The sequence below is a fragment of the Muscardinus avellanarius genome (genome assembly GCF_963383645.1).
Source record: "Muscardinus avellanarius genome assembly, chromosome: 3".
Taxonomy (NCBI): Eukaryota; Metazoa; Chordata; class Mammalia; order Rodentia; family Gliridae; genus Muscardinus; species Muscardinus avellanarius.
Window position 1 is genome coordinate 9,162,720 of NC_137788.1, and position 282,395 is coordinate 9,445,114.

The 282,395-nt window shown below is 53.0% G+C and overlaps 5 protein-coding genes across 6 annotated transcripts; 4 read left to right on the forward strand and 1 right to left on the reverse strand.

Moving 5' to 3' along the window:
• Window positions 1-14,566: 14,566 nt before the first annotated feature.
• KIAA2013 lies at window positions 14,567-22,874 on the reverse strand (the record flags this gene model as incomplete). The annotated part of the gene is made up of 3 exons (XM_080691026.1): window positions 14,567-14,584; window positions 16,470-17,323; window positions 21,842-22,874. 3 exons carry the CDS (start codon window positions 22,872-22,874, stop codon window positions 14,567-14,569), a joined length of 1,905 nt encoding a protein of 634 aa, XP_080547152.1.
• Window positions 22,875-29,030: 6,156 nt separating this feature from the next.
• On the forward strand, window positions 29,031-58,700 carry PLOD1 (procollagen-lysine,2-oxoglutarate 5-dioxygenase 1; the record flags this gene model as incomplete). 2 transcript variants are annotated; one of them, XM_080693061.1, is made up of 20 exons in its annotated part: window positions 29,031-29,106; window positions 30,455-30,502; window positions 37,548-37,639; window positions 38,492-38,625; window positions 39,372-39,535; window positions 41,604-41,716; window positions 41,962-42,025; window positions 44,539-44,636; window positions 45,515-45,616; window positions 46,296-46,427; window positions 46,674-46,795; window positions 49,129-49,233; window positions 49,506-49,631; window positions 50,160-50,301; window positions 50,905-51,018; window positions 51,899-51,964; window positions 52,463-52,567; window positions 54,561-54,707; window positions 56,993-57,118; window positions 58,545-58,700. In XM_080693061.1, 20 exons carry the CDS (start codon window positions 29,031-29,033, stop codon window positions 58,698-58,700), a joined length of 2,232 nt encoding a protein of 743 aa, XP_080549187.1. The 2 variants fall into 2 exon arrangements, with proteins under 2 accessions (XP_080549187.1, XP_080549188.1); XM_080693062.1 differs by lacking the exon at window positions 30,455-30,502.
• Window positions 58,701-70,877: 12,177 nt separating this feature from the next.
• MFN2 (mitofusin 2) lies at window positions 70,878-91,131 on the forward strand (the record flags this gene model as incomplete). The annotated part of the gene is made up of 17 exons (XM_080690948.1): window positions 70,878-71,052; window positions 74,734-74,869; window positions 78,239-78,401; window positions 78,897-79,021; window positions 80,137-80,245; window positions 80,338-80,445; window positions 81,722-81,875; window positions 82,034-82,101; window positions 82,231-82,352; window positions 83,259-83,385; window positions 83,715-83,819; window positions 84,457-84,559; window positions 84,992-85,212; window positions 86,738-86,893; window positions 88,441-88,637; window positions 89,179-89,313; window positions 91,062-91,131. The coding sequence occupies 17 exons, from the start codon at window positions 70,878-70,880 to the stop codon at window positions 91,129-91,131; spliced, it is 2,274 nt and encodes a 757-aa protein (XP_080547074.1).
• An 11,929-nt stretch (window positions 91,132-103,060) lies between these two features.
• On the forward strand, window positions 103,061-112,069 carry MIIP (migration and invasion inhibitory protein; the record flags this gene model as incomplete). Its single annotated transcript, XM_080691288.1, has 11 exons — window positions 103,061-103,174; window positions 103,612-103,732; window positions 103,853-103,941; window positions 104,767-104,851; window positions 105,766-105,874; window positions 105,962-106,017; window positions 106,673-106,802; window positions 106,915-107,011; window positions 107,596-107,727; window positions 107,921-107,986; window positions 111,917-112,069. 11 exons carry the CDS (start codon window positions 103,061-103,063, stop codon window positions 112,067-112,069), a joined length of 1,152 nt encoding a protein of 383 aa, XP_080547414.1.
• A 20,511-nt stretch (window positions 112,070-132,580) lies between these two features.
• TNFRSF8 (TNF receptor superfamily member 8) lies at window positions 132,581-192,034 on the forward strand (the record flags this gene model as incomplete). The annotated part of the gene is made up of 18 exons (XM_080691289.1): window positions 132,581-132,643; window positions 147,812-147,898; window positions 148,512-148,599; window positions 162,705-162,821; window positions 165,676-165,828; window positions 168,854-168,944; window positions 169,284-169,447; window positions 172,109-172,199; window positions 172,496-172,599; window positions 174,537-174,695; window positions 174,815-174,868; window positions 175,074-175,080; window positions 175,251-175,418; window positions 175,519-175,523; window positions 178,496-178,666; window positions 185,747-185,814; window positions 187,032-187,212; window positions 191,799-192,034. The coding sequence occupies 18 exons, from the start codon at window positions 132,581-132,583 to the stop codon at window positions 192,032-192,034; spliced, it is 2,007 nt and encodes a 668-aa protein (XP_080547415.1).
• Window positions 192,035-282,395: the final 90,361 nt, after the last annotated feature.

The window sequence follows — 282,395 nt, forward strand, 5'->3', positions numbered from 1 at the left end:
CTGTCTCAGTCTCCCAAGTACTGGGATCACAAGCGTGCACCACCACACCTAGTTCTTATTATTTTAAAACAGGGTCTTTCTACGTTTCTGAGAGCTTCACTAAGTTGCTGAGGCTGGCTTCGAACCTGTGGTCCTCCTGTTTCGGCCTCCAAAGTCCTGGTACAGGTTACAGGCATGTGCCGCCATGCCTGGTTCGGAAGTAAGTTCTTTTAAGTTCTATGGGAAAACATGATTTTTAAAAAATGTTGGTGAGCCAGGTATGGTGGCTGGCTTTGGGAGGCTGAGATAGGAGGATTGCAGGTTCTAAGACAGTCTTAGCAAGTAGTGAGACTCTCATCAACCTAGCAAGACCCTGTTTCCAAATAAGAAGTAAAATGGGGCTGGGGTAGAATGCTTGAAGGTAGAATGCCTCTGGGTTCTGTCCTGAATATTGCCAAAAAATTTTTTTTAATTTAAAAATATTAAGCCGGGCATGGTGGTGCTGAAATCTCAGCATTTGGGAGGCTGAGACAGGAGGATCACGGTTAGAGGACAGCCTCAGCTATTTAGTGAGGCCCTCTGCAACTCAGTGCGACCCTGTTTCAAAATAAAGAATAAAAAAAAATAGGGCTGGGGGTGCAGCTCAGAGAATGTCCCCGAGTTCCATCCTCAGTACTGCAAAAATAAATAAATTGATTAAAAATTAAAATATTGGTGAAACTATTTTTTGGGTACTGGGGATGGAGCCCAGGAGCATTCTACCTCTGAGCTGCACCCCCAGTCCTGTTTTATTTTTCACTTATTATTTATTTATTTATTGCAGTAATGGGGGTAGAACCCAGGGGCAGTCTACCTCCAAGCTACACTCTTAGCCCTATCTTTTATTCTTTATTTTGGTGGTACTGGGGGTGGAACCCAGAGGCCTTCTACCTCCGGGCTATACTTCCAGACCTTTTTTTTTTTATATATTTATATTTTATTTGGAAACAGGGTCTCACTAAGCTGCTGAGAGCCTCACTAAGTAGCTGAGGCTGGCTTCGAACCCGTGCAATCCTCCTGTCTCAGCCTCCCAAGCGTGGGGATTACAGGCGTGCGCCACCACGCCCAGCTTTTTTGTTCTTTATTTTGAAACAGGGTCTCGCTAAGTTGCAGAGGGCCTCACTAAGTAGCTGAGGCTGTCCTCTAACCTTGATCCTCCTGTCTCAGCCTCCTGAATGCTGGGATTACAACCACGCCCAGCTTGCTTCTTTTTGTGTGTGTGTGTGGTATGGATTGAACTCAGGGGCATTCTACCTCTGGGCTAGACCCCTGGTCCTATTTTATTTTTCATTTTGAAACAAGATCTCACTAAGTTGCTGGGGTCTCCTTGAATTGTACCTGTGATCCTCCTGTCTCTTCCTCCTAAGCACTGGGTATAGAGTGTACCACTACCCCTACTCAGGAGAGGCCCCTGCCTCCTGTGCTGGGCGCGGCTGGGGCTCAGCCTGGCCCTGCTGGCCACTGCCCTGTCTCCCACGTCTGGCCAGCAGCTTCTTCCCAAGTCCAGCAACTAGCAGGCCGTGTCCTGCAGGCGAGGAGAGGGGCGTCAGCGCCACCTGCTGGAGATGTGGCAGCAGCATCCTAAGGGGACCGGCAGCCCCAGGGTGTCTTGGGAGATCTGGGACCTATGACCAGGGGCGGGGAGGGCAGCCGGGGCCTCTCGGGAGACCTGGCCCGTGCTTGGCCCCGTGAACAGGTGTGAGCATTCCTCCTTCCAGAACCTTGGAAAGATTCGCCCGGAAGGCGCAAAGCAGGGACAGACAGATGAGTGGAGGGGTGCGTGTGTGGGCGGATGGACAGATGGAAGGATGGATGGATGGATACATAGATGATAGACAGATAGAGAGATGAATGGATGGATGTGTGTGTGAATGGATGGAAGGATGGATGGATGGATGGATGGATACGTAAATAGATGATAGATAGATAGATAGATAGATCAATGGATGTGTGTGAATGGATGGAAGGATAAATGATGGATGGGTGGGTGGATGCATGAGGGATGGGTGGGTGGAGAGATGGGTGGGTGGGTGGGTGGGTGGATGAGGGATGGATGATGGGTGGATGCGTCGACAGGTGTGTGGATATACAGAAGTGTGTCTGCCGAGGCTCAGCCTAGCAGGAAGGCTGGCTAATTGTCAGAGAGTGGAAACCAGGCTATTTTCTGAGCACTGTCCTGGCTGTTTTGAGTCCATAGAAAAAGATTTGAGGGACCAGTTGAGGCCTTATTATCATCCCTAATTTTTTTTTTTTTTTTGCGGGTTTTGGGGATGAAACCCAGTGGCATTTGACCTCCGAGTTACACCCCCTGCCCTACATTACTTTCTTTCTTTCTTTCTTTCTTTCTTTCTTTCTTTCTTTCTTTCTTTCTTTCTTTCTTTTTGCGGGTCTGGGGATGGAACCCAGAGGCATTCTAACTCTGAGCTACACCCCCTGCCCTATTTTTTATTCTTTATTTTGAAACCTGGTCTCACTGAGTTGCAGAGGGCCTCACTAAGTAGCTGAGGCTGTCCGCGAACCGCGATCCTCCGGTCTCAGCCTCCCGAATGCTGGGATTACAAGCGTGCGCCACCACGCCCGGCTATCCCTATTTTTGATGAGCCCCAAATTTCCAAAACAATCAATACATGTGCCTTTGGGGACTAACCAAGATATGAACTGGTTGGGACTATCCAAGATATAAACACCCGGTAGCTGTGTGGGCGTGAACAAGCTCCTTAACCTCTCAGAGCCTCAGTTTCCCCATCTGTGTTATGGGCATCAGAGCACTGACCCAGGGTTCATGGTCCCCTGTCAGGTAGGACAGGCAGAGTGACAACCAGTGTTGATTCTGACCAGTGTGTGGGTCACGTGGTGGTTGCAGTAAAATTTTTTATTATAAAAAGATTATAAGCCAGGCGTGGTGGCGCACGCTTGTAACCCCAGCATTCAGGAGGCTGAGCCAGGAGGATTAGGGTTAGAGGACAGCCTCAGCTACTCAGTGAGGCCCTTTGCAACTCAGTGAGACCCTGTTTCAAAATAAAGAATAAAAAAATAGGGCTGGGAGTATAGCTCAGAGGTAGAATGCTCCTGGGTTCCATCACCAGTACCGCAAATAAAATAAAATAAAATAAAATAAAATAAAATAATAAAATAAAATAATAGGGCTGGGGGTGTAGCTCAGAGGGAGAATACCCCTGGGCTCCATCCCCGGTACTAAAAAAAACAAAAACAAAAACAAAAAACACCACAGTACCTATAAATGGCACCCACCACCCCCAACAGGGCCCTGGCCGCCCGGGGAGTGTCTTGTACTGATAGGGGCAATCTCTCAGAGCCGAGGGCGCGCCTCCTCCTCCCCTCTCTCTGCCCCTTGAGGATGGCAGCCGCTCCCGCCCTCCACCCTCCGGCCGCCCGGCCGCCCCTCCTTTCTTGCTGACCAGGGCCTGGGTGCCCCTGAGGACCTGGCCCGTGACCCTCGGCCGTCCTCCTGGACACTCTGTGCTTGTTCCCAGGAGCAGGCCTGTCTCGTTCCTCCCTTTGCCGCAGAGAGGGGAGAGGGTGCTGCACCTGCCGTCCACCGTCCACCGGCTTCTGGGAAGGGAGGTGCCCCACTGTGAGGCCTGAGGGCTGACCAGGAGCTAGCCGGCACCAGAACACCGCAGGCACTGGGGGCGCATGGAGACAGACAGCAATCAAAACCCAAGCCGCCGGGCCTGGTGGCGCATGCTTGTAATCCCAGTACTTACTTGGGATCACAGGTTCGCGGCCAGCCTCAGCTACTTAGTGAGGTCCTCTGAAATTTAGCGAGGCCCTGCTTCCCAATTAAGAAAAAAAAAATAGGGCTGGGGGTGTAGCTCAGAGGTAGAATGCCCCTGGGTTCAATCCACCAGCCCACAAAATAAGCATATCCATAATAAATTAAAAAAAAGTTCTGCCAGAGCTTTTTCCAAACTAGAAAAACTAGAAAAAGTTGGGAGATTAGGCTGTCTGCTTGTCCAGCCAGGGGGATGAGCCAGTGAAAGGTGGCTTAACCTTTCCTGCCGCTGTAACAAAATACCGGAGACTCGACAGTTTATAAAGAATAGGAAAAAAAAAAAAAAAAAGACAGAAAAAGGGAAAAAAGGGTGAGGTGGGGCAAGCCCTACTGTATTTTTTTTTTTTTTAAACAAGGTCTCACTAAGTTACTGAAGGTCTTGAAGTTGCTGAGGCTGGCCTCCAACCTGCAATCCTCCTGTCTCAGCCTCCAAAGTATGGGGATTGCAGGTACCCATCCCTTCTTCCTTTTAGGGTCAAGTTGGGTCCGTTCTCTAAGACAGGGCTCCCCATGGCTCACTACATCCCCCTCCTGCCATTTCCCTTTCTCCTGGCTCTCTACCCCTTCCTCTGTACCGCCTCCTTCCCAACAAGCAAAGGCCTTCCCTGTCCTCATACAGGAAGAAGAGGCGGCCTTCAGTCTCCACCAGCCAGCCAGAGCCTCCACCCTCAGCCTCCCTCACCGCCCCTGCAATGGGTGTCCATCCCTTTTCCATGGAGACAGCTCTGGCCAAGGTCCAGGGGTCCACAAAAGTCATTAAACAGAGAGAGGCACTCCCCAATCCTTCCTCCTCCTCCTCGAATTAAGGACATTCTACCTCCAAACGACACCCACCCCCAGCCCTATTTTTTTTTCTCCTGTGGTTCTGGGGTGGAACGCCTGCTGGGAACTACTGAGTCCCTTGTGCGCTGACCTAGCCCCATAGTTCTCTTTGAAAACTCCGTGAGTCTGGGGGTGTCCTGAAGGTAAAACCAAGGCCTCCGCTTGGCCCTGAAGACCACCTGGTCCCCGCCTGGCCTATTGAAGCCGCTGGAGTTGAACCCAGGGGCGCTCTACCACTGAACTACCCCCGCCCCAGCCACCTTTTTATTTTTTATTCCGATAGGGCCTTGCTAAATTGCCGAGGCTGGCCTCGAACCTGCTGTACTCCTGCTCCAGTCTCCTGAGTTGCTGGGATTACAGGTGTGTCATTACACAGGGCTCAACTTTTTTGCTTTTTTGTTTTTGCAGTATTAGGGATGGAACCCAGGGGCCATTCTACCTGAGCTACACCTTCAGCCCTATTTTCTTTCTGTCTTTCTTTCTTTCTTTCTTTCTCTCTCTCTCTCTCTTTCTTTCTTTCTTTCTTTTTTTTTTTGTGGGTCTGGGGATGAAACCCAGAGTCATTCTAACTCAAGCTACACCCCCTGTCCTATTTTTTATTTTTTATTTTGAAACACGGTCTCATTAAGTTGCGGAGGACCTCACTGAGTAGCTGAGGCTGTCCGCGAACCCTGATCCTCCGGTCTCAGCCTCCTGAATTCTGGGATGACAAGCGTGCGCCACCACCGGCGGCTTCAGCCCTATTTTTTATTCTTTATTTGAAACAGGGTCTCACTGAGTTGCAAAGGGGGGGCCCCTCTAAGTAGCCGAGGCTGTCTGCGAACCTCAACCCTCCTATCTCAGCCTCCCAAATGCTGCGATTACAAGCGTGCTCCACCCCATCCGGCTAAGTAATTTTGTCTTTAAGTTCAAAAGAAATGTTTACTAGTCGGGCATGGTGGTGCCTGGGTCACGGTTCACGGCCATTTTCAGCAATTTAGGGAGCAACTCAGCAAATTAGTAAGACTCTGATTCAAAATAAAACAGGGTTAGAGCCAGAGTATCCATGGGTTATATTTGAAAGAAAGAAAGAGAAAAAAGGAAGGAGGAAAAGAGGAAGGGAGGAACACTTGTTTAGAGCGCAGATTATAAAATAAATCAGGTTTTCCCGGTCCGTACCCTCGTCTCTCCTGCCTCCGCTCTGCCCCCTGGTGGCCTGTTCAGGCCCAGCGCCCAAATGCACCGAGGCATTTCCGGAAACCGGAGCTGGACAGCGGCGGCTTCATTTGCATACCCATGATGCATTGCACACCAGCGAATTCCCTACTTTAAAGCGGCTAGAGTTTCATTTTTCTTTCGATTATTTTGCGTTTATACACTTATCCGTCTGAGGAAGAATTGTCTAAGAAAAAAGTATATCAGTATCTCTTTTGGCCCTTAGTCACCGTTAGAGACTTAGGGATAGCGGTTCCTAGGGCCTTCTGCGCCCGCATTGGCTGAGATACTCTGGTTTCTCTTCAGATCGTACAAATCTTTCGCCTTTTACTAAAGATTTCCGTGGAGAGGAACAACTCTGAGTCTTAAGCCAATTTTTTGAGGCCTTGCGCTAGCAGGGCTACTGATGGTGGTTAAAGAACAGACGGCCCTTAGTGTTTGTGGGCTGGAAGAGAGGGGGTCAGTTACCTGGGGTCTCAGCAGGTCAGGTTCTCTAAATGATGGGGTGCTGAGATATGTATTTGGTTTTTGCCCCGATATTTTTATTTTCTCCCGCGAGAATCCTTTATTCTGAGACAAAGCCAGCTTTAGCAGACACCTCCACCGTTTTCCTTCTTTCTTCCCCAATACCGCCCAAGTCTTGGTGGAACTTCCCTTAGGATGAGGCTTGAGCATGTCCACGTTTTTTTTTCCCGGAATCTATGCACATGTGAGGTTTGACTGCTATTTATGTATTTATTTATTTATTGTATTTATTTATATGTATTTCGTCCTGAGGATGAAGTCTAGGGGCATTCTACCTCCGAGCTCCACCCCAGCCCTAATATTTATTTATTTAGCACTACTGAGGTGGAACGTTCTACCTCCGAGCTACACCCCCAGCCCATTTTTTTATTCTTTATTTTGAAACGGGGTCTCACTACGTTGCAAAGGGCTTCGCTATGCAGCTGAGGCTGTCGGTGAGCCGAGATTCTCCTGTCTTCTCCTGAATGCTGGGTCGCGAATGCCGGGATTAGAATAATGAAAATAACTATTTTTTATTATTATTATTATTATTATTATTATTATTATTATTATTATTATTTGCGGGCCTAGGGATGGACCCCAGGGGCACTCTACCTCCGAGCTATACCCCCTGTCCAATTTTTTATTCTTTATTTTGAAACAGGGTCTCACTGAGTTGCGGAGGGCCTCACGAAGTAGCTGAGGCTGTCTTCAAACCGCGATCCTCAGGTCTCAGCCTCCCGAATGCTGGGATGACAAGCAATGTGCCACCACGCCTGGCCTTTTAAATTTTTTAAAAATAGAATCAGTTGCTCTTTCTATGAATTTGTGGGTGTTACCGGTGGTTGGTTGAACACAGGATCTATATACCCCAGCCCTACTGGACTGAGTTGGATTGCATTGGATTTATTTGAAACAGACAGGGTCTAAATTGCTGCGGCTGGATCGGGCGTGGTGGCGCACGCTTGTGATCCCCGCGCTTGGGAGGCTGAGACGGGAGGATCGCACGGGTTCGAAGCCAGCCTCAGCTACTTAGTGAGGCTCTCGGCAACTTAGTGAGACCGTTTCCAAATAAAATGTATAAAAAAATAGATCTGGGAGTGTAGCCCGGAGGTAGAAAGCCTCTTGGTTCCACCCCCAGTACCACACACACACACACACACACACACACACACACACACACAAATTAATAATAATAATAAGTAATAATAACAACAGCAACAAAAATACATTGCTTCGGCTGTCAGGGAACACGTGAGCCTCCTGTCTCAGCCTCCTAAGTACCAGGGTTGCAGGAGTGCCTCGCCATGCCTGGCTTAGTTATGTTTACCAAATACTGCTGATTTATTTTCTAATGAAGTGACCTAGCCTCAGAACTAGATAATTTGTTATAAATAGAAAGTTTCAGGAAGGCTTGTGACGAGGGACAGACTGTACAGGATGGGACTGAACCAGGTCGTTCCACCTGCGCCGCGCCCCCAGCCCTGTTTAGTTTTTAGAGTTTGCAGCAAGGTCTCACTAGGTTGCTGACGCTATAATTTCATCAGCAATATCTTCTTCTACGTTTTATATCTACCGCCTTAGAGGATTTATTCAAGAGGCTTCTAAGGGTTTGGCCTTAAATATCCATCTAACATCGTCTAAATGTAAATCTGGGCGCGATGGCGCGCGCTTGTCATCCCAGCACTCGGGAGGCTGAGACAGGAGGATCGCGGTTCACGGCCAGCCTCAGCTACTTAGAGAGGCCTTTTGCAACTCAGTGAGACCCTGCTCAAAAATAAAGAATAAAGCCGGGCGTGGTGGCGCGCGCTTGTCATCCCCGCGCTCGGGAGGCGGAGACAGGAGGATGGCGCAGGTTCGAAGTCAGCCGTGCGCGCTGGCTTAGGAGACCCTGTTTCCAAATAAAAAATGTAAAAATAGGTCTGGGAGTGTAGCCCGGAGGTAGAAGCGCTTCCAGGAACCCCAGTACCACCAAAAAAAAAAAAAAAAAAAAAAAAAAAAAAAAAAAAAGAATAAAAATAGAGGACTGGGGGTATAGCTTGGAGGTAGAATGCCCCTGGGTCCCATCCCCAGTACCACCCCCCTGAAATCTAAACCTGCAGCACAGAGCACCCTCCTGGGTTTCACATCCTGTGCCCACAGCCCCTTCACTTCTCAGTCTTTCAGACATATTCCGGCATGGTCGTTTAGTGGGACTTCCCAGCCGCCCTACGAGGCGGGAAGGTGTTATTAGACCGATTTTACAGGTGGGATCGTAGAGCTTATTTGAGGCTACGCGGTGATAATAACAGACCTGGAAACAGAACCCAGGTCCGCGGCTCCCAGCCCAGTGGTCTCCCAGCGGTGGGCTCCCACCCGCACCTCCCCGGCAATGCTGCTTGGTGACTGTCATGGTTGCACATAGAATAACTCCTGCAAAAATATTCAGAAGCCGGGCGTGGTGGCGCACGCATGTCATCCCAGCACTCGGGAGGCTGAGACCGGAGGATCGCGGTTCCAGGACAGCCTCAGCTACTTAGTGAGGCCCTGTGCAACTCAGTGAGACCCTGTTTCAAAATAAAGAATAAAAAAATGGGGCTGGGGTATAGCTCGGAGGTCAAATCTCCTCCCTCCTCTGTGTCGCGGTCGCCAGGTATCGGGGCCACAGCAGCAGGAAGGCGGAGCGACCTCTCAGGAAACCACGGCCGCTGCCATGAGCTCGGGGAGGCCTCGGGAGCGGGACTCCTGCGCCCTCCTTCACCCATTCAGCCGGGCAATCATTAACCTGCCCAGGAACTTGCAAACTTCCTCAATGACCTTCCTTTAACCTTGGGCACGTCATGCTCTCCTCGCGGGGCCTCAGCTTTGTGAGGCGGGTGAGGAACTGTCCTCTGTAGTTTGGGAGGCAGCTGTAAAAATTGGCAAAAGCTCTGACAACAATCAGATCGGAGACAAGTGACTCTTACCTCCAGCGACCCCGAGTCAGGGCCGCGCGCACCCGGACCCCCCCAAGAGGCCTCGGTGTGGGCCGAGGAACCCCCCCAACCCGTCCCCGCCGCTTCCTACAGAAGCTCTGCCCCAGACACAGCCTGCCTGCCTTCTTCTTTTCTTTCTTTCCTTCTTTCTTTCTTTCTTTCCTTCTTTCCTTCCTTCTTTCTTTCCTTCCTTCCTTCCTTCCTTCCTTCCTTCCTTCCTTCCTTCTTGCACTTGGAATTGAACCCAGGGACATTCTACCTCTGAGCTACACTCCCAGCATCGATTTTTTTATTCTTTTTTTTGGTTTTTTTTGGTGGTATGGGGGATAGAACCCAGGAACATTCTACCTTCGAACTATACCCCCAGCCCTATTTTTTATTTCAAAATAGGGTCTCACTGAATTGCAAAGGGCCTCAGTAACTAGCTGAGTCCGTCCGCAAACTACGATCTTCCTGTCTCAGCCTCCCAAACGCTGGGATTACAAGCGTGCGCCGCCACGCCCGGCTTTATTTTTTTATTTTTTGAAACAGGGTCTCACTGGGTTGCAGAGGGCCTCACTCAGTAGCTGAGGCTGGCTGCAGACCTGTGTTTCTCCTGTCTCAGCCTCCCGAGTACTGAGATTACAAGTGTGCGCCACTACGCTCGCCTGACTTTTTTTAAATTTTCGCCAAGTTGTTACGGCCGACCTTGAACCTACGGTCCTCCTGTCTCAGCCTTCCCAGTGCGGGGTTACAGGCGTGGGGCAGCATGCCTGGCTTGCTTTCTTGTTCTTAACCATCCCCGCTGGACCCCACCACCTTTCAGGTTTGGGCTAGAGGAGTGTCCCCACCCCCTTAAACTTCCTGGTCAGCATCCTGGCTGACCTGTGTGTGTCCTGTAGAGCCGCGCCTGAGGGCAGGGACCGCGTCTGTGTGTCCTGCTCCTCCTCTCTACGTTCAGGTCTAAACGGTAATGGCGGAGTCTGGCATCCACGGGAGCAGAGCTGCAGTCCAGGGGCCCGGAGGTCAGGGCCGCCCACCCTGCTGTGCCCTCCGTCTCTCCAGAGGCCCCTGGGCCTGCCTTGCAGAGTCCTGGGCAGAAGGAGTAGCCCCCTGCCTGGTGGAACCCAGTTCTGACTTGGGGCTGCAGTGGGACTCTCTGACTTTGGAGCAGAACAGACCTGGAATCGCAGCCCAGACCCTCAGACCTGTGGCTTGAGGTGGTGACTGACCATCTGTCTCTGAGCCTCTCCTTCCTCCGCTGTAAAACAGGGATGAACGTACCTGGGGTGGGGATGTGGAGACCCAAACCTTGCTCCAAAACATCTACGCCCCCTCCTTCCTGATGAGAGCACCCCAGTTTTCCTTTGAGAAATCACCTCTGTCCTATGATTGCCTGTCTGGTGGTTCGAGATTGTCCTGGGCCAGGTCGGCCCGCCCTAATTTACATATGTAAATGAACCCAGCCACTGGCTTGGGGTTGGAGCCTCAGCATACGCGCACACGCGGAATAGAAATGCCGGGACCCCGAGTCTGCCGAGCTGTATGCTTGGAGACCTCGGGCCTGTGATGACTGTGGCCATTTTTGTGACCACGAAGACAGCCAGTCTGAGAAGAAGCCAAGCTACAGGGAGCAAAGCTGAGATGCGTCCTACCGACCTCACTAAGTCCTGGATCTAGCCACGCCTGAAGCTGCTGCTGGACCAGTATTCTATGGACAGATGCTTTTCCTTTTCTTTTTTTCCGTGGGTCTGAGGATGGAACACAGGGGCATTCGACCTCCGAACTACACCCCTGCCCTATTTTTATTCTTTATTTTCAAACAGGGTCTCACTGAGTTGCAGAGGGCCTCACTAAGTAGCTGAGGCTGTCGGGGAACTGCGATCCTCCGGTCTCAGCCTCCCGAATGCTGGGATGACTAGCCTATGCCACCACATCCGGCTTTCCTTTTGTTTAATCCAGTTATAATTTATTTTTCAGTTACTTGCAACCCCACAAGTCCTAACTGAAAGACAAACATAATATATGTAAATGTAATTCAACAAGTAGTTGCCTGGCAACCTTGATGGGAAAAAAAAAAGCCCAAGAAGCTAGGGCCACCGCCTTCACGGAGCCAAGCTGGTGAGATGCCGAGCACGGGATGTGACCTCGTCCCTCTGTCCTCCCAGGACCAGAGGCCTGGCCTTCCAGGAGATGCTCAGTGGACATTTATTGACTCAAGTGACTCATTTGAACCTTTGGCCAAAGTCTAGGGCTAGACTGCCAGGGGAAGGGGTATCTGATTGCAATAGCGGCTTGGGGTGCGGCTGCTGGGCGGCCACCGCTCTGCTGTGGACCTCCTCAGCCCCGAGGCCTCCTTTCTGCAAGGACAGGTGGGTGGGTTGCTGTGGCAACCCCAACCCCTGCTGCTTCTGAGGCCCCTGGTAAGGAGGGCCCGGCACGCAGGGTGTCTGGCTCTGTTTTGAAAGGAGCCACCTTTTTGCAGCTGGAAGCCAGCTTCAGCAACCTAGTGAGACCCTGTTTTTAAAAAAAAAAAATTTTGGGGGGGGTGTCCTGGGGATTGAACCCAGGGGCATTCTACCTTTAAGCTACATCCCCAACCCATTTCATTTATTTATTTATTTATTTACTTACTTACTTATGTTTGTGGTACTGGCAATGGAACCCAGAGGCTTTCTACCTCAAGGCTACACTCTCAGGCCGATTTTTATATTTTATTTAGAAACAGGGTCTCCCTAAGTTGCTGAGAGCCTCACTAAGTAGCTGAGGCTGGCTGTAAACCTGCGCGATCCTCCTGTCTCAGCCTCCCAAGTACTGGGATTACAAGCGTGACCACCATGCCCGGCTCTTTTTATTTATTTCTTTTTTTGTGGTACTGGGGATGGAACCCAGGGCATTCCACCTCCAAGCTACACCCCTAGCCATATATATAATTTGTGTGTGTGTGTGTGTGTGTGTGTGTGTGTGTGTGTGTGTGTGTGTTATTTTGCAGGTCTGGGGATGAAACCCAGGGACATTTGACCTCCGAGCTACAGCACCAGCCCTATTTTTTTATTCTTTAATTTGAAACAGGGTCTCACTGAGTTGCAGCGGGCCTCACTAAGTAGCTGAGGCTGGCTGTGAACCGCGGTCCTCATGTCCCAGCCTCCCGCAGGCTGGGATTCCAAGGCTGCGCCAGCACGCCTGGGGATCTTAAGTTCCCGAGGCTCTCAGTGAGTTGTGGGGCTGCTCTGAGATCCTCCTGCCTCGGCCTCCTACATGCCAGGACTACAGGCGTGCGCCACCACACCCAGCCCTTTACTGCCTTCCCACACTCCTTCTACCTTAGCACCCGCCTCAGATATGAAGAGCAAGAAAAACGCAACTGTGGTGTGGACTCCTGCACCCAAATCCCCCAGCGCCCTTGCTCCCTGGCCAGCCCATTAGTCCTGAGTTGCCGGGGATTCACAGGTCTTCAAAAGTCACCCTGAGCACTTCTGACCATCCTCAACAGGACCACTGGAAAGGTCTGGAAAAGCCACAGGACACCGAGCTGGAACTCACTTATAAAATACCTCGGCCTCGCCGGGTGGGGGGGCGCACGCTTGTCATCCCAGCATTCAGGAGGCGGAGACCAGAGGATCGCGGTTCGCGGCCAGCCTCAGCTGCTTAGTGAGGCCCTCCGCAAGTGAGACTCTGTTTCAAAATAAAGAATAAAAAATAGGGTTGGGGGTGTAGCCCAGAGGTAGAATGCCCCTGGATCCCTAGTACCGCAAAAACAATAAGTAAATAAATAAATGAACTGATTAAATAAAAGCCGGATGTGGTGGTTCATGCTTGTAATCCCGGTACCACACAAAATAAATAATTCCCAACACATACGGCCAGCTCTTATGGAGAGCTGTAACCCACATGGAGCAGTGTGTTGAAATGGAGGCGTTCTTTTACCAGGTGCTTCTCAGGGACTGGCTCACCTCCGTGGGAGCCTAGGACACCAGGTTCCTGGTGGGCAGGGAGCCGAGCCGCCCAGTGTGACTGTCTAGCAGCTCCTAGCTTCACGGGACAACTGGCAGGTGCGCAGTCACACGGCAAAGGTCACGCCGAATCAGCACCCTGACGTTCCCAGGGCCTGATCCAGGCCATCCCGCCCCGGGGCACGCCTGGCGGGAAATGGCATATCTGCCCGCCACACCAACCAGGAGAGGGAGGGCGGCGGGCAGAAGCCACCGGGGCATCAGCCACTATGGTAAAGCCCAACACGCGTTTACCTCACAGCCGTGTGCTGGGGTCAAGCTCGCAGCTCCTGCATGCAGCCCGCCTCTGGGAACCCCGAGAGACAGCCCAAACCTCGAGGACGGCCCCCACAGGGCCTGGCCACCGCAGGCTCGTCCCTCCTTCCACAGCGGAGGCCCTGATCTTGGCTTCTGCCAGCTGAAGGTCCACTCAGGGAGTCCCTGTGGCCATGCTATAGCTGGAGAACCCGGTGCTGCAGCGCAGGGCCCTCCAGCACAGGCCGAGGGAAGGGACTCGGGAGACGGCGAACCCCAACCAGTCCAGGCCTGGCCACCCCGCAACGCCAGGCGAGGAGGTGCCCTCTGAAGAGAGGCCAGGGCTGTTGCGGCCTGGCTGGTGAGGCCGGCGCCTGCTCCCGACTGCCAGATGTGCCGGGTGCCTCCGCGGCTGCAAGCACACACAGCCTGGGCATGAAGTGCGAGAGATCTTTATTTAAAAACAGAACAAAAAGCTTTGGTATTTCAAAATCCAACAATCATCAGTTGCTAGAAGTTAAACACCTCCCCCAAAGCCTGAAAGTACAAAACCACAGAGCCCCACAGGCTCAGGATACAGAGCCCGAGGTGACAGACCGCGCCTGCGGGCGGCACAGCCACCCGGCCCGGCCCGGCCAGGAGGGCGGCTCGGCCCCCAGACCCACCGTGGCCATCTAGAACAATCGCAACAAAAATAAATTAGAAATTCATTCAAGAGAGAACACACTAAATCAGGAAAAGAACACAATTTTTCCTAAACAAGAGTCTTTTCAGAAGAGACCTAGTTCCTGGGACAGAAGAAAGGGGCGTGGAAGCAGTGAGTCCATTTCAAGTGCTTTCCGTTCAGGTTCATTTTATTGAGCGAGAGGAGGCTTACACGTCCACGGCCCTCCCTCCCCCCAGCTCGCTCTCCCTGGCACTCCCGATCCACAGGGCTTCTGCGTCACTGCCCACAAGGCACAGAGGGCGGGTGCTTCCGAGGGCCTCGGTGGTGGCCGCTGCCGCGCTGGGCGTCTTGTGCAGATGGCGGCGGAGAGCGGCCTCGGGTCCACTCAGACACTGGGGTCTTCCTGTTCAACGGACAAGACAAGGGGTTACTGTCCCACCAGCCCACGGTCAGCTGCAGGCGCACTCAGGACGCTGGGCGGCGGGCACAGCCCTGGTGACACCCGCGGCCCGGGCCGGGCCTGAGCGGCTCCTGGCCTGGGGTCTGGCTGCCGTCACCAGGGACTCGCGTCCCTGCGCCCTGGCTGGGCGGAGCTCCTGGTCTGTGGGGACGCAGGTCAGTTCCTCGCAGGCGGCGAGGCTCATCTCTCTGACTGCGGGGACCTGAGGGCGCAGGCAAGGCGGAGAAGCCACCACCCAGAGCAGCCAGGAGGCGACAAGACCCTCATGAGGCGGACGTGGCGCCTGTCCACGTCAGTGGCCCAGACGCTGCCTGCACACTGCCTCGGACCTCGCTTTATCTGTTCCTCAAGCGTGACTCGCCCGGCCCTGCTTCCTTCCCAAGTCCTAGCCTTGGTAGGAAAGTAGAAAGCCTCTTTGGGCCAGGCGTGGTGGCGCACGCGTGCAATCCCCGCGCTTGGGAGGCGGAGACAGGAGGATCGAGCAGGTTCCAAGCCAGCTCTGCTGGCTTAAGAGACCCTGTTTCCAAATAAAAAAAGTATAAAAATAGGTCTAGGAGTGTAGCCCAGAAGTAGAAGGGCTTCCAGGAACCCCAGTACCACCAAAAAAAAGCCTCTTTGGACGAGCCGGCCTTCACCTGCCTGGGGCCTGGGACCCGTGACTACGGGAGCACAGGCCCTGAGCCTGGCACCCCTGCATCAGCACAGAGGAGACGGGAGGGGGGAGAAGGGTAGGGGGGCAGCGACGGGCCCCACCAGCGTGACCCCCAAGGCCACCCCAGAGGACAGTCCTGCATCAGTGGGGTCAAAGTCAGGGGGCACAGACGTTTCAGGAAACAGAGAGGCCCGGAGCGCCCGAGGCAGAGGGGCACGAAGATAGGCTTGCGGCAGGTCAGGCAGAGGCCCAGGCCGACCGAGGTGCTGCTATTTTATTCATTTATTTTGGTACTGAGGATTGAACCCCGAGGTGTTCTACTTCCAGGATACTGGGGATGGAACCCAGGGGCATTCTTCCTCCAAGCAATACCCCCAGACCTATTATTTATTTATTTATTTATTTATTTATTTATTGGTACTGGGGGTGGAACCTGGGGCTTTCTACCTCCGGGCTATATTCCCAGACCTATTTTTTATACTTTATTTGGAAACAGCGTCTCACTAAGTTGCTGAAAGCCTCACTAAGTAGCTGAGGCTGGCTTTGAACCCGTGCGATCCTCCCGTCTCAGCCTCCCAAGCGTGCGCCACCAAGCCAGGTTTTATTCTTTTTTTTTTTTTTTTGCGGGTCTGGGGATGGAACCCAGGGGCATTCTACCTCCGAGCTACAACCCCTGTCCTATTTTTTCTGTATTTTGAATCTAGGTCTCACTGAGTTGCAGAGGGCCTCACTAAGTAGCTGAGGCTGTCCGCGAACTGTGATCCTCCGGTCTCAGCCTCCAGAAAGCTGGGATTATAAGCGTGCGCCACCATGCCCGGCTTTATTCATTATTTTGAAACAGGGTCTCAGTGTGTTGTGAGCTTCTATTTTATTTTGAAACAGGGTCTGGCTAGGTTGCTGCGTCTCGCCAAGTTGCTGCGATGGTTTTGAAGCTGCGATCATCCTACCTCAGCCTCCCAGGTACCGTGCCTGGGGTGTGTTTACTGTTATGGGCGGAGGCCTGCAGGGTGGCCAGCAGCTCATCTGCTCCCCTCTGACGTCCACCGCCCTCCCTGCAGCGCCTCCCCTCAGAAGGCACTGCCCTCGCCTCTCAACACACTCTGGAGCTGCGGGGCCGTGGGAGTCGGCTGGGACATCCCCCCCCCAGGCTGCCCGGGGCTCTGAGGCGCGGCCTACCTTGCTCCTGAACAGGGGCTTGGCTCCGGGCCCGCAGTACTCGTTGTAGATGAGCTTGAAGAGGAAGAGGTGGAAGAGCGTGATGAGGGAGGCCACGCTGAACCAGAAGAGGAAGGGCAGGCCGGGGTCCTGCCGCGCCATGTGCTCGTCGTGGGCCAGGATGGCCTTGAGGTGCAGCGTGTGGCGCAGGTCCTGCAGGTGCGTGAGGTCGGTGGAGATGTAGAGCAGCGGCGTGATGGGCTGCGTCACCATGACCGAGAAGGTGTGGCCCCCGGGCACCGAGGTCAGCTCCACGGGCTCGTCCAGGCAGCCCGCCTCGCAGGCGTAGATCTTGACGGGCTCGCCGCGCGCCTCCACGGCCACGTGCAGGTAGGGCTTGCCCTCGGCGTCTGCCAGCACGGCCAGGTCGATGTGGTCGCCCTTGTAGTGGATGCCGTGCAGGGCGTAGCTGTTGTGAAGCACGTCGGGGTCGGCCTGGAACTGCAGGTGGTTCTCCGTGAACTGCAGCCCCCCGAAGCTGAGCACCATGCCCTGCAGGATGCCCGGGGCGCCCACCTGCACCAGCCCCTTGCAGCCACGCTTCTGCAGGGTCAGCCTCCACAGGTCCCACAGCTGCAGGACCTGCAGCACCGAGGACAGCCGGCTGGGCCACAGGTTCTCGGCGTGCATGGTGGCGTGGCCGCTGAAGCAGTGGTCCTCGTAGCTGAGCGTCGACTCCATCTGGTCGCGCTCCCCGTAGCTCAGGGCGGGGCTGAGCAGCGGGGCCGGCGAGCAGGAGACCATGTAGTACAGCGTGAGGTTCACGGTCAGGCCGGACGGGGTGTGGGTGTCCGTGATCTTCTTCATTTCCACCCCTGCAATACCACAAAGGTGAGTTAGGAAGGCAGGCCGGCGGGGCAGAGAGGAAACAGATCGGGGCGGTGCAAATGAAGTCTGATGGTGAAGGCGGAGGTCCTGAGCCCTCTGGCACGGGAGAAAGCTACCCTGCCTGTGTACCTGACCAGTTAGGCCCGAGGCCAGGGCCGGAGACCGAAAGTCCCACCCTAAGGCAGTGGTTCCCTGCCAGAGTTGATGGCTACGCACGCAGCAGCGCGCTTGTCATCCCAGCATCCAGGAGGCTGAGGCAGGAGGATCACGGTTTGTGGCCAACCTCAGCTACTTAGTGAGGCCCTGTTTCAAAATAAAGAATAAAACATTGGGCTGGGCGTGGTGGTGCACGCTTGCAATCCCCGCGCTTGGGAGGTGGAGACAGGAGGATTGCGCGGGTTCGCAGCCAGCCACGCTGGCTTAAGAGACCCTGTTTCCAAAAATAATTTTTAAAAAAAGTATAAAATAGGTCTGGGAGTGTAGCCCGGAGGTAGAAGGGCCTCCAGGAACCCCAGTACCACCAAAAATAAAAAAAATAAAAAATATTGGGCTAGGAGTATAGCTCAGAGGTAGAATGTCCCTGGGTTCCATCCCCAGTACCACAAACAAACAAACCACCATCATGGCATGTCTGACACCATATCCCCTGGATTTTTCAGGCGAGTTTCACTTCAACCTGCCTCATCGTCCACAGCACTGCCGCACAGGACTTTACACCGACCCTGTGTCCCGGCCCCGCGCCAGGCACTGTCCTCAGGCCCTGGCCACTTTCTTTCTGTCCCTCTCCAGTCTTCATGGCTTCATTTTTTTTTGGGGGGGGGTACTGTTGAGGATTAAACCCAGGGACTCACACAAGCGAGGCAAGCGCTCCACACTGGCTACATCCCCAGCCCATCTTTACTTTATTTTGAGGCAAATCTCCTTGAGTTGCCTCAGCTAGTCTTGAGCATGTCATCTTCCTGCCTCAGCCTCTCAGGTAGCTGGGATTGCAGACATGCACACCATGCTCAGCTTAGTCTTGTGGTTTTATTTTATTTCGTGGTGCTTGAACCCAGGACATTCTACCACTAAGCTACACCCCTGGCCCTAATTTTAATTTTTTACTTAAAAACAAGGTCTGAGCTTGTAATCCCAGCATTTGGGAGGCTGAGACCAGAGAATCACAGCTTGCGGACAGCCTCAGCTACCTAGTGAGGCCCTCTGTTTCAAAATAAAGAATAAAAAATAGGGCAGTGAGTGTAGCTCAGAGGGCAAATGCCCCTGGGTTCCATCCCCAAGCCTGCCAAAAACAAAAAAACAAAAAAATAAGGTCTCGCTAAGTAGCTGAGGCTGGCTTTGAACCTAATTCTCCTGGCTCTGCCTCCCAAGTACTGGGACTACAGGCGTGCACCACCACGCCCAATTTAGTCCTGTGTTTTTTTTTTGTTTTTTTGTTTGTTTGTTTGTTTTTGTGGTACTGGGGGTGGAACCCAGAGGCTTTCTACCTCCAGGCTATACTCCCAGACCTTTTTTATATTTTATTTGGAAACAGGGTCTCACTAAGTTGCTGAGAGCCTTACTAAGTAGCTGAGGCTGGCTTCGAACCCGTGGGATCCTCCTGTCTCCGCCTCCCAAGCGCGGGGATGACAAGCGTGCACCCCCACGCCCGGCTAGTCCTGTGGTTTTAAATGACATCTCCTGGATGTGTACGGATTCAGGTATCGTAACTATACATGCACTGGGTATCTTGCAAATAGGAATGAATTCTGGACTCAAACAGCCAACCGCATGAGTGCCTCCACCTTCACACCTTTGATCTCTTTCAGCTCAGTCTTCCCCAAGTTGTCTCCAAGCAACTGGCTCAGGTCCCCGAGTTCAGGACTCAAGCTCCGTGTCTCACTCCCCACAGCGAATCCACATCCCAGGAGCTCACCTCCAAAAGTATCAGAACTACCCACTTGTCTCCACAGTCGCCAGCCCGGTCCTGGCTACCTGGGCTCCTGCAAAGCCCTTCCAGCCGGTCTCCACGCACCTGCCATTTGCCCCAGGTGCTAACTGAGCGCACCCATCCCTCTTGGAACAAAGCTCGCCGAGCTTGCCAGGGTCCTCAAGGCCACTGGCCGCAGGGACTCTCCAGCCTGAACCCACTCCTCCCTGATCACGTGTCCAGCTGCTTCTGGCCACTCCCTGCACAGCTAAGTGTCCTCTCCTAAGAGGGCACCCCTGATGGCGAGCCAGCCCCCCAACCCTGCTCACCCTGTCACTTTTTTTGGTACTGGGGTTGGAATCCAGGGGCACTCTACCTCAGAGCCACAATCCCAGCCTTATTATTATTATTATTATTATTATTAGTTTGAAACAGGGTCTTGCTAGGTTGCTGAAACCGGCCTCACATCTGTCTCCCATGTACTGGGATTACAGGTGTGTGCCCCCAAGCCTGGCTCTCCGTACTTTAAAATTTTTTGCGGTACTGGGGGTGGAACCCAGGGGCATTCTACCTCCGAGCCACACCCCCCAGCCCTATTTTTCATTCTTTTATTTTGAAACAGGGTCGCACTGAGTTGCGGAGGGCCTCGCTAAGTAGCTGAGGCTGTTCACGAACCGCGACCCTCCTGTCTCAGCCTCCCGAATGCTGCGATGACAAGCGTGCGCCACCACGCCCGGCTTTTCCATACCACTTTGACTCTTCTCCAGCGTACTTTTTATTCTGAACGGTGACTGAGTGACTGTGGTACTGGGGCTTGAACCCAGAGGCATTCTCCCCGAGTTCCACTCCCAGCCCTTCCTTTGGTCTGGCCTCCTAGGCTGCTGGGAGTCTTCCACATCGCCGCAGCTGTCCTGTCTGTCTCTCGGCACCACACCCGGCTAGGTGTGCCATTTACACGTTCACTTTTCTGACGTCTGTCTTCCACTCAGCCAGGCTTACACAAGTGCCAGGACAACAGGAATCCAGCTTTGCGCTCTTGCTTCCCCCACGCACAGAACCGGCCCTGGCAGGAGCACCAGTAACGACCTGTTCAGTGAACTAAACTCTCTCTGGGCAAATGAGCGGAAGAGCTCAGACACCCGGAACCCTGGAAACCAAAACCCCTCTCTCATGAAGAGGACTTCAACAGACGTTTTCATTTTGGCATGAGGATTTCAACCTGCCCTAAGAAGTCAGTGACCTCCCTGTGAGGCAGCCGCCGCCACAGCGGCTGGGCACCTGTCACCTCGAGGGTCACACAGAGAAACCCGGCTTGCCCCAGCACACCGGGGCGGCCAGGCAGAGAGGGTCTGCCGGTTCCATTTTTTTTCTTTTTTTTTTGCAGTACTGGGGATTGAACCCAGAGGCATTCTATCTCTGAATTATTTGCCCAGACCTATCTTTTAGTCTTTATTTTGAAACAGGGCCTCACTAAATTGTAAAGGACCTCACTATGTAGCTGAGGCTGGCTGCGAACCTCCGCTCCTCCTGTCTCAGCCTCCCAAGTACAGGGATTACAAGCTTGCGCCACCACGCCCGGCTCTGGCTCGCTCTTTTATGATCTGACCCTGAAACATTCCATCCGCTTACCTCAGGCCTCACCTGTAAGAGCAAGTAACAGTAAGGTATGACCTTTACACTCAAATTTTCGTTTTAATCTCATAAAAGCCCTCTGAGGTATGTGTTACTGTTATTGAATACAAGCCCAGAGGACGAAACCATTCATCGAAGGTCACACGGCTACTAAACATCTGAATAGAAATGAGCTGCACACCCCCCTCCATCAAATGGCAAGCCCAAAGTTTTTTTTGTGTGTGTGGTACTGGAGGTTGAACCCAGGATCAGTTTACCTCTAAGCTAGACCCCCAGCCCTATTTTATTTTGGGGGGATACTAGGGATTGAATTTGGGGATGTTCTACCTCTGAGCCACCCCTACCCCTAGTCCTTTAGAGACAAGGTCTCCCAAGTTACAGATATTCTCACTACATTGCGGGGGCTGTCCTCAAATCTGTGATCCTCCTTTCTCAGCCTCCCAAGTACTGGGATTACAGGAGCGCACCACTGTGCCCAGCTCCCAGCCCTACTTTATTTAATAATTTTTTTTGTGTGTGTGTGTGTAACACTGAGAATTGAACCCAGGGGTGTTATACCTCTGAGTTCTTTCTTTCTTTCTTTTTTTCTTTTTTGCAGTACTGGGGATGAAACCCAGGGCATTCTACCTCCGACCTACCCCAGCCCTATTTTTTATTCTTTATTTTGAAACAGGGTCTCACTAAGTAGCTGAAGCTGGCTGTGGACCTGCGATCCTCCTGTCCCAATCTCCCAAGTACTGGGATTACAAGCATGGGCCGTGGTCCACGCCTCACCCTTATTTCACTTTTTATTTTGAAACAGAGTCTCACTAAGTGGCTGAGGCTGGGCGATCCTCCTGTCTCAGTTTCTCAAGTACTGGGATTACAGGCGTGCGCCACCAACACTCAGCTAAAGGAGGGACATCTCAAGGGTGAGCGTGCCCCCGTGTATAGTGTGCGTGTGCACCACGCCCTTGTCGGGCCTCACCTGGGCTGAACAGCTGGGCCCAGAGGTGCTGGTGGTCCTGAAGCAGGTCCGCCGCCGGCATATCCAAGAGTTCCAGCATTTCTTTCCGGGCCAAGTCCTGGAAGACCTTGAGCTCCTTGGCTCCTTTGCTTTTGAGCACCTGGAGGCTGATGAGGCCCGAGATGTGCACCACCCACAGCACGGTCTCGTCCAGCTGAGTCTTGGGAGCCACCTGGAGCCGGTTCACTAGTTTCTTGGCCGCCACCACCACCAAGTGCACTGCCCCGGAGGGGACGGGAGCGGACCGGCCGGAGTAGAGGAGGAACTGGTGATCTCCCACCTTCTCCAGGGTACTGGTAAAGGACTTGGGGACGGGGCCCGTCGTGGGCCCCACCGTCTCCAGCGCGGCCACGCGCTCTGTGGGGTTTTTGAGCTGGATACGCTGCAGGTAGACGTGGGGTCGGCCCCGGTGCGCCAGAAAGTCCTCCTGCAGCTGCACGCAGTCACGGCCGGACCCCGTGGCCTGGCCCGAGCCCGGCGCGGGCCCGGGGCCGGCGGCGGCAGGGCCGGAGCCCGGGGGCCCGAGCTGCAGGCAGCGCACCCGGCGCAGCAGCCCCTCCCGCAGCAGCAGCACGGCCTCTCCGGCGTCCGCCAGCACGTTCAGCGGGCGCAGCTGCACGAAGGGCGCGAAGTCCGACGTCACGGCGGGCTCCCGCTCCCCGGGGGTCACCCACAGCCGGTTGGCAGTCACGTCCAGGGCCAGGAAGCCGTTGGCCACCAGGGCCGGCACGCCGGGGCCCAGCGGCACCGCCTCGCCGCGCTCCCGCAGGCCGCGCCAGGCGCGCGTGGCCGCCTCCAGGCAGGCGGAGGGCTCGGCGGCGCCCGGCCGGCCGCGGGCCCAGGGCGGCAGGTGCAGGCCGCCCGCCGCCCGCCGCGCCCCGGAGCCCGCGAACCACAGCAGCAGCAGCAGGAGGCCGAGCAGGCCGAGGAGGCGGCGGGCCCAGCTGCTCGACAGCAGCCCCGGCAGCCCCTTCAGCCGCTGCTGCAGCCACATCGGGCCGCCGGGCGCGGGCAGCGGCTCGGGGGCGGCCGCCCGGCCCGCCGTCCAGCCCCCGGCCCGGCCGCCCCGACTCACTCCGCCGCCCGGACCGCGACACCCGCCGCGGCCGCCTCGGCAGCCGCCAGCGCGCCGCTTCCTCCTTCTCGGGCGCCTCCCGCCGTCGAACGACGCCGGCCGTAAAGCGCGGCCGAGGCGTTCGCGACGGAGGGAAAAGGGGCGGGGAGAGGGGCGGGGCCTGAAGGGGCGGGGAGGGGGGCGTGGTCTGTAGGGGCGGGGCCTCCTCGGGGCGGGGCCGCCTGCTTCCGGGCCGACTGCGTGAAGTCCGCAGACTGCAGGGGCCTGGGAGGGCTGGCTTATCCACTTGTTTTTAAAAAAGAAAAGAAAAGCCGGGCGCGGCGCAAGTTTGTAATCCCAGGATTTGATTCGTGGTTCCTGGACAGCCTCAGCTACTTAGGCCCTTTGCAACTCAGTAAGACCCTGTTGCAAAATAAAGAATAAAAAAAAGAAAAAGGGGCTGGGGATGTAGCTCGGAGGTAGAAGGCCCCCGGGTTCCTTCCCCAGTACCGCAAAAAAAAAAAAAAGAAGAAGAAGAAAAATCACAGTCTGCCAAAACCGAACACGTGTTCGGCCCCGTTTGTTACTAATGGATTCAACAGCCCCAAGGTTGGAAAAAAATTTTTTTTATTGTTTCTGTAAAAATGATGATACTTCAAAAATACTTAGAACATATGAAAAAGTATGAGAAGTAAACTTAGAACATTCTGAAAAGTAAAAGAAAACAAAAATAAAGGAGAACCACTGGAAATGACTTCCTGGGAAGTAGTTTGTTGACAGCCCTTCCAGACTGTCTCGGGGCCTGGACGCCAGATGGGCACACAGACCCACCCAGGACTGTGCGTGTCTCTACCACCCCGTGTCCTCTCCCTCATGTCGACCTGAGGTTAAATATATCAACTGACAGGAGACACTAAACTTTCATACTTTTTGAATGCCTTTAAATTGCGAATCATCAATGCAAAAAAAAAAAAAGAGAGAGAGGTTTTGCTTTGCATCTTGGGAAGGGATTCAATGTGGGTAGACAGCGGGCCATTGTTCCCCCTTGGTGTGTGGACATTCCAAAGCCAGACAGGGTTTCACGGTTTATGGAAATTAGCCGGTCACTTGAGGTGGCTTCTTGTGGGCTGTGAGTAGGCAAAGCAGTGTTTGCCAAGGTTGAGGGCCAGCGCTCTGGGTGGGAGGTGCCTGTCTGGGTGACACTGCAGTATGCCTGTCTTTCTCTCTTTCTTTTTTCCTTTCTTTCTTTTTTTTTGGTATTAGGGGATTGAACTCAGGCATTTTACCTCCAAGCTACAACCCTCAGCCCCATTTTTTTGTTTTTATTTTGAAACAGTCTCCTTAGGTTGATGCGAGTCTCACTATTTGCTGAGGCGATCCTTGAACCTGCTGTCCTCCTGTCTCAGCCTCCTAAATATTGGGATTATAAGTGTGTGCCACTACATCCAGCTCCTGTTTACCTTATGAGAAAAAAAAAAGATTTAGCCGAGTGTGGTGGTGGCGCACGCTTGTAATCCCAGCGCTTGGGAGGCTGAGACAAGAGGATCGCGCAGGTTCGAAGCCAGCCTCAGCTACTTAGTGAGGCTCTCAGCAACTTAGTGAGAACCTGTTTCCAAATAAAGTATGAAATAGGTCTGGGAGTGTATCCCAGAGGTAGAAAAGCCCCTGGGTTCCACCCTCAGAATCACCAAAAAATAAAATGAAATAAAATAAAACAAGCAAGGTGTGGTGGTGCATACTTGTAATCCCAGCACTTGGGGGGCTGACACAGAAGGATCACAGGTTTGCTGCCAACCTCAGTAACCTAGTGAAGCTCTCTGCAACTTAGACGCTGTTTCAGAATAAAAAGAGCTGGAGGTGTAGCTCAGAGGTAGAATGCCTCAACGGTTCAATCCCCAGTGCCACCAAAAAAACAAAAACAAAAACAGGCTGGGGGTGTAGTTTGGAGGTACAATGCCTGGGTTCAATTCCTAGTACCACAAGGAAAGGCTATTACTAGTGCTGCTAACTCACAAACTCCCTAAGGCAGGGGCTGGGGGGGCTCACAGCCAAGAGTCAGCCACATAGGGTGCAAGGGTAAGGACCCAGGACCAGGCTGCTTGGGGTCTAAGTCTTGGCCCTGCCCCTTGCCAGCAAGTCAGCCAACTGCCCCGGCCTTGCTGCCTTCAGCTACGGAGTGGGGACCATAAGACGGAGGAGGAGTGCTCCGAGACTTACACTGGACAACGACAAGAAGCATTTGGCACCACGTGGTTTAAACTCGGCATTCATTATTTAACTTCTCTTGACTAGCCCATGAAGAGTGACCATTAAGCCTTTCTCTCTTCAGGGGCTACAGCCAACCTGGGGTGTGTGTGTGTGTGTGTGTGTGTGTGTGTGTGTATGTGTGTGTGTGTGTGTTATTGGGGATTAAACCCAAGGACGTTCTACCTCCAAACTATAGCCCCAGCCATATATATATATTAAAATTAAATATATATATATATTTATTTATTTATTTATTTTTCGGGTCTGGGGATGGAACCCAGGGGCATTTGACCTCCGAGCTACACCTCCTGCCCTATTTTTTATTCTTTATTTTGAAACCGGGTCTCACCGAGTTGCAGAGGGCCTCACTAAGTAGCTGAGGCTGTCCGGGAACCGAGATCCTCCAGGTCTCAGCCTCCCGAATGATGGGATTATAAGCGTGCGCCAACACGCCCGGCTTTATTTATTTATTTTTGGTGGTACCGGGGGTGGAGCCCAGGGACCTTCTACCTTCAGGCTACACTCCCAGACCTATTTTTTTTATATATATTTTTTATTTGGAAACAGAGTCTCTTAAGCCAGCTGAGTCTGGCTTCGAACCTGTGCTATCCTCCTGTCTTCGTCTCCCAAGCGTGGGGATTACAAGCGTGTGCCACCACACCCGGCCTATTTTTATTTATTTTGAAACAGGGTCTCCGTAGGTTGATGAGAGTCTCAGTACGTGCTGAGGCTGCCCTGAATTCTGTGATTCTCCTGTCTCAGTCTCCCAAGTACTGGGATCACAGGCATGCACCCCACGCCTGGCTGCAATGTGTTCCTTTATGAGCAACCACTGTTACCTATTCTTTAGACATTTTCCAGACACTCTCTCTTTATATACATGTGGTTTTTCTTATAAAGAAATTGTAGCATATAACAGACACTGACATCTTGCTTTCTTATTCCTTAAGGGAATAGCTGGACATTCTGCTATTACTAGAGCCAAGTGCCAGTGGGAGGCGACAGCCATTTGGCAGGACAGAGCATGTCCATCCCTCTGAAGTCACGGCGGCTTTTCCTCCAGCCAGCAAAGAAAATGTGCAAAGGAAGAGCTTGAAAGCAGGTCCCGCTGTCTCCCAGGCTGGCCGTCTCGGCACCTTCGCAGCAGAGCCTAGTCCTGTGCCTTTAAGTCTTCACAGCACGTGCAGCACGTACTAGGAGTAACATCTGGACAGCAGCCACTGCCGGTTAAAGAGACAGGGCGCTCTGGATAAAACTTGGACCCGGTTCAAGTCCCAGCAGTTTGGTGAGGGGAACAGGAAAGAGATAAGTAAAGGGGTAAAGGGCAAGCTTTGCCAGAGTGAATCCTTTCTTAGGGAGAGGCCAGCAGCCTCCAAGATTAATTCCCTCTCCTGATATACAATGGCTCTAGGGACTTGAACGGTTTAAAGCTGCCCAAGAATGTTGTTCTTTTCTTTTTTTCCCAGTACTGGGGATGGAACCCAGGGGCATTATATCTCCCAATTACACCCTCAGCCCTATCTTTTATTCTTTATTTTGAAACAGGGTCTCACGGAGTTACAAAAGGCCTCAGTAAGCAGCTGAGGCTGTCTGTGAACCGGGATCCTCCTGTCTCAGCCTCTCAAATGCTGGGATTCCAAGTGTTGCCACCGCGCCCAGCTAAGAATTTTATTCTAACCAAGTTACATTACCATCGAGAGAGGTTCTCCTTGTCCTTGGCGCACAGGCAGTTAGAGCTGGTCCCCACGCTGCCTTACTGGGACCTCACGTCCCCGCGGCGTGACATTCAGCAGATCGCTTCCGCTCTCTCCCCCCTTTTGCAACTGGGAACGACAGTGGCAAACTGGAACCAGCCAGCGTGAGTTCAGCCTGAGCCCCTGTGTGCAGTCTCTGCTCAGCCCTGCGTTTCCTCCTCCAAAGGTCGGATTCTCTGTCTGCATCCTCCCCGAATTCAAAACATCCGGTGGATGCTGGCACCAAGTCCTGTCTCCAGCTGCAGAAACTCCCAGGCCTGGGCCCAGCTGGGAGGCAGAAGCCCCAGCAAGACTGTCTAAGCCCCTCCCTCCACCTCCTGGTGACCTTGAGTTTGCTGCTGGGTCCCCCTGAGTTTCACTTCTACCCTCTGACCAGTGAGAGGACTTCCAAGGTCCCCAGAGACTGTACCCACCTTCTAAAGATAACATGTATTCCTTGTGCAAATCGTGTGTATTCATTGTACCTTTTTTTTTTTTGCGGTAATGGAGATTGAACCCAGGGGCATTCTACCTCCAAGCTACACACCCAGCCCTATGTGTTTTTTTTTTTTTCTTTTCTTTATTTTGAAACAGTGTCTCACTAGTTACACAGGGACATTCTACCTCCAAACTCTATCCCCAGTCCTTATTATTTTTTATTTTATATATTTTTGCAGTGCTAGGGATTGAACCAAGGGGCATTCTACCTCTGAGCTACACCCCCAGCCCAATTTTGTATTTTTTTTTTTTTTTTTAGGTACTGGGGATGGAACTCAGGGACATTCTACCTCTGAGATACACCCCCAGCCCTATTTTTTATTGTTTATTTTGAAACAGGGTCTCACTGAGTTGCAAAGGGCCTCACTAAGTAGTTGAGGCTGTCCAGCAATCCTCCTGTCCCAGCCTCCCAAATGCTGGGATTGCTCCATGTGTCTTTATTTGTTTATTTTTGTGGTACTGGGGATGGAACCCAGGGGCACTCTACCTCTGAGCTACATCCCCAGCCCTATTTTGTTTTTTATTTTGAAATGGGTTCTCACTGCAATTTAGCAGAGGGCCTTGCTAAGTTTTTGAGGCTGGTGGTGAAACCGTGATCCTCTCTGTCTCAGTCCCCCAAGTACTGGGATGCGAGAGTGCACCACCACGCCTGCTTCTGTGTTGTTTATGATTTTCCACCACGTTCTCCCCCACCTTACACAGGCCCTGACTTCCTCCCACCAGCCCAGGCCCCTTCCTGACCCAGAGTTGCACCCCCCACACACCCATTATGGCCTCTAGAGTCAGAAGGAGACTCCCTGAGTCCCTGAGATTTCTTCCAGGAGGATTTTGCTCAGAAGTGGGCACCCCTCGCTCACATCTGGACCACGAGCCCTTGTTTTGGAGACCCTCGAACTGATTCCTTGGGCTTTGGGTGTTCATGAAGAGGAGCTCATTTCCATCCATTCATTCGTTTACGCGTTCTTCTGCCTACTCAGTGGATACTTCTCAAGTGCACGGCGACTTTTCCTGGGCTCAGAGGTTCAGGCAGCCTTTGGCTCGGAGGTCTGCCCGCAGGGACCTGGGGCTGGTCGAGGCGTTCCCTTCTCGGGTGCCTTGCGTTGGCATTCTGCAGGACCACAGCACCTCCACGCCTGGGTCCCCTTCCCCACCCCACGCTCAGCCCCCTCACCCCTTGGGTTTGGGGGAAGGCTTTCATAGCGAGCTCCCGGCACCAAGGCCATGCCCCGTGCAAGCCCTGTGGGTAGATGCTATTTATTATAAGCCCCACTTTCCAGCGGGGCAATCGGAGCTCCGGGCGACTGCCACCAACAAGGCTGGGCGGGGTCCGAGGTCCAAAACTGTCGCCTCGCCCCCTTCCTCCTCCGGGCGGGCGGGGTGTCGAGGAGCAAGGGGTGGGGGAGGACGGCCGGGAGGACTGCGGAGCCGCTGCAGCCCGGAGGCCCGGGCGCTCCACCTCCGCGGAGCAACCTTCCCGGGCGGGCGATGGGCGGCGGGGAGGAGCGCGGGGCGCCGCCCCCGGGGCGGGCCCAGTGCGTGGCAGACACCGCCGGCCCCCTCGCCAAGTTTCCAGTTCTGCGAGCGCCGCCGGGCCAGCCGATCGTCCCCAGCCCCGACCATGCGGCCGCTGCTGCTCCTGGCCCCGCTGGGCTGGCTGCTGCTGGCCCAGGCCAAGGGCGACGCGAAGCCGGAGGGTGAGGGCGCGGCGGGGGCGCGGGCGGAGCCCAGGGCCGGTGCCTCTAAGCCCCGGTGTGTACCCGAGGCCTGGGGAGTTGGGCGAGGGGGGGCACTGGACGCTGGCTGCCTGTCCGCATACTCTCCGGTGGCTTGGACAGATGGCTTCCCCTCTCGGGGCTGCGGTTCCCACTTTCGGGCAGCGGGTAGCCGAGGGTGACAGCCCAGGTCCCATCCAGCAGGGAGCCGGGCCTATAATAAGAGCGCTCATCTTAAGCACCCACGAGGGCGGCTCTGAAGGGACCACTTGCTATGACCCGACCTCGGCCGAGCGTAATCGCTACCCTGGAAAGCGTTTGCTTGTCTCAACCTCCTTTTCAGCTTGGTAAACTGAGGCTCCAGAGCCGATTCACTAGCCCAGGCTCACTTAGCTTGTGGGCCTTGAAACCGGAGTCATCTCCCAGGTGTTTCTGGCTCTAAGCCCAGCTCAGAGCCGCTAGGCCTCGGAACTGAGAGGTGTCCGGAGTGGTGCCACAGGGAGAACGTGTGCTCAACTTGTGGAGAGTAGTTTAAACTTCCCAGCCGTGTCCTCTGTGTTCTGCCCAGCCCGGTACCAGGCGGGTCTTCCTCTCTCCAGGTAGCCTATGGGGAAACTGAGGCCCAGGCAGGTGAAGTGACTACCCAGGGTTGTCAGGCCTTGGAGTGGTTGGTCTAAGGTCGACGGGACTCCTTATCTAGTGCTCCTTCCTCTCCATCGTTCTCTGGCACAGACACCTTCAAGGCTGCCCACTGAGCACCAGGCGCCCCAAGGGCAAACCACACTACCCACACCTCCCATGCTCCCCTGTTCTCCTGGGCCCGCTCTCCTGGAGGGCCTGAGGGTGGTAGGATAGAATTAGGAGCCTGGTCCTCTGACCCTTAGGCCAAGTGAGGGTGTGTGGGGGGTGGGAACTATGGTTTCTGGGACACCTCCTTTGCGCTAGGTGGTACCCAGGGCCACACAGGCCCTGGTGGTAAAGTCAAAGCGGATAGCATTCATTTCCACAAGGCTCAGTGTCCTGGCTTGCAAAAGGAGAGATAAAATCTCCCTCCTAGAATTCTTGTAAGAGTCCAGGCCAGTAGGCGAGGGTCAGCTCAGTGACTGGCCCATTTGATGCCCTCAGCAAAGGGCATTTTTCTCTCCTGGGCCCGGGCTGCCAGCTTCCCTGGAGTACCCCAGCAGGGCAGCTGCGAACAGGGCCAGGCTGGCGGTGTGTACAAAGGGCCTGCGTCCGCCTGGGTCCACTCACTGGCCAGGAGCCCTATATGAGCCTTTCTCCCTGGGTCTCGCTTCTCTGCTTCTGCTGATGTGGACTCCCGCTACCCCAGACCATCCCTGGAAAGACACTGCAGCTGCCCACGATGAAGCCCAGAGAGGTGAGTCAGAGATGGACCAAACTGATAGCAGGGCTTCGGACGCCCTGACCCCAGCGGGGGATACGAGGAGGACGGCCAACAGGGTGCTGGTGCCAGGGAGGGCAGGACCCAGGGTGTTGCCGAGAGATGGCCAGCGTAAGCACTCACCGATGGGCAAGACGCAGGGCCCTAAGGTCACTCCAAGTTAAGGATCTTAATCCTCGCTGCCCCTTGGGCTCCTGTTGGTTGGTGTGTGGTCCTGGGGATGGAACTCAGAGCTTCACACATTTAGACTGTTGATGGGTAAGGGGGTCAGCAGATGGGAAGACGCAGGCCCTGAAAGCTGAACCCGCTGGTCTCAGATTGCCACCACTGGTCTGAAGTTTCCTTACTCACCGATTGGAGCTCGGGTCCACTGCTCATGCCTGCTGCCCCCATCTCTGGTAGGGGGGCTTTTTTTTTTCTTAAGTACTGGGGCTTGGAGCCAGGGATGTTCTACTACCTCTGAGCTACACCCCCAGCCCTTTTTATGTTTTGTCTTGAAACAGGGTCTCACTAGGTGGCCAAGGGTCTTGCTTAGTTGCTGAGGCTGGCCTTGAACCTGCTTCTATTTCAGCCTCCACAGTACTGGGATTACAGGTGTGGTCCTCCACGCCCAGAGCAGTTTTCATTTTTAAGGGACTACCCATCCGAGAAGAAACTCCATTCCTCGATCAGTAAACCCCCAGTCTGATGAGGGAGACACCCCTCTGCTTACAGGGAGCCCCCCCCTCAGGGAGGAGATGTTGCCAGGCTTGGAGCATCCCGCAGGCCTACGCGGAGGAGACTTTCAAAGCAGCACACACGCAGGCAGGGCCGTGCGGAGAAAGCTGGAGTCCAGGTGTCTGTGGCTCTCTGTCCGTTTGTCCCTTTTTTAAAATTATTTTTTATTTTTCTACAGAGGATTGAACCCAGGGGCATTCTATGTTGAAAGTCTCACTGCATGGCTGAGGCTGGTCTCCAACCTGCGATCCTCCTCTCTCAGCCTCCCAAGTGCTAGGATTATAGGCAGTCACCACTCCCCGCGGCCCCTTTGTCCCTTTGTAGGGGCTCTGGCCCATCCCCACTCTCTCCTTGGGCCCATGTCCTACAGGCAGGCCTTGGAGGGTCAGCTGCAGAGGTCAGAGGCCCCAGGGAGGTCAGCTGGGCTTGGGTGAGGGTTCCAGGTCCTTTTCTTCAAAGCAGGAGACAGAAAAGTGCTGGGGGCGGGGGTCCTGAAGCAGCAGAGATGTGTGTGTGCTGAGACCCAGGCGCCCCAGCTGGAGGGATCCCACCTTCTGCTCTCCGGCCAGAACCTGTTTGTGGCTTCAGTGCAAGCCCGGGGTGGGGGCGGGGATGGGAGGAGCTTTTCCACTCCCACTCCCCAGAGAGTAGCCTGGGTGTGTCCTGACCATGCACGAGGCAGCTCTGACCACCGGGCCCTGGTGCCCTGGCCTGGCCCGGACTGGGGCTGCTGGTGAGGAGGGCTTCTGTCTGGCCCAGCCAAACCAGAGCTGGGAAAGAGCCTTCCCCTGAGGACCCCAGAGCCTCCAGCTTGCTGCACACCTCCCGGTCCCTTGCCCAGGCTCTCAGGAGGTCCTCTCCATCCCTGACCCTGCAAGAGCTTCCGCTCTGGGGGTTGGGGGGAGAGAGGCTCCTCCCTCTGATAAGAACCCAGGTGCTGCCCTGACAGGCACCCAGCCCCACTTTACAGACAGGCTCAGGGATTCCTCCTCCTCTCCATCCCTGGAGGAAGTTGTGTTGCCATAGTGCAGACAGGGAAGCCGAGGCACGGGAGGCCGCGCTCCTTGCCTGGCCGTCTGTCTTTCCCAGCACACCCTGCTGTCTCTCATTTATGTCTACTGACCCCGGATCACGGGTTTGTCCATCTGGGGGAATCATTGCTCGACTCTGGGCAGCAGGTTTAGAGGGCTGAGTCCTTCAGGTGCCAGGCCCGACGTGGCCCCTGGCCTGAGCCCAAGGCCAGCGGCCAGCCAAGCGGACCAGAAGCAGGAGGGCAGGCCCTGGTGCCACGAAGCCCGGGCCGCCACGTTGATGCCCTAAGCGTCGCCCAGAGCTCTGGCCGGACCTGATGGTGGGTTGGGAAGAGGCCGCCTCGGTGGGTGAGAGACTGCCCACCCGGGGAGGCCGGAGAGAAGCCCTGGGAACGCTGGGCTCACTCTGATGCCAGGAGTCTCTGGCCTTGGGGGGTGCTGGGCTCCAGGGCAGGGAGATGGGGGTGAAGAGCTCAGGCATTTGGAAAGGCAGCTGGCCCAGCTCCATCTTGCTCCCAGGACTGTGGCCTTAAGCAGGTATCCGGCTCCCTTTCCTACCTCAGCTTCCTACCTGTAGAAGGGTGAGAGTATCACTCATCGCAGGTGTTGAGTGTGGTGATGTGTGTGGCACACTTCACACCGCAGCCCGTGGCACCTCGGAGGGCTTTTATTAAAATCACCTTGCTGGAGCTGAGCGCCCATCATCCCAGTACTTGGAGAGTCACAGGTTCAAGGACTTGGCGAGTAGTGAGGCTCTCATCAACCTAGCGCAACCCTGTTTCAAAAAACTAAAAAATAAGGCTGGGAGTGTAGCTCAGAGGTAGAATGCCCCCAGGGTTCAATCCTCAGTACCACACACACACACACATTGTTGGGTGTGGTGGCACACACCTATAATCCCAGCAGGAAAGGACTGACATAGGAAGATCACAGGTTTGAGGTAACTTAGTGAGACCCTGTTTCAAAGTAAAAAATAAAAGCTGGGTGTGTGGTAGCACATGCCTGTAATTTCAGCACTTGGGAGGCGGACACAGGAGGATTGCGGGTCTGAGGCCAGTCTCAGCAATTAGCAAGACCCCCTTTTTTGTGGTATTGAGGATGGAACCCAGGGGCATTCCACCTCCAAACTATACCCATAGCCTTATTTTTTCATTCTTTATTTTGAAACAAGGTCTCACTAAGTTGGAGAAGGTCTTGCTGAGGCTGTCTGCAAACCATGATCCTCCTGTCTCAGCCTCCCAAATGCTGGGATTAAAGTGTGCACCGCCACACTCGACTAGTCTTTATTTTGAAACAGGGTCTCACTGAGTTGCAAAGGGCTTCATTAAGTAGCTGAGACTATCTGCAAAATGCGATTCTCTTGTCTCAGTCTCCCAAATGCTGGGGTTACAAGCGTGCGTCACCATGCCTGCCACCATGCCGGGCAACCCTTTTTCAAAACAAAAACCCTTTTTCAAAACAAAAACTACCTCCGGGTTCAATCCTCAGAACCAACCAACCAAAAAAAAAGGGGGTGTGCTGTATAGCTCAGTGGTAGCGCACTCTGGGCTTAATCCTCATTACTACTGTTGATTGAAAATCAATCAATCAGTTACCTGGGAAACGGGAAAATCCAGGCTTCTGGGCCACCTCAGACCTGGGAGCCAGGAATCTGGATTTTACAACCTCCCTGGCCATGCTGATGTGGGGGGCAGGTCTGAGACCCTCTGAACCCGGGAAGCCATGCTATCCTCAGCCAGGGAGGCAGGCACTGTGTGGTCCAAGGACCCCGGGACTTGTTAGAGCCCCAGACCGGGCACCTGGCAGCAAGTAGGAAAACGAGAGGCAGATAGCGGAGGACAGTGGCCACGCCACACCCTCCCTCTGACGCAGCTGGACAGTTCCCTTAGGCAGATGGAGAGAGAGCCAGAGACCTCTCAGCAGATGGACCGGTCGCTGTCTCAGGCCTGGGCGGTGCGTGCAGTCAGGTTGAGAGGGGACTCTGGGTCCAAGCTGCTGTGCCCAAGTCCGGGTGCCGCCATGGTCCTGTCTCCCAGGGGCGAGTGGAACGCCATCTCTGAGTCTTTTCCTAGCTCTGAGTGGGGCTAGTGTGTGTATAAAGTGCTCAGAGCCTGCGTGTGGCGTTAGAAAAGCAACAGGGCACCCCTATGTTGTTAGGGGGTAGAAGCAGGAACTGGAGAATGGAGCCTCAGACACCCCCTTCCCCTCCCTGCCGCCAGCCTGCCCGCCTGGGTCCCCTGGAGAATCACACAAGCTGGCTTTTTCTATCCATGAAATGTGACACTCTTCCTGTCCCCAGCAGCCCCCTGTTGACAAGAAGGCCTCGGAGCCAGGGCTGCGGACCTCCTTACTTGGGGGAGACTAACTACCCTGGCAGGAGATGAGGGGGCCCCTCCCCCAAGCATGAGAAGCCCTTCTCTTTCCTGGACCCCAGGCCTGGTGAGGAGGCCTCCCTCCGCACCTGCCTTTGGCTTCCACCCCGCTGCCCAGGTCCCGGGGCCGCCCCCAGCTGGTCCCCGCCAATCCTGCCTCTCCAGGCCCAGCGGGCTGTAGGGCCGCCCAGCCCCAAGCCCCTTTGTTCTCCCAGCCCAAGCTCCCCCTGACTTCCGGGGGAGGGGGACGGAGGGAGGGCCTTCCTTGCTTGCCTGCCAGTGGCTGCTTGGTGGGTAGTTCACCCACTCAGAGAAGCGCTGTTGAGTCCCAGACCCCTAGGGAACTGAGATTTACCCAGAGAAACTATATCATGAATATGACCAGGTGGATCTGGACTCGCATTGGGCGCGGTGGCGCGCGATTGTGATCCCCGCACTTGGGAGGCTGAGACAGGAGGATCGCGCAGGTTCGAAGCCAGCCTCGGCTACTTAGTGAGCTTCTCAGCTACTTAGTGAGACCCTGTTTCCAAATAAAATTAAGTAAATAAAAATAGGTCTGGGTACCACAATCACCCAGAGAGGGGAGAAGTCTGAGAAGTCCTCAGAGAGGTGGTGGGGAGGAAGGGGATCCTTCTTTATTGGCCTGGGACCAGGAGAAAAGTTAGAGAAAGAGGACACAGAGGGGACTGTGGTGGGAGGCTAGAGGATGGGCGGGTACATCACCTGGCACCCCAGAGGGCACTGAGTGCCAGACGAGGCCTTTGCCTCTCACGAATCCCCAGGGGTGGCTGTGAGCTTGTGCCAAGCATCCCCAAAGCTTTTTTTTTTTTTTTTTTTTTTTGGGGTGGCCCTGAGGGTGGAAGCCAGAGGCTTTCTACCTCGGGGCTCCCAGACCTATTTTATATTTTATTTGGAAACAGGGTCTCACTAAGTTGCTGTCCTCAAAGCATTTCACACGCCCAGTCTCCTTTAGTCCAGCCACCCTGGCAGGCAGATGGATTATTGCCCAAACTTTGCAAGGGAGAAACTGAGTCTCAGAGAGGACTGGGCCAAGGTCGCTCAGTTCGTACGGCAGAAGAGCTAGGATTCTAAGTGTCAGGCCGCTGCAGACTCCGTGCTTAGAAAACACAGCCGCACTGTGTGCTGTGGGACGGGACTCCCAAACCTGCTATCTGGGGACTTGTTTCTAGCAGGTTCTATTGCAGAGGGGAGGCCGCACACTGCAGAGCCTGGGAGAGGCCCCTTGTTAAAAGAGAGGCTGTGGTGCCGGGCGTAGTAGCGCACGCCTGTAATCCCAGCATTCAGGAGGCTGAGACGGGAGGATCTGGGTTCGCGGACAGCCTCAGCCACTTAGTGAGGTCCTTTGCAACTCAGTGAGACCCTGTTTCAAAATAAATAAAGGCCGGGCGTGGTGGCGCACGCTTGTGATCCCCGCGCTTGGAAGGCAGAGACAGGAGGATCGTGTAGGTTCGAAGCCAGCCGCGCTGGCTTAAGAGACCCTGTTTCTAAATTTAAAAAGTATAAAAATAGGTCTGGAGTGTAGCCCAGAGGTAGAAGGGTTTCCGGGAACCCCAGAACCACACACACACACACACACACGCACACCAAAAAAAAAAAAAAAAAAAAATTAATAAATAAAATAAAAAAATAAAAAAAAAATAAAAAATAGGACTGGAGGCGTAGCTTGGAGGTAGGATGCCCCTGGGTTCCATCCCTAGTACTACAAAGGGGTTGGGGGCTGTGGCCAAAGGACAGGACCAGTGGCGGGATTTTTTATTTTGTGTGTGTGTGTGTGTTACTAAGGATGGAACCCAGAGACATTCTACCTCTGAGCTATACCCCCAACTCTATTATTTATTTATTTATTTATTTATTTATTTATTATTTTATCTATTGTGGTACTGGGGATGGAACCCAGGGGCATTTTGAACTACACCCCCAGCCCTATTTTTTATTCTTTATTTGGAAACAGGGCCTCACTGAGTTGCAAAGGTCCTAAGTAGCTGAGGCTGTCCTTGAACAGCAATCCTCCTATCTTAGCCTCCCAAATGCTGGGATTACAAGCATTCGCCACCATGCCCGGCTTTGCGGCCCTATTTTTATTCTTTATTTTGAAATGGGCTCTCACTAAGTTTCATAGGGCCTCACTAAATAGCTAAGGCTGTCCACAAACCAGTGATCCTCTTGTCTCAGCCTCCCAAATACTGGGATTACAAGCATTTGCCACCATGCCCGGCTTTACAGCCCTATTTTTATTCTTTATTTTGAAACAGGGTCTCACTAAGTTGCAGAGGGCCTCACTAAGTAGCTGAGGCTGTCCTTGAACTGCGATCTTCCTGTCTCAGCCTCCCAAGTACTGGGATCACGATCAGGCGCCTCCACGCCCGGCTCAGTGGAGGGATTGTAAGGCAGTTTCTCCTCTGGGCCAGCTCAGCCTGCAGTGTGACATTGGGAGGATCCAGGGCTCAGTGAGGAGGACGGTTGGGGTAGATTGGCCATGTGCGCCCCTGTGCAGGCATGAGGACAGAGGACACTTGTTTCCCTGGACTGACGTCCACCATCAGAGACCTGAGAGATCCTCCAGGTGGTCAGCTTTCAGAACAAAGCCTTCCCTCACCTTCATGCTGGACCCTAAAACCAGAGAGGTCCAGTCCCACTTGGTGAGGCCCAAACACATGGTTAGTTAGTAGGTAGAAGGAGTCCTGGGAGGGAAGGCCTGACAGCCAGGCATTGTCAGTATCCCATGGTGCAATCTTAGGGGCACCTCTCCACCTGGGCCTTGTCTGTAATGCGTTGACCTGAAGCCAGGTTGTGCCAGGATTTGACAGGTCACTGCTAACAGTGACCCCTGCTCCTGGCACCTCCCCGACCCCCATTCACCGTGCCCACCACTGTCCACAGACAACCTTCTTGTCCTCACGGTGGCCACAAAGGAGACCGAGGGGTTCCGCCGCTTCAAGCGCTCAGCCCAGTTCTTCAACTACAAGATCCAGGTAAGGGGCTTCCGGGGCACGGCAGGGCAGCGGGGGTGGTGGTGGTGGGAGAATCCGGGAGCCTCTGGGGTCCTCCCTTCCCACGTTCTCAGGGCCCCTGAGACAGACTGGGGGACCAGGGGAGGCTTCCAGAAGGCTGAAGGGTGGAAATGAGCATGGACCAGGAAGGATGGAGCAGGAGCTAGGGCCTGAGCAGGAGAGAGAGGTGAGGCTGGAGAGGACCAGTGTGGTACTCGGATACTGGTGTGCAGAAGACCCCCCGGAAGGCTGTTTTGGAGGGCAGTGCCTGGGATCTGAATTGCCATAACTTCCTCCAGGAGATTTTGGGATAGCTGTGGTCTGGAGACCATCCCTGTAGTACAAATACTGTTTTAAGGAACTATGAAGCCAGCCACGGCGGTACTTGCCTGTGACCTCAGTGCTTGGGAGGCTGAGACAGGAGGATCGCAGGTTTGAGGCCAGCACGTACTAATTTAGACCCTGTTTCAAAATAAAAAAGTAAAAAGAGTTAGGATGCAGCTCAGTGGTAGAACCCCTTTGGGTTCAATGAGCTAGTGCCCCAGCCACCAAGGGGCGAGGCTTGGCGTCCTCAGCTTGCAGTCCAGGGGGCTTAGCCCTGCAGAGAGACATTCTTCCATTCAGCTGAGAGTGCGTCTCTGTGTTGAGTACCTTGCTGGGCTCTGGGGATGGAGTGGCGGACAAGACCACAATGTCACAGAGCTTGGCGTGAAGGCCAGAGGAGCAGTGTAAGCTGAACCAATGATGTTTATTTAATGCCCAGCTGGGGATGGAAATGTGGCTGGAGAAATATTTCTGTACCAAAAGCTGGTGTTAAGTGGCCTTTCCCTCCAGGCACTGGGCCTGGGGGAGGACTGGAAGGCCGAGAAGGGGACAATGGGAGGTGGAGGACAGAAGGTCCGGCTGCTGAAGAAAGCTCTGGAAAAGCATGCGGACAAGGAGGACCTGGTCATTCTCTTCACCGACAGGTAGGTGGGGCCAGGGCTTCCTGACGGGTCTCTAGGTGTCACGGTGCAGGCCTGTGATCCCAGTGCTTGGGAGGCTGAGACAGGAGGATCGTGGTTCGCGGACAGCCTCAGCTACTTAGTGAGGCCCTCTGCAACTTATGAGACTCTGTTTCAAATAAAGAATAAAAAGTAGGGCTGGGGGTGTAGCTCGGAGGTAGAATTGCCCCTGGGTTCCATCCCCGGTACTGAAAATAAAAAAAAAAGAAAAGAAAAGAAATAGGGTCTTGCTAGGTTGTTGAGAGTCTTCCTACTTGCTGAGGTTGTCCTCGAACCTGCAATACTCCTGTCTCAGCCTCCCAGGTACTGGGATTACAGGCGTGCACCACCACACCTGTACCATGTGTTGAATGTGACAAGAACAGGAGTTGTAGCTGGGCGTGGTGGCGCACGCTTGTAATCTCTGCACTTGGGAGGTGGAGACAGGAGGATTGTGCAGATTTGAAGCCAGCTGCACTGGCTTAAGAGACCCTTTTTCCAAATAAAATATAAAATATAAATATAAACTATAAAAAGAACAGGAGTTGTGAGGACGATCTGAGTCCAGGGTGCGGGTAGAAAGGCTGGGCTGGAGACCATGGGCAGATCCATTTCCTGGCCCAGGACTGGTGTTGCGGGAGTAGGGGGTGGATTTGTGGGGGGCCTGGATCCCTGTGATTTTCTGGGTCCCTTCTCACCTGCCTCGCTCTGTCTTCTTGCTCTGGCCACAGCTACGATGTAGTGTTTGCCTCGGGGCCCCGGGAACTGCTGAAAAAGTTCCGGCAGGCCAGGAGCCAGGTGGTGTTCTCAGCCGAGGAGCTCATCTACCCCGACCGCAGGCTGGAGGCCAAGTATCCTGCGGTCTCTGACGGCAAGAGGTTCCTGGGCTCCGGAGGTGAGAGGCCTGGGGTGGAGCGCGGCGCCCAGCAGAGGGGCTGTCCACTGCCTACACAAGGCTCCAGAGTTGCATTGTGTGGGTCTCGGGTGGTATGTGCTGAGTGTCCTGAACCCGGGTGCGTTCCATGTTTGAGCTGTACCTGGAGCCCTATTTATTTATTTATTTTGCTGGGAATGAAATCCAAGGGCCTTCTACCTCCGGGCTATACCCCAGGCCTATTTTATACCTCATTTGGAAACAGGGTCTCACTAAGTTGCTGAGAGCCTCACTAAGTAGCTGAGGCTGGCTTCGAACCTGCGCGATTCTCCTGTCTCAGCCTCCCAAGCACAGGGATTACAAGTGTGTGCCACCACGCCCGGCTATTTTATTTTATTTTGTTTTGTTGTACTGGGGATTAAACCCAGGGGCATTCTACCTCCAAGGTATATTCCCAGCCCCATTTTTTATTTTTTATTTTGAAACAGGGTCTCCCTAAATTCCGGAGAGCCTCATTTAAGTACCTGAGGCTGGCCCTGAATCTGTGATCCTCCTATCTCAGCCACCCAAGTACTAGAATTACAAGAATGAGTTACCATGCCTGGCAGCTATTTTATTTTATTTGTCTGCAATACTGGGAATGGAACCCAGGGGCATTCTAACTCCAAGCTATACCTCCAGCCCCATTTTTTATTCTTTATTTTGAAACAGGGTCTTACTGAGTTGCAAAGGGTCTCACTAAGTAGCTGAGGCTGTCCTCAAACTGCAATGCTCCTGTCTCAGCTCCCAAATGCTGGGATTACAAGTGTGCGCCACCAGGCCCAGCAGTTATTTTATTTTTGAAATAAGGTCTCACTAGATTGATGAAAATCTCACTATTTACTGAGGCTATCCTCAAACCTGCAATCCTCCTGCCTCAGCCTCCCAAGTACTGTGATTACAAGTGTGCGCCACCATGCCCAGCTTGAATTCCTGAAATTTTAACCCTAAACTTCCTTCCTCTGTAGAGAAATCTTCATCTTATTAACACCCACCTAGGCAGGCAAGATGGCGCACACCTGGAATCCCAGCTACTTTGGAGGCTAAGGCAGGAGGATTGCAGGTTCGAGGCCAACCAGAGCAACTTAGTGAGACCCTATTTCAAAATAAAAAGGGCATTAGACACACACCCAGCCTTGGGAGGCTAAGACAGGAGGATCGCAGGTTTGAAGCCCGCCTCAGCAACTTGGTGAGACCTTCCATAACTTAGTGAGACCCTATTTCAAAATAAAAAATAGAATAGGGTTATAGGAGCCGGGCGTGGTGGCGCACGCTTGTAATCCCCGCGCTTGGGAGGTGGAGACAGGAGGATCGCGCAGGTTCGAAGCCAGCCTCCCTGGCGTAAGAGACCCTGTTTCCAAAAATAAAAAAAGTATAAAATAGGTCTGGGAGTGTAGCTCGGAGGTAGAAGGGCTTCCAGGAACCCAGTACCACCACCAAAAAAAAAAAAAAAAAGAATAGGGTTATAGGTCAGAGTTCAAATGTCCTGGGTTCCATCCCCATTATAAAAGCAAACAAACAAACAAACAAACAGGGCTGGAGCTAGAACTCAGTGGTAGAGCACCCCTGGGTTCACTCCCCAGTACCCCCCCCCACACACACACACGCAAAAGGGGCTGGGGTAAAGCCAGGCCTGGTGGCACATGCTTGTCACCACAGTACCTGGGAGAGTGGGACAAGGGGATCGCATGTTCGCAGCCAGCCTCAGCTACTTAGTGAGGCCCTCTGCAACTTAGCGAGAAGCCTTTTTCAAAATAAAGAATAAAAAGTAGGAGCTGGGTGTAGTGGCCCATGCTTATAATTTCAGTACTTGGGGGGCTGAGACAAGAGGATCACATGTTTGCAGCCAGCCTCAGCTACTTAGGCCCTTTGCAACTCAGTGAGACCCAATTTCAAAATAAAGGATAAAAAATAGGGCTGGGCCGGGGGTATAGCTCAGAGGTAAAATGACCCTGGATTTAATCCCCAGTACCACAAAAAAAAAAAAAAAAAAAAAAGGAAGGAATGTCGCCCCTTGGCTTAGAGGCTGTCTTGGCTCCGCCCTGCCCAGGCTTCATCGGTTACGCCCCCAGCCTCAGCAAACTGGTGTCCGAGTGGGAAGGCCAGGACAGTGACAGTGACCAGCTCTTTTACACCAAGATCTTCTTGGATCCAGAGAAGAGGGTAAGAGAGGGCTGTGGCCAAGGAGAGGGGTCTGGGGAATCTGGGCTCTGGATTGGGGATAGTACCTGGGGCCTGAGCCCCTGGGTTGCAGTCCTAAAATACCATCACCTAAGGGGCTCATAAGCAACCAACATTTGTTGCTACCAGTGGTGGAGGCGGCGGGCTGAGATCAGGGTACCAACACGACTGGGTGTGCCTGGGGTCCGGCCTCTGCCAGTCGCAGCCTGGTGCCCTCTTAACCACAGGAGCAGATCAACATCAGCCTGGACCACCGCTGCCGCATCTTCCAGAACCTGGACGGAGCCTTGGGTGAGCAGCCCCCATGCAGGGGAGGGGTGGAAGGCTCCTCAGTCATAGTAACACTGGATGCTAACTGGAGTGAGTTAGTACACCTGCCAAGAACCATTTCAAGGACCTGAGATTTATTCTGCCTCAAGCTTTTAGAAATTGAAGTCCCAGCCAGGCATTAATCCCAGCATTTGGGAGGCTGAGACAGGAGGATCGTGGTTTGCGGACAGCCTCAGCTACTCAGTGAGGCCCTTTGCAACTCAGTGAGACCCTGTTTCAAAATAAAGAATAAAAAAAAAGGGCTGGGGGTGTAGCTTGGAGGTAGAATGGCCTGGGTTCTATCCCCAGCACCACACACACACACACACACACACACACACACACACACACACACACAAAGATGGAGTCTATGGTCACCTGACTCCGTTTCTTTGGGCCTGCAGTAAAACAGATCATTATGTTGGAAGAACCCGTCAGAGGAGAAGTGCTCAGCTCAGGGCAGTCAGAGGGAGAGACAGGAGCTGAGGAGGAGATGAACCCCTGCAGGCTCCATCTCCAGTGGCTGAGTCCCCCCAGCTAGGCCCCACTCCCAGCAGTCTATGCAGCTGTCAATGGATTGGTCCCTTGAGGAGGCCAGGTCCTCAGTATCCAAGCATTACCTAGACACCCCACCTCTGAACATGCTTTGTGGACACATGAGACTTTGGGGGACATTCCAGATCCAGCCCCAACAGAGGCCCACAGAAGGAGGTGCCTCCCGGGACTGAGGGGCAGGAGGAAGCGAGGATTCCAGGCAGAGTGCAGGCCAGCTGGGCTCCTCTGTGGCTGGCGTGCAGGGAGGGCGCCGGCCTCATGCCCAGGTCCCAGAGACCACCTGGACGTCCTGGGTGTAGCTGTGTGTCTCTTGGGGAAGCTGGGTGATGCACCCAGCAGGTACCGGGCCCCCTGTTAGCGTACCATGTCTTCATGGGGGAAGCCGCCTCTCCTTCCCTGCTGTCCCTCCTTCCAGGTGAAGGATGCCCAGGCTGGGGGCAGGGCCTGCGCTGGCAGATATGGATGGACAACCTGATTAGTCCTCTCTTGGCCCTGATCGCCAACAAACACCCTGGAGCCCAGCTAATGCCCATGGCCAGTGACGGTCGTCCTGGGTGACCTCAGGCATCTCTGTCTGTCTGTCTGTCTGTCTGTCTGTCTGTCTCTCTCTCTCTCTCTCTCTTTCACACACACACACACACACACACACACACACACACACACACACACGGCCTCAAGGGAAACCGGGCACAATAGCACATGTCTGTGATCCAGCTACTTGGGAGGCTGAGACAGGAGGCTCTCAGGTTCGAAGCCAGCCTTAGCAACTTAGAGAGACCTTCTTTCCAAATAAAAAATGAAAAGTAAAATAGGGCTGAGGGTATAGCCCAGGAGTAGCATGCCCCTGGGTTCGATCCCCAGTTAGAAAGGGAAGCTGGGCATGGTGGTACACGCCTCTCATCCTAGTACTTAGGAAGCCGAGACAGGAGGAGCTCAGGTTCAAGGCCAGCCTCAGCAACTCAGCAAGACCTTGTTTCTAAAAGGAAAATCATAACTGGGCATGTTGGCACACGTGTCATGGAGTATTTGGGAGGCTGAGACAGGAGGATCACAGCTTTGTGGTCAGCCTCAGCTACTTAGTGAGGCTCTCTGCGACTTAGTGAGACTCTTTCAAAATAAAAGAATAAAAAATCAGGCTGGGGGCATAGCTTGGAGGTAGAATGCTCCCAGGTTTCATCCCTCTACCTCCAAGCCATACCCCCAGCCCGATTTTTAATTCTTTATTTTGAAACAGAGTCTCAGTAAGTGCAGAGGGCCTCACTAAATAGCCGAGGCTGGCCGCAAACCTGAGATCCTCCTGTCTCTGCCTCCCTGGTTGGCGATTTTATGGTCTGCTTTAAGGCTCTGACAAAAGCTCAGGTTTCTCTCCTGGAAGACACAGAACCATCACACCCTTCCGCCTGGGGTTTCTCAGGCTCGTGGTCCTGGGTTGAGAAGCTGGTCCTGGAGGAGGCTGTTGCGAGGGGCCGTCCCCATGGTTACCTACATGGAAAGCCTCCCTCCCTAGCATCTTCCGAGCACTGCTAGCATCAGCATCTTCTGTGCCGACCATTAGGGTCAGAGTATGGGGCTGGGGCCCCGCTGCAGGGCTGCCCCCGCCCAGGCCTCCCGCTATGGCTGGTGGATTCTCAGTGCTGCTGTTTGTGGCCGGAGCTGGGATGTTCTACATCTCTGTTCTTCTCCCACCCCTGACTCCTGGCTCTAATAAGTCATAAGCAAGGGCCGGGCTGGCCGGGGACCCTCTGCGCACCGCAGGCCAGCCGCGGCGCTGAGTGCTTGCTGGACACAGAATCCTCCCGCTCGCCCCATGAAGAAGGGGTTTCCCCCATTTTACAGATGAGGAAACTGAGTCCCGTGGAGGGAAAGCGGCTCACCAAGGCTGTGTGTGGTCTGGGCTTTGGGGCCTGACACTGGACGGGGCTTTGTTCTCTCACTCCCAGATGAAGTCGTGCTCAAGTTTGAGATGGGCCACGTCAGAGCGCGGAACCTGGCCTACGACACGCTCCCAGTCCTGGTCCACGGCAACGGGCCCACCAAGGTAGGGAGGGTCCGGTCCCCGGGGAGCGTGGGGGAGCCAGAGCCCCAATTCTACTCTCTCTGCCCCCCCTTCCTGGCCAGGGCCACCTCTCTGAGCCCCGCCGTGATCTCAGTGCCGCCGTCCTCGCGTCTAAGCACCGGGTGGTGACGTCCTCCTGCCTGTCCATCCCTGCAGATCTTACACAAGAGTGCACCATGCCCAACCAGACCCAGGGTCATCCTCAGGCAGCGTCGTTTATTCACTCAACAAACATTTGTTGAATGTTTGCCCCAGGGGGTAAAGAATAATCAATTAGAAAGAAGCTGGGCCTGGTGGGTAGGTTTGTAATCCTAGTACTTGGGAGGCTGAGATAGGAGGATTGCAGGTTCGAGGACAGCTTCAGTAAATAGTGAGATTCTCATTAACCTAGCGAGACCCTGTTTCAAAATAAAATAGGGCTGAGGGTGCAGCTGGGAGGTAGAATGCCTCTGGGTTCAATCCTCAGTGAAAGAGGACAGAGGTCCCTTGCATTCAAGGTGTTCTGGAAGGGCCCTGAGAGTTTCTCTGAGTGACCCCCTGCATCAGAATCACATGGACGGAGAGGAAGGGGAGTATAAAATCTGCAGGTTTCCTGACTCTACTGGGCTCTGTTCCATGGGAACCTTTAACGGGGTGGGTGGGGGGTCTGCGTGGCAAGTGTCCGGGAGATCCAGAGGTGAGGGAGTTACCGTGCCAGGTCCCCCCTGCCGGCCTCAGCAGCCGCATGGGTCTCCTGGGCGATGGGCCTTTCTCTCCAAAACCTCCTCTGGGCTCTCGAGAGGGCTGGGTCGCGCAGCTCACCAGGGGCCTGGGGCCACGGGACCAGACCCTGCTCTTCTCCGACCTGCATCTCCCGACAGCTGCAGTTGAATTACCTGGGCAACTACATCCCACGGTTCTGGACCTTCGAGACGGGCTGCACCGTGTGCGACGAGGGTCTGCGCAGCCTCAAGGGCATCGGGGTGAGGCTGTCGGCCGGGCCTGAGCAGAGGCACCCCTGGGGCTCCGTTTGTCGGGATGTGGGAGGGGGACGGGGGATTCTAGACTAGACTAAGCCGGGCATGGCAGCACATACCTGTAATCCCAGTATTGGGGAGGCTGAGACAGGAGGATTAAAGGTTCGAAGCCAGCCTCAGCAACTCAGTGAGGCTCACGACAACTCAGTGAAGACCCTATTTTAAAACAAAAATTAAAATACTGAGGGTGTAGCTTAGAGATAGAATGCCTCTGGGTTAAATTCCCAGTACGACACAAACACACACAAATAGAATGGACTGTTAAGCCCGGCATGGTGGCACACACTTGTAATCCCAGTACTTGGGAGGCTGAGACAGGAGGATCGCAGGTTCAAAGCCAGCCTTGACAACTTAGGCTCTTAGCAACCTAGTGAGACCCTGATTCCAGATAAGAAATAAAATCAGGCTGGGGGTATAGCTTGGAGGTAAAATGCCTCTGGGTTCAATCCCCAGCAACACACACACACACACACACACACACACACACACACACGCACGCAGATAGAATGGGCTGCTGTCTCCGGGGGAGGCAGAGGGTTCACCCCGCTGGGTTCCATTCATGCCGGGGACTCGGTGGCTGCACGGTGCTGGCACCATGGGCCTCATGCCGCCGCTCCCCTCACAGGATGAGGCCCTGCCCACGGTCCTGGTGGGCCTGTTCATCGAGCAGCCCACGCCGTTCCTGTCCCTGTTCTTCCAGCGGCTCTTGCGCCTCCACTACCCCCGGAAACAGATGCGGCTTTTCATTCACAACCACGTGAGCAGCGGGCGCCCCGCGGGGGTCTTGGGGGGGCTTGGGTCAGGGCCTGGCCTCTTGAGGTGGCCCGGGCCCTCGGAGGAGCTTCCTGAGCCAGGCGTATCTGGGCCAGATGGGAGCAAGCAGTGGGCCGTCTTGGGTGTCCCCAAGTCCCCAGGTGCTGCAGCCTGGGGCTGAGACAGGAGAGTCACAGGTTCCAGACCGGCCCCAGGAACCACGTCCTCACCCCGGCCTGCCCCTACCCAGGAGCAGCACCACAAGGCGCAGGTGCAGCAGTTCCTGGCGGACCATGGTGGTGACTACCAGGCCGTGAAGCTGGTGGGCCCCGAGGTGCGGATGGCCAACGCCGACGCCAGGAACATGGGCGCGTGAGTTGTGGGCACACTTCCCTTCCCTGACAGTGGCGGGCAGACGGGTCGTGGTGTCAGGAGCGGCGGGCTGGGCCTCAGGATTCAGAAGGCCGTGTGGTCTTCAGCCCTCTCTGGGCCTCAGAGTTCTAATCTGTCCAGTGGGGAAATAGCCGCGCGTGGTGGCGCCCACCTGTAATCCTACCTGTGAGCTGAGACAGGAGGCTCACGGGTTCCAGACCAGCTCTAGAAACTCAGTGAGGCCCTCAGCCACCTAGTGAGACCCTGTTTCAAAATAAAAAAAATAGCCGGGCGTGGTGGCACACACTTGTCATCCCAGCATTTGGGAGGCTGAGACCGGAGGATCGTGGTTCATGGACAGCCTCAGCTACTTAGTGAGGCCCTCTGCAACTTAGGGAGACCCTGTTTCAAAATAAAAGCTAAGCCGGGCGTGGTGGCGCACGCTTGTCATCCCCGCGCTTGGGAGGCGGAGACAGGAGGATCGCGCAGGTTCGAAGCCAGCCGCGCGCGCTGGCTTAGGAGACCCTGTTTCCAAATAAAAATGTAAAAATAGGTCTGGGAGTGTAGCCCAGAGGTAGAAGGGCTTCCAGGAACCTCAGTACCACCATAAATAAATAAATAAAGGCTAAGAAATAAGGCAGGGGGTGTGGCTCAGAGGCAGAATGCCTCTGGGTTCCATCCTCAGGCCTGAGAAAGAAAGAAAGAAAGAAAGAAAGAAAGAAAGAAAGAAAGAAAGAAAGAAAGAAAGAAAGAGAAGAAAGAGAAAGAGGCTCTCTCTGCCAACCTTGGGGTTCCCGAGCAGACTGCGTGGTGTTATTTATGTTCAGGAAGCAAATTAGGGAGACCGGAAGGGCTGGCAGGCCAGAAATAGACAAAGGCTGACAATCAGAGCAACAACTTTTAACATTTTCCCTTAATTATTACAATGAAACAAGATGTAAGGCATTCTGCTGACTGTAGACCGGAAGCCGGCCAGCTTCCTCTATGGGCCTGGACAGCAGCTGGCCTGGTCCTGGGCTTCCCAGGCTCCATCGCGGCCGCTGAGCCCTGCCCGTGGGGTGCAGAGGCAGGCGGACGATGACCCCGAGCCCCGAGGCCTGGCCGCGTCCCAGCGCGTTCTATTTATGGACGCTGAAGTCTGACTTCCGTGTAATTTTTACATGTTCTTTTTTTTTTGGTGGTACTGAGGTTCCTGGAAGCCTTTTTCTACCTCCGGGCTACACTCCCAGACCTATTTTATATTTTTATTTGGAAACAGGGTCTCCTAAGCCAGCGCGCGCGGCTGGCTTCGAACCCGCGCGATCCTCCTGTCTCTGCCTCCCAAGCGCGGGGATTACAAGCGTGCCCACCCCGCCCGACTTACATGTTCTTTTGATTCTTGTTTTTTTTTTTTTTTTCCCCTCTTCCTTCTCAATCACTCAAAAACAGAAAAGCATTCTTAGCTCATGAGCGGTTCAAAATGAGGCAGTAGGGAGATTTGGACCAGGGACCATGGTTTGCTGAGCCCTGGCCCAGATGAACGAGAAGGGCAAACATTTTTACCTATTGATTTATCTCGCCGCGCTGGGGACGAAACTCAGGGCCCGACTCAGGCTAAGTGAGGACTTTGCCACTGAACTACCCCCCAACCTCCACCCCCTGTTTTTGTGGTACTGGGGATGGAACCCAGGGGCATTCTATCTCTGAGCTACACCCCCAGCCATACTTTTTATTCTTTATTTTGAAACAGGGTCTCACTGAGTTGCAAAGGGCCTCCCTAAGTAGCTGAGGCTGTCTGTGAACCGCGATCCTCCAGTCTTAGCCTCCCAAATGCTGGGATTACAAGTGTGCGCCACCACGCCCAGCTCCCAAGCCCCTTTTATTTATTATTTTCTGGCACTGGGGATTGAACCCAGGGGCGCTCTACCACTAATCTGCATTGTTTGCCCTTTTTATTTTACTTTGAGACAAGGTCAAGTTGTCAGGTTGGCCTCAAACTTCCAGCCCTCCTGCTTCAGCCTCTGACACCTCTAAGTTGCCTCATAACACCGCCCCTCCTTCACGTGGCTCAGCAGAGGGACCACTTGGTGGCCTGCCGGTACCAGGGTTTTCAGGACTGGTGGTACCAGTGGCCAAGCGCTGGGCCTTCGTCTTGAGAGCACAGAGCCCAGGGTGTAGGTCTTGGAGTTGGAGGGGCCTTTGAGGCCGCTGTCCCAGCCTGGGCCAGGGCTGTCATGATCTCTCTAAGGCCCCTCTGCTGGTACCTCGTGAAGCCAAACCGCAGTCACAGATGTGGCGGCCGCTGGGGTAGCTCCAGGATGGGCCTCGCTGACCCCGCCTCCTCCCCCTGGCAGAGACCTCTGCCGGCAGGACCGGGCCTGCACCTACTACTTCAGCGTGGACGCGGACGTGGCCCTGACCGAGCCCGACAGCCTGCGGCTGCTGATCGAACAGAACAGGTGAGGCCGGGGTGGGCGCTGCCATCCCGGCCCGCACTGCTCGGAAGCGGCCTGGGCCAGGCAGGAGCCCCTTTCTCCCCTTCCTCAGGCTCACCTGTCACCTGACTGTGGGATCCTCGCCTGGAAACTCCAGGCCCCTGTCTCTGTGCCTGGCTGCCCCGTGGGAAGGAGGAGGAACCCGGGGAGGCACCTGGGGTGCAGGTGGCTGCCCCCGCCTCCCCGTCCCTGGTCAGGTCTGCCTGCCCCGTGCACTGAGGTCTCCCCTGCCTCAGGAATATCATCGCCCCGCTCTTGACCCGACATGGGAGGCTGTGGTCGAACTTCTGGGGGGCACTGAGCGCGGATGGCTACTATGCCCGCTCCGAGGACTACGTGGACATCGTGCAGGGGCGGCGTGTGTAAGTGCCGCGAGGGAGACATCCTCACCTCTCTCCCTTTAGGGGTCCCGGGGCTGCCCTCCTCAGTCTTTCTGTCCCTGTTGCCTTCAAATTTCTCTTGAATCCCAAGCAAGGAAGACTGTACTTAGATACACAGAAGGACGCCCTGATGATTGTCCTGGGCCCACGTACCCAGTGGGGGGGGGTTTAAATTCACGCTAGGCTGGGCGTGGTGGCGCATGCTTGTCATCCCCGCGCTTGGGAGGCGGAGACAGGAGGGTCGCGGAGGTTCGAAGCCAGCCTTGCTGGCTTAAGAGACCATTTCCAAATAAAAATATAAAATAGGTCTGGGAGTGTAGCCCGGAGGTAGAAGGGTTTCCAGGAACCCCAGTACCACCAAAAAAAAAAAATAATAATAATAATTAAAATAAATAAATAAACAAATAAATTCACGCTATCATGGCCTCCCAGCCTGTGACCACCTGCCCTTTCTCCCGGCTCCAGACCCCCTGGCCTGTGACCCCATCCATCTTCCTCTCTCCCCTGCAGCGGCGTCTGGAACGTGCCCTACATCTCCAACGTCTACTTGATCAAGGGCAGCGCCCTGCGGTCGGAGCTGCAGCACCCTGACCTGTTCCACCACAGCAGGCTGGACCCCGACATGGCCTTCTGTGCCAACATCCGACAGCAGGTCTGCAGGGCTGGGCCTGTAGACACTTCTGGCCAGCACGGGAGCATCTGAGAGTCCAGCGGGGTCACTCAGGGGCCACCAGGGGGCCTGGTGCCCATGCCTGGACACTGGGCTTGAGGGCCGGTCCTCAAGGGCCTGTAGGGACCATTTTATTTATTTTTAAATTTAATTAAATTTAATTAATTTATTTCTTTGTGGTACTGGGGGTGGAACCCAGGGGCTTTCTACCTCCGGGCTATCCTCCCAGACCTATTTTATATTTTATTTGGAAACAGGGTCTCACTAAGTTGCCAAGAGCCTCATTATGTAGCCGAGGCTGGCTTCGAACCCGTGCGATCCTCCTGTCTCAGCCTCCCAAGCGCGGGGATTACAGGCGTGTGCCCTCACACCCGGCTTATTTGCCCTTTTATAGCCCCCAGGCAGCCTTCCCCGATTGCTGATTTCATCCCCAGTGTGAGACCTGGGCCAGGTGCTGGGGACACACAGGGGTGACCCACACTCCTGGGTCCCTCATCTTGTGAACTGACATCTTTCAGCCTGGCACCCGTCCTGGGGGAGTGCTGGGGAAGGGACGGCCTCTCCCATCAGCCCCGCTCTCCCCAGGAGGTGTTCATGTTCCTGACCAACCGCCACACCTTTGGCCACCTGCTCTCCCTGGACAGCTACCAGACCACCCACCTCCACAACGATCTCTGGGAAGTGTTCAGCAACCCCGAGGTGAGGCTGGGACGGACGGGCAGGGCTGGGAAGGGACTCTTGTTACCCCTCGCCTGTAGGCCACCGGGGGGCTTATGGGGCCGGATTCAGGCAACAAGGGCCCCTTAGAGACAGCGCTCTAAGTCTAGTGTCTGGAAGTGAAGACAGGACCAGGCATCAGATGCCTGGGTTTGTGGTCCAGATCTGTCATCAGCACCGACTTCGTTGAGCCTCTCCACCACTTTTGGGGCCTCAGTTATCTCAGCTGTAAAATGGGTAGACCAATCAATCCAGCCTGTCTTTCCCTTGAGAGGGTGTCCTGATGATCAAAGGGGACAGTTAGCTGGGCGTAGTGGCACACGCTTGTAATCCCAGTACCAGAGAGGCTGAGACAGGAGGATCGCACAGGTTCGAAGCCAGCCTCAGCTACTTAGTGAGGCTCTCGGCAACTCAGTGAGACGCTGTTTCCAAATAAAATATAAAAAATAGGACTGCGGGTATAACCTGGAGATAGAAAGCCCCTGGGTTCTATCCCCAGTACTACAAAAAAAAAAAAAAAATAGGGCTGGGTATGTAGCTGAGAGGTACAATGGGTTTCATCCCCAGTACTGCAAAAAATAAAGGCAGTCGTGGCGATGTTTCTAGGAGCCTGTAGCTGATGTGGGGATTTGCACACAAACACGTACACACTCGTGTTCAAACACTACCTCCTGCAGGCACTTGGGCACCCAGACATTGCGTGCACACTCAAAGAGTGTGAATTCCCACCCGCCGGGGCGGGCACGCATCCACTTAGGTTTCGAGGGGCCCTTCGTGATGTATCCTGCTGAGCTGAACAAGCCGGGAGCCCCGCTGGCTCAGGCCAGGCCGGGGACCCCAGCCCGCTTCCCACTCTCCACAGGACTGGAGGGAGAAGTACATTCATGAAAATTACACCAAGGCCCTGGAAGGGAAGCTGGTGGAGACGGTACGGGCGTCACACGTCTGGGGACGAAGCTGCTGAGTTCGCCCTCACCTGCTGCGGGCCAGGAGGGCCACAGGAGCGACCGGGGGGTGGTCCCTCCCTGCTGGCATTTGCAGCTGGAGCTTGCAAGGGCTTTGCAGGGTGGGGGGTTCAGCGCCCCTCCACGGCCCCGGACAGGAGAGAGGGAGACATGGCTGAAGGCGAGCTCCGCTGTGGTCCGGCCCCGGTGCCAGGAGCGGCGCCCTCTCATCCGCCTCTGCTCCCGAGGGGGGCACACTCCTCTCGTGACCCTGGCACGGCCAGCTGTGGGCTGGGCCGAGCAAGTGCTTCTCTGGGCTCCGTCGCTCCCCGCTGGAGTTCTGGAGCTGCTCCCTGTGGACACGTGGGGCTCCCAGAGGGCGGGTGTGGAGCGGACGGGGAGCGTCGGGGGCTCTGTGGCAGGGTCCTCCTGCAGGGAGGTGCGGCCGTACCCCTCTCTGACCCGGTCCTCACTCTCCCCAGCCTTGCCCGGACGTTTACTGGTTCCCCATCTTCACGGAGGCGGCCTGCGACGAGCTGGTCGAGGAGATGGAGCACTTTGGCCAGTGGTCTCTGGGCGCTAACAGGGTAGGGCTCCGCAGGGAGGGGCCCCCGCCGTGCCCCCCACAGCCCTCCCGGCTGTGTGGCCAGTTCCTCTGGGACTCTTGCCCTGGGGTGCCGGCAGGGGTGCCTGCAAAGCAGTCAGGAATAGAGGGGGTGAGACACCCGGAGGTGGAGCGTTGGTCCCCAAGTGGCCATTATCCCGTGTGACTTCGAGCTGCCTTAAGCATAGGCTGCTGGATGTACAGACCCTGGCTTGCGATTAGAACGCTACACCTCCAGACCTTATTTTATTTTATTTTGTTTTCTATATGATAATGGGAATTGAACCCAGGGGTGTTCTACCTCTGAGCTACACCCCCCCAGCTATATCTAAGTAGAAATAAATGTATTTAATTTATAAATAAAATATTTATTTTTTGAAACAGGGTCTCACTAGGTTGATTAGAGTCTTATTACTTGCTTAGGCCATCCTCAAACCTATGATATCCTTCTGTCAGCCTCCCAAGTACTGGGATTACAAGCTTCATCACGCCTGGCTTACCCTTAGACCTTTTTATTTTTTGTTTTATTTTATTATTATTTATTTATTTATTTGTGTGTGGTACTAGGGATGGAACCCAGGGGCATTCTACCTCCGAGCTACACCCCTAGCCCTATTTTTTATTCTTTATTTTGAAACAGGGTCTCACTGAGTTGCAGAGGGCCTCACTAAATAGCTGAGGCTGGCCTCGAATCCGGATCCTCCTGTCTCAGCCTCCTGAATGCTGGGATTACAAGCGTGTGCCACCACACCCGGCTATTTTATTATTATATTTTTATTACTATTTTATTATTATTCTTGGCAGTACTGGAGATTTAACCCAGGGGCATTTTACTTTCCAGCTATACCCCCAGTTATATTTTTTTTATTACACCTGGCATTTTTTATTCATCATCATTGTTATTATTATTATTTTGCAGTACTGGGGGTGGAACCCAGGGGCATTCTACCTGTGAGCTACACCCCCAGCCCTATTTTTTTATTCTTAATTTTGTTTTTTTAAATTTTTTAAATTTATTTTTTATTTTTATTTTTATTATTTTGGTGGTTCTGGGGGTGGAACCCAGAGGCTTTCTACCTCCGAGCTACACTCCCAGACCTTTTTTATTTATATTTTATTTGGAAACAGGGTCTCACTAAGTTGCTGGAAGCCTCACTGAGTAGCTGAGGCAGGCTTTGAACCCGTGCGATCCTCCTGTCTCAGCCTCCCAAGCCCGGGGATTACAAGCATGCGCCACCACGCCCGGCTTTATTCTTAATTTTGAAACAGGGTCTCACTGAGTTGTGGAGGGCCTCACTGAGTAGCTGAGTCTGGCCTCAAACCTGCGATCCTCCCGTACTGGGATTACAAAATTGTGCGCTATCACGCCTGGATTAGTTTTTATTTTGAAGCAGCGTCTAAGTTGTTGAGAGTCTTGGCCAAGTTGCCTAGGCTGGCTGCAAACTTGATTTTTCCTCCTGTCTCATCCTCCTAAGTAATGGGATTACAGGCATGCACTGGCTTTTTTTTTTTTTTTTTTTGAAGCAAGGTCTATCATTTCCCTTTAGATTAAACAAAAGTCAACTGATTAGGGACCTTACTTACACCTGCAAAACCCCTTTGAGCTGGGCGTGGTGGCGCACACTTATAATCCCAGCATTCGGGAGGCTGAGACAGGAGGAGGATCATGGTTCTTAGACAGCCTCAGCTACTACTTAGGCCCTTTCCAACTCAGTAAGACCCTGTTTCAAAATAAAGAATAAAAAATAGGGCTGGGGTTGTAGCTCAGAGGTAGAATGCCCCCGGGTTCCATTCCTACTACTGAAAAAAAAAAAAAAAAAACCCTTCACTTGGGCCGGATAATTTGATGCGGTCTCATCCTGTGCCCTGATCAGCTGGAGCAGATTAGACAGAATTTTGACAGCAGGACATGGGAATCGGGGCTGGGGGGGGCCTCTTAGACTTCTGCCCGCCACATTCTCTGTGGTCCCTTCCAGGACAACCGCATCCAGGGCGGCTATGAAAACGTGCCGACCATTGACATCCACATGAACCAGATCAGCTTTGAGCGGGAGTGGCACAAGTTCCTGGTGCAGTACATCGCCCCCATGACGGAGAAGCTGTACCCCGGCTACTACACCAGGGTGGGCATGCGTGGCCGTGGTCGGGAGTGGGCAGGGGCGGAGTGTTTGGGAGGCATGCGGCAGGAAGAAAGCATGCTCAGCTTTGGAAAGACATAGATAAGTCATCCCCAGGGAGGAGTGGGGTCTCCCCAGTGTGGGCTGGGGGGAGATGGGGCCTTGGGAGGCACTGAGGATCCCAGGAGGACACTGTCCTGGCCTCTGATCTCACCCCTCTTTTTATTTTAATTTATTTTTATGATATTGGGAATGGAACCCAGGGACATTCTACTTCTGAGCTACACCTCCTAGCCCTATTTGTGTGTGTGTGTGTGTGTGTGTGTGTGTGTGTGTGTGTGGTACCGGGGGTGGAACCCAGGGGCTTTCTACCTCTGGGCTACACTCCCAGACCTATTTTATACTTTTTTTTTTTTTTGGTGGTCCTGGGGTTCCTGGAAGCCCTTCTACCTCCGGGCTACACTCCCAGACCTATTTTTACATTTTTATTTGGAAACAGGGTCTCCTAAGCCAGCGCACGCGGCTGGCTTCGAACCTGCGCGATCCTCCTGTCTCCGCCTCCCGAGCTCGGGATGACAAGCGTGCGCCACCACGCCCGGCTCTCCTAGCCCTATTTTATTTTTTAGTTTGAAACAGGATCTCACTTAAGTTGCCGAGGCTGGCCACAAACCTGCAGCCCCTCTGCCAGCTTCCAATTTGAGATTACAAGCATGCATCACTATGTCTGGCTCACCTCTCTATTTTTTATTTTTTATTTTTTTGAGGTACTGGGGATGGAACCCAGGGGCTTTCTACCTCCAAGCTAATTTCTCAGCCATATTTTTTGTTGTTGTTGTTGTTGTACTGGGGTGGAACCTAGGGGCTTTTCTACCTCTGGGCTATACTCCCAGACCTATTTTATACTTTATTTGGAAACAGGGTCTCACTAAGTTCCCGAGAGCCTCGCTAAGTTGCTGAGGCTGGCTTTGAACCTGTGCAATTCTCCTGTCTCAGCCTCCCAAGCGCTGGGATTATAAGCATGTGCCACCAGGCCTGACTTTCTCAGCCCTATTTTTTATTTTTTATTTTGAGACAGGGTCTCACTAAGTTGCAGAGGGCCTCACTAAGTGGCTGAGGCTGTCTGAGAACCGTGATCCTCCAGTCTCAGCCTCCCGAATGCTGGGATCACAAGCCCGCGCCATCACGCCTGGCTTCTCACTCCCCTTTAAAAAACATTTGTGTGAGCCGGGCATGGTGGCGCACGCTTGTCATCCCCGCACTTGGGAGGCTGAGACAGGAGGATCGCACGGGTTCGAAGCCAGCCTCAGCTACTTAGTGAGGCTCTCAGCAACTTAGTGAGACCCTGTTTCCAAATAAAATATAAAAAAGGTCTGGGAGTACCTGGAGGGAGAAAGCCTCTGGGTTCCACCCCCATTACCACCCCCCAAAAAAAAAATTTGTGTGTGTGTGCGTGTGTGGTATTGAGGATTGAATTCAGAAGCACCCTCTAAGCTATACCCCTAGGCCTTTTATTTTTATTGCTTATTTTGCAACAGGGTCTCTCTGTGTTCCTGAAGGTCTCACTAAATGGCTACAGATGGCCTCGAACCTGTGATCCTCCCCTCCTCTCTGAGCCTCCAAGTATTACGATTACAGGAATGCACCACCATGCCCACTTGACCTGGTCCCTTGTGAGTCCTTTCTCTGTGTCATTAAGCCTGGTCTCCGTGGCTCCTACATCAGCTCCCCAGCCGAGCTCCCCAGAATGCCCCATTCCTTTCCTCGGTTTCCCCGGAGCCACCTGCAGGCGTCTACTGACATGGCCTCTGGTTCTCTTGCTCTCTGGCTTGCTCAGTTATTTCTCAGTGCTTTTTTGCAGACACCTGCTCTGAGTGTGCCTGGGCCCTACTCTCAAGGAACCAGCCTCTTAAACAGTTGCCAAGAGCTGGGTGCAGTGGAATCCCAGCACTTGGGAGGCTGAATTGGGAGGATCGCGGGTCCGAGGCTGGTCTCAGCAATTTAGTCACCAAGAAGTGTCCTGAGGACTGGATTCATTCCTGCCTCCTCCCTTCCTTCTTTTTCTCTTTCCTTCTCTACCCTACTCCTCTCTGTCCCTCCTCACTCCCTCTCCCTACATTTTTCTTGAGTCTCCTGTGCCAGGCACGGGGGGACACGGCGGTAGAGGGGCCTTCCCTCCGGGAGCCAGTGTCCCCGCAGACTGGACGGAGGCTGCTGTGCACGCTGCCTCTCCTGGCCCTCGGTGGCCCCTCTGGACCCACTCGTGCTTTCCTGGCCCTCTGGTCCCACTGCAGGCGCAGTTCGATCTGGCCTTCGTCGTCCGCTACAAGCCCGACGAGCAGCCCTCGCTGATGCCCCATCACGACGCCTCCACCTTCACCGTCAACATCGCCCTGAACCGGGTCGGGGAGGATTATGAGGTGAGGAGGGGCCAGGTGGGCTGGGCGCAGGCCAGGCAGAGGGACGAGGCCCGGGGAGGTTGAGGCAGAGGGCCAGAGAGACGGCTGCCTTTCTAGCTCTGTGGCCTCGGGCACCTCCCTTAGCCTCTCTGTGCCCTCGTGCCTCAGTAATAACACCGAGCTCACTGCTTGCCAGGAGTGAAGCTGTTGGCAAAGAGGGGTGCCCGGTCCCCTCCTATGGGAAGGCAGAAGGCTGCTTTGGGAGCGGCAGGGGACTGCGTTAGTCTGGGTGCGGGATACAGGCTTGCAGCCGGGGAACTAGCAGACCCAAGGCGGGAAGGAGCAGGTGGTTCTGGGGGCTCAGCGCTCCATGAAGGCAGGCTCTCACTGAGTTGCCGAGGGCCTCACTAAGGTGCAGAGGCTGGCCACAAACCTGTGATCCTCCTGTCTCAGCCTCCCAAGGACTGGGATTATAGGTGTGTGCCACCAAGCCTGGCTTATTCCCTCTTTTACAAAAGGAAAACCAGGCTCTAGATGGTCACACAGTTTATTTATTTATTTATTTTGCGGTACTGGAGATGGAACCCAGGGGCATTCTACTTCCAAGCTACATCCCCAGCCCTATTTTTTACTCATCATTTTTTTTTTTTTTTTTGAAACAGGGTCTCACTGAGTTGCAAAGGGCCTCACTAAGTAGCTGAGGCTGGCTGCAGACCACAATCTTCCTGTCTCAGTCTCCCAAATGCCGGGATTACAAGCGTGCACCACCACACCCGGCTTCACAAAGTTTTATTTTAGAGGGTAGAGGTGCCAGGCATGACGGTATACACCTATGATTTCAGTACTTGGGAGGCTGAGGCAGAAGGATCGCAGGTTTGCAGCAGCCTCGGCCACTTAGCGAGACCCTGCTGCAAACCAAAAAATAAAATAGGGCTGGGAGTGTAGCTTGGAAGTGGAATTCCCTCAAGTTCAATCCCCAGCACCACCAAAAAAAAAAAAAAAAAAGAGAGTAGAAGTAGTCAGGCAGGTGGTAGGCACTTGCTTGTAATCCTAGTACTTGGGAGGCTGAGACAGGAGAATCGCCGGTTTGAGACCAGCTTTAGCATCTTCGGCTCTCAGTAACTTACTGAGATCCTGTTTCCAAATAAGAAATAAAATAAGTTTGGGGGTATAGCTCAGAGGTAGAAGGCCTCTGGGTTCCATCCCCAGTACTACCAAAAGTAGAGGTGACATTTGCCCAGGGCTGCCTGACCTAAGCCCAGAGCTCCTGACCCTTGGATGTCTTGGTGTGTGCATTCTTTAGGCAGCTGATGTGTGTCCCCTCCTCTTCCACGGTGCATCCTCTGTGCGGAGGGCTTGGCCGGAGCTGAGCGGAGAGCGCACGGGTGGACCAGGTAGTGGGGGAGGCCCTCTTCCTTTGGGCGTACTGACGCTTCCTCTCTCCCAGGGCGGAGGTTGTCGTTTCCTGCGGTACAACTGCTCCATCCGAGCCCCCAGGAAGGGCTGGACCCTCATGCACCCCGGGCGACTCACACACTACCACGAGGGGCTCCCTACTACCCGCGGCACCCGCTACATCGCCGTCTCCTTCGTTGATCCCTAACTGGCCAGCCCGGCTCCCTCGGACTTTTCTTCTTTGCTGACAACCACTGCCCAGCAGCACCTGGGGCTTTGTGGTCCCAGGAAACTCGGTCCAGACTCGACTTCCCCATCGCTCTCGGAGCTACCAGGCAGAGGGATGGAGAGCGAAAGACAGAACAGCCTTCTGGGCGGGGCTTGGAGCATCACGAAAATGTCCGCCCAGGGACGCTGGTCACTTTCCTGCTTTGGAGTGACTCGTCCTCCCCCAAAGCCCAGCTTCTCTTCCTTCAATTCTTCCATGGTGCAACACTTGAGCGGAACAGGACTCCCGGAGGTGCCCAGAGGGACTCCCAGGGGAGAAGCCGCATCCCAGAGCTCCTCCAGCCGAGCTGCAGGACCGTCAGTTCTGCCTGAAGCTTCGGGATGACACAGAGACCAGGAACAGACACAGGTTCCCGCCCTGAGCTGGGGACCGGCGAAGCCCGCTGTCCTGGCGCCCGTTGTGAGATGGCGACTCGGAAGCCCTCCCGGGGCACAGGAGACATCCACGCCTCCGCTCCGGCTTCTCTTTGACCCTTCCTGGGGGCGGGGAGTGACGTGTGGGTGCCGTACTGGGTCGTCCTGTCTCGACGCCTCTAGAGAGAGGGATGTTCAGAAACAGGACAGTTCTATTAAAAGGTTGTTCAAAGCGGAGAATGGGGAGTGCTTGGGGCGGGCCTGTGCACCTGTGGGATGAGTTAGGGGCTTACTAGCCCCTGATGGGTAGGAAAGGCCATGTCAGTGGACCAGTGACACCTGTTTTCCAGACCCAGTTTTCTGTGGCCTCCCTGTGTATCCTAGAAACCAGTTTGGGAGCCAGGCCCGGGCTGCCTGAAGCACACTGGGGCTCTCTGCTTCATCTGCCGACATCTGCATTGACTGTCACCTTCTCTCTGGAGCCTTTGCTGACCACCCTTCCTTTAAAACTGAACATGGAGCCGGGCGTGGTGGCGCACGCTTGTAATCCCAGCATTCGGGAGGCTGAGACAGGAGGATCATGGTTCATGGCCAGCCTCAGCTACTTAGTGAGGCCCTCTGCAACTCACTGAGACCCTATTTCAAAAATAAAGAATGAGCTGGTCATGGTAGCGCACTCTCGTAATCCCAGCATTCGGGAGGCTGAGATAGGAGGATCGCGTTTCGTGGACAGCCTCAGCTACTACTTAGACCGTTTGCAACTCAGTGAGACCCTGTTTCAATATAGAGAATAGAAAATAGGGCTGGGGGTGTAGGTTGGAGGGAGAATACCCTTGGGTTCCATCCCCAGTACCGCAAAAATAAATAAATAAATAAATAAATAAATAAATAAATAAATAGGCAGGGGTGTTAGCTCAGAGGTTGAATGCCCCTGAGTTCCAGCCCCAGACCTGAAAAAAAAAAAAAACCTGAATATGGAACCAGGTATGGTGGTGCACACCTAGAATCCAGTACTTGGGAGGCTGGGACAAGAGGATTGATTGGAGCAACTTAGTGACCTTAGTGGGACCCTTTCAAAATAAATTTAAAAAATCGGATGCTGAGTGTGGTGGCACATGCTTGTAATCCTAGCACTCAGGAGGCTGACACAGGAGGATCGCGGTTTGCAGACAGCCTCAGCTACTTCGTGGGCCCTTTGCGACTCAGTGAGACCCTGTTTCAAAATAAAGAATAAAAAATAGGGCCGGGGGGGGGTGTAGCTTGGAGGTAGAATGCCCCTAGGTTCCATCCCCAGTATGGCAAAATAAAATAAAAAACGGGCTGGGGGTGTATCTTTATTGGGGTGGGGGGCTGGGGATGGAACCCAGGGGCATTTGACCTCCGAGCTACACCCCCTGCCCAAATTTTTATTCTTTATTTTGAAACAGGGTCTCACTGAATAGCAGAGGGCCTCACTAAGTAGCTGAGGCTATCTGCAAACTGTGATCCTCCTATCTCAGCCTCCCTAATGCTGGGATTACAAGCGTGCATCACCATGCCTGGCTTGGGCATGTATCTCGAAGGTAGAATGCTCCTGAGTTCCATCCCCAGTACACCCCAAAAAAATGCCCTTGGGTTCAATTCCCAGTATGACGAGAAAGAAAGAAAGAAAGAAAGAAAGAAAGAAAGAAAGAAAGAAAGAAAGAGAAAAGAACATGAGAGATGGGATGTTTCCAGTGGCCCTGCTACCAACCCCCCAGGCAGGATCTCCTGGTTATAATTAAGGGCATTTATTAGTCATCTGTCTACCCTGCAGTGTGGGTTGGCCTTGTACATGTCAGGCACTCAGCACACAACCCTCTAGGGTGGGAACTTTTTTTTGTGTGTGTGTGTGGTACTGAGGGTGGAACCCGGAGGCTTCTCTACCTCCAGGCTCTACTCCCAGACCTATTTTATATTTTATTTGGAAACAGGGTCTCACTAAGTTGCTGAGAGCCTCACTAAGTAGCTGAGGCTGGCTTCGAACCTGTGCGATCCTCCTGTCTCAGCCTCCCAAGCACGGGGATTACAAGTGTGCGCCACGATACCCTGCTTAGGAGCTTTTTACAGATAGGGAAAAAGGCTCAGCAAGTCTGAGTAATTGGCCTAAGGTCACATAGTAAGTAAATGGTAGGGACAGGAATTTGAGTGGTTTCAGCAATTGACATAAACCTGCCCTGCAGGGACAGAAAAAAGCAAATGCATATTTGGGAGGCTGAGACTTGGAGGATTGCAGGTTCCAGGGCAACCTCAGCGGTATAGTGAGACAAAGATTAAAAAGGGTTGGGGCGTAGCTCGGAGGTAGAATCGGGGAGACAGGGAGGACCAGTTGGCTAGTCTACCCAGCGCTCTCAATAGAGGGGGCTTTTGCCCCCAGGAGACCTTCAGCCATGTCTGAAGGGCCATGTGGGTTGTCTCAGCTGGGAAGGATGCTTGCCTGGTCCCCTCCCAACACCACCATTGGCAGTACCGTAGAGGTTTGCCATCCAGGGGCTGGAGGAAGGGGCCCCCCAGGCCCAGTGTGGTGGCATCCCAGCTACTCAGGAGGCCGAGGCAGGAGCATCACAAGTTCAAGGCTAGCCTCAGCGACTTAGCCAGACCCAGTCTCAAGATATCATGAAATACAGCTTGGGGAGGTAGTTAAGTGCTAGAGTGCCCCTGGGCTCAATCCCCAGCAAAGCAAGAAAAATAAAGAAAAGAAAAGAAAAAGACACTAGTAGCTGGAAAAAAAAAAAAAAGAGATCAGGGTCTGAGCCAACACTTGTCCAGAGGTTTCAAGAAGAGGATGGGGCCGGGCGTGGTGGCGCACGCTTATAATCCCCGTGCTTGGGAGGCTGAGACAGGAGGATCGCGCAGGTTCGAAGCCAGCCTCAGCTACTTAGTGAGGCTCTCAGCAACTTAGTGAGACCCTGTTTCCAAATAAAGTATAAAATAGGTCTGGGAGTATAGATCAGAGGTAGAAAGCCTCTGGGTTCCACCCCCAGGACCACACACACACACACACACACACACACACACACACACAAAGAGGATGGGATGGGCAGCAGAGATGGTTAAGAGTAATAGATCCTCCAGGCCTCCAACTGAGCAAAATTTGGTGACTATAAAAAAAAAAGAAAGAAAGTGAAATTCCTTTTTCCTGCCCACAGAGAATCCCTTAGGGTGGCAGAGATTACAGAGGAGAAACATCCAGGGCCCACTGCAGGGCAGGGCACATTAGCAGGCCAGGCCTCTTCCCCGGGCAGGGGCTGGGTGTGGTCCCAAAGTTGAGTCAGACTCTGGTTCCCCAATGGGCAGCAGGGAATGGACAGCTCCCTCTGTCCTGAGGCCCGGAGGCTGATGCGCTTAGTCACCAGAGCACTGACTGACCTCCTGGGGTATTTATGGCAAGATTCCACCCTGGTTATAAGACAGGGCTACTCAGTAGAAATAAAGGCGAGGCCAGGCGTGGTGGCGCACGCTTGTAATCCCCGCGCTTGGGAGGCAGAGACAGGAGGATCGCGCAGGTTCGAAGCTAGCCACGCGCGCTGGCTTAGGAGACCCTGTTTCCAATTAAAAAATGTAAAAATAGGTCTGGGAGTGTAGCCCGGAGGTAGAAGGGCTTCCAGGAACCCCAGTACCACCAAAAAAAAAAAAAAAAAGAAAGAAAAAAAAAAGAAATAAAGGCGAGCCCACAATTACCACCTAGGCCATTTTCTCTTATCCGTCCTTCCTTTCTGGTATGAGGGTTTGAACCTGGGAGTGTTTTACCCCTGAGCTATACCTCCAGCCCATTATTTGTTTTATTTTGTAACAAAGTCTTGCTAAATTGCTGAGGCTGACCTCAAACCTGTGATTTTTTTTCTCAGCCTCCCAAATACTGGGATTATAGTTGTGTGCCACCACACCTGGTGCCATGTATATAATTTAGTTTTTTTTCTCTTCTTATTTTGGTACTGGGGATGGAACCCAGGGGCATTGTACCTCCGAGCTACACCCCCAGCCCTATTTTTTAATTCTTTATATTGAAACAGGGTCTCATTGGGTTCAAAGGGCCTCACTAAGTAGCTGAGGCTGTCCGTGAACCACGAGCCTCCTGTCTCAGCCTCCCAGATGCTGGGATTACAAGTGTGCGCCATCGTGCCCAGCTATAATTAGATTTTTTAAAGTAGTTGCATTGTATTTATTTATCGCAGCACTGGAGATGGAACCCAGGGCATTGTGCATGCTAAGTAAGCACTCTACGATTAAATTTTATTTCTAGCCTTTATCATAGCTACATCTTAATTGTATTTATTTATTTATTTTTGCAGGTCTGGGGATGGAACCCAGGGGCATTCGACCTCCGAGTTGCACTCCCTGCCCTATATTTTATTCTTTATTTTGAAACAGGGTCTCACTAAGTTGCGGAGGCCCTCACTAAATGGCTGAGGCCGTCCACGAACCGCGATCCTCCAGTCTCAGCCTCCCAAATGCTGAGATTACAATCGTGGCCCACCGCGCCTGGTGGTAACCTATTTCATTTAACCTATTTTATCCAAAATGTTATTTCAGTATATCATCATTATAAAGATATTAATGAGGTAGCTTACATTCTTTTTCATGCTAAGTCTTGGGCTTGTCTCAGCTGCTACCCGCTGCTTGGGGGGGGGGGGCACACCACCTGTGCCTGCGGCCCCGCCCAGGCGTGGAGCCCTCCCGCTGAGGCTGCTTCCTTGAGTCCTAGTGCCTGGCACACAATGAGGCCCGTGACCCACTCTGAGCTTGGGGAACACCCTCGGAGCCTCCTGGGACTGCTATGGGGATTAAATGAAAGGATGCCTGGTAGGTATCCAGTTCGGCGACTGGCACCCAGTAAGAGCTGACATGGTGCTGCCGTCGCCACTTCCCCCAAAGGCAATTGAAGGGCAGCGCGCCCCTGCGTACTTCTGTCTGCCCCTCCATGAGTCACTGCGCCCTAAGGACTGGTCCTCTCGAGAGAGCTTATCTAAAGTTACAAAACACAAGTCAGGTTTCCAGTGGTGGCAGATGCCTTGGGGTCAGATTCTGGGGCCACGAACGGAAGAGCGGGAACATCTAATCCCGCGCCCTTGTTTTTTTGCCCCTTGACAGCTCGAGGCCCCGCCCCGCCCGCCCCGCCCGCCCCGCCCTGGCGGCCACTCGCGGAAACTACAACTCCCATGATGCAGCGGGAGGCGCGGGGCTTACGTCACCGGCTGGGGACTCCTCGGCGGTAAAACAGCGCGGCGAGGCGCCTTTCCTTGCGCGGGTCGGGGGGCCAAGGAGGCAGAAGACACCGCAGGGTGCAGTTGGCGGAGCTCGGAGTCTCTCCGCTCGGCCAGGCGGAGCGGCGAGCCCGCGGCGGCTGGTGACGCGCCATCGTCCTCCCGCCTCTCGGGTGGCGCTCGCTGGTGACGTCAGGGTGTGATGGCCGCCGCGAGGCCGGGAAGGTGAAGGTGAGAGGGCGAGCGCGCGCGGGTGGTGGGACCGGCCGGCCGCAGCCCCGGGAGGCTTGAGCTGCCCGGCCCGGCCCGGAGGGACGCCGGAGCCCCCAGGGCTCGGGATCGGGGCACACGGCGCCCCCCGTCCTGGCCGCGCCGCCGGCCTCCGCGGCCCAGCGAGGAGGGGTGGGACGCGGGACCCGGGGCTGGGGAGGGGGCCCGGGGCCACCGCCGCCCTCACGGCCACGCGTCCCTCTCTTCCGTTCGGCCCTTCTCTTCGCTCAGCAGCTGGTAGATGGCCCTGTTCGCCGCCCCGCCCTCTGCCTTAGGGGCGCCGAGGGAGCTCTTTAGATTCTGTGACTTCTTACTGCATTGTAATACCTTTGAGGACAGGGGCTGTTTTTATCCACGCTCCACCCTAGCGCGACACACACACACACACACACACACACACACACACACACACACACACACACACCTGAAAAAATAGCTGTTTGGGTGCAGGAAGGCAAAACGGCCTGTCCCAATCTCTTGTAATATATCTCTGTCCTGTTCCTTTAAATTCTCAATCATCTCTTCCCCTCCTTCAAGAAAAAGGCTCTGGTCTCCTTCCTGCCCCCAGGTGAGTGTGTGTGTGTGTGGGGGGGGGGCAAAGCTTCCTGTAGTTGAAAAACACAAGTTAGCTTTGGAGTCAGAGAACTGGCGTGCCAGTTCTCCGCTGGGCCACAGGAGTAGCCATCTGTAAATCATCCAAGTATCTCAAGCCTCTGCCCCCTGGAATGGAGAACAAGGTGTGACAGTCAGCTGGGACACATTGGTTTCCAGTCAGTCCCACTTCGCTTCCTCGCCCAGCTCTCCTGTCTCTAGTTGGCAGTTAGACCTCCAGCCCAGTCCTCCTGATTCTGTCCCCTTGCCTCCTCTGGGCATGCCTTAGCCAGGGCCTCTGCAGGGAACTTCCTCGGTGCCTTTAACCAGCACATGGTTGAACACGTGTTTGTGCACACCCCACGCCCGTGTTGTTTTCCCCAGGGCAAACACACCTGTGTTGCTTCCTCACGTGACAGCTCAGCTCCCTAATACCTCAATGAGTAAGCTTCCCTCAGGGATGAGTTTGTTTGGCTTTAGACTTTTTTTAGACGCATTTTGCACGTCCATTTGTTGTTACCTGTTGACATCTCCCTTTTTCTTCTTGCCAATAAGTCAGGGCAGGTGGAGTCAATACAATCAATAACCAACATCAGCCTGAGACAGCACAGAGGAGAACTCAAATTATTTCCAGTTTTTTGACTCCAGCCATGTCCGTGATGCCCACCCTGTGAAGATCTCTTACCATCCAAAAAGTAAGTGGGGGCCGCGACTCGTGGCACCTAGGGTCTGGTTGAGTGGGAAGGGGAGTGCTGCCGGCCCTCACCCTGGGTGGCAACTTTCTAGGACGGGGTCCTCTTTGTAAAGCTCTGGTGCTTTTCGACCTGTGCTGAACAGAACTGCTCTGTCTCCTTTTTACTTCCGTGGAGGATTTCACTGGATGCCAAGAGAGTCTGTTGAACCTTTGACAGTTCAGAAAGTGGCCGGGACTTCCTGGGCTCGCTGCAGGATTAGTCTCTCTCTCCCTTATTTGCTCTTTTCTGCTGTGCTGACTCTTTTCCGCGCTGTCTCTGCCCAGCAGAGAGAGGTTGGCTTCTCGTCCCCGCTCTTTTGAGAGTCTGCTCTGCCCCTTTACCCTGTATACTCTTTTGTTTCAATTTCTCAGCTTCTCCTCTGTTCCAGTTGTGGCAGCAGACGGTCCGTGGATCCGTTTTATTTTCCCTGCTAGGAGTTGCTGTACATACAACTGGGTAAGGAGGTGGTGCGGATTCAGGGGCTGTGCTTGGGCTCCATACATACCTGGCAGTGGGTTTTGCTGCTGCTGTGCTTACACCCCACCTGGCTAACACTCCTCAACTAATAGCCCAGGTCTAGCAGAGTGTCCGATCACCTTGAAGTGACAGTGGCAGTTTCCATTCAGCTTTGGGTTCCTTTCCAGTCTTTGGTTAATACTGTTTGCACTGCGCTCTTAGCAGCTTTTTGTGGGGTGGAAATAGGTTCCTACCAGGCTGAACGAGCCTTTTCCTAAGGTGCGGTCCTCAGAATTTCAAAGCCTGTCACACTGAAGGTTCTTCGTTGAATAAATTTGTGCAATGTTGATCAAATATAATTAAGCCGTATTTAAGCTGTCCTCTGTTCTCAAGGCCTTTACTCGGTGTGTGTGATGGCAGGATATAGTGTCTTAAAAATCGGTTCGAATGTGGAAGCCTTTTTACATGGAATATTGGGTGCTGCTGGAGTTCTGTGGACCACACTTTGGAAAATACCATGAGAGTGAACCCCTGATCTCAGAAGCACCCCGAGGCAGTCACAGAAGCTCAGAATGGGCCACTCAGTGTGTAACTGCTACTGGAACTGGATGCTCTGGTCCAGCCATGCTTGGTGGAGTGTCCCTGTACGCCTACAGCAAGCCCTGTGGTCATCAAGTAGGGACTATCAGGGCTTTCCAGAGGGGCACCCGGAACCCAGCTTCCTCCCACTGCTCTGGGAGGGTAGAGAGCCAGCAGACAGAGCTCTCAGATAGTGGGGTCTTTCTGTCTTGACTGGTTTATTTATTTATTTTTGGTACTGGGAATTGAACCAGGGAGCATTGTATCTTTGAGCTATATCCCCAGCCCTTTTTTTTTTTTGGTGGTACTGGGGTTCCTGGAAACCCTTCTACCTCCGGGCTACACTCCCAGACACCTATTTTTTATATTTTTATTTGGAAACAGGGTCTCTTAAGCCAGCGAGGCTGGCTTCAAACCTGCGCGATCCTCCTGTCTCTGCCTCCCAAGTGCGGGGATTACAAGCGTGCGCCACCACGCCCAGCTCTCCAGCCCTTTTTATTGTTATTATTTTGTGGTACTGGAAATGAAATCCAGAGACATTCTACCTCTGAGCTATACCCCCTGCCCTATTTTTTATTATTTATTTTGAAACAGGGTCTCACTGAGTTGCGGAGAGCCTCACTAAGTAGCTGAGGCCAGCTGTGAACCACGATCCTCCTGTCGCAGACTCGCGAATGCTGGGGTTACAAGTGTGCGCCACCACGTCTGGCTCTGTAATTGTTATTTTTTATTTTGGAAGAGGGTCTTTCTAAGTTGCTGAGTCTGGCCTTAAACTTATGGTCCTCCTATCTCAGCCTCCCGAGTACCCGTATTACAGGCATGTACCACTAGGCCTGGCTTCCTATCTTGGCTTTTGTGCCCATATTTTGCAAAAGTCTGGTAAAGGGGTATGTCCTCTGTGAGAGGTGACACTTGTGTTGGGTCTAAAAGGACAGTAAGAATATGCCAAATGAATGAAAAGGAAAGAAAATTCAGACAGAAAGCAGGACTAAGTGTGCAATCTCAGCTTAACTGGTTTTTTTTGGGTTGTTGTTTTGTTTTGCGGTACTGTGGATGGAACCCAGAGGCATTCTACCTCCAAGCTACACCCCCAACCCTATTTTTATTCTTTATTTTGAGATGGGGGTCTCACTGAGTTGCAGAGGGCCTCGCTAAGTAGCTGAGGCTGGCCTCAAACCATGATCCTCCTGTCTCAGCCTCTCAAATGCTGGGATTAATACTGTGCACCACCACGCCCGGCTGAATCTCAACTTAATGAGAGCTGGCAAAGTCAGACAGCGCTTGGAGGAGAGGCGGCAGGTTTCCAGGGGGTCTGGGGCATGCTGCTGTAGGGGAGAGCCGGGCAGCCGGTGGGCTCGCTGAGCCGGAAGCAGACCTTTGCCCACTAAACCTTCACTAGGGAGCTTTCTCTTGAATCCTGCACCTACTCAGCACTAATGCTTCTGGGTTCATACCCTTTGGGCTTGCAGAACCCCAAAGTGCCTGCTTCTGAAAGCCTAGCTGCTATTGGGGAGCTTGCTTCCTACAGGCACGTCACCTCAAGGGCTGGGCACAGCTTAGCTCCCCAGCTGACCTGTCCCTCCATCCCCATGGCCATGGTGGGGAGGCAGGGGGACACTGGAGCTGCCTTCCCTGAAGGCTGGGTGTTCCTGGGGGAGCCCTCATCCTGCAGGTAGAGTTTGTTGTTACTGTTGCTTTAAACCACGTAAATACCTTCGGGCTCTTAACTTCGTGCTAACCGTGTTGCTGTGTTGTCACCTGTAGTCTTCAAGTGGTGTATGTTATTTTATATGTACGCACGCAGAAACCCAGGCTCCGAGGAGAAGTAAGTTGCTGTGTAGCCCAGAAGGAGTACAGTCAGGTTTTGCACCCAGCTGCCCCTGACCCCAGAATGTGTCGTCGCAGACCCCCTTTACTTTTCTTTGTGGATGCCTTTCTGCCCTCATCCTCCGATGTTGGAATATTGTCCTTTTCTGCTTCGGAGGAGCTGGAGAGCCGTTTTATCTCCAGTTCCCTTTCTCAGGCTCTGCTGTCTTTCTTAACTAAGAAAACTTGTCTCATGGTTGTGGTGCCAAGCTGACAGCGAAGGTGGAGACAGAAGTGGGGCCATTTTCTCCCCAGGTCCCCAACAAGTTTATCTATAGCATTGCAGAAGAATCCGTAGGTTTGAGCAGCACCCTTGGCTTCCAGTCTCCCTGGGTGTCTTTCTTTCTGCCTAAGCCTTGGAGTGGTTAGTTTTTTTTTTTTTTTTTTTTTTTTTTTTTTTTTTTTTTTTTTTTTTTTTGCGGTACTAGGGTTTGAACTCAGGGACACTCTACCTCCAAGCTATACCCCCAACTCTATTCTATTTTTCTTTATTTTGAGATGGTCTCAGTAAGTTGCAGAGGGCCTCACTAAGTAGCTAGGCCTGGCTGCGAACCTGTCACCCTCCTGTCTCAGCCTCCTGAGTACTACGAGGATTACGAGCGTGCGCCACCACGCCCGGCTTGGTTAGTTCTTAAGAGCCGGTTTTGGTGTTCAGCCTCCATGCACTTTTCCAGATGCTCTTTCTGCTTCTCAGGACCTTGTCCGGCACCTCTTGGAAGCTTCTCGAGTGCGCTCGCTCATGAGTGACGACGCCTTCTCCATTCTGGCTAGAGACTGGCGTGCTGGTGGGTGGAGGACTGAGGCGCTGTGAGCAGAGCGGCAGAGGGAGCAGGGAGCGCAGAACCCCACACGCAGCCGCCCCACCCTGGCCGGGGCTGGGAAGTAGCCCCTCTGTGCTGGGAGCTCTGAGCAAGCCCGGCGGCGGGCTCCACTTTCGGGGCAGGTCCCAGCCACACTGTGAGCTGCCTTCTTGGGCATGTCTGCCTCTTTTGACTTATGCCCAAAGGCCTCTAGGTCTTTGGAGTCAAACTCACAGCCTCTAGCGGTGTTATTGCTCCGTGGAAAACCAAACTACAAAGAAGCCGGCGATGGCGAACAGGGAGCATCCCACAGGAGTAGTTAATAACAGAACAGCAGCAGGGGTAGCACACGGCGGTAGTTAGAGGGTTTTTTCCACTTGTTTCCAAACTTTTTTTTTCTCTCTTTTGTTCTGAGGCATATATACTACCTCTGAGCTATACCCCCGACCCCTTTTTCAAAATCTTATTTATTTACTTATTTGTATGTGTATGTGTGGTACAGGGAACCTATACCACAACACCCAAGGATATTCTACTTCTGAGCTACGCCCTAGCCCTATTTTATTTTATTTTTATTTGGAAACAGGGTCTCGCCAAGTTGCTGAGGCTGGCTTTGAACCTGTGATCCTCCTGTCTCAGCCTCCCAGGTACTGGGATTACAGGTGTGGGCCACCGTAGCCAGCTTGCCTGCTTGTTATACTAAGAGACTAATACGTGTTTTTCAAAGTTTGTTTTAGAAGTAGATGGCTCTTGTTTGAGGCCCACTCCTCCTTGTCACAAGCAAACCTATCAGGGCTCAGGGCCGCGGCACCCAGCAGGGTGGCCGCCACCGTCCTCTCCTCTGCTGTTGGGGGCGTTCCCTAGGTGGCTGGTGTGTGGAAGACAAGCCAGAGAACTCACGCTTTTCTGCCTGAGACGTCTGTGTGTGCGGCCTCACAATTCCTCCCCCTGAGGTGCCAGTCACCTGTGTGGCAGGCAAGAATTGCCAGCCATGGGCCTGAGCTCAGCCTCCGCCTGCGGCCTCTGTGCCGCGCAGTGTGATGGGGAGACCGGCCCGCGTGTCCCCGGAGCGCCCCTCCTGCTCCTGGCTGCTGCTCTGATCTTCCCTGGAGCTCACGCTCGCGGGCCGCGTCCTTAACGGAGCGCAGAGCTGGTGGCGGTTCTCCCGGCCCCGCCGCGCCCCTGCACAGCGTCTCAGGACGCGCGGTATTTTCTCTGCAGCGCAATGTCCCTGCTCTTCTCTCGATGCAACTCCATCGTCGCCGTCAAGAAGGATAAAAGACACATGGCCGAGGTGAATGCTTCCCCGCTAAAGCACTTTGTCACTGCCAAGAAGAAAATCAATGGCATCTTTGAGCAGCTGGGGGCCTACATCCAGGAGAGTGCCACCTTCCTTGAGGGTAAGACGGGCGCCTGTGGTCCCTTGACACGCGTTGTGGCGGGATCTGGGGTTGAGGAAGTGCCGATCTGCTTCTGAGGAATTCCTGCTCAAGTGGGTCCCCACCCTCGGCCTGCTATGGAATTTGGCTCTAGGAAGCTCAGGCCAGGAAGGTACTGGAACTACCTACCTTATAAAAACTGATTTTTAAACCTGGGTGTGGTAGTGCACACCTGTAATCCCAGAACTTGGGAGGCTGAGACGGGAGGATCGCAGGTTCAAAGCCAGCCTCAGCAACTTAGTGAGGCCCTGGGCAACCTAGCAAGACCCTGTTTCAAAATGAAAATAAAATAGGGCTGGAGCTGGAGCTCAGAGATAGAATGTCCCTGGGTTCAATCCCAGTACCACCGGGAAAAAAATAAAAGAGCAATTTTTTAAATTCCATCTATTGTATTTCATTTAGTCACAAAGGGTAGGTGAATCTTACCCCATCTTAGAAGGTGAGCAAGTGAGGTTTGCGAGTTGTCCGACACCTCGTGAGTGACCGAGCAGGCTTGTGCCAACTCCACGGCCTGTGTGTTCTTTCTGGGCCAGTCCTGGCTGCCGGGCTGCTGAGTGCTGTGGGTGCTGCTTATCCTGGACAGGGTGCCCTTCTCTGATATTTTTAGATTGGGGACAGGACTATAAATAGGAAGATCCTGTTACCTATGTGTGTTTTGTTTTTGGTACTGGGGTGTGAACCCAGGGGCGTTCTACCTCTGAGCTACACTCCTAGCGCCTTTTATTTATTTTTATTTTTATTTTTGGTGGTACTGGGATTCCTGGAAGCCCTTCTACCTCCGGGCTACACTCCCAGACCTATTTTATACTTTTTTATTTTTGGAAACAGGGTCTCTTAAGCCAGCGTGGCTGGCTTCGAAACTGTGCGATCCTCCTGTCTCTGCCTCCCAAGCAGGGGGATTACAAGCCACCACGCCCAGCTCCCAGCTCCTTTTTTTTTTTTTTTTTTTTTTTTTTGGTGGCACTGGGGGTGGAACCCAGAGGCTTTCTACCTCCGGGCTATACTCCCAGACCTTTTTTATATTTTATTTGGAAACAGGGTCTCACTAAGTTGCTGAGAGCCTCACTAAGTAGCTGAGGCTGGCTTTGAACCCATGTGATCCTCCTGTCTCAGCCTCCCAAGCGCAGGGATTACAAGTGTGCGCCACCACGCCCGGCCTATCTCAGCTCCTTTTAAAATTTCTTTTTTATTTTTGTACTGGGGATTGAACCCAGGGGCATTCTACCTCTGAACTACACCCCCATCCCTTCTTATATTTTGTGTGAAACAAGGTCCCACTAAGTTGCTGAGGGTGTAAACTGCTGAGGCGGTCGTGAGCCTGCGCTGCTCCTCCTAACTCCCACGTGCTGGGAGGATGGCGCGGGCCACCGTGGCTGGCTCACCTGTGCCTTTCTGTGAGTTGCTGGTTTGAGCCTCTTCTCCAGGCCGTGCTCTTGGTCCCCACTTGGTCTGATGCCAGCTTCCGCAGCTGGCTTTCTTTCTGCCGCTCCTTGTGCAGAAGGGCACCTTGGCTGCGGGGCCCGGGTTGATGTGAAGACCCAGCAGCTGAGTCTCCTCTGCCCTTGGTCTCCTCAAATGTGAAAGAGGCTCAGGAGACGCTAGAAGTTTTCAGATTCTCCTGCAGGACCTGAGCAGTGCATGGAGACCCCCGGCCAGCCCCTGCTTGGCGGGCCACCTTCTGTCTAGCCGGCAGGCGGCCCTTGGCTCTCACCGCCTCACCGGCCGGGCTTCCATGGAACGCCCCCTCGAAGGGGCCGGGTCCAGGTCCTTTGGCTGTCTGTCCTGCCCTTTGCATGCACCTCATGCTGCTAAACAGTGTGTGTGTGTGTGTGTGTGTGTGTGTGTGTGTGTGTGTGTGTGTGTTATATGAGATGGAACGCAAGGTCCAGGGGCATTCTGCCACTGAGCTATACCCCCAGCCCAATTTTTATTCTTTGTTTTGAAACAAGGTCTCACTAAGTTGTGGAGGACCTCAGTAAATAGCTAACGCTGGCCGTGAACCTGTGATCCTCCTGTCTCAGCCTCCCAAGTACTGGGATTACAAGTGTGCGCCGTCACACCTGGCTTAAGTATTTGTTGAATTAAAAAAATAAAAAGCTGGGGCTGGGGGTGTAGCTCAGCTGAGAAGCAGTTGCCTAGCGTGCACAAGCCCTAGGTTCCACCCCCAGCAGCACAAAAAAAGTAATTTTTGTGTTGTTAAATGTGTACGACATGAGGTTGAAGTGATCCGGCTCAGTACTGTTTGCTCAGCAGGCCGGGGCGTGCAAAGACAGCCACCGGGGCTGCTGCCCTCCCGGAGCCCAGCGCGCCTCTGTGATGCCCACGTCGCTCAGGCGATGCTGCGGGAGACACATGCGGCAGGAGAGTGTGTGTGGTGAGGCTTTGTGAAAACGTGAGGCCCCTGCCTCTTGTTCATGGAAGGGAGATGCAGAACCCATCCCGAGCTGTGTGTGGGCTTGCTCCAGGTGGGGCGCGGATGCTTCCCCTGGGCACTGGTTTCCAAGGCGTGAGTGTGGCTGGCTCTGGTTGGGGTGGGCGGGGCCTGTTGCCTTGGTCGCTTCCATTCCTGGCACCAGCTGCAGGGGAAGCTTGCTGGGCAGTGTCCGCCATGCCACTTGTCACGCTCTGGGTGCTTGGAGAGCATTCTCGGGGCTGGGGTCTGCCAGCTTGGTGGTTTACTAGAGCCACCAAGGGGCAGACCCTCTTCTGCTTCCTAGCCAGCGAAAGCGCCTGCCTCCTACTGGGTGGAAGGGGCAGGCTCTCTCGCCCAGGTGAGCAGGCAGCCGCCTGCCTCTAGGGGCGCTGGGAGGAAGCAGTGGCGTGTTACAAGTCCCATTGGCTTCCCCTGCTGCGTGGGGTCGGAGAGCGTGGCCCTCAGGTGTAGAGGAGGCAGACCATGAGCTGGCCACCTGCGAGTGGAGGCCAGCGCTAAGAGGAGGCGATCGGGTGCTGTGGCCACGCAGACGAGGGTCTTGCTCAGGTGGGCCTGGGGGGCTCCTGGAGGCTGTGGCACCTGAGCCGGGCCTGAGGCCAGGTGGGCACAAGCCAGACTGTGCCGAGGCAGTGCGAGCCCAGAGCGGTGGAGGCCGGCAAGCACAGGGAGATGGTGAGCTGGCCGGAGAGGCGGGCGCAGGGCTGGCGGCCAGTCAGGAAGGGCCTTGTGAGGCCACCGGAGTGGAGAGGAGCCCGGGCTCCAGTGCCCTCTGCCATGTTCTAACTGCGTGTAGACCAGGAGGGTCAGACGAGAGCATGTTTGAGCGTGAGGGAAACGGTGCCGGCAGGAGGCTAGATGCTGGAAGCATCTGTTGAGAAGCAAAGTTCTCAAGTAAAGGAGCAGGTGGCCCCAGTGCCCGCGCCCACCCGCATGCTTAGCACTGAGATTCGCCTGGTCCCGGCAGGAGTCCTGCGGAGCGGGTACTGCTGGTACCTTCATGGCAGGAGGGAGGAAACAGCTGGAATGGCTCATTGCCCCGGCCCCAGAGCCAGGAAGTGCCGGAGCGAGACCCAGGGCAGCCCTGCCCCATCCTGCTCCGCCGCCCACCTCCACTGCAGGGCCCAGGACCGCCTCTGGAACCCGGCCCTGCCAGGCCTGTGGTCAGGGAGTCCTCTGACCGTGCGGCCACCCGTTCCTTCTGCCTCCAGACACCTACAGGAACGCAGAGCTGGACCCGGTTACGACAGAAGAACAGGTGCTGGACGTCAAAGGTTACCTGGCCAAGGTGCGGGGCATCAGCGAGGTGCTGGCCCGGCGGCACATGAAAGTGGCATTTTTTGGCCGGTAAGTCCTGGGACCGTCATAACTTCTTTCTGGGAGGAATGGGAGGGATGAAGGAAGGCAGGGGTAGGGGCAGCCTGGTGGGAGGCAAGCTGCCCCCGGGAGGGCGGTGGGCACTCCTGAGTTCACTGTCTCTTTTATGCAGTGCTGGGGATGGAAACTGGGGCCTCGAGCACACAAGGCAAACGCTGTGCCACTGAGCGGTACCCCAGGCCCTCACCACTCTCCTTATTTTTATTTTTATTTTTTATTTTTTATTTTTTTGATGCTGGGGGTTGAACCCAGGGACAGTCTACTTTTTTGTGTGTGTGGTACTAGGGGTGGAACCCAGGGGCTTTCTACCTCCGGGCTATACTCCCAGACCTATTTATATTTTATTTGGAAATAGGGTTTCACTAAGTTGCTGAGAGCCTCACTAAGTAGCTGAGGCTGGCTTCGAACCTGTACGATACTCCTGTCTCAACCTCCCAAATACTGGGATTACAAGCATGCGCTACCATGCCTAGCTTCCTTCTTATTTTTATTTTTAATTTATTTTTTAATTAATTTTTTTTTGTGTGTGGGTCTGGGGATGGAGGAACCCAAGGGCATTCTACCTCCGAGCTACACCTCCTGCCCTATTTTTTATTCTTTATTTTGAAACAGGGTCTCACAAAGTTGCAGACGGCCCCACTAAGTAGCTGAGGCTGTCCTTGAACCGCGATCCTCCGGTCTCAGCTACTTAGTGAGGCCCTCCACAACTTAGTGAGACCCTGTTTCAAAATAAAGAATCAGAAAAAGGGCCGGGGGTGTAGCTTAGAGGTGGAATACCCTTGGGTTCAATTCTCAGTAATGCACACACACACACAAAAGATTCTGTGTACACTGTATAGTTGTTAAATATTTTATCCTGTTCCATAGGTCATTTTTTTACTCTATTGACTGTATTTTTTGGTGCACATTTTTTCCCTTTGATGTAGACTAATTTGTCTATTTAGACTCTTTTTGTGTTTATTTGTATGTAGTACTGAGGGTGGAACCCAGGGGCCTTCTACCTCTGGGCTTTCCCCCAGCTCTGTTGCATTTTTCATTTGGAAACATGGTCTTGCTAAGTTGCTGAGGCTGACTTTGGACCCATGATCCTCCTGTCTCAGCCTCCCAAATACCGGGGTTACAGGCATGTGCCATCATGCTGTCTTTATTAGAATTTTCTTGTCTGTATTTTAGTGTTATTTTTGGGGGGGCGGTGGTACTGGGGATTGAACCCAGGGATGTTCAGTGTATCCCGGGGTATACCCCATCCTCTGACTCTTTGGTGTTTTTGACACAGGGTCTAACTAGGTTGCTGAGAGCCTCATTAGGTTGCTGACGCTGGTCTTGAAAGCCTCTTCCTGCCTCAGTCTCAGCCTCCCGAGTTCGGGGTTACTGTGCGCCACCACACCCAACTACTTTTGTCCTTCCATCCAAGCAGTAATTTCCAGATTCAGTGTCATGAATCTTTTCTCCTGTTTACCCTAAGGATTTTATAGTTTTAGCTGCTTTTTTCTGTATTAAATTGTAAGGTCTAGCAGACACTTATTTTTACTTATTTATTTTTTCAGTACTGGGGATGGAACCCAGGGGCCTTCTACCTCTGAGCCACACACCCCCCCCAGCCTTATTTTTTATTCTTTATTTTGAAACAGGGTCTCACTGGGTTGCAAAGGGCCTCACTAAGTCGTAGCTGAGGCTGTCCGCAAATTGCGAGCCTCCCAAATGCTGGGATTACAAGGGTGCGCCACCATGCCGGCTTTAGTAGACACTTTTTGTTTTTTTGGTGGTGGTGGTACTGGGGTTCCTGGAAGCCCTTCTGCCTCCGGGCTACACTCCCAGACCTATTTTTACATTTTTATTTGGAACCAGGGTCTCCTAAGGCAGCGCGCACGGCTGGCTTCAAACCTGCGCCATCCTCCTGTCTCTGCCTCCCAAGCGCAGGGATTACAAGTGTGCGCCACCATGCCTGGCCTAGTAGACACTTTTACAAAATTAAAGCTAATATAGAAAAAAGGTCTCTAGACAGGTTGGCAGCTCAGGCTGGGCTCGGGAGAGGAAGCACCACGCCTCAAGGACTCATGACTCAGGCGTGGCCTGGGCTCCTCTGGCTGTCCCCACCCCGCCTGCCAGCGTTGCCTCCCTCATGGCGCTGGGAAGGCGTGGCTCTGGGCCTGCGTGTGCTGGGAAGCTCCCACAGAGTGCGAGCACAGGCATGCCGAGCACACCTGGGAATTGCTGAGACCCAGAGCCGGGGAGGCTGCTCGATCGAGCTGTCTTCAGGAAGCAGACTGTAGAGGACGGGTGTGTGGGAGGAATGCCAGAGGGATCTTTAGCCAGGTGCCTGGCAGGGCTTTGTAATCCCAGGACTTGGGAGGCTGAAGCAGGAAGATCGCAGGTTCAAAAAGAGTCTCAGCAAGTAGTGAGCCTCTCGCCAACCTAGCATGACCCTGTTTCAAAAGAAAAAACAAAAAGGCTGAGGTTTTAGGTCAGAGACAGAATTCTATTGGGTTCAGTTTCCAATACCAAAAATATATAAATAAATAAGTAAATAAAGTAAAATAAAAAGTACCAGTAATAAATAAAACAAGGGCTAGGTGTAGTGGTGCATACTTGTTATTCCAAGTTCTTGGGAAACAGGAGGATTGCAGGTTTGAGACCAGCCTCAGCAAATTAGTGAGACTCCCAGCAACCTAGCAAGACCTTGTTTCAATATAAAAAATAAAATAAAATAGGGCAGGGAGTGTAGCTCAGAGGTAGGGTACCCCTGGGTTCAAACCCCAGCACCACAAGTAAAATAAAGTAAAATAGACTATGGAAACGAAGGATGTGGGCATGGTTTCAACAGAGGCCATTTAGACTGGCAGATAATGCTGTTGTGAGGCTGTGGTTTTGACTGTGTTGCCGAGGTGCTTACCAAGAGGCGGCTGAGCTGACGTGGTGGCGCGTGCCTGTGATTCCAGTACTTGGGAGGCTGAGACAGGAAGATCGCAGGCTCCAGGCCAGTGTCAGCAACTCTGTGAGGCCCTCCACAACTTAGTGGGACCCTGCTTCCAAAAAAAAATTCGTCTGGGAGTATGGCTTGGAGATAGAATGTCCCAGGTTCAACCCCCAGTAGTTTTTAAAAAAAGAGGTGGCTTGATGAGCCAAGGAGTGCTGTGTGTGGGCAGCACCCTGCATAGCTCTTTACTAATCTGAAGAAATGAGCCAGGGTGCGTCTCAGGCTAGGCCGAGGGGCCTTCCATGGTCAGGAGCTCAGAGCGCGGCCCTGCCTCGCCCGGCCTCGCCTGGGCGCTGGTGCCCTGCAGGGAGCATGGCGCCGGGCCTCCCGCTGGCCTTGCCGACCGTGTCGTTTGCTGCTAGGACGAGCAATGGGAAGAGCACCGTGATCAACGCCATGCTGTGGGACAAGGTGCTGCCCTCTGGTATCGGCCACACCACCAACTGCTTCCTGCGGGTGGAGGGCACGGACGGCCACGACGCCTTCCTCCTCACCGAGGGCTCGGAGGAGAAGAGGAGCGTCAAGGTGCGTGCTGGGGCGGCGCGCAGCCAGCGTGAAGGGCTCTGTCCGGGCTGGGCGTGCGTGGAGAGGGGGAGCGGTGGTGCGCCAGCCGAGAGCCCAGGGGCAGTGAACGGAGCCCTTGCAGATCTGAACTGGAAACCCCGCGCGCTCATAGCCAGGCCGGGCCTCGCCTGCGCTTTCCCAGACACAGCGCCTGCTCTGTTCCTGTCTTTGGGCCTTCCGTTCCTGCCTCTCTGCATCGCTGCTGGGGGCCAGGTACTCCTTGGGACTCATAAAGAATTCATCAGTGCAGAGCGCATTCAGCTCTAGGAGGACACAGGAAGGAGGCCCGAGGAGGGAGTGAAGAGAGATGGCTCTCATTGACAGCCCTGCTCACAATGCTCTCTGGGAAGCGCAAGAAAAGGGAGCATGGCGGCCCGTGCCTGGTGCCGTGCCCTGGCGGCGGCGCAGGATGTCCACGCAGCTGCTCCTTGGCTCATCCCTCTTCTCCTCCAGCAGACCGTGAACCAGCTGGCCCACGCCCTCCATCAGGACGAGCAGCTGCATGCCGGCAGCCTGGTGAGCGTGATGTGGCCCAACTCCAAGTGCCCTCTGCTGAAGGACGACCTCGTGCTCATGGACAGGTGGGTGCCTTCCCAGGAGGCTCGCTGGGGCCCGGGTGTCCACTGCGGGAGGAGCCGGGCCTGCTTGGTGTTCCTGCCTTCCAGACGCTCAGGCGAATCCCCTGCCTCCTGGGTTTCCTGCCGAGTTGGCTGTCACGCTATTGCCATCATTGCCCTGCAGGTCCCGGGTTGGGCTGTTGAGAGAGAGGAGAGGTGCTTAGAAGTGGGGGAGGAACAGGCATGGGGCGCAGTGCCTGTAATCCCAGGACTTGGGAGACTGAGGCTGGAGGATTGAAGGTTCAAGACCAGCCTGAGCAACTTAGACTATTTCCAAACAAAAAATAAAATGGGCCCCTGGATTTAATCCCTAGCACCACACACACCATGCCACACCACACACACCATAACACACACACACACACACACACACACACACACACACACACACAAAGGAGCCGGGTGTGGTGTGGTGGCACACACTTGTAATCCCAGCATTTGGGAGGCTGAGACAGGAAGATCACGGTTTGCATCCAGCCTCAGCTTCTTAGGCCCTTTGCAACTCAGTGAGACCCTATTTCAAAATAAAGAATAAAAAAATAGAGCTGGGGGTGTGGCTCGGAGGTGGAATGCCCGAGTTCCATCCCCAGTACAGAAAAAAGGGGGGGCAGGGACCAATCCCCAGTACCCCCTCACACACACACAGTAGATAAGACAGGTATGATGACTCATGGCTGTAGTTCCAGTACTTGGAAGATTCAGACAGGAGGATCTCAGGTTCAAGACCAGCCTCGGCAATTTGGTGAGACTGTCAGCAATGGACTAAGACCCTGTTTCAAAACAAAAAATAAAAAGGTCTGGGGCTATAGCTTGGAGGTAGGATGTCTCTGGGTTAAATCACTGATATCACACACAGACACAAAAAGTGGTAGATGCAGGTGCTAAGAAAGTATTTCCGGGCAATCTGGGAAGATGAAGCGGGAAGTTAACATCCCCCGTTGAGGGCCGGGCCCGATTCCCGCCTCCCCGGCGTTTCTCTGTCCTCGCCTGGCTGCCTCCCGAGTCCCCGTCTGTTCCCAGCGGGAAGAACAGGGCGCGAGCTCTGCCTGACCACATTGGTCTACCCCGGTCACCTGTAGTCCCGGGATTGATGTCACCACGGAGCTGGACAGCTGGATCGACAAGTTCTGCCTGGATGCTGATGTCTTTGTGCTGGTGGCCAACTCGGAGTCCACCCTGATGCAGACGGTAACTCCTCTGCCGTCCTCTCCCCGACCCCGCCGGGCAGGGGGCGGCGGGCCTTGGCAGGCACAGCCCCGTGACATGTCGCCCCTGTGTAGGAGAAGCAGTTCTTCCACAAGGTGAGCGAGCGTCTCTCCCGCCCCAACATCTTCATCCTCAACAACCGCTGGGACGCGTCTGCCTCGGAGCCCGAGTACATGGAGGAGGTCGGTGCTTCCACTCGGCGGGGCTGGGCTGGGGCACCCTTGTGAGCACGGTCTGCCCAGGCCACTTCAGTGTCCCCAGCGGGTATCGGATCTGGTGGCCTCACCGAATTTATGTCATTGCTCGAGACTGTCCAGGTGTCCCTGTGGTGTCTTGTGATGGCTTTGAGAACTCTGCTTCCTCCTCCCGTCCACTTTCCTGGAGGCATCCTGTTGGCGAGAGGCCTTCCTCCAGTCTCAAGAGCCCCCCATCACATCATGCTCTGGACTGTCTGCCCATTTGGGTTCATAAGAAAATCAATCAATAGCCGGGCATGGCGGCACGTGCCTGTAACCCTAGCACTTAGGTGGCTGAGTCAGGAAGATCGAAGGTTCACAGCCAGCCTCAGCAACTTAGCAAGGCTCTCAGCAACTTAGCGAGACCTTGTCTCCAAATGGAAAGTAAAATCGGGCTGGGTGTGTAGTGCAAACGTAGAACCCCTCTGGGCTAAAAAAAATGTCCAGGAAAGAAACTATAAAGAGGAGCGAAGAGTAGTTCTTACGGAAATGAAGAAAAGGGGAGCCGGGAGTGGTGGCGCAATCCCAGTGCTTGGGAGGCCGAGACAGGAGGATCACAAGTTCATGGCTAGCCTCAGTTACTTAGGCCCTCCTCAGCTTAGACCCAATTTCAAAATAAAGAATAAAAAATAGGGCTGGGGGTGTAGCTTGGAGGTAGAATGCCCCTGGCACCCCCAGTACTGGAAAAAAAGGGGGCTAACACGGGTAATACTGGATTTATTTTACCTAGTATGAAGTCAACAGGCTGCGGCCCACATTTTGGCTGCAGCTGGCCAGGATGGCTTTGGCAGATCTCTCGACTGTCTGGTAATGCAGTCCTCACCTGTGGGATGGGCAATAGATAGGCTTGTCAAGAGGATGAGATCTGCTAAAAGTGCCCGCCCGCGGTGGGTATCTACAAGCGGTCGTTACTGTTGTGTTGAGAGCCCTGGGACGCCAGAGCCGGAGGGCTTTCCAGCGGCGCCCACGCGTATAAACAAGGCCTGGAAGACTTGGCTTGTCAGAGTACAGCTTTGGTACCCAGGGAATCCTCTTGTCGTTGGTTCGGAGCACGGTGGCTGGAGAGCGGAGGTGGTGGGTGGCCACTCGCGCCTGCATTGGTACTTTTTCAATATTGAGCCATGTGATCACCCATTAAACAGGCTGCTGGGAGCTGTGGGTCCTCAGGAGGGGCTCACCGCGGCCCACCCTGGTCACACCCACCCATCTGCTTGGGGTCCAGGTACGGCGGCAGCACATGGAGCGTTGCACCAGCTTCCTGGTGGACGAGCTGGGCGTGGTGGATCGAGCCCAGGCCGGGGACCGCATCTTTTTTGTGTCTGCCAAGGAGGTGCTCAACGCCAGGATCCAGAAAGCCCAGGGCATGCCAGAAGGAGGTAATCTGCTTTCCCCTGACATCCGAGATGGCAGTGCCACAGTAGTGGAAATTGCTCCGGGCCGGGCTGGTGCGGAGTCCGGGGAGACCCTGCGAGGTGCCTGCTGGTGGGGCTCTGGGCTTTCCATCTTTTGGACTGACGCGGTGCAACCCTCCTAGGGGGCGCCCTTGCCGAAGGCTTCCAAGTGAGGATGTTTGAGTTTCAGAATTTTGAGAGGAGATTCGAGGTGAGTCCTCTGATCCGGAATCTTCAGCTCTGTTCTCCTGCGCCCTCGCTGGCCGTGCCCCTGGCAGTCAAAGCCGGAGCCTGGCCCCTGGCTGCAGGCCCCCACTCCCTCACCGCCTCTCTGTTACAGGAGTGCATCTCCCAGTCTGCAGTGAAGACCAAGTTTGAGCAGCACACAGTCCGGGCCAAGCAGATCGCCGAGGCGGTTCGCCTCATCATGGACTCTCTGCACATCGCAGCCCAGGAGCAGCGGTGAGGGCCCGGGCACAGACAGGCAGGGGTGCAGAGGGATGGTGGTCAGCCGGCAGTGCCCAGGGCTGAGTGTCTGTTCCTATCCAGCGTCCGATGGATCCTGGCAGGGAGGGCTTTGGAGACGCCGAGTGCCCGGCTGGCCTGTGCAGCCCCATCCCTCCCAAGCAGTGAAGGCCTTGGCTGTTGTCCTGCCTACCTCTGCAGCCATGCTCAGAGCCTGAGCACAGCTTTTGCTTTTATTTTATTTGACACCAGGGATTGAACTCAGAGGCATTCTACCTCCAAACTCTTTTTTACCCTCAGACCTTTTTAATTGTTTTTGTTTTTGTTACTGGGGATGAAACCCAGGGACATTCTATCTCCAGACTACACCCCCATCGCTTTCTTTCTTTTTTTTTCATTTTTTTGGTACAGGGGATTAAACTCAGAGACATTGTACCTCCAAGCTATATACCTAGCAGTTTTGTTTTGTTTTTGGTGGTAGTGGGGATTGAACCCAGGGGCATTCTGCCTCTGAGCTGCACCCCCAGCCCTTTTTATTTTGAAACAAGGTCTTGCTAAGTTGCTGAGGCTGGCATCAAACCCATCATTCTCCTATCTCAGTCCCCCAAATTCTGAGGTTACCAGCGTGTGCTATCGTGCCTGGCTACCACACGGGTTTCCTGACCTGTGCCTTTTTTTTTTTTTTTTTTTGGTGGTACTGGGGGGTTCCTGGAAGCCCTTCTACCTCCGGGCTACACTCCCAGACCTATTTTTTTTACATTTTTTATTTGGAAACAAGGTCTCCTAAGCCAGCGCACGTGGCTGGCTTCGAACCTGCGCGATCCTCCTGTCTCCGCCTCCCAAGTTTGGGGATTACAAGCGTGCGCCACCACGCCCGGCCTGACCTGTGCCTTTTGCCCTCAGGGTTTACTGCCTGGAAATGCGAGAGGAGCGGCAAGACCGGCTGAGATTCATTGACAAGCAGCTGGAGCTCTTGGCGCAAGACTATAAACTGCGAATTAAGCAGATCACGGAGGAGGTGGAGAGGCAGGTGAGGCACTGGAAGATATGCTTTGGGAGCTTTGGGCTCAGATAGAGTCCAGGGTGCTGGAGGTGGCGCCTCACACGTCCTCGTCCCTGGCCATCTCTGCTTCCCAGGGGATGCTGCAGCTCTAAGCCGGGAGCTCCCTGTGGCTCCGTGCCCCACTGCCTGGCCCAGGCAGGTCCCACCTCTGGGCATCCTCCATGTGTCAGGGGGACATTTGCTCACCAGTTCCTCGGGTCCTACTACTGCAGAGGGGAAGGATCCACGGCCCGCTAGCGGCTCCCAGGCTGCAAATGGAACCTCATTGGTGCTAACAGCGCTTCCTTTGGCGGTAGGTGTCCACCGCGATGGCCGAGGAGATCAGGCGCCTCTCCGTGCTGGTTGATGAGTACCAGATGGATTTCCACCCCTCTCCCGTCGTCCTCAAGGTCTATAAGAACGTGAGTCATGGAGCGTGGAGTGCGAGGGCTCTTGGCAGGGCCCTGTTTCGGCCAGCCTTCTCAGTGCTGTCGTCCTAAACAGCTGACCATACAACTTGGAGGAAGGAAGGTTTCTTTGCTCACAGTTCCGGAGCTTTCAGGGTTTCAGTCCATGTTAGGCCAGGTCACACTGGCGGAGCGCAGGGCAGGGTGGGGGAGCAGAGATGGAGAGGAAGCAAGGGGTCCGCTCTCACACTGTGGAGGCTGGGAGTGAGGAAGAGCGAGCCAGGGGGCTCAGAGACACAAGCACAGTCTCTAGGGCCACACCCCAGGCACCCACCTCCTTTAGCCACACCCACTGCCTAGATTACCCTCCGGTAAGGTTAGCACCGTCATAATTTAGTGCACATCAGTGTGTGAGCTCCTCGGGACATTCTGTGTCTAATCATAACAGGCCTCCCTAACTCCTCCTAGCTGTTGGGTGGTATCAGCCATGTAGACAGCAGCGGAAGAGAGAGGAAGCCAGGGGCACAGGCGCGGGTTTCCTTGGCCTTCCCTGTCACCGGGGATTCTGGGGTCACCAGCCTCCTTGTTCTTTGGCTCCCTGGAGGGAACCCCTGATGGGGTGTTTCTCTTAGCCCCCTGCTTCTGCCCACAGGAACTGCACCGCCACATAGAAGAAGGATTGGGCCGAAACATGTCTGACCGCTGCTCCACGGCCATCACCAGCTCCCTGCAGACCATGCAGCAGGACATGATAGGTGAGTGCCGCTGCCCGGAAGCCAGTCGGAGGCCACCCTAAAGAAGTACCGCTCTTTCCTCTCCATTACTGTTGACCGTGATTCAGCGCCATACCTTCGGGTCCTGGGAGTGTGTACAAATTCGTTCTGTGCGTAGACTTGGGAACTGCTCCCGGGTTACTGAACAGAACTGTCACAGGCTGGAAACCGGCCTGAGTTACTAGTCTGGAAGTTACTAGGTCTAGAAGTGTTAGCAGGTCTGGAGCCCAGGCTGCGTGCCTGGGGGGAGTTGCCGTGCCCCACGGCGGGCTGCCATGGGCTGGCTCGCCGGGCTGTGGTCCCGGGCAGCGGTGCTGAGCAGCTTCAGCTGATGTGGCCGGTGTTCCCAAGGCATGGCTCTGGTGGGACACGGGCCCGGCTCATGTGCCTTCTCCCCATTTGTGTCCCTGACAGACGGCCTGAAGCCCCTGCTTCCCATGTCCGTGCGGAACCAGATCGACATGCTGGTCCCTCGCCAGTGCTTCTCCCTCAGCTACGACCTGAACTGCGACAAGCTGTGTGCTGACTTTCAGGAGGACATCGAGTTCCATTTTTCTCTCGGGTGGACCATGCTAGTGAACAGGTTCCTGGGCCCCAAGAACAGCCGCCGGGCCTTGATGGGCTACAGTGACCAGGCAAGCACAATTCCTTTCCCAGGGCATCACAGAAGATCCGTCTACCCCAGACTTGAGAACTGTTCTGCAGAGGGGTTCCCTACGGCAGACGGCTATAGCAGCGTGTATTACTGCATGGGACGCCACGGTCAAACTTCTTACCACAGATCTGCCTGCCCGTCCTAATCACAGATGCTAGCTGAATTTTGCTGTGCTGGGGATGGAACGCAAGGGCATTCTACCTCTAAGCTACATCCCCAGTCCTGTTTTTTATTCTTTATTTTGAAATGGTCTCACTGAGTTGCAAAGGTCCTCACTAAGTAGCTGAGGCTGGCCACCAACCCAAATCCTCCTGTCTCAGCCTCCCAAGTACTAGGATTACCAGCGTGCACCACTATGCCCGGCTTCCCAATACATATTGAAACAAGTGTGTAACTATCAAAAATAGGCGGCTTGCTGAGCGTGGTGATGCACCTGTTATGGTTAGACACAGCACTGTCTCAGCACTTGGGAGGCTGAGACAGGAGGATCGCAGGTTCAAGGCCACGCTCACCAACTTTGCAAGACCCTGTTTCAAAACAGGAAAGAGTTGAGGCTCTAGCTCTTGGGTTCAATTCCCAGTATGAAAAAAAAAAAGATGACTTTTTATTTATTTGTGGTACTGGGGATTGAACCCAGGCGTATTCTTCCTCAGCTACATGCCCAGTCCTATTTTATTTTTATTTTTTAGTTTGAAACTTATTTCTAAGTTGCAGAGGGCTCCCCTAAGTTGCTGAGGCTGCCCACAAATTTGCAATTCTCCTGTCTTAGCCTTTGTATTGGGATCATAGGCATGTGCCACCATGCTTGGCTTGACTTTTCAAATATTTGTTTGTTTGTTTATTTATTTATTTATTTATTTATTTTGGTGGTACTGGGGTTCCTGGAAGCCCTTCTACCTCCGGGCTACACTCTCAGACCTATTTTATATTTTATTTGGAAACAGGGTCTCACTAAGTTGCTGAGAGCCTCACTGAGTAGCTGAGGCTGGCTTCGAACCTGCGCGATCCTCCTGTCTCAGCCGCCCAAGCGCGGGGAGTACAGGCGTGCGCCACCTCGCCCGGCTTTATACCACCATTTTAAAGTTGCGATTTTAAAAGCATCCAGTGCTCAGCCGCTCAAGTGACTGCCCTCGACACACGCCCTAGCTCGGAGTCAGCTGAGGTGCCAGCGCCAGCGTGGCCTCTCTTGAGTTCTGTGGCAGCCCGTGGTGCTCAATTGAAAAGCTGCTCTCTGCAACCCTGTCCCGCTCCCCCGGCCCAGAGGGTCACTGAGGGTGTGCTTGAAGGAGACACTTGCAGCTGGGCATGGTAGTGCACGCTTTTATCCTGGGACTTGGGAGGCTGAGACAGGAGGATCACAGGTGTGAGGCCAGCCTCAGCAACTTAGCAAGATTCTATTTCAAAAATAAGGGGCCGGAGGTGTAGGTCAGAGGTTCAATTTCTAGTACCAGGGTGGGGAAGGAGACACTCCACATTTTTCTCACCCCTGCCCTCTCTCCCCTCAGGTTCAGCGCCCTGTCCCTCTGACGCCTGCCAACCCCAGCATGCCCCCCCTGCCGCAGGGCTCGGTCACCCAGGAGGAGCTCATGGTCTCCATGGTCACGGGCCTGGCCTCGCTGACGTCCAGGACCTCCATGGGCATCCTCGTGGTCGGAGGAGTGGTCAGTGCCACACCCTGCTATGGGAGGGGCAGGGAGGGCGCGGGGCCCAAGGGCCTCAGAGCTGGAGGTGGGTACCGCGTTGCCCCAGCACTTCAGTGAGCTGAGTGTCCTCTGTCCTGAGGACCTGTGGCCTGAGCCATTTAATGTGCGTTTATTGGCCAGTGTAAAGCCTCACTCAAATAGCACTATCAGATAGCACCATTCCCGTTTCCCAGGTAAGGGAAATCTGCAGTGGCCTGCCAGAGATGCACGGCTAGGATCTGAGCCTGCCCCATCTGACCGTAAGGTCGTGCTCTTCCCCACGCGGGGCCTGGATCATGCAGTGGGGGGGGGGGGCTGAGGTGTCAACAAGGGGTTCTAGAGCTTAGAGGGGTGCGCTTGGAAACGAGGGTTCCTCATCTCTGAGGAAACTGGCAGCAAAACTTACCAAAGCTTAAGGTAAAAAGAGGCTGCGCGTGGTGCCACATTCCTGTAATCTCAGTACTTGGGAGGCCGAGACAGGAGGATCGCAGGTTCAAGGACAGCCTCAGCATCGTAGCGAGGACTTCACAAAATTAGCAAGACCCTGGTTCAAAATAAAAAGCTAAACAGGGCTAAGGATGTAGCTCAGGCAGAAGGCCCCAGGACCACAACAGACAGACATAAAAGATGAAAAGAGGCCATGCTGGGCCTCAGACCTGGTTTTGTGGCCTTTCCTTTCTACTCCAAGGCCCAGGTAGCAGGCCCGCCATGGCCCCAGGGGCCTGCACGTCCTGACGATGCAGTGCCACAGGGCTCGCTTCCACCGAGGCTGTGCTGATGGTGGGCCGCGCTCTCTCAGGCATTTGGAGAGGGTGACTCGTGAGCCCTGCCCGGAGTCAGCCCTGCCCGGAGTCGCTTTCCCGCATGGAGGAGGGGTGGGCAGAACCAGGCCCTCCCCTGGGCTGCAGGCGGCAGGTGTGGCCTTTGACCTTCAGATTGCTTTGTGGAGAGGGCTGAGAGCTGGGATGTTGCCGCTTGACAGCTACGCAGCCCTCCTGCAGTGGCTCCTTCCCCCAGGCACCCTGTGAACAGGCAGAGACCACCTGTTTCTCTTGCAAATGAGATCGGTGTAAAGAAACCGCCTGAGGCTACACGGCCAGGACGGTGGGCCGCCCGATGGGCAGATGGGCAGCCCGAGCACCCCTGTCGGCCCTGCGCTGTGTGGCTGCAGCACCCGCCTTCAGACCCAAAGCCTTCTGCGCAGTGATGGCAGTCTTGCTTGTCAGTGTCCTCAGGACACACAGCCACATTTATCTTAAGAATTCGGCTTACCGAGCTGGCGCACTCAGCACAGAGTGCTCGTGAGCATGCGTGGCCCTGGGTTCCATCCGCAGCAAAGAAGAAAGAAATCTGCTTCCCTAGCGCCGAGCTCCGGCTCGCACCCCACCCCTTGCCCAAGTCGTGCCATGTGGCTGGCGCTGTTTCCCTCCTTCTCCAACCGGAGGCGGGAGAAGGAGGCCCTTAGTGACAGCGCAGGGCTCCTGGCAGCTGTGGGGCGGGCCCGGCCTGACCGTGTTTCCCCGCAGGTGTGGAAGGCGGTGGGCTGGCGGCTCATCGCCCTCTCCCTTGGGCTCTATGGCCTCCTCTACGTGTACGAGCGTCTGACCTGGACCACCAAGGCCAAGGAGCGGGCCTTCAAGCGCCAGTTTGTAGAGTACGCCGGCGAGAAGCTGCAGCTCATCATCAGCTACACGGGCTCCAACTGCAGCCACCAAGTCCAGCAGTAAGCGGCCGCTCCCCTGGGCCCGTGGGCTCGGCCCTGCCCCAGGGCCTGGCCTGGGGCCCGCTTGGCCAGGGCCTTGGGTTGCAGTGCCAGCTCTGAGGCCGGGGGAGGAGAGGGCCTGGGGCTACCTGACCTGAGGTGGTGGGCCGTGGGCATGCCGGCTTCCTTCCCATGGATGCTGTGTGGCACATCCTTGGCCAGCCGTTTTGTGCCTACCTTTTCACTTCTTGAATTTTTGAGGTAGATGTTTTTATTGGCACCTCCTTTTTCAAAAGGGGGAACCCGAGACTCCCTCGCCACCTGGCTAAGGAGCAGTGGAGCAGGATCCTCTTGGCCAGAGGGGCTGTGCGGCTCTGGGCTGTGCCTCGTGCGCGGCAGTGCCGAGTGGGCTTGGTGTGGTGTTAGGATTATTCAGTTTGGGCAGAGGATGGGAAAAACCACCGGCCTGGGACTGGGGCCGGGGCAGGCTGGCTGCTGCCCGCGCCGGGTGGGTTTGGCGCCCTGCAGTGCCGTGCCCACACTGCCACATCTGCCCCCTCAGGGAGCTGTCTGGGACCTTTGCCCATTTGTGCCAGCAAGTTGATGTCACCCGGGAGAACCTGGAACAGGAAATCGGTGCCATGAACAAGAAAATTGAGATTCTTGATTCACTTCAGAGCAAAGCAAAACTGCTGAGGTGAGGCTGGCCGGGGCCGCGGGCTCGGGGCGCGGCTGCCCATCTCGTCTCGCACATGGACACTGACCTCCCGGGGGGATGAGCTCGCCAGTGTCGGGCAGTGCCCATGTTGGAGGCTCCGGGTGTGTCGCTGCCCTCCAGACCCTTGCAGTCGGGTCGGGTGACATCCCAGGACGCAAGCCTGGCAGAGCATGAGGTGACCTCGCGGGTGCCCCCCAAGGAGCCACAGAGCCTCCCCTTTGCCTTCACCGTCCTGGGGGGGCATCAGTGCCACCACTCAGCAGGAAGAGCGGCATTGCAGGGGTTAAGTGTCCTGAGCTGGGCACAGTGGCACACAGCTGCAATCCCCGTACTCGGGAAGCTGGGACAGGAGGAGTGTAGGTTTAAGGTCAGCCTCAGCAGCTCAGCTAGACCGTTTCAAAATAAAAAGGGCTGAGCGCGTAGTTCGGAGGTAGAATGCCTCTGGGTTCAACCCAGAGTACCAAAGAAAAGCCGTTACGACCATCGGGAGTCTCCGTCCACCCCAGGACCAGCCCAGGCAGGCGCGGTCCAGGCGTCCAGCAGCCTCGGCCACGGCGCGGTCCTCACACGGTGCTGGCCTGTCACTGCACAGCGTCAGCCGAGTCCGGGAGGGGATGGCACCATGCTCACCTGCAGGGACAGCACTGCAGTCCAGATCCCGGGAGGGGATGGCACCGTGTCCACCTGCAGGGACAGCACTGCAGTCCAGATCCCGGGAGGGGATGGCACCGTGCTCACCTGCAGGGACGGCACTGCAGTCCAGATCCCGGGAGGGGATGGCACCGTGCTCACCTGCAGGGACAGGACTGCAGTCCAGATCCCGGGAGGGGATGGCACCGTGTCCACCTGCAGGGACGGCACTGCAGTCCAGATCCCGGGAGGGGATGGCACCGTGCTCACCTGCAGGGACAGCACTGCAGTCCAGATCCCGGGAGGGGATGGCACCGTGTCCACCTGCAGGGACAGCACTGCAGTCCAGATCCCGGGAGGGGATGGCACCGTGCTCACCTGCAGGGACAGCACTGCAGTCCAGATCCCGGGAGGGGATGGCACCGTGTCCACCTGCAGGGACAGCACTGCAGTCCAGATCCCGGGAGGGGATGGCACCGTGCTCACCTGCAGGGACAGCACTGCAGTCCAGATCCCGGGAGGGGATGGCACCGTGCTCACCTGCAGGGACAGCACTGCAGTCCAGATCCCGGGCCCCCCTTGGAATGCAGGCTTTCGCTAGCAGTGTTCTGGAAGGAGGAGCAGGGTCCTGCTTCTGATCTAGCACTCGAGGACTCCACTTTCCTGCCTGTTTTCATGTCAGAGGGAAGTAAGATCTTGTAACCCAGCCACAGCTGGGTGCAGCGGTGCCCTGCGTGGGTCCGGGCCCCGCAGCCCACAGTAGCCCCGCCTCGGGGACCCTGTACCTCCTGCCCCTGACGTCAGAGGTGCCTCCGATGGTTTCAGCTCTGGCCCCGCTGCGGGGACTTTCCTTGCCTGGCCTGCGCATGAGCCCCCTGCCCTTCTCCGGGACCCTGTTTCCTGGGACCCAGGCAGGGAGTGTAGCCCAGAGTTAGAAGGGTTCCATCCCCAGTACCACCAAAATAAAATAAAATAAAATAATAAAATAAATAAATAGAGAGGACTAGGGATGTAGTAAATGCCCCTGGTTTAATCCCTAGTAACCACCCCCATCACCTGTCTGTAGCTATTGGTATAAAGCGACCACGTTTTCACAGGAATAAAGCTGGTTGGTTGGACAGCGAGCTCAACATGTTCACGCACCAGTACCTGCAGCCCAGCAGATAGTGGGCAGCCGGAGCGGGCCTGCCCTGGCACTCATACGCTCCTCCAGGGCACGTAGCCCGGTCCCTGGCCGCCACGCCGAGAGAATGAGAGCAGCACTGTGTCGTACCGTCCTGAGCCCTTCAGCTAGTCCCCCGCGTCCCCGGCCCGCCGCGGCAGGAAGATCTCTGGCTCTACCCCGAGGCGGCGTCAGTGATGACCCAGCAGCAGCATCCCGCAGAGTGGTGGCGAGGGCCCTCTGCGCTTCACCGGCTCCCGTGACTGAAAGTCCTTCGTCCACTTCTGAGTCTTGGACGGCAGCCTGGCAGGACTGAAGCCTCCAGGGCATCAGGCAGGTGCCCCACCTCCCTCCAGCCCGCGCTCACCTGCCCTCGCACCCAGCACACCTGCAGAGGTTCCAGAAGCATCGCAGCAGCTCCAGGAAGGTGGGCCAGCCCCAGGAGGCCCTGGGCTGCATCTGTGGTCCCACTGGCAGAGCCTTCCGACGCGTCTTGGCAGCCAGGCCTGGCGTGCCTGCGGCTTTATTTAGACTGAGGCCGGCCCTGCGAGGGTGGGGGGAGCGCCGTGCAGAGAGGGTGTGCGGAGGGTCTGATGCTGGTGGTGCTGCTGGGGCGGGCGGCCGGCACCGTGGGGGGGGGGGACTTGCCCCCTTCTTGCCAGTCCGCGCCCCTTGCTCCAGTTTCAGCCTGGTTTGTCCTGTTTTCTTATTGACGGGAGCTGGTTTGGTTCCGGTGGTTAAAGGATATGTAGAAGGAGGGTGGTGGAAGATGGGGGCCTTGGCGGCAGCAAGGAAAAGCCCTGCCCAGAACCGATGGGAGGTGTAGTTGGCGCAGAGCAGGGCCTTCCGCTTGACCTTGCAGCGAGGAGCTCCCGGCCTCAGCCCCGCCCCAGCGTTTCGCACCCCACCTGGCCTAAGCTCCCTCGGCCGCCCTCCCCGCCAGGCCGCGGCTTGCGGCCGTGACTCCAGTCGGCCTCAGGACCGTGGGCCAGCTAGCGCCCTTCCTCCCACTCCCCGAGAGCCCAGGACCCCCGGCACACCAGGCTCCTGTTGACTTCCCTGTTGAGTTCTGGGATGGGTACTCGCCGAAGCAGGGAAGGTTTCTGCCACTGAGGGGTAACTTGGGAAGCCGTGTTGGGGTGAAGCCTTGCAGAGCAGTCAGACATCCTTGAGACAGTCCAGAAGCCAGGGCCCTGCGGCTGGACGGAGCGGGTGGCCGCGCAGGCGTCAACCCCAGTGACAGGCCTGACCCCGGCCAGCGGGTGGCGGGAGGCTGTCCTGAGCCTCACACCTGGGCAGAGGCACCACGCAGTGTTAAGAATCAGCATCACGCAGTCCCCATGAATTTTGTGTTCTTTTTTTGGAGAAAAAAAAGAAAGAAAGAAAAGACTTAAAATATATATGAATTCTTTTTCGGTGTAGCCCCTAGGAAATAAATGGAATTGGAGCTGCTTATACAGTAAGTATAAGCGAAATTTAGCGTACCACGGGAGACCATTCCTGGAAGAAGGGTGGCAGGAAGCACTTTAATCGAATGCTGCTATCTTTGTTTTTATGCTCTTGCTGGAGCGCAAGACGAGCTTGACACGGTTTCCTCTCTGATGTATTTAAGGGGATGTATTTGCCTGACCTGTTCCTGTATCATTGCTGATAATATTGGAAACTATAATAAAACCCAGTTGGAACCCTGTGTGAGACCGCCGGCCTGCTCCGAGGCTGGCGGGGCCTGAGGACCGACCTCAGCTCTGCGTGGGGAAGCGCCCGGGTCCTCCCCTCTTGAAGGAACCTGGCGTGCTCAGGAAAACAGATGGCGCCACTGACCTCGCAGAGCCAGGAAGCTGGAGTGATCTCTTCACAGATTTCTCTGTAACTCCAAACCGTTCACTTTTCATGGAAAAAGCAAATGACTCAGACTGGTCCACCCTACTTTGTCTTCTGAGAATTTGGTTATGACCATGACCTTCTCTCTTTCTCTCCCTCCCCCTCCCCCCTCTTTCTCTCCCTCTCCTCTCCTCTCCCCTCCTCTCCCTCTTTCTTCTATTAATACTGGAGATTGAAACCAGGGGTATTGTTCCTCTGAGCTATACCCCCAGCCCTATCTTATTTTGTGTGTGTGTGTGTGTGTGGCACTGGGGATGGAACCCAGGGGTCTTTTACCTCCAGGCTACACCTCCAGACCTACTTTATATTTTATTTGGAAACAGGGTCTCACTAAGTTTTTGAGAGTCTCACTGCTGAGGCTGGCTTCGAACCTTCAATCCTCCTGTTCAGCCTCCCAAGTACTGGAATTACAAGCGTGTGCCACCACGCCCAGCCTTTATTTTTTGTTTTGAAACAAGATTTAAGTTCCAGGGGGCCTTGCTAAATTGCTGAGGCTGGCCAGGAACCTGTGGTCCTCTTATCTCAGTCTCCCCAGAACTAGGATTTCAAGCACGGGCCACCACGCCCAGTTTCTTTTCTGACTTTGAAGGGCCCAGGAGAGTGGTTAAGTGCGGAGTTGCTGACTTTCCCTGCCCCTCCGCACGCATCCTTAACCTGGGCACCACCTGCTCCTGGGCCTCAAACGGGGTGTCCCCCTTGGGTCCACCATCGACCATGCTACATCCAATCTGTCTTGGATCTTCCTAGACCCTGACCTTTCTCTACCTCCATGAGCCAAGGGCGCTGCCCCCTGCCTCCCACCCTGGCCTTACATGAAATAGCATTTGTTTTCTTGTCTGCGTCGTCAGAACACGCTCTGCAAGGGCCGCGTTTGGTTGGCTATCTCTTGGTGCCGTCTGCTAAGCCTCCCCTCTTGTAATCATCTCGGGACAGCGGCCAGAGCGACCTTTGCATGTAGGACTCCTCTGTTCTCCGCTCAAAGTACTGCGGTGGCTGTGAGCGGTATGGGGGTGGAGACCCAAGCGCGCACGCCAGTGGCTGGTCCCTCTTCTTCAACCACGCTAATCCTCGGATCGCCAACACCCTCCTTACGGCCATGGCCCTATCTGCCCACCTGTCCTCCATACGACTCCTGCTTAACCCACTCCTGTCCCTCGCCATGCCTGCTGGGCTGCCACCCGGGTTAGGTCAACCCAGGGCCGCGCCCCCTGTGCGGTGCTCCAGAGCGTCCTCGGCCCGCTGTGCCTCCTGTGGGATGCGTGTCTAACACAGTCGCGTTTGTTTTCTGGTCTCTGCCTCCAGAGCACACTCTGCCAGGCTGAGCACTTTTAGGCGTTTGTTAATCGGTGTCTCCTGAGCCGCCCGCCAGCGCCCGCACAGAGAGGGGAGCGTTGTAAAAGCTCGGATGGGTCCTGGCGGCACAAGGCAGGCACTGATCAGCCCTCTGGCAATAAGGGCGAGGGGTAAATGGCACGGGACACCTATGGGTGAACACAGCTCGGGGACTTTCAAGTCTGCGGTGTACTAAATATTTAGCATGTTCAGCTCCGTTGTGGGAACCGAGGCTCAGAGAAATTAGGACTCCCTAAAATCCCGGCATCTAGGAGACGGCGGGGAGGGGGTGATGGGGTCTGTGTTTGAGTTCAAATCTTTATTTCCCAAAGCCCAGTGGCTTTCAAACTTTTTACCCTGACCCACAATTAGAAATACATTGTGATCTAGTACACACATGTATACATGGAAAAATATTTAAAATTACTATGCTTTTTCTGTAATACATAATTAGTTTTTATCATCAGCAAGATGTTATTTACAGTGGGGCATGATAGCACATGGCGGCAATCCCAGCATTTGAGAGGCTGAGACAGGAGGATCGCAGGTTCACGGCCAGCCTCAGTTACTTAGGCCCTCCCCAACTTAGGGAGACCCTGTTTCAAAATCAAGAATAAAGCCAGGCGTGGTGGCGCACGCTTGTAATCCCCGCAGTTGGGAGGCAGAGACAGGAGGATCGTGCAGGTTCGAAGCCAGCCGCGCGTGCTGACTTGGGGGACCCTGTTTCCAAATAAAAATGTAAAAATAGGTCTGGGAGTGTAGCCCGGAGGTAGAAGGGCTTCCAGGAACTCCAGTACCACACACACACACACAAAATCAAGAATAAAAAATAGGGCTGGGGGTGTGGGTAGCTTGGAGGTAGAATGCCCCTGGGTTTAATCCTCAGTACCACAATAAAATAAAATAAAATAAAATGCCCCTGGGTTCCATTCCTAGGAAACACACACACACACACACCCTGCATGCGTTATTCACAACACCCAAGACTGCTCACCAGCTACTCTTGGTGCCCCACACATAGTTTGTAAAAGGGGGTTTTGTGCCTTATGCCTCCCTCACACAAATGTATTTATTTATTCCCAGTCAAGGCCAGACTCATTCCTGCGGTTTCTCCGTCTGCCTCATCTGCCCACTGGAAGTTCTGGGGAATTGGAAAGGCTGGGACTCTTGTCCCCATCCAGTCACCAATATTACGTAACCAGGAATGTTTCACTCTTGTTCCAAGTGCTGGGAACACAGCCAAGGCGCTGGGGCTCTGCACTCCTCCCGAAGCAGGGCCCTCCTCGCCAGCGTCAGCTAAGCGCCCTCAGTGCGTGGCTTCCTGTCTCAGACTAGACTAGGTCTTGAGCGATAGCCGGTTCTACTGGGGAGCTGACCATGGGTCAGGCATTCCTGGGCATGAACCCTTCTCTCCTCAAAAGAGCCAGTGGCTCTTCCCACTTGTACAAATGAGGAAGCTTCTGCTTGATCAAAATGTCGGTGGGCCTACTATAGGCCGAGCATAGCTCTAGGCCTGGTGAATAAGGTAGATAAAAACACCTGTTTTGAGCCGGGTGTGGTGGCGCACGCTTGTAATCCCAGTACTTAGGAGGCTGAGACAGGAGGATGGCATGTTAGAGGACAGCCTCAGCTACTTAATGAGGCCCTCACAATTAGTAAAATGCTGTTTCAAAATAAAGAATAAAAAATAGGGCTGGAGGTGTAGCTTGGAGGCAGAATGCCCCTGGGTTCCATCCCCAGTACTGCAAAAAAAAAAAAAAAAAAAAGTTGGGGGCAGACTCCAGTCCTGCAGCCACTGAAGGGCTTTGAGATTTTGGTTTTGTGTTTTGTTTTGGTGCTGGGGATTGAACCCCGAGGTGTTCTACCTCTGACCTATACCCCCAGCCATTCTTAAGTTTACTTTGAAACAGGGCCTCGCTAAGTTGCTGAGGCTGGCCTGAAACCTGCAATCCTCCTTTCTCAGCCTCCCAAATACTGGGATTGTAGGTGTGTGCCACCACCCTTGGCTTGCTGTTTTCTTGCTTTTTTCCCCCTCTTTTTTTCTTTTCTTTTTTTGTGGTACTGGAGATGGAACCCAGGGGCTTTCTACTCCCAGACCTATTTTATACTTTATTTGGAAACAGGGTCTCACTAAGTTGCTGAGAGCCTCACTAAGAAGCTGAGGCTGGCTTCGAACCTGCGCGATCCTCCTGTCTCAGCCTCCCAAGTACTGGAATGACAAGCGTGCGCCACCATATCTGGCTCGCTCTTTCTTTCTTTCTTTCTTTCTTTCTTTCTTTCTTTCTTTCTTTCTTTCTTTCTTCCTTTCTTTTTCTTTTTTTCTGAATCACCGTGAGCCATTGGAGAGCTTGAGCAGAGAATGGCAAAGCGGTTCCAGTTCTATCCCTACTCTCCCAAACACTTGGTAAGTGAGTCTCTAATTTGGCACACCATAATTTTAGTTTTTGATGCTGAGGGTTGGACCCAGGGCCGTGCACATGCTAAGTATGCGTAGCACCCACAGCCTCACACACCGTAACCCCAGACACAAATGTGTATGTAGCGGTGTCGCCTAGCGGCTTTAGTTTACATTCATCTAGCAAGCAGACCGCAGAGAGAGAAGACCGCAGAGAGGCTAGGCGTTCCCTTGTGGGATCTCTGGCAGACCTCAGCAGAGATGGTGCTGAACATTGCTTTATGTGCTCATTGGGGAAAATGTCTGTTTGGTTGTTCCGCCCATTTAAAAAAACTGTTTTGTATTTTTTTAAGCTGGGCATGGTGGTACACACTTGTAATCTCAGCACTCGGGAGGCTGAGACAGGAGGATCCGAGCTCGAAGCCAGCCTCAGCTACTTAGTGAGGCCCTCTGCAACTTATTGTGAGACCCTGTTTCAAAAATAAAAAAATAGGGCTGGGGGTATAGCTCAGAGGTAGAATGCCCCTGGGTTCCATCCCCAGCACTATACAAAATTGGAAATGGGAGTAGAACCCACAGACAATCTATCTCTGAGCTACATTCCAAGCTCTATTATTTATTTATTTATTTATTTATTTATTTATTTATTTATTTATTTATTGAGGTACTGGGGATGGAACCCGGGGGCATTCTACCTCCAACCTATACCTCCAGCCCTATTTTTTGTTCTTTTTTTTGAAACAGGGTCTCACTGAGTTGCAAAGGGCCTCGCTAAGTAGCTGAGGCTGTCTGTGAACCACGATCCTCCCATTTCAGCCTCCCAAATGTTGGGATTACAGGCATGCACCAGTACACCCGGATTTTATTTTTTATTTTGAAACAGGGTTTTGCTAAATTGCTGAGACTGGTCTTGAACTTGCAATCCTCCTGTTTCAGCTTCCCAAGTACTGGGATTACAGGCATGTGTCACCACGCCCAGCAGGGTATTTTTTTTTTTAAGGAACTTTAAGAGTTCTTTATATAAACTGGCCACAAATTCTTTATTAGATATGGGATGTTCTTCTCAGGTTTTATTTTAGTGTGTGTTTAAGTATGTGTGAGTGTATGTGTGTGTGTGTGTGTGTGTGTGTGTGTGTGTGCACCCGTGCGCACACGTGCATGTGTGTGTCCCTGAAGTTTTGACCCAGAGCTGCTCTACTGCTGAGTTATACCCCCAGCCCTTTTTATTTTGAGACAGGGTCCTGCAGAATTGCCCAGGCTGGCCTTGAACTTGTGATCCTCCTGCCTTAGCTTCCTGAGTAGAGGGGTGACAGTGATGTGGCAACATGCTTGGCTTGTTTTCAAATTTTAGTCATAGATTTTATTATTTATTTATTTATTTATTTATTATTTTTGTGGTACTGAGGATGGAACCCAGAGGCCTTCTACCTCTGAGCTATACCTTCAGACCTACTTTATATTTTATTTGGAAACAGGATCTCACAAAGTTGCTGAGAGCCTCACTAAGCTGCTGAGGCTGGCTTCGAACCTGCGATCCTCCCAAGCGCTGGGATTACAAGCGTGAGCCACCACACCCGGCTTAGATTTTTTTTTTTTTTTTTTGCGGGCCTGGGGATGGAACCCGGGGACATTCGACCTCTGAGCTACACCCCTGCCCTATTTTTTATTCTTTATTTTGAAACCAGGTCTCACTGAGTTGCGGAGGGCCTCACTAAGTAGCTGAGGCTGTCCGTGAACCGCGATCCTCTGGTCTCAGCCTCCCAAGTGCTGGGATTACAAGCGTGTGCCACCATACCCGGCTTAGATTTTATAATTAGGTCGATGACCCATCCATTTTTCTTTTTCTTTTCTTTCTTACCTTTTTTTTTTTCCTGAGGCTAGCCTCAGACCTGCAATCCTCCTGTCTCTGCCTCCCAAGTACTGATAGTACAGGTGTGTGCCACTATGCCCAACTGCTGGAAGTTTTTGTTAAAAATCAGAAATGGGCCAGGGGTGGTTGCACATGCCTGTAATAACATTACTTGGGAGGCTGAGACAGGAGAATCACAGGTTCGAGGCCACCTCAAAATTTAGTGAGCACCTCAACAAGTTAGCAAGATCCTTTTTCAAAATAAGAAATAAGCTGGGCGTGATGGCACATACTTGTAATCCCCGCGTTTGGGAGGCTGAGACAGGAGGATCACACAGGTTCGAAGCCAGCCTCAGCTACTGAGTGAGGCTCTCAGCAACTTAGTGAGACCCTGTTTCCAAATAAAGTATAGTATAGCCCGGAGGTAGAAATTTTCCCCCTGGGTTCCACCCCCAGTATCACAAAGAAAAGAAAAAAAACTTTTTTTTTTTTTTTTTGGTGGTACTGGGGTTCCTGGAAGCCCTTCTATCTCCGGGCTACACTCCCAGACCTTTTTTAAAAATTATTATTTTTATTTGGAAACAGGGTCTCTTAAGCCAGCGCGGCTGGCTTCAAACCTGCGCGATCCTCAAGATCCTCCTGTCTCCGCCTCCCAAGCGCGGGGATTACAAGCATGTGCCACCACGCCCGGCACATTTTTTTTTTTTAAATAAGAAATAAGCCAGACGTGGTGGTGCATGCTCATAATCCCAGGATTTGGGAGACTAAGACAGGAGGATCGGAGGTTTACTGCCAGCCTCAGATACTTAGTGAGGCCTCCACAACTTAGTGATACCGTTTCAAAATAAAAAATAAAAATAGGGCTGGGAGTATAGCTTGGAGGTACAGTGCCCCTGGGTTCAATCCCCAGTACCGCAACAAATAAATAAATAAATAGGGTTGGAGTGGTAGCTCAGAGGTAGAATATCCCTGGGTTCCATCCCCAGGAACGCGCGCGTGCACACACACACGCACACACGCACACACACTGGACAAGTCTCAGCAATTCAGCCAGCCTCTCAGCAAGCTAGTGAGACTGCTTCAAAAATAGAGCAATAGAGCCGGGCGTGGTGGGCACGCTTGTCATCCCAGCATTTGGGAGGGTGAGACCGGAGGATCGCGGTTCGCAGACAGCCTCAGCTACTTAGGCCCTCCGGAACCTAGTGAGACCGTATTTCAAAATAAAGAATAAAAAATAGGGCAGGGGGTGTAGCTCGGAGGTCGAATGCCCCCCCCCCAAAAAAAAGAATATTTATGAGACCAGAGTGCCTTGGCACAGGGAGACTCGACCCAAATACCCAGCACACGGTAGTCATTCAACACCAATCTGCATGTATTTTACAGACCTGATTGTAGGTGTCTATGTTCTTTTTTTTCTTTTCTCCTTTCTTTCTTTCTTTCTTTCTTTCTTTCTCTCTCTCTCTTTCTTTTCTTTCTTTCTCTTTTTCTTTCTTTTTTTTCTTTCTTTCCTTCTTTCTTTTGTTTGTGGTACTGGGGTTCCTGGAAGCCCTTCTATCTCCGGGCTACACTCCCAGACCTATTTTATACTTTTATATTTGGAAACAGGGTCTCTTAAGCCAGGGCGGCTGGCTTCGAACCTGCGCGATCCTCCTGTCTCCGCCTCCCAAGCGCGGGGATGACAAGCGTGCCCACCACGCCGGGCTCAATGTTCTCATTTTACCCACCACGTCCTCCCTCCTATGCCAGGCAGGGGTCCTTCACAATTCTTCCCTGCTCCCCGGTGCCTAGAACAGTGCCAGAAGCAGGCATCCATAGATACTTGAATGAGAATCTAAACGAAGGGGAAAGTCGGGCATGGTATCGCACACCTGTAACCCCAGTACTCCCGAGACTGAGCACGAAGGATCACAGGTCAGGTTGAAGGGCAGCCTCAGGAACTCAGCAAAGCTTTCAAAAACTTAGACCCTGTTTCAAAATAAAAAAATAAGCAGGGCCTGGTGGCGCACGCCTGTAATTACAATATTTGGGAGGCTCAGACAGGAGGATCGCAGGTGAAACTCTTTCAAAATTTTAAAATTAAGATTAAAAATGGTAGCCGGCGTGGTGGCGCACGCTTGTAATCCCTGCGCTTGGGAGGCTGTGATTGGAGGATCGCGGTTCGCGGACAGCCTAGCTACTTAGTGAGGCCCTCCATAACTTAGTGAGACCCTGTTTTACAATAAAGAAAAAAAAAATAGGTCAGGGGATGTAGCTCGGAGATCGAATGCCCCTAGGTTCCATCCCCAGATCCGAAAAAAAAAAATGTAAAAAGGGCTGGGGTGTAGCTAGGAGGTAGAATGCCCCTGGGTTCAAACTCCATTACCATTAAAAAAACAAAAACAAAAAGGATAGTCAGCCGCCGCCTACCACGCCTATCTCAGCATCCGCCACTTTGGGTAGCTTTAGACGCCGGAACAGCCGCTGCCATTCAGTGGCCCCGCCCCGCTGCTGACCAATCAGAGCCTGTCCACCGGAGCCCCGCCCCTTTAAAAACTCAAACTGGGCTGGCCAATGGGTGTGGGATTCCCAGTAGCCCCGCCCCCAGATTGAAACTGCCGCTTGGGGTCGCGGAGTAACGCTCTCAGGGGCGTCCGGGCCCTCGACCAATGAGGATGGCGCACAGGGGCCCCGCCCCCGGCCGGCCGCGCGGGGCGGGGCGAGCGACCCGGAAGCCGAGCTGAGCGCGGGGCGGCGGGCGGCGCGGTCCGGCTTCGGGGCGGTGAGTGCGGCGCCGGGGCCGGGCTGGGCGGGGGCTCGGCGGGCGGCCCCCGTGCGCCCCTGCAGCTGGCCGGGGGCCGCGATGGGGCTCGCCGCGGCAGCCGGGCCTCCTTTCCCGGGCGCCCCACCTGGGCTCCCCGGCCCTGCCCCGAAGCTCTGCGGCTCCGGCGTCTCTTTAGAACTTTGCTTTCTGGTCGCATCTGCGCGGCGGAAGCTGGAGGAGGGCCGCGGCCTTAATCGGACTCTCGGACCGCAGGGGTGTGGCCTAGCGGCGCTGGACTAGCTAAAGGCGGGGCCGGGGTCCCTGGCCTGCAGTTTGCCAGCCTGGTCTACACTCGGGACTGACTGGTCTTTACGCGAGTCCCACGCCTGCGTCGTGTGTGTGTGTGTGTGTGTGTGTGTCTGTCTGTCTGTCTGTCTTCAGAGCAAGATACGGCTCTGCTGGCTCTGAGAAGGGGGCCCGGCGTGGGTCCAGGGGAGGGGGACAGGATGCCGGACGATCCAGCGTTCAGACCCCGTGGTGGCCCCTTCTCAGGAGTCTCTTTCTGGTTGGAGCCTGGAACACTCTCCTCGCAGCCTGGGGTTCCGAGAGAAGTGGACGCGCTTCTGCAGAAATCCCTTCCAGAGGCAGGCGTGCAGCTCTGAGAGGGAGCCGTGTGGGGCCCAGGCGGGAGGTTTCTGAGGCCCGTCCTGCACTGCCAGGGAAACGCTTTCCTAACCATGTTCCTGGGTTTGCTTACCCTGGGTTTTTTGGTTACCCTGGGCTTGCTTCCTTACACACTGTGTGACTTGGGACACATTGCTTAACCTCCGTGAACCTGATTTCTTCACATGCCAACCAGGCCCTGGGTTCAACACTCAGCACCAAAATTAAATAAATAAAAATAAATAAATAAATAGAAAGAAAGAAAAAGAAAAAATAAGCTGGAGTGGGCTATGGTGGCACACACCTGTAATCCCAGGACTTGGGGGGCTGAAACAGGAATACAGCAGGTTTGAAGCAACTTAGTGAGACCCTATTTAAAAAAAAAAATAGAATAGGGCTGGAGGGTGTAGCTTGTAGGTAGAATGCCCAAAGATTCAGTCCCCAGTGTCATCCAAAATAAATCAATAAATAATGAAAACGGAAGGAGGAAAAGGGGAGGGCAGGAAAGAGGCAAGGATCCCTTCAGAAGCCCAATTTGTGTTGGGTTTACATGTTACAAAGCTTTATGTTCACACACTTGGCATGAGTTACTTTCTGCATATTAAATTAGGGTAATTTCATAGTTGTCTCTTGCCCTTGTTTAATCCTAAAGACAGCCTTTAAGGTGGATACCGTTACTGTGTTTGGCAGATAAAGAAGGAAACTAGGGCTGCACAGTTAAGGAGAATCCCTGCAGGGTTTGAATCCCAGCCTCTGGCTCCAGGGCACCCTCCCCAGACCTGTTCATGCCCTTTTTGGGAGGTTGGAACCCAAGGGCATTCTACCTCCAAGTTAGACCCGCAGCCCCAGTTTTAATTTTTTTATTTTGAAACAGGGTCTCACTGAGTTGCAAAGGGTCTCACTAAGTAGCTGAGGCTGTCCTCGAACCGTGATCCTCCTGTCTCAGCCTCCCGAGTGCTGGGATTACATGCCAGGCTGTGTCATCCCTCTTGACTTCAGGTGGCAGAGCTGGCGCTGCAACCCCGTGGCCTGTGATACTGACACCTCCGTGGGAGTCTGGGGCTCGTGCCCAGGATGGTGGAGACCAGAGACCCCGGGCAGCTGCGTCTGCTCAACCTGGAGCTCCTGAGGCAGCTGTGGGACGGGCAGGATGCCGTGCGGCGGTCAGTAGCCAAGGCAGTCTCAGAGGTGGGTGCCTGCCTTGTGGTCCCCAGGGGGCAAGGAAGGGGCTTCCTAACCCCCGGGCAGGATCCAGGGCCCCAGGGTCATCTTGCCCAACATGTCCATTTCATTGATGATGCAAAATGGAGGCCTTGGAGCCGGGCATGGTGGCACACACTTGTAATTCCAGTAGTTGGGAGGATGAGACGGGAGGATCGCAGGTTCGAGGACAGTCTCAGCAAGTAGTGAGACTCAGCAACCTAGAGAGACCCTGTTTCATAAAAATAAAATAAGGTTAGGGGTGTAGCTTGGAGCTAGAATGCCCCTAGGTTCAATTCTCAGTACCAAAAAACAACAACAAAAACATCGCTGAGGCCAGGACGGGCCGAGGACCTCGGCCTAGGGGCCGGCGTAGGTGCTGGGGCTGAGACCCCCCCTCGGGTGACCAGGCCCGCCTTTTCCAGTCCAGCCTAGACTCGGGCAGCAGCTACGACTCAGAGACCAAGTTGGCCCTGGGAACCTCCGCGGTCTCCTCCAGAGCCTCCCGCACCCAGGACCCACTGGACGTCCCCCGAGGTGACCCCCGTAAGGCCTGGCACAGCAACGCTGCCTCCAGGGCCGCTTCTCACCCACCTGCCGAGAGTCAACACCCGGAGTCCCCGGGCCCACCGAGGCCCCGCTCAGCACCCGCCCTGGCCTCCGCAGGCCTGAAGGAGCCGGCGCGGCCCCATCTAGGGCCCCAGGAGGCCCCGGCCCCAAGGTCCACCCTGGCTCCGCAAAGCAAGCCGGCCAAGGTAACGAGGGGGAGCGGCGTCCGCTGATGGGTCTTCCTTGAGCCTCAGTTTCCCTGTCTGACAGATGTGCTTCTGAGCAGTATCCCTTGCGGCGTGCGAGGCTTCCAGGAGATTCCAGTAGTTGTGTCTGGTGCAGCCTAAATGTCTGATACATGTTTGCTTTGGAAAGAAGGTGACGGGTCCTCTTGTATAAATGAGAAGACTGAGGCTTGGAGCCCAGATTTGTTCAAAGCCGCACTAAAAGCCGAGTGTGGTGACACACGCCTGTAATCTCCACACTAAGGAGGCTGAGACAGGAGGATTGCAGGTTCAAGGCCAGCCTCAGCAACTTAGCGAGAGCCTCTGCAACTTAGTGAGACCCTATTTTAAAATAAAAAAGAAAGCCGGGCATGGTGGCGCACGCTTGTCATCCCCGCGTTTGGGAGGCGGAGATAGGAGGATCGCGCAGGTTCGAAGCCAGCCGCGCGCGCTGGCTTAGGAGACCCTGTTTCAAAAATATAAAATAGGTCTGGGAGTGTAGCCCGGAGGAAGAAGGGCTTCCAGGAACCCCAGTACCACCAAAAAAAAAAAAAAAAAAACCAACCAAACAAACAAAAAATAAAATAAAAAAGAAAGAGGGCTGGGGGTGTAGCTCAGAGGTAGAATGCCCCTGGGTTAAACCTCCAGTACAAAAACAACAACAAAGAAGCCACACATAAGGTAGGGCCAGATGTCGCCCAGCTCTGAGCCCGGCCCAGGTCAGGGTGGAAGACACTGTCCCTCTGCTTGCTCCAAGCGGGAGCTGCTGCAGGCTTAGCCCTTGGCCCTCTTGGTCTCCGTCCTCAGCACAGAGTGACCTTCTGCCAGGAGTCCACCATGCCTGAGAGCATCTGGCGCTTCCGGCCGTACCTGGGCTACGACTGGATTGCAGGTAGTGCCCGCCCCTGCACGTCTGCCCCGGGAGCGGGAGGTGAGGTCCTGGCTTGTCTCTTGTGGGCTCGAGCACCGAGGCGGTGCATCTGTTTAAGGAATGAGGGCGTCACAGCTGCCGTAGTTTTGAGCATCTATTAATGTATTTGCTTATTTGGGGTCCTGTGGATTTTATTCTGAAACAGGGTTGCTGAGGGCCTCCCTTATCTTGCTGCGGCTGGTCTCAAACCTGTGATCTTCCTGTCTCAGCCTCCCAAATACTAGGATTACAGGTGTGAGACACTGCACCTGACTTGAGCATTTATTAAGTGCCAGGCCTTGCACGACTCTGCCTGGAACATTTCTCCTCCCAGCCCTCCCCTCAGCAATTTCACTGGCCTCTTGGTCTTCCTCTGACCTCTTTTGCTTCATTACTGCCCATTTTGGGAATGTGTTTAAAAACATATGTATAAATACATTCATGTATATATAAATAAATATACATGTGCATATATATGTGTGTGTGAATATATATGTGTATATATATATACACACATTATATATATAATAAATATATATATATATATATATATATATATATATATATATAATAAAAAACCAGGCTGGGGGTATAGCTCAGAGGTACAATACCCCTGAGTTCCATCATCTGTACTACAGAAAATAAATAAATTAAAAAAAATATAAAATAAAGGGCTGGGAGTATAGCTCAGAAGTAGAATGCCCCTGCCTTCAACCCCCAGTGACCCGCACGCTCAGGCGCAGTCTGGTCCCAGCCTGCGCAGGCCACCCTTTGGCCTGCAGGAGGCGCAGCAGGCCGGGCACTTGCTGGCACCAGGGCTGCCTGTCCTGAGCCTCTGCCCGTGGGCCCTGGCGGCCTCTGGCCTGCCCGCCTCACTCCCCATCTCTGCCCCCCAGGGGCCCTGGACAGCAGCTCCCCGGTCACCAGCAAGCCCGAGGACTTCTTTTCAACGCTGCAGCGGTTCCGGGAATCCAACAAGGCGGAGTGCATTTTCGCTGGTCCCGAGTGAGCAGACACAGGCGGGCAGCGAGGACAGCCCCCGGGGTCTCCGCAGAGCAACCATGGCCTGCTCAACCCCTCTCGCCCTCACAGACCGCGGCTCCCTGGCCTGCACGAGGGCGACGGCGACCTGGAGGAAGACCACGAATGTATGTGAGCGCGCCCAGCCTCCGCCGCCCTGGCTCAAAGCCCCTCCGGCTGGATCTGGGGCCCCTGGGGAGGCCCTGAGTTGTCGGGGTCTCCGGGAGGGACGCTGGGGTCGGTCAGCTGGGGAGCAGCCCTGGGAGGGGTGTGGGGAGCTGCGGCCTGGCCTCGGGATCAGGGCTTGCTTTTTAGATTATTTTTTTGTACTTGGGGTTGAACCCAGAGGTGTCGACCTCTGAACTAGACCCCCAGCCCTTTTTCTTTTTCATTTTGAAACAGGGTCTTGCTGTCTTACTGACAGTCTTGCTAAGTTGCTGAGGCGGGTCTCCAAACCTGTGATCCTCCTGTCTCAGCCTCCCAGGTACTGGGATTCAGGTGTGCACCTGCACCTGGCTCAGGGGTTGCTTTAATGACACCTTCCCCAGCAGCCTCCAGAGCTGGCCAGGTCCTGCTGGGCTCCTTGCCAACCTAAGAGCCTCTGGGGGCACATTCCTCTCCCTTTGGGGGCTCCAGGCTCTGAGACAAAAAGGGCCTGGGAGGGAAGAGGTGTGGACCTGCTTTCCAGAGGGGTGGCGGGCCCCTGTGGCTGGGGACAGCCAGGGACCGGGCATCCAGGTTCCCTGTCTCAGAGGGCACTGCTGCCCCCCCTGGACCTCACAGGTGTGTACTGTTACCGCGTCAACCGGCGCCTCTTTCCGGTGCCCGTGGATCCTGGCGTCCCCTGCCGCCTGTGTGGGACACCCCGGGACCAGGAGGGCCCTGTGACCCGGCTAGAGCCTGCGCAGGTGAGGTGAGTGGCCAGGGCATCGGGATCTCCACGCAGCCTGGGGGCAGAGCCTGGCTCCTGCCTGTTTTGGGGTGCCGATTTGGGCCTGCAGCGTCCTCACTGCACCCCTGCACAGGGTGAGCATCCCATTCTCTGTCCTGGATCCCCCGCACCAGTACCATATCCATCGGCGGAAGAGCTTCGATGCCTCCGACACGCTGGCCCTGCCCCGGGTGAGCAGCCCCGGGGGCCGGATGGGACTTGGGTGGGACCAGAGCAGGACCCCAGAGCAAGGCTGGGCTTGGGGAGTCAGGCCTCCGGGTCACCCAGGCTGGGCTCAGTCCCTGGGCAGGCACAGCGCCTGTCCACCACGGCTCCCAGGATGGCTGCCCGCGCCTGGCACGACCCGAGTGCACCCCATCTCCTGAGCTGGTATGCCGCCTGCGTGGCCCTCGGGAGGATGGCCTCGCGGAGCCTCTGGAGCCCACGCTTGTGGGAGACAGAGTGGAGCGGGGCGCTTTGGTGGGGGAGCCGGGATTGGAATCCGCACTTCCTTAGGCACCTTTCCTGGTTTCCGACTAGGATGGCGGCCCCGTCTGCAGCGTGGCTGTACGACAGGGAGGGCAGTTCAGGGGTGCTCATGGAGAGCCCCACCCTGAGAATGCTCTGTCTACGCTCTGTCCTCCCATCTCTGCCCTGGGGTCCTGGGGTAGCATCAGGGATAGGAAAGGGGAGGCCAGGGTGATCAGTGAGGTGTGGCCCCTCCCCGGGAGGCGGGGAGCCGGACCCCAGGCCTTTAACCCCTTGCTCCCCACAGCACTGTCTGCTGGGCTGGGACATCCTCCCTCCTAAGTCTGAGAAAAGCCCAGCCCCCAGGAGTCTGGACCTCTGGTCCTCGGTCTGCGAGGCCCAGCGCCGGACGCTGTCCGCCACCAGCCCTTCCTGCCTGGTATGTCCACCCTGTGTCACCACCTGGGTGCCCGTGGGAGGGAGAGGTGCCTTGGAGCAGCTTGGGGACTGCAGAGTCCCTCAGGTGGCAGGGATGGGGTGTGCGGGGTGTCCCCCTGACCCTGATTAAGATCAGGAGGGGCTGAGGCTAGGCCTGGTGGTGGCCCTCCTGACACTCCCGGTCGCCCCCCCAGGCCTTGCCGGCTCAGGCCCCACCCCCTACTCCTGTCTGGTCAGAAGCCCAGCTCGCCCGGCCCCAGGTCTCACAGCAGAGCCCCAAGGACGGACCCTGGAGAGGACAGCGCCCTTGCCAACACTGCTAGCCTCGCCACCCTCGCGGGGCCCCCCTCCCAAGATACAGAAGGCCCCGCTAGCCTCACCACCCTTGCGGTGGCCCCCAAAACATGGAAGACCCCACTGGCCCCGGCAGAGGGGCTCGGGTCCACTCTTCCAGGTGGGACCCATTCTCCCAGGTGTGGCAGGGCCCAGGCCTGTCTCCTTCCTGGGGTCCAGAGAGCAGGACTGCAGGGTGGAGGGCCAGGGGGCTCCATGACAGGCTGCTAATAAAGCTTACTGCTCTGAGCTCTTCCTCTTCCCCGTCTGCCCGCCTGCCGTGCTAGTGCACCCCTCACCATCCGTGTGGCCCTATCTGTAGATCCCAGCCCTCGTTAGATGTCTCCTTGCAAGACAGGTGGGGTTAGGGTCCGCAAGACTGCCCAGGGCTGAAGGTCTGTGTGCAAAGCCCTCCCCAAGCCAGCTGTGGTGGCGTATGCTAATAAATAATCGCAGTAAGCCAGGCGTGGTGGCGCACGCTTGTAATCCCAGTCCCAGCATTCGGGAGGCTGAGACCTGGAGGATCGCGGTTCGCGGACAGCCTCAGCTACTTAGTGAGGCCCTTTGCAACTCAGTGAGACCCGGTTTCAAAATAAAGAATAAAAAATAGGGCAGGGGGTGTAGCTCAGAGGTCAAATGCCCCTGGGTTCCATCCCCAGACCTGCAAAAATAAAAAATAAAAAAAAAAAATAAAATCCCAGTACTTGGGAGGCTGAGACTGGAAGATCGCAGGTTCATGGACAGCCTAGCTATTTAGTGAGGCCCTCTGTAACTTTTTTTTTTTTTTGCGGGTCTAGGGCTGGAACCCAGAGGCATTTGACCTCTGAGCTACACCCCCTGCCCATTTTTTTTTTTTTTTTTTGAAACAGGATCTCACTGAGTTGTGAAGGGCCTCACTATTTAGCTGAGGCTGTCCGCGAACCGTGATCCTCCTGTCTCAGCCTCCCGAATGCTGGGATTACAAGCGTGCGCCACCACGCCCGGCTCCCTCTGTAACTTAATGAGAACCTGCTTAAAATAAAGAATAGAAAAAATTAGGGCTGGGGGTGTAACTTGGATGTTGCGGTTTGGGGAAACTGTCCCCAGGCACCCCTGTTAGGGTCCCGGACACAATTTCCCTCAAAACACAAAAAGATAAAAAGCGCGGGTTCTTGTCCTGAGCTAAGGATAAATACACATTAGCCTGGACTCTTGCTGAAAATTTAAAGAAGTTTATTAAAAAGATAGAAATACAGAAGACAGTTACAGCCCCAGGCCATTCAAGAGTGGAATGCGAACTCTTGTTCGAAAGATACAATGCGTGGACCATTCTTAGAGTCAGCCCGACCAGACTGCGGCAGGTCCTCTGATTTGTAGATGTGCCACCCTATCTAACCCAGGTGTCCTGCTCTCGGTCTCCGCCCTCCCCTGAGGCAGGGGGGCAGCTCTTTCTGGGCACAGACCCCCCCCACCTTTTGTTACACTCCAAGATGTGTTAAGTTGCTCCTCCGGAATCTGGGATTTCCTCCCATCCTTGAGGAACCTCTTTAGAAATGTAAAAAGGCCCTTTTCCCTGAAGCTCCTGGCTTTCTTTACTACCAAAGATATAGTTTAAAATTGGAAATTTTAAACTGGGTTCAATGCCCAGTAAATTAAAAAAAAAAAAAAAAAAAAAGCTGTCTCCAGGAGGGCCTCCGCTGAGCTGTGGGTAGGGTCAAGTAAGGGAACCTCCCCTTATTGGTGTGTCTCAAACTGGGCTCCATCATAGAAGGCTCTCTTGGGGTCTCTGTGCCAGGCGGCCCCACATACCCAGCTCCAGCCTGGTCCTGGAGGCTGTGGCTGATCCAGACACCCAGGAGGGACAGATAGGAAAACTGCGGGCTGCCAGTGGGGAGGAGGCAAGCTGCAGGACCCATGTCTCCAGGGGATTCAAAAGCAGCACCCTAGCCAGGCGTGGTGGCACACGCCTAAAATCCCAGTACTCGGGAGGCTGAGATAGGAGGATCGAAGGCTCCAGGCCAGCTTCTGCAACTTAGACGGTTTCAAAATACATAAAATAGGGCTGTGGGTATAGCTCAAAGGCGGGATAGCCCTGGGTTCCATCCCCAGTCCCACATGCACACACACAAACACACACACACACGAATCCACGTCCACGCAGCAGCACCCTGTGTCTCCTCCGTCTTGTGTATGTATTAGGTTGAACAATATGAAATTCCTGAGTTTGTAGAAAAAAATGAAATAAATGGAGACAGCAAATCCTGGGGGAGACAGACACTTATTCTGAAGTTTCTCAGCTTGGAGGGGGCACGCGCCTCTGGGCTGTGTTGTCCCGTGACTACTTGTGAAGCTGTGAAAGCCCTTTTCCCATTGTTCACACCCCATGCGTTAGGATAAGCTGGGTGGTGCTGCAGTAACAAGTCGGCACTCCAGGTCTCTGGCTTAAAGAGAGAAAGGCTTGTCTCTTGTCCACTGGCTTAGAAGTGGTTCTTGGCTAGAGACAGTCACGCGGGTCCCTGGCAGCAGGGGTTTAGGATGCGGCTGGAGCCCTTGGGACGTTTGCGAGTGTGGTCCTCGTGTTCTAGTCTGGGTTCCAGCACTGGTTCATGCAGAGGTGGGATGCAAAGCTCCCAGGCCCTGCTTTTCATTAACAAGAGTCAATGCAAGTTCTTTTGTTTTATCCTTCCATGGTGGGGATGAAACCCAGGGCCTCCCACCTGCTGGACAAAGGCTCTACTACTGAGCTCGCCCCCCTATTTTTGTGGTACTGGGAATTGAGCCCAAGAGCATTCTACCTCTGAGCCACACCCCCAGCCCTTACTTTCGGTTTTAGACACAGGGTCTTGTGAGGTTGCAGAGGCTTTCACTAAGTTGTTGAGCCTGGTCTCCAGCCTGTTAGAGCCCAGCTCCTCTTTTTTTTTTTTCTTCCATATTGGGGATTGAACCCAGTTCAGGGGCATTCTACCTGAGCTATGTGCCCAGCCCTTGTTTTTCTTTTTTTAATTTTGAAACAGTCTTACTAAATTGCCGAGAGTCTTGCTAATTTGCCAAGGCTGGTCTCTAACCTGTGATCCTCCCGTCTCAGCTTCCCAAGTACTGAGATTATAGGTGTGTGTCACCATGCCCAGCTGAAGACCAGATCCTCGATGGCTCTGTGACACCTCCACCATTCACCCATTCATCCATCTATCCATTTTCCATCCATCCACGCATCCATTTATACATCTATTTGTCCACCCACTCACCCACCCACCCACCCCACGTCTGGAGCTGCCATGTGCCAGGCATCGTCCTAGGCTCTGGAAATGGCTGTGAACTCGGCAATAACAGCAATGGGAACAGGCCCCAGGGCATGTGGCTTCCACGCAGGTTGGTGAGACACAGACTGAAACAAGCCAGAGGCGGAAACTCAGATGGCAGAGCGCTCTGGGACGCAGAGCAGAGCGGGTTTGTCTAGGCTTCGCCCCGTCCCTGTCCCACAGCGCGCCCGCCTGCCTGCCTGCCCGCGCCTTCCCAGGTGAGGCTCAGGGTTCTGGTTCTTCTCTCTTCTTTCCTCCCTACCTCCGTCTTTTCTTTCTCTCTCTCTTTCTTTCTCTCTCCTTCCTTCCTTCCTTCCTTCCTTCCTTCCTTCCTTCCTTCCTTCCTTCCTTCCTTTCTTCTTTCCTTCCTTCCTTCCACGCTGGAGATGAAACCCAGGGGTGTGCATGCTACAAGCTCTCTACCGCGGAGTTAACCCCATGGCGCCCGCATTTCTTCCTTGTAAGCCCGCGGGCTCCTCCAGCCTCAGGGTCTTCTTTCATCCAGCCTCCTGCGTCTTCCCAAAGCTTTCCCTTCCTCCCACCCAACTCCGCATCTCGGCTTGCATGTCCGCCCCTCAGAGGCCCTATCCCGCCATCCCTCGGAGCCAGGCCTGCGGCCCCCTTGTTCTGCTCCTCCTGCCCCCTTCTGCACCTGACAGCGGGGTCTTTGAGGGCGGGAACCGAGCCCGTGACCCTGGGGCCGAGTACAGTACGGGCACAGCCTGTGATTGATGGTTCAGTAGGTAGGTTGAATGCCCGGTGGCCCGGGCCAAGTGCTTGGCCCTGGGGGTTGGGCGATACCTGCCCCAACTCCTCTGTCATGGAGGCAAAGTGGGCATGGCTCAGAAAATAGAAAACACTGGATTTTCCAGAATTATTTCCCAATGTGCCTTTTGAATGTAATGATCTGATGTTCTGAGAATTTATCCGTTTTTTTTTTTGTCTGTTTGGTACTGTGGATTGAACCCAGGGGCATTCACCTCCAAGCTACATCCCAGCCCCCCCTTTTTAGTTTCGAAACAGGGTCTCCCTGAGTTGCTGAGGGCCTCACTAAGTTACCGAGGCTGGTCTTGAACCTGCAGTCTCCTGTCTGAGCCTTCTAAGCACATGTGCCACGATGTGCCTGGCTAGCTTATATCATTTGGGTACAAAAGTTGCCTTGGCTCTGGGCTTGCTGTGAGCTTTTCAGCTCCAGTAGGGGGGATACTTCAGAAGCTTGACCAGCGGAGGACCCGAGGATGCCTCAGGGACCCCAGCTTTGCCTCTTCCTGATGGCATGACCTTGGGCACATCAGGTAATGCCCCATAGCTGGGATTCATCGTGTCTAAAAGGATAATGCGGACCAGAGGTGAATGAGGTCAACACGCAGGACCTGCAAGCTGGCTGACCCAGAAGAACCGACACGGGCGGGCGCTCCTCCACCCGCGACGGGGCCACGTCCAGATGCGCCTGCTTGGGGCTGAGGATGTTGTAAGTTTGCGCAGGTATTGAAAAACTGCTAACTGCCAATAAAATATAAAAAGCAGTCAATAAAGCTGGGCACGGTGGCGCACGCTGGTAACCCCAGTTTTTTGGAGGCTGAGACAGGAGGATCGCGGTTTGCGGACAGCTTCAGCTACTTAGGCCCTCTGCAACTCTGAGACCCTGTTTCAAGATAAAGAATAAAGCTGGGCGTACTGGCGCAGCCTTGTAACCCCAGCATTCGGGAGGCTGAGACAGGAGGATCGCGGTTTGCAGACAGCCTCAGCTATTACTCAGGCCCTTTGCAACTCAGTGAGACCCTGTTTCAAAATAAAGACTAAAAAACAGGGCTGGGGGTGTAGCTCAGAGGTAGAATGCTCCTGGGTTCCATCCCCAGTACCAAAGTAAAATAAAGAATAAAAATAGGGTGGGGATGTAGTTCGGAGGTAGAAGGCCCCTGGGTTCCATCCCCAGTACCACACACACACACACACACACACACACACACACACACAGAGGCAGTCAAGAGTCTGGGTGGCGCATAGGCGCTCAGGCAGGGAGAGGCAGCGGCTTTGCTGTTACATTCCAGAATCCCCCTTCTTTCTCTTTCTGCTCATTGTCCTAGTATTAACCCCTAGTGAGAATGTAAAGGCAATTAAAGCCTTTGGCCTTAGCAACTAAAGCCTGTGGCCCTACTAATATAGAAACAATTTAAAACTCTTAAGATCCCAGAGACTTAGATGTCAACCACTAAGCCAAGCATGGGGAGGGAATGGGGTGGGGATCGGGTAGGGGCTAATTGGGTGATGTGTGCATATATGTCTACAAAAGTTTTTTTTTTTTTTATCCCATTATGATGTATGAATACAGTGCACCAAAAAAAAATTAAAAAAAAAAGGGTTGGGCGTGGTGGTGCACGCTTATAATCCCTGTGCTTGGGAGGCGGAGACAGGAGGATCGCGCAGGTTCGAAGCCAGCCGCGTGCGCTGGCTTAGGAGACCCTGTTTGCAAATAAAAATGTAAAAATAGGTCTGGGAGTGTAGCCCGGAGGTAGAAGGGCTTCCAGGAACCCCAGTACCACCAAAAAAAAAAAAAAAAAGACCCCAGAGACTCAGCCTGGTACTTTTTAGAGCCGTAAAGGTAGCAAGAGCCCTGTGCCTCACTCTTAGGGATTGCACACAGCTGCACTGGTTGTAATCAGTACCTCTGTTTTCCTTCTGTTCTTTGGGAACTGGCCTTGGTATGGGAAATGCAAATGCTGTGTGTTTCAAAATTAAAATAGGGCTGGGGGTGTAGCTCAGAGATAGAATGGTTTGGGGTTCAATCCCTAGTAACACGCACACACACACACACACACACACACACACACACACACGGGCTTGAGAGTATAGCTCAGAGGTCAAATTCCCCTGGGTTCAATAACCAGGGCTCCCCAAATAAGTTGGAGACTCTTTGTAAAAGGTAAGACGTCAAGATTGTCATCAGCTCCTCCTGTCCCCTGCCGCTCCCTGTCACAAGATCAGCGTCAGCATGATCCGGGGCAGATGGACCCCCTGACCTCTGTCCACACCTCCCGGGAAGATGAGGGGTCAGTAAGCACGGTGGCTCGCCATTTCTTTTCTTTTGTCTTTTTGCAGTACTGGAGATTGGACCCCAGAGGCACTCTACTACTGAGCTGGCCTCAAGCCTGCGATCCTCCTGCCTCAGCCTCCAGGCAGCTGGGATGCCTGGCATGCACCTTGGTGCCCGGCAGCCACTTCATTAATGGCCTTTGCACCTGCTCCTTGGGGGCCCGTGTCCAGCAGAAGCACAGGCAGCATCTTCCACCAGCTTGCTGAGCTGAAGACTTGGCCGCCAGGAAGGGAGGTGGACTGCGAGTGACCAGGGCCTTCCCCATGGCCACTGCCTGGGTGCTGGGGGTGGTCAGCCGACGTGCAGGAAGCCAGGAGGGGAAGCCCAGGCCTCTGTGGCCGGCGAGGGGGGCCTGAGGTTGGCCCCAGTCTCGGGGTGTCTGGCGGTGGCTTAGGTGGCCTCTGGGGGCATCCCCCTGCCGTGGCACTGAGCAGGGCCCTGACCACTGGTGTTTCAGGCCTTCTTCCTCTGTGGCTAAAGGTGCCCTGGCTTCTCTTCTTGTCCAAAGTCGAACAGCCTCACAGACTCAACAGAAACCCCTCCGCCTCCCTGGAGCCTGCTGTTAGCAAGACTCCCGGCTCCCAAGGCCACGTGGCTGGGCTCGCGGGCCAGGGCTGGGGACCCGGAGAGGCTCAGCCCGTGAGGAGAGGGTGGGCTTCCAGGACTTTCCACTTTGGGGATCTGGTGTGTGTGTGTGTGTGTGTGAAATCCTTCCTGTCCCTAGGTCTGGGGGATACAGAGAACCCCAGCCAAGAGGGAGACCCAGATACCCTCTTCCCTCTTCTCAACAAATTCTGACCAACTCCCCAGCTCCTCTGGGGGCAGCAGCTCCTCTTGTGGAGCACTGGCCTGGGAGTCCATATCCACTCCTGCCTCCTGAGCCTCGGTTTCCTCCTCTGTAGAATGGGGGTTTCACTACTACCCAAAGCTACCTGCACAGAGGATCTGGACAAATGCTTAATGCAGCTCCCACCCTCAGCAATTGCAAAATCAATTTGAGGGATCAGCTGGGCATGGGGGGTGGTGTGCTCCTGTGATCTTGGTACTGGGGAGGCTGAGACAGGAGGATCCCAGCTTCACAGCCAAGCCCAGCAACTTAGTGAGGGACTGTATTAAGCACTGCTGAAGGGGACCACCCTTGTGCTGAACGTGTTGGGGTGAGTTCTCGGCTCAGGAACTCGGGGTCTGCAGGGTCCTTGGCTAACGTGATGGAAAAGAATTTCAGAACGCTCCAGTTAGAGACACGGACAGAGGTTTATTGGGGGAAAAGAGGAGGAAATACACATTCAAGAGAATGCGGGCCCCTCAAGATGAGGAAGGCATTTGGGGGAGTTCAGGGTTCTCTTCTTATAGGGGACTTTCGTGCGGGGTGGGCTAGAGAAGGTATGTGAGGGTGAGCTCAGTCCGAGAGTCCCAAGGCGGTTCATGGTGGGCAGGTGGTCTGCCTGGCAGCCTTAGGGTGGAGCTCAGTCCAGTAGTCCCGAGGCGCTTCCTGGTGGTCTGTGGTCTGGTCAGCCTTAGAGTGGATGATCTTGGGTTGATTGGGGTCCTCATTAGTTGATTGACAGATAAGCTGGGATACCGTAAATTATAGGTTTTCTTAGAAATATTGTTAACTCTAGGATCTACAGGTTTCCCAAGAATTTATGGGACAGTCAGGCCTGGGAAAGAGAACGGGTTTGCGGACTAGAGGCAGAAGCACTTCAGCTCCAGGTTCTTATATCAAAGTTATATTTTTACTTTTCCTTCCTGTCTGTCTCCTTTCTACCTACATATTTCTTCTATCCTACATCAAACTGTCCACACTCACACATTTGCACACATGCCTCCACACACCTTCCTGCCCCTCACACTCCTGCACCCTCGCACGTGCACGCGCACACACACTCTCTCACACGCACGTGCTGTGGGGGCCCCGCCGGTGTCCCTGAGGCCCGGGGCTTAGTCATTTCCTAGCCGCGGGCTGCGCCTCTTTTACAGAAGCAGACGCAGGCTTCTCTCGAGCCGAGGCCTCTCAGTTTCAATCAGTCCGCTTCTCATTCTGACTGGGAAGGCCTGTTTCTCTCCATATCTCTCTCTCTCTCTCCCTCTCTCTCTCTTGTGGTTTTCACATCGCCAGCGGCCGGCCGTAGCTCAAACCCCAGGCCACCGAGCCGCCACCTGCCCCACCGAACCGTCCACTTGGGCTGGCCGAGGCCCAGGACTTCCCTGCTCACCAGAACGAGAAGTGACGTCACCATGGCGGGGGTGGGGGAGGATGGGGACAGACTCCAAGAGCACCCGCCTGTCAATCAAACTCAGAACTGCTTACGCAGAGAAGTCTCCCGGGCAAGCCCGGAGCCCTGCGGGTGCGGGGCAGGGGACCAGCTGGCCACAGAGCTTCCCTGGGGATGCTGGCACCTGCGCACCCCGATGTGTGGCCTCTCCCCTTCCTGCCAGCAGCTTCAGTGGTCTCCCAGCAGCGGGCATTCACACCCCCTTCCCGCAGCTGTGTGGGGACTCAGCGCAAGTGGGGGGCTTTACCTGCTGGAGGGGTGAATCACTAATGCACCCCTGTCGCAAAAGATGGTGACTCAGAGCCACACAGCCGGCAGGTCGTTGGGTCCAGAAAGCCCTAGAATCAGCCCAGGGATGCAGGGCGAGCAGGGTCCACTGCCCTGAGACCTCGCCCACCAAGCCCCTTCCTTGTCGCCAGGTTAGCCTGGCATGTCCAGGGACAGGCCTGGAGGAGCTGTGTTATTCATGGGAACGCGGTTTTAGCGTGTGTGTGTGTGTGTGTGTGTGTGTGTGTGTGTGTGTGTGTTGCTGGGTGTGGAGTTCAGGGCCCTGTGCACTCTACCACTGAGCTGCACCCCAGAGCTTCTTTTCTGATGCCAATTTGGACAAAACGTCTCTCAATAGAATTTCTTATCCATAAAACAGCCTTTTTGCCGGGCATGGTGGCACACGCTTATAATCTCAGCATTCAGGAGGCTGAGGCAGGAGGATCGCAGTTCACTGACAGCCTCAGCTACTACTTAGTGAAGCCCTTTGCAACTCAGTGAGACCCTGTTTCCAAATAAAGACTAAAAAATAGGCCTAGGGGTGTAGCTCAGAGGTGGAATGCCCCTGGGTTCTGAAAAAAAGGGGTATTTTTTTATATTAAGGATTGAACCCAGCTACACAATAGGGCTGGGGGTGTAGCTCAGTGGCAGAATGCCCTTGGGTCCAATCCCAAGTAATGCAAGAAAAAAAAAAAAAGAATAAAATAAAATAAAAAAGGGCTGGGGGCTGGGTGTTTCAAAATAAAAATAAAATTGGGCTGGGGGTATAGCTCAGAGATAGAACAGCCTTAGGTTACAAACCAGAGTGCCAAAAAAGAAATAAAAAGAAACCAAAAAGGGCTGGGGGTTTCTTTCAGAGGTAGAATGCCTAGGTTCAATCTGCGGTATGAATAAAAAATCTTTATTAGGTGCACACCTGTAATCCCCGCACTTGGGAGGCTGAGACAGAAGGATCGCACAGGTTCGAAGCCAGCCTCAGCTACTGAGTGAGGCTCTCAGCAACTTAGTGAGACCCTGTTTCCAAATAAAGTATAAAATAGGTCTGGGGTATAGCCCAGAGGTAGAAAGTCCCTGGGTTCCATCTCTAGTAACACACACACACACACACACACATACACATCTTTATTGTGCTAAGCACTAGAAAATAGGGCAATGGGAAATGGGCCCCAGTCCCCGCTGGCCTTCTGCAGGTGTGCTGAGGCCCCAGGGCCTGGGGGAGCCCGGCCGTGTCCAGGCAGCTGGACAGTTCTGTGCTTGGGCTTCGGAGGCCCAGAAGGCCTGGATTGTGCGGGGAAAGCAGCAGCTCCTTCTGCTCTTTTGGTGAGACCTGGCTGCATGGCCACACGTCTAGGAGAGGCCTGTCTTTGTAGTGGTTGGGGAGGAGCCCTGGAGGCTTCCTGCGCCCAGTTCGGCGTCGAGCACGCCGCCTTTCACCTCCGCAGGCCTCTGAAGTGGCTGTCAGTGTCATCCGCTTTTGACAGATGAGAAAACCGAGCCTGAGGTTACCTGGCTCGCTCCAAGGCCTTCAGCTGTGGCTCTAGCCGAGGGGATTCGAATCCCATCTGTCTGCCTTTTCCAAATGCTTTATTATTTTTTTGGAACCTGGGATGGAACCCAGGGCATTCTGCCTCCAAGCTACACCTTCAGCCTTATTTTATTTTGAAACGAGATCTAAGTTGCTGAGGGCCTTGCTACGTTGCTGAGGCTGGCCTCAAACCTGTAATCCTCCTATCTCAGCCTCCCAAGTACTGGGATTACAGCTATGCACCAGCACGTCCTGTTGCCTTTTTTTTTTTTTGGTACTGGGGATGGAATCCAGGGGCGTTCTACCTCCAACCTCCGAGCTACACCCTCAGCCTTATTTATTTATTTATTTAGGTGGTACTGGGGTTCCTGGAAGCCCTTCTACCTCTGGGCTACAATCCCAGACCTATTTTATATTTTGAAACAGGGTCTCTTAAGCCAGCGCGGCTGGCTTCGAGCCTGCGCGATCCTCCTGTCTCTGCCTCCCAAGAGCAGGGATTACAAGCGTGCCCACCACGCACGCCCAGCTTCTCAGTCTTATTTTTTTCTTCTTTATATTGAAATAGGGTCTCACTGAGTTGCAAAGGGCCTAAGCAGCCGAAGCTGTCCGAAAACCGCGATCCTCCTGTCTCAGCCTCCCGAATGCTGGATGATAAGCGTGCGATACCATGCCTGGCTGCTTTTTTTTTTCCCCTAATACTTGCAGAGGGACTCCAGACATTGGAGGAGAGACCTCAGCGGAGCCAGGGAGATGGTCCAAGGGAAGGGAGGGTAAGACCGAGGTTCGCCAACAGCAGTACTACCATTGACTGTGTGTATATGTGTGATTATGCCAATGTCCGTGTCAGTACTCAGTACTGGAGAGGGGAAGATGGGGGGCTGGGGACCGACCGCTGTGTGCAGGCATGTCACTGAGAACATGATTTACACTGTGATGTGGGACTAGGATGCACCGATAACAGCACATTATAAAAAATACCGATACTTCCTGATACCTTCAATTCCATCATCATCATTATTATTAATTATTATTATTATTATTATTATTAATTTGCAGTTCTGAGGATGGAACCCAGGGGCAGTCTACCTCCAAGCTACACCCCTAGCCCTATTTTTTTAATTCTTTATTTTGAAACAGGGTCTCATTAAGTCGGGCGTGGTGGCGCACGCTTGTAATTCTAGTACCTGGGAGGCTGAAACAGGAGGATCGCGCAGGTTCGAAGCCAGCCTCAGCTACTTAGTGAGGCTCTCAGCAACTTGGTGAGACCCTGTGTCCCGATAAAAAATATAGAATGGGGCTGGGAGTGTAGCCCGGAGGTACAAAGCCCCTGGGTTCCATTCCCAGTACAAATAAATAAATAAATAAATAAATAAATAAATATAAATGAAACAGGGTCTCTCTGATTTGCAAAGGGCCTCACTAAGTAGCTGAGGTTGGCTGCAAACCTGCGATCCTCCTGTCTCAGCCTCCCGAGTGCAAATGCTGGGATTACAAGCGTCGCCACCACACCTGGTTCTAATTACATTTTATTGGTGCTTTTTTTTTGTGGCACTGGGGGTAGAACCCAGGGGCTTTTCTACCTCCGGGCTATACTCCCAGACCTATTTTATATTTTATTTGGAAACAGGGTCTCACTAAGTTGCTGAGAGCCTCACTAAGTAGCTGAGGCTGGCTTCGAACCTGTGCGATCCTCCTGTCTCAGCCTCCCAAGCGTAGGGATTACAAGCATGCGCCACCACGCCACGCCCGGCTTCCAATTACATTTTATTGGTGCAAGCTTTTATTTTTAAACTTGAATCATTAATGACATGAAAAAGATTTTCTGTGTTGCTTATTGGATCTGAGGGGGGCGGGGCGGGAGGTGGAAACCAGTACCAGCTGCTCTGAGGAGCCCCACCTGGGGCTTTGCAGCTGGGTGTGCTCCCTGTGCAGGGGCCCCCCAGGGTGGGGGGACTGACCTGGTCATTCTGAAATTGGGGCCCCTCCCGGGAAGGGTGCAGGCCGAGTGAGCTGCCAGACACACTCAGAGCCAGGGCCTGAGATGACTCACACATCGCTATTTCTTACCCATCGCCTTTTCTCGGTCTGATTGGGCTGTTTGAAGGCCGAGCCTCCTTTCTCAGTGCTGAGTTAGCAGCCTGGACCGTCCTGCCCATTGCCCAGCTCTGGTCTCATCCGGGCTCTCTGCCCTTGTCCTCAGCACGCCGGGCCCCATGGAGGTCTCTTCCCAGCAGCCCCGGCCTCCAGGTCTTACCCTTTGACCCCGGGGTGAGACTGGCCATCTCTCAGCTTAGAAGGAGAAGCCCTCCCTGACCACCCATCCACGGCCAGCTTTGGCCGCCTCTCCAAGCCCCTTCTCCACCAATTTTTCCCGCTTCCCGGGCCCAGCACCCACTGCCTCCCTCTCTCCCACCCGGGCCCTCGGCGAGTCCTAGCAGCTCTGCCTCCACAGTCTCCCAGCTCCCGGCCCCCCAGCCTGCCCTGAGCCCGCTCCCCTCCGCCCTCTCCCGCTCCCCCGGCGCAATGGCCACAGCCATGCGGCTTCTCTCCTCGGCGAGACGAAGTCGTGGCATCATGGTGGAGCTTCGAGCGGAGCCTGGCCAGTGCAGGTTTCCCCGAGCACCAAAAATATAACGCCTATATAAAAAAAAATAATAAAACCAAAAAGGTCAGGAAAGGCCTCCCTTGAACAAAGACACAAGGAGAGCGTGGCGCACGCCTGTAATCCGGGAACTTGCTGCCCAGCTTCGCACCCAGCCAAGCACACGCCCTGCCCCGCGCTCCTCCCCAGGCCTCAGTGGCGCGCCCTGGGCTCCTCGGCGCCCCACGTTCTGTTCCCTTCTCTTCCTCTCCAGCATGTCGCCCTTTCTAACAGGCCTTTATTGTCTCTGTTGCCCCTCACTGAACAGAACTCTTCCCTCACTGGCTGCTTGGTCTCTGATCACTTCCCAGGACTCATCCCACAGCCGGAGACCCACATACCTTCAGTGTTGAATGACTGAATGACAGTCCGTATCATATCACTCACCCCTTGAACAAGCAGAGAAGTATTCCTCCTACGTGTGTGTGTGTGTGTGTGTGTGTGTGTGTGTGTGTGTGTGTGTGTTACTGGGGATTGCATCCAGGGTAGAATGACCTCCGGGGATTGCACCCAGGTAGAATGACCTCTGAGATATATCCCCCAGCCCTTATTAAGTTTTAGTTTGAAGCAGGGTCTCCCTAGGTTGCTGAGACTGTCCCTGAGCTGCCATCCTTCTGTGTCAGCCTCCCAAGTACGGATCGCAGGCGTGTGCCACCACCCCTGGCCTTACCCACATATGCTTGTGGCTGCAGGCTCCTGAGAGGCCACCTGGGTCCCCAGGGCAGGGGACCGGCTCTCCCTGAGCAGATGGGCAGCCCGATGGTCAAGCTCTGGCCCCGGCACACAGGACGGGCCTCTGGGGCTGGTGCCTGTGCCTGTAGGTGCTGGGCTGGGCCACGTGCTCCTGCCCAGCGGGCAGGCCGTGCTCAAGAAGACCCTGGAGCCTGATGCAGGCTCAGTCCCAGCCTGAGGGCAGGTCATCAGCGGGGCCTGGACCCAGGTGCTTCCTGGGAGTCAACTAGCAGGTGTGCGCGATGCTAATGACCGCCCAGGAACGCGCAGGCAGGGAGGTGGGCGTGGGCAGGGCATGGCGGGGTGCGCCGTCTCTTGTTCTGCTCAATGACTTATTTCTGCAGTGTTTCCTTGGATGGATAATGGGACCGCTTCCAGGTGGTGGGTGGAGAAGCTTCCCTGGGCCCGGTCTGGAGGTGACTGCATGCGCGTGCGCTCCTGCAACAGGCCCTGACGTCCCATCAGCCTCTGGTCTCACAGCCCAGAAGACCCTGGGGATCCCTGCCACCTGCCCCATTCCTTGGATCTGAAACTGGGGGGTCAAGTCTTTGCTCCCATGAGGATGGGCCTGGAGGAAGCAGAAAGTTCAAAGCAGCAAAGGCTGGACATGGTCGCGCAGACCTGTAATCCCCGTACTTGAGAGGCTGAGAGAGGAGGATCGCAGGCTCGAGGCCAGCCTCAGCAACTTAGCGAGACCCTGTCTCAAAACAAAAAATAAGCCGGGCGTGGTGGCGCACGCTCGTAATCCCCGCGCTTGGGAGGCGGAGACAGGAGGATCGCGCAGGTTCGAAGCCAGCCTTGATGGTTTAAGAGACCCTGTTTCCAAATGAACATATAAAAATGGGTCTGGGAGTGTAGCCCGGAGGTAGAAGGGCTTCCAGGAACCCCAGTACCACCAAAAGCAAAACAAAAAATAGGGATAGGGGTGTAGCTCAGAGGTAAAATGCCCCTGGGTCCATCCCCAGTACCGCATAAATAAATAAATAAATATAAAATAAAAAGGGCTGGGGGTGTAACTTGGTACAATCCCCAGTACCAAAGCAAAAGAAGAAGAAGAAGAAAAAAAAAAAAAAACTCAACAAAGCAAAACCAAAAAGCAGCAAACAAAGGCCGCAGAGCTGGTGGTGGCAGCGGCGGGCCTGTCTTTGGCCTCAGAACCAGCCTGGGGGGAAGGGGTTCTTGGGTGGCGCCCTCCCCCCAGCTTCGCACTCTGGGTGCCTTCTGATACAAACCAGAAACTGCTTAAGTAATAATGAGCCCACGGGTTATGAGCGACAGCTGCTGGGTGCTTCTCGGTAAAGACCTTGGTCTCAGGCGCCAGGGGCAACCCCATGAGGCTCAGATCTCGCTGAGGCCTGAATGGGGGGCCTCAGTTTCCCAGGGGGTCACACCTGGGGAGCCTCCGTCCAGACCAGGCCTCCCTCCCGCCTCCTGTTTATCTGGTGAGAAAGCGGGTCCCTGCACAGAGGGCCGGCCAGGGAAACCCCAGCAGGATTTTCTAAATGAACGCACAGGGACGGGCAGGTCCTTCCTGGCCGGGAGCGCGGCCCACCCGCCCGTAGTGACAAGGCGGAGGAAGGCTTGGATGGAGGCCGCGTGGCTCGGTTCCGGGGTTCACTTTTGGAGTGGGGACCCGCCCTGCCCAGCCTCCGCACAGCTCCCTGGAGGGAACCCCGGAAGGCAGGTCCCACGTCCACCGGGCCTCCCAGGGCCCCCATCTTTGGTCACTGTGTCATCTGGAAAGTACCCGTGAAGCCAAGTCCTGCTCGTATCCGTGGACAGGACCGCTGCAGACTTGGTCCCACCAGCTCCCGCCCTCGCGGGGAAAGTTGAGCTACAGGCAAAGGGTAATTTCAGGTGGTGGCATCTCCCTTTTTTTGTCTTATTTTTGTGTGTGGTACCGGGGATTAAACTCAGGGGCATTCAGCCCCCAAGCTACACCCTCAGCCCTATTTTATTTTTATTCTGAAACAGTCTCGCTAAGTTGCGAGGATCTCACTAAGTTGCTAAGGGCCTTGCCAAGTCGCTGAGGCTGGCTCCCAACCCGTGATCCTCCCGGGCCGGCCTCCCAGGGCCCGGGATACCAGGGTGCGCCACCAGGCCCGGCTTAAAATGAGTTCTTATCCAACTTTGCTGAAGGGTAACTGGCTGGCGCACAATACCCCCAACCTATTTAGAAGTATAACTCCGAGTTTAGGCATAAACCTATACCCATCACCAGTCCCCAAAGGAAAAGAAAGATACTTCCATGGCTGGGAGAGTTTCCAAATAATAAAATGTTTGAGGAGGAACATTTTTTGTTTTTTTTTTGCAGTACTGGAGATAGAACCCAGGGGCGTTCCACCTCCAAGTTATACCCCCAGCCCTATTTTTTGTTCTTTATTTTGAAACAGGGTCTCACTGAGTTACAAAGGGCCTCGCTAAGTAGCTGAGGCTGTCTGTGAACCACGATCCTCCCGTCTCAGCCTCCCGAATGCTGGGATTACAAGTGTGCGCCACCACACCCGGCTTAGGGAAAGCCTTTTGAAGAGCTGTTGTTTATAACCCGTGGACTCATTCTTACTTTTTTTTGGGGGGGGGACAGGGTTTCAGTGGACGAACTGAGTGGCATTAGGAATGGAAAGGGGCCAAGGCCAGAGGCCCCACCCAGGGGACGTCTTGGCAGAGGCAGCAAGCTCAGGTCTGAATGTCGGCACTTTGTTGACCCTCTGCAGTGGCAAGCGGCCAGCCAGGCCACATCTGAGCCCCAGAGCCTCGGGCCTGCTCCCTGCCAATGACCGGAGAACACAGCCCCCAGGCGGGGCAGTGATGCCGCCAGGGACTTAGTGTTTTCCCCAGAAATGACTTACGTTTGCGTGAACACGCCAGTACCTTGGAACCGAGACGTGAGTAATGGTGGCTCTTTGGTTTCTTGAAAATTCTGAGTTATAAACCAGGCGTGGTGGCACATGCCCATAATCCCGGTACTTGGAAGGCCGAGACAGGAGGATCGCAGGTTTGTGGCCAGCCTCAGCTACTTAGTGAGGCCTTCCGCCACTTAGTGAGACCCAGTTTCAAAATAAAAATTAAAATAAGGGTTGACGGTGTAGCACAGAGGTAGAATAACCCTGGGTTCAATTCCCAGTAACACACACACACACACACACTCCAAATTATACACAGGTATGGCGTCACACACCTGTAATCCCAGTACTTAGGAGGCTGGGACAGGAGGCTCGCAGGTTGAGGGCTAGCCTTAGCAACTTAGGGAGGCTCTCACTAACCACGCAAGAATCTATATCCAAGTAAAGATTAAAAAAAAAAAATGCTTGGATGTATCTCAGAGGTAGAATACCCTTGAGTTCGATCCTTAGTACCACATAAAAAGAAAAGAAAGAAAGAAAGGGAGGAAGAAAGAAAGAAGAAGAAAAGAAAAGAAAAGAAAATTCCGAGTTATTAGTCCTGATTCGAGGACAGGGGTGCCTTGGGCTTTCTCAAGTCCTCCAGAGCGGGTCCTGGGGAGCTTCTCCTGTCTGCCTGGCAGAGATGCGGCCCAGGTGGGGGAAGAGGGTGGATAAGGAAAACCAAGCCCATCCCCTGAGAGCAAACGCCTTTCCAACAGAGGACTCTGGAAGCAGAGGAGGTTCCCTGGCAACCAAGAAATCGGGCTACCCCATGGCCTCAGAGACAACAATACCTGGGGGACAAAAGTTACAGCCAGGACACGCGCCGTGCTCGAGAGGGTAGAGGCTCAGCTGGAGCCCGGACCTGGGTGTGAACTGTGGCTCCGACCCCGCTGCCTGCTGAGCGGGGTGGGCTGCTTCTCTATCTGTTTTCCCATGAAGTTTTGTTTTGTGTTTGCGGGTCTGGGGATGGAACCCAGGGGCAATCGACCTCTGAGCTACACCCCCAGCCCTATTTTTTATTCTTTATTTTATTTATTTATTTATTTTGGTGGCACTGGGGTTCCTGGAAGCCCTTCTACCTCCGGGCTACACTCCCAGACCTACTTTTACATTTTTATTTGGAAACAGGGTCTCCTAAGCCAGCGCGCGCGGCTGGCTTCGAACCTGCGCGATCCTCCTGTCTCTGCCTCCCAAGCGCGGGGATTACAAGCGTTCGCCACCACGCCCGGCTTATTCTTCATTTTGAAACAGGGTGTCACTGAGTTGCAGAGGGCCTCACTAAGTAGCTGAGGCTGTCTGTGAACCTCGATCCTCCGGTCTCAGCCTCCCGAATGCTGGGATGACAAGCGTGTGCCGCCACGCCCGGCTCCGTGGAGTTTTAGAAGCTCATCTCTTTTCAGGCCTCTCCTACCAGGCTCTTGTAAGCGCTTAGATGCACTCACCCTGGCTTTTAGGTGCGTGCGTGGTGCTGGGATTGAACCCAGGGGCCCTTGTCTGTTAGACGTGTGCTCTGCTGCTGAGCGCACCCGCAGCCCTGTGTGCGCTGCCGCCTGGGCGCGCTGGGACCCGGGCCGTGCACGTACATAACACACCCATGGACACCCTCTCCTCCCCTGCGTCACCCACTGAGAAACACTGCCTCAGTTGGTTCGATTTCCTTCTTGCGCTCGGTGCCTGCAAGCCATGATTAATACTGGACCAGGCTTGGTTTCCTGAGAGGCTAAGTGACTCACCCCCCATGAACAGGGAGGTCTGGGGGAGACGGGCCCCTCGATGGGGAATCTCAGCTCACAGGGTCGTGGAGGTCCTGCATGGGCCTTGGCCAAGTCTCTTTCCTGTCTGGTCTCGGCTCCCTCCTCTGTCTCTCCAGAAGATGAGTATTGGAGCCGGGCGTGGTGGCGCAGGCTTATAATCCCAGCATTTGGGAGGCTGAGACAGGAGGATCCGGGTTTGTCCTCAAACCTGTGATCCTCCTATCTCAGCCTCCCAAGGACTGGCGTTACAGGCATGAGCCACCACGCCCGGCTCCAGGGTCCCTTCTGAGGGGATGCACCAGTGTCTCTAAGGACCTTCCGCTAGGCCCTGCCTCTTAAAGGCTCCATCTGTTTCCACGTCTCCACCCTGGGGACCAAGCTCTCAGCAAGTGCACTTTGGGGGAGACAGCTAAACCACGTCCAAACCAATGCGGGGGCATAAACGGAGGCAGGCCATCCTTAGTCCTGCTGACCAGGACCCAGCTGGGGCCAGGGTGACCCAGGGAAGCCCCCTAATGGGCACCCGACTTCATCAAAGCGCCCAACATACTCAGAAAGGTCCCTAGAACCACACGTGGTAGCACACGCTTGTAATCCCAGTACTCGGGAGGCTGAGACAAGAGGATCGCAGGTTCTCAGCCAGCCTCGGCTACCGAGTGAGGCCCTCTGCAACTTAGAGAGACCCTGTTTCAAAATAAAAAAAGAATAAAATAGGGCTGGAAGTGTAGCTTGGGAGTTGAATGCCTCTGGGTTCTATCCTCAGTACAGAGAGAGAGAGAGGAGAGAAGAGAGAAGAGAGAGAGAATGAGAGAGAGAGAAGAGAGAGAGAGAAGAGAGAGAGAATGAGAGAGAGAGAAAAGTTCTTCCTTTTCCCCCCGCAGCTTTCTTCTCTTTCAGGCTCTACCTGCCTGTGGCCGTCTCTATCTGCCCAGGGTACTTTGGGACCATCTGGGGCTGGGGTTGCCAGCTGCTGGGGAAGTCCCTGGATTTCCTGAGCCATGTGGGGCCCGGGTCTTGTTCACCGTCCCTGGTTCACATTCCTGGTTCTTTGTGGGGGGCTTCCTGCCACCCCACTTGCCTCTCTCGGCCTTGAGCCCAGCGGGATGCAGCTGTGCGGGGCGGCCGTGCTGCGCCCTGCGATCCTCCCAGGATCCCGCTGCTGAACCGGCTCCGAGCCAGGGACTTCCCCTCCTGCTCTTCAAAGGACTTTCACACCTGCCAGGGGGCACACGAGCCTCTGGGAGCCCAAGGAAGGTGCCCAGGGCCTCTGACCCCTGTCTGCCCCGTGGAGTCCCTCCGTCTCAGCCACTGTCCTCAGTACTTGGGGCCACCCTGGTCCTCCAAGAAGTGGATACACGAACCAGTCATCACGGGCAGGACACAGTGATATCAGTTCTAGAATTGAGGTACGAAAAAAAACCGACAGAAACCGTCATCGTTTGACTGGGAAGATGGCCGGGGCGGGTTGGGGGAGGGTAGAGTGCCAGGAAATACAGAGAGAGGAGTCAGGGCTGGAGCGGGCGATGAGGGACGCGGGAAAGCTCGAAGATGTGCAGGAGAAGGTGGCCCTTGGGCAGGCTGAGCAGCCTCGAGCACCTGGGAATTTAGGACACCCTGGCCAACTTGATCCACTCTCCTGGGCCTTCTGTGCAGAATAGATACAATGCGTCTGATTTTTTTTTTTTTTTTTTTTTGGTGGTGGTACTGGGGTTCCTGGAAACCCTCTACCTATGGGTTATACTCCCAGACCTATTTTTTACTTTTTTTTATTTTTAATTTGGAAACAGGGTCTCTTAAGCCAGCGCGGCTGGCTTCGAACCTGCGCAATCCTCCTGTCTCCGCCTCCCAAGTGCGGGGATTACAAACGTGCGCCACCACGCCCGGCACAAGTAGGATCTTTTTTTTTTTTTTTTTTTTTTTTTCTTGGTGGTGGCACTGGGGTTCCTGGAAGCCCTTCTACCTCCGGGCTACACTCCCAGACCTATTTTTACATTTTTATTCGGAAACAGAGTCTCCTAAGCCAGCGCACGCGGCTGGCTTCGAACCTGCGCGATCCTCCTGTCTCTGCCTCCCAAGCGCGGGGATGACAAGCGTGCGCCACCATGCCCGGCTAAGTAGGATCTTTTAGCCGGGTGTGATGACACACGCCTGTCATCCCAGTATTTGGGAAACTGAGACAGGAAGATTGCAAGTTCTACCCTAGCCTTAGCAATTTAGTGAGATCCTCAGAAACTTACTGAGACCAGGTTTCAGAATAAAAGTAAAAAGGGCTGTGGGTGTAGCTCGGGTGAAGAATGCCTCTGGCTTCATTTTCCAGTGCCCATGCCCCCCAATTAGGATTTTTTTTTTGGTGTGGTACTGGGGATGGAACCCAGGGCATTCTACCTCTGAGCTACACCCCCTGCCCTATTTTTTATTCTTTATTTTGAAACAGGGCCTCACTGAGTTGCAAAGGGCCTCACTAAGTAGCTGAGGCTGGCCGCGAACCGCGATCCTCCTGTCTCAGCCTCCCGAGTGCTGGGATGACAAGCATGCGCCACCATGCAGCTTAGTATCTTCTGCATGAGCTTTCTGTAAGGATTCAGGGAACTAATGCCAAAAACTCTCAGCACAAAAAGAGCCCGCAAAGGTGGCTTTTATTAATTCTGTTAAAGAATAGAATTCTCTAGGTAGTGAGAATCCTCCTCCAAACTCACTGTACTTCTGAGGAATTCTGTGCTAAGGAGTGGCCTGGGGAGTCAGAGGGGCCTTGGCAAGCCCCAGGAGGAGGAGGATAGGAGGAAAAACAGACATTCACAACACCTATCATTTTTAGTAATAATAATTTTAATAATATGCAATATTCCATGAAAGGGATGGGCCTCAATTTCCTTAGCTACTTCCTGCAATCCAGGGTATTTCCAAAATTCCTAAGTAATATTTTAGGAAATGTTATTATGTTTATAATTTTACTTTTTCTTTTCCAGTTGAACAAATTTTTTTTTTTTTTTATTTGGTGGTACTGGGGTTCCTGGAAGCCCTTCTACCTCTGGGCTACGCTCCCAGACCTATTTTTTTTTTTTTTATATTTTTATTTGGAAACAGGGTCTCTTAAGCCAGCGCAGCTGGCTTCGAACCTGCGCGATCCTCCTGTCTCCGCCTCCCGAGCGCGGGGATTACAAGCGTGCGCCACTACGCCCGGCGAACAATTTCTTTAGTTATTCTTCACTGGTGAAATTATTGAGCTACAAGTCATAAACATTTTTGGGGGAGGGGTGTTGCTAAGAATTGCCGAACTGGTTTCTGAAAAGGGTTGTAGCATTTACCAGCAAAGTATAAATGAACATTCTGGTTTTACCACAACCTTGGGGTTAGATTTTTTCAAAACTGTTTTTTATAAATTAAAAAAACCCACTGATGACTTAACAGGTCTAGAAGAACATATATCAGAGATTGCTTTAATTTGCATGTCTTTGATTACTAAATAGGTCGGACTTTTACAACTTGTAATTGATTTTATTTGTATTTCCCCTTGTGTAAGCTTCTTCTCCTTCTTCTTTTTTGACGGTGGTGCTAGGTGTTAAACCCAGAGGCGTTCTACCAGTGAGCTTACACCCCAGCCCTTTTTACTTATTTCTTTTTGTGATATTGAACCCAAGGGCATTTTACCCCTGAACTACAACCTAGCCAGATTTTATTTTTTCTTTTGAAACAGGGTCTCGCTAAGTTGTTAAGGCTGGCCTTGAATCTGTGAGCCTCTTAAGTATTGGGATTGCAGGTGTGTGCCAGTGTGTTGGGTTTAGTATCCTTCCTCCCTTCCTTCCTTCTTCTTTTTTGCAATACTCAGAGTTGAACCCAGGGATTTTCTACCTCCAGGCTATACCCCGAGCCCTATTTTTAATTCTTTATTTGAAATAGAGTCTCACTAAGTTGGGGAGGGCCTCACCAAGTAGCTGAGGCTGACCTCGAACCTGCGCTCCTCCTGTCTCAGCCTCCCGAGCCCTGGGATTGCGGTGTGTGCCACTGTGCCAGGCGGTGTAGCTCTTTTGAAGCGGTTCTTTCACTCTCTGTGTATCTCTAATAAGTGTTTACTTATTCAAAACACCAGCCCTTCTACAGCATGGGGCTCTAGATGGGGAAGCAAGTGTCCTGGGGTCCTTCTGTCCACACCTGCTTCTGTGAGTATCCCGCGCAGGCCACTTCCAGAGCTCCTCACGTAAGGGAGCGTCCGGGGTGGTGCTTGGAAAGGGACCCACTAGGAGCAGTTTTCCAAGTGGAATCAGGAGTTCTGGGAGGATGGTTAGCAGTGGAGGTGGAGGTCTCTTTGGCACGGTTTTGGTGGAGGTGACTGTTCCTACCCTATGGGGTCCCCTCTCACTCGGGGACCTGGGACTCTGTAGGGCAGAATGAGACGCCGAAGACAGAGGGTCCTTGGGTCCTTGGGTCGTTCTGGGCTCAGGGTAAACAATGGGCTCATCTTTAATGAGAACACAGAGGGCTGCTTGCCTGTTTCCAAGCTGGGTTTCCATGTCTGAAGACACACACACACACACACACACACACACACACACACACACACCAGGCAGAAGCATCCTTGCCCACGGCCTGCCCCGTGGATGCTCAGTGGATACGCGAAAGGACTACAGAGAGAACCGTGGACGGGGAGGCCCTGGGAGGGACTGGCAGCCCCATGCAAATGAGAAGCCAGTCAGAACGAAGCTGATGACTCCTTCCCTTTAGATCAGACTACCAGCTGAAAAGCCCCAGGGCCTCAGGCTAAGAAAAGCCAAATGCTGTGTTCTGTCCACCAGTCCCTCCAAATAGTCCATCTGCCCTTCTGACCATCCGTCTACCCACCAAACTGTCTACCCACTGATCCTGGGACACAGCCACCCACTGGTCCTCCCATTCATCCACCCATCCACCCATCCATCCATCCATACATCCATCCATCCTCCCATCCATCCTCCCATCCATCCATCCATCCATCCATCCATCCATCCATCCATTTACCCGTTTATCCATTTATCCACCCAATCATCCATCTACCCACCCAACATCCATTCTCTATCCTCCCATCCATTCACCCACCTACTCATTCATTCATCCCTCTACCTCATCTATTTGCTATCCATCTGTCATCCATCCATCCATCATCCATCCATCCATCATCCATCCATTCATCCATCAACCCATCCATCCATCCATCATCTATCCATCAGCCCATCCATCATCCATCCATCCATCATTCATCCAACCATCATCCATCCATCATTCATCCATTCATCCAACCATCAGCCCATCCATCATCCATCCATCCATCCATCCATCCATCCATCATCCATCCATCCATTCATCCATCCATCCATCCATCCACCCATCCATCATCTATCCATCAGCCCATCCATCATCTATCCATCATCCATTTATCATCCATCCATCATCCATCCATCATCCATCCATCATCCATCCATCCATCCTCCCATCATCCATCCATCCATCCATCCACCCATCCATCATCTATCCATCAGCCCATCCATCATCCATCCATCAGCCCATCCACCTATCAATCCCTCCAGCCTCCACCCACCGATTCATTCCACAGCAGTGTCTGTGAGTGGGGACAGGTGGGTGATGGTTTCTCTTCAGCCTCCTGACTCCAATGGTCCCTTCCAAAAGCTTCTTGGAGCATGGCAGAAAGTCGGGTTAACCTCAGCATCAGGAGGAAGAGCCTGCCTCTGCCTTACCCTTCCTCGGGGTGGGGGTGGGGGTCTTGGAGTCCCCTGTGCGTCCCCCACGTCCAGGGCCAAGCTATCTTCCCCTCCCCTCGGTCCCTCAGGTCTGGGAGGCCCGTCGGAGGCGGGCGCTGAGCAGGGGAGGGGTGAGCGCCGCCACCTCCCGGCCCATTAGTCATCTGTGCACGTGTGCTGGCTCTTGACTGCGAGCCGCCCATTCCTGGAATCAGTTCTGGGTCCCCAGTGCGCCTCGAGGTGGTGGGGGGCGGGAAGCAGCCATTGCTCCAGTGACTTCAGGGCGTGCGGGTGAGCGCGACCGCCCGCACGTGGGCGCCAGGTGGGCCCGGCTGCCAGGATGCGCGCCCTGCCCTGCGCGCTGGGGCTGCTGCTCCTGGGGGCGCTGCGAGCCTTCCCGCAGGTGAGCCGGCCGAGCGGAGCTGGGGGAGCCTGGGCCGCCGTGGGGGGGCAGGCGCGCAGGGGATACAGGCTTTGGAATGGGCGAATAGCCACAGGTGGGAGGTCGGCGGAAAGGCCAGCAAGGGCGGGAGCCTCCTCTCCACCCGCGCTGACTCCCATTCATTCATTCATTCATTCATTCATTCATTCATTCATTCAGTGTTAATTAAACTGAGAGCCCGAGAGAGATGCTCTTGGTCCCGCCTGCCTGTGGACCTGTCCGGGGTCCTGGGCAGATCAGGTGAGGTCTGGTCTGGAGCTCCTTTGCAAGCCAGGCAGGGGGGGGCGGGGGCTTGGCGGGGGAGGCTGTGTGTGCTCTCCCCGCGGTTTTTGTCTGCGGTACCTCATCTGTCCAGCTCCGGGAGAGGGGGTAGAGGGAAAGGGAGGAGGGAGGGGGTGCGAGGCGGTGGAGGGGGCGCAGGCACCAGCCAGGTGGTCGCTCCACCCCAGTTTTGCGGGGCGTCCGGGGATGGGGAGCCCAGGAGCTGCATTAGGGAAAGGGAGCACTTTCCAGTAGCGCCACCAAGCTGGGCAGAGGGGTGAGGGGGTGCAGTGACTCCGATCTGACCTGCTGCCCTGGGGGGGGGGGGCGCAGAGGCTGCTGGGGAGTCAGCTCTCAGCTGAATACAGGCTGGGGAGGGGGAAGGAGCGGTCCCTGGCTTTAATCCAGGGGAGGTGCCATGCCATGAGGCAGAGACGCAGTCCCTTGAACCTTGGGGCAGGGCGCTTTAGGCAGGAGGGAGAGGACTGTGGGCCCGGGGGCCATGCGGTGCCCTCTGCCATCTCCAGCGGGGCCCGTGAGACCCCTGCCCTGCAGAGGACAGCCCACAGCACTCCAGGCCAGGGGCCCTGCCAGAGGGGCCCTCTGGGCTTTCCAAGCCCTGCTGGGGTGGGGGGAGAGTCAGAGTTTGGGTGCCCAGGACTCAGGGAGATAAAGGGAAGGAAGAGGGGTGGGTTTGCTGGTGTCTGTGGCTGGAGCCCAGGTGCTTCCTTAATATAGTGTGAAATATATATATATATATATATATATATATATATATATATATATATATATATACATACATACATACATTTCAATAACTGGGGATTGAACTCAGGGGCATTCTGCCTTCCAGCTGCCCCCGCCTAGCCCTATTTTATATTTTTATTTTGAAACAAGGTCTTACTAGGTTAATGAGAGTTTCACTACTTGATGAGGATATCTTTGAACCTGTGATCTTCCTGTTTCAGTCTCCCAAGCACTGGGCGCCATCATACCCAGATTGATACTCCTTTTTAAATAAAATACTACCCATGGGATATTTGAGTATATCCTAAAAAAAACAAAAACCATAACCTTTATAGAAAAAGCTAAATCAGTCAGCTGGGCATGGTGGCACACGCTTGGAATACCAGTACTTGAGAGGCTGAAACAGGAGGAGAATCTGGGTTCGCCGACAGCCTCAGCTACTTAGTGAGGCCCTCTGCAACTCAGTGAGACCGTTTCAAAATAAAGAATATAAAATACGGCTGGGGTGGAGCTCAGAGGTAGAATACCCCTGGGTTCCATCCCCAGTACCACAAAAATAAAATAAATGAAAATAAAACAATAAAGAATAAAAAGTCAGGTTGAGGGTGGAGCTTGGAGGGAGAAATTTCCTGGGTTCAACTCCAAGAACAACAAATAAAAAAGAAAGAAAAGCTAAGCCAGTCTCTCTCACTTTTCCTTTAGTACTAGGAATTGAATCCAGGGGTGCTCTACCCTGAGCCGCACTCCCAGCCATGTTTATTTTATTTTGACACCAGGTATCACTCAGCTTGTCTCTCACTTGTGATAACCTCACGTCAGCCTCCTGAGTAGCTGGGTTGTAAGCGTGTACCACTGCGCCGGCCTTCCTTTACAGACCTTTACGAATGCCTGGCTGTATTTGTACTGTTTCATAAAATAAATAGTGGTTTCCATACACCCGTGATTCTCCACTTGACTTTTACAATGTCTATAATATGTCTTAAGGAGATTTTCACAGTGATTCATTTCTTTTTCTTTTTCTTTTTTTGGTGGGACTACTAGGCATTAAAATCAGGGGCATTCTACTTCTGAGCTACACCCCTAGCCCCCCCCCCTTTTTTTGGTGGTACTGGGGTTCCTGGAAACCCTTCTACCTCTGTGTTACACCCCCAGACCTATTTTATATTTTTATTTAGAAACAGAGTCTCACTGAACCTGCACTACCCTCCTGTCTCCGCCTCCTAAGCGCGGGGATTACAAGATGCTCCAACCTTGCCCGGCCCCTAGCCCTTTTTATTTATTGATTTTTTTTTTTGAGGTACTGGGGATGGAACCCAGGGGCATTCTAACTCTGAGCTACACCTCCAGCCCTAGTTTTTATTCTTTATTTTGAAACAGAGTCTCACTGAGTTGCAAAGGACCTCACTAAGTAGCTGAGGCTGTCCACAAACCGCGATCCTCCTGCCTCAGCCTCCCGAATGCTGGGATGACGATCCTCCTATCTCACCCTGCCAAGTTCTGGGATTACAGATGTGCAGTACCAGCTGCCAGCTGATTCTTTGCTTGTCTTTCACTGCTGTATCAGCCGGGTGTGGTGACGCACTCCTGTAATCCCAGTACTTGGGAGGCTGAGGCAGGAGGATCACAGGTTTGTGGCCAGCCTCAGCCACTTAGTGAGGCCACCTGCAACTTAGTGAGACCCTGTCTTAAAGAATAAAAAATAGGGCTGGGTGTGGTGGCGCACGCTTGTAATCCCCGCGCTTGGGAGGCGGAGACAGGAGGATCGCGCAGGTTCGAAGCCAGCCGCGCTGGCTTAGGAGACCCTGTTTCCAAAAATAAAAAAAAAATAGGTCTGGGAGTGTAGCCTGGATATAGAAGGGCCTCCAGGAACCCCAGTACCACCAAAAAAAAAAAAAATGGGCTTGGGATTTAATTCGGAGGTAGAACGCCCCCAGTTTCAATCCCCAGTACCAAAAAAAAAAAAAAAAAAAAAAAAGTGGCTTATTATGCTCTCCCAAATGAGGAGCCTCTTATTTATGTCGCTGATGAACGAGTGGTAAGGTTCCGGCCACTGTTACTGTTTTTGTTTTGTTTGTGTGTTTGCTTTTCACAATGTGTTGCCCTATTTGCATGCCCTGGGGAATGTGTGTGATTTTTTTACCCCCCCAGAGATGAGTCTGAGAAGAGAGTGCTGAGGATGTAGGTAGAACACATTCAAATAAAGAGCTGCAGCCCAAGGGCCTTCCAGGGTGGACGATGTCCACTCCACTGCAGGACGAGCGTAGTGCCTTCCCCGCATTCTAACAATACTCCCTCTTGAGTTTTTCTTTTAGATCAGTGAAAGGAGCTGAACATGGTGGGTGCACACCTGTACTCCCGGAACTTGGGAGGCTGAGCCAAGAGGATTGCAGGTTTGAGACCAGCCTCAGTGATTTAGCAAGATTCTTTTTCAAAATAAAAAGGGCTGGGGGTGTAGCTCAGAGCATGAGAGAGAGAGAGAGGGAGAGGGAGAGGGAGAGGGAGAAGAAGAGGGAGAGGGAGAAGAGGGATCAAACTGCCTATCAGGGAGCCTAAGCATACTTCCTGGGTTCATCCCCAGGGTGTCTGTGGAGGAAGAGATGCCTGCCTTCCTGGTAAAGGATTAGGAAATACACTTACACACACACACACACACACACACACACACACACACACACACACACACTCACTCAAATTAGGGCTTGCATTTCCTTGAATTTTAAATCCTCCACTTATCTCCATCTGATATTGAGGCTGGGCCGAGAATGTTTTCTTTCTGCGAAAGAAGTGGGTGTAGCCGCCCAGCGCACCTTTCTCTGGCCCAAGACTGGTTTTTGTAGCATGACCCCAGATTACTCTGTAGCACGGTGGGAGGAAATGCCTTCCCTAAAGCCTCACCCGGGAGCCCCAGGGCGGGGTGGTGGGGGCCAGTCTTTCCCTGAACTCCTTGAACCTAGAATTCCCCAGCTGTCGTCTTTGGGCCAGCACTAAGGCTGTGAGCCGCATCCGCCCACAGTCCCCCAACCCCACCCTCAGCGTTTTCGGGCCAGATGTGGTCTGCTCTCCTGGAGAGTTCTCACGAATGAATCAGGGGCAGAATCCACCTGCTGTGCCAGGATGAGGGTTGAGGAAGGAGGGGACCCCGAGGCTGGAAGGAGGCAGGTACTGGCTTGCCCATGCAAGGCCTCCCTTCATTAGGAGGCTGGACACGGGCTGGGGAGCCACACCGCGCTGCTTGAGAGCGGGGCGCTGAGAGGAAGGCAGCCCTTCCTGGAAGTTTCTGCTGCTCAACCCATATGGGGCCCAGATGTGCCTCTTCAGCAGATGTGATTCACCCATCTCCCCTTCACCCCAGGACAACTGTCAGAGGGAAAATGGGGGTTCATGGAGGTTTGGGGTCCAGCTCTGGCTGGCGTAGCTGAGCTTGCAACCCTGAAATGGTCCTACTGGGCTCTAGGTCCTCTATTTTTTTTTTATTTTTTTGCAGGTCTGGGGATGGAACCCAGGGGCATTTGATCCCGAGCTACACCCCCTACCCTATTTTTTATTCTTTATTATGAAACAAGGTCTCACTGAGTTGCAGAGGGCCTCACTAAGTAGCTGAGGCTGTCTACGAACCGCGATCCTCTGGTCTCAGCCTCCCAAATGCTGGGATTACAAGTGTGCCCGGCTCTCCTTTTTCAAACTGGGTCTAAGCCCCAGAAGAGACAGGCGGACGTCAAGAAAAGCAGCTGCAGGCCACGTCAGTTCAGCTGCAGGCCTCCTTGCTCCCCTCCCAGTGCCACCCATTCTTGTTCCAGAATCTACGGTAGAAAGCCACTGGGCCTTCTCTGTGGCCTTGATGGCGGGGAGGGACTTTTCCTACACCACGAGGTCCAGTTAAGTTACTCATTGTGGACCTCAGTATTCAGCTACACTCCTTCTGTGTTCATTCAGGAAACCAACCTACCTTCCTTCCTTCCTTCCTTCCTTCCTTCCTTCCTTCCTTTTCCTTTCTTTTGTCACCTCCTCATTCTCCTTTTTGTGGTCCTGGGGACCAAACTCAGGGGTTATCTACCACTGAGCTACACCCCCAGCTCTTTTTATTTATTCAATTAATTTATTCTATGGTTGGGGCTGGAACCCAGGGACATTCTACCTCCAAGCTATACCCCCAGCCTTATTTTTTATTCTTTATTTTGAAACAGGATCTCACTGAGTTGCAAAGCGCCTCGCTAAGTAGTAGCTGAGGCTGTCCTTGAACCGAGATCCTCCTGTCTCAGCCTCCCGAATGCTGGGATTACAAGCGTGCACCACCACACCCGGCTTTCTATTTTTAATTTTGAAGCAGGGTCTTGCTAAGTTGCCCAGGCTGGCCTCGAACTTGCAGTCCCCCCCTAAACCCCTGACTTGCTGGGATTATAGGTGTGTACTACCATGCCCTGCTAAACTCGCGGCCTGTTTCGGGGTCCTGGAGGATGAACCCAGAGGCATTCTTTCTGTGAGCTATACCCCCAGACCTATTTCATTGTTTATTTTGAAACAGGGTCTTGCTAGGTTGCTGACAGTCTTTCTAAAGTGCAGGGGCTAGCCTCGAACCTGCGATCCTCCTGTCTTAGCTCTCAAGTACCGAGAGTGTGCCAGCTCTCCTGGCTGCTGGCACTGTTTCGTAGTCAGCATCGACCCATTGTGAGGGCAGGGCCCCGATGGGCCTGATCGCCTCTCAGTGGCCCACGTCTTCACACTTTTGTATCTGTTGTTTGGGGATTAAATATTAACTCATGCTCTTGCAGGGACACGTTACCACTGGCTCCTTCTGCTTTCTGCAGCGCCCTTGGCCAACCATAACAGAGTAATATGTGCAAAGTGCTGAAGACAGCTCCCGGCACGCTGCCAGTACTGTACAAATGTGAGCCATCGTGAAGTGCCTGTGGTATGCTTGGCACTGTGGAAAGCCATGAAGATGAACCATCACCATCCTTGCCCTCCAGGAACAGCACCGGGGAGCAGGGGGACAGAGGGGAGAGTGGCAGAGGCTGGGGGCTAAGGGAGATGATTGTGCCCGGTCTGCCGGAGCCCAGAGGGACTGTCCTCACCTCTGCTTGGGTCAGGAGATGGTGCAGCCCAGAGTTTAGGATGTGGTTGTACATGGTGGACGGCGTCTCTCCAGCTTTACCAAGGGCTCTGCAGAGCGTGGACGGCAGGTGTTTGGAGCTGGCCTGGTGTTTGCTTTGCTTCTGTGGTGCTGGGGTTGTGACTCAATGCCATGCACATGTGCAACTAGCACTAACCACTGAGCCCAGGGGCTTTTTTTTTTTTTTTTTTTTTGGTACTAGAGATGGAACCCAAGGGCATTCTACCTCTGAGCTACATCCCCAGCCCTATTTTTAATTTTCTTCCTTTCTTTCTTTCTTTCTTTCTTTCTTTCTTTCTTTCTTTCTTCCTTTTTTTTTTTTTTGGTGGTACTGGGGTTCCTGGAAGCCCTTCTACCTCCGGGCTACACTCCCAGACCTAGTTTTACATTTTTATTTGGAAACAGGGTCTCCTAAGCCAGCGCGCGTGGCTTGGCTTCGAACCTGCGCGATCCTCCTGTCTCTGCCTCACAAGTGCGGGGATTACAAGCGTGTGCCACCATGCCCGCAATTCTTTATTTTGAAACAGTGTCTCACTGAGTTGCAGAAGGCCTCACTAAGTAACTGGGGCTGTCTGCGAACCATGATCCTCTAGTCTCAGCCTCCCAAATACTGGGATTACAAGTGTGAGCCACCATGCCTGGCCCTATTTTATTTATTTATTTATCATTATTATTATTATTATTATTATTATTATTATTATTATTTTATTTAAAAGAGTCTCACTAAATTGTGGAAGGCCCCACTAGATAGCTGAGGCTGGCCGCGAACCTGTGATCCTCTTGTCTCAGCCTCCCATGTCCTGGGATGACAAGGCTGGGGGCTTGCTTTTGAAGCCCCTGCCAGTAGGCAGGACCCCTGGGTTCTCCTGCTCATCTGGGGGCTGAGAACTGGAGGTATCATCCACAGCTTCCTGTTGTCGGTTACTCTTCCTCGATTGCCTGCTGCAGGCCAGGGAAGCTGGCTGTCGAGCGCAGCCTCTGCAGTCTCCTGAGATGGTTCCAAACCCCCAAGACCATGCTCCGCCTTCCTGCCTGCACATGCGCACTCCTGCTGCCTAGCAGGTGGGGGAACCAGGCTGCAGCCCTCTCCCTCTGAACAGCCCAGGGTTGGGCCTGGCCCTTCCTAAGTGCAGACTGGGAGTCTGGGTCCGAGAAGCACACAGGCCCCTCGGGTGGGTGGGCTGATGCTGGTGCAGTGATCCAAGACCCTTCCACGAGGGCCAGGAGGCCAAAGTGCCACAGGGAGCCCATCTAACCCCGCCATTAAAAATATCCTGTCACGCCGGGCGTGGAGGCGCACGCTTGTAATTCCAGCATTCTAAAGGCAGAGACGGGAGGATCGTGGTTCGCGGACAGCCTCAGCTACTTGGTGAGGCCCTCTACAACTTAGCGAGGCCCTGTTTCTAAATAAAGAATAAAAAATAGGGCTGGGAGTGTAGCTCGGAGAATGCCCCCGGGTTCTATCCCCAGTACCGCAAAAATAAATAAATAAAAAAGATGGTAAAGGCATATATGTACATTTATTTATTTATTTATTTGGGGATTGAACTCAGGAACATTCTACCTCTGAGCTATACCCCCAGCCCTATTTTTATTCCTTATTTTGAAAGAGGGTCTCACTAAGTTGTGGAGGGCCTCACTAAGTAGCTGAGATTGGCTGCAAACCTCAGCCTCCCAGGTACTGGGATTGCAAGTGTGCGCCACCACGCCTGGCTCCTTTTTATTTTGAAGCAGGGTCTCACTAAGTTGCTGAGGCTGGCCTCGATCCGCCCGTCTCAGTCTCCCGAGTCCTGGCGTTTACAGGCATCATCACCATGCCTGGCTGCTTACCTTTTGTCGGGACAATCAGAAAGTAAGTAAACACCTAAAAGGCTGGAAGAGACCATGCGATCTAAAATTAAAGCCTCTTAAGCGAAATAGCGATTCTTTTTTATTTTTATTTGTTTTCTGTTTTGCCAGTCATGTATTGACCCAGGACTTGACGAAATGCTCTTTGTTGTGTTTTGTTTTGGCGGTACTGGAGACCGAACCCAGGGACTTTCTACCTCTGACCCACACCCGTAGCTTTATTTTATTTTATTTTTTTTTAATTTTGAAAGAGGGTCTCGCTAAGTTGCTGAGGCTGACCTGGAACCTCTGGTCCTCCTGTTTCAGCCTCCCAAGTGCTGGGATGCCAGGTGTGTGCCACCATGCCTGCCGCTCCTGGGGAGTGACGGTTACGTGGACGGGTGTTAGGGGCCCGAGGCCCCGAGTCTGGGCCTCATCGCCTGCTCCCCTGTCCAGCCCACCCAGTTACCAAGTGTCCAGTAGCCGAATCCTCTCCCACCGCACACCTTTGCTTCTGCTGCACCTCCTGCCTGGGATCCCCTCCCCTCCTGGCCTCAGTCACAGTTCAGTATCAGAGAAAGTGCTCTTCCCATGAGACCATGAGAACCCATTACAGATCCCTCAAATTAGCGCCTTTTTGAGGAGCAGTAGGGATCAAACGGAGGGACATTCTACCTCTGAGCGACACCCCTAGACTTTTATTTTTTATTTTGTAACAGGGTCTCTCTACATTGCTGAAGCTGGCCTCCAACCTGGGATCCTCCTGTCTCGGCCTCCCAAGCATCCACTGTGCTCACCTTCACATCTCTTTCTGACTCTGCGGCTCTTTCCTGCCTCCCTCTTGCATGACGGACCCTGCGCTGACATGGGGCCTCCCAGATAACCCCGGAAGAGCTCTCAAGGTCAGCTGATAGCTATCCTAATGCCATCCACCACTTTCCTCTCCTTTGCCACATAAGGGGATACAGGCATATAGATTTGGGTGGTGGGGACGTGGACATTTTTGGGGTGCTATTCTGCCGATCATAGGCCCCCTCTCATCTCCTTCATCCATTCCACATGGCAGAGAGCCAGAAAAGGTGGCCCCGAGTCTCACTACATCTCAAACAGGGGGCTCATCTGCTCTGGAGGTTTCTTGCAGCTAGGGGCTCAGGGTTCATCCGCTGTGGCTGTCTCTGTGCCCTCCGTCTTTGGGTTTGTCTCCAGCCCCGGGGCCAGGCAGCGGGGCCACGCACTTCTCCTCCGCTGTGTGGGAACTGGGGAGCTCAGCCTGGCTTCTGCGTACAGCTGTGAGGCCCAAGAGGGATGCTGCCTACAGCCAGGAAGAGATGGCTGTGTGTACTTGTGGGTGCGCCCAAGGTGGGGCAAGGTGGTTTTAATTTAGGTGTCTCTTGGTCAGGAGCTCAGGTGAATGCTGGGATAGGGACAGGGGTCCAGAATCCCCTAGGATTAGATGTCAAAGCCAGCATATTATGGGGTTCCCTAGAGGCTACTTATTATCAAAGGGGCTGTGGGCAGGGTAATAGTCTTGTAAAACATTCACACTCAAATCTCTGGAGCCTGTATGTGGCCTTAATGTATTAAAGCACCTGCACCTCATGAGCTGGGCGTCATGGTGCACACCTACAATCCCAGTTCTTGGGAGGCCGAGATGGGCCGTGGTGGCGCACGCTTGTCATCCCAGTACTTAGGAAGCTGAGACGGGAGGATCACAGGTTTGCGGCCAGTCTTAGCTACTTAGTGAGGCCCTCCGCAACTTAGTGAGACCCTGTTTCTAAATAAAGAATAAAAATTAGGGCTGGGGGTATAGCTCAGAGGTAGACTGTCCCTGGGTTCAATCCCCAGTACTGAAAAAAAAAAAAATTGGGCCAGGCATGGTGGTGCACGCCTGTAATCCCAGTATTTAGGATTATCGGAGAATTGCAGGTTTGAGGCCAGCCTCAGCAATTTAGTGAGATCCTGTTTTAAAGTGAAAAATAAAAAGGGTTGTGGGTATAGCTCAGAGGTAGCCTACCCCTGGGTTCAATCCCCAGGACAATATATATATATATATATATATATATATATATATATATATATTATAATTTAAATATATATATTTATAATTTAAATATATTAAAAAATATTTTTTTCCTGCCAGAAATGAGCAATCAGCATTTATACACTTCCTTCTTTCTAGCATGATTCAAACTTTACAATACACTTAATTCCCCTGGGCATCTCCCCATTCAGTGAGCTAGGTCTTGGGGGAGTTGCCGGGGGTGCTGTGTGTCCAGCAAGTTCCTGGGGATGCGGTCGGTCACTACTGAGCCTAGCACCTCACCTTGAGTCCCTCTGAGGAGTTCACGCTTGACCCCCTCCCGCGCCACCCCGCCCTAGACACCCTGGGCTCGCACAGGTGTAGCCCAGCTTCTTCTCTATTGGTTGAGACCAGTTGGGGCTTTTTGAAAGTGAAATGTACCAGGTCTAACAGAGAAAAACCAAGCCGACCTGAAGATAGCCGGGCCCAGCGGCGGCCAGGTTTCGGGCTTCGCTCTTTATCTCGCTGCCCCTTAGGTCTGGCCACAGACCTCTGGTTGCACAGCTCGGCACTCTGTGGACACCTCGCTTTGCTAACCTGCCGGGGGAACCCCACCCAAAAGCCCCCCTCCAGGCTTGGGCTTCCCCCTCCCACTCTTCCGTTTCCTACCCCCCTTTTCCTCCCAGGCAGGGGCCAGAGTGCCGGTCTCTGTCTTCCCTGGGGGCAGTAGCTGATGGGTCACCCAATGTCTGGGCCCACGGCCAATAGGAATGGTTGCCCCAGATTAGAAGGTCAGACTTCCCGGGGCTGTTACAGATGCCAAGGCTGCCTGCCGCTGCCCCTCTGCCAGGTGCTGGGATGGGGGCAGGCCTTTGCGTAGGGGAAGCAGGCGGGCAGAGAGGGACACCGCAGGGAGTGTGGGGAGTGGGGGCCAGGGTAAGGGCTGTCCTGCATGAGGCTGGACTAGCTTTTGGGGCCCGCCTGGTACTACCAGCGTGAAGTTCTGGCCCCGGTGCCACCTTTCCCTAGTTTGTGAGCTGGGATACTGGGAAGGTAGGGTCATCCTCCCAGAAAGTGACATCTTTGGGAGGGTAGTTCCGGTCTTATTCAGCTCAGGTGCAGAATAGGGACTTGATTCCTCACGTAGCAGTCAAGGGTCAGCTGACCACGCTCCATCCTGAGCCAGCCACATGGGCCATCTCCAGCAGGCCCTTGGCCTCCGGGTACCAGGTTTCCATGGTAACAGGTCTACAGGCTGCGGTGGGTTCTTATCGCTTCCAGGAGTGTCCGCTGACTCCACCCCAACGTCTGAGCTCTGTAGAAGTCCCCCCTGCTGGACGAGGCCACCCCAGGGGCCTGGGGGCATCTGGAGTGGGCACTGGGCACCGGGCTGAGCTGTGCCCTGACCTGGGCCCCACTGACATCTCTGGGAAAGTCTGGGGGGGACCTAGGGCAGCCCCTCTGAGGGGTCAGGGCTCGGTCCTGTCCCTGATAAGCCCCACAGGGAAATGGGGCCGCTGGCCCTCTACTCTTTCAGTCACAGGGCTCTGAGGGGTGGGTGCTGGGCATCCTGAGACCCCATGGCTTCTCCAGAAAGCGAGAAGACGGCGCCCTCTGTTGGCAAGCCACAGACTTATGTGGTTGAAAAGCGCCACTCAGGGCCTGAATATTTAGTATCCTTGGGGCGCCATGATTTGCCTACTTGGTTTCAGACATTCACTGTAAATCTAAGTCTGTCTTTATCTGCACATGCATTATAATATATTATTATTATTATTATTATTATTATTATTCATTATTGTGGTACAGGGGATTGAACTCAGGAGCATTCTACTTTCAAACTATCCCCCAGCCCTTTAAAAAATCTTTTTTGAAGCAGGTTCTTGCTAGGTTGCTGAGTCTCCCGAAGGCCTCAAACCTGCAATCCTCCTGGCTCAGCCTCCCAAGAACTGGGATTCCAGGCATGCGCCACCTTACCCAGCTATGATTTGATTCTGATAATGGACTTTGGTAGGGGAAGTCCTCAGAGATGACATAGTATCCTTTCTGTACACTGGGTGTTTTTATTTTATTTTATTTTAAAGGTGAGCCCGTGGCCCAGAGAGGGGAGAGAACTAGAGACAGAGAAAGGCTCAAGTCTTCTCTCTGCACCTGGTTGCTGTGTGAGCTTGGGCAGATGGTCGTACCTCTCTGGGCTGTAGTTTTCTCATCTGTAGCCCAAGGTGGTGGCCTGGGGGATGGCGGAAAGCAGGAATTGGGTGAAGGCAGGCACCAGAGCCAGCCTCAGTGCATGGACACGCACGCACTCTACGTTCCCATTCTTTCCTGTACCACCCCCACGGACCTGTGGCAGGAGCTTGGGGTACACAGTCAGATTCCCTGCAGCTGTCGCCAGACCCCCTTGGACTCCATAGCTGTGGATAAGATGATGGGGTGGGCTACGAGGAAAATCCAGGACGGGGACCCAGAACTTCCTCCATGTTCAGCAGGCCTGGAGAGGCTGAGCCCGCGCACCCCTAGCCAGCCCCGTCCACAGGCCTCGGAGCTGAGTCGGGGAGGCCCACGATGCCCTAAGGGCAAAGGAAGCTTCCAGGAGGGAGGAGGCCATCCTCATGCCCCGGGCTCTGGGATGAGAGAGAGAGGAGACGCACCAGGGCCATGCCGCTGTGCTGTGCAGATGTTAGGTTCTTTTCTTCTTTGCGGTGCTGGAATTTGAACCCAGGGCCTCACATCTGCTAGGCAAGTGCTCTACCACTGAGCCATGCCCCCAGCCTCCAGGTGTGATTTTAAATTAATATCGTGACATGCTTCAGATGTGCAAAATGTAAAAATAATATGTGACTGGCACCCCTGTATTTATCTTCCGGAGACTCTGGCCTCTCCTGCTCTTTGAACTGACTGCAGATATTGATTTCTTGGTCTTTACTGTTCTCTTGAGTGGAGAGCTGAGCCAGACAGGTCCTTAAGCCAGCTGGGGGAAAATGGTTTTCTAAATCTAATATGGAGCTGGGTGTGGTGGCGCAAGCTCGTAATCCCAGCATTTGGGAAGCTGAGACCGGAGGATCGCAGTTCACGGACAGCCTCAGCTACTTAGTGAGGCCCTCTGCAACTCAGTGAGACCCGGTTTCAAAATAAAGAATAAAAAATAGGGCAGGGGGTGTAGCTCGGAGGTCAAATGCCCCTGGTTCAATCCCCAGACCCACACACACACAAAAAAGAATAAAAAATAGGGCTGGGGGTGTGGCTTGGAGGTAGAATGCTCCTGGGTTCAATCCCCAGTAGCATAAAAAAAAAAAAAAAAAAAAAAAAAGCCGGGCGTGGTGGCGCACGCTTGTAATCCCCGCGCTTGGGAGGCAGAGACAGGAGGATCGCGTAAGTTCGAAGCCAGCCGCGCGCGCTGGCTTAGGAGACCCTGTTTCCAAAAAAAAAAAAAAAAAAAAAAAAAGTAAAAATAGGTCTGGGAGTGTAGCCCGGAGATAGAAGGGCTTCCAGGAACCCCAGTACCACCCAAAAAAAAAAAAAAAAAAAAAAAAAAAAAAAAAAAAAAAAGCAGGGGACCCAGAAGGCCCATGTCCCAGAAGAGGCCACCTGTCCTGCCAGGCTCCAGGGCAGGTGCTGGAGGCCTAGGGGTGGGCGCAGGGCGCAGCTCCCCCCTCCCCCCTCCCTCCAGCAGCTCCCTGTCCTGGGCTTCCCAGGAAACCGCTTTGGTGTTTTCCCAGGAAGGACCAGGCTTCTTCCCCAGGATTTCAACAGAGAATTCCCTTTGTTATTGTCGTTGTCGGCAGTACCGTGGATCGAACCCAGGGGCAGTCTGCCACTGAGCTACATCCCCATCCCTTTTTCATTTTTACTTTTGAGATAGGGTCTTGCTAAGTTGCCCAGGCTGGCTTCAAACGTGTGATCCTCCTGCCTCAGCCTCCCGAGTCGCTGGGATTGCAGGTGGGTACCAACGTGCTCAACTGAGAATTCCTTCTCTTGAGCCCCTCCTGACAATGGGGCTTAACAGCCAAAGAACCCTGGAAACATGGGGCAGCTTGTTCCTGATCAAAGCGAGGTCTGATCCCCGTTATACTCTATGCATGAGAAAAAAGCCGGAACAGGAAAGGTTAGACCGTATGTTCCAGCAGAAAATGTAGGTGACGTCTAAATGACATGGAACAGCAAATATTTCCCTACACAAAAATATAAAGGGCACCCGCCATAAATAGAAAGGCCAATGATGAGGTATAGTTTACTAAAACTAAGGACATCTGGCTGGGAGTAGTGGTACGCACCTGTAATCCCAGTACTTGGGAGGCGGAATGGAGGATTGCACGTTCAAGGCCAGCCTCGGCAATTCAGCGAGGCCCTTAGCGACTTAGAGACCTTGTTTCAAAATAAAAATCAAGAAGGGCTGGAATATGGGCCGGAGGTAGAATGTTCCTGGCTTCCATCTCCAGTGACACAAACAAACAAGCCCCCAAACTAAGAATATCTGTCCATCAAAAGACTCATTAAGCCGGGCGCGGTGGCGCACGCTTGTCATCCCAGCATTCGGGAGGCTGAGACCGGAGGATCGCGGTTCGCGGACAGCCTCAGCTCCTTAGTGAGGCCCTCTGCAACTCAGTGAGACCCGGTTTCAAAATAAAGAATAAAAAAAATGGACAGGGGATGTAGCTTGGAGGTCAAATGCCCCTGGGTTCCATCCCCAGACCCGCAAAAAAAATAAAAAAAAATAAAAAAAAATTTAAAAAAAGAAAAAAAGAAGAAAGAAAACTTGGTTAGAGGAGGCCTCATCAGAGCTGAGGGCACACTTACCGTATGGCCCAGTAATTCCACGGCTTAGGTGTGTGCCCAACAGAAGTGCATTATTTGGGCACCAAAAAAATGTGTATGTCAAAATAGATGTTCCAGGCAGCATTATCATAGTCCTAAAAATGAAAATGCGGAAGCCACCCAGCGTCCACCCAGAGTAGACAACTGAACTGTGCATATTCAAGCAATTGCTATTTGCAACAATGTCAATGATTCTTACAATCGGAATCAAGAAACCAGCTGCAAGAGAATGAATGGACTATGTTTTGAGCTATGACAGGTTCAGAAGCAGAGGAAGCTGACCAGGTTAGAGTGCGGAGGCCAGGCTGGCGGGCGCCCTTCCAGGGGCCACGCTGCTGGTGCTGGCCAGGTCCTGCCCGCCGACGTGGGTGCCGGCAGCAGCGTGCTCACCCTGCGTGGGGAGCTGGCTGTGCACCTGAGATCTGCGCGCGTTTCTGTATGGGTGTGTTACACATCAATAATCAGTTGACCTTTTTTTTTTTTTTTTGGCGTGCTGGGGACATCCTGGGCAAGTGCTCTACCACTGAGCCACATCCCTAGCCCTTAACCAACGAGTTCATCAGAAAATTGTATTGAAGCCGGGCGTGGTGGCGCACGCTTGTAATCCCAGCATTTAGGAGGCTGAGACAGGAGGATGGCGGTTTGCGGACAGCCTCGGCTACTTAGTGAGGCCCTCTGCAGCTCAGTGAGACTCTGTTTCAAAATAAAGAATAAAAAAACAGCCACCATATTATTTTAAGGGGGGGGGATGCTAAACAGGACCAGGTGGGGGGCTGGTTCTGAAGGTCCCACAGAGGCCAGGAGAACTTGCTGGTGAGTTGCTGGTGTCTGAGAGGAGGAGTCGGGAGGTCCCCTGGTCTCCATCAGCCCCAGAGGCAGCACTGTTTGTAGGAGCGGTGGAATAAGGAACTCTTGACCTGATTTGACCTGTGTCATGAGCTGGGTCCCAGGCCTGACCCTGACACCAGGCCTCCGGGGACTGGAGGGGCAGGAGGGAGCATGCCATACTCCAGGACCACCCGGCCTCACCAGCTTCTGAAACCCTTCAGGATCGAGCCCTCAAAGCCACCTGTGCTGGAGACCCCGACCACTCTTATGACGAGGCTGCTGGGAGGTGCTGCTACCGCTGCCCCTGGGGTGAGTGAGGGTGCTGGGGTGGGGGGTCTCTGCTCAGGTTATGACCTCTGTAGGGGGGTTGGTGATTGGGGAAAAATGGAAGCTGGGGGTCATTGTCATAATTAGCGACTGGTTTCTGAGGGCTGTCTCTAATGTGACAGAGTCGGGGACTCTGGGGAGGGGGTGGCTGGTGGGATCAGGGGACTAGGTTTACTGCTATACAGAAGAAGGTGATGATGCATGTACAGGCGTGGTGATGCATGTACTTGGGAGGCCGAGACACAAGGATCCTAGGTTCAAGGCCAGCCTCAGCAAGTTAGTGAGACCCAGTTTCAAAGTAGAAGATAAAGCCGGCTGTGGTGGCGCAGGCCTGTAATCCCAGTACTTGGGAGGCTGAGGCGGGAGGATCGCAGGTTCTTGGCCAGCCTCAGCTAACTAGTGAGACCCTTTGCAACTTAGTGAGACCCTGTTTCCAAATCAAGAATAAAAAAAATAAGGCTGGGGGTATAGCTTGGAGGTAGAATGCCCCTGGGTTCCATCCCCAGTACCGCAAAAAGAAAAAAATAAAGAAGGAGAAGGAGAAGGAGAAGGAGAAGGAGAAGGAGAAGAAGAAGAAGAAGAAGAAGAAGAAGAAGAAGAAGAAGAAGAAGAAGAAGAAGTTGTCGCTAAAATAGAAAATAGGGCTTGGGGATATAGCCTGGAGGCAAAATTCTCCTGGGTTCAATCCCCAGCACCAAAAAAAAAAAAAAAAAAAAAAAAAAAAGAAAGAAGAATGTCTACTTCTGTGAGTTTTTGTTTTTAACTTGAAACTGCTTGTAATTATATTATTATTATTATTATTATTATTATTATTATTATTATTATTTTGTGGTACTCAGGATGGAACCCAGAGGCATTCTACCTCTAAGATACACTCCCAGCCCCATTTTATATTTTATTTTGAAGCAAAGTCTCCTTAAATGTCTCAGTAAGTTGCTGAGGCTGGCCCTGAACTTGCAATCCTTCTGTCTCAGCCTCTCAAGTACTGAGACTACAAGTGTGAGCCACCACGCCCCACTCCTTAGTCAACATTGGCCATGCATACACTAGTCTAGACCCTGACGTTGTATTATCTTGTTAATTGTTTGCAATTATCCCTTATTTTATTTTACTTTTTGTCCTAGGGATTGTACCCAGTGGTGTTCTACCTCTGAGCTACACCCCCAGCCCTATTTGATTTTTTATTTTGAAACAGGGTCTCACTAAATTGCTGAGGCTGTCCTTAATCTTGTGCTCCTCCTGTCTCAGCCTCCCGAGTACTAGAATTACAAGCATGCGCCACTATGCCCGGCTCACACTTATAATTTATTCATCCTATTTTGCCGATGAAGCTATTGGGGCCCGGCAAGGTTAAGCAGTAACTCACCCAGGGTCACAGAGCTGAGTCACTGCGCTAGCTAGGACTGGGGTGCAGAGCTCCGTGGCCCCAGGGCCTGGGCTGTCAACATCCCTAGACACCCCTGGTTTCCGAGTCTCCAGCCCAGAACTCAGGTTTGTCCCAGGGAAGCCTGGACCACAGACTTCTAGGAGAGCAGAGTTTGCTTGACCAGAACCGGCTTCCCAGAATGCCTGCCCGCCCCCAGGGCAGCGATGACTGCTGGGAGATTATCAGGAAATCCTTCTGGAACATTCTCCAAATGATGCTTGGACCCGAAGAAGTGAGCAACTGAGCAATTAGAACGGGGTCATGAGGTATTTCGGTCCCCTGTGGTTATCCTCAAAAGTCCCGAGGCGCCTACGGAGGCCTTAGATGGGTGGGCACAAGAATGAAGGTGCTCTGTGGTCTCTGACCTCCGGGAACAGAGTGGTCACGGGGAGGAGAGACGTGAGGCGTGGCAGTCTCTGCGTGTGGCTGGTATCTTGTCACTGCTGCTCGCTTTGAGGAGGGCAGGATACTGGATGTGGGCGTGCCGTCTGGGGGGCTTCCTGGGGGCGCGGAGGCGGGTTATCTGCCCGTTCCTTAAGCCTGTCTGCACTGTCTGGAGGGCGGTGACTGGCCACAGATGCAGGCCACAGATGCAGGTGGCCAGAGCCCGTCCCTAGACCCGGAGCCTCCTTACTTCCCCTGGAGATTTGGACCGAAGCCATGCACAGGCCACCAGAGGATAGAGGGAAGTGTTTTGGGAGAGAATTTGATGGTTACTATTCCCAAAGAAAATTCAAAGTAGTCACTGGGGAAGGAGCAGAACTTTATTGGCCTCTCTTGCCTTATTTAGGTTTTGTGTTGATTTGGGTTGATGTCAGGAGGCTCCTCACGCTGTGTTCAGTGCTGGGGACTGAATGTGGCCCCATCCAGCCCTCCCTGTCCCCTCTCGTCCCCTGCCCATCCGCCCCCACGCCAGCCCCTGTTCACTTGGGTTGGTCTGCTTGGGCTGCCATGACGGAACACTGCAGATGGGGTGGTGTAAGCCACAGCCACCTGTTTTCCTTGGCTTTTTGAGTCTGGAAGGGCCAGGAACAAGGTTCCAGCAGGACTTGGTATCTGGTGAGGGCTTCCTCCTGGCTCAAGGCCAGCTGCCTGCTCATAGGCACCCTCTCTCTCTCTCTCTCGCTCTCTCTCTCTCTTTCTCATAAAGCCACCAATCCTGTGTGATTAGGGCTCCACCCTTATGACCACATTAACCTTAATTACCCCCTAAAATCCTCATCTTCAAATGCAGTCACATTGAAGGTTAGGGCTTCAGCCTATGCACCGTGGGCGGCTCAGTTCAGTCCAGAGAATCTCCCTCCAGTTACCCTCCCATCAGTTCCCATCTGTCTGCTCATCCTCCTTCTCATCTGTTCCTCCTTCTGCCTTTCCATATACCCACCCATCTATCCATTCATCTATCCATCTATCTATCCACCCATCCATCCATCTATCCATTATCCATCCACCCATTCACCCACCCACCCATCCTTCTATCCATCCATCCACCCATCTACCCATCCACCATGCATCCATCTATCCATCTCTCATCCATCCATCCATCCATCTATCCACCAATCTACCCACCTACCATGTGTCTATCCATCCATCTACTTTCCATCCATCCATCCACCATCCATCCATTCATCCATCATCCATCCATCCATCCATCCATCTATCCATGCATCATCCATCCACCCACCATCCAGTGTTTATTGCTTGCTCTCATAGCAAGGACACTTCCAACCTTTCCAGATCTTTCTTCCTTGGGCTTGCCCGTCCCTACCTGGGACGCCCTCTCCCATCGCCTCTACCTGCTGCAGCCCCAGCCCTGCTTCCTCCAGGGAGCCTTCCCTTGCCAGCCCAGTGCCGGGGGCTGGCTCCCATGTGCTTCTCCCCAGGCCCCCTCGATGGGGTTTTCATTCTTCCCCTTTGGGATGGGCGTGGCCCCTAGCGCTCTGTGACTTCCCATGGGACCTGCGGCCCCAGCCACAGGGAGAAAGAGAACTCCTTCCCACCCTCCTCCATCCCCTTCAACTCCAGCCTTGATGGGGCGTCTGAAGAGAGAGACATGGTGAATCCCAGGCTCCTTCCATGTAGAAGCTGTGACTAAGGAAGACGGGGCTCCCCCCTACTTCCCCTCTGGGAAGTAGCCCCAGCCCAGAGTGTGGCTGAGCACCCCATTCCCGTGTGGTGGGCGGGGCATTTTGCTGGAGTTTTATTGACCCTGGCTTCCGGGCAAGCCATAGAGGAAAAATGAAAACCCCACAAAAGCCCCGCCCTCTGTCTTTTGGGGAAATTTCTGACATTTTGCCTGCTCTCTGCAATCGGCGCTCAGCCGTGCGGCAGGGTTCGCGCGTGGGCGGGTGGTGGAGGAAGGAAGCCGGGCCCTTTGGGGCTCAGAGGTTGATGCCTTTGGTCCCTTCCCTCACCTGGGCTTGTAATGCCCGCTTTCTCTTCTCTTCTCTTCTCTTCTCTTCTCTTCTCTTCTCTTCTCTTCTCTTCTCTTCTCTTCTCTTTCTTCCTTTCCTTTCTCTTCCCTTCCTCCCTTCCTCCCTTCCTTCTATTTCCCTTTCTTTTCTCTTCTCTCTGTCTTCGCCTCTCTTTTTCTTTTGCAGTACCGGGAATTGGACCAGGTGCATTATACCTCCGAGCTATACCCCACCCCTATACTATTTTTTTCGAAACAGTTTCACTGAGTTGCGGAGGGTCTCACTAAGTTGCTGAGGCTGCCCTCAACTCCACGATCCTCCTGTGTCAGCCTCCCAAGTACTGGGATCAGAGGCGAGTGTCACCACACCTGGCTTGCAATGCTTTTTGAACGCTCCTGACAGCCATTTCCCTTTCCTTTGCTTATATCTCGGTGACAGGGAGCTTCTCCCTGTCTCATAACAAGGACCACCGTCGACACCGACGGAGCGTGCCGTGTGCTTGACGGTCCCTTTCCCAACAGCTCCTCGAGTAGCATGAGAACGGCATCTAGCGAGATGTCCCGAGCTCCTCTCCACTGGTGCCGGCCCCAGGCCGCTGCCCTTGGTGGTGATGGTGGTGGGGTGCAGGAGAGCATGTCCCGAGGGGCCCACGCCCCTTCCTAGTCTACACTGTGATCCTGGAACCCCCCCCCCACACACGCACACACTAGGCTGACTCCACACGGGAAGGCCTGCCTGGGTTTTTCCCAAGAGTTTCGCAGTAAGCGTGGCTTGTTTGGGGTTGGGTGGATGTCTCAACCTGTTTCGGGAGCTGAGGTTTTCCTGGGGGTTCAAGTTACCCTTGTTCCCCAGCACCTCCTTCTGCTGAAGTCAGACCTGCCACTCTCCTGTCTGTCCCCAAACTGGTTCACCCCAGTCTTGTCTTTATTTCAGCACAAAACGTTCACCATGGTTATCTGCGTAGGAAGAAGTGTGGGGGGGGGTGGAAAGGAGGAAAGAGGAATGAGGAGAGGGAATTGGAACTGGCCAGTGCCATTTATACAGGATCCCATGGGGTGAGGAAGACCGTGGCCTGATTCCTAGGAGCTGCCCACTAGGAGAGGAGGTGACATACTTTCGTATATCTGATAACTTCAAAGAGAGTTATGCTAAGATAGAGATCAGAGGAGAAGGGGTGAGTGCCCAGAGGGAGGAAAAGCCATCTATGAGCAGGGAGAAACCATCCATTCATCCATCATCCATCCATCCATCATCCATCCATCCACTTAACTATCCATCCACCCAACTATCCATCCACCCACCCACTTATCCATCCATCCATCCATCCATCCATCCACCTATTCACCACCCATTCATTTAACTATTTATCAACCTACCCATCCACCCACCCAGCTACTTATCCATCCATCTAGCCATCATCCATCCATCATCTATCCATCAATCCACCTACCCATCTACTTACCTATCCATTTATCTCTTTTTGTGTGTGTGGTGCTGGGGATAAAACCCAGGGGCATTCTACCTCCAAGCTACACCCTCAGCCCTAGTTTTTGTTCTTTATTTTGAAACAGGGTCTCACTGAGTTGTAAAGGGCGTCACTAAGTAGCTGAGGCTGGTCGCGAACCATGATCCTCCTGTCTCAGCCTCCCCAATGCTAGGATTACAAGAGTGTGCCACCATGCCCAGCTTACCTACTCATCTATCCATCCATCCATCCATCCATCCACTTACCTATCCATCTACCCACCCACCCACCCACCCTTTCACTTATCCATCCATCCATCCATCCATCCACTCTCTACCATTCATTCATCATCTATCCATCTACCTCCCACTCGCCAATTTACTCACTCATCCATCCATTTGTCACAGTCAGCATTTACACTGCTGTGACCCAAAATACCACTTAGAGGAAGGAAGATTTATTTGCTCACAGTTGTGGAGATTTCAGTTCATGTTAGTCCAGATCACATCTCAGAGGATGGTGAAGGAAAACAGAGCAAAATGGGGTTGCAAATATATATATATATACACACACACACACATACACACACACACACACACATACATACTATATATACATATGTGTGTAGATATATATATTTCCACCCATATATATTTATGACCTACCTCCTCCAGCCATACCCTATCTGCCTATCATACCACCATTATATCTCTTAACCCATCAATGGATTTATATATTGATGAAATTAGCAGCCACATGATTCAATTATATCACCTCTGAATGTTTTTACCAGTACCAATATATGAGCTCTTTTAGGGAACATTCTAGATCCAAACTATAACTACATCCATCCATTCATCCATCCACCCACTCATCCACTTACCTATCCATCCATCCATCCATCCACCCATCCATTCATCCATCAATCCATCCATCCATCTACCCACTCATCCACTTACCTATCCATCTATCCATCCACCCACCCATTCACTCATCCATCCATCCATCCATCCATTCATCCATCCATCTATCCATCCATCCATCTTTCCTGAGCATTTGTGCTCTGCTAGGCACCACCATGGGAAGACAAATATAATTTCCCCCTCAAAGTTCAGTCTCAATAAGACAGATATTATGCCGGGTATGATGCTTTTTCATCTGCTTGCTTGTAAGAAAAGGGGCATCACAGTTGGAGTCCCCCAGAAGTAGACCATTACAGGATGTACTGTGTCCCCCACACTAATTCACATGTTGAAGCCCCATACCTCCAAATGTGAGTGTATCTGGGGAGAGGGTCTTTCTTTTTGGGGATTAAACCCAGGAGCATTTTATCTCCGAGCTACACTCCCAGACCAATTTTTATTCTTTATTTTGAAACAGGGTCTCACTAAGTTGCAGAGGGCCTCCCTAAGTAGCTGAGGATGGCTGTGAACCTGAGATCATCCTGTCTCAGCCTCCCAAGTACAGGGATTACAAGTGTGCGCCACCACGCCTGGCTGGGAGAAGGTCTTTCAAGAGGTAATTAGGCTAAAATAAAGTAACTAGGATGGGCCCTAACCCAATTTGATAGTGTCCTTTTAAGAAGAAATTGGGACACAGACACAGACAGAGACAAGACCATTAGAGGACACAGGAGAAACAGCTAGGGGATTTGCAAGTGAAGAGAGAGAAGCCCCACAGGAAGCCAGCCCTGCCAAGCTTGGACGCAGACTCCTGGCCTCCAGGACTGGAGAAGATAAACGTGGGTGCTTCTGTGAACTCTACGCAGTCCGTGGTGCGTTATCATAGTCCATTTTCTGTTACTGTAGCTGAGCGCCACAGACTGTGTGGTGCATACAGAACAGAGGCTTATCTGGTACTTGCTTTTGGAGGCTGGGCAGTCAACAGCATGGTTTCAAGGCATCTGGTGAGAGTCTTCTTGTGTGGTGACATGGTGGGATTGTCACAGAGAGACAGAGTGGGCATTCTTTTTTTTTTTTTTTTCAGTACTGAGGATGGAACCAGGGGCATTCGACCTCCGAGCTACACCCCAGCCCTATTTTTATTCTTTAGTTTGAAATAGGGTCTCACCAAGTTGCAAAGGGCCTTACTAAATTGCTGAGGCTGTCCAAAACCTGCTATCCTGTCTCAGTCTACCAAAATCCTGGGATTACAATGTGCACCACCATGTCTGACTCAGAATAAGCCTTCTATCCAAAGTCTTTTCCTCTTTCAACAGAGCCATCAATGCGGTCATGGAGGCCCCACTGACATGATCTCACCGAATCTTAGTTACCTCCCATAACCCCACCTTCAAACACTATATATATATATATATATATATATATATATATATATATATATATATTTAAAATATATACACATTATATATATTAAAATTCATATATATAAGCTGGGCATGGTGGCGCATGCTTGTAATCCCAGCATTTGGGAGGCTGAGACAGGAGGATCTCAGTTTGTGGACAGCCTCAGCTACTTAGTGAAGTCCTTTGCAACTTAGTGAGACCCTGTTTCAAATAAAGAATAAAAAGTTTGACTGGGGTGTAGTTCAGAGGTAGAATGCCCCTGGGTTCCATCCCTAGTACCTCCAAAAAATTCATATATATTTGGTACTGGAGATTAGACCCAGAAGCATTCTACCTCCAAGCCACATCCCCAACCCTATTTAAATTTTTCTTTTCAAACAAGGTCTAGCCAGGCGTGGTGGCGCACACTTGTAATCCCAGTGCTTGGGAGGTTGATACGAGAGGATTGCACAGGTTCGAAGCCAGCCTTGGCTTCTTAGTGGGGCTCTCAGCAACTTAGGGAGACCCTGTTTCCAAATAAAGTATAAAATATGTCTGGGAGTATAGCCCGGAGGTAGAAAAGACCCTGGCTTCCACCCCCAGTAACACACACACACACACACACACACACACACACACACACGCACGCACGCACGCACCAAAAAACGAAAAAACAAGGTCTTACTAAGTTGCTGACCCTGACAGAGAACCTGTGATCCTCCTGTCTCATCCTCCCAAGTACTGGGGATTTCAGGTGTGCACCACCACACCCAGCTCCAAATACTATTGCCAGACAAGTGTTCAACACATGAGCTTTTGGACAGACACGTTCAAACCACAGCACTGTCATGGCAGCCCCAGCAAACTGACCCACACACTTGGAGATGGTGATTGAAGCCGTTCATTGGGGAGGGTGGGCGACCCCTGGAAACAGAGGGGAGTAGAGAGGTAACCCCGGGAAAGAGAGGGCAGCCAATCAAAGTGTGTTATCACCGGGCATAGTGGCACACGCCTGTAATCCCAGTACTTGGGAGGCTGAGACAGGAGGATCACGGGTTCAAAGCCAGACTTTGCAACTTAGTGAGGCTCTCAGAAACTTAGTGAGACCTGTTTTTAAATTAGAAATAAAAAATCGGGCTGGGGGTGTAGCTTGGAGGTAGAATGCTCCTGGGTTCAATCCCTAGTACCACCACAACCATAAAAAAAGTGTATTCTCAAGAAAGTCATTGCAATGAGAAACTAGGGGCTCTGGGAGTCAGAACGTCTTGGGGGAGCGGGGTATTTTCAAAGTAGCTTCCAAGCAGTGTGTGATGACACAGGTCTGTAATCCCTGTACTTGGGAGGCTGAGACAGGAGGATCTCAGGTTCAAGGTCAAGCTTAGCAACTTAGTGAGGCTCTCAGCATCTTGGTGAGGCCCTGTTTCAAGATAAAATCAAATGGCAGACGATCAGGAAGGTTCCATGAGGACATCATTGTTCATCCTGACCTCACTGGATGCAAAGCTTTCCAGCAGATGCAGCTGGAGCGGCCTCTGAGCCGGCACAAGGCACATCTGTGTTGGCTCAGGCAGCTGGAGCAAAGCGCACAGACGAAGCTCGGCTTAAATACCAGCAGTGTGCTGTCTCTGGGTCTGGAGGCTGGAGTCCTGGATCCCAGCCTTGGCGGGGCGGGGCTCCCTCCGCAGGCGCTGGGGAAGGATCTGGCCTTTCTCCTCGCCTCTGCTAGTGTCTTGGCTTGTGACAGCGGAACGCCAATCTTCACGTGCCGTTCTCCCGGCGTGCATGACTGTCTCTGTGTCCAAATCTCCCTTCTCGTAAGGACATCAGTCAGAGCGGATTAAGGCCCACACTAATGACCTCATTTTAACTTGATCAATCCTGAACAAAACCCGTCTCCAAACGTGGTCACATTCTGAGGTTCTGGGGGCTGGGGTTCCAGTGTGTCTTCTCTGGGGGACACAATTTAGCTCAGGACATATGGGGGCGTTAGAAGATTGACGTGTGCAGCGTGACTGAAGGAGAGAGTGTAGGAATTGAACCACGCACGATCCTGCCAGACCAGGGGCTGGGGCTAGAAAATGAGACCTGGGAATGCCAGGCCGGGGAGTGGGCATTAAAGAGGTCGGCAGAACATGTATTCATTAAGTACGCACCAGGCCTGGTGATAGAGGAATCCGGGCAGAGTGGAAATGGGAAAACCCGCCCTGAGGAAGCTGACCGTCTTGCTGAGGACCCGGACTCTAAGGAGATGGAGCTCAGCCGGGCGTGGCGATGCACGCTTATAATCCCAGTGCTTGGGAGGCCGAGACAGGAGGATCTGGGTTCTAGGACAGCTTCAGTTACTTACCGAGGCCCTCCGCAACTTAGTGAGACCCTGTTTCAACAAAACAAAACAAAACAGGGCTGGAGGTGTAGCTCAGAGGTAGAATAACCCCTGGGTTCCATCTACAGCACCACAAAAAAAAAAAAAAAAGAAAGAAAAGAAAAGAAAAGAAACGAAAAAGATGTAGCTCATAAATAAATGAGATTACGACAGAGTTCGGTACAGAGGGCGAGGTGCGTGTGCCTTTGATGGTTGTGATCAGAGGTCCCAAACGAGTGTCTGAGGCAGTGAGGCTTTGACTGTAACAGAGGGAGAGGAGTATTTCTTTTATCTTTTTATCTTTTTTTTGTGTGTGTGTGGTACTGGGATTGGAACCCAGGGGCCTTCTACTTTTGGACTATACCCTCAGACCTATTTTATTTTTATTATTATATTTTGTGGTGCTGAGGATTAAACCCAGGGGCTTTCTACCTCTGATCTCCACCCCCAGTCCTATTTTTTATTTTTTTGGTGGTGCCGGAGGTGGAACCCAGGGGCTTTCTACCTCAGGGCTATACTCCCAGACCTATTTTCTATTTTATTTGAAAACAGGGTCTCACTGAGTTGCTGAGAGCCTCACTAAGTAGCTGAGGCTGGCTTCGAACCTGTGCGATCCTCCTGTCTCAGCCTCCCAAGCGTGGGGATTACAAGCGTGCGCCACCACGCCTGGCTCCTATTTTTTTTTTTTTTTTTTTGTGGTACTGAGAATGGAACCCAAGGGCTTTTCTACCTCCGAGCTATCCTCCCAGACCTATTTAATTATTTATTTGGAAACAAGGTCTCATTAAGTGCAGAGGGCCTCACTAAGTAGCTGAGGCTGGCTAGGAACTTGGATACTCCTGCTGTCTCAGCCTCCCAAGTACTGGGATTCCAAGCGTGCCATCATGCCCGGCTAGGTCAGCAGAGCAGGGGCTCTGACCCCACAGTCCATGGGCACCCAAGGGGGGATTTGAGGGGACGGGGACCCTGAATGGGTTCATTTATTTTAATGAGCCTATAACTATATTTTATTTTGCTTAATGTTTTGGTAATTATATTTCAGTATTAATGGGTTTCATTGTAACCTTATATTTTATTTATGCATGTATTGTGGTACTAGGGATTGAACCTAGGTAGGTTTGTAGGTTCGTTCCCTCTCTCTCTCTCTCTCTCTCTCTCTCTCTCTCTCTCTCTCTTCCTATACTAAGGATTGAAGGATTGAACCCACGGGATTCTACCTCTGAGCTATACTCCCAGCCCTCTCTTAATTTTCATTTTCAAAAAATTTTGAGCCGGGCATGGTGGCGCACGCTTGTAATCCCAGCACTTGGGAGGCTGAGGCAGGAGGATCGCACAGGTTCGAAGCCAGCCTTGGCTACTGAGTGAGGCTCTCGGCAACTTGGTGAGACCCTGTTTCCAAATAAAGTATAAAATAGATTTGGGAGTACAGCCCAGAGGCAGAAAAGCCCCTGGGTTCTGCCCTCAGTAACACACACACACACACACACACACACACACACAAATTGAAACAGGCTCTTGCTAAGATGCTGAGGGGTTGCTAAATTGTCAGGCTGGCCTCAAACCTGCGATCTGCCTGTTTCAGTTTCACAAGTACTGGGATTTTAGGCGTGCACAGCTTTAATCTTATTGACTGGTTGATTGATTGATTTTTGCGGTACTGGGGATTGAATCCAGGATGTTCTACCTCTGAGATTACATCCTTGGCCCTTTTATTTTTTATTTTGAGATAAGGTCTTGCTAAATTGCCGAGGCTGGCCTTGAACCTGCAAGACTTTTTTTTTTTTTTTTTTTGGTGGTACTGGGGTTCCTGGAAGCCCTTCTACCTCCGGGCTACACTCCCACGGGCTACACTCCCAGACCTATTTTTTAACTTTATGTGGAAACAGGGTCTCTTAAGCCAGCGAGGCTGGCTCCAAACCAGTGCGATCCTCCTGTCTCTGCCTCCCAAGCGCGGGGATGACAAGCGTGCGCCACCACGCCCGGCGAACCTGCAAGACTTTTATCTCAGACTCTGGAGTTCTGAGAGTCCAGGCACACACCACCATGCCTAGCTTAATCCTATATTTTAAGTTTATAGTAATAATTCTGCTTAGTGTCCATAGAATGACTAGGGTCACGGAAATGCCGGAAGCTCCTGGTCTAGGTGATTTTAGTTGTTTTAACTATATTTTGGTGGTTGTAACTAAGAGACCTAATTCTACTTGGGCCCAAACAAGACATGAAGAGCCGGGGGTGGTGGTGCAGGCCAGTAATCCCCGTATGTGGGAGGCTGAGACAGGAGGATGGCAGGTTCGAAACCAGCCTTAGCAACTTAGGCCCTCAGCAATTGAGCGAGATCCTGTTTCCAAGTAAAATAAAAAGGACTGGGGAGATGTAGCTCAGAGGTGGAATGTCCCTCAAACCTTCAATCCCCAGCAGGGTGTGCAGGCGGGTACACACACACACACACACACACACACACAGTACGGGGACAATAAAAGTCACGAGATGTCCTCCATTTAGGGAATTTGGTGTTATTCTCAGAGGCCCCTTTCTCTCTGGTTTCAGCCTCCGCTGTCCTGAGGTGTCTCCTGAGGTGGGAGTGTGCCCGGGCTCACACCTGTTGTGCACCCGGACAGCTCGCGGCTTAAATGACCCAGTAGTAAGGGGGGAGGTTCTCTTTCCGGACAGTGCTGTGAAAACTCTCAGCATTGGAGCTCATTGGCTGGCATGGGCGGGTCATGTGCCTATGCTAAGCCAATCACAGTGGTGAGAAAGAGGAAGTACTCTAATTGGGTGTTGGGGTCACATGCCTAGCCTGAGCCAATTATATTGGTGGGAAGGATGAAGGCTGCTGATTGGCCTGCCTGGTTCAAGCGCTCATTCTGGAAGCAAGCTGTGAAGACTCTGGGCCGCCTGAAAGTGTCTGGATGGTGTGGGCCAGGACAGGCTGAAACCCCGCAGAGTCCCGGGTGCACACTCCTCTTTGGCCCCCTGCCGTCAGAGTCAACTCCTGTGTCCCCACTCTTGTATAACGGGAGGTGGGGATGGCTGGCTGGCACGACTGGAGGAGGAGAAAGAGGACTCTTTTTTTTTTTTTTTTTCGAACTGGGGATAGAACCCGGGGCATTCTACCTCCAAGCTACACCCCCAGCCCTATTTTTCATTCTTTATTTTGGAACAGGGTCTCACTGAGTTGCAAAGGGCCTCACTAAGTAGCTGAGGCTGGCTGCGAACTGTGATCCTCCTGTCTCAGCCTCCCGAATGCTGGGATTACAAGGGTGCGCCACCACGCCCAGTTTAGGAGGAGGATTCTTATGAGCCTTTTTTTCTTTTCTTTTGTGTTACTGGGGAGTCCAGGGGGCGTTCTACCTCCAAGGCACACCCACAACCTTGTTTTATTTTGAAACAGGGTCTAGCTAAGTTGCTGGGGGCTTTGCCAAGTTGCTGAGGCTGGTCTCAAACTTGCGATCCCCCTGTCTCAGCCTCTCAAGTACTGGGGTGACAGGCGTGTGCCAGCACGCCTGGCTGGGCCGCAGGCTCTTGAGTCCTGTGACTCCCAATTCCTGCAGAGAAGCAGGACCCTTGCTGGGAACGATGACAGCCAATCAGTGCTCAGTGCTTACGGGGTGCTGAGTGTGACCCAGTAAGTGTCACCTCAGACACTTCATCCACATTAATCTTCAGAGCCCCTTTAATCCTTCCCATAACACTAGGAGGCAGATCTTATTAACTTAGTGTGATGAAGTCCTTGTCATCGCCCAAGGCCACACCATCGGCAAGTGGCAATCCTGGAACCCCAGCCCAGCTCTTCCCCACAAATTATGTTCCATCATAGCATTAGACTTGAACTGGTAGAGCCAAGCGCCTTGGTGCACGCTGGTAATCCCTGCACTTGGGAGGCTGAGACAGGAGGATCGCAGGTTCCAAGCCAGCCTCAGCAACTTACTGAGACCCTCGGCAAACCTAGTAAGACCCTTATTCAAAATTAAAAATAAAATAGGGCTGGGAGTGTAGCCGAGAGGGAGAATGCCCCTATTGTACTGGTCTGTTGGGGGGTTGCAGGTGGAGCCGGGTGGGGTTTCAGGGTTGGGGCTGATGAGCAAAGCCTTTGCTGAGGCTGCCTGTCCTGGCCCTTCTCGGCTTCCTTCCCCAGGGCTGTCCCCCACGCGGCGGTGCCCGCAGAGGTCTGCAGACTGCAGGAAGCGGTGTGAGCCCGACTACTACGTGAACCGGGACGGCCGCTGCACGGCCTGCGTGAGCTGTTCAGGGGGTAAGAGCCTCGTTCTCTGCCCTACTTCGGGAGCTTGAAGGGGCCTCAGAGGAGAACCCGGGAGGTGGGATTTGGTGCGTGGGTTCTGAGCACCTGGTGCCTCAGTTTACCTCTCTGGATTTGTGGGTTGGTATCACGGGTAATCGTTTGCATTCATACGGCTCAGAGCCTCTGGCTCCCCCACCCCACAATCCCCAGGAAGGGTAGTTCCTCATGCCCGCCCTGCAGCCAGGGATCTGAGGGTCCAAACAGTAAATGTGTATGCCTAGTTTTATAAGCTGTAATATAGCATAGCAAAAAAAAAAAAAAAAGTCCAAGTCAGGTTATACAGGTGTACCGAAAGGTATGTTGGACATTAAAATTGTGCGGTCCAGGCGGGGCGTGGTGGCACGCGCTTGTAATCACCACGCTTGGGAGGCAGAGACAGGAGGATCGCGCTGGTTCGGAGCCAGCCGCGCTGGCTTAAGAGACCCTGTTTCCAAATAAAAAAAATATAAAATAGGGAGTGTAGCCCGGAGGGAGAAGGGCTTCCAGGAACCCCAGTACCACCAAAAAAAAAAAAAAAAAAAGGAATTGTGCGGTACATTTATTTATTATCCCTAAGAGAGATGAAATTTGAGAGATGATCATGTCTTTTTAAGGAAACTTAGCCCTTATTTTCTTTTGGTACTATTGGTATTATAATAAAGAGCAATATTAGCCAGGCGTGGTGGCCACATTTATAATCCCAGCATTTGGGAGGCTGAGACAGGAGGATCGCGGTTTGCGGACAGCCTCAGCTACTTAGTGAGGTCCTCTGCAACTCAGTGAGATCCGGGTTCAAAATAAAGAATAAAAAATAGGGCAGGGGGTGTAGCTTAGAGGTAGAATCGCCCTGGGTTCCATTTTTAGTGCCACAAAAAATAAAAAGAGCAACTGGGAGGCACCAATGGGAGGAAGAGCTGCTCAAAGGAAGTGTGAAGTTATATATTTAAAATTAAAAAAAATTTTTTTTTTTGGTGGTACTGGGGTTCCTGGAAACCCTTCTACCTCCGGGCTACACTCCCAGACCTATTTTTTTAATATATTATTTTTTATTTGGAAACAGGGTCTCTTAAGCCAGCGCGGCTGGCTTTGAACCTGCGTGATCCTCCTGTCTCCGCCTCCCAAGAACGGGGGTTACAAGCGTGAGCCACCATGCCCGGCTAATATTTTAATTTTAACTTTTAATTTTTCGGGGGGGTGGTACTGGGGGTGGAACTCAGAGACTTTTTACCTCCGGGCTATACTCCCAGACCTACTTTATACTTTATTTGGAAACAGGGTCTCACTGAGTTGCTGAGAGCCTCACTAAGTTGCTGAGGCTGGCTTCGAACCTGCGCGATCCTCCTGTCTCAGCCTCCCAAGCGCGGGGATTACATGCGTGCGCCACCACGCCCGGCCTCCCAGCCCTATTTTTTATTCTTTACTTTGAATCAGGGTCTCACTGAGTTGCTGAGAGCCTCTCTAAGCAGCTTGGTTTTGCACAATTTAGGGTTCGGGCAGAAGGGCAGTGCTGCGTGACCACCGTAGCAGCATCACACCGTGTCTCAGCCCTAAGGACCCGCGGCACCTCCTCCTGCCTCCACTTCCCCGCCCCAGCAACCTCGGCCCTTTTACCACTTTTATACATCGGAGCCCTGTCTTTTCTAGAACATTCACTGGAGTCATAGTACAGAGGTTTTTCAAGCTTTCCCTGAGCTGTTCCTTCACTCAGAAATATGTATCTCAGTTTCCTCCAACTCTTTTTTTTTAATTTTTTTTTGGTGATACTGGGAATAGAACCCTTCTCCGGGCTACACTCCCAGACCTATTTTATATTTTTTATTTGGAAGCATGGTCTCTTAAGCCAGCATGGCTGGCTTCGAACCTGCGCGATCCTCCTGTCTCCACCTCCCAAGTGCGGGGATTACAAGCGTGCCCACCACGCCCGGCTCCTCCAACTCTTTTGTGCTCATCTCCCCCAGTACTGGGGACGCAACCCAGGGGCATTGACTAAGGATCCAGCCCCCAGCCCCTTTTATTTTGTGATAGAATATTGCTAAATCGTCAGGCTGGCCTTGAACGTGTGATCATTCTGTCTCAGCCTCCCAAGTCGCTGGACTCCAGCTGCCTGCTTATCCTCACGCCTGCCAGGAATGCCCTAGGAGGAAGGGCGGAGCGTGCCAGCTGCCTTGCTTGGCAGAAGGCTGAAGCAGCGCTGTGTCCCCCTGCCCACTGTCCCCGGCTTCCCCGGACCCTGGCCCTCCCCTCCTTGTGACCCCGCTCTGTAGTGGGCACTGTGAGGCCTGGCTGTGAGGCCTGGCTGGAGGAGATATATAACAAAAATCTCCAGCAGTGGCGGGAAAGTGACCCTAACTATCCCCCTGCCCCCAGCCTCATAAATCTCCCTGTGCTGGTCCCTGTCAAGACCACCAGTGGGGGGAGGTTATGACTGTGTAACTACCCTCCCTCCTAACACCCCTTAAAAAGCCCCTAGTCAGCCGGGCGTGGTGGCGCACGCTTAATTCCGGCTTGGGAGGCTGAGACAGGAGGATTGCGCAGGTTCAAAGCCAGCCTCAGCTGGTTTAAGAGACCTTGTTTCCAAATAAAATATAAAATAGGTCTGGGAGTGTAGCCTGGAGGTAGAAGGCCCCTGGGTTCCATCCCCAGCACCACCAAAAAAAAGAAGCCCCTCTTCTGTAAGGCAGGGCCCCTGACTCTTGTGGCCTCTCTCCCCCGTCAGGCGCCTCCTCCCAGATTTATCCCCGAATAAATCTGTTCGTGCTGTCGAGCTGTGCACTCCTTGTGCGGATACTTACCAACATATGATCTTTACCAACACTGTGTCCCTCAGACGACCTCGTGGAGAAGGCGCCGTGCTCCTGGAACTCCTCCCGCGTCTGCGCCTGCCGGCCCGGCATGTTCTGCGCCACGTCGGCCACCAACTCCTGCGCCCGCTGCTCCCAGCACTCCGTCTGCGCCCCAGGGACGGTCGTCAAGTCCCCAGGTAGGTGTCCCCACCCCAGCCCAGGAGCAGGGCTGCACCCCCTGCCCCCCAGTTCAGTATCTTCCTCTGTCTGGGTCACCTGCCCCCACGCCTTGCAAGCCAGGATCTTGAGAGACCTCCACGCCTTGCCAGCACAGGCCTGGCTGGGGAATCTTGGGTCGCTTTAAGACTTGAGGAAGATGCTGTCTGACACCCCCAAACAGAAACCTGCTATCTGTGGATATATATGTAATTTTTTTTTTTTTTTTTTTTTTGCGGTACTCAGGATTGAACCCAGGGGCATTCGACCTCCAAGCTACACCCCCAGCCCAATGTTTTTATTCTTAATTTTGAAACAGAGTCTCACTAAGTTACAAAGGGCCTCACTAAGTAGCGGAGGCTGGCCACGAAACTGCGATCCTTCTGTACCAGCCTCCCAAGTACTGGGATGACAAGTGTGCGCCACCACGCCCAGCTTGCGGGTATTTGTGGAATGTTCTGGGGACAGGTGGTCAGAGCTGGGGCTCACATCTGCTCAGCTCTCTCCTTGGGTCACGGAAGCGCATCCTGCTATGGGACTAGCAAAACCTTCTGCGGCAAGTGTGGGCAGGGTGGCTCAGTGGAAAGTGCTCTGGTCTAGCGTCAGCTACCTGGGAATTTGCAAATCTTTCCATCTGTGAGACATGTTCCCATTCCTCTCTGGGCCTCAGTTTCCCCATCTGCCAAACGAGAAGGTGTAACTTGAAGGCCATGAGGGCCCTTCCGATTCAGAAAAATAGGCTAAGTTCAGACAGCTCACTGGGACAGCCTTCGGCTAATGGAAGCGGGGCTGTCTGGTTGCTATTCCCAAGATGGCCAGGTGGTGGCGCCGAGCCTCCCTTTGGTGTCCTGGATCCCGGCTGGACAACTTGGAAGGCACCGCAGTCCACCTCTGGCCTTGAGTGCTTCCTGTGGCTGGCCCGTGTCGAGATGTGCTGTGACTATGTGGTACCCACTGGATTTCAAAGATCAGTACGAGAAAAATAATACAAAGCGTCTCAATTATTTTCATATCAATAACCTGCTGACCTAGTATTTTATTTTATTTTATATTTAATTTTAATTTTTTTTGGCAGAACTGGGGATGGAACCCAGGGGCGCTCTACCTCCAAGCCATACCCCCAGCCCTATTTTTTATTTTTTATTCTTATTTATTTATTTATTTATTTATTGGTGGCACTGGGGTTCCTGAAAACCCTTCTACCTCTGGGCTACACTCCCAGACTATTTTATACTTTTATTTTGAAAGAGGGTCTCTTAAGCCAGCGCGGCTGGCTTCGAACCTGCGCACGCTTGTAATCCCCGCACTTGGGAGGCGGACACAGGATTGCGCAGGTTTGAAGCCAGCTGCGCTGGCTTAAGAGACCCTGTTTCCAGGAACCCCAGTACCACCAAAAAAAAAAAATAATAATAATAAATAAAATATTGCTTCTAAACCGGGCGTGGTGACGCACACTTGAAATCCCTGTACTTGGGAGGCTGAGACAGGAGGATCGCGCAGGTTCGAAGCCAGCCTCAGCTACTTAGTGAGGCTCTCAGCAACTCAGTGAGACCCTGTTTCCAAATAAAGTATAAAATAGGTCTGGGAGTATAGCCTGGAGGTAGAAAAGCCCCTGGGTTCTACCCCAAGTATCACACACACACACACACACACACACACACACACACCCCAAAATCAAAAAACAAAGCAAAACAAAACAAAAATATTGCTTCCAAGCCAGGCGTGGCGGCACACGCTTGCAATCCCAGCATTTGGGAGGCTGAGACCGGAGGACTGCTCGCTAAATAGCTGAGGCCCTCTGCAACTCAGTGAGACCCTGTTTCAAAATAAAGAATAAAAAATAGAATAGGGGTATAACTCGGAGGTTGAATGCCCCTGGGTTCCACCCCCAGACCCTCAAAAAATATATATGTATGTATATATGTATACACACACACACACACACATATTGCTTCCAGAAAATTTCGGCTGGCATATGTGATTCCTGTTTTATTTGTTAGCTAGAAGTGCTTTGCCAGTGGCCTGCCTCGGCTGCCCACCCTGGTTAGTTTCTGGAGTCCCCTGTGGACTCTCCCGGAGGGCAGCTCTCAGGGCTACAGTGTTTCCAGTTGTAAAATGGAAAGCAATTTATGTTTTCAATTCATTAGCTAAACCACCTGCTAAGAGCATCCACCGACTCTCCCGAAATGGCCCATGTCCACTAGGCAGACTGCACCCACCCCGGTCTACACACGAGGGATTGGAGGCCCAGAGATGGTTGGAAACTGGCCCAAGAGCACAGAGCCGGGACTAGGCAAGCCGGGGTCTGAGGCCAAGCCTAGATCTAGTCGCCCGAGCACACCGCAGATCCAGAAGGTAGCATCGCGCAGGCCCAGCCCCACCAAAACCTTCTGAACGTAGTCCTACCACGGGGTCACCTTCTAAGTGAGGGGACAGGCTTCCAGACGGGGAGAAGCACCTGCTCTTTGAGGAGAATTCACTGTATGCCGTGCAGAATTGTAGGCGCATTATCTGCACAGTGCCCATCCCTGACCTCTCTATCAGGGCCGGAGGAATGCAACAGAGGGCTGGCCCAGCCTGGTCCTAAGCTCCTCCTGGGAGGGGGGGGTGTCTCGCAGCCCCAGCCTCTAACCATGGATGTTGTGAGCACGCCATCAGCGACCCTGGCTTGCGGTGGTGGAGGGTCTGTTCCTAGAGACTCTGGGCTCCTTGGTGTCAGTTCTTTTTTTTAATTAATTAATTAATTAATTAATTTATTTGTGGTACTGGGGATGGAACCCAGGGGCATTTTACCTCTGAGCTATACCCCCTGCCCTAGTTTTTAGTCTTTATTTTGAAATAGGGTCTCACTGAGTTGCAGAGGGCCTCCCTAAGTAGCGGAGGCTGTCCGTGAACCGCGATCCTCCTGTCTCAGTCTCCCGAATGCTGGGATTACAAGGGTGCACCACCACGCCCGGCTGGCCCTTAGTGTCAGCTCTGAAGCCATTGCTGTCCCCCTCCCCACAGGCACAGCAGAGAAGGACACTGTCTGCGAACTGCCTTCCCCACGGACCAGCCCTGACTGCGCCAGCCCAGGAGACTGCGAGACGCCGGCCAGGTGACTCCCCGGCCCCTCTTCCCCTCAGAGGAGACCTTTGCGTGGGGCTGTCACACCTCCCAGGGTAGCCAGGCTCAGCTGGCCGGGGCACAGGTGGGGTCAGCCTCTGGGGGCTTAGGACTCCAGGGTGCCTCTTTGACAAGCCCACTGTCAAGTCGCCGGAGGCCCTCCAGGGTGTCCCTGTGCACACAGGAGATGCAGAAAGCCCAGGCGGCGCGCCCCGGCTCCCACGAGCTCGCGGCCAACCTGCTGGGCGCCGAGGCAGGGCCCAGGACCCTTCTCTAGAGACCCCGCTGCCCAGTCACAGAGACTCGGCCCCATCTCCGGCTTCCTCCCCAGCCGCACCCTGCCCCAGGCCAAGCCCACGCAGATGCCCCCAGCCACCTCCGAGGCCAGGACCACGCTCCTGAGAGGGGACGCCCCCGGCACCCCCGAGGATGCTTCCAGACTGACAAGGGCTCCCCAACCGCCCTCCTCCGTGGGGAAGCCCAGCCCAGATCCAGGTAATTTCCCCGTGGGGCTGGGCTCGTCTCCCAGGGCGGTGGTTGCAGGGGTGGTGGTCAGGCAGGGGGTCACTGAGAGAGAAGAGGGGTGTTAAGGGCAGCGCCCCCTGGAAGGCCTCCTTCATTTGCCGCCTTTCTAAGTCTCCTGTTTGCCAGGCACAGGTCTCAGGGTCTCAGGAGGTGCAGGTGGGTCCGCTGGATGCCCTCCCGGCCTCCATGGCAAAGGGCCAGGCCCTCACTCTGCTCCTTTTTTTTTTTTTTTTTTTTGGTGGTACTGGGGTTCCTGGGAACCTTTCTACCTCCTCCGGGCTACACTCCCAGACCTGTTTTTTTAAAATATATTTTTATTTGAAAATGGTCTCTTAAGCCAGCGCGGCTCCACCTCCCAAGCACAGGGATTACAAGTGTGCACCACCACGCCCGGCGTCTGCTCCTTTTTCTTACTGAATAGCCAACCATTGTGTGGACACCCCCTGCCCCCCGCTTATCTAAGCGATTTTTTGGATACCTGTGTTGGGGCTGTGATCAGTAATAAAAACTGAGTCTTTTGATGAATCTACTGTTTTTTCTTTCTCTTGGATTTATTTTTTTAATTTTTTGGGCTTTTGTTTTTGTTTTTGTTTTTGATGGTACTGGGGTTCCTGGAAGCCCTTCTACCTCCGGGCTACACTTCCAGACCTATTTTTTATATTTTTATTTGGAAACAGGGTCTCTTAAGACAGCGCGGCTGGCTTCGAACCCGAGCGATCCTCCTGTCTCTGCCTCCCAAGCGCGGGGATTACAAGCGTGCGCTGCCACGCCCGGCTCTCTTGGATTTATTTATAAAATTTGATAATAGCACTTTTTTGGGTACTAGAGATAGAAAACAGAGGCATTCTACCTCTGAAGTACCCCACCCCTCAGCCCTACTTTTTTTTCCCCCTTTTTTAAAATTTGGATAAAGGCCCTGGCTAAGTTGCTGAGGCTGGCTTTGAACCTGCGATCCCCCTCGCTCAGCCTCCCGAGTACTGGGTTCCGAGCGTGCGCCACTGCTCCTGGCTGTAGGACTTGTTACGACTCTGGGTTTCCTTTGCCCTACAGTCGTGTTCAGGATCGCGCCTCCCTGCCCGAGCCTTCCCTCCCTGGTGTCTGGGTGGAGATGCTCATAGCGTATTGTTGTCAAATTGGCCCATTTTTCCTTTATGACCTGTGTTTTTTGTGTTCTGCTTTGGAGGTCCTCTCTCTCTCTCTCTCTCTCTCTCTCTCTCTCTCTCTCTCTCTCTATCCCTCTCCCTCTCCCTCCTTTTCTCTCTCCCTCCCTTTCTCTCTCTCTCTCTCTCTCTCGTGGTTCTGGGGATGGAACCCAGGGCCATTCTATCTCTAAGCTACACCTCCAGCCCTATGTTTTATTCTTAGTTTGAAACAGGGTCTCACTGAGTCGCGGAGGGCCTCACTAAGTAGCTGAGGCTGGCTGTGAACCGCGATCCTCCCGTCTCAGCCTCCCGAGTGCTGGGATCACAAGTGTGCGCCACTGCGTCCAGCTGGAAGTCACCTGCCCCGAGCCTGGCAAACAGGAGACTCAGACATGCCGCATGCCAGGGTCATGCCTACCTCTGAGCCGTGCCCCCAGACCCCCTTTTATGATTTTGGAATGGAGTCTTGCTAAGTTGCTGAATTCTCCCCAAGTTGCTGAGGCTGGCCTCGAGCCTGTGATCCTCCTGCTTCAGCCTCTCAAGTATCGGGATTACACGCACCACCACGCCCAGTGAAGTATGCTTTGGGTTGTGGTTCTGAAGGATGAACCCAGAGGCATTCTACCCCCAAGCTGAGGCCGGCCTAGAACCTGCCAACCTCCTGTTTCAGCCTCCCAAGTACTAGAATTACAATCATGCGTCACCATGCCCGGTGGAAGTGTGCTTGTTATCCTCGGCTCCCAATTCACCCTTTTCTGCTCTCTCAAAGGCTGGACTCAGGTGTTTCTTTACAGCGAGCGCGATGCTCATTGTTGCCAGTAGAGGGCGTGGGAGGGCTCTGTAAGAGGACAGAGGCTGCTGGGCCTCCGGTGCCCCTGGCTCCTGTCTGCAGAGCTTCTGGGTTGATCAGGTGGCACCGGGTCTCCTCGGGGGTGTTCTCAGAGCACAGTTCCCTTGGCGGTCTCATAGCCCCAGCCTAAGACTGGTGACCACCTCCCTGTGGTTTTGAAACAGGGCCTTGCTAGGTCTTTGAGAGGCTCACTAGGTGGCTGAAGCTGGCCTGGACTGCGATCCTCCTGTCCCAGCCTCCTGAGGACTGGGAGGCGTGGGTCATGGAGCCTGGCTGGCCATCGTCCCTTGAGTGGAGATCCTTTTCCCATCTGAGATGACTGCCCCTGCTGAGGGGACAGCCTTGTTCCATCATGGGGAAATTGTTTCCACTTAGGGGGGACAGTCTCATCAATGGGGAGGGTCCTGCCAGGCTGGCGGCTGCTGGTATTGGTTCCAGAAAAAAGCTAAAGAGAGGCCGGGTGTGGCGGCGCACGCTTGTAATCCCCGCACTTGGGAGGCGGAGACAGGAGGCCGCAGGGCCAGCAGCGGGGATCCTGTGTTACGTACAGCTCCCACTGGGTCCCCTCTCTGCCGGTCACCCTGCTGGTCTTCCCTGGAGACCCCGGGCTCCTTGACACTGACTCTTAAGATCCCGCAGGTATAGCTGGAAGGGATGACACCTCGGAGCCTCCTCCCTGGGGGACCCATCCTCACCGCGGCACCCCAGAGAACAGCCAGACTCCTGCCAGGTGACTTCCAGCCCCGCCTCTCCCTTTGGCTGGGCCAGGATGGAGCCGCCCCTGCAGGCAGCTGGGGGTCGACCGGGCTGGGTCCTCTACAGGAACCCACAAGACCACCTCTTGGGAAACAGGGGCCCAGCTCAGTGCTGGAACCACTGGAAAAGTCCAAGTCTAAACACCCTGCCCCTGCCCGTGTGGGGCCTGGTGGCACCTCTGCACAGAGATCCGGGGAGACCCAGGCTTTGGCAAAATTGTTCCTGAACACACGCTGCCGCCTTCCGTCTTGACGTCACCTCTCCCCGCAGCTCCGCCCCCACCCTGAGCCCCCTGGGGGACTTCCCGACCAGCAGGACGTCATCCATTTCCACTGTCTCCCTCTCCTCCACTGGAAAGCCCATTCTGGACCCAGGTAAGGATTCCCTGGAAGCAGCGCTTCTCCCAGGGGCCAGGAGAAGCTTCTCCTGAGTGTGGCCGGCGGCGGGGAATGGAGGTTGACCCCAGATCTCTATCTTCTGGAGCTTTTTCTCTGGCTCCGTCGTTTGCCAGCGAGAGTGACTATCCCCCAACCCCTGTGCCACTGGGGATTGAACCCAGGGGCTTTCAACCTGCAAGCTGCACCCCAGCCCTATTTTATTTTTATTTATTTATTTTTTTTCCGAGTCTGGGGATGGAACCCCAGGGGCTTTTTACCTCCGAGCTGCATCCCCAGCCCTATTTTTTATTCTTTATTTTGAAACCGAGTCTCACTGAGTTGCAAAGGGCCTCCCTAAGTAGCTGAGTCTGCCCAAGAACTGTGATCCTCCGGTCTCAGCCTCCCGAATGCTGGGATTACAAGCGTGCGCCACCACGCCTGGCTTATTTTTATTTTGAAACAGAGTCTCGCTAGGTCGATAAGAGTCTCACTACTTCCCGAGGCTGTCCTCGAACCCGTGATCCTCCTGTCGCAGCCTCCCAAGTGCTGAGATTACAAGCCTGTGCCACCATGCCCGGCTCGTGACTGTTCTTTAATTCTTGTGAACAAGGATTTTATTTTTCACGGCTCCATCCCCATGGCCCATAATTGCTACTTAGAAAATATTTGTGGGATGATCGCATGCCTTTGATAAGCTGCTTAATCCCTTTGAGCCTCAGTTTCTTCAACTGCAAAGGGGTCAGCGCGTAGACCACACGGGGGCCAGCATACAGCGCACACAGTCTTAGCTGCCGTGAATTGATACCATGCTCAGGTCATCTTAGGACTGGCAGTTCTAGTAGTGGACACGAGGTGGCGGTAGTTACTACTCCCTGGCCTCCACCATGCTCCCCACAGTCAGAGGACCTCAATTTCTCCACTCTGTCATTTCTCTCTTTCTTCATTCTTGGATTGAACCCAGAGGCATTCTCCTTTTTTTTTTTTTTTTTTTGGTCCTGGGGATGGAACTCAGGGGCCTCTACCTCTGGGCTACACCCAACCTATTTTATATTTCATTTGGAAACAGGGTCTCACTAAGCTGCTGAGACTAAGTAGCTGAGGCTGGCTTCGGACCTGTGTGATCCTCCTGTCTCAGCCTCCCAAGTGTGGGGATTACAAGCGTGCGCCACCGCGCCCGGCTGGCATTCTACATTTGAGCTACACCCCCAGCCTGATTTTATTTCTTATTTGGAAACAGGCTCTCCCTCCCAAGTACAGAGATTATAGGTGTGCACCACCATGCCCGGCTTATTCTGGCTTCTTGGTACCTCCAATTTGCACCCTCTAAAATGGTTCGCTTTGACCAGGTGTAGTGGCACTTGCCTGTAATCCTAATATTTGGGAGGCTGAGATAGGAGGATCACAGGTTCAAGATCGGCCTCAGCAGCTTAGCGAGATCCTTTTTTTTTTTTTTTGCACTGGGGATGGAACCCAGGGGCATTCTACCTCCGAGCTACACTCCCTGCCCTATTTTTTATTCTTTATTTTGAAACAGGGTCTCACTCATTGTGAGGGCCTCACTAAGTGGTCGAGGCTGGCCATGAAGCTGCAATCCTCTGGCTCAGCCTCCCAAGTACCGGGATTACAAGCATGCACCACCATGCTTGGTTTAGTGAGACCCTTTTTCAGAGTAAAAATAAGAAGGGCTGGGTGTAGCTTGGAGGCAGAATACTCCTGGGTTTAATCCCCCATGCCAGAAAGAAAAAAGGGAGGGGCTCATGCTTCTCCAACCATCAGTAGTGGATCTGTTCCTGCGGGAGGGAAGGCAGGCGGGTGAGCGCCGGGCCAGATTCAGTTTTGGCTTGGGAAGGACCAGCTGCTGTGAGCCACAGCGGTGCCCTGTCCCAGGAGAAGGAGGAAGTAGTCTGTGGCCAGGCTGTGCCGTGTGGTCACAGCGGGGCTCCCGTTCAGGTGCTGGGGCGGGCACAGAATGCAGGACCCTTCTGTTTCAGGACCCGTGCTCTTCTGGGTGAGCCTGGCGGTGGTGTTGGCGGTGGGCTTCAGCTCCTTCCTGCTGTGCCACCTGAAGGCCTGCAGGAGGCGGATTCGGCAGAGTGAGTGGACGTGCCCGGGGCCCTGGGGAGGAGGCTGCTCTGGGCCAGGCCGGCCGTCCAGCCCTGCCCGCCCTTCCCTCCGGGGCCAGCACCGCAGCCCCCTCCTGGTGTCGTTGCAGAGGTCCACCTGTGCTACCCAGGGCAGACCTTCCGGCCCAAGCAGGAGCCTGTGGGTGAGTGTCCAGCCATCCGGAGGACATGCAGTAGCTCTGGGCCCCTCCTGGTCCAGGAGACGCGGCTCCTCCTCCTGGTCCAGCGGGGAGGGGGTCTGTGTGGCCTCCCCCACGCGGCTGCCGCCGCCTCTCCAACCTCCTGTGTAATGGGCTATAATGAGGCAAAGCCCACAGAGCAGCAGGTGCGAGTTCTGTGGCATTGTAGAGCGCTGGTACCGATGTGGCCAAACCTGCCTCTCCCTGGATGCCCCTCTTCTCCCCTCTCCCCTCTCCTCTTTGCCTCTTCTTCCTTGGGGGCGAGGAGGGAGGCCGAGGGGCGTGCAATCCCAGCCTTGGGCAAAGGCTTCTGCCCTCAGTTTCCTCGCCTGTGAAATGGGGACAGCACGCACTACTCAGAAAGCTTGCCCGTGGGCGAGTCTAGACGGGCGGCGGGCAGCTCCGTGGGTGCAGAGTGCCCGCCCCCGGGCGGCGCGCAGTCACGGGGGCTGCGGTTTGCTGACCGCCTGTGTCTGCGCCCGCTTCTCGCCTGCCTCCGGGCCAACGCTTCCAGGTAGCCCTCCAGACTGTAGGCAGGGGTCACCTGTGCCCATGCAGGGATGGGTCCTGGCCATCCGGTGCTAAGGGCCTTCTCTCTGTGCGGCCCCTTCAAGGCGGGGTGAGGTCTTCCTTGGTATTCACAGGCATTAATTGAGCGGAGACAGGGCTCAGAGCAGGGCATGACCCTAAACTGCCCTACAAGCAGCAGGGCGGCTCCAGCATGACTCCTCAGGGACGCTTGACCAACCGCGGTCCCATCTGTCGGGACTCAGCCCTGTGGCCTTTTCCTCCCTCCCTGGCTCCATCCGCAGCCTCAAGGCCCCCCCGATAGCCCCGTGGTCTTGAGGCCAGGCCTTTGCCCTGTCCCAAGACCCCCCAGGCCCCTTGGGGACCTGGCAGCAGGCCTACTGTTGACTTAGACACAAAAACATGGTCGGCCGTGGCGTGTTCTGAATCCGCCTGTCTCGCAGGCCATGGCAGCGCGCCCCGGCCCAGGGGGTTTTTGTGTTGTGACAGTTTCGAGCCTGTTTCCATGAGCTGTCGGGCGTGGTGGCTCATTGAAACTTGCATTTGCTTTCTTGACATTTTTCTAGTATTAGAGTTTCCGTCGCCGTTAGTCTGTTTTTCTTCTTTAGACCTTCGTGAGAGCAGTTTTGTTACAGAGAGAAAAGAAAAGAAGAGAGAGACAGACAGACAGACACTAAAAGACCTACGAGGAACAGACCAGGGCTCAGTGTGGGACAGTCCGTCCCGGCCTCTTCTGGCCCCCGGGTTTCCCATGGGCCCCCCTGGGTCTGGGTTCCCCGGCCTGAGATGGAGGGAGGTGTGTCCAGGACGTGAAGCACCCGGGGTTCAACATTGGCATAGACTGGCAGGGTGGGTACCCCCGTGCCCTCCCCGGAGCCGTCAACTACTTACTCACTGTCTTGTTCATTTATTCCTGAACATTTTCTTGGCACAGGTTCTGTCTGGGGACAGCGTCTGTCCCAGCTCTCACATGCATTCTACCTCCAAGCTACACCCTCAGCTGTTTGTATTATTTATTTATATATTTATTTATTTATTTTTATATTGAAACAGGGTCTCGCTAAGTTGCTGAGGCTGGCCTCGTCGTCATACCTGCGATCCTTCTGTCCCAGCCTCCCATGTACGGGGATTGCAGGTGAGCGCCACCGCGCCTGGTTCTGGTGTGAGAGGTTGGGTGGGATGGGCGGATGCCTCCCCACAAGCACATCCAGGCCTCTGCGGGCGAGCTCCTGTCCTCTGTGCATGGGGGAGGGGGCCGTGACCTAGGCAGGGGTCATCAGAGGCTCACTGCCCATCTCCCGGCCTCACTTGACCTTATCACACGTGCCCCTGGGGCAGGTGTTTGCGAAGCACACACGATTTCCCTTGACTCCTGCAGAGACCAGAGAGGCGCCTGCTGCCGCTGTCCCCAGTGCACAGCTGAGCAGCCTGCGGCACCGGAGCCTGAAGCACCCATCGCAGGCCTCGGGGCTCGAGCTTCACGAGCAGCAGCCAGGGATTTTGCCATGATTGTTCTTGAGATGCCCAGAAAGAGGCATCTCAACCGGTTCTTGAGATGCCCGTGAGCAGCGCTCTCAGCTCTGTTGCAATTTGGGACCGGCTAATTCTTTGCTTGCTGTCCTGTGTACCGTTAGGATGTTTAGGAGCCCGCCAGATGCCAGTAACAACCCCCACTTATGACAACCCAAAGTGCACCAGACTCCGTCACATGGCCTCTGGGGGAAGCCATTGCTCTGAAGTTCTGTGTGTGTGTGTGAGTTGATAACTGAGATTGAACCCAGGGGCATTCTACCTTTGAGCCCCAGCCCATTATTATTATTATTATTATTGTTGTTGTTGTTGTTGTTGTTGTTGTTGTTGTTGTTTTGTTGTTGTTCTTGTTGTTGGTTATTATATGGGAACAGGGTCTCTCTTGGTTACTGAGAGTCTCACTGAATTGCTAAGGCTCAAAACTGTAATCCTCCTGTTTTAGCTTCCCAAATACTAAGATTACATGCGTGCGCCACCATACCTGGCTCTAAGGTACTTTGTGTGTGTGTGCGCGGTACTGAGGCTTGAACCCAGGAGTATTCTACTTCCAGCTACACCCCCCAGCTTTATTATTTTTATTCTTTATTTTGAAACAGGGCCTCACTAAGTAGTGGAGGGCCTCACTAAGTAGCCGAGGCTGGCCGTGAACCTGTGATCCTCCTGTCTCAGCCTCCCAAGTACCGTATGACAAGTGTGCACCACCACGCCCGGCTCAGAAATTCTCCTGACCCTTAACGTGCACTGAGTTATTATCTTCACTATTATTTCGGGGAAAATCTAGGGGAATTTTTTTTTGTTGTTGTTGTTCTGAAGCCATTTCAAACTTACACAAAAGTTTTAAGCATAGTACAAAGACCTTATTTATTTTTCCTTGGGCCCCCTGTTTTTTTTTTTTTTTTTTTTTTTTTTTTTTTTTTGCAGTACTGGGGATGCAGCCCAGGGCTATTCTACCTCTGAGCTACACCCCCAGCCCTATTTTTTATTCTTTTTTTTTTTTTTTTTTTTGGTGGTACTAGGGGTGGAACCCAGAGGCTTTCTACCTCCGGGCTACACTCCCACACCTTTTTTAACATTTTATTTGGAAACAGGGTCTCGCTAAATTGCTGAGAGCCTCACTAAGTAGCTGAGGCTGGCTTCGAACCTGCGCGATCCTCCTGTCTCAGCCTCCCAAGCGCGGGGATTACAAGCGTGCGCCACCAAGCCCTGCTTTATTCTTTATTTTGAAACAGGGTCTCACTGAGTTGCAAAGGGCCTCACTAAGTAGCTTAGGTTGGCTCCAAACTGCAATCCTCCTGTCTCAGCCTCCCGGATGCTGGTGCGCCACCACGCCCGGCTCCCTGGGCCCTTTTGAGAGTAACTGATTTGATACCTTATCCTCCCTGAATACCTTAGTGTGTATTTTATACACACACGGGCGCATTTTTCCATGACTGTAGTAGAATCACCGGAATCAGGGAATTCAGATCAATCTGTGACCACCAGCCGGCTCTCAGGCCTGTCAGGTTTCTTCACTGGCCCACTAATGTCCTCCAGGGCGGAAGGATCTGGTTCAGGACGGCTCACTGCCTCGGGCCGCCCGGTCTCTGGCATCTCCAGGCGGGCCGGTTTCTAGTCTTTTTCTTCGCTTCCACGGCCGATGCTGGACGCAGCGCCGGCTAGCGGGCTGGCGGAAGCCCCTGGCTCTGAGTCTGTCCGATGCTCCCTGTGAGCGGGTTCAGGGCGTGCATCCTGCGGGAAGATTCCAGGGCTGATGCCGGGCTCTCCCGGGGCGTCCGGCCAGGTTTCCTTTTGTGCCCGCGTGGCTCTGTGTGCTCGGAGCGCGTGCAAGGTGTGGGCCGGCCTGCTACACTCAGGACATTCCTCCCCATAGAAATAAATGCCTGCCACACGCACGCATGCACGCACGCACGCGCACACACACAGGGCTGTCATTTTCTCTGTATATTTATGTCTGCAGGCACCTGTGGATTCCTATTTCAGTCTTGTACTCACTTGTTATAATCACGTTATAATTTGTTACCATCTTTGTTAACAGATTAGGAGATCCTTGTAGCAAATTGGATAAGACAGCCCACTAAGCTGGCGCCTGAGTCCTTGTGACTGTCCTCGTACCTCTGTGTTCAATAAACTCTTTCTTTTCTCCTTCCTTCCTTCCTTCCTTCCTTCCTTCCTTCCTTCCTTCCCCTTGGCAGTAGGATGGAGCCCAGTGGTGTTCTACCCATGAGCTATATCCACAGTATGTGTGTGTGTGTAACTGGAGATGGAACCCAGGGGCATCTACCTCCAAGCGACACCCCCAGCCCAATATTTTATTCTTTATTTTGAAGCAGGGTCTCACTGAGTTTTGGAGGGCCTCACTAGGTAGCTGAGGCTGGCTGCGAACCTGCGCTCCTCCTGTCTCAGCCTCCCAAGTACTGGGATTATAGGTGTGCGCCACCACACCCGGCTGTCTGTCTTTCTTTCTTTCTTTCTTTCTTTCTTTCTTTCTTTCTTTCTTTCTTTCTTTCTTTCTTTCTTTCTTCATGGTACTGAGGATGGAACCCAGAGACATTCTACCTCCAAGCTATACCCCCCCAGCCCTATATTTTATTCTTTATTCTGAAACAGGGTCTCACTAAGTTGTAGAGGGCCTCACTAGGAAGCTGAGGCTGGTCTTGAACCTGTGCTCCTCCTGTCTCAGCCTTCCAAGTACTGGGATTACAAGCGTGTGCTGCCATGCCCGGCTGGCTGGCTTGCTTGCTTTATTTATTTATTTATTTATTTATTTATTTATGGTACTGGGAGTGGAACCCAGGGGCTTTCTACCTCTGGGCTATACTCCCAGACTTATTTTATACTTTATTTGGAAACAGGGTCTCACTAAGTTGCTGAGAGCCTCACCAAGTAGCTGAGGCTGGCTTCGAACCTGCGCGATCCTCCTGTCTCAGCCTCTCAAGCGCGGGGATTACAAGCGTGCGCCACCACGCCCGGCTCTTTTTTTTTTTTTTAATTTTTTAAACAGCATCTCATTAAGTTGCTGAGGGCCTCACCAAACTGCTGAGGCTGGCCTCGAATTGGTGATCTTCCTGGCTCAGCCTCCCAAGTACTGGAATTACAGGCCAGCTTTGGGCACTGATTCATTCTACAAGGCTTCTGCTCCTCTCCCCCCTACCTCCTGGGCTGTCCCTCCAGGGAGCCCGGGGTGCGGGGCTGGGGTGCCTGCCCCTGAAGCTGCTGAGCCTCTGCAGCAGGCTCCGTCCCTGGGGCTGTTCTTTGCACAGTGGCGGGAATCACAGCCAGAAGGGGATGGGACTGACGGGAGAAAAGTCAAAGGAGGATGGGCTGGAGGACCAGGAGCTTTGAGTTGTGCGTCAGGACTCGCGCGCCCCTGAGAGTGGCTTCTGGGCTGCCGTGAGGCCGTGCACTTGTTCCTGAAGAGGGGGGCCAGTGCTGTACAGGATGTCCCGGGCTCGGGTCCTGGGGTGCTGGGCTTCTGAGAAGACCGTGGCCATTCCAAAAAGCCAGGAAACCAGTAACTAAAGACAGACAGACGGAAACATTTTTAGGGGAAAAGCGCTTAAGAAATCTGACCTCTGCGCTCGGTGAGATTTGCTTTGGCCTATTTCTTTATTTTTATTTTTTTGGTGCTGGGAATGGAACCCAGGAGCATTCTACCTCTAAGCTACACCCCCAACCCTCTTTTTTATTCTTTATTTTGAAACAGGGTCTCACTGAGTTGCCGAGGGCCTCACTAAGTAGCTGAAGTTGTCCGCGAACCGCGATCCTCCTGTCTCCGCCTCCCAAATGCTGGGATGACAAGTGTGCGCCACCACGCCCGGTTCAGGATATGTTATTTTTAACTGAAGCCCAAACTTTATTTGTATTTGCTTGGTTTTCTTTAGTTGTCAGGTCTCCTTAGGTTCCTCTGACCTGTGACAGCAGTCTCTCTCCGACTTCCCTTGACCTTTGTACCTTGACAGTTTTTTCTCTATCTCTGTGTGTGTGTGTGTGTGTGTGTGTGTGTGTGTGTGTGTGTGTGTGTAGAGGTTACTGGAAACTGAGCCCAGGGCATTCTACCTCTGAGCTACACCCCCAGCCCTATTTCATTTTTTATTTTGAAACGGGGTTTCCCTAAATTGTGAAGGGCCTTGCTAAGTTGCAGAGGCTGACCTTGAACCTGCCATCCTCCCGCCTCAGCCTCCAAAGTACCGGGATTACAGGTGGTGCGTCACCACGCCTGGCCTTGGTCACATATTTTGCGGGGATTTGTCTAATATTTTTTTCATGGTGAGACCAGGGCCTTGGGTCTGGGTGCAGAGTAAAGTGCCTTCTTTTCATATCAAAGGTCTACACGCACAACTTGACTTATCATAGGGCACCTTCTCTCCTGAGAACCCATTCTGTCTTCACAAAACCTTCCGATGTTGATGTGATCGTCCCATTTTCTAGAGAAGAAGACTGAGGCTCAGAGAAGCAACGTAATAACTGCTGAGTTTTATAGTTCCAGGACTCCGAGGCTGCTTCCTTTATCAGCATTTGGCTTATTTTCAATTTGGAGGTTATTATAAATGCCGCTGCTGTGCACAGCCTTTGTGTCCTTTTAAGGTTACTTCCTGAGGATGTGGTCCCCAAAAAGGCTCTCTTGGGCTTTGGAAGGATGGAGCCAGCCAGGTGTGGTGGTGCACGCTTGTAACTCAGGACTTGGGAGGCCGAGACAGGAAGATCTTAGGTTCACAGCCAGCCTCAGCTCCGTAGTGAGGCCCTTTGCAATTCAGTGAGACCCTGCTTCAAAATACAAAATAAAATAGAGCTTGGGTAGCCGGGCGTGGTGGCGCACGCTTGTAATCCCAGCATTCGGGAGGCTGAGACTGGAGGATCGCGGTTCGCAGACAGCCTCAGCTACTTAGTGAGGCCCTTCGCAACTCAGTGAGACCCTGTTTCAAAAATAAAGAATAAAAAATTGGGCAGGGGCTGTAGCTCAGAGGTTGAATGCCCCTGGGTTCCATCCCCATTCCCAGACCCGCAAAAAAAAAAAAAAAAAAAAAAAAAAAAAAAAAATAGAGCTTGGATATAGTTCAGTGGTAGAATGCCCCTGGGTTCAATCCTAATACTACACACACACACACACACACACACACACACACACACAGATGGAACCAGGCATGTCTATGTTTCTATCACTCTGAATCTATTTTTTAACTTTTTTGGTGGTACTGGGGTTCCTGGAAACCCTTCTACCTCTGGGCTACACTCCCAGACCTATTTTTATACTTTCTTAAGTGGAAACAGGGTCTCTTAAGCCAGCGCGGCTGGCTTCGAATCTGTGCGATCCTCCTGTCTCCGCCTCCCAAGCGCGGGGATTACAAGCGTGCGCCACCACGCCCGGCTAGCTTTTTTTAATTTTTAATTATTTTTTTTAAATTTTGAAACAGGGTCTCATTAAATTGCTGAGTCTCACCACGTTGCTGAGCCTGACCTCGAATCTGTGATTCTCCCATCTCAGCTTCCAAGTACGGAAGTTACAGACACACACCACCTCACCTGGCTCCAATTGGTATTGTGTGTGTGTGTGTGTGTGTGTGTGTGTGTGTGTGTGTGTGGTACCGGGGATGGAACCCAGGCACATTTGACCTCCGAACTACACCCCTAGCCCCATTTTTTATTCTTTATTTTGAAACAGGGTCTCACTGAGTTGCAAAAGGCCTCTCTAAGTAGCTGAGGCAGGCCGCGAACCGTGATGCTCCTGTCTCAGCCTCCTGAATACTGGGATCACAAGCGTGCGCCACCGCGCCCGGCTTGGTATATGATCTTATTTATTGCTTGACCCTCTGTGACTTTGTCAGCTAGGACTCAGGACTGACATTTCCCCAGAGCTGCTAAATCCAGAAAGCACATTCTGGAGGCAGCTTGGCCGGTGCGGCAGCCTTGCATAGCGGCCTTGTTTAGGCAGATGTGTACACGGCACCAAGTGCATCCTGGGTGTCTGTGAGTGGCCTCTGGGTAAAGGAAAGTTGGTGAAGATGCTGCTCCCCTAGAGGATGGTCTGTGTTGGGCCTGGGCTGACTTGCCCTGGGATGCTTGGGTACCACTTCCATCCTTAGATGTCATTGTGACCTGGTCCTTATTAACAGCATCTCCTGAGCCCCCGGCGGGGAGGCATTTGAGGAAGGGAGGTCCTGAACTTCTTCAAGAGCTGTTGTCTGCGAAATTTCAGACTCACCAAAGATAGAAATAAACAAAAACAAAAACCTAGCTCACATGGGCCGCGGCGTAGGCTGGCTTCCGGCAGGTCTGGGGGGTGTTCATCTGCCATCCTCTGGGTCTTGGGTTCGTCACCCTCTCTGTCACCTGTCTGGACATCATTCAGTGAGTTTTGTGTTGGTGCTCCCGGGGGTAGCCGTCACCACAGACCAACTGTTGGCCCAGCAGAAGCCTCCTGGGCTGAGGCTGGGGTACGTGCCCCTCTCGAGCCAATCGTGTGTGTTTTGGGGAAGAGGTCCAGTGTGCCCACTAGTTGAGTGACTCAACGTAAGGGTGGATAGCGGAGGGAGAAGCGGCCCCTGGTTCTTCAGCTGCCGCTGGAGTTGTGAGCACTGGATGTGAGCCACAGGTGCCCAGCAGTGGCCGCTGACCCTGGAACCCACCGCCTTTCTATGAATCCAGGACCTGAGCCTCGGGCTGGAGAGCTCAGGGGTATCTGCCATTCCAGGGAGCCCTTTGCAGGCAGGAGAGGCGGGGAGGGGCCGTGCCTGCAAGACCCTTTTTTTTTTTTTGTGGTACTGGGGATGGAGCCCAGGGGCATTCTACCTTCAAGCTACACCCCTAGCCTGATTTTTTTATTCTTTATTTGGAAACAGGGTCTTGCTAAATTGCCGAGGGCCTCACTAAGTAGCTGAGGCTGTCCGTGAACTGCGATCCTCCTGTCTCAGCCTCCCAAATGCTGGGATTACAAGCACGCACCACCTGACTTGCCAGAGCCTTCTTGCTGAGTTTACTGTTCTTTGATTTTCTTTTTTTCCAGATTCCAGAATCAAGACCCTGACAGTAAGTACCTCCTCCCTCACTCCAGTCCCAGCTTCATGCCTCTAACCCTGACTCCTTCCGAGCAGATCTGTGAGTTTGTGGGCTGTGGCAGAAGGCCCTTCTTTTCCCTTCCACAGTGCCCAGGGATCAGCCCTCTGCAGGGTGGGCTGAGCTGAGGGGCCTGGCCTGGGGCCGGCCGAGGATGGGGAACCCCACCGCACCTCACCCCACAGCAACTCCGGCTCTTGGCCCGGCCGCGGGGGATTCCCAAAAGGGCTCACAGACTGCACTTTAGTTTGGGGTACTAAGTCTGGTTAGGAGGAAGGCTGTTTATATTTTCTACTCTTCTCCTGTTCTCCATAGTCTTATCCTTCAAACTAGATGAGAGATTAGTCACACAATTAAAAAATAATAATAACGAAGCCTGGCGTGGCGGCGCACCTTGTAATCCCAGCATTCAGATGGCGGAGACCAGCGGATCGCAGTCCACGGACAGCCTCAGCTACTTAGCGAGGCAACTCAGTGAGAGTCTGTTTCAAAAATAGAAAGGCTAGCCGGGCGTGGTGGGCACGCTTGTGATCCCCGCGCTCGGGAGGCGGAGACAGGAGGAGCGCGCAGGTTCGAAGCCAGCCGCGCTGCCTTAACAGACCCTGTTTCCAAAAATAAAAAAGTATAAATTAGGTCTGGGAGTGTAGCCCGGAGGTAGAAGGGCTTCTGGAAACCCCAGTACCACCCCCTCTCCCAAAATAGACATGGTGGCGCACGCTTATAATTCCTGCACTTGGGAGGCTGAGACAGGAGGCTCGCGCAGGTTGGAAGCCAGCCTCAGCTACTTAGTGAGGCTCTCAGCAACTTAGTGAGACCCTGTTTCCAAATAAAATATAAAAAATAGGTCTGGGAGTGTAGCCCGGAGGTAGAAAAGCCCCTGGATTTCATCTCTAGCACCGCACACACACACAAAAATAAATAAAAAATAAAAAATAAATAAATAAGACTAAAAAATAGGGCTGGGGTGTAGCTTGGAGGTAGAATGCCCCTTGGATTCCATTCCCAGTACCTAAAATAAAATAAAGGAAGGAAGAAAGAAAAGAAGAGAGAGAAAGAAAGAAAGAAAGGAAGAAAGAAAGAAAGAAAGAACGAACACACCACCACGCTTGGACTCTTCCTCCCTGCCCAGGGCTTTGAAGAAAGGCTTCTAGGTGTTATCTAGAACCTGGCTGTTTTACAAAGAGGTGGCGGTGGCCAGGACAAGTTGGCGGTTACACGGTTGCTGGCTCCCCTAGGACTCGAGGCCTGTTCTGTGTTCTCCGAGCTGCCGCCCCGGGGCAAGACCTGCCCGTGGCTCGGGAAGGCCCACTGTGTGCCAAGCACTGGGTTCTCCCAGCCACCTGTACGGGGTGGCAGGGATCACACCTGTTTCCTTTATCACGACCGCATCTCTACCAAGTGACTGAACATTAGAAGAATATTCTAAGCCGGGCGTGGCGGCGCACGCTTGTCATCCCAGCATTCGGGAGGCTGAGACCGGAGGATCGCGGTTCGCGGCCGGCCTCGGCTACTTAGTGAGGCCTTCCGCGACTCAGTGAGACCCCGTTTCAAAATAAAGAATAAAAAATAGTGGGTGTAGCTTGGAGGTAGACTGCCCTTAGGTAGAATTCTAAGATTGTTAAAACGACTTTAAGGGGGTAAGTACTTGTAGTTTAACTCATGCCAGGCATAGTGTTGGGGTATTTAAGTTTTAACTCCCCCGTGCCTCCGTTTCCTCATCTGTGAAAGGGGCAGGGCTTACACGACCTAAGAAGATTGTGAGGATCGACATGTCAGTGTCTGGGAACATGGCTGTGCACATGGTAGGCACAAGTGGCTGCCTGTTTCCCTTATTTAGAACAAATGAAAAGCCACAGAGTTCCCTAGGCCTGCTACCCACAGGTGCCTCGTGCCGTCAGGGTGAGAACTCCAGGAACAGCTCATGGCAGCTCTAAAGCAGAGGGGAGACTCCCCGTGGGCTGCGGGGATGAAGAAAGGGACATTTGACCTCTGAGCTACACCCCCGGTCCCCTTTTTTTAATTCCTTATTTTGAAACAGAGTCTCACTCACTAAGTTGTGGAGGGCCTCACTAAGTAACTGAGGCTGGCCTCAAACCTGCGATCCTCTTGTCTCAGCCTCCCAAGTACTGGGGTTACAAGTGTGGATCACCATGCCCGGCTAAAGGTTTTTATTTTAATATATATATACACTTTTCTTGGTACACTATTTTCTCACATCATAAAGTAAATCACATTGATGTTGAGTACGTGCACACAGCACTTGGTGGGCTTTCCCCTTCTCCATGACACTAACATTTGCATATTTACATATGTATTTATTTATTTATTTCTATTTTTTATTTTTTATTTTTGGTGGTACTGGGGTTCCTGGAAGCCCTTCTACCTCCAGGCTACACTCCCAGACCTATTTTTACATTTTTATTTGGAAACAGGGTCTCCTAAGCCCACGTGCGCGGCTGGCTTCGAACCTGCGCGATCCTCCTGTCTCTGCCTCCCAAGCGCGGGGATTACAAGCGTGCGCCATCACGCCCGGCTTACATATGTATTTAACGTATTTAATTTCAGTGGAAGTGATTCCTTCACCGACCCTCCCTCCCGCCTCCCCTTCCCCTAGGCCACCTCCCCAGTTCCAGTGATTTTCTCCCCCGTTATCTGAAGCCCCTCTGGTATCCCGCTTACTCCCCATATGACCCTTCCCTTCCCGTGACTGTGACCTCACTTGGCACGATGCCCTCGCGGTCCATCCGTGTACCTGCAATGAGATCATTTTGTTCTTCTGTATTGCTGAGTAGAACCCCGCTGTGTGCACGACCCGCAGTTTTGTAATCCGCTCATCTGTTGCTGGACGTCTGGGTCGGTCCCATAGTTTGGCTATGGTGAATTGTGCGGCCGTGAGCGTGGGTATGCAGGTCTTACCGTAGTTCTCTGATGGGTATAGCTAGAGGAAAGGGGTTTCTGCAGCGTGGAGACCTGGGAGTCGGGCCGCCCCGCCTCAGCACCCGTTCTCTTCTCACGGCAGCAGAGCTCATCGACCACGGATCTGAGCCCAGCGAGCCCCCGGGCTGTGGAGACCAGCGTCAGCGTCGGGGCGGCCTGCCCGGAGAGACTGCCGCTGCTGGATCCCGGCCCCGCCGGCCCCTCGGCCCCCAGGGACGCTCGCGAGCCCCGGGTGTCTACGGAGCACACCAATAACAAGATCGGTGAGTCAGACTGCGTGCGGGGCTGGCGTGGCTGGCACAGGAGTGCCGGGCCCTGGATGGGAACCAGAGGCCTTGGGGCTGCCAGGCCAGCGAGGCAGGGCCGTGGACGCTCCCTTGCATTGCTGCTGACCCGGGGTGAGTCTCCATCCAGGCGGAATGGCAGAAGTCACAGAGTAATGGGCACAGAGACCTGAGCTCAGTGTGTGCCGCCATTTAAGAAGTGCAGCCGGGCACGGTGGCGCACGCTTGGAATCCCAGCATTCGGGAGGCTGAGACCGGAGGATCGCGGCTCACGGACAGCCTCAGCTACTTAGTGAGGCCCTCTGCAACTGACTGAGACCGTTTCAAAATAAAGAATAAAAAATAGGGCTGGGGGTGTAGCTCGGAGGTAGAATGCCCCTGGGTTCCATCCCCAGACCTGCAAAAGAAGAAGAAGAAGAGGAAGAGGAAGGAAGAAGGAAAAAGGAAGAAAGAAGTGAGCTGGGTGTGGTGGTGGCGCCCACCTGGAATCCCAGTACCTGGGAGGTTGAGACAGGAGGATCACAGGTTTGAGGCCAGCCTCAGCAACTGAGCTGAGATCCTCGGCAACTCAGTGAAACCCTGCTTAAAAAAAAAAAAGACATAAATAGGGCTGAGAGTGTATGTCAGAGGTAGAATGGCCCTGGGTTTGATCCATAGTTCAAAAAAAGGAGAAGGAGGAGATGAAGAAGAAAAGGAGGAGGAGGAGAAGAAGAAGAGAAGAAAAGGAGGAGGAGAAGGAGGAGGAGGAGGAGGAGGAGGAGGAGGAGGGAACACTACCCTAGCCCCAACAGAGAGCCCTGGAGGGGCAGGAGGCGACGCTGGTGTCAAGAAGCCCTCCGTGGTGCGCGGTGCGGCACTTCTCTTCCTCTCCAGCTTCACGCCGCCCTCTGGGGATGTCGTCTCCCTCTCATCTTAGGGGAAGACTGTGGCTCCGAGAGTCGCGGTGCTCCCCGAGACACCAGCTTGGACTCGCGAGTGCCGGGCCTTTCGCGGGTACCCCGGCTTCCTCACCACCCGCCATGATCAAATACATTTCTGCCCACGTTACACCCCTGCTTCAAACTCTCCCGTGGTCCCACCGCCTTCAGGATGAAGTCCGGGATGCTCTGCTGGCTTCCAGGCCCCTCGGCGGGTTCCTCCCCGCCCTTGGTTGCAGTGAACTCCCCGTCCAGGTGCTGTGTCCCCGGAGACCCCGGGCCCTCCCCACCTGGCGTCCCCAGCACCCAGCCGTGTGACTGCGCCCTCCCCAACACAGGCGCCTGGGCGGGCCTCAGGGGGCTTCTCTGGATGGGCGCCGGGCCTTCGGTAACCCCGGGGAGGCCTTTGGTGTCACTCTGGGGGCGTCTGCTGGGGGCCGAGAGCGCGCCCCCTTCAGGGCAGCTTGCGTCTCCAGCAAACCTCTGCAGTTGTGGCTTTAGGAGGTTTTCTTTGGAAAGAATGTGTCTGGGGACAGATTGCCAAAGGCTTCTCCTTTGCACTTCCTGAGGGCGAGCCTCCCTGGATGTCTGAGTCCCAGCCCAGCGTGGGTGCCCAGAACTCAGGAGTGGGGGGCAGTGCCAGCACGGGGTGGGGGTGGACAGCCCTCCCTGGGGCCGCCAGCTTCACTGGCCCTCTAGGACGGCAAGACTCAGGTGGTCCCTGGCCCTTCCTTTTTGGGGGGGCATGTTGGAGATTGAACCCAGGAGCATTCTACCTCTGAGATATACCCCCAGCCCGATTTTATTTTTTTGTTTGGAAACAGGCCCTTGCTAAGTTGTTGGGGGGCCTTGCTAAGTTGCCGAGGCTGGCTTTGAACCTGCGCTCCTCCGGTCTCAGCCTCCCAAGTGCTGGGCTTCCAGGCGTGCGCACCAGGCCCGGCCCCCTTGTCCTGATCCCACCCCAGAGGAGTAGCCTCCTGGCCCAGAGCCAAGGAAGGACTGGACTGAGGCCTAAGCTTCCTTCTCCCTGGGGTCACCAGGCAGGGAGGCCCTCCCCTCACCCCGACCAGGATGACGCCCCCAGAGCTCTGGGTGGGGCAGGAAGACCCCCATAGCTGGAGGAAGAGCCCCGCCAAAGTGATCTGGACCCCCAGAACACAAGGGGGTGATGGCTTAGCCCCAGCTTGGGCCTCTTCTCCCCACACAAACCCCTTTTCCCCCACGCCTCCCTGCCTTTTTCTTTTCTTTCTTTCTTTTTTTTTTTTTTGGTGGTATTGGGGATGGAACCCAGGAACATTTTACCTCCAAGCTATACCCCCAGATCTATTTTATTCTTTTATTTGGAAACGGGGTCTCACTAAGTTGCAGAGGGCCTCACTAAGTAGCTGAGGCTGGCTTCGAACCTGTGATCCTCCTGTCTCAGCCTCCCAAGCGCAGGGATTACAGGTGTGCGCCACCACGCCCGGCCTCCCCTGCCTCTGGTCTTTCCACTTGACCTGCTGCCCTTCTGTCCTGCCCTAGCCTCCTGTTGCCACCTGGGGACCCCTCCCACACAACCTTGGGCCCCATCTTTTGCCTAGCCCCTGTGATCAGAGTTCCCATGTCCCTGGGCCCACGGGCCTCATGGAGGGCCCAAGGCCCTGCTGCCTGTCATGGGGCCTGAGGTCACACTCGGCTTGTCCTGTTCTGCTGTGTTAATTCTCAGTACCACTGCCTGCCTGCCGTCCAATCTGAGTGAGCCCAGGGGCATTCTACCTCTGAGCTATACCCTGAGTCCTTTTTATTATTTTGCAACCAGGTCTCACAAAGTTGCCGAGAGCCTCACCGAGGTTGGCCTCAAACCTGCGATCCTCCTATCTCAGCCTCCCAAGTACTAGGATTACAGGCGTGTGCATTACACCGGGCTCCAGCTGCTATTTCTAACACTTCCCTCTTTCCCAGCGTATTAACTCCTAAAACAGAAGTGCTGGCGTTGGGCAACATGTAGAGGGTGCCAGGGCCCTTGAGCACCCTCTTGGGGTTCCTGAATCTGAGTGCTGCAACTGGGTTCCAGGGAGGCAGGGGTCCCTGAGTCCTGACTCTGCCCCTCCAGTTCCTTCTTGAGGTTCCTCATTCAGTCTGCAGAGCCCGGGGTGAGACAGCTGGAAGCCACACCCTGGCCTGAGCCGCGGCCATGGCCGCCAGGTGTGGGGCTAGAGCCAGCGTCGGGGGCAGGCCCAGGCCTTTTGCTTCTCTGGCTCCCTTTATAAGGGGGCCACATTCACCAGACATGGTGGCGCACACCTGTCATCCCAGCATTTGGGAGGCTGAGACAGGAGGATCATAGTTCATGGACAGCCTCAGCTACTTAGTGAGGCCCTCTGTAACTTAATGAGACCCTGTTTCAAAATATAGAATAAGCCGGGCGTGGTGGCGCACGCTTGTAATCCCCGCGCTTGGGAGGCGGAGACAGGAGGAACCACGCTGGCTTAAGAGACCCTGTTTCCAAAAATTAAAAAAAATTGGTCTGGGAGTGTATCCCAGAGGTAGAAGGGCTTCCAGGAACCCCAGTACCGCAAAAATAAATAAATAAATAAATAAATAAATAAATAAATAAATAAAATAATTAAAAAATAAAATAAAATAAAATAAAATAGGTCTGGGAGTGTATCCCAGAGGTAGAAGGGCTTCCAGGAACCCCAGTACTGCAAAAAAAAAAAAAATAATAATAATAATAAATAAATAAATAAAATAATAAAATAAAGTAAAATAGGTCTGGGAGTGTAGCCCGGAGGTAGAAGGGCTTCCAGGAACCCCAGTACCACAAAAAAAGATATATATATAATAATAAATAAATAAATAAAATAATAAAATAAAATAGGTCTGGGAGTGTAGCCCGGAGGTAGAAGGGCTTCCAGGAACCCCAGTACCACCAAAAAAAAAAAAAAAAAAGAATAAAAAATGTAGCTCAGAGGTTGAATGTCCCTAGGTTCTAGCCCCAGACCCACAAAAAAAAAAAAAAAAAAAGGCTACATCAGAAGCTCCTGCGCCACCTCTGGACGACCATGCCCTGGTCATCCTCTAGATAACACTTCCCCAGCCAAGCCATGGCGGCATGGGCTCCAAGCAAGGCACACGGAAATACCACCCGGCGAGGCGGTCGGAGTCGCTGGCCACGGCCGCTAACGAGCAGGGCCGAGCGGCTGCGGGATGGGGCCTGCTGGCCGGGGTGCCTGGGCTGGGACACCCCCGGGAGGCGGCGCTTTCAGTCCCTGGGACACTGGGACACGTTGGTCACCGCAGGTGCTTGCTTTAGGCACGTGGATGGCGCGGTCCAGTAGGCTGGGGGTTTCTCCTAAGTGCGGGGTGACCTTGGGGAGGCCATCTGACCTTGCCGAGCTGCTGGGGCTGACGCGTGGGAGCGTCTTGCACGCGCTCAGTTCTGCCTGGCACACCCGGGCTGCTCTCAGCCCGCTCACTCCCTCCGAGCTCTACCCATCCTGGAGGAAGCACCTGTAACATCAGGAGCGTCCCTGGGCCGATTCTGTGGATCAGAGCGGCTGTGCCGCCTTCCCCAGGTCACACAGCTGGAAGCGGGGCCCAGCTCTTCCTCTCCTCCCTGCTCTTGTGTGGGGCTCCGGCCTTCTCACCCATCCTCTCGCCTTGCAGAGAAAGTCTACATCATGAAGGCCGACACGGTGATCGTGGGGACGGTGAAGGCCGAGGCGCCAGATGCCCTGGGGCTGGTGGGGCCCGAGGTGGAGGCGGAGCTGGAGGTGGACTATGCCCCCCACTACCCGGAGCAGGAGACGGAGCCGCCCCTGGGCAGCTGCGGGGACATCATGTTCTCTGTGGAGGAAGAAGGGAAGACCGACCCCTGGCCCATGACAGCTTCTGAGGAATGAGGCCCAGTCGGGCTGGGGCAGGGAGGGTAATGGGTGCTCCTGGGAGGCTGGGCTGGCGTTCGTCTCTCAGCAGGGGACAGAGAACCACTTGAGCTGAGCCTCCAGCAGGGGCTGGGGACAGGGCACCCTGCCCTCTGCTGCTCTGAGAGCACTGGTCCCGGGCCTGTATCCACCGAGAAAGGGGCCTCTACCGGTGACCCGACTCTCTTCTTCTCCCCGGCCTCAGGGGTGACACCCACCGGGCCTCGCAGGCCGACAACCCCCCAGTAAGCACGGCTCCCAGCAGGCGTGGAGCCAGCAGCTCTGGCTTTTTCTCCTGAGTCAGGAGGGAAGTCATGGGCTGGGCTGGGCGTTGTCCACGGCACCACCGGGGTGCAGCTGTCACTGAGGGAACAGTCCGGTCCCTGGCCCTCCTTGGGCTGAGCGGGACCCTCCTGTGGCTGCCCACCTGCCCTGCCCTGGAGCTCCCCTGGTGACCCAGGATCCATTCGTCCCCACTGGTCCCTGTAGCTGGGGGCATTTCGGGGACCAGATAGATGTCTGCAGACCCTCCGCAGCCTCAGTGGTCTCCCCTGGCGGGATCCACTGCCCTCCAGTGCTGCTGGAGAGGGGCCTGGGGCTTCTTGGCCCTGGGACCTCCTCCCCACCCCCTGGGGACAGGAGCTGTGGCCCTTCCTGGGGTCCTTGACTTGTCTGAGGCACCGCCCGCTCCACCTTGGGTATGAAGACTCTGCGGCCCCAGACGTGAGCCACAGGCGCAGCCCTGCCGCGGGCCTACGCTGCTCCGCACTCCCCAGCGACTGGATGTCAGAAAGCACCCCATCTCACACGGGCGCCCCGGCTTAAGGAAGAGTACTGCCAAGTTCAGCCGGACCTGAGGCGCTCTGTTCACACCAAGGAGCGAGGCTGCCCTGGCTTCCAGCCAGTGGCCACTCTCGGGCCTTTTCTGATAAACAAGTGACCTGATGTCACATCTGACAGCCAGAGACTCCTGGACTTACCCTGGGGGCTGGCCCCGGGCCGAGGGGACAGGGGACGCTTACTCACCGGCCAGTCACCCCTGGAGGAAGTTGCAGCCGGCTCAAGAGTCACGAGGGTAGTTTCTGAAACCGTTCAGATGTTTTGGGGAAAGTTGGAGCGGCTGGGGCGGTATGAAAAGTGGTGATCCCAGGACTGAATAGTGGTCAGAAGGACTCTGAGTAGGTCGGGGAATATCTGTCCAGTTGTTTTGTGCCAGAATGGAGTGGATGTGGCTGGCATCCCCCAGAATTGTTCCATGAAGAGCTGGTGGGTACCACATCCAGCCAAGCAGGGTGAGCCGGCTGGGGACTTGGACTGGAGAGGATATCTCACTTTTTTTTCCCTTTTTTTTTTTTGTGTGTGTGTGTGGTCTTGGGGATTGAACCCAGGGAAGCCCTACCTCTGAGCTATGCCCGCAAACCCTTTTTTTTGTTTTTGTTTTTAATTTTGAGACAGGGTCTTCTTAAAATACCCAGGCTGGCTTTGAACTTGCGATCCCAACTCAGCCTCCTGTGTCATTGGGTTATAGGTGTGTACCACCGCACCTGTCTTACTACAGGTTTTAACAAAATGATGTACTCCCTTGCCTGGTAGCTCTCCACACAACTTTTGACCATCTAAAAAATCTAGAAGAAGCCAGGCGTGGTGGTGCACGCTTGTAATCACCGCGCTTGGGAGGCTGAGACAGGAGGATTGCGCAGGTTCAAAGCCAGCCTCAGCAACTTAGTGAGACCCTGTTTCCAAATAAAGTATAAAAAAGGTCTGGGAGTATAGCCCGGAGGTAGAAAGCCTCTGGGTTCCACCCCCAGTACCACACACGCGCACACACACACACACACACACACACACACACACTCCAGAAGAGTTTGAAGAGGCATGAGGCTGAATAAGGGCCACAGACATTGAGGGTATTTGAAAACTCCCAAGGAAGATGGAGGAGTCTCCTGCTGCCCCCAGGCCAGGGATTTTTCCCTGTTTCTTGAGGCTTGTGGCCAAGGTCAGGAACCCACTACCTGCTTGGTGGGGGAGGGTTGCCCCCTGCCTGGCTGGCTGATTTCTCCTCTGGGCAGCCACCTCTCCCAGTCCTAGCCCGGCCTTCAAGGATGCTCAGAATAAAGATGCCCTTTCAACAAGGCTTCGTTGGGGTATTTGCAGGGGGGTCCTGGGCCTCTCTGGGGCCTTCTTCCCTCCGGGCTGCCCTGCAGCTTCGGAAAAGAGAATCTCCAAATACTAGGTGAATGCTTGAGGCCTGGGGGCAGGGAGAGGCTGGGGGGTCTGTGTGAGCCTTGGGGGCCGCGCCTGAGAAGGAGCCTCCCACCCTAGGCACAGCTCGGGGCCACACTGGGGCCTGCACTCACACAGGGGGCCCTCCCGCAGCCCACCTTGGCCGGCTCGGCTCCGTGTAGGGTGGAAGAGACAGAGGACGGCGGACAGACCCCTCTCCTCATTCCAGCGCTCCAGCCCACAGCCGAGCCAGCCACGGAGCCAGCCTCTGCCTGCCTCGCGGTCAGCCCAGAAGCCAGGGACAGTCCCCATGGTAGCAGTGATAGGGGAGCCCGCTTAACCTCAGGAAGGCAGGTGGACAAGGGCCCGCCCCGTACAGCAGCGCTTCCTGGGCTGTGAAGAGCCTTCCTTCCCAGCCTCTTCCTGAACAGTCGTAAGCAGAGGTAACAGCAATGATAAGTGTCCAGCTGAAGCTGTTGCCGTAAAAGAAAGTTGTTTCCCAAGACCCCTGTGTAGGTTGTAAACTATTCTGTGGTTCCTAGAAGCTGGAAGGCACCAGTCCCTAAAGTGGAGCCAGAGGACCGTCTGTATGTCTGTCTGTCTGTCTCTCTTTCTCTCCCTCCCTCTCCATCCTTTTCCCAGCAGTGAGCCCTGAAGACCAGGGCTGAGTCCTGCCATCAGGTCCCTGTCACCGGGCCCTGATGTGTCAAGCTGATGTATTAAACTGTAGCGCTGAGGTTCGCTTCCCCAGCGGCTGTTTTTCTTGTGCAGAGGGGGTTGGTGCTCTGGAGTCAGACCCAGGTTCAAATCTCAGCTCTGCTGTTCACCAGCCTGAGGCTTTGGTGTATCGCATGATCTCTGTAAGACTCAATTCCTTGGTCTGTTTTCTGTTGCCGTAACAGAACACCTGAGGTATAGCCATTCATGGAAAAAAAGAGGTTTGTTTGGGCTCACAGTTCTGGAGGCTTGGAAGTCCAAGACTGGGCGGCCACATCTGGTAAGGGCCTCCTGCTGTTACAACTCAAGTTTTAGCCGGGCAGAATGGCGCACGCTTGTAATCCCAGCATTTGGGAGGCTGAGACAGGAGGATCTGGGTTCGCGGCCAGCCTCAGCTACTTAGCCCCCCCCCCCCCGCAACTCAGTGAGACCCTGTTTCAAAATAAAGAATAAAAAATAGAGCAGGGGGTGTAGCTCGGAGGTAAAATGTCCCTGGGTTTCATCCCAGGAACACACACAAAAGTTTGAAAAGTGAAAGTGGAAGGGGGGCAGGTGCCAAGAGGTAGAACAGGAGAGTCAGTGTCACTTTGTAACAAGCTGCTCTCCTCGTAACTAATCCAGACCCCAGAGAGCCCCAGAGAACACCTGAGAGAATGGCCCAGGTCCCACCAGAGGGCCTTGAATGCTCTGAACACCCCCGAGGCCCCACCTCCCAGGTGGCCTCGGGCAGCAAGGGAGGCGCCGTAGCCCTCACTTTTCCCCTCTGAAGTGGGGCTGGCAGCCCCTGCCCGACGGGCTCACGGGCTTCTCTGAGAGGGCGCCTGACAGGTGGCTGGCGCTCGCTGACGCGCAGATTGCTTCCCGATTCCAGCTCAGCAGTCCTGAGCCACGAGTGACCCCAGCCCGGGCCGCAGAGTTCAGCCCCCTCCCGCCTACCCGAGGGTCGCCCTTTCGAACTTGGATCACTCGTCTCCTGGAAAAGAGAGTCTAACGGGCTGGTTTCGAGGCTGGCCCTCCAGAGCAGCTTTGGCTCGTTATGTTTTTGTGTTTTTGTCTTTTTCTGTGGTTTGGGGTTTGAACCCAGGGGCATGCATTCCATCTCTGAGCTGCACCGCCAGCTCTATGCTATTTTTTTTTTTTTTTTTGGTGGTGGTGCTGGGGATTGCATCCAGGGGCATTCTACACCCCCAGACCTATTTTTTTATTCTTTATTTTGAAACAGGGTCTCACTGAGTTCCAAAAGGCCTCACTAAGTAACTGAGGCTGGCCACAAAAGCTGAGGCTGTCTGCAAACCGTGATCCTCCTGTCTCAGCCTCCCAAGTGCTGAGATGACAAGCGTGGGCTACCATGCCTGGCTACTCTCTCTGTTTTATTTATTTATTTATTTATTTATTTATTCATTCATTCATTTATTGGTGGTACTGGGGGTGGAACCCAGGGCTTTCTACCTCCGGGCTATGCTCCCAGACCTATTTTATACTTTATTTGGAAACAGGGTCTCACTAAGTTGCTGAGAGCCTCACTAAGTAGCCGAGGCTGGCTTGAACCTGCGCGATCCTCCTGTCTCAGCCTCCCAAGCGCAGGGATTACAAGCATGTGCCACCATGCCCAGCTCTCAGTCCTATTTTTTTATTCTTTATTTTGAAACAGGTGTCACTGAGTTGCAAAGGGCCTCAGTAAGTAGCTGAGGCTGGCCGTGAAAACTGAGGGTGTCTGCGAACTGTGATCCTCCTGTCTCAGCCTCCCAAGTGCTGAGATGACAAGCGTGTGCCACCATGCCTGGCTACTCGCTGTTTATTTTTATATTATTATTTTTTGGTGGTACTGGGGGTGGAACCCAGGGGCTTTTACTACCTCTGGGCTATACTCCCAGACCTATCTTATACTTTACTTGGAAACAGGGTCTCACTAAGTTGCTGACAGCCTCACTAAGTAGCCGAGCTGGCTTTGAACCCGTGCGATCCTCCTGTCTCAGCCTCCCAAGCGCAGGGATTACAAGCGTGCGCCACCACGCCCGGCTACTCACTCTGTTTAACCAGAGCTTTCGGACAACCCTAGACGCCTGGCCTCTGAGCTGTGGGGATTCTCACCGTGGATAGGCCTGTTCTGCTTCTGTGGCGCCCTGATGACCCTTCATATCAGTCACAGGACTGGCCATTGGTTGATGTCTGACAATTTGGGCATGTTTGTGAGCTGCTGTGGGTCCTTCTGGAGGGAATCACTCCTGGTTCTAGAATATTCCAGATTGCACCCCAGGCTGCTCAAGACCTTTCCTCCCTTCCAGAAAACACCTGCCACGAGCCAGCCCCACTTCTAGCTGCAGAGGGCTCAGGGCCCTCAGATGGGCTTACTCTCAGAGGTTCTATGTCCAGCAAATGGGATGGTGCCCAATCGCATCTGTGCGTAGGATGGTGCTGTGAGCTGCCAGGAGCCCAGTCTGGGCTCTGGGGCTGAGTGTGTGGAGGGGAGGAGTCAGGGGAGGCTTCCCCGTGGAGATGCACCCACCCACAGCTCTATTTTACTTAATAAAAAAAAATTGTTTTTTTGAAACAGTGTCTCACCCAGTTGCAGAGAGCCTTTCTAATTTGCTGAGGCTGGCCACAAACTTGCAATCTTCTTATGTTGGTCTCCCAAGTACCGGTTACAGGTGTGCACCATCATGCCTGGCTTGGAGGTGATCTTTGATCACCGGAGAGACATTGAGGCCAGCAAGACAGGAAGGCAGGGGATGAGTGCTCCCAGCCCTGAGAGTGCTCCCAGCCCCGAGAGTCAGCAAGAACGCCGCCCGGAGGAGCCTGGTGAGCAGTGGGCATGCGGGAAAGGTGAGCAGAGGCAGCCTGGTCACGGAGGGCTGGCAGGCACTTAGACTTTGTCTAAAGAACACCATTTAGCCAGCTGCAGTGGCGCACTCCTATAATCCCAGTACTTGGGAGGTTGAGACAGGAGGATCACAGGTTCACAGCCAGCCTCAGCAGCTTAGTGAGACCCTGTTTCACAATAAAGAATTAAAAATAGGAGTCAGGCAGAGTGGCGCATGCTTTGAATCCCAGTACTTGGGAGGCTGAGACAGGAAGATTGCGGGTTCATGGCCAGCCTCAGCTACTCAGTGAGGCCCCCTACAATGAATGAGACTCTGTTTCAAAATAAAGAATAAAAAATAGGGCTGGGGGGGTGTAGCTCAGAGGTAGAATGCCCCTGGGTTCCATTCTCAGTACTACAAAAAAAAAAAGGGGGGGGGGCTAGAGGTATAGCTTAGAGATAGAATGCTTTTAAGTTCAATCCCCGGTACCACAATAAGTAAATACATAAATAAGTAAATACATTTTTTAAAAAGGGCTGGGGAGGTAGCTAAGAGGTCGAATACTCCTGGGTTCATTGCCAGTACCAAAAAAAAAAAGAAAGAAAGAAAGAGAGAAAGAAAGAAAGAAGAACACCACCATTCTAGTTTATTTCTTTTTGCCTGAGGTTAGAACAGTGAACATCCAGGTATTATCTCCACCAGGAGCTAGAAACACCCAGGCACAAAGGCTGTGAACCTGTTACCGGGAGGCCGGGAAGGGGCTCAGTGGTCTTTGGCAGCCAGGAAGCCGTTGCGTGTGTCTTCCTGGAAAGTGCAGGAGCTAAGACAACATTCCTACTTACTGTCACTGTGGGAGGTGAGCCATCCATAGGGCCAGGTTCCTCTTTCTTAGGGTGACTCCCCCCAGGGGAGCAAAAACCAAACCAGAAAGTCCTGGAGAGACCGGAGGCCTTGTTTGCGTCTTGGTGTGGTGTTTGTTTTCCAAGGCAGGGCCTCAGATTATTTTAGGATCACTGTATCAATGCCTTCTTCCTTAGGTCTCTAGCCCTCCTGGAGGCATGGGGTTTTTCTTTCTGTCGTCGTCGCCGCCGTCGTCATCATCGTCGTCGTCGTCGTCGTCGTCGTCGTCCTCCTCCTCCTCCTCCTCCTCCTCCTCCTCCTCCTCCTCCTCTTCCTTCTCCTTCTCCTTTTTTTGTTTGTAGTACTGGGTGTAACAGTTTGAGATGTCGCTGTGGGTTCTTGTTCTTAGCTAGTTTAGAAAAGAATAGCCAGAACTGCTCTGTTGCGAGCTTAAGCTAAGTTTTATTACAAAGGTAGAAAGAAGGGACAGGACAATCAAAGCACTATGCCAGAGGCGACGCAGTGGAGGGCCTTGAAAGTAAGGCACTGAGGTCTCTGAATGCATACGTTTTTTATAAGAATTCATTATCTCCTTCCTCCCATCCTGCTTAGCCAATAGTCCTCTTTTCCCGTCAAAAGCAGGTGCAGGCCCGCCAGTTACCTCTGCGGTGTGAGCCTTTTCTCTTAGCCCTCTTTGCTCACCCTCGCAGGGACAGACAGGTCTGTCATCCTTAATCAAAATGTGTTACTTGGCTAGCAAAGATAAGGGGCTACATGGTAGAAGCCCATTTTGTTTTTGTTTTATTCTTACTCTTAAAGTTTAAACCATGTTTTGTTCACTTGTGACTTCGATGAGTTCTCAGCTTCTCCTTATCTCTGTCTGCCAGAAGTTACTATGTTCAAAACTTGTTTTATAATAAAGAAAAGAAAGACACAAGAATATAGTCTTTTAAAGTATGGAGGTTGGGGGAGCTATAACTGTTTTGTGTTATTATTAATATTGGGTTAATACAGCTTGCTTTTTATCTTTTAACTTTAGTCTAAATTGTTGTGAGAGTCTATATAATTATTTTTTGAAGTGTAGGTGTCTGTGTTTTAACATTCAGTGTTCAGCTGGGCTAACAGCCAACGTTTAGCTGATCAAGGTCAATCCTGGCTGCAGCCCTTGGCTGACAGCTTTAGAAACAGAGAAAAGAATCTATTGTTCTGCATAAGTATGAAAGCTGCTTCTTATTAGCAATTTTACTGCCCTTACTATCAATAGATACAGGCTCAATCTCCATCACTGGGAATGAAACCCAGGGGCATTCTACCTCTGAACTACACTCCCAGCCCAATTTTACTCTTTTATTTTTAAACAGGGTCTCACTAAGTAGCTGAGGCCAGCCTGTGATCCTCCTGTCTCAGCCTCCCAATTACTGGGAATACAAGCATGTGCCATCATGCCTGCCTGGAGGCCTGGATTTCTTTTTGCACAGTGGCTCTGGATAGCTAGGCCTTTAGGGTTCGGCCTCCAGCTCAACCAGTTCCTAACCCTGTAGCCTCCAGCAAAGCCCTTGGGCTGTGAACTTGGGTGCCTTTTTTTTTTATTTTTTGCAGGTCTGGGGATGGAACCCAGGGGCATTCGACCTCCGAGTTACCCCCTGCCCTGTTTTTATTCTTTATTTTGAAGCAGGGTCTCACTAAATTGCAGAGGGCCTCTCTAAGTAGCTGAGATCCTCCGGTCTCAGCCTCCCGAATGCTGGGATTACAAGCATGCGCCAACGCGCCTGGCTTAATTTGGGTGTCTTGATTTGCAAAATGAACATGGACATAATATTTCTTGCAAGAGGTTGTGGGACGAGGAGAATGAATTGTCCAGCCGGGTCCTGGGCATCTCTTCAGCGTCCAGCAAATGAGAGCAGGAGCCACATTGTAAGATCTCGAGTTTGTAGCAGCCTTTCCAACATTCTCAGTATATCTGGGTTCCAAACTCATAGAGCTAATTAGATTGGGTAGCAGGGGGAGCCAGGGAGGCACTGTCACATCACTGGGAAGGGCAGGCCCTGGGGTCCAGCCCCAACTCTGTGATTCTGAGTCCCTCCCTGCGCCCAGGTAGTCCCTGACCACAGAGACAGACCATGATTATCACTGGGCACCCGGACAATCACTGGGCACTTTGCCTCCTGCACAAATCCCTTTCACCTCTAAGTCATCGCAGCTCGGAAGTGGGAGGAGGTCGACTTTATTTCTCCTTTTATGGAGAGAAAGGAAGGGCCGATCCCAAGAGGCTGGGTAACATTCTGGAGGTCAAATACCAGGCCAGGTGTGGCTCTGATTCCTGTGGGCAGAAAAGGACACGGAGGCAACCCAGCTGCCTGCCGCCACTTTCCTGGAAGTCACGTGAGATGAGGCTTTGTGCCCGGGGCACGTTATGTCCCAGTAACTGTATAAAGGAGCATGCTAACTAACTTTCTTTCTTTCTTTCTTTCTTTCTTTCTTTCTTTCTTTCTTTCTTTCTTTCTTTCTTTCTTTCTGGTACTGGGGTGGAACCCAGGGGCTTTCCTAAACTCCGGGCTGTATTCCTAGACCTATTTTATACTTTATTTGGAAACTAAGTTGCTGAGAGCCTCTCTAAGTAGCTGAGGCTGACTTCAAACCTGTGTGATCCTCCTGTCCCAAGCGCTAGGATTACAAGCGCGCGTCACCACACCCGGCTTATTTTTATTTTTAATTTGGTGCTGGGGATTGAGTTCAGGGGCAATGCTATATCTGAACTTTACCCCAGCCTTTTTTGCTTTTTTAAAAATTTATGAGTAGTTACTCATAAGAAGTTACTGACCTTGACCGTTCTGGTTATCTCTTGCTATGTAATAAAGCACCTCACAATTTTGTGGCTTGAGGCAACGATGGTCATTCATTTTGTTCATGATTTAGGGGTTTGGCCTGGACTGGGAGGGAAGGCCTCTGCTCACACAAGCACCCACCGTGGCGGGAGCAGCGCGGCTGAAGCCGGAGACTCCACTCCCGGGAGGCTGGCATCTGTTCCTCTCCTGGAAGTAGCTTGGGCTTCCTTACAGCATGGCGCAGGAATCCTGGAACCCCAGAGGTAGGAACTGGAAGGGACCGGGTCTTCAAACCTGCCCCCAGAAATTGGCACCACATCACTTTTAATTATTACTTTATATTTATTTATTTTCTGGGGCACTGGAGATTGAATCCAGGGGCATTTACCTCTGAGCTATACGCTTGGCTTTTTAAATTTTGAAACAGGGTGTCTCTAAGTTACTGAGGATCTTGCTGGATTACTGACACCTGCCTCAATTCTGCGATCCTCTTGTTTCAGCTTCCAAAGTACTGGGATGACAGATGTCTGCATGACAGATGTCTGCGTGTGTGTGTGTGTGTGTGTTACTAGGGATCAGACCTAAAGTTGCTCTACTACTGAGCCACATCCTTCACCCTTTTTGTTAATTAATTTATTTATTTATTTATTTATTATTAATTTTCGCGGTACTAGGGATGGAACCCAGTGGCATTCTACCTCCGAGCTACGCTCCCAGCCCTATATTGTGTTCTTTATTTGGAAACATGGTCTCATTGAGTTGCAAAGGGCCTCACTAAGTTGAAGAGGTTGGCAGCAAACCTGCGATCCTCCTGTCCCAGCCTCCCAAGTACTGGGATTACAAGCGTGCGCCACCACACCAGCTTTTTTAAATTTTATTTTGAGACAAATTCTTGCTCACTGACTTAGGTAGCTTCCAGCTTGTAATCTTCCCGCCTCAGCCTCCTGAGCTGCAGAGATTATTGGTGTCCACCACCACATGTGCTATATAGCATCTTTTTATAGTTTTTTTTTTGGTACTAGGGTTTAAACCCAGGGGCATTATACCTTTGAGCTACACCTCCAGTCCTTTTTGTTTTTATTTTGGGTCTAAGTTGCTGGAGTTCTTGCTAAATTGCCCAAACCTGCAATCCTCCTTTCTCAGCCTCCCAAATTCTAGGATAACAGCAGGTGAGCATTAGTGCATCCCCTGACACGGCATCACTTTGTGTGTGTGTGTGTGTGTGTGTGTGTGTGGTACTAGGAGTGGAACCCAGGGGCCTTCTACCTCTGGGCTATAACCCACACCTGTTCTTATATTTTATTTGGAAACAGAGTCTCACTAAGTTGCTGAGAGCCTCACTAAGTAGCTGAGGCTGGCTTCAAACCTGCACGATCCTCCTATCTCAGCCTCCCAAGCGTGGGGATTACAAGCGTGCGCCACCACGCCCGGCTATAGCATCACTTTTGACTCACAGTATTGACCCAGAGCTCAGAGTCAAGGAGAGAGGACCCAGGCCTCCCTGCTTCAATGGGAGGAGGGCCCACGGATTTTGTGACCATACCATGTGTCTGGCACTGTGCTTAACCCTTTATATATGGCCTTGTTTCATCCTAACAACTGGATCATTACTCCTGGAGCTGCCTCCAGAAAGCCAGGCAGCGCACTGTGATCCCAAGGTCCCCTGGCTGGGATTTGAAGCCATGTCTTTTTTTTTTTTTTTTTTTTTTTTGGTGGTACTGGGGTTCCTGGAAGCCCTTCAACCTCCGGCTACACTCCCAGACCTAATATATATATATATATATATATATATATATATATATATATATATATATATATATTTTTTTTTTTTTTTTAATTTTTAATTTTTTTTAATTTTTTTTTTTGAAACAGGGTCTCCTAAGCTAGCGCGCACGGCTGGCTTTGAACCTGCGCGATCCTCCTGTCTCTGCCTCCCAAGCGCGGGGATTACAAGTGTGCGCCACCACGCCCGGTGAAGCCATGTCTTTGTCTCTAGAGTGTGGCTAATTTGAGTGCTTAGGAACCCTCGCTGTTGGCAGGTGGCAGGGATGGAATTCAAAGCCATAGCTAGAGGCACCCTCCAGAAAGGGAAACAGCCCCCCAAGCCTTTGCCTGGTTTCCCCTGAAAAAGGGGGGCAGAATCTGGCACCCCCCCCAGGGCAAGCTGGGGGCCCCTTGGGGCTGCACAGAGCCTGGCCAGGAAGTCAGAGCTGTGGGCAGATTATGTAAGCGCAGGCTGGTGGCAGGGACGTTGTTTTTCTCGGCGGTCACACTCAACTCAGGAAATACCCAGAGCTTTAGCACGTCTGAAGGGAAGGCCCCTACCCAGGCAGAAGACCCTCCACGAATGAACACCGGGCGGTTGCAGAGAGATGTTGGGTCCCTGCTATCCAGGAAGTCACGCGCCAGGAGGAAAGATAACAGGAATGATTTCTTTCGCACTCTCTCCTGTAGACCCCTCAGGGCCCTTAGAAGTGGTTTTTATTCTTAACCCTATGCTACGATGAAGAAACCGAGGGACAGAATAGCCAAGTCACTTGCCCAAGGCCACACAGCTGCTAAATGGTGTAGCCGGGATTCAGACCCTCCTGGCTTGGAATCCCAGTTCCCAACCTCCTGGCCGCACTGTTCCACGGTGGCCCAGACCAGGGTCCTCCCTGGGCTGAGGACCCGGCCTTTCCAGATGGTCTAGTTTAGTCCTCACTCAATGATGCGAAATAACTCAGTAAATCCCAAGTTCACCTGGCTAGAATTTGACTTCCAGGCCCCATAGGAAAGTATTCAGGTCTCCCCCTTGGCTCAGGAACCACACAGGCATAGAATTTTCTTCCTGGCTTCGATCCCACCTTTCCTTTTCAAAGCCTTGCTGTGGCTGGACACTTGGCCACTCTCTCTCAGAATCTTTTTTTTTTTCTTTGTTTTTTTGCGGTACTGGGGATGGAACCCAGGGGCATGCTACCTCCAGGCTACACCCCCAGCCCTATGTTTGTATTCTTTACTTTGAAACCGGGTCTCACTGAGTTGCAAAGGGCCTCACTAAGTAGCTGAGGCTGTCTGCGAACCACAATCCTCCTGTCTCAGCCTCCTGAATGCTGAGATTACTAGCGTGCACCACCATACCCGCTTAGAATCTTTGATGGCTCCCCACTGCCTAGAAGCCACGATCTAATCTGGCCCGGCTAACTCCCAGAGCTCCTGTCTCTAACCCCTCTCTGAGACCCAACTGTGTCCCTTTGGTCACCAAGTATGGACAGAACAACCCCAGCATGAAACCTCTGCTTGGTGTCCCAGCCCTCAAGCCTCACCTTTATCCACCTCCTCTAGAAAGCCCTCCAGAACACTGTGGCCAGGACTTCAGTGTTCGCTGAGCTCCCGCGGTGTTGGCTATGAGGTGATCTGGAGGGCAAAATGATGTCTTTCTGAAAAGGAGAATTCATTCATTCATCTGTTCGCCCAGCCATCGTTCAGTTGCTCAAGCCACGAGTCTCTGGGGCATCGACTACATGTCAGGTACCATGCTGGCCCCGGGGACACAGGCTGGCAGTGGCCTGGGATGCAGTGAGGCGCTCAGGGCTCTAAAGCCTGACTGTGAGACCTCTAGAATCACAGGGCTTAGATTAGAGTCTAATCAGCAGCATCCAGCCCGGAAGCTGGGCCCCCACTTCCTCCCAAGTAGAACGAATTCTCTAAGTGGACCGCCCCCCAAGGAATGCCGTAAAGATGAGGCTCACACGTTAATTCATTAAATATGTGTTTACGAAGCCCAAATGGAGTGCCCTGCTGGATGCTGGAGACACACAGGGCTGTATCCTTAAAGAATGACAGAAAAGGACATTTGAGATGACATGAGCTGCTGGAAACTGGTAAGAAGGACAAAGAGTGTGGGCATAGAGGGCCCTCAGCGTGGGACAGAGGTGCAGCTGGGCTCGGATACGGCTGAGCCTACAGAGGTTTGGGGAAGAGGGCAATTGGGGGTGAGGGTGGGGTCGCAGGAAGCAGTTGTGGCCGGGTGCCAAAAACTGGCTGCATTTGTGTCTGGGGTGGACTCTACCCCTCCATGTGTTTGCATCTCCAGATTCATTCATTCTTTCTTTCTTTCCTTCTTTCTTTCTTTTCTTTCTTTCTTTCTTTCTTTCTCCTTTCTTCCTTCTTTCTTTTTTTGTGGGTCTGGGGATGGAACCTTAGGGGCATTTGACCCCCGAGCTACACCCCAGCCCTATTTTTTATTCTTTATTTGAAACAGGGTCTCACTAAGTTACGGAGGGCCTCGCTAAGTAGCTGAGGCTGTCCGCAAATCACGATCCTCCTGTCTCAGCCTCTCGAATGCTGGGATTACAAGCATGCGCCATGTGCAACCATGCCCGGCTCTATTATTTTTACTTGGAAACAGGGTCTCACTAAGTTTCTGAGAGCCTCACTAAGTAGTTGAGGCTGGCTTTGAACCTGTGCAATCCTCCTGTCTCAGCCTCCCAAGCGCGGGGATTACAAACGTGCACCACCACGCCCGGCGCATCCCCAGGTTTCTAAAGAAGAAAGACTGCAATGATTTTACTAGTGGAAGTTGTTCCCCTAGGTGCCGGAAAGGGAGGCTCCTGGGGCTGTGCCTGATGATTGATGAGAAATTGCAGTGCTTGGGGGGGAGGGGTCCTGGGGAGTTGGGGTCCAAGGGGGTTTCTTTCTAGTGTGAAAGGCTGAGCACTTTAGAAACTCCTCGGGGGACTCTCTCCTGCATCCCCTAGGGGACCCGGGGCTCCCCTCTAGGGAGGCAGACTACCTGGCTTCCCAGACACCGATTCTCACGGCATCCCTCCAAAGCCAGGGTCTTATCCCCATCCCACAGCGGAGGAAACAGAGTCTCGGGAGGTGCAGTGATTTGTCCAAGGTCAAAGTCACATCGCAGTAAACGGCCAGAGCAAGGACTTGACCTCAGACCCAGGCGATGGCCAAGTTATTAGCCCAGTTGCCTAAAGCAGCCTTTCGCTGGGCTTCTGAGTGCCTGAAAGTCCGCACTGGCCCATCGGGGCTAAAGGCTCCTGGGGTCCTTCTCTGGGGCACAAGGCTTAGAGCAGGGTCTCGAAGGTCTTAGGGTAAAATGAGCAGCAGCTGTTCTGCCTGGTGTACACAGTCGGTGCTCAATAAGTACACGTTGAGTCTGCAGGGCGGGCAGAACAGACCTGGGGAGAAGGTGCGGTCCAGTTTCCTAAGAGTGAAATCAAAAAGGCAAACTTCACCTTGGGGACAAACCAGAGGTGGCCAAGTCACTGCCACCTGTTTCAGAAGACCCAGGATTCCTCAGCCAGCCAGGCCGGCTTTGTCCCTCCTCTGAATTCTCTGTCCCCACCCCCAGCTCTTGCAGAGAGCGTGTCCACGCTGAGTCACCACGTCCAGCCCTTACACCGCTCTGGCCAGGACGACAGCCAGCCGACACACATACTTGCAGTTGTCTGAGGGACAAAGACTGGGAAATTGAACTAGGGGAAAATTACTTGTTTCTTCCTCCTTTTGAATAGAGGAAGGAAAAAAATCACGGGGGAAATAAGGTTAGTGACGTTGGTGCTACGTGTTCTTAACAAAAAGCAGAGCGGGCCGGCTCTCACACACACGCTCTTCCCCAAAGGGATGGCGAGGCACTGTGTCAGGGAAACAGGACCAGAGCCATCTTGTGCCAGCTTGGCAGGGAATTCCCCCATCCCCAGGCCTGCCACTCCCTCTTTGCTCTCTGGCTGTTTTTGCTCTGAGCTGAGACTGAGGAAAATATGTGCTGGAGCAGGGGCTGGTGAGCCCAGGGGTGAGGCAGCATGGTGACGTGGCCTGGAGGACAGGGGGTGCCAGGGCAGGGCTGAGCTGCTTAAGGGATTTCTGATTCCCAGGCCCCATAGCCCCATACAAACTCTCCCTCTCAGAGTGTAGATGGGGAAATTGAGACCTTGGTGGAGGGGGGAGATAGGCATGCTTGAGGTCACAGAGGGAAATCAGTGGCCATAGAACAAGATGAGTCAATAATTCAACCCCTCCTTAGGGGCTAGCCCTGCAGAAAGCCTGTGTCCAGGACAAATTAAGAACCCTGAGTCTGTGAAGTGGAACCTCTTTGAGATGAGTGGGACAATATAACAAGCAGCCATGGCCCAGAAAACCCTGCATGAAATAGACATTTCAGATTACAATGAGATTTGCTGTAGAACAACGTGTTCTGTATTATGTGTCCACACCTTACTAGCTGTGTAGACTCCGATGAATTGCTTAAAATAATCTATAAAATAAATCTATAAAATAAAAATAATCTATAAATAAATAAAATAATCTATAAAATAGGACTACCAGGCCTATCACCTCTCCTGGAGTGATTTCAAATATCAAATGGGATGCCAGACATAGGAGTGGGGAGTCAGGGAGGAATTCTGACACCTTTCACCCTGCCACACCTAAATGTCCAGAGGAAAAATTAGAAACCATGAAATGACATGGAAGATGTGCAGAATAAATGAAGGGTGTACCATGTTCATGGATGGGATAAGTTGGTGCTGCAGTGATGCCCATTCTCCTCCAAATTCACCTGTCAGTTCAGTGAAATCTCAACTTAAGTCACAGTTGGAGTTTAAGGAATATGACATAATCCCTACTAGTGAAAACCATGTAAGCCACACCTAAATGTCCAGAGGAAAAATTAGAAACCATGAAATGACATGGAAGATGTGCAGAACAAATGAAGGGTGTACCATGTTCATGGGTGGGATAAGTTGGTGCTGCAGTGATGCCCATTCTCCTCCAAATTCACCTGTCAGTTCGGTGAAATCTCAACTTAAATCACAGTTGGAGTTTGAGGAATATGACATAATCCCTACTAATGAAAACCATGTAAGCTGGGCATGGTGGTGCATATTTGTAATCCTACTATTTGGGAGGCTGAGACAGGAAGATTGCAGGTTCACAATCAGCCTAGAGAGGCAATCCCAAACTTAGTGAGACCTTGTTTCTAAATAAAAATTAAAAATTGGGCTGGGGATGTAGCTCAGAGGTAGAATGCCCCTGGGTTTAGTCCCCAGTACCATACATACATACATACATACATACATACATACATACCACGTAGAATTATCTCAGGAATAGAAACCAAAAGAAGAGAGTAGATAGTTCAGCAATAGACACCTATACTTACGATAAATGACTAGAGAATTGACTGTGTGGATGATGGTGTAAGAAAGACAACTCACTCTACAGAGAGAAATAATTCGGAATTCTAAACTTTACATGCCATAAGCAATGTAGATGTATAAAAGACCTAGAAAGAGCTGGGCCTGGTAGCACACACCTGTAACTCCAGTACTTGGGAGGCTGAGACAGGAAGATCACAGGTTTGAGGACAGCCTCAGCAACTTAGTGAGATCCTTTTTTAAAAATAAAAAGAGTAGCCGGGCGTGGTGGTACACGCTTGTAATCCCACGCTTGGGAGGCAGAGACAGGAGGATCGCACAGGTTCTAAGCCAGCTGTGCTGTCTTAAGAGACCGTTTCCAAATAAAATATTAAATAGGTCTGGGAGTGTAGCTCGGAGGTAGAAGGGCTTCCAGGAACCCCAGTACCACCAAAAAATCAATCAATCAATCAATCAATCAATCAATAATAAAAAAATCAAATCAAATAAAAAGAGCTGAGGTGCATGTAATCCCAATACTTGGGAGGCCGAGACAGGAGGTTCACAGATTTGCAGCCGACCTCAGTAAATTAGTGAGGTTCTCTTTAACTCTGACCCTATTTCAAAATAAAAAATAAAATAGGGTTGGAGGTGTATCTCAGAGGTAGAATAACCCTAGGCTCAATCCCAGCATTACATACACATAAAAATAAAATAAAAAGGGCTGGGGGTAGCAGGGTGCGATGGTGTATGCCTATAATCCCAGTACTTGGGAGACTGAAACAAGAGGATCTAAGTCTAAGGATAGCCTTAGCAATGTAGCAAGACACACAGCAAACTAGAAAGACACTGTTTAAATAAAAAATGGCCTGGGGTTGGGGGGGATTAGGGGTATAGCCTAGAAAAGCTAATGGAAAAAAAATATAGCAAACTACCCTATGCCAGGCATATAGCTGTAATCTCAGTTACTTGGGAGGCTGAAGCAGGAATTATCACAAATTTGAAGCTATCCCCAGCAACTTAGAAGTCTCAGAATTAAAAAATAAAAAGAGCCGGGCGTGGTGGCACATGCTTGTCATCCCAGCATTCCGGAGGTTGAGACCGGAGGATCAAGGTTCGAGGACAGCCTCAGCTACTTAGTGAGGCCCTCTGCAACTCAGCGAGACCCTGATTCAAAATAAGAATAAAAAACAGGGCTGGGGGTGGAGCTCAGAGGTAGAATGCCCCCTGGGTTCCACCCCCAGTACTGAAATAAGTAAGTAAATAAATAAATAAATAAATAAATAGAGTAGGGGTATGGCTTGAGGGTACAATGTCCCTGGATTCCACCCCTAGTACTGAAGAAAGAAGGAAAAAAGAGAAAAAAGAAAAAAAGACTAGGAAGAAAAAAATATCTTCATGATCCACAGGTAGAGAAGAACCTTTAAACTATAATCCAAACGAGTATTGATGATTTTGGTTACATTAAAATTAAAGATTTTTGCCGGGCGTGGTGGCGCACGCTTGTAATCCCCGCGCTTGGGAGGCAGAGACAGGATGATCGCGCAGGTTCGAAGCCAGCCGCGCTGGCGTAAGAGACCCCATTTCAAAAATATAAAATAGGTCTGGGAGTGTAGCCCAGAGGTAGAAGGGCTTCCAGGAACCCCAGTACCACCAAAAATAAAAAAATAAAAAATAAATAAAAAATAAAAAATAATTAAAGATTTTTTTTAAAGCAATAAAGGACGCCATAAACAAGGATACCAAACAGAAGACCTAGGAGAGGAAGTCTCTGCGATGTCTAACAACGACAGGGGATTAATATCTAGAATATACGAGGAATTATTGCAAAGCTACAAGAAGACAGGAAATAATAAAAATCCGATCAAAGGCTGTGAACGGAAAACCCAAGTGACTAAGAGTAAAGGAGAGGCGCTCAAACCCAGAACCCCGAACCCTTCAGGGAAATGCAAATGAAGTCGCACCCCTTGAGTTGGCCAAAATCAGAGCCCTGAGTAAGGGCGCGTGGAGGGGGAGTGTGGGAAGGGGACTCTCCAGCCCCGCTCCTGCGGCCGTGACTGGTGCGACCATCCTGGAGAAGCCTCGGCTGCCGCGTTTGTGAACTAAGTAGGGTAACACTCCCGGATCCAGCAGCCATTCTCCGGGGTCAAACGCCCAGAGACACCATGAGACGTATGGGGATTGGGAGGGAAGAAAATAAAGCAAGAGAGGGGAGGGAGCCTCGGGCTGGGCTCTGGTGGAGTGTGCACCTCGTACAGCAAGAGTGAGCCGTGTGATTCACTCAACTGTCTGTACCTGAGCTCAGAAAATGAGAAGGCAAGATAAGTTATGCAAAAAAAAAAAATTCTAGCCAGGTGTGATTACAAGGGCCGCATATGTGTAATCCCCTAGTAGTTGGGAGGCTGAGATAGGAGGTTCTCAGGTTCGAAGCCAGCCGTAGCAACTTAGTGAGACTCTCAGCTTTTCAAATAAAAAACAAAATAGGTCTGAGTGTGTAGCCTGGAGGTAGAGGGCCCCTGGGTTTTATCCCCAGTACCCCCCCCCCAACACACACAAACAAAATCTGCTCAGACCAGCCACAAGGTTGTAAAATGCCCGGGAATTACTTACAGGAACAGGGTGGAAGTCGGGGGAGAAGAGGCTGGTTGAGGGAGTGGGGCCTCTGCCCAGGCCAGAGAGGCCATTTGGAAGGGGATGGTGAGTTCAGAGAGGACCCAGGGGAGGCGGGGAAACTGAGGCCAGGCAGTACAGAAGGCAGCTGCGGTCTCTTGTCTTGGCATCTTTGTCCAGAGAAGTGTGGTCCAAGAGCCAGTGGTGGGATCAGCTGCTCCGGGGGCCCCCAGAGCCAGGAGGAGAGGGAGTGGGGCTGCAGGGGTGAGGGGTAGAGAGCCGGGGTGGGGGCTCCTGAAAGATGGTCCTCCTCCATCCAGTGAGAGGAGCCACAGGGGGCTGGCGAGAGAGTTGGAAACACTTTGCCCAGCTGTGAAAGGAAACCCAGGCAGGATCAAATGCCCTGGCTGCTGTGGGCACCTGCAGGCCCTCGGGTCTCAGGCAGGAGTGTTCCAGGGTACAGCCCCTTGGGAGAGGAACTTGGCAGGACCTAGTAAGAATGAAAATGCACACCCCACCTGCCCTGGGCAAGTCTACTTTCGAGGTTTCCACCTAGAAGAACTCTCAGCCCTGTGCCTGGAGAGACAGGTGAAAGGGTTTGCATGGCCCCTTTCTTTCTTTCTTTCTTTCTTTCTTTCTTTCTTTCTTTCTTTCTTTCTTTCTTCCTTCCTTCCTTCCTTCCTTCCTTCCTTTCCACCACCACCTCCTCCTCCTTTTGCTCCTCCTCCTCCTCCTCCTCCTCCCCCTTCTCCTCCTCCTCCTCCTCTTGCTCCTCCTCCTCCTTTCTTTTTTGTGGTACTGGGTGTGGAACCCAAGGGTTACACTCCCAGACCTATGTTATACTTTATTTGGCAACAGGGTCTCACTAAGTAGCTGAGGCTGGCTTTGAACCTGCCAATCCTCCTGTCTCAGCCTCCCAAGTACTGGGATTACAAATGTATGCCACCACCCCCGGCTTTACCTGGTTTTAAAAAGGAATTTAGCTAGGTATGGTAGTGCACATCTGTAAGTCCAGTGCTTAGGAGGCTGAGACAGGAGGATTGCAAGCCGGGTGTGGTGGCACAGGCTTGTAATTCCAGTCCTTAGGAGGCTGAGACAGGAGAATCCGGGTTCACTCCAGCCTCAGGTCCTTAGTGAGGCCCTCTGCAACTTAGTGAGACCCTGTTTCAAAATAAAGAATAAGAAATAGGGCAGGGGGTATAGCTCAGAGATCGAATGCCCCTGGGTCCCATCCCCAGACCTGCAAAAAAGTTTTTTTTTTAATTAAAAAAAAGAATAACAAATTGGGCTGGGGGGCGTGTAGCTTGGAGGTAGAATATCCCTGGGTTCAATCCCCAGCACCGCAAAACAAAGAAAAGAAAGAAAGAAGAAAGAAAGGAAAAAAGAAAGACTATCATCAACCTAGCGAGACCCTATTTCAAAATAAAAATAAAGCCGGGCGTGGTGGCACATGCTTGTAATCCCCGCGCTTGGGAGGCAGAGACAGGAGGATCGCGCAGGTTGGAAGCCAGCCGCGCGCGCTGGCTTAGGAGACCCTGTTTCCAAATACGGGAGTGTACCCCGGAGGTAGAAGGGCTTCCAGGAACCCCAGTACCACCAAAATAAATAAATAAATAAATAAATAAATAAATAATAAAAATAAAAAAGGGCTGGGGATGTAGCTCAGAGGTAGAATGCCCTTGGGTTCAATCCCCAGTACCACATACAATCAAAATAAAACAAACAAACAAAAAACAAATAGAGGCCGAGACAGGAGGATTGCAGGTTTGCGGCCAGCCTCAGCTACTTAGTGAGGCCCTCTGCAACTTAGTGAGACCCTGTTTCAAAATAAGGAATATAAAAAAATAGGGCTGGGGGGTATAGCTTGGAAGTAGAATGTCCCTGGGTTCAATCCCCAGTACTGCAAAACACAAACAAACAAACAAACAAACATAAACATAAATTACAAGAATTTGAAGCAAAAAATAATTCAAGAGTAATTCAATAATTATTCAAAAAATTCAATAATAAAAAAATAATTCAATAATTCCAAGCACGGGGTGGCCAGAACAGCCAGGAGGCCAGGGGCGTCAAGTGACAAGACTTGGTGTCTGTCCTTCTGTCTGAGAGACTCGGGGCTGCCTGGTTGTCAACACCTGTCGACTCTGGGTGGTAGGAATATGGAGGTTCTTTATATTATGCTTTGCATTTTTTTTTTGTGGTACTGGGTATGGAACCCAGGGGCATTCTACCTCTGAGCTACCCCCAGCCCAATTTTTATTCTTTATTTTGAAACAGGGTCTCACTAAGTTGCAGAGGGCCTCACTAACTACCTGAGGCTGTCCGTGAACCTGTGATCCTCCTGTCTCAGCCTTCCAAGTACTGGGATTACAAGCATGCACCATCTTTGCATTTTATTTGTGGCTCTGGGGGGTTGAACCCAGGGGCATTCTACCTTTGAGCTACAACCCAGCCCTATTTCATTTAATAAAAATTTGAAGCGGGGGTCAACTGCGAGCCCTGTATGTGGACAGTCACTATTTCCTGTACCATTAAAGCCATTATTATTATTATTATTATTATTATTATTATTATACCCAGGGACATTGTACTGCCTAGCTACACTCCTAGCCCTATTCTTTTATTTTTATTTTGAAATGGTCTCACTAGATTGATGAGAGTCTCACTACTTACCGAGGCTTGTCCTTGAACCTGCGATCCTCCTAGCTCAGCCTCCCAAGTACTGGGATTACAGGTGTGTGCCAGCACGCCAGGCTCAGAAATAAGGATGGAAAGGGCTGGGGATGTAGGTCAGTGGTAGAGCACACCTGCATTCAGTCCCCAGTACCGCAACAAATAAGCAAATACATAAATACATAAAATAAAAATCATAAAAAGGAGGATTGGGATACAGCTCAGTAGCAGAGCACCCCTGGAATCAATTCCCAGTACAAAAAATAAAAATAAAAGGGAGCTACAATGAAAATCCCTGAGTCTTAGCTGGCCCTATTTGTAGGGCTTAGAAACCGAGAGTTTTTTCCAAAAAAGGTTCGGAATTGGGGGTTGTGTCTTGGGAGAGGCGACTCAGAAGAGAGAGGTTTTGGTGTGGTGAGAGGAGGTACTTGGAGCCCCTCTTGGCTTCCTTCCCTGAGCTCTTTGAGAGCTGGGGTGCAGGGAGGGAGAACTGTACCCCGCCTTTGGGAGGAGATGGGGACGGGAGCTGACGAGCACGGTGAGTTACAGCGCCCCAGCCCGAGCACGGGGTTGCCAGCTCAGCCCAGCAGAGGCAGCAGGGCAGGCTGGCGTGGCGCAGGAGACTGCGGCTCACTGTGGCGGTGCTTCCTGTTCGAGATTTTAGGGTATGAGTCATCAAGGGGCTGGCTGGCCCTGCACTTTCAGGGCTCAGAGATAAACAAGACTGAGAAAAGGTTCCCTGCCCTGCTGGGGCCAGGAAGGACCAGGGGTCCTACGGCCTGTGAACCACCTCTTACGATGAGATCCTTCCTGCCCCCTCCTGCCCTAGAGCTGACCTTGACCTGCAGCGTGTGGGACCCTCCCATAAAAGAAGCTGCCCTTCCCAGCACAATCGCCCTCAGCCCCAGCACCTGCTGCACCCTATCAAAAGGGCTGCTGAAGCCGGGGCTGGCGGTGCACACTTATAATCCCGGCATTTGGGAGGCTGAGACAGGAGGATCACGGTTGGCGGACGGCCTCAGCTACTTCTTAGGCCTTTTGCAACGCACTGAGACTCTGTTTCAAAATAAAAAAAATAAAAAAATAGGGCTGGGGGTCTAGCTTGGAGGTAGAATGCTCCTGGGTTCCATCCTCAGTGCCACACAATAAATACATAAATAAATAAATATAAAATAAAATAAAATAAAATAAAGGGTCGCTGAGAAGGATGTCCCTCCGTCACCCGGGAACTCCTTAACAAGCCAGATAGGCCATCAGGTCCTCCACAGGCACGGGAGTAGGGCTCACAAATCTGCATGTTTAACAAGGCTTCTAGATTATTCTAGGTTATTCTCATGCGGGCGGAAGCTGGAGAGCCATTCCTCCAAAAGGTCAGACTGCCCGGCATGTAGTAGGTGTTCAATGAACGGCCTGGCTCTTCTCCCACAGGTTGGCTGCTGCTGCTGCTGCTGCTCGCAGGGCACAGTCCTGAGCTTGCTGGGGTGTGAGATTGCGGTGGGGCCTGCCCTGGGATGTGAGACCGGCGCTGGGACCCCAGACCAAGGCCCAGACACTGTGCGTGCAGCCCCAGGGTTGGCAACCAGAAGGCCACCGTCCTGTCTCTGCTGGAAACCTGCTGGTTACTCATCGCAAGGAGCAAACGGTGTTTTTTGTGCCCCGTGGGGCTGGTGTCTAGAAGGTACATGGCGGCAGTGTCGGGTGGGTGAGCGGGGCCTGGGAGTGGCGAGCTGGCTGGATTTCTGAGCTTGACCCTGATATGCCTGCCTGCCTGCTTCCTTCCTTCCTTCTTTCTTTCCTTCCTTCCTTCCTTCCTTCTCTTCACCTTTATATTACCTTCTGCATAAACTTAGCTCTGTATTCAATTCTTATTTATGGCATTTTTGGGGGGATGGTTACTGGGGATTGAACCCAGGGCATTCTACCTTCAAGCTATACCCTCAGCCCCTTTTTAATTTTTTTAATTAATTAACTAATTTTTTTGCGGTACCAGGGATCTACCTCTGGGTTACACCCCCTCCCCCAGCCCTATTTTGTCTTTTTTAAATTTTGAAATAGAGTCCCAAGCTGGGTGTGGTGGCACACTCTTATAATTCCAGTACTTGGAGGCTGAGACAAGAGGATTGTGGTTTGTGGCCAGCCTCAGCTACTTGGTGAGGCCCTCCACAACTTAGTGAGACCCTGTTTCAAAATAATGAATAAGAAATGGGGCTGGGGTGTAGCTTGGAGGTAGAATGCCCCCGGGCTCCATCCCTAGTGCTGCAAAAATTAAAAAAAAAAGAAAAGAAAAAGAACTAGGGTCTCACTAAGTTGCTGAGGCTGACCACAAACCTGCAATTCTCCTGTCTCAGCCTCCTAAGTACTGAGATTACAGTGTGCAACACCCGCCCTGCCTGTTTTTTTTTTTTTTTTTTAATATTCAAACAGAGTCTCACTAAGTTGCTGAGGCTGATCTCACATTTCCAATCCTCCTGTCTTAGTCTCCCAAGCATAGGGATTGCAGGTGCGTTCCACGGGGCCCAGCTCAGCGACTTTATAGCGCCTCTCCTTGCGTGTATCTCCTGGTCACTGGGGAAACAGATGGGACAGGACCGTTGTCCCCTTAGCCTGGAGGACGACACCGTCCAGGTGTGTGAGAGGCAGCCGGGCTGAGCCGAGCTCTGAAGGCAGCCGAACTGGGTTTGAATCTGCTGTGCCCTTCCTGGCTGTGGAAGGTTCCATAAAGCTCCATCTTCCTGGTGCAAGGCAGTATATATCGCCAGACGTGCGCTGGTGACCCACAGTGGACTTCTGACAGCTGCTAGTATCACAAGTACTAAGAGATGAGAGAGACACGTAAGTGACTATAAAACTGCGCCCTGTGTCCCCTGAGGCGGGGCAGGGTGTGGTGAAGGACACTTCTCAGAGGAGAGAAAGGGGCTGTGACTGCCGGCACATGGTAGACATGGGTCGCCCTGGATGCCCTGGGGGAGGATAGAGTGTGGGCTTGGGGTTGGGGGCCGCGGTGACCATCTGCACCCCACGGCAGCTTGGCTGCTTCCAGCGTCTTACTGCAAAGGCTGTGGGGAGCCACGGCTAAGGCGGGATTGCTGTCACCGCTGGACTTTGGGGGCTGGGGGATTCTCTGGCAGGGGCTGACCTGTGAGCTGTAATGTTCAGTTGAATCCCAGGGCCTTTACCCACTGGATCCCAGTAGCACCTCTCCCTAGATATTGCCAAGTCCCTGGGGTGAGAGTGGAGGGCAAGGTCACCCCCTGGTTGGGATCTACTGGGCTGGGGGAGCAGGGGGGAGCGTGGTGCGCCCTTCAAGGTTGCGGTGTGGAGCTCAGGTGGGAGGGACGGGGTCTGAGGGCCCGAGGCCCAGTTGGGAAGCCCTGGAGAAATAGCCAAGGCCGGTGCTGGGGCTGGGGCTGAGCTGAGGACTAGAAAGGGCCAGGTGATCGGGGCCGCGGCAGGTGTTATAGAAGCCGAAGCCGCCATCCTGGCTTGGTGACGCACACCTGTAATCCCGGTACTTGGGAGGCAGAGACAAGGAGGATCGCAGGTTCAAAGCCAGACTCAGCAATTTAGCGATACTGTCAGCAACCTAGCAAGACCCTGTTTCAAAGCAAACATACAAATTAATTAATTAAAAATAGGGCTGGGGATGTAGGTCAATCCCTAGCACCACCACCAAACAAACAAACAAACTAACTAGCAACAGAGCTTACCAGATTCCCAATGGCAGGTACAATACAGCGGTGTCCAGAATATGTCATTGCCCACCCCCAGCCTAAACAAGGTGCCCTCACAAGAGAAGCCAAGGGATAGGATGGGGAGGCAGCGCCACTGTGCTGAGTGCCCCTTACTGTTCTTTGGGGGGAGTGGGGGCACTCTCCTGTCTTGGGCCAAATCAGAGGGGCTGCAAGAGACCAACCTGGGAGTTCATATGGGGTAGAGGTTGGAGACCATAATACTGATGGGGATTCCTGTCTGTTTCGTCCCCTACTGAGTCCGCAGCACCCCGAGGTGGGCATGTAGAGGATGCTTAAAAAAGAAGCACCTGACCAGCTGGGCGTGAGCGAGGCGGTATTGCTGGAGGGAGACGGCTGCAGCTGTGTGAGCTGGGCCGCCACAGGTGCGAGCGAAGGGCGCCCAGGAAGGAAGCGGCCTCTGCCTCAAAGTGCTGCTTCTGGGGGGCAGTGACCTCAGCAGGAGAGGGTAGAAGGGCAGGGTATAAAAACTGCCCTTGGCAGAGTCAGATGAGAAGTCACCGTGTCCTCAAGCGGGAGCGGGGAAGCCGCACGGGGCAGGAGAGACTGGAGCGCCCAGAGTTCCTGGACGGGACCCGCTGAGTGGAACGTGCTTCAAGCCCCCTGAAACGCTGCTTGGTGGAATTTACTCCCGCTGGTGAGCTATTAAGAGGGTGGAGACCACCTGACCTCAGCCTTACAGGTGGGGCCTTTGAGAGATGCTGAGAATCACCTGAAGCCATCAGGGTGGGACTCCCGTGACTGAGAGTGGTGGCTTTACAAGAAGTGGGAGAGGAGAGACACACACACACACACACACACACACACACACACACACACACACACACTCACACACACTCACACACTCATTCCTGGTCTCGTCTATATATATTAGAGATTAAACCCAGGGATGCTCTACTTCCAAGCTACATCGCCTCCCCAGACCTATTTTATTTTGAAACAGGGTCTTGCTAAGTTGCCGAGGGTCTCACTAAATTGCCGAAGCTGGCCTCAAGCCTTCCATCCTCCTGTCTCAGCCTCGCATGTACTGGGATTACAGGCAGCACCCCCCCCCCCCGCCCCCAGTAGTCTCTTAGCCTTTGAAGCCCTGGGCCTCCTCAGGACGCTGCCGGCAAGAAGGTCAACTCCAGATGCAGACCCTTGACCTTGGACCAAAATAACCCTCTTCTCTCCTGCTCTCTCCTTGGCACTGGGGATGGAACCCAGGGGCACTCTACCTCTGAGATATACCTCCAGCATTTTTTACTCATTTATTTAAAATATTTTTTGTGTGTGGTACTGGGGATGGAACCCAGGAGTATTCTACTTCCGAGCTACACCCCCAGCCCTATTTTTTATTCTTTATTTTGAAACAGAGTTTCACTAAGTTGCAGAGGACCTCACTAAGTAGCTAAATACTGGGATTACACCTCCAGTCTCAGCCTCCCAAGCACTGGGATTACAAGCGTGCGCCACCACGCGGGGTTCTATGTATTTAATTTTGAAGCGGGGTCTCTCCAAGCTGCTGAGACTGGCGTTGAACCTGCGAGCCTCCTGTCTCAGCCTCCTGGGATGACAGGGGTGCGCCACCGCTCCTGGCTCACCTCCTCTCTTTAGGTCTTACCCAGTGTGTGGCATTGGGGTATTAGCAACAGAAGACAGCCCCAAACAGGAGCCCCCCACCTTCCCATGGTTCCTGATGCTGCCATTTTCGCCTGCTGGAGGGGACGCGCCCCTTGGAAAGCGGGGGAGCATCCCCAGAAAGCTGCTTCCAGGGGACATACCACTCCCGGCCTTCAGCTCTCTCTGATGGAGTGGGAAGTGCTCCCGGCCGTTTGCACGGGCTGGTGTGAGAAGCCCTCAGTGTGTGCCGGTGGCCGCCCTGCCCTGCAGGTCCCGTGCGAGGGCCCTGCTAACTGCACCCGGCCTGGCCAGGTGTTTTTTTCCCTGGCTTCTGGGCAGGAGGTGGGATTTTCCATCCTCCGAGGGTCACTTCTCAGTTTCCAGCCCTAGAAGTACCATCCTGTGGTCTCCCCATGGGGCTTGGCGGCCCGGAGCGGGGCCTTCGGGGCCTCTTTAGCAGCCTGCAGTGAGGGGCCAGGGCGGAGGGTAGAACATCTTCCTGCCCTTCTGCCCTGCCCGCCCCTCCAAAAGGCGCCTGGCTGGAGGAATGCTTCCTGGCCACCTGTGCCGGCTCTGACATTAGGCCTGGCCTGAAGAGCGAGGGGGCAAACGGCAGCCGGGCTGGGTGCTCAGTGAAGCGGTGGACTCCAGCCCTCCAGGCCTGGGCCCTCGCCAGCCCCTCTGGGCCTCTATGTCTTACGGCTGACCCCTCCCCTATTCAGCTGCCAGCTGAGAGGACTCAGGAAGCTAGGGGCAGGCCTGGCTCACTCCATGGAGCTCCATGATTTTATTTATGTATTTATTTATTTATTGGTACTAGGGACTGAATCATCCACGGCCATTCTACCTCTGAGCTCCACCCCAAACCCCTTTTGCTTTTATTTTGAAACAGGATCTCCCTCAGCGGCTGATGGCCTCCTTCAGTTGCTGAGGCTGGCCTCAAACCTGAGCCTCCTATCAGCCTCCCAAGTCTTGGGATTGGTGGCGCGGGGTGGGGGGCTTTTCTGAGTGAGTCCTACCCAACCCCGTGCAGGAGGCTGGTGGGAGGTCAGAGGGGTAGGTGGAGACAGAAGAGGCCCCAGCCGGGGTCCCTCGGCCTGCAGGGGTGGTACCGGGGGCTGGGGAGTCCCTGGGGCTGGGGGCGGGGCGCGGGCGTGCCCTCTGCTGGCCCCGCCCCGCGGGCTTTCGCTTTCAGTCGCGGGCTCAGCCGCGGAGCCGGCGGACGTGGACCAGACCTCGAGGGCGCGCCATGGCGCCCGCCGCCCTCTGGGCCGCGCTGGCCGTCGGACTCCACCTCTGCGCCTCGGGGCACGCCGTGCCCGCCCAGGTGGGTGACCCCGGAGCTCCATCGCGCCCGCCCCTCCCCTCCTGGCCGATGCGGGGTCCGCAGCCCCCGGGACGGACCCGGGAGGGGAGGCGGAGCGGCCGTCCCGTCCCTGGGGCCTCGGGGCTGCACACGCGCCCCCAGGGAGCGGGTCCCCAGAGCCCGCTAGACCCGGCACCCGCTCCTCGCCCTGGCCTCTGGACGGCCCCAATGTCCGCGGTGCGCTGTCCTGGGCGCTGCCCCGATGCCCACGCTGGGCGCGCTCGGACACTTCGTGTCTGGCCCCGGTTTCCCTCTTAGAAACTCTGGGGCTGGTGTCTGAGAGCACTGGGCCAGGCGTGCAGCAAGCGCCTAATAAGAGCACGGTTGAGCTATGGCCCACCTCCCCATAGCCCAAGCTCCTTCCCTGGACCCTTCTGACTGTCCAGGGACCCATTCAGAGCCTGTTCTCTGTGGGCTTGGGGATCAGGGGAGCTGAGTAAGGGCGCCCGCTCCCCAAGGGGCCCCAGGAAAATGGAGAGAGCAGAGACCCAGCCTTGAGTCCTCACACCACCCACGTCCTAGCAGGGCTCAGGCCCTGGGGGCTTGTTGGTCCTGGCTATTTTTGGACAGGCATTTTTGGTCTGGTAAGGGCCAGACCCATTTTGCAGAGAAGGAAAACTGAGGCCCAGAGACCTGGTGTTTCATGGAAGGGCGAGGAGGGCCAGCTTCCTCCAAGGGCTTCTCCTTCCTGCCTTCCTTCCGTCCCGCTGGGGAGGAGGAGTGTGCTAATGCGTCCATCCTGCCGCCACCGTGATGGGGGGGCGCAGCTTGTGCTGCCTGTCTGGAGGGAGGAGGGTGGGGATGACGTTGGCTTCGGTGGTGACTGACGACTGTGACCCAAGGCCGAGGAGTCCAGTCCTCAGAGAGAGGGGCCCTGGAACCAGAACTGACTCAGTGCGTGCCAGGAATGGGTGCTGGGGGGCTGCCCCGGTGGGGGGCAGGGTGGCCCTTGCGTCAGGGCCGCCCCGGAGCTGGGTGCCGATGCTGTGGCCTCAGACTGTGTCCTCTGGGGTTAGGGGCCTTCCTGTGACTGAGCGCCAGCCTGCCTGGGCGACCCCCCGGGCGTGTGAGCCCCAGGCAGGGACCAGGCCTCTGCAGGACACCAAGCCAGAGTCCTGGAGCTGCTAGAGGCCCCCCACTTTGTCCCCTGTGGCCAACCCCCCAGCTCAGATTCCGCCGTCCCATGTGTTGGTCTCTGCCTGCACACCTTCCCTGGAGCCTCCTTAGAGACCCTGAGCGAGCCTAGAGCTCCTCTCTGCCTGCCTGGGAAGCCGCCATGGCGCCCAGTGGCCGGGGGAGGAAGCCTCTACCCCTATCCCAGCCCAGAGGGAGCCATTTATTCCCCGTCGCCGGCGCGTGCCCCGGGCAAGCCAGTGGTTGGGTAGTCACCCACCCTGCGTGTCACCCGCCTTGGTCCACTGTGCTGCCCCCTCCGTCCACCCCTCACCTGCTGCTTCTGGGCCTTTCTCCAAAGCCTTCCCGTGCAGGAAAGCCCGTCCCTGTTCTGCTCGGATTTCCTCTGGTCTTTGAACACTGGACCTTTCGTGCCTTTGTGTGCGTGTGTGCGTGTGTGTGAATCCAGGGATGCTCTCCCTCAGCTCCCTCCAGCCTTTTGTAATTTTGGAGGGGCGTCTTGCTCCGTTATGGCATGCTGGCCTCAGACCTGCGATCCTCCTGTCTCAGCCTCCCAAGTGTGGAGATGACAGGTCTGCGCCGCGGCGCCTGGCTTTATACTCCAGATTATATTCTGCCTTTGATCTAGTTGTGTCTTATCCACTTGAGTGGAGGGAAGGGAACCTGAGGCTGGGATCGTGGCTTCCTCTTCTGATTAGCACTATGACGGCGCCTGCCCTTTTTATTTTATTTTATTTTGTTTACGGTACTGAGGATGCGCCTGCTTTTTTGACAGCTAAGAGTCAGGCACAGCGTTCAGCACTTTGCCTTAGAATGGCCCTGGAACCTCCTCCCTTGGGCTTCTAAGAGGCGGGCGTTATTGTTCCCTTTGAGAGATGACAGAGAGGTCCAGAGCGTTTCCTGGGGTCACAGAGCTGGGGGCAAAGGGTGGGATTTGAACGCAGGTCTGCCTGGTTCCGAAGCTCTGGTCCCTAGACCCTTCCCGCGCCCGCCTCCCCACTGCGGCCCCAGCCAGCCCCTCCCACACCCCCAGCGGGGCTGAGTGTGACTCCTCGGAGCTGCAGAGAGAGACCCCGGGGAGACCCGCGGTGGCCGCAGGTGGGGAGACCCACGTTGCTGTAAGGCAGAGGCTTTTGCCTCTTTAGCAAAAGGGGGTCCTGCACCCTTCAGAGGGCAGTAGGCAGGTGGCTAGCACCCCATTCAATGCCAGCCACTCATCCATCCCCCATCGTTGTTCACAGCCCAGTGCCTGGCTCCGGGTCCCGCTCCCATCGCCCCAGGGGCCACACGGCCAGCGTATCCCAGATCTTACAGGTCCAGTCTCTGCCGCGGCCTGCCCTCCTGCCCTTGTGACCTGGGCCGGGCTACTGAGCTCCTGTTTCCTCATCTGTTGACACACACAGAGAACTTGCCTGGCATTCTTGGGTCAGAATGTGACCCTGTCTGTTGTCCTGGGACCTGGCCCAAGGGCTTCCGGAGCCCTGTCCTTCTGCACCCTGGGTGGGGAGGGGAGGTTTGCAGCCAGCCGGGCGGTGCGTGGCTCGTCCTGCTCTGCTCCTCGTGTCAACTTGCTCTTGGCTTTATTCCAGGCGGGGTGCTTTTCCAGCCCTCAGACAGGCTGCACACACGTGCCTCAGGACCTTTGATGTGCTCTTCCTTGTGCCTTGATGCTCCTCCTCCGATGTCTCCAGGTCTTGGCATCCCGTTTCCTTCTGCTCAAATGGACCATCAGCTATAAAAAGTTCCTGCCAGCCCCTCTCCCTTCCCAGCCCCGCTTTGCTTTCCTGGTGAACACTCTGACCTGCCCTAGGTCTCTCACTGTCAGAGCGTCTACCCACCGCCAGGTCAGCACAGGAGGACGGGGCTGGCTCTTTGCTGCAGACCCACAGACCGGAGCGGGGCTTTTCAGTCTCCACTCTGGACACCTGGGCCGGGTGGTTCTTGGTTACTGCGCTGCTCTGCCCAGAGCGGGGCATTTAGCAGAATCTCTGGGCTCTGCCCACCAGAAAGCAGTGGTACCAGCTGGACGTGGTGGCACACACTTGTCATCCCAGTATTCGGGAGGCTGAGACAGGAGGATCGCGGTCCACGGACAGCCTCAGCTACCTAGTGAGGCCCTTTGCAACTCAGTGAGACGCTGTTTCAGAAATAAAGAATAAAATATGGGCCTAGGGGTGTAGCTCAAAGGCAGAATGCCTCTGGGTTCTAACCCCAGTACTGCAAAAAAAAAAAAAAAAAAAAAGTGGTACCCGCTTCGGTGTGGCAGTCAAAAATGTCTCCAGATGTTGCTAAATGTTCCCTTTCCCTGGCGCGGCAGGAGAATTGCGGCTGGTTGAGAGCCACCGGCTTAGGACAATGCCTGGCACCGGTGTGCAGATAATATTGAAAAAGTGGCTCACGCCTAAAATCCCAGTACTTGGGAGGCTGAGACAGGAGGATCGCAGGCTCGAGGCCAGCCTTGGCAACTTAGTGAGACCCTGTTTCTAGATAAAAAAAGAAAAAGGACTGGGTGTGTGTAGTTCACTGGTAGGGCAACCCTGGGTTCAATTCCCATCCCATGCACACATATATACGGTTCAATCCCCAGTAGCGTACATGCAGATAAATGGAGTAGCTTTCCAGCTGTGCAGACCGCTGCTTGCTGTTGCTGTCCCAGACTGCCTTGCGGGGCTGGCAGAGTCCCTGGGTCATGCATGGGGACCTCCGTGGGTCAGACTCTCCATCCAGGGAGCCGGGGGGCCCCGAAGCTCGGGCGGCAGATCAGCCCTTGCTCAGAGTTCCTGCCCGAGCCCTTTACTGTCCCGCGTCCCTGAAAGCAACATGCTTCCGCCGCCTTTTCCTGCCCGATGGCCCCGGCTGTCCCTTGTGCCACCGTCCCAACTCTCCAGGCTCCGATCTGCATTGTGGCAAGGGCTTCGGGGTCAGGGAACCACCCCCTCCTCTCTCGCAGTGCGTGCCAGGTGTGGTGTCTTCTGGGAGCGAGAGGGGCGTGCTTGATAAAGTTCAGAGAGGGCACAGAACCTGAGGACTTCTGCACCCCCTCTGGGTACAGGTAGATTCCAGGCGGCCCCTAAAACCATCTCCACCTTCAGTGACGCTGCAGGTCCTGTTTACATGCGGCTTCGAGGAGGGGAAGCCCGTGGGGGCTGGCCCGAGCCCCCACTTCCAAGTCACTTGAAGGGCGCAGAGGCCAAGGAAGGAGCACTGTCTGGGTGTCAGGAGGTCGGCGTTCTCAGCAGAGCAGTTGCTGGCTTGCTGTGTGACCTCACTCAGCTTCCTTAACGTCTCTGGGTCCACGCCTCCCTATCTATACAACCTAACAGCCCTGCTCTCCCCCGGAAACCGGAGAAGTCTCATCTTTGAGCGTGTTTGACAAGAGACTCTGGATTTGGGGTGGGGTCAGATTGCCTTTGCAACTCAGTGAGACCCTGCTTCCAAATAAAGAATAAAAACTAGGGCTGGGGGTGTAGCTCAGAGGTAGAATGCCCCTGGGCTCCATCCCCAGTACTGCAAAAAAACAAAAAAACAAAAAAAACCACCACCACCAAAAAAACAGTGAATGGCTGCCTGCCAGCGGGCATGAAGCAGTGGCGCAGAAGCCCCAGACGGAGCCTGGGCTCGTGGGCATCCTGCCTCTCTGCCCCCTGTACTTAGCGCCTTTATAGCTGCAAAGCTCTACCCTTCCCCGGATGCTGGGGAGTCCACGCTGTCCCCGTTGCATCCACTGCCAGGCCCGCTGTCTGTCTGGGAGCCCACGGGTTCAAGGAAGCCTCAGGCAGGGAGACTGTTTCCTCGAAGAAGCAGGCTGTCCCGGTAGCAGGCACACCCTCGGCCCTGGGTCCGCCCGCACCCTGTCTTCTTGGCAGCTGGGAGCCTCGGTGGCATTTCCCCCCACCTCCAAGCTGTCAACAGCAGGGCTGGGGCTCGGGCCACCTCTGGGGCCGCCGTCTTTTTCCACTGTTGCTTGCTATGACGTCCAGCTGGCGGTGACGGTGATGGTGACATTGCTGTGGTTTGGGGCATTGGGCTGCGAGCTGGGGAGGAGGAAGCGTCCCTGCGAGAAACGTTCCCCGGAGCGCAGCACTTTTCCTTTTGCCCTGAGTGTGAGCTGCGCTTTGGGAGGGTGGTGGTGTGTGTCCTGAGTACTGCGTTCCTGAGGACAGTGAGGGGCCTGCCTCTCTGAGCCTCCTTCCTTTGCAGAGGCAGCGAGGTGGGAATCGTGCAGGCCGATGGGCCCTAGCTCATGGATGCCATGACCAGAATGGCGATGTTTACATTGGTTTGAATGGCCTGTTTGCTGGCTGCAGTGACGTCTGCCTGTGAGCCTAGTGCTTGGGAGGCTGAGACAGGAGGATGGCAGGTTTGAGGCCAGCCTCAGCAGCTTAGCAAGACCTTGTTTCTAAATTTAAAAAATAAATAAATAAAAGGAAGCTGGAGCCAGGTGTGGTGGTGCACACTTGTAATCTCAGAATTTGGGAGGCTGAGATAGGAGGATCACGGTTTGCAGACAGCCTCAGCTACTTAGTGAGGTCCTTTGCAGCTCAGTGAGACCCTGTTTCAAAATAAGAATAAAAAATAGGACTGGGGGTATAGCTTGGAGGTAGAATGTCCCTGGGTTTCATCAAAAAAAAAAAAAAGCTGGGTATGGTGGAGCATGCTTGTAATCCTTATACTCTGGAGGTTGAGCCAGGAGGATCCGAGTTCGCAGCCAACCTTAGCAACTTAGTGAGACCCTGTTTTGAAATAAAGAATAAAAAATTGGGTTGGGGGTATAACTAAGAGGTAGAATGCCCCTGAGTTGAATCCCCAGTACTGGAAAGAAAGAAAGAAAGAAAGAAAGAAAGAAAGAAAGAAAGAAAGAAAGAAAGGCTGGATTTAGCTCAGAGGTAGAATGCCCCTGGGTTCAATCTCAGTACCCCCCCCAAAAAAAAAAGAAAAGAAGACTCCCATTTGCCCGCTAGTCCACACTGCGGGCCCCGCTGTGCTGACTGTTGGTAGCGACCCCTGGAGCTGGTGGCTGCGTGCTGCTGGGAGCTGGGTTGCAGAACGACTCCCAGAGCCCCCGGTGGCTCCTGCTCAGGAGCCCTGGATTCCTGCCAGGCCCAGCGACTCAGGCTCCGTCCTCTTTGGGAGTGGGGGCCCTGGACCGACCCCACCCTTGGGACCAGAAATCCCCAGGGGGTTTTGCTTGTCTCCTTTGTGTCCAGAGAGGCCCAGCAGCTGTCACAGCCTGACCTTGTCCCCATAGCAGGTGGGGCTGCTGTGGTCACAGGTTGGACGATCCAGTGGGCCCAAGTTGGACGGCAGGGTGGGAGGGGACTTGGGGGCCGCGGGCAGTGCGCGGCGTCTCCTGAGCCATCAGCGGGGGCCTTTCAGGAGGGGCCAGAGGCTGCCAAGGATGTGGGCAGAGCACGGGGTGGAGGTCTGGAGTCAAGGCCAACCCGGGGTCAGCCTCTATTTCCAGGAGAATGTGACCACCAGGTCCCCTTTACAAACTTGAGCTGCTCAGCACTGATGTGAGGTCAGCAAGGGCCTCCCAGCTCAGTGCAGCTGTGACGGCAGGTGTCAGGCAGGGGTGGTAGTGAGGACAGCGGTGGCTTTGAGCAGGGCGGAGAAGTGGCGCCCAGAAGACCAGGGTCTGGTCCAGCTCAGGGCTCCAAAGTGATGCTCCAGGGAGGGCACCGAGTCTGTTAGCAGGCTGCATCCTAGCAGCCCGGCCTCTCCCTCCTGCAGCCCTGGCTTTTATGTTCAACTCACAGGGGGGACCTGTCGCCAGCTGCCCTGACCAGATCTCCTCTGGATTCACAAGTCCCACTTTCTGTCCTGTCCTTCCGACTCCTTGGAGCCCTCTCTGCACCCCGGAGCAGGAGCGCCCATTCTCCCCAGTCGTCGCCCCTCACACCGGCTCCTCTGGCTTCCGGTCCTGGTTTGGTCCTTCAGTCACTGTCCCTGTCTGGATCCTTCCCCGTCCTGCCGTTCCCAGTATCGTGCACAGGGAGGCTTCTCAGCCTGGAGTCCCACAGAGGGAGCAGGCTGGGGCCAGTGGAGAGCCCCTCTAAATCTGGGGCCGGTTTGTGAAGGTAGTCAACGAGGTCACTATATTTAAAGGTTATAAGCCAGAGAGCCGGCCGTGGGGGCGCACGCTTGCAATCCCAGTACATGGGAGGCTGAGACAGGAGGATCGCGCAGGTTCGAAGCCAGCCTCAGCTACTGAGTGAGGCTCTCGGCAACTTAGGCCCCGTTCCCAAATAAAATAGAAAATAAGTCTGGGAGTATAGCCCACAGGTAGAAAGCCCCTGGGTTTCATCCCCAGTACCCCCCGCATCTAATATATGTATATATATATATAATTATATATATATATTTGTTTTCAAAATAAAGAATAATGGCCGATCGTGGTGGCGCACACTTGTAATCCCAGTGCTTGGGAGGCTGAGACAGGAGGATCGCGCAGGTTCGAAGCCAGCCTCGGCTACTTAGTGAGGCTCTCAGCAATTTAGTGAAACCCTGTTTCCAAATAAAGCATAAAATAGGTCTGGGAGTGTAGCCTGGAGGTAGAAAAGACCCTGGGTTCCATCCTCAGCACCACAAAAACAAACAAACAAAAAGAATAAAAAGTAGAGCTTAGAGGTCAAATACTCCTGGATTCCATCCCCACTACCACAAAAAAATTAAAAACAAAATTTTAAATTATAAGCCAGGTGTGGAGATGCACGTCTGTAATCCCCGCGCTTGGGAGGCCGAAACGGGAAGGTTGCAGGTTCGAAGCCAGCCTCAGCTACTTAGTGAGGCTCTTGGCAACCTACTGAGACCTTGTTTTCAAATAAGGAATAAAATTAGGCTGGGCATGTAGCTTGGGGTAGAATGCCTCTGGGTTCAATCCTTAGGAACCATCCCCCGCCCTGAAAAATAATAGCAGCTCCGGTTCCGGATTTACAAAACTTATCTCATCTAATCTTTCTATCAGACCCAGGCCATGAGTACTATTTTCAGCCCCAGTCTACAGATGAAAAGACCGAGGTTTCTCAGCTTCCTTTATTTATATAAAAATAAAACAAGAACCGAGGGTGGAGTTCAGTGGTGCAGTGTGCCTTTGGCATGTACGAGACCTTGGGTTCCATCCTCAGCACAAATAAAAATAAAAATAAAATAAAATAAAAGTAAAAGCAAACAAAAGCACCAAGGAGAAATAACGTTTTTAAGGTTTTCTGATGATAAAGGAGAGGACCTGGATTCAAAGCCAGACATCCTTATTCTAGCTTTCTTTTCTTTCTTTCTCTTTTGTATTTAGTACTGGAGGTTGAGCCCAAGGGCCCTTCTACCTCTGAGCTATACCCCGCAGCCCTATTTTTTGTTTGCAGTGGTCTTACTAGGTTTCTGAGAGTCTCACTGTCTTGCTGAACCTGGTCTTGAACCTGCAGTCCTCCTGCCTCAGCCTCCCAAGTCCTGGGATTCCAGGCTGGGCCGTCACGCCTGGCTAGAGTATGTTTTCAACTACTCCACTCATCTAGCAAGAGACGAGACCGTGGGAGCTCCTGGTAAGCAAAGAGTGATGGGAAAAAGAGAGGGTTAGGGAACTCACTCTGGCCTCAGCGAAGGGCAGATGGGTGGAGACCCTGGAGGCAGGGAGCCCAGTCAGAGGCTGTTTACTGTGGGAGAGCTCCAGGCTGGGGAGAAGCCACCGAGTAGGAAGGAGTGAGGAGCAGGAGGCCCTTGGGCTTGATCGCAGATGTAAGGTGGGACAGAAGCTCACGGGAGGAAGAGGAGAGGGCTGCCCTCCATGCCCCTCTCGCACCATGGGGCCCGCCTGGCCTTGATGGCCCAGCCAGAGCCCAAGGATCCGATTCCTGTCTGTGTGGCCTCAGCCATTCCTGAGCTCGCGCGGTCAGTCCCAGGCCAGCCGGGCCCCTGGCTGGGTCCCAGGTGTGAGATGTGCGCTGGGGGCCAGGCCCGCGGGGGCTGCAGGCTCTGCTGCCAGCGTCCCCTGCGGTCCCTGTGTAGCTCCCAGCTTTGGATCTGTCAGCTGTAAGGTGGGCGTGCACCGGCCCATCTTGGGGCTCCACACCAGGGCCGAGGGCCGGCGTCCAGGCGAGGGTCTGGTCGGTGTCCGGATTGCCGAACACCTTCTATCTCTGCACCTGGCCTGGAGCAGGTGACTGTTATGGCCCCATTTCCAGAAGCTCAGAGGCCACGAGCTCGGGGCCTGGTGCTCACTCGAGACAGAGCTGAGGGTCCCACCCGCCCTGGCTGGAAATCTCTGTGCTTTTGTAGACGTGACCCTGGTCTAGGCGACCGTAACAGGCCGAGCTCCTGTCTGTTCTGCAGGGATGTCTCTCTCCTCTCTTTACAACCCAGTTCCTCGCCCAGGTCTCCTGTAACCCCGACTCATCCCAGCTCATTGGAAATATAAACTTGAGCTGCTGTTGGGCAAAGTAGCGTCTAGTAGGCACCGGCTGTGGCGTGCGCTGGCTACACGCAGAGCCGAGAGTCAGCAAAACACAGAAAGTGTCTCTGAGCTCTTAGTACTAGCCGGGCATCACACAGGGACAGAGCTTTGGTCCCCATTTCAGAGAGGACAAAACAGAGAATGGCAGAATTCGGATCTAAGCGAGGCGTGTGGCCCCCCCGCTCAGAGCGTAGGGTTTCGAGAAGAGGCATGGTCCCTGGACGGGGAGACTCTAGACGAACAAAGAAGTAATCAAGAGCTGGGTGCAGTGGTGCACACCTGTAATCCCAGGTGCTTGGGAGGCGGAGGCAGGAGGTTTACAAATTTAAGGCCAGCCTGGGAAACCTAGCGAAGCTTTGTCTCAAATTTTAAAAAATGAAAAGGGGTGGAGATGTAGCTCAGAGGTAGAGTGTCCCCAAGTTCATGCACACACACACACAAAAAAAAAAAAGGAAGAAGGAGGAGAAAGAGGAGAAGAAAGTAGGAAGAGGTGGAGGAAGAGGGAGAGGAAGAAGAGGAGAAGGAGGAGGAAGAGGAAGAGGAAAAAAGGAAGAGGAGGAAGAGGAAGAGGAAAAAAGGAAGAGGAGGAAGAGAAAGAGGAAGAAGAAGAGGAGGATGAGAAGGAGGAGGAGGAAACAACCAATATGGCCTGGCCTGTGCGTTGTGGAGAAGGGCCTGCGTGGTCACGGGTTTCTTGGGATAACGGGAGCGGGGACTCTGAAGCCCTGCAGGACTTTTGGGCGGAGGCAGAGCAGGTGAGGAGGCCTGGAGGAGGGGCGCAGGGTCCAGCTACCACTGTGCCGGGGATGGTGATAGGTGCGCTGGGGGCAGGTGGCAGATGCTTGCAGGGTCCCAGCTAAGGGGGTGGTGCTCTGGCCTGAGGGGAGCGGGAGCTGGGGGAGCTTCCCAGGAGGGCCAGACTTGGAAGTGGAAAGGTGGCTTAGGTCCATCCGCAAAGGTTGTGGCGGCTAGGTGCCAAGAGATGCAGGGTGTTGGCGAGGCGTGGGAGATGGAGGAGGGAGGCCAGAGCTACAAGGCCCCGGGGAAGGTGACAACGGGGAGGGGCTGGGACACTGTGGCTAGGCTGAGGTGGGGCCCACGCCCCGGCATTCTTGTGCCCTGGCACGTAGACAAAGGCTGTCCCTGTGGACTGCATCCCAGCCCGGGCTTCCTGTCTGCCCCCAGCTCGCTTCTGAAGCGGCATCACCGGCTGCAGGCCGGGGGTGGGATGTGTCACCCAGGGGCGCCTGTGATGTGGTCGGTCCTTCCTGATTCAGATGCTGTTCATGATAACAGACATTGTGATGGCCTGGCCTGATTAGCTGTATACCCCCTAGTCCATGGGGCTCCTACAAACCCCCAAGAGCAAGACCCAAACGCTTCTGCAACCCCCCCCCTCACCATGCCCCGAGGCCGCTAGGGACCTGCCATGCAAATTGTGTGGTTTCTCTATTGCTTGAAAATGGCTTCTTCCTATGGGGGGTCCTTGGCCCCGGGGCAGATGATGTAGACCTGTGGCTTTCTTTCTAGCTCCAGTGCCTTTCCTAAGACCCCGCGGCCCATCCACCCTTCTCTCCCGGCCACTGTGAGTCACCCCCTCTGTGAGCTCCTGTCCGCAATATGAGAGGACAGGACAAGATCCCAGGGTCAGAAGCCTCCGAGGCAGCGTGCTCCTGCTCTGCCGCCCCTTAGCTGCAGGGCTGGGACAGTCGCCCGGAACCCTCTGCATCTGCAGAATGGGGTCATGCTGACCTCGATACAGTAGTGCAGGCGGGAGGGGAAATGAATGTATGTGAAGGTTTCTGGTGCTACCGTGTCTGCACACAGTAGGTGCTTTTCCTGGGTCTGCAGAGTGTCCGTCCCTTTGGCCTTTGTCGGGGTAGGTTTGAGGGGTGCTTGCTACCTACCCCCAGAGTCCGAAGCCCTTCCCTCTCATGTCCTCTTCCTGCCTCGCCCGGCAGATCCCTGTCCAGAGGTGCTCCCTGGGGGAGGCTGGGAGTGTGCCTGCTTTCCAGAATAACTGGCAGCGTGTCAGAGATCTCTGGAAAGTCAAAAGGCCACAGAGGTCCCAAAGGCTGCTGTCAGATGGCGCCATGTCTGTGGGAGATCTCTCTAGGCCTGCCCTCTTTCTTTCCTCTCCACTGATAAACAGAAGGGACTGAAGACCCCGCCTTGGGCTTCTAGCCTTTGCAAACAGACAGAGTGGCAGATCGGGCTGTCCCAGGTTGCCCGGGCGCTGACATCGACCCCAGAGTCAGCAAGACCTGCAGAATCGCCCGGCCCAGCCCTTCATGGCTAATGGCTGCTCCAGCCCCAGCCCTGGCCCCAGCTGTGCTTCCTGGGAGACAGTGGGGAGGGGATAAGAAGAGAGGGTGTGGGGCAGGACAGGTGGTGCCTGGCTTCCCCGATCAGCTCAGCTATCCCTGGAGGGGTGGCCCTGTTGTCCTTGGGCTGGCTTCCAGGGACACTTTCTGGTATGGACTTACAGCTCTCAGCTCCTGGCTGGCCTCCCACTCCCTGCCTCTGGGTTTTGGCCACTCATTCGCCATTTTAGGGTCCTGTCCTCCTTTCCGTGTTCCTCTGAGCAGAATCCCTTGGATTCTGTGAGGCGGCGGAGGTGGCCCTGACTCTGTTCTGTCCCCTCGCCTGTGAAATGGGCATTGCCACACTGCTGCCCCGTTTGGATGTTAGCTACAGGGGCAGCTTTCTGCCTTCTTTATTTTCATCCATGAGCGTCCGTTTGTCTCTCCGTCCGTCCATCCATCCGTCCATCCATTGACGTCTGTCTCCATCATCATTTGTCATCTATCCATCTGTCCATCTGTCTGTCTCCATCATTATTTCTCATTCACCCATCATCTGTCTGCCATCAATCAATCAATCAATCAATCACGTATCTATGTTCTCCAGTTCCTTTCGCCACCCGGATACAGATCTCCCACCTGTTAAATGGGTGGTGAACTCTCATTAGTGACTTCTAGATTTTCACCTGGGGGCCCCATATTTTTTTCTTTTGGTGGTACTGAGGGTGGAACCTAGGGACTTTTCTACCTCTGGGCTATACTCCCAGACCTATTTCATACTTTTTTTTGCTGGTGGTACTGGGGTTCCTGGAAACCCTTCTACCTCCGGGCTACACTCCAGACCCATTTTTATATTTTTATTTGGAAACAAGGTCTCTTAAGCCAGAAAGGTTGGCTTTAAACCTGCGCAATCCTCCTGTCTCTGCCTCCCAAGTGCAGGGATTACAAGCATGTGCCACCACGCCTGGCCCAGACCTATTTTATACTTTTCTTGGAAACAGGGTCTCACTAAGTTGCTGAGAGCCTCACTAAATAGCCGAGGCTGGCTTTGAACCTGTGCGATCCTACTGTCTCAGCCTCCTAAGTGCTGGGATTACAAGTGTGTGTCACCATGTCCGGCTGGGACCCAATATTTTTGAGAGAGTGGGTTTGTCAAACAGGCTGACAGATTCAAGTGTCATACAGTTTATTTCCTCATTTTAAAATGTCACATCTCCCCCAGAGCGGCGGTGTGACTCTGAGCCTCCCTAACCAAAGCACAGAAGCCTCCGCCTGCCGTTCTGGGGACCGCTGGCCCCGCTTGCTGCTTCCTGTGGTGCTGTGTTTGGAGCACGGGTGGAGGGAGAGACCTTCTGTGCCCAGGGGCTTTCTGTTCCTCTTTGTTTGGCCGTGACCATGGTTTGGTTTTTTCTCTCTGACTAAAGGATAAACAGGCCTGGAGATTGGAAGGGAGGGCTGAAGGCCTCTGCTGGCGGGGGCTGGGGTCACAGGAGCAGCAGGAGGAAGTCCAGGGAGCTTTTGCAGGCAAGAAAAGAGCTTGGGGGGAGGAGGTTTGGGGCCCGGGGCCCAGCTGTCCTCCGGCAGCCAGGAGCCCTCACTAAGGGGACCGAGAGCCCAGACTTTGAGCCCTCGTGGGCAATCTGCCCTAGCCAGAGCAGGTTTCCTCTGGGTGCCTGGGAGCCACCCAGGCCCCAGATGAGCAAGGGGCTCCCCGTATTGCTACCACCCAGGGGTGCTCTTGAGGATCAAGCCCGTAAACCCAGGGGCAAGGTTTGCTGGAGACCTGGACAGGCCACCTGAGCCCTACGGGGTGCTGCCCAAGGGAAGAGCCAGCCCGGGAGGGGGGGCACTCAGGCAGAGGGCCAGCGAGGGGGGCAGTCATACTCCTCTGGCAGTCCATTTTCAGTTAGATGATACGTGCAGAGAGCGCCGTAGGAGGCACATGTCTGGTTTGGGGGTCCCCCAGGACTGGCCCGTGCACCCCGTCCCCGCCCTGCGGACGCTGTTTTCCTGAGCGTCTTTATCCATGTGGCTGGGTAATCAGAGCGGATCTGCTTGCAGCAGACCCTGGCGGCCACCAGGAACAATTCTTGCTTTCTCTTCTTCATTTTTTAATCTTCCTGGGCCCTGAGAACCCACCTGTGTGGGGAGCGGGGGTCAGCATCAGCAAAGGCCTCCGGGTGCCGTGGATACGGGCAGTGAGCCGTCCCTACTGCCCCGAGCAGCCCCGATAGGGTCCCGGGCCCTGGCTCTCCTGTTTGTCTGGGAGGCCTGGGAACTTGCTCTGGCACCAGGCTGGGAGAGAGAAAGGATGGGTTTACCTGTGTGTGGGTGCGTGTGCACGAGTGCGCTGCTGTCCAGAGGGGATCACAGTCACTCTCTTGAGCGCTTAATTTAGATGCTGTAGCGTGGCTTGCATGTCCCTCGCCAGCCATCTGCCGACTGGCCTGGTGGGCACCTGTGGGCCTCAGAGGCAGGCCAGGAAAGGACACTGGAAAGGAGCCCCAGGCTTAGGGCAGCAGCTGCTGAGCACCTCCAGCCCAGAGCCTCCAGGGCTCCCCAGATGGAGGGACGCCCCGTGAGTTGACCCATGGCACCCACCTCTGCCAGGAGCCACAGGAAAAGGGAGGAGGATCTAGGACCTGGCACCTCCTGCAGGGTGTGGTTTGAGAGCCTGCTGCCCAGGAGGGGCCCTTAGGGGATCTGGGAAATTCCATCAGAGGAAACTACGGATTGAAGCATGGGGTGCAAGTCACAGAGTGTCCGGCCCATGGACGTGGCCCCTGATGGCTTCCAGGTGTTGGCACAGAGCTGGCTGCAAGGGGTCGGGGAGGGGGCTGTCCTCCAAGCAGGGTAGAAGACAGCTGGGTTACAGGCTGGCCTCACTGCTGTGACTACGCAAGGGCCCTGCCATCCAGGTACCGGGCAGTCTCGGCTCTAGGCCGGCTATGAAGGGGGAGTGAACACAGAGCGGCCACCATGCGCCTTGGATCATGGGAGTTGGCCGGGTCTGCACAGCCCCACGGTACCCAGTGTTGTCCCTGCGTTTGTTCTGATTTACAGCTTATGTCTCTGGGCCAGTCCCTGTGCTTGTTGTAAAATATCTTGAATATCTCGGTTGCTCCAGGGTTAGGAACTGGAGACCAGAGAGACTGAGGCAATTCTCCCAGGCTCTCAGCTTAGGAGGGGAAACCAGGCTCCTGACCCAGTGACCCTTATCTGTGGAGAGCTCCTCCCTCACCCTCGGCATGGCTGCTCATGGTGCGGCGAGGCCTGAGCCAGCCCCCAGCTCTCACCTACAGCCGCTGCTGGGCATTCCAAGGTGACGTCGGCAGCGCCGCCAGGAACTGAAACGTGTGTGTCTACACCCACTTCTTCGCTTGTATAAACACGCACACGCCCATGTTTGCCTAAAAATGAATACTTAACTCTCAGCGTGTTCACAGAGGTGGATACTTAACACTCGTCCCTGGAGGCCCGGATGCTAACTGGTCTTTCAGAAGGAAGGACAGAGCCGGGCGTGGTGGCGCACGCTTGTGATCCCAGCATCCCGGAGGCTGAGACCTGAGGATCGCAGTTCGCGGACAGCCTCAGCTACTTAGTGAGGCCCCCTGCAACTTAGTGAGGCCCTGTTTCAAATTAAAGAATAAAAAATTGGGCAAGAGGTATAGCTCAGCCGGGCGTGGTGGCGCACGCTTGTAATCCCTGCGCTTGGGAGGCTGAGACAGGAGGATCACATGGGTTCAAAGCCAGCCTCAGCTACTTAGTGAGGCTCTCAGCAAGTTAGTGAGACCCTATTTCCAAATAAAATATGAAAAAGGTCTGGGAGTATAGCCCGGAGGTAGAAAGCCTCTGGGTTCCACCCCCAGTACCAAAAAAAAAACAAAAACAAAAACAAAAAAAACCAGGTAGTACAGGACTCAGGGGTGTGAGGCCAGGGTCCTGGGGCAGGCCAGCAGTGACTGTCGTTGAACTCAGGGGCCAGTCTGTCCACGTCTGTGCCTTTGTTTTTTTTCTTTTTTTCTTTCCCGATACTGGGGCTTGAACCCAGGGACATTCTATTTTTGAAACAAGGTCTCAGTTGCCGAGGGCCTCACTAAGTTGCTGAGGCTGGCCGTGAACCTGTGATCCTCCTGTCTCAGCCTCCCAAGTACTGGGATGACGAGCGTGTGCCACCATGCCCGTCTCCTATTTTATTTTTATTTTGCAATAGGGTTTCACCAGGTTGATGAGAGGTTTACTACTTGCTGAGTCTGTCCTCGAACCTGTGATCCTCCCATCTCTGCTTCCCAAGTATTGAGATTACAAGCGTGCGCCACCACGCCCGGCTAAGCCCTGTGCCTTCTAAGTGTTGTTTTCTCTCCCTCTTTTCTCTCCTCTCCTCCTGTACGCTCCTTGCTTGGCGTGTCTCTCCACAGAGGCTGTGGCCCCGTGACCGAGACCATGAGTGGTAAAGTCAGACAGGACCTGGGTTCAAATCCTCTGTCACGAGCCAGATATGACGGCACACGCCTGTAGTACTTGGGAGGCCGAGACAGGAGGATCACAGGTTCAAGACCAGCCTCAGCAACGTAGTGAGGCCCTCAGCAACTTAGGGAGACCCTGTTTCAAAATGAAAAATAAATAGGGCTAAGTGTGGTGGTGCACGTTTGTAATCCCAGCATTCGGGAGGCTGAGACAGGAGGATTCCGGTTCACGGACAGCCTCAGCTACTTAGTGAGGCCCTTTGCAACTCAGACCCTGTTTCAAAATAAAGAATAAAAAATTGGGAGCTGGGGGTATAGCTCAGAGGTAGAATGCCCCTGGGTTACATCCCCAGTACCATACACACACACACACACACACACACACACACACACACACACACACACACACACACACACACACACACACAAATAGGGCAAGGGATGTGGCTTGGAGGTGGTTACCTCTGGATTCAAACCCTAACACGACCAAACCCCCTCCTGCCAAAAATCTCTAGGACCCTGCTGTCCTTCCCCTCTGCCTCCTGTTCTGTGTGGCGGCTGTCGGGAGGTCTCACGGAAGGTGATCTACTTGTTCTAGGTCCGGTTCTCCAGAAGCTGCTGTGATTTACTGGAGGAGAACGGGCTGGGGCCACAGGACCGGTCAGGGGAAGGGACCGGGCAGGGACAGGCGGAGCCGGCTCAGCCTGGCCCTGTGAGGGGTCCCAGGCTTGGAAGTGAACCAGAGCTAGTCCCGTCTCGGGGCGGGGGTCAGCCCTTTAGCTGGTGAGCCCTTCTCAGCTGACACACAGCCGTGGGGGGCGGGCACCCTGCTGGCCAGGAGGATCCGAAACCCTTAGAACTGCAAGCGCCTGTGTGCAGGAGACTCCAGAATGTTCCCCGTTGCCAGGGGCCAGGCGGTGGGTGTTCCCTGAGTCCCCGGCTGGAGGTCTAGGTATGGCCAGGCCACTGTCTCTGCCCTCTGCATCACAGGGTGGTAGGACCGGCAAGTACACCGTTTCAGGATAGCGATGTGACCGACAGAGGGGCCACGTCTATGTCCCCGAGAACTCAGAGGAGGAAGCAGAGCCTGGGGGAGTCAGGGAGGGCCTCCTGGAGGAGGCAGGATTTAGTTGAAGGACAAAGTGAGGTTTCCCAGGTGCAGGAGGTCAGGGGAGGCAGCCTGGGTAGAGCGAGGCTTGGCGCTAGGATGTGGCTCCCCGGGCAGCCGCAGAGCCGCCCAGCTGTGGGGAAGTTGTGCAGCCCGCCCGCCTGCAGACGCCAGTGTGTTGCACAGAGGCGGCGGAAGGAGGCTGGGCCTCTCTTGTCCCCTGCCTCTGCTGACCTGGAATGGGGACGGAGCATCAGTAAAACCCCAGGAGGGAAATGGCTGAGCGTTTGCAGGGTGGGACCTGGGCACCGGGTGCGGCGGGTCCCAAAACGACCATGCTGATGGCTGTTTGCCTTTTCCCTTCCAGGTGGCATCTCCACCCTATGCCCCGGGCCCTGGGCACACGTGCCAGGCGCGGGAATACTACGACAAGAAGGCCGAGATGTGCTGCAGTCTGTGCGAGCCAGGTGAGAGGCCCCGGAGGAGGCGCGTGTGTGCAGGGGCTGGGGGGCAGGACCCTGGCCTCAGTCGTACAGAGCCCCTCGTGTGCCAGGCGCTCCCGGGCCTTTGCATATGCCGTCGGCTTTGCCTGGCACACTCCCCAGCTCCCTGTCCCTGTGTAACTCCTACGTGTCCTTTATTTATTTATTATTAATTAATTAATTTATTTATTTTTGGTGGTACTGGGATGGAACCCAGGGGCTTTCTACACTCCCAGACCTATTTTATATTTTATTTGGAAACAGGGTCTCACTAAGTTGCAGAGGGCCTAAGTAGCTGAGGCTGGCTTCGAACCTGTGCCATCCTCCTGTCCCAGCCTCCCGAGCGCTGGGATTACAAGCGTGTGCCACCACGCCCACTCTACATGTCCTTCAGACCTCAGGTGTCCCCTCCTCCACACCGCCCAGCCAGGTAGCACACATTCTCTGGTCGCCTCTGGCCTTTTAGTGCCACGGGGCACATTTGTCGGCATCAGCAGATGCGTGCCCATTTCCGGAGATGGTGGACTTGAGCCCCGTCCCCAGTGGGGAGAGCCGGGGAGCCGCCTCCGCCCAATCACGTTTGTATCTTCCCTCGTGTAGCATTTATAAAGCTCCTACTGTGTGTTTCAGGCGCCAGGAATACAACAGAGAGCAGGGCAGACAGAGCCTGTGCCCTCGTGGGGGCTGCTTGCCAGTAGAGGATGCAGGTTAGACAGATGTTTTTTGGGGGTAGCTGGGACGGTCTCCCCCGGGGGTGACACTGGGGCCAATCCCTGCAGGAGGAGAAGGAGCAAGTGGTACAGGTATATAGGGAGCATCATGTCTGGTGGTGGCAGCAGACATAGGTCCTGGGGTGATAGCATATTTGGTGGGTGTAGGAATGGTGAGGTCTGGGTGTGTGGACCGAGTGAGTCAGAGGGTGCTGGGAGCAGATGAGGATGAGGAGGAAGCAGGGGCCATGGCAAAGAGTTTGGGTTTATTCTGGAAAATTCTGGAAGCCTCTGAAGGTGTTCAGCCATTTTCTGGGAAGGGAGCTGTGTGCCGGTCACCTCCCAGGGCCATTTCAAGAGACAGCAGGTAAAGTGACGTCTTTCTTCTATTAAGTGGCGGGGTCTGCCAGGTGCAGCGTGCGTGCCCGTAACCCCAGCGACTCGGGAGGCTGAGGCAGGAGGATTGCAGGTTTGAGGTGGACTAGGCCACTGAGCGAGACACTGTCTCTACGTAAATGAATGAATGAATAGCCACGCACGAAGCCCAAGCCCTAGTTTCAATCTTTAGGACTGAGAAAAAAAAAAAAAAAAAAAAAGCTGGGCGTGGCGGTGCACGCTTGTAATCCCAGTATTTGGGAGGCCGAGACAGGAGGATCGCAGGTTTCTGACCAGCCTCAGCTACTTAGTGAGGCCCTTTGCAACTCAATGAGACCCTGTTTCAAAATAAAGAATAAAAAAATAGGGCTGGGGGTGTAGCTCAGAGGTAGAATGCCCCTGGGTTCCATCCCCAATACTTCCAAAAAAAAAAAAGTTCTGCACATGCATGTGTGTGTGTGTACACACACATTGTACACACACACACACACACACACACACACACACACACACACACACAGCAGGGTTTCTTTAAGAAGTTATGATACTAGCAGGACAGTGAATGGGCTTAGAGGAGCAGACGCCCTAAAGATGTTCCCTGGTGTTCTCTTGCCCTCCACTGTGCCTTCTCTGCAGACCTTCAGGAATCCCGTGCCCTGATTCCTGGTAGGATGCCGGGGTCTATATTAAATGTCCTTCTTCCCCTGTGTAGCATGTGCGCCTAGGTAGAGGATTTTAGCCACCCATCAAGAAGAACAAAGTCAACTCTTAACAAAGTATAATCCACCAATACTAGGTTTCCAGTGGTGGGATTTCAGGTATCTGGGGAGAGCCCAGGGGACTGTTTTGTGAGCAGAGGGCTTTTGGAGATGGAACGGTAGTTGATTCTTGCCAGATGCAAGATGCATGGACAGAGGTGTTGGAATTTTACTAAAGAGCCTTCCCAAGCCCATCAGGGTGGTGCACACTGGGATGCCAGTGTTTGGGAGGCAGAGACAGGAGGATGGCAGGTTCAAGACCAGTCTTAGCAATTTAGAGAGACTCTTAGCAATTTAGCAAGACCCTATTTCAAAATTTTTTAAAAAAAGTCAGGCGTGGTGGTGCATGCTTATAATCCCAGTACTTGGGAGGCTGACACAAGAAGATTGCAGGTTTGCCGCCAGCCTCAGCTATGTACTGAAACCCTCTGCAACTTAGTGAGAGCCTGTTTCAAAATAAAGAATAAAAAATTAGGAAGCTGGGCGTGGTGGTGTAGGCTTGTAATCCCAGCATTTGAGAGGCTGAGACAGGAAGATTGTGGTTCACGGACAGCCTCAGCTACTTAGTGAGGCCCTCTGCAACTCAGTGAGACCCGGTTCACAAATAAAGAATAAAAAATAGGGCTGGGGGTATAGCTTAGAGGTAGAACTCCCAGTATAAAAAAAAGAATAAAAAAATAGGGCCAGAGTTGTAACTTGGAGGTAGATATCCCTGTGTTCTAGCCCCAGTACCAAAAAAAGGGGGGGGGGAATATTAAAAATAGGGCTAGAGGTGTAGCTCAGAGGTAGATGCCCCTGGGTTCAATCCTCAGTACTGCAAAAATAAATAAATAAAATATACATACATACTTATTTTTGTGGTTCGGGATGGAACCCAGGGGCATTCGATCTCCAAGCTACAGCTACACCCCCTGCCCTATTTTTTAATTCTTTTTTTTTTTTTTTTTTTTTTTTTTTGGTGGTACTGGGGTTCCTGGAAGCCCTCTACTTCCGGGCTACAGTCCCAGACCTATTTTTATACTTTTTTATTCAGAGACAAGGTCTCTTAAGCCAGCGCACACGGCTGGCTTTGAACCTGGGCGATCTTCCTGTCTCCGCCTCCCAAGCGCAGGGATTACAAGCGTGCGCCACCATGCCCGGCTTTATTCTTTATTTTGAAACAGGATCTCACTGAGTTGCAAAGGACCTTATTAAGTAGCTGAGGCTGTCCCTGAACCGTGATCCTCCTGTCTCAGACTCCCAAATGCTGGGATTATAAGCGTGCGCCACCACGCCCAGCTTCTAATAAATAAATTTTCTAAAAGGCTGGGAGTATAGCTTAGAGGTAGAATGCTCCTGGGTTTTATCCCCAGTAGCACACATACACACACACCTACGCACCCGCCTCCTTTCCCAGCTCAGGTTCAGAACTCAGGTGGAGGGTACACTCTGGGAACTGTGGATACACCTGGGGTCCTGGCAAAAGCCCACCCTGCTGAGACCCCCGGGCCTTGTTTTCCTAGGCTACCATGCAAAAATAACCTGCACCAACACGTCGGACACCGTGTGTGCCCCCTGCGAGGACAGCACCTACACCCGCATCTGGAACTGGGTCTCTGAGTGCTTGAGCTGTGGTTCCAGGTGCAGCTCTGGTGAGTGGGCCCAGAGGGAGGGTGCCCCAGCTCACTCCCGCCACCGCGCACCCAGCCCCTCGGCTGCAGCTGGCTGCCATTGCCCCGGTCATTTGTTTCTACCCCCTGCCTCCCCCAGGAAATGAGATTGTTTTTCCTTCCTTTCTTTCTTTCTCTCTCTCTTTTTTTTTTAAATAGTACTGGGGATGAAACCCAGGGGCCTTGTACCTCTGAGCTACATTCCCAGCCCTATTTTTTTTTAGTCTTTTTAAAAATGTTAATGTAATTTAATTTTATTATTATTTTTTTTGGTGGTACTAGGGGTGGAACCCACAGGCTTTCTACCTCCAGGCTATCCTCCCAGACCTATTTTATATTTTATTTGGAAACAGGGTCTCACTAAGTTGCTGAGAGCCTCACTAAGTAGCTGAGGCTGGCTTTGAACCTGTGCGATCCTCCTGTGTCAGCCTCCCAAGCACAGGGATTACAAGCGTGCGCCACCACGCCCAGCTTAGTCTTTTTTTATTTTATTTTTTATTTTTTAAACTTTTTATTTTTTGGTGGTACTGAGGTTCCTGGAAGCCCTTCTACCTCCAGGCTATACTCCCAGACCTATTTTATATATTTTTTTAATTTGGAAACAGGGTCTCTTAAGCCAGCAAGGCTGGCTCCAAACCAGCGCGATCCTCCTGTCTCCGCCTCCCAAGCGCGGGGATTACAAGTGTGCGCCACCACGCCTGGCAGTCTTTTTTTTTATTTTTGAAACGGGGTCTCACTTAGTTGCGGAGGACCTCACTAAGTAGCTGAGTTTTTCTGCGAACCACGATCCTCTGGCCTCAGCCGCCTGAATGCTGGGATTACAAGTATATGCCACCATGCCTGGCCTGTTTATCATTTCTTTTTTCTTTTTGTTTCATTTCTTTTTCTTTTCTTTTCTTTTTCTTTCTTTCTTTTTTTTTTTTTTTTTTGGTGGTACTGGGGTTCCTGGAAACCCTTCTACCTCCGGGCTACACTCCCAGACCTATTTTATATATTTTTTTATTTGGGAAGAGGGTCTCTTAAGCCAGTGAGGCTGGCTTTGAACCTGCGTGATCCCCCTGTCTCTGCCTCCCAAGCATGGGTATTACAAGTGTGCGTCACCACGCCCGGCCTATTTATTATATATATATATATATATATATATATAATTTATTTTGCGGATTTGGGGATGGAACCCAGGGGCATTTGACCTCTGAGCTACACCCCCTGCCCTATTTTTTATTCTTTAAATTGAAATGGTCTCCCTGAGTTGCAGAGGACCTCACTAAGCAGCTGAGGCCGTCCGCAAACCACGATCCTCCGGTCTCAACCTCCCAAATGCTGGGATTACAAGCGTGCGCCACCACGCCCGGCCTGTTTGTCATTTCTAAATGGCACCTTCCTTCCCCATCTCAGGAAATCCTCAGCACATCCCCCGGGGCAGGCAGCTTGGGGACAGTGGCGGGAGAACAGAGCCTGTCTCCTTGGTGAGCAGGCATGCTTGCCCGTGCCCCCATGGATGTGGTGGGTGCACACTCTGGGCCCTGGATTAAGGGGACCCCCTGGCTTCCTGCAGATCAGAGGGCTCCATGGGGGCCGGGAGGGCAGAGCGGGCATTGCAAAGGTGCCACTCACCCCGGCCCCCCATCTTGCTCCCGCAGACCAGGTGGAAACGCAGCCCTGCGCTCCCACAAGGAACCGCGTTTGCTCCTGCAAACTGGGCCGGTACTGCATGCTGAGGAACCAGGACCAGGACCAGGGTGGCTGCCGCATCTGTATGTTACTGAGCAAGTGCCGCCCCGGCTACGGTGTAGCCAGACCAGGTATGGGGCCCTCTTCGCAGACAGCCCCGGGCTGTCATGGCCATCCACCTGCTGGCCCAGCCTGGGAACGTCACCGGTGGTGGCCAGGTGCAATGTCCATCCATCCGCCATTCACCCTCTCCTTCAGCATTCCTGATTAGGCACCTATTGTATACTTGGGGCTGGAGCCCCAGAGATGGGTCACACTAAGCCCTGAGCGGGGTGTGGTGGGACGTACCTGTCATAGCAGTATTTCAGAGGCTGAAACAGGCAGCTCGAAGGTTGGAGGACGGTCTCAGCAACTTAGTGAAGCCCTGTTTCCAAATAAAAAATAAAATAGGTCTGAGGGTGTAGCGCAGAGAAAGAATGTCCTGGGTTCAATTACTAGTACCACAAAGACAAAACCAAACCAAAGCAACAACAACAGCCAACGAGCAGATGCTGCAGGAGGGGACCGGCTCTGTGTGTGTTAAGGGTAGGGGCGCGCACAGAGGTCCTCGGGCCCCGCAGGCCTCCCCCGGGGCTCTGTCACTGAGGTCCCTGTTCCCCAGAGTTTCCAAAGTGTTAACAAGCTCCGATTTTCCCCTCACAGGAACTGCAACCTCAAATGTGGTGTGCGCCCCGTGCCCTAAAGGGACGTTCTCCAACACGACTTCATCCACAGATACCTGCCGGCCCCACCGCAAGTGAGTACCTGAGGCCCTTGGTTCTGAAGAGCAGAGAGAGGCTGTCCCTGGAGGACTGGGGTCTAAGATCCCCAGCACCTCACCAGCACCACAATCCGGATGGTTCCTCTGGGGGCGGAGCCTTGACAGAGCCCGAACTGGGTGAAGGGGGGACAGCGGGGGTGAGCCTGAGAGAGCCTGGTGTACATACCCACCCACCCATCCTTGCCTACTGACCGGGCTCCCCAAAATAAGCCCCTTTCCCGAGCCTCTGTCATCCTTTGCCCCCAGCTGCAGCGTGGTGGCCATCCCGGGCAGCGCCAGCATGGATGCCGTCTGCGCATCAGTGCCAACTGTAACTCCCACTCTAAGAGTGGCCCTGAGGTCGACCCAGGTCCTACAGCCAGTGTCCACGAGCTCTCAGGACGGGGAGCCAGCTTCCAGGCCCAGCATGGCTGCAGCCACCAAGCCCCGGGTCTCCATAGGCGCCAACCCCCCAGCTGAAGGGGTCAGCGCGGCCGGCATCTCTCTTCCAGTTGGTGAGTGTAATGGTTGAGGGAACTGTTACGGTGCTGGAATGGTTCCAGGGACCCTGCTGGGCTCCTGAAACTGTTCCAATTACAGTGAGAGAGAGAGAGAGAGACATAACCGCGGGTTCTTGTTCTGAACTAGGTATAGAAAACTCTAGTCTGAACCCTGCAAGCTCAAGCCACTTTATTATTACAAATATGGAAAGATAGGATATAGATTAATACAGCCCATACCTGAAATAGTCTAGGGGGTGACTTGAAGTCATCGAAGATTTCTGGATACAGAGTATTTTATTTTAGTATTTTCATTTATTTATTTATTATTTTTAATATATATTTATTGGTGCATTGTAATCATACATCACATTGGAATACAAGACTTGTGAGGATATACAAGCAGACATCATCCAATTAGCTCTTATCCAATCCCCATCCATTCCCTCCCCCTCCCTCGATCCCATGTTTGATTGGTGATTATCTTGATACATTTGTTTACGTACATCATGAGTCTTAAAGAGATTCCATCCTCCCCCCTCCCATCTCCTCTGATTGGTCACCTTAATTGCTCCTCTATAGGGCCCTTTCTTCAACTAGACCTCCTCCTATTACCCATTTCTTCCTAGTTTTTGTGTATTAGGGAAAGCATCTGTTTTTTTTTGTTTTTTTTTTTTACTTTCTGTGATATTTCTCTGTGTATGCCGCATTACAAGTTCTGATCCCACTCTTGACGGCCCCAACACTGGCCTGGCCACCCGGAGGACACTGATCCTGACCTTGCTGGCTCCAGTACTGGCCTTGCCTCATGGTAGGCCCCGATCCTGGCCTCGCTGGCCCCAGCATCGGCCTCACCCCGCAGCGTGCTCCGATCCCGGCCTCAGAGGCCCCAGCACTGGCCTTGCCTCATGGCAGGCTCCGATCCCAGCTTTGCTGGCACCGGCTCAGGCCTAACCCCTCGGCAGGCTCCAATCCCGGCCTCGGAGACCCCAGCGCTGGCCTTGCCTCACGGCAGGCTCTGATCCTGGCCTTACTGGCCCCAGCACCAGCCTCACCCCTCAGCAGGCTCCAATCCCAGCCTCGGAGGTCCCAGCACTGGCCTTGCCCCACAGCAGGCTCCGATCCCAGCCTCACTGGCCCCGGCACTGGCCTCACCCCTCTGCAGGCTCCAATCCCAGCCTCGGAGGCCCCAGGACCGGCCTTGCCTCACAGCAGGCTCCAATATCTGCCCTTTTTTCGGGGCAGGTCTTTTGATGTGGAGATTCCTTCCTGTAGACCTGCCCTGTCTCCCACACAGACCCCACACCTTTTGTTACACTCCAAAATGTGTTAGTTGCTTATCAGGAGTCTGGGATCTCTTGAAAGCTCATGCATTCCCCCACATCTTTGAGGAAATTTGCTTCTCTTAGAAATGTAAAAGACCAAGCCTGGTGTGGTGGCATACTTATAATCCCAGCATTCAGGAGGCTGAGACCAGAGGATCACAGTTCATGGACAGCCTCAGCTACTTAGTGAGGCCCTCTGCAGCTCAGTGAGACCTTGTTTCAAAATAAAGAATAAAAAATAGGGCAGGGGCTGTAGCTCAGAGGTCGAATGCCCCTGGGTTCCATCCCCAGACCCGCAAAAAAAAAAAAAAAAAAAAAAAAGAAATGTAAAAGACCAGCCAGGCGTGGTGGTGCACACTTGTAATCCCAGCATTCGGGAGGCTGAGACCAGAGGATTGTGGTTCGTCGACAGCCTCAGCTACTTAGTGAGGTCCTATGAAACTTAGTGAAATCCTGTTTCAAAAAAATAAAGAATAATAATTAAAAAAAGGGCAGTGGGTGTAGCTTGAAGGTCAAATGCCCCTGGGTTCCATCTCCAGACCTGCAAAAAAAAGAAAAATGTAAAAGACCCTAGGCTTCTGGACTTTTTCTGTTCTCTTGCTAATTACCCTGGGTGCCTGGAAATCTGCAGCCCTTTCCTAGAAGCTTCTAGCTTCCTAATTCAATATTTCACAATATTGGTACATTTCATATTTTAAAGCCATTTTTGGTACATTAATACATTTCGAAGTCATTTCACAATACTGGTACGGTAAGTCACAGAGGACCCACCCTTCCGTTCTTCTTCCCTCCCTCCCTCCCTTCCTTTCCTCTTTCCTTTTCTCTCTCTCTGTCTGTCTCTGTCTCTGTCTCTATCTCTGTCCTGTTGGGAGCTCTCTGTCCTGGGGTACAGGTAACAGAGACCAGTCTCCTCCCTGTACTCGTATTGGGAAGACCCAGCACTGTCCCTGAACCATGGGTGGGGTGAGACAGTCTATGTTTGATGTGCACAGGAAGATGGTCTCCTGGCTGCTCGCCTGCCTGCCTTTCTTTCTTTCTTTCTTTCTTTCTTTCTTTCTTTCTTTCTTTCTTTCTTTCTTTCTTTCACTGGAGATTGAACCCAGGGGCATTCTTTCTCCGAGCTATACCTCCAGGCCTATTTTTTATTCTTTTTTTTTTTATGTGTGTGGTACTGGGGATGGAACCCAATGGTCTTCTGCCTCTGAGCTACATCCTAGACCTATTTATATTTTATTTGGAAACAGGGTCTCACTAAGTTGTTCTGAGCCTCACTAGCTGCTGAGGCTGTCCTCGAACCGTGATCCTTCTGTCTTAGCCTCCCAACTGCTGGGATTACAAGCATGCTCCACCACGCCTGGCCTGGCTGCAGTTTCTTAAGAGCCTGTTTGGTTCCTGAGGCCGTGGGCTGAGTCAGGACGTAATGGGCTTCCCTCCCAGAGTTAAGGCCATGCCTAAACATAGCCCCCAAACACACCTGGCTCATCCTTGAGTCCGAGCGCCTTGGGCTGGACTTGCCCCTCCTGGGCATCACCCCAGCCATCCCCGGCCAGGGCCAGGGCCAGGGCCACGGCCAGGGCTGCCCCTGGAACACTGGAGTGTGTTTGTAGCCCCCTGAGCACTGATTCCTCCCCTAGGACTGATCGTGGGTGTGACCGCCCTGGGGCTGCTGGTACTGGGACTGGTGAACTGTCTCATCCTAACCCAGAAGAAAAGTAAGCATCCTTCCCTTCCTGGCCCCTTTGTCCGCTCATTCAGGAAGTTTTCTGGCGCCTCCTAGGAGTCCTGCATGGGGCACGGGCGTGTGGGGCACAGCCTTGGGTTCAGACACATCTGGAACCCGCTCAGGAAACCGCAGTCCCTGCTCCCGCGGGCGCTCAGGGCTTGGGGCGGAAGGCACTTCCGCTGACTTAGCTCCAGGCAGTGTGTGGCCGGGGTTACCCAGGACGGGAGGAGCTGGGGGTTCCTATCCAGGAAGCCTGGGGAGCAGGGGGCCTGGAGGGGAGAGGGCCTAGCTGGCGAGTGGGCTGGGTGGGTCTTGGGCTTACCAGGTCTGGTGGCCCGGGCTCCCCCGGGCTGGCCTATGCTGCTGGCTCTGCTGTCCTGGTCAGAACAGATGCGTCTGAGGAAGTTGCCCCCCAACCACGCCCCTGACTTGTCTCCTCTCTCCTCTTTATAGAGAAGCCCTCCTGTCTACAAAGAGAAGCCAAGGTGGTAAGTGGCCCACTGCCTCCTCCCGTGGTCTTCTCCTGGTGGGCTGGGTTTTCGCACAAGAAGCGCTGAGTTTCGCTGGTCTGTCCAGGGTCAGGAGGTAGGCAGTGTCTGAGGTTTACACGGGGCATTGGAAATCAGAGAGTCTGGTTTCATCTCTGGATTTTGCTAATAATAAGAGAGAGAGTGACTTGCCTGTGGTCGCCCAGCAATGTCTCTCTCTGGACTCCCAGTCCAGTGCTCTTTACACTACAGTACTTCTCTGAGGACCTTATTTCCCCATTCCTCCCTTTTCCTGGCTTCATCTCAATGACCCTGCTGACAGCTGATGCCTGGTGGCACTTAGAACAAATGTCCCCTCCAGGCTGTCCCCCACTGCCCAGTGGCCACCTTCTCCTTCTCAGCCAAGTGTTACCCAATATTCTGCGTGTTGAGTGTCCCGGGTGTGGCCCACAGGCCCACTTCCCCTTTCTTGTGCTGAGTTGGTATTCACGGAATATGACGGCCTGACCCCTGGGTGCTGGCGCTGTCTGCAGAGCCCTGTACCGTGTGGTAAACAGTTCCCGAGAGGGAGAAAGCCCAGCTGAATGTGCAATGTGCTCTCACTCTGGGCTGGAGACACGCATCGCGGGCGACTTCCAGCTCCCAAGGAAAGCCATTCTGAACTTGGATCTGGGAAGAGGCACCTAGGTGCCCGGTCAACCCCGATCTGGCCGAGTCCCAAGCCCCGCTCAGTGCCTGAGCTGTCGCTGAATCCCCACCCCGCCCCGGCCCCTCCAGCAGGGATACCAGCCTCCTCACTCCACGAACAGATGGGGAAACTGAGGCTCCAGGGCCTGGGTTGCTCCCGCAAGGCCAAGTCCTTAGATCCCAGCTGAGCCAGCTTTGGAGCGTGGTCTGATGGGTGGGTTTTGCCTGGGCCGCCGCCTTGTCCTGCAGGGGAGACAGCCACGCTGTTCTAGCCCTTCCTACCCTGCAGGACACTTGGCTCAGAGCAGTCAGCTACTTCCCAAGCTGGCACAACTAAGGAGAGTGGCCTGGACCATTCCTAGGCCACCGATCCTCAGCACCCTATACCCCAGCACACGCTCAGTACCGCTCAAGGCTCATGCACACGGCCCTGTGTGCAGAGACACACGTGTGTGCACACTTCACGTGACCTCTGCCTGTAGTGACGGGGCCGTGAGCCGCAGCCGCACGCTCACACCCACAAACAGGCTCTCTGGCTGGGTTCCTGTGTCTCTAACGCGCCCCCTCCTGCCCCATACTGCGGCCCCAGCTCGGGAACAGGGCTCGGGTGGCATCTGCTCCTGAACTTTGCAACTTGAGCTTGTGGCTTTAGAGGAGGCAGGCGGGCTTGACCTTTGGGGGTTTCTGTTCTGTCTGGTCTAGCCACCAGCAGAAGCAGGGAGGCCCAGCCCAGAAAACCCCTCTCTGGAGGTCACAGGAGTGATATTTGGTTGCCCCTTTGCCCTCTGAGCTCAGAGCGGGGGTGGGGGGGTGACGAAGGTTAGACCATGAATTTTTGTGTGTGTGTTTGGGTCTGGGGATGGAACCCAGGTGCATTCTACCTTCAAGCTGCACCCCCTGCCATATTTTTTTATTCTTTTCTTTTGAGACGGGGTCTCACTAAGTTGCAGAGGACTTCACTAAGTCGCTGAGGCTGTCTGCGAACCACAATCCTCCGGTCTCAGCCTCCCGAATGCTGGGATTACAAGCGTGCGCCACCACGCCCGGCAGACCATGAATCTGCAGTGCCTTCCTGTCCCTCCAAAACTGGGGAGCCTGGCCCTGTGGGACCTCCTGGGGAAGCAAAGGTGCAGCGGCAGCCTGCGGCGCATCCTCCACTGGAGTGAGCGTGGGTCACAGCCTCTTTGGGCTTCTGGGCCTCATAGGACAGCTTGCACAGGATTTTTGCAGCTCAGAGTCCTGGTGGGCTGGAATGGCCTCCAGGAAGAGGCCAGAGGATCCCTTAGCACTGGTGGGTGGGGTTGGGAGCCAGGGGCTGCTGTGATTGGCCAGAGAGGAGCAGCTCCAGGGAAGGACAGTGGTGCAGTAGTCCTGCCTCTGCTCAGCATCTGGAGTTATGCCTCCCTCTGGAAGAGACTAGGGGTAGGGAGGTCTTACTGAGTTGCAAAGGGCCTCACTAAGCAGCTGAGGCTGGCCGCGAACCACGATCCTCCTGTCTCAGTCTCTCGAGTGCTGGGATTACAAGCGTGCACCACCACACTCAGCATCCTTTTTTTTTTTTTTTTTTTTTTTTGCTGGTACCGGGGTTCCTGGAAACCCTTCTACCTCTGGGCTACACTCCCAGACCTATTTTATATATATTTTTGGAAACAGGGTCTCTTAAGCCAATGAGGCTGGCCTCAAACCAGCACAATCCTCCTGTGTCTGCCTCCCAAGCGTGGGGATTACAAGCGTGCGCCACCACGCCCGGCAGCATCCAATTTTTTTAAATTCTTAATTTGAAGCAATCTTGTAAAGTTGCTGAGGGCCTCTCTAAGTTGTTGAGACTGGCCTTAAACCTGTGATCCTCCTGTCTCAGCCTCCCAAGTACTGGGGTGACGGGCATGAGCCACCATGCCCGTCTTAAGACTTAGGTTATTATTTTCCCTTTCTGAATGAGAACTCAGAGGCACAGAGAGGTTAAGTAACTCAGACTCACACAGGGAGTGGTGGGGTGGTGTAATCCTCCTGTGGTCTGGATCCAGAATCCCTGCTCTGGGCCCCATCTCTGGGTGTGCTTAGGAGCGTGACTGTCCTAGGAGAGTGAAAACCCCGTCTCTTGGCTGCTCCGAGACTCTTTGCTGAACAAGGTGGCCCTTTGCCCATAAGACTCTTGCTCCAGGAGGCCCGCTAGATGCTAAGGACAGCCACACAGAAACCGCAAGAGTCACGCTTCTCCAAAAGTGCTGTGTGCACAGTGGACACGGGAGAGGAGCTAGCGTCTGGACTGACGGCTTTCCCTCTCCCGCAGCCTCACCTGCCTGCCGACAGGGCCAAGGGTGCGCAGGGACTGGAGCAGCAGCACCTGCTCGCCACCGTGCCCAGCTCCAGCAGCAGCTCCCTGGAGAGCTCGGCCAGCGCCGCGGACAAGAGGATGCCCACCGGAAATCAGCCGCCAGCGCCGGCCACGGGGGAGGCCAGTGGGGTTGGGGAAGCCCGCGCCAGCGCCAGGAGCTCAGGTAAGAGGCGGGGTGCACCCGGCTTCGTTCTCCTGATGAAAGGCTTATATCCCAGGAGACCCATCGTATGTTGAAAATATCTCAAGTCAAAAATGCACTCAATGCAGGCCTGTAGTCTCAGTACTAGGGAGGCTGGGACAGGAGGATTGCAGGTTCGAGGCCAGACTCAACAATGTAGTGAGGCTCTCAGCAACCTAGTGAAACACTGTTTCAAAACAAAAAAGCGGGGTGTACACGCTTGTAATCCCAGCATCTGGGAGACTGAGACTGGAGGATCGTGGTTAGAGGACAGGACAGCCTCAGCTACTACTTAGCGAGGCCCTTTGCAACTTAGTGAGACTCTCTTTCAAAATAAAGATTAAAAAATAGGGCTGGGGGGTGTAGCTCAGAGGTATAATGCCTCTGGGTTCTATCCCCAGTGCCACAAAAATAAAATAAAATAAATAAAGGGTGCAGCCACCACTACACACCCATACTCTGCTGCTCCCAGGAGCACTGTGTCCTGCCTCTGGTCTCTTCCCACCACCCCTCTGCCTGCAGGAGCCTGCACCTGGCTGTCCGCACAAGCTCACTTCTCTTTTCCTCATCAGAATCTGCCTACCCACCCCCATCAGTGCCCCGCCCCCATCAGTGCCCCCACCCTCCAGCCCGTGACCCAGACAGAGAGCTGGGGCTGGTGCCTGGAACAGCACTGGTGGCCCTAAGTGTTTGTTGAATGAATGAACGATTAGATGAATGTGTTGTAATTCTAAGCCCTTGGTCTTGGTCCAGCTCTTGGACTCATCCTGGACCCTAAGAAGAGTCCATCTTGGATTCTTCTAAGACCATCTTGGACTCATCTAAGGACACTGCCCTTAGACACTGTCTCCGCAGGATCTTGTGTGGTTTCCCCTTGGCCCCGGGGCAGACCCCTGGCCATGTCTGTCTGTCCTTCCCTTCTGTTCCTGTCCTTCTCCTGGCCCTTCCCCACCCATCTCTCTGGCCTTAATATTACCTCTGATCTCCCCTCTTCCCCTCCCACCCCCACACCTCTCTCCACTCTGGGGTCGTGTGAACCCCGCAGCTGTGCCCCGTCCGCCCCCACGGCGTCTGGCTCACCGTGTGCGAAGGCCGTGGTGACTCGACGTGACATTTGGGTGCCGTGGAGGCTCAGGGTGGAAATTTCTCGCTGGCTTCGTGACTTCAGCCCGCCCGCTTCCTGGCCTGTTTTTTTGGGGGGACTCATCTCAGAAGAGCAGTGAGTTGACCAGCTCCATCTTCCTCTTGGGCTCCCCGAGTTCCCAGAGGGAGTCAGGACTGGAAAACAACGAGCTGTCCCGTTTGGGGACCAGCAGGACAGTAGCAGCAGCTGTCACTTTTTTTTTTTTTTTTTTTTTTTTGCGGGTCTGGGGATGGAACCCAGGGGCATTCGACCTCCGAGCTGCACCCCTGCCTAATTTTTTTATTCTTTATTTTGAAACAGGCTCTCACTGAGTTGCGGAGGGCCTCACTAAGTAGCCGAGGCTGTTCATGAACCGCGATCCTCCGGTCTCAGCCTCCCGAATGCTGGGATGACAAGCGTGCGCCACCACGCCCAGCTTCAGCTGTCACTTTGTATATGACGCCCCTTACAGCCGCCCCCCCACCCAATCCTCAGTGACTAATTAGGAAACTCAGATGCCCCCAGAGGCTGTGGGGGTCCGAGCAAGGATTCGATTCCGGAATTGTCAGACTGGAAGCAGTCGGCATCAAGGGAATGAGGACAGAGTGCCCCCCAGCCCCCCGCCCCTGTTCTGGAAGCCCAGATTTACAAAATCTAGGGGCACCTCCACGTGAGGAGGGAGGTTGCCACGAAGCGAGGCGACTTCAGGGTCTGTGATTTAATTTCTAAGAAGGAACGGTTTCCAGGCGGCGTGAGGGTGACGTGCCGGTGACGGGGGCTCGTCACCTGCCTTTTGGCAATTGGCGTGACCGGGACCGTCATTTTTTTTTTTTTTTTTTTTTTGGTGGTACTGGGTTTCCTGGAAGCCCTTCTACCTCCGGGCTATGCTCCCAGATCTATTTTTATACTTTTTAAATTTGGAAACAGGGTCTCTTAAGCCAGCGCGGCTGGCTCCGAACCTGCGCGATCCTCCTGTCTCCGCCTCCCAAGCGCGGGAATGACAAGCGTGCGCCGCCACGCCCGGCCTGTCATCTTTTAACAGTTATGGGAAAGCAGTACATGTCCAGCACTTGACCAGCGTCCCGTGGCTCCGCCCACAGGGTGAAGGGCCTGGGTAGATGGCACCACTGTTCTGCAGACCAGGAAACTAAGACTTGTGAAGGTTAAGGGACCTACCCAAGGCCAGGCAGCAGAACTGGGCTAGAGTCTTGGTTGCTCGGCTCCTGGCCTAGCGTTCTATGCCACGTGTCTTATCTGCCTCTCGGGCAGGAGGCAGGCTGTGAAGACTTCCGCCTCTCCAAGACCCCCGGACTGATGCCCCCTCCCGTCTTGTGCTTCTCAGAGACGTCCCCTGGCGGCCACGGGACCCACGTCAATGTCACCTGCATCGTGAACGTCTGCAGCAACTCTGACCACGGCTTGCAGTGCTCCTCCCAGGCCAGCACCTCAAAGGGGGACCCGGACACTGGCCCCTCGGCTTCCCCACCGAAGGACGAGCAGGTCCCCTTCTCCAAGGAGGAGCGCCCCTTCCAGTCCGTCCTGGAGACCCCAGAGACTCTGCTGCAAAGCTTCGAGAAGCCCCTGCCACTGGGTGTGTCTGATGCCGGAATGAAGTCCAGTTAGCCGGGCCAGTTTGTACCCTGTCACGGTACAAAGCAGGCTGAGGCGTGGCCGGGTGGCCCTGCAAAAAAGCCCCCTTCCAGGCCCCCAGGACCCTGTGGATGCTTCTGGGCCAAGTTCCTCTAGCGGCCTCCAGGGCTCCAGCCTCCCTCTCTCTGGCAGGCCAAGGGTGGGAGGGTGCGGACAGCAGAGTAGAAAACCTCTGCTGCTGGGCTGCGGCCTTTCTGGAAAGGAAGCCTCACCTCTCTGGGATCTGCCACCAGCTGGACCTATCAGCTTGGCTTCTGGAGCCCCTCTGGGTGCTTTTTTTTTTCCCCCTCCCTCTGGACTCTGACTTGACTCTTGCTTTCAGGAAGTCCCCGGCTCCTGCCCTTCTGAGGGGCTCTCTGGGGAGGAAGGATGCTGCATAAGTCATTCAGAGACAAAGGACATCTGCCGGGCGTGCTGGCACACACTTATAATCCCAGTTCTTGGGAGGCTGAGACAGGAGGACCGCAAGTTTGAGGCCAGTCTGAGCAACTTAGCGAGGCCCTCTGCAACTTACTGAGACCCTGTCTCCAAATAAAAAATAAAACAGGGCTGGGGGTATAGCTCAGAGGTACAGTGACCTTGGGCTCAATCTCCACTATCACACAGGGGAAAAAAATAATAATAATAAAGAAAAAGAAAAAAAAAAACAGGGAGAAAGGACCACACTTGAGCCTGAAGCCTGGGATCTCAGGATGGTCCCACCAGGGCAGGCCGTTGACCACAGGGCTGTGTCTGGGGAAGGACGTGGGAGCCCTGTAAGATTGGGGTGGGGGCTCGATTAGCCCCAACTCTTGGAAAGCTCTGCCTCCAAATCCACTTCCAGTTTGTCTTTTTGTAGCTGGGTGTGAAAACCAGATGCCTGAGGGCCCAGGGAGGCAGCCTTACTTTGCAGCAGCCTGGACAAGACGTGAGAGCAGATGCTTAACAGGCGTGAGGCCCCAGGTTCAGTCCCCAGCAATCCCTCTACCCCACAAGGCAGGCGCACAGGTCAGCCCCTTCGGGACCTCCACCCTTTGGGTATCCCGCCTGCACCTTCACTCCGGTGAACCCCGCTCCCCGGAGCCACTCCTAGACCACTCCTCCTATTAGGGAAGTTCAGGAATTGAAGAGATCTGAGGCCCCTGCAGCCATCTCTCTGCTCCTACCTCAGCCTGGACCTTCCTCCAGTCCCCTCCCACCCCAGCGCCCTGGCCCCTGCGGGGCTGGGAAACTTGGTACTGTGCCGCGGACATCCCGAACGGCTGTGAGAAGCTGTGAGCCAGTCGTGCCTGCGTTGCATGATCGTGGGTGTGCAGAGCCCATGCTGAACTGCCGGCCCTGACACACCTGAAGCCCCACCCCCACCCCCCGTCTTGCCAAGCCCACTCCCCACTCCTCGGGCCCTCCTGGGGATGCACAAGGATGGCCTGGCCCAGATTCTGGAAGGAAGGGGCTGGGGACTCCTTGGGAAGCCGGTTTGGTCTCAGGTACTGGGATCCTTCATTGATAGATGCCACTGGACTTGAACTTGGCAGCTGCCCTGTTATAAGGCAGAAAGCCCAGCCGTTCCCATGGAGACCAGCTGGGCTCCCCACCAGAACCAAGATGTCAGACTGTCTGGACTGGCTAGGTCCCTGCCAACATCTGACCCTCAGTGGTGACGGAGTGCGTCTGCCCCCTGGTGGACAGTCTGGGGAGGCCCTCAGGCTTCCTTGGTGATGCCCAGCAGAGCTGGGGAGCCACCCATTAGGATTCTTTCTGGGTGTGACCTCAGTCTCCCCCCTGCTGTGTGGATCCCAGGACAGTGAGAGTCTGCAGTGTTTGCTGGACAACATCCTGCTTCTGAATAAACTTTTGTCTGTTGGACGCATTGACTTCTGGCTCTGACTGGGGTCTGGGTTGGGGCTCGGCCATGGTCCTGCGGGGCTGCCGCCTGTGTATGGGGAGGGGGGGGTAAGGCTGGTGAAGGGCTGTGTTGTGACTGTCCCCAGAGGGCCCCTTTCTGCCCTGGCTGAGAGCCTGGCTGCCCCCTGCTCTGACTGTGAACAGTCAGACAGAACTTCCTGTATGGGACAGGCTGGCTGGTCTCCAAGCATACTCTCGCCTCTGTCTCAAGAATGCAGTGGTGGCCGGGCGTGGTGGCGCACGCCTGTAATCCCCGCGCTTGGGAGGCGGAGACAGGAGGATCGCGCAGGTTCAAAGCCAGCCACGCTGGCTTAAGAGACCCTGTTTCCAAATTTTTAAAAAATATATAAATAGGTCTGGAAGTGTAGACCAGAGGTAGAAGGGCTTCCAGGAACCTCAGTACCACACACACACACACACACACACACACATGCAGTGGTGAAGGGCGTGGGTGGCCACGCTTGTAATCCCTGCATTTGGGAGGCTGAGACAGGAGGATCTCAGTTCGCAGACAGCCTCAGCTACTTAGGCCCTTTGCAACTCAGTGAGACCCTGTTTCAAAATACAGAATAGTTTAATGCAATCCCACATACTGATTCGCCTTTTAGTTTCTTGTGCCTTTAGGGTCTTGCTGAGAAAATTTTTTGTTTGTTTTTTGTTTTTTGGTGGTACTGGGGTTCCTGGAAGCCCTTCTACCTCTGGGCTACACTCCCAGACCTATTTTTACATTTTTATTTGGAAACAGGGTCTCCTAAGCCAGCGCAGGCGGCTGGCTTCGAACCTGCGTGATCCTCCTGTCTCCGCCTCCCAAGCGCGGGGATTACAAGCATGCGCCACCACGCCCGGCCTTGCTGAGAAAATTTTTACCTGTGCCTATGTGTTGCAGTGTGGGACCTATGCCTTCTTCAAGGAGCCTCAAGGTCTCTGGTCTAATTTCCAAGTCTTTGATCCATCTTGAATTGACTTTTGTGCAGGGTGAGAAAGTGATGTTTATTTCCATTTTTCTGCATATGATTAACCGGTTTTGCCAACACCATTTGTTGAAGAGGCTATCTCTTTTCCAGTGTATGGTTTTGGCCCCATTGTCAAATATCAATTGGCGGCAGACTTCCAGGAAGATGGTGACAGAGAAAAGCAGGACTTACGAGCCCCACTATCAACCAATCTCTATTACCACAAAATCAGCGCCTTTTATAGCCAGAAAACACCATCAGCAGAGAAACAAAAAATGTAATTACAAGGGACAGAGAAAAAGAGGGCTGGAAAAATGAGACACCAGAAAGAAACCAGACTGCAGTGCTGCGGCTGGAGCTGCGGCGCGGAGTGGTGGGTGCCATCTTCCCTTGCAGCACCAGGCCCCAGAGAGGAGGGGGACTCAGAACGGAGCTCAGAGCCACAGAGGAGATACGCCGGCCTCACGCCCGAGGATGCGGCAGAAGCACCTTACTGCTGGTGGCAGCGGCGAGTTCATCGGACGGCACCAGACCAAGGCACTCAACAGCCCACCAGGCTCCAGAGAGGAGCAGCGGACAGCGAGCTGAGGTGAGCCACTGCGGAACAGCCGGGCGGGATTCGGCAGGGGATTTTTCGGCGCAGGGATCATCTAAAGCTCCCAGTGGCTGGGCTCAGCACACGCTGCAGGGACTCAGAGCAGAGCTCAAAACCAGAGAAGAAATACACCAGCCTCACGGCCGAGGGCATGGCAGCAGCGCCATATTGCCACTGGCAGCAGCAGCAGCGAATTCACCGAGTCCACTACAGCTCCATCAGCATACTCAACAACAGTGAGTCAAATTGCGGCCCCTAGAGAAGAAATCCCAGTACTGTACTCCCAGGGACTTGACCCAGTGGGGGAGTGGCGGTGGCAGAGATATCACACCATAGGAGAACGCCCAACCTGGCACACACACCCCCATGGTCTAAAGCAGCCTCGATTGACTCCCTGGGTCTGAGACTCTGTGATACAACCCAGTAAAGGAGTAGTGGGGACTGAGATACCTCAGACTCGAGATCCAGAGCACCTTATGTAAAGTTGTAGTGACCCAAGGGAAGAACCCAGAGAAGGCACAAACTTCCGAAATCATGGGAAAGAGGAATAACAATGGAGCAATGAATGCCCACAACCCCACAACATCAGAACCTGATAAAACAGAAAATCAGAGATTTCTATAAAATCAAATCAGGAAAATAACTGTAGAAATAATAGAGGTGTTTCGAAAAGAATTCAGAGAGAGCCAAAAAGAGATAAAGGATGCAATTAATGAAGTAAAGGCCTCAATTCAAAGTACAAAAAACCGATTATACCACATGGAGAATAGAATCTCACTCCAAAAATGAACACATAGTTTCTAATAAAAAAAAAAAATCCGACAGCAGGAATCTGGCATTGAAGAAATATGGGCCCATTTTAAGAGAGCTAACCTAAGAATAATTGGAATAGAGGAGGGAAAAGAAGGTGAAACCAAAGGGATCAACAATCTCTTCAAGGAAGTAATAGCAGAAAATTTTCCATACATAGAGCAAGAGGTTGATACACAGGTCCAGGAAACTTATAGAACTCCCTTTAGACAGGATCGGAGAAGAGGATCCCCACGCCACATAATTGTCAAAATGACCACTGTGGAAGCCAAGCAGAGAATCTTAAAGGCAACAAAAACAAAGGACCAAGTGACATTCAGAGGCAAACCAATTAGAATCACTCCAGACTTCCCAAACCAAGTCATGAGAGCCTGAAGGGCTTGGAGTAACATATTCCAAACTCTGAAAGAAAACAACTTCGAGCCCAAAATTTCCTACCCAGCAAAACTTTCTATCAAATTAGATGGGGAAATAAGAAGCTTCCATGACAAACAGAAACTGAAGGAATTTATGTCTTCAAATCCAGCGCTAGAGAAAATTCTCAGAGATTAACTACAAAGAAGAAATAGGTAACACACACCAGAACCAGAGAAACAAGATTTTCCATCCAACGGACAACTAAGATTGGTTATCTTTGGAGATTCATTATTTATGTTAGTCTTTTACATATCTCTAAATTGTATTGTTTGCTTTTATTGTCGCTAATTTTTAGGATTTCTAGTTGGAATATTAATATACCTTTAGATATAGCTTTTGGAAATATTTTATCCCATTCTATCAGTAACTTTTAACTCTGTTTACGTTGTCTTTGGATATACAATTTTTTTTTTAGGGAGTTTGTTTACCCTTCTGTTGCCTGTGCCATTGAAATTATATCCAAGAAATCACTGCCAATTTCAATGTTGTGAGGTTTTATGACCCAGATTTTCTTCTAAAAGTTTATAGTCTTAAGATTTATATTTAAGTCTTTTAACTATTTTGAGTTAATATTTGTATATGGGATTAGGTAAGGGCCAATTTTATTCTTTTCCATGTAATTATTATTTTTCAACAATATTTAGGTAAAAGATTATTTTTTCCTCCACCAAATGTTTGTGGAAACCTTGTCAAAAATAACTTGACAATATATGGAAGAATTCATCTCTAGGCTTTTATTTAACTCCAATGGTTTATATATCTGCCTTTATAACAGTACTACACTGTTTCAATTATTGTAGCTTTATATGGTTTGAAATCAGAAAATAAACATCTTCTAGCTTTGTTCTTTTTCGAGATCGTTTTGGGTATCTAGAGTCCATATTCCATATTAGGATAGATTTTTTTTTCTGAAAAATAAATAAATAAATGTATAGTTTCACCTAAAAAAATTCTCTGGTAAGAAAGAAAGCAAAAAGAAATATTGAAATGTTATCTTTAAGTCATCAAAAGCTTGGTATCAGACAAATGAAACTGTTATGTGAGATTATCATTGTTAATTTTGGATAAATTGCTATAAAACTAGATGTCAACCACTAAGCCAAGCGTGGGAAGGAGGGATGGGGAGGGAACAGGGTGGGGATTGGGTAGGGGCTAATTGGGCAATGTGTGCATGTATGTCTACAAAAGTTTTTTTTTAATCCCATTATGATGTATGAATACAGTGCACCAATTAAAAAAAAAAAGAAAAATCATTTGGCTGTAATGTAAGTGTGTGGATTTTTTTCTGGGTCTTCTATTCTACTCCATTGGTCTATGTGTCTGTTTTTCTGGGCCAGTACCATGCTGTTTCTACTACTGTAGCTTTGTGGTATAGTTTAAAGTCAGGTATTGTGATTCCTCCTGCATGGTTTATGTTGCAAAAAATAAAAAAAGAAAGAATGCAGTGGGGTGTCTGCAGACCTGCCCTTTACAACCAGCCCCCTTATCTCAGGGGAGCGAGTCCCCAGCCTCCTTGGGGCCCCACATAGCGGGCAGCAGTATTAGTCATCTGCTTTGAGGTCACATCGGTCCTGCTTGGGAGGGGCACAAACTGCCCACCCCAGTGGGGTTTGCACACAGACAACTTTCCAAGGTCCAAATGGGACCAGTAACCAGGGACCCTGACCCATAAGCAAAGACCTGACGGTCCCCTCGCCCACCCTTTCCTTGCCTGATTCATCCGTGACCACCTTGGTGTTACTCCCTGACTCACCACATGGTTTCTTTGTTATTTCATGTGATTAATAATTTCTTACAATGTTTTGGTTATAACCCTTAATAAAAGCAAGATGCTGTTGGAAGGACGACAGGAACGGAGACATCTCTCTCCTCCTGGGCCTCCTCAGCGGCCACGTTGACTCCGTTGTCAGTCATGTGAGGGACGACTTCTCATCAATCAATCAACATCAACGCCATCCACTACAATGGGCCGCTCTGGCCTCTCTGCGCAGCCCTCCCGTCTCCCTGTGTCCCTGTCTTCCACCAGGCTCGGCCACTCACTCTCCACCTAGGGTTAGCAGGAGGAGCCAGGGGGAAGTGCTTGAGAACTAGCAGGTGTCACTAAACTCCTCTGTCCTGGTGTAAACGCAGCTGTGCAGGGAACACGGAAGGATGGGCTGGCTGTGTTCTGGTAAAACGAATTATACACCTGGGTGTAGTGGTGCACGCTTGTAATCCCAGTACTTGGGGGCCTGAGACAGGAGGATGGCAGGTTTGAGGCCAGCCTCAACAACTGAGACTGTGTTTCAAAATAAAAATGTGTAGATCCAGGGATGGTGATACACGCTTGTAATCCCAGTACTTGGGAGGCTGAGACAGGAGGGTCACAGATTCATGGCCAGCCTCAGCTGCTTGGCGAAGCCCTCCACAACTTAGACCCTGGTTCCAAATAAAGAACAAAACCTAGGGCTGGGTGTGTAGCTTGAAGGTAGAATATCCCTGAGTATTCCCAGTACAATAAATAATAATAATAATTATTAATATTATTATGGTGTAGCTCAGAGGTAGAATACCCCTCCAGTACCAACAACACACACACACACATGCATGACACACACACACACACACACACACACACACACACACACACACACACACAGTGAGGCAGTCAACCTTTTATTTCATGATGATTCAACTCCAAGTGGGATTAAACCCGGGGGCATTCTATCTCTGAGCTACACGCCCAGCCCTTTTTATTTTTAATTTTGAATCCAAGTCTTGCTGAGTTGCTGAGGCTTTTGTTAAATTGCTGAGGCTGGCCTTGAACTTATGATCCTCCTAGCTCAGCCTCCCAAGTACTGGGATTATAAATGTTCCACCACTACATCCGACTCCCTTTCGTTCTTTGACTCCTTCCAATAGGCCTGAACATCTGCTGAGCGCTGGGTCTGAGTGACCTTGCTGTGACCTGACTCAGGGATCCCTGCTTCCCAGGGTTCACTACCTGCCTGAGGAGGCAGATGAGACACCAGGTAATTTTGGTGTAGGGGGAACTTGGAGCGAGTGAGGCAGCCACCTGTGTAACGGGGTAACGGGTCAGTGTGGTGCAGGCACAGACTATCATGCTTCTTTCTTTCCTTCTCTCAGGACAGAGCAAGTGGTCTGGCTAAACCAGGACCAACTTGGGTGGAGAGGGAAAGTCTTCTTGATCCGTTTTCCTCTAGTTTTCATTCATTCATTCATTCGCTCGCCATTATTATAGAGCACATTGATGGATTAGCACAGAGGTCAAGACATGGGGGGTTCTCATGGACTGCAGTATCGCATATCTGTCATCCCAGTTACTTGGGAGGCTGAGGCAGGAGGACCCTGAGTTCAAGGTCAGGTGGGCAACTTAGTGAGACCCTGTCTCGAAATATAAAAGAAATTTTTTTTCAGTACTGGGAATTGGACCCAGGGGCATTTTACCTCTGAGCTACACTCCTAGCCCAATTTTTTATTCTTTTTTTTTTTTTTTTTTCAGCACTGAGAATAGAACTCAGGGGGCATTCTACCTCCGAGCTACAGTCCCAGCCTGATTTTATTTGTTCTTTATTTTGGAACAGGGTCTCACTGAGTTGCAAAGGGCCTCACTAAGTAACTGAAGCTGGCCGCAAACCTCGATCCTCCCATCTCAGCCTCCCAAATGCTGGGATTCCAAGTGTATGTCGCCACGCCCAGCTCGTTTTATTTTTTATTTTGAAACAGGGTCTCACTAAGTTGTGGAGGGCCGCACTAAGTAGCTAAGGCTGGCCATGAACCTGTGATCCTCCGGTCTTAGCCTCCCAAATACTGAGATTACAAGTGTGCGTCACCACACCCAGCATTGCAAAACAAAACAAAAATTTGTGTGTTCTCAAAGCCCACCTGCCCAGAAGGGAATCCTGGCTCAATCGCTTCTTATCTGTGTGTTCTCAGGATCTGTGTGTTCTCAGGCAAGCGAATGAACTTTAGAAAAGTTCACTCTCCTTATCTATAAAATGGGGTTAAGATAATAACCTTCTAGTGTGGTGGTGCAGGGTTATAATCCCAGCATTCGGGAGGCTGACACTGGAGGAACTTTGTGGACAGCCTCAGCCACTTAGTGAGGCCCTCTGCAACTTAGTGAGATCCTGTTTCAAAAATAAAATAATAAAAATAGGGCAGGGGGGTGTAGCTCGGAGGCTGAATGCCCCGGAAGCCACCCAGGCAGGGCTATGTAAAGAAATGCACGCTGGGAAGCCAGGTGGTCGAGGTTAAGTTAGAAGAAACTTAACCTTGACCAGGAGCCTGGAGCAGAGACAGAGGTAGGCACTGTTAGTTTGCAAGGGGTGTGGAAGATGGCTTCTCTCAGGTATTAGCCTTTGAGCAGATGCCTTGGTGTGGAGACCGGGACAGCTCTGGGACTACTGGCTGGCAAGGGGCTGGGTTTGGAGAGGGTGGCCTCTGAAGCCCTGGGAAGGATTTTCAGTGTGACTGGAAGGGTCCCAGCTGGGAGCGTGGGAAGTCCCTGGCGTAGCTGGCCCAAGAGTTTGGGAACTGAGCTCACATAATTGCGTCAGGAACTGTTCTAGGAGATAGGCAGGCAGCCCAGCCTCCCTGCATGGCAGAGGAGGACACCTAGGCAGGGCTGGCTGGCGTAATACTTATAACCCCATGCCTTAGCATTGCACAATAAAGCCAATGACGCCTGGGCTTAAAGGGGAAGGCTTGCCCCGCGGACTCCTCTGCTTGGCCTTGAGCTCCACAGTCTGATTCCAGCAGCCAGAGCAGCACCCCAAAAGCTGGGAGGTTGGGCTGCAGGGGGAAGGGGGCTAGAGGCAAGGGACTGATGTGCCACGTGACTGTGGAACAGCCATCATCCGTCAGTCAGGGCCAGGCACAGGTAGCACTTCAAACATGACCAGTCTGAACTAGGATATGTGAAATATATCGATTTCAATGCAAAATGCCAAGTGTGGAAGACTTAGTACTGGGTGGATGTATGTGTGTGTATGCATATGTATCTATGCGTGCGTGTACACATATGTATATATGTGTGCATGTACATACATATCTATGTATATATATATACAGATATTGCCATTAGTAATTTATGTATTGATTACATGTTGAAATGATAATACTTTGGATATCTTAAGTTAATTAAAAAAATTTTCGGGTGACTTCGTTCAGGCCACCCCCCCATGCTATACAGGGATAATATAGGGCTGTAACTGTCTTCTGTATTTCTATCTTTTTAATAATAAACTCATTTTGGGGGTGTACTGGGGTTCCTGGAGACCCTTCTACCTCCGGGCTACATTCCCAGACCTATTTTATATTTTTTATTTGGAAACAGGGTCTCTTAAGCCAGCGCGGCTGGCTTCAAACCTGCGTGATCCTCCTCCCAAGCGTGGGGATTACAAGTGTGCGCCACCACGCCCGGCAATCATAAACTCATTAAAATGTTTTTTTTTTTTTTCTGTTTATGGGGATTGAACCCAGGGGTACTCTACCACTGAACTACATCCCCAGCCCTTTGCATTTATTTATTTATTTATTTATTTATTTATTTATTTATTTATTTTACTGCAGCACTGGGAATGGAACCCAAGGGCATTCTTCCTCCAAGCTATACCCCCAGCCCTATTTTTTATTCATTCTTTCTTTCCTTTCTTTCTTTCTTTCTTTCTTTCTTTCTTTCTTTTTGCGGACTTTGGGGATGGAACCCAGGGGCATTCGAATTCTGAGCTACAGCCCCTGCCCTATTTTTTATTCTTTATTTTGAAACCGGGTCTCACTGAGTTGCAGAGGGCCTCGCTTTGGAGCTGAGGCTGTCCGCAAACCGCGATCCTCAGGTCTCAGCCTCCCAAAATGCTGAGATTACAAGCGTGCGCCACCACGCCTGGCTTTTATTCTTTATTTTGAAACCGGGTCTCACTGAGTTGCAGAGGGCCTCACTCAGTAATTTAGGCTGTCTGTGAACCGTGATCCTCCAGCCTCAGCCTCCCCAACATTGGGATTACAAGCGTACATCACGATGTCCAGCTTCAGATGTATTTCAAAAAAGGAAAACTTGTCAGTCGTGGTGGCACATGCCTGTAATCCCAATAATCCCTGTTCTTGAGTTGTGAAGCTACTTAGCCTCGCTAAGTAGCTGAGGCTGTCTGCAAACCGCGATCCTCCTGTCTCAGCCTCCCAAATGCTGGGATTACGAGCGGCGTCACCACAGCCGGGCTCTTTCTTCTTAAGTGTAGTAAGGAGTTCAAATTGCTTTAAAGCATTGTGTGGACCAAAAGAAACATTTGTGCAGGTGCCTTGGCTACCTGCCTGCCCCTCAGGTCTAGATGGTTCTGGAGGCTGATATCCTGGGCCAGGCGGGGAGAAGCCGTGGAGGTGTGCTGAGCAGGACTTCTCAATGCTGCCGTCCCGGAAAACTTGGCCCACCTGGGCTACCATAACCAAGTTTGGGGGTGATTAAGGAGAGACCCCACTTCCTGCAGTCTTTCATGTGTTGTGTCCATGACTAAAACACCAAAAACCAAAAACAAAGTTTCTCTTTCTCTCTTTTGGTACTGAAGATTGAACCCAGGGGCATTCTACTCAAGAGCTCCACCCCCAGCCCTTTTTATTTTTTATATTGAAACAGGGTCTCGCTAAATTGCTGAGGGCCTCACTAAATTGCTAAGGTTGGCCTTGAATTTGTGATTCCCCTGTCTCAGCGTCCTAGGTGTTGGGATCACAGGGATGTGCCACCACGCCTGACAAGTTTTCCTCTTTTGAAATACATCTGAAGCTGGGCATCTTGATGTGTGCTTGTCATCCCAGCGTTGGGGAGGCTGAGACTGGAGGATCATGGTTTACGGACAGCCTCAGCTACTGAGTGAGGCCCTCTGCAACTCAGGGAGACCCTGTTTCAAAATAATTTTAAAAAAAAATAGGGCTGGGGGTGTAGCTTGCAGGTAAAATGCCCCTGGGTTCCATCCCCAGGACCGCAAAACAAAAGCAAAAATAAAAACAAAAAACAAGAAATACATCTGACACCAAGATGTGGATTTTTCAAACTAAGCAATCCTCCAGTTCTCCGAAAGCCGACTGCATGTCCTACCGTTCAGTTTGGTTCTGACACTACCTGGAACTAGCGCAGATCTCATAATTTACAGGCTCAGTACCACAAGACTGGGTCCATTTTAGACACCAGACACCAATCACAAACTCAGGCCTCCTGTATTTATTTATTTATTTACTTCCTTCCTTCCTTCCTTCCTTCCTTCCTTTCTTCTTTCTTTTTGCAGTACTAGGGGCATTTTAACTCCGAGCTACACTCCCAGCCCTATTTTTTTATTATTTATTTATTTATTTTATTTTATTTTTTGCGGGTCTGGGGATGGAACCCAGTGGCATTTGACCTCTGAGCTACACCCCCTGCCCTATTTTTTATTCTTTATTTTGAAACCGGGTCTCACTGAGTTGCAGAGGGCCTCACTAAGTAGCTGAGGCTGTCCGCGAACCGCGATCCTCCAGGTCTCAGCCTCCCAAATGCTGGGATTACAAGCGTGCGCCACCACGCCCGGCTATTATTTATTTTGAAACCGGGTCTCACTGAGTTGCAAAGGGCTTCACTAAGTAGCTGAGGCTGTCCATGAACTGTGATCCTCCTGTCTCAGCCTCCCAAATGCTGGGATTACAAGCGTGCGCCACCATATCCAGCTTCTCCTGTACTTCTGAGTGATCAGGGTTGAAGCTCAGAAAACGATACTGTCGGGTGCGCCCTCAGCTCAGGAGCTCAGGATCTGCAGGGTCCTTGGCTAACGTGACGGAAAAGAATTTCAGAACGCGCCAGGCAGAGACATGGACAGAGGTTTATTTGGGGAAAAGGGGAGGAAATACACATTCAAGAGAGAATGCGGGCCCCTCAAGATGAGGAAGGCATTTGGGGGAGTTCAGGGCTCTCTTCTCATAGGGGACTTTGATGGGGGTGGGCTAGAGACTGTATGCGAGGGTGAGCTCAGTTCCGTAGTCCTGGGGCATTTTATGGTGGCTGGTGGGCTGGTCAGCCTTAGGGTATTCAGGCTGATTGGGATTCTCATTAGCTGATTGACAGGTAAGCTGGAATATCCTAAAGTATAGGTTTCTCAAAATGTATCTGTCTTGTTATCAATGCATGGGGAAATTATAGTTTCTTTTAGTTAACTCTAGGATATATTGGTTTCCCAGGAATTTTGGGGAGAGTCAGGCCTAGGAACGAGAACTGGTTTGTGGATTAGAGGCTGAAGCACTTCAGCTCCAGGTTCTTACATTAAAGTTATATTTTATTTTTCCTCCCTGTCTGTCTCCTTTCTACCTACTTATTTCTTCTATCCTATATCAATACACCAAGCTGAGCATGGTAGAGCGGGCCTGTAAGCCTAGTACTCGAGAGGCGGAGACAGAAGGATAGCAGGTTTGAGGACAGTCTTAGCAAGTAGAGAGACTCTTATCAACCTAGTGAAACTGTTTCAATTAAAAATAAAAAAGGGCTGCCGGGCGCAGTGGTGCACGCTTGTAATCCCCGCGCTTGGGAGGCGGAGACAGGAGGATCGCGCAGGTTCGAAGCCAGATACGCTGGCTTAAGAGACCCTGTTTCCAAATAAAAAAGTATAAAAATAGGTCTGGGAGCGTAGCCCGGAGGTAGAAGGGTTTCCAAGAACCCCAGTACCACAAAAATAAATAAATAAATAAATAAATAAATAAATAAATAGCCGAAGGTGTAGCTCAGAGATAGAATGTTGCTGGGTTTAATCTCCAGTGCCCCCCACCAAAAAAAAAAAAAAAAAAAGAAAGAAAGAAAGAGAAAGAAAGAAAGAAAGAAAGAAAGAAAGAAAGAAAGAAAGAAAGAATAAAAGAAAAGTTTTCTGACCTGCCTGGTCTGATAGGTAATCTAAGACCCGCATTCTAGAAGGGTTTTGCTCCATAGGAAGAAGGAGGTGGGTCTGCACAGAAAGGCCAAGAGGAATCTGAACAGAGGGGCCTTGCTGGGTTTCCCTCCTCGGTCTATTACATCAGACACTTTGTCCAATCACATTCTGACAGGGCGGCCCAGCCTTCACCAGACCGTTACCCATTGGCTGAGGGTTCTTTCCGTCAGTTTGGATAGAGATCACAAGTAGTCCAAGTGTAGTTCCCTCAGTGTTAGTGAAACAGATGCTTTCCTTTCTGGGGTTCTTGTCTACGGAGGATGAAGATGACCCTCGCAGACAGCAGAAAGGCTAGCAGAGAGCTTATTGTAAAGAGAACGAGAGAAGGACAAAGAGACAGGCCATCGTGTGGCCAGTGGGGCCCCTGGCAGCTGCCTTCGGGACACTAACTTGGGAGCAGCCCAAGCCATTGCTCTCAGCTGCAAACTGCTTTCTTCCAAAGTCCATGTGATCTGCTGCAGAGAGATGCAAGCTCCCCCTAGGTGCCTCGTCCGCCTCGACGTCCAGCAGGTGTCTCCTTGTCACCACCGGGGAGTTGCCTGGGTCGAGCACTATCAATTACACACAGCGTTCCTTCAAAATCAACACAGTGTGTGTGTGTGTGTGTGTGTGTGTGTGTGTGTGTGTGTGTGTGTGTGTGTGTTTCCAGAATGGAAAAAAAAAAGGATTTTTTTTTTTTTTTTTTGTGGTACTGGGTTCCTGGAAGCCCTTCTACCTCCGGGCTGCACTCCCAGACCTATTTTTCTTTAATATATTTTTGTTTGGAAACAGGGTCTCTTATGCCAGTGCGGTTGTCTTCGAACCTGCGCGATCCTCCTGTCTCCGCCTCCCAAGCCCGGGGATGACAAGCGTGCGCCACCACGCCCGGCTTGTCTAGGGATTTATATACTTCTTTGACTTCCCCTTTTTTTTCAGTTGGGGGTCCTAGAGGCAGTTTTTTGGGATCTGCATAGTGTTCTTTGTGTGTCTCTTTTTCCCTGCTGGGATCTCTGATACAGCTTCCTGGATGCTCCTGGGAATCTCCTGGGATTGTTTATCAGCAGGAACAACTGGACTTCTGTAAACCTCTGGTCGCCCTCAGAAGGCTTTTGGTCTCATTATCACTCTGCATTCAGGTGGTCTGGTCTCTTCAGGAGTTTCTGAAGTTAGCGACTACTGCCTCTCAGGAAATGACGTTTTTCCACTGTGGCCCTCTGGCCCTATCTGCCTACTTCTTTTCTACCTCCTCAGTAGCAGCTCCGAGTGCTGAGGGCCGGTGGCTCACGGCTCCTCGTGTTAGCGGCTCTCCTCGCGGATCTCCCAGGAACCAGAGCCAGTAGCTACCCACCTGCTCAGCCTGTCCAGACTGAAACCACGAGCAGGGGGCCAGGCATGGTGGCCCACACCTGTAATCTCAGTTATTTGGGAGGCTGAGGTACGAGGATCACAATTTGAGGCCAGCCTGGGCAATTTAACAAGATCTTGCCTCAAAATAAAATTTAAGCTGGGCGTGGTGGCGCACGCTTTTCATCCCAGCATTCGGGAGGCTGAGACCTGAGGATCACGGTTCGCGGACAGCCTCAGCTACTTAGTGAGGCTCTCTGCAACTCAGTGAGACCCGGTTTCAAAATAAAGAATAAAAAATAGGGCAGGAGGTGTAGCTCAGAGGTTGAATGCCCCTGGGTTCCATCCCCAGACCTGCAAAAAATAAATAAATAGAATAAATTTTAAAAACTAAATAAAAGGAAGGGGAGGCTGGAGATGTACTCTAGTGGTGTGGCGCTTACCTAGCATGTGTGAAGCTCTGGGCTGGATCCTTCAGTATTGCTCCCCTCAAAAAAAAAATCACAATTAGGCAAAATATAACTCTCCAGAAGAGGCTTTTTTTTTTTTAGGACTTATCATAAAGAGAAACAGTACACGTACTGCTCCGACAAGGGTACGGGAAGGCTGCTTAAATAGACAAAAGACAGGCTCAGGCATGTACACCGTGCCCGCTCAGCTGACTGCAGACTCTCTGCCTAGTCACAGGTAGGGAGAAGCTCCTGTGGCCCAGAGTGTGGACAGCTGAGGCAGCTGCAGGAGGCTGGAGCCACCCCGGATCGACCCACGACCAAAGCAAAACTCCCTAGAGCATCTCTGGAGTGCCCAAGGTAGATGTGGCTGGCCACCAGGTGTTTGGGGGCAGCTGCAGCTGTCAAAGATGGAAGGAACCCAAATAGTACCTTTTGGGGAGCATCAGGCCCTTTTGTTCTGTCTCAGGCTCTTTTCTTCTACCTACAACTATGGATGGCTTACCTTGGATCGGGGGTCTTCATCGGGGCTTCCGTTACACATAAAACCATGATCAGATAAGCTTGTTACGCTCTTCTCTTGTTAACATGTCTATTATAGGGGTGTGTGCCACGAACCTTCATGATGGGTGAGGAAAGAGATCACATTCCCTCCAAGACCGTTACCTGCCTCCCCCACACCAGCTATAAATTGGGGGGGGGCAGGTTCCTATAACTCACTCCTTGGGTTTAATAATTTTCTATAATGGCTCACAGTACTCAAGAGACTCTTTAAGGACACCAAGGGGAGAGATGCATGAGCCCAGGAATTGAGGGTGGGGTGAGGCATGGAGCTTTGTGTCCACTCCCAAGGACTGACCCCCACCTGCACCTCCTGTAGGCTCTTTGGACCTTTGGGGTCATTATGGCGGTTCCATTACTCAGGCACGATTGAATCAGTGGCCATTTGCTGGTGACTGAACTCCATCTCCAGCCCTAAGTGTATGTGTGTGTGTGTGTGTGTGTGTGTGTGTGTGTGTGTGTGTGTACACACACACACACATGCATGTGCCCATGTTCTGGTTTCAACTTGTGGAAAGTATGTTGTACCTTGCCTGCTCTTAATCCTTGATGCAAAGAACAGTAGTTTTCAAACTGTGCCTACCCTGAGTTACTCCATTTTATTTATTTATTTATTTATTTATTTATTTATTTAGTTAGTTAGTTAGTTAGTTAGTGGCAGTAGGGCTTGAATCCAGGGGCATTCTACCTACATCTGCAGCCCTATTTTCTTTTTTATTTGGAAACAGGGTCTTTCTAAATTGCAGAAGGCCTTGCTAAGTTGCTGTGTCTGGCCATGAATTTGTGACCCTCCTGTCTCAGCCTCCCAAATGCTGGGATTATGGGCATGTGCCACCTCGGAGGTAAGGAGGTAGAAGGAGGGCCCTCTTTGTCCACTTCCCTCCCTATCTTTCCTTCCTTCATTCCTTCCCTTTTTCCTTCCTTCCTTCCTTCCTTCCTTCCTTCCTTCCTTCCTTCCTTCCTTCCTGGGGATTGAACCCATTGCTATTCTACCCCTGAGCTACACCGCCAGTGCTATTTTATTTTTTGTGCCGGTATTGAGATACATCTTTGGAACTAATTTCAGAAACATCTTTGGTACTAATCTCAATATGTATTGCCTTCAAATGCTTTGGCATTAATTTTAAAATATAGAAAGTAGGCAGAGCTTGGGTGTTGTGCAGGGACTTGAGCAGAGAAGGAACTCTGCAGAGTTCCTGCAATAGAGGTAGCCCAGGGCCTTTGCATTCTAAAGGCAAGTTTTACGTAATAAATAACTTCTAGGACAAGCTAAAATTCCCCAATGATGTGGGAGATGTCACAAACCTTCATGAGGTCCCTGACTTTGATAATCAATGAACACATCTTGGGGTGTAACAAAGGTCTTGGGTCTGTACTGGAGACAGGATGGGCCTACAGGAAGAAATCATCCCCTCAAAAGACTTGCCCCGGATCACCACCTATGTTGGGTCAGGAAGATGATTGGCTAAGCAAAGATATGGGATAAAAATCTTTATAAAAACTGTTCAGTATTCAAAACCTCAGTAACTTATTTTCAAGTCACTCCACCACATCCCTCATGTAGTGTTTTAATTTCTGTCCTACCTTTGCCTTTGTAATAATAAGATTGCTTAAGCTTGCAGCAGAGGAGTTCGGGCTTTTTTTTTTTCCCGTAAAATAGCTCAGAACAAGAACCCACGGCTACATCTCACACTGGTACAGTTCTGCTGTCCCACCGGAACATTTTATTTATTTATTTATTTATTTATTTATTTATTTATTTATTTTTGTGGTTCTGGGGATAAAACCTAGGGGCATTCTACCTCCAAGCTTCACTACCAGCCCTATTTTTTATTATTTATTTTTAAATGATCTCACTGAGTTGCACAGGGTCTCACTAAGTATCTGAGACTGTCTGTGAACCGCGATCCTCCAGTCTCAGTCTCCCGAATGCTGGGATTACAAGTGTGCTCCACCACGCCTGACTTATTTATTTATTTTTTTTTTACTTTTTGAAACAGCCAAATTGCTGAGGTTGGCTTAGAACCTGCAATCCTACTATCTGAGCATTCCAAGGACCGGGAGGCTGGAATTCTTTATTCCTTACAAAAATTTACCTGAAATAACCAAATGTTAATCAATCAGTTAATTTCCTATCTTTCTGGCCCCACCTTACAAAGAAAACAATTTTTAAATGGTCAGGCTACATCTTTTTTTTTTTTTTTTTTGGTGGTACTGGGGGTGGAACCCAGGGGCATTCAACCTCCGAGCTACACCCCTGCCCTATTTTTTATTCTTTATTTAGAAACAGGGTCTCACTACGTTGCAAAGGGCCTCACTAAGTAGGTGAGGCTGTCCGCAAATTACGATCCTCCTGTCTCAGCCTCCTGAAGGCTGCGATTACAAGCGTGCGCCACCATTCCCGGCTTCTGATTTTATTTCTTATTTGGAAACAGAGTCTCACTAAGTTGTGAAGGGCCTTGCTAAGTTGTAGAAGTTGGCTTCACACTTGCGATCCTCCTGTCTCAGCCTCCCAAGTACTGGGATTACAAGCATGTACCATCATGCCCAGCTTCAGGTCTTGTCTTTTCTTTTCTTTCTTTCTTTCTTTTTTTTTTTTTTTAAGATTTAAAGAAGTTTATTAGAAAGATAGAAATACAGAAAATAGAAATAAAGCTCCATACCTGAGTTGCATGGAGGGGTGACTCGAATGAATACACCTTTCTTTCCTTCTTTCTTTCCTTCTTTCTTTCTTTCTTTCTTTTGTGGTACTGACGATTGACCCTAGAGGCATTTTACCTTTGAGCTGCAACCCCAGCCTGATATTATTTCTTATTTTGAAACAGGGTCTCTCTAGGTTAATACAAGTCTCACTACTTGCTGAGGTTGTCCTTAAACCTGTAATCCTCCTGTCTCAGCCTCCCAAGTACAGGGATGACAGGTATGCATCACCATACCTGGCTTATCATTATGAAGTTTGCAATTGCAGTATACTGTTTATGAAGTTTTATGAAATTTTTATGAATATGAATAGTCATAATATTTTATTAATAATATTTATGAATATTCATAATAACTTCATAGACGTTATTATGAATAATAGCTGTTATGAGCATTCACATATGAGTCTTGCTGTGGGTATATGTTCTAATCTTTCTTGGGTTAATACCTAGGGGTAAGAATTGTAGTATGGCAGGTCTTTGTTGAGGTTTTTTTGGTGGTACTGGGGGTGGAACCCAGAGGCTTTCTACCTCCGGGCTATACTCCCAGACCTATTCTATATTTTATTTGGAAACAGGGTCTCACTAAGTTGCTGAGAGCCTCACTAAGTAGCTGAGGCTGGCTTTGAACCTGTGCGATCCTCCTGTCTCAGCCTCCCCAGCGTGGGGATTACAAGCGTGCACCACCACGGCTGGCTTTTGTTGAGGTTTATAGAAATCTAATGGCATAAAGACTTTCAGTAATACTGGTGGAATACTTGATATCCTAGTGTTTTTTTTTTTTTAATTTTTTGCAGTACTGGGGATTGAATGCAGGGGCATTCTACCTCTGAGCTATACTCCCAGCCCTATTTTTTATTTTATTTTTTTGGTGGTACTGGGATTTCCTGGAAACCCTTCTACCTCTGGGCTATACTCTCAGACCTTTTTTTTAAAAATATTTTTATTTGGAAACAGGATCTCTTAAGCCAGCGCGGCTAGCTTCGAACCTGCGTGATCCTCCTGTTTCGCCTCCCAAGCACGGAGATTACAAGCATGTGCCACCATGCCGGCTATTTTTTATTTTGATACAGGGTCTCACTAAGTTCCATAGTGCCTCACTAAGTAGCTGAACCTGTGATCCTCCTGTCTCAGCCTCACAAGTACTGGGATTACAAGCGTGTGGCACCATGCCTGACTAGTTCCTAGTTCTTATATTTCCCTTCCTTCCTTCCTTCCCTCCCTCCCTCCCTCCCTTTCTTCCTTCCTTCCTTCCTTCCTCTCTTTCTTCCTTTCTTTCTCTTTCTTTCTTTGTTTCTTTCTTTGTTTCTTTCTTTCTTTCTTTCTCTTTCTTCCTTCCTTTCTTTCCTTCTTTCTTTCTCTCCCTCCCTCCCTTCTCTCTCTCTCTTTCTCTCTCTCTTTTTCTTTCTTTCTTCCTTTCCTTTTTCTTCTTTTCTTTTTGTACTGAGCATTAAATTCAGGGGTATTCTACCTCTAAACTATACTTCCAGCCCCCTTTTATATTTATTTATTTATAATTTATTTTTGTCCAACTAGAGATTGAACACAGGGACATTCTACCTACTTCTGAGCTACACCCCCAGCCCTATTTTATTTTTTAGTTTGCAATAGGGCCTTGCTAAGTTGCTGAGGCTGGCCTTGATTCTGTGATCCTTTTGTCTCAGCCTCTCAAGTACTAGGATAAAAGGCCTGTGCCACCACACCTGGCTTCATTGTATTTATTTTTGAGATGGGTTTTGGCTATGTTGCCCAGGCTAGCTTTGAACTCTTGGGATTAAGTGAACTTTCTGTGTCAGACTCCCAGGAAGCTTAGTAGCTGGGAGTATAGGTATGGACCACATTGCCTGGCCACATCTCCAATTTTTATTTTTGCAGAGCTGGGAAACAAACCTAGGGCATCAACACATAGTAGAAAAGTGCTCTGCCACTGAACTATACTTCGAGTCTACATCTGCATTAAATACAATTTTTTTTTTGTCATGCATGGTACTGGGGTGTTTTACCTCTGAGTCACATCCTCAAACTTATTTTATTATTTTTATTTGAAATAAGGTTTTACTTCGTAGCTGAAGGCCTCACTCTCTAAGTTGCGGACGTTGTCCTTGAACCTGTAATCCTCCTGGCTCAATCTCCCAAGTACTGGGATTACAAGTGTGGGCCACCACGCCCAGCTCTCATATCTGCATTTTTAACAAGCTCTCCTAAGTACAGCCCATGTCTGTGCTGAATGACCTGAACTCTGAGGTCCTTCAGCTTTGAAGCGCTGCCTTCCTTCTGCCTTCTGTCTGTGGAGTCTAAGGTTTTACTGGGTCCCCGAGGGCACCCAGCTTTGAGATCCTAAGAAGCTGCCTCCTTCCCAGGAATCTGGGCTTGCTTAGGAGTCAGCCCACACCACCCTCATTAGCTTCGCGTTATGGGGTTGATAATGACCACGGCCAACACAGCACGCTGGCTTGCCCCACTGCTTCCTGTGGCTCCTGACTTACATGACTTTGGGGCGTCTCTCCTGCTCTTCCTGATTGTGCAAGGGTTCAGCGTTCATTTCTGTTCATTCATAACAAGCTGAGTCTTTTCAGGGTTAGGTAATCGGTGTCTAGGTGTTGAAGACACACTTGTGAGAAAGAACAACATATGTATAAACAAATACATAAAATAATCTCAGGTAGCATTAAGTTCTAGGAAGAAGATCCAATGGGGTAGGGGGGGAGGGAACTTTCTTTATTTATGTATTTATTGTGGAACCCAAAGGCATTTTACCTCTGAGCTACACTCCCAGCTTTATTTTTTTATTCTTTATTTTGAAACAGGGTCTCACTGAGCTGCAAAGGGCCTCACTGAGTCGCTGAAGCTGTCCAAGAACCCGGATCCTCCTGTCTCGGCTTCCCGAATGCTGGGATTACAAACGCCACCACTCGCGGCTAGGAGGGAACCTCTGCTAGGATAAAGTCCTCTATGAAGTGGGATATTTGGAGCAAGAAGCAGTGAGCTCTATGAAAACCCAGAGCCACGCTGGAGCAATGGTCACATGTGGCCACCAAGCACTTGAAACGTGGCTAGTTTGTTTTGTGCTGAGATGTGTCATAATAATAAAATAAATATTCTTTTTTTTGTGTGGTACTGGGGATGGAACCCGGGGTATTCTACCTCCGAGCTACACTCCCAGCCCTATTTTTTTATTCTTTATTTTGAAACAAGGTCTCACTAAGTGGCAGAGGGCCTCACTAAGTAGCTGAGGCTGTCTGACCCATGATCTTCCTGTCTTAGTCTCCCGAATGCCGAGATTACAAGCGTGTACCACTGTGCCCGGCTAAAATAAATATTCTCAGACTTCAAAAACTTACCATAAAACAATCCCAATATATCTCATTAATAATATTTTCTGTTGCTTCACTGTTGCAATAGTATGCACACTATATATATATAATACACACTATATATATGTATATACATATATAATACACACACACTATATATATACATAGATATAATACACACACTATATATACATATATAATACACACTATATACATATATATAATAATACACACACTATATATACACACATATAATACACATACTATATATACATATATAATATACACACTATATATATCTATGTGTATATATATAGGTATAATATATACACTATATATACAGATATATAATAATACACACACTATATATATACATATATATAATAAACACACTATATATATCTATGTATATATATACATAGATAGAATACACACACTATATATACATATATAATACACACGCTATATATACATATATATATAATACACACACTATATATATATCTATGTATATATACAATAGATATAATACACACACTATATATGTACACATATATAATACACACACTATATATGTACACATATATAATACACACACTATATATATGTACATATATACATATATAATACACACACTATATATGTATATATATACACACATATATAATACACACACTATATATATACATATATATAATACACACACTATCTATACATATATATAATACACACACACTATATATGTATATATACATATATAATACACACGCTATATATGTATATATACATATATAATACACACACACTATATATATCTATGTATGCATGCGTCTATGTACGTATGTATGTATACACATAGAAGGTCAAACCTGAGCCATTCTATCTCCAAGCTACTCCTCCAGCTATATTTTATATTTTGTTTTCAAACAGGGCCTCACAAAGTTGCAGATGCTGAGTGTGAACCTGTGATTCTTCTGTCTCCGCCTCCCAAGTGCTGGAATTACAGGCATGTGCCAACACACCTGGCAAAACGATAATATTTTGTGTTACGGTTTGGCAGAATATGGTTGTGGGGAAATTGTTCCCGGGGACCACAACACAAAACCCCAAACGACCCAAAACAGAAAATTACCACGGGTTCTTGTCCTAAGCTAAGAATAAATACGCATAGCTTGGACAGTTGCTGAAGATTTAAAGAAGTTTATTAGAAAGATAGAAATACAGCCAGGTGTGGTGGCGCACGCTTGTAATCCCCGCGCTTGGGAGGCTGAGACAGGAGGATCGCGCAGGTTCGAAGCCAGCCTCAGCTACTTAGTGAGGCTCTCAGCAACTTAGTGAGACCCTGTTTCCAAATAAAATATAAAATAGGTCTGGGAGTATAGCCCGGAGGTAGAAAGCCTCTGGGTTCCACCCCTAGTACCACCAAAAAAAAAAAAAAGAAAGAAATACAGAACATAGCCCCATGCCAGAGTGGTATGGGGGGGGTGACTCAAATGAATACACCAAAGGGATCACACGTGGACCGGACTTTTTATACCCATGACCTCCATCTTGTTTGCGTAATTCTGATGTAGTGAACGTCCCTGTAAGGTCCCTCCCCCAGCAAGGTGTGACAAGGTGTCCCCTTTCATTCATTGAAGGTCGACCCTTCCTACCATCTTAGCTAGCTTATCCAATCATGTAGATCTGTCTTTAGATAGAGACAGGCCTAGTTCTTCTATCCTATTGACTTGTTAATTACTTTTTAGCTAGGTTAATTTACATTGGAATAGTTGCCTGCTTTTAGGCAGAAACCAAGTCCTTGCACAGATTTGCCCCTCACTAAATTTTTGAAATATATTAATAATCAAGAGCTTTCTCAAATCTTCCTAGGCCATTCCCAATACTGGTACATTTTGGACATATTGGATTAAATACCTTTTATTAAATTAATTTTGCCTCTCTTTTGAGATCTGAGTTTGGAGCCCAAGGCTTTGCACATGCTAGTTCTCCTTAGCTCCACACGGACCCTCTTCTAACGCACCAAATAGCATGTGTAAAATTACCTGCGTGGCTCGAGTGAGTGGCTTGCAGTGCATTTCTCTTGGACAATGCTCCTCTAGGGGAAAAGCAGCCCAAGCAGAGAGGAGGGCAAATGCAAAGTTCCTGAGGTAGGAACTGAAGCACACTGGGGTGGAGTAGACCCTGAGTGTTTTCAAGATTGGAAGATCCCAAACACAATAGGACCTTGGCGTTGGCTTGGTAAGGAAGTGGCTTTTAATGGAAGTAAAATAGGAAGGCCGTTTTCAGCAGGGAAGTGCGTGGTCTTAATTACAGACCCCTGTGCCTGCTAAGTGGAGAACTAGTTGTGAGTGGGCCAGCCAGAAGGCGGTCGGAACCTTGCCTGTGGATGGAAGGCAGGGTGCCATTGGAGAAAGAATGCTGGATTCCAATACTGTCGGAACCAGAGTCACTCTGCCCTTCCCCCGAGACTTAGTTTCCCCACCTGTTAAAATAAGTCAGGTGTGGTGGCGCACGCTTGTAATCCTAGCAATTGGGAGGCTGAGACAGGAGGATTGCAGTTCGCGGCCAACCTCAGCTATTTAGTGAGGCTCTTTGAAACTCAGTGAGACCCTGTTTCAAAATAAAGAATAATAATAATAAAAAATATAGGTCTGTGGTGTAGCTCAGAGGTAGAATGCCACTAGGTTCCAGCCCCAGTACTAATAAATAAGTCAATAAATAAATAAATAAATACTTAAAAATCGGGCTGGGGGCATAGCTCAGAGGTAATAGCCGAGCGTGGTGGCGCACGCTTGCAATCCCCAGCGGTTCGCGGACAGCCTCAGCTACTTAGGCTCTTTAAAACTCAAGTGAGACCCTGTTTCAAAATAAAGAATAAAAAAATAGGGCAGGGTGTGTAGCTCAGAGGTCGAGTGCCCCTGGGCTCCATGCCCCAGACCCTAAAAAATAAATAAATAAAATAAGGTCGGTTGGGCCACCCGGCCACAGCCCCAGCACCCGCGAGACCCCGGGGACCCGCAGCCCTGCAGGAGCGGCGGCGGGCGCCAGGGGGCGCGTCCTCGATGGCTCGGCGCTCGGCTCCCAGGCGGCGGCGCGTCGTCGCTCGATTGGTCGGGTCGAGCGCGGGCGGCCTGCGCCATTGATGAGCGCTGGGGAGGAAGCGCGACGCAGGGCCGGGCTGGGCGGGCGCCCGGACACCGACAGGTAGGGCCCGAGCGGGGGCCGGGGCGGGGGTCGGCCCGCGGCCGGCTCTGCGGGGCACCCGGGCCGGCCAGCTCGGGGACGCGGCGCGGGCTGCCCCGCCGTGCTCGCGGGACCCCCGTCCCCCCGGGACCCCGGGCCATTTCTTTGGGCTTCCTGTGCCGGGCGGGGTCTCCGCCCGCCGGGGCCGCGGGCTCCAGCGCACCGGGCCTGCGCAGCGCCCCCCGCCCCCCGGGGTCCAGCCGCCTCGCCAGGGGGGGCCTGGCTCAAGGTCACGCCCGGCGGGGTGCCCGCGGCCCCGAGCCACCTGCCCCGAAGCCCGGGGGCCGTGCCAGGCAGCTGCCTGGAAGCCCGATGGGCCCGGGCTCCCGGCCAGCCGGCGGCCCTTCCTGAAACTGGATTCCTGAAGGGAATCCTTGAAGTGGCCCCAAGCCTGATCGGGATCCTGGAGCAGAGCTCAGGGACGCTCTCGAGTCGGGCCTCAGTTTACTGACCAGGTCATCGCACAGCCAGTAAGCAGCCACGCCTGTAGAATCCGGGGGCTTCCTCGTCCCCCCCCTAGGGTAGGGCTGGAACTTGTGTGCAAAGCGACAGTGGTTTCCCTTTACCGAGAGGGCCTTTTTACTTGGCACTTGGAGGAGCAGTGGCCTTTAGGGCTGAAGTTAATGGCAGTAGCAACGAGAAATAAAGAGGACTCTGACTCTGGCTCCTTTCCCAGTGTGCTTGGAACCCACACAGTAAGACTAGACGAGGCGGTTTCACAGTTTGTTTTCACAGATTTACCTGGTTAAAATTACAAGGGAGAAATGTCTCTTTTACTCAGACTGCTTATATCTGTATACATATATAGATATGTATATATGTATATATACACACACACATATATACGTATATATTATATAAATATATATATTTAAATTTGTTCTTGCTGGGTGCAGTGGCACATATCTATAATCCCAGTACTTGGGAGGCTGAGACAGGAGGATCACAGGTTAGCAAGATGCTTAGCAACCGTAGACCCTGTTTAAAAATAAAAACCAGGGCTAAATGAGTGATATGTGCATGGGTGCCTCTATCATCCTGTACGCCATTAGATGTATGACTACAGTGTACCAATAAAAAAATTAAAAACAAAAAGGGCTGGGGTGTAGTTCAGGGAGGTACTGGGTTCAATTCCAATTACCCTCCCCTACCTCCTCCCCCCCAAAAAAAGTTATTTTAGATTGCTTCTCAGTCTTGAGATGGGTTGCATTCTCTATTGAATGTGTATTCCTGCTTTACCCAAAAGCTTCTCATTTGAGGCAGCCCATATTATTCCTTAGATATCTCTTTCTTAGACTTGTGCCTCTAAACAAAACAAAACAAAATAATTTGTTCTTATAACTTCTTTAAACAAATGCCCAATATTTCCTAGCACATTTCTACTTTTATGTAACTGCAGCCTTACAAATAACTTTAGAAGCCAGGTGTGGAGATGCACACCTGTAATCCCAGTACTTGGAAGGCTGAGACTGGAGGATGGCAGCTTTGAGGATAGCCTCTGCAAACAGTGAGACTTCAACCTAGTGAGACCCTGTTGCAAAATAGAAAATAAAATCCTGCTGGGAGTGAAGCTTGGAGGTGGGATGCCCCAGGCTTCAATCCCAGTCTCTATCTCCTCTTTTCTTTCCTCCTCCTCTTCCTCCTCCTCCTCCTCTTCCTCCTCCTCCTCCTTCTCCTTCTCCTCCTCCTCCTTTCTCTCTCTCTCTCTCTCTCTCTCTCTCTCTCTCTCTCTCTCTCTCTCTTTCACACACACACACACACACACTTGAAAGAAATTAGGCAAATGTTATTGTTGATGAATTAAAGTTGATCTTGTCTGGAGGTGTAGGACAGGAGGGACCAAAGTCAGTCTTGACCCGAGCCTGTGTTTTGGGTCTTCATTAGAGGACAGCCTTTGGCTTAGGGTGAATGCATCTTCTGGCAGGGAGATGAATCACTAGAGGTGGGGCAAAGTCCTTGGAAAGGATCCGGAAAGTCAGCGGTTGCAAGTGCGATGCCTGCCGTAGCAGGGCTGGAGTGTTTGGCAAGGTGGCTGATGGCCACAGGGCTGGAGTGTTTGGCAAGGTAGCTGACGGCCAGCGTCGGCAGCTGGGGCTCAGACTGGGGGGGGGGGGCAGTTTCCATAGAGGTCTACCAGGAGAACCCACTTAAGCTTTTGTGTTTCAGTTTTCCTCTTGTTAACATAGATGTTTAGTGTTACAAAAAGTTTCTTTGTAATACTGATAAATGCCAGTTATTCTAACAGGCAGGAGTAATTCAGCACTGAATCTAAACATTGTAGCCACAACCAGAGGATTTCTGGTGCTTGTCATTATTGACTCAGAGAGTTCATTGTATCAACATCAACTAGTGCTTCGGCAGCAGGGATGCAATTTCAGTACATTTAAGATTTAATCCCAGCATTTGGGAGGCTGAGACAGGAGGACAGTTGTTCGTGCCAGCCTCAGCTACTTAGTGAGGCATTCCAGGACTTAGTGAGACCCTATTTCAAAATAAAGAATAAAAAATAGGGCAGGAGGTGTAGCTTGGAGGTCAGATGCCCTATGCTCCATCCCCAGACCTGAAAAAAAAAAAAAAAAAGATTTGTGAGCTAGGTTGGGTGGCACAAGCTTGTCATCCCAGCATTCGAGAGGCGGAGACCAGAGGATCGCAGTTTGTGACAGCCTCAGCCACTTAGTGAGGCCCTCTGCAACTCAGTGAGACC